General features: G+C 47.1%; 6 protein-coding genes and 3 long non-coding RNA genes across 21 annotated transcripts; 3 read left to right on the plus strand and 6 right to left on the minus strand.

The window, feature by feature from the left end:
• The first annotated feature begins 651 nt into the window (after positions 1–651).
• NXPH3 (neurexophilin 3) lies at positions 652–4938 on the plus strand. 2 transcript variants are annotated; one of them, XM_025440402.3, is made up of 2 exons: positions 652–868; positions 3252–4938. In XM_025440402.3, the coding sequence occupies exons 1-2, from the start codon at positions 815–817 to the stop codon at positions 3954–3956; spliced, it is 759 nt and encodes a 252-aa protein (XP_025296187.1). In that variant the 5' UTR covers positions 652–814; the 3' UTR covers positions 3957–4938. The 2 variants fall into 2 exon arrangements, with proteins under 2 accessions (XP_025296187.1, XP_035577052.1); XM_035721159.2 differs by lacking the exon at positions 652–868 and adding an exon at positions 1998–2128.
• On the minus strand, positions 2074–5951 carry LOC112655341 (uncharacterized). The gene is made up of 3 exons (XR_003133629.3): positions 5650–5951; positions 3472–3718; positions 2074–2553 (listed from the first exon to the last, which is right to left on the minus strand). It is a non-coding gene; the product is annotated as an uncharacterized LOC112655341 (long non-coding RNA).
• A 15028-nt stretch (positions 5952–20979) lies between these two features.
• Positions 20980–88274, minus strand: LOC112655042 (speckle type BTB/POZ protein). 5 transcript variants are annotated; one of them, XM_035720845.2, is made up of 12 exons: positions 88040–88226; positions 69160–69206; positions 54394–54445; positions 42124–42267; positions 41346–41467; positions 38136–38287; positions 37878–38005; positions 31051–31228; positions 28219–28274; positions 27618–27740; positions 23546–23688; positions 20980–22234 (listed from the first exon to the last, which is right to left on the minus strand). In XM_035720845.2, exons 4-12 carry the CDS (start codon positions 42199–42201, stop codon positions 22090–22092), a joined length of 1125 nt encoding a protein of 374 aa, XP_035576738.1. In that variant the 5' UTR covers positions 42202–42267; positions 54394–54445; positions 69160–69206; positions 88040–88226; the 3' UTR covers positions 20980–22089. The 5 variants fall into 5 exon arrangements, with proteins under 5 accessions (XP_035576738.1, XP_025295570.1, XP_035576740.1 ...); XM_025439785.3 differs by lacking the exon at positions 69160–69206 and having other exon boundaries at positions 88040–88274; XM_035720847.2 differs by lacking the exon at positions 54394–54445.
• A 16021-nt stretch (positions 88275–104295) lies between these two features.
• SLC35B1 (solute carrier family 35 member B1) lies at positions 104296–110940 on the minus strand. Its single transcript, XM_025440058.3, has 9 exons — positions 110503–110940; positions 109740–109843; positions 109050–109180; positions 108749–108779; positions 108006–108163; positions 106849–106975; positions 105988–106094; positions 105678–105831; positions 104296–104552 (listed from the first exon to the last, which is right to left on the minus strand). The coding sequence occupies exons 1-9, from the start codon at positions 110718–110720 to the stop codon at positions 104500–104502; spliced, it is 1083 nt and encodes a 360-aa protein (XP_025295843.1). The 5' UTR covers positions 110721–110940; the 3' UTR covers positions 104296–104499.
• A 2365-nt stretch (positions 110941–113305) lies between these two features.
• Positions 113306–156174, minus strand: FAM117A (family with sequence similarity 117 member A). Of its 3 annotated transcripts, none has more exons than XM_025440530.3 (8): positions 155964–156174; positions 131240–131409; positions 123026–123121; positions 121249–121359; positions 120640–120774; positions 119346–119547; positions 117823–117973; positions 113306–114539 (listed from the first exon to the last, which is right to left on the minus strand). In XM_025440530.3, the coding sequence occupies exons 1-8, from the start codon at positions 156157–156159 to the stop codon at positions 114239–114241; spliced, it is 1362 nt and encodes a 453-aa protein (XP_025296315.1). In that variant the 5' UTR covers positions 156160–156174; the 3' UTR covers positions 113306–114238. The 3 variants fall into 3 exon arrangements, with proteins under 3 accessions (XP_025296315.1, XP_025296316.1, XP_048970020.1); XM_025440531.1 differs by lacking the exon at positions 155964–156174 and adding an exon at positions 139525–139627; XM_049114063.1 differs by lacking the exon at positions 113306–114539 and adding an exon at positions 114555–116687.
• LOC112655413 (uncharacterized) lies at positions 118741–120663 on the plus strand. The gene is made up of 3 exons (XR_003133655.3): positions 118741–119166; positions 119783–119880; positions 120522–120663. It is a non-coding gene; the product is annotated as an uncharacterized LOC112655413 (long non-coding RNA).
• A 1755-nt stretch (positions 156175–157929) lies between the features above and the next one.
• On the minus strand, positions 157930–176607 carry LOC112655412 (uncharacterized). 3 transcript variants are annotated; one of them, XR_004818380.2, is made up of 4 exons: positions 176068–176594; positions 161245–161673; positions 160921–160997; positions 157930–159505 (listed from the first exon to the last, which is right to left on the minus strand). It is a non-coding gene; the product is annotated as an uncharacterized LOC112655412 (long non-coding RNA). The 3 variants fall into 3 exon arrangements; XR_003133654.3 differs by having other exon boundaries at positions 160921–160977; positions 176068–176593; XR_003133653.3 differs by having other exon boundaries at positions 160921–161673; positions 176068–176607.
• On the plus strand, positions 176602–210168 carry KAT7 (lysine acetyltransferase 7). Of its 4 annotated transcripts, none has more exons than XM_025440526.2 (15): positions 176602–176896; positions 179411–179506; positions 182405–182581; positions 183912–184151; positions 188892–188974; positions 192229–192318; positions 193751–193849; positions 197344–197454; positions 199207–199398; positions 201876–201965; positions 202175–202315; positions 203383–203476; positions 206561–206707; positions 207259–207365; positions 208466–210168. In XM_025440526.2, the coding sequence occupies exons 1-15, from the start codon at positions 176602–176604 to the stop codon at positions 208565–208567; spliced, it is 2064 nt and encodes a 687-aa protein (XP_025296311.1). In that variant the 3' UTR covers positions 208568–210168. The 4 variants fall into 4 exon arrangements, with proteins under 4 accessions (XP_025296311.1, XP_025296312.1, XP_025296314.1 ...); XM_025440528.3 differs by having other exon boundaries at positions 176703–176896; positions 179359–179506; XM_025440527.2 differs by lacking the exon at positions 192229–192318.
• Positions 210169–217451: 7283 nt separating this feature from the next.
• TAC4 (tachykinin precursor 4) lies at positions 217452–225095 on the minus strand. Its single transcript, XM_049113784.1, has 5 exons — positions 224765–225095; positions 221515–221614; positions 219543–219575; positions 218525–218596; positions 217452–217534 (listed from the first exon to the last, which is right to left on the minus strand). Exons 1-5 carry the CDS (start codon positions 224879–224881, stop codon positions 217452–217454), a joined length of 405 nt encoding a protein of 134 aa, XP_048969741.1. The 5' UTR covers positions 224882–225095.
• Between the last annotated feature and the right edge of the window lie 59852 nt (positions 225096–284947).

Genomic DNA, 284947 nt, shown 5'->3' on the forward strand with positions numbered 1-284947 from the left:
AATAACCTTTCCCAAGTCCAGGTCTCCTGGGGTGCAGGGTAGGGCAGCAGGTTCCCAATGCCCGCTGCGGAGGAACAGGCGCCTTGCCAGGGGGATGCAAAGGGTAGGGTCCCTATCCCAGGGCCACCATCCTCTCGCCTCCTCGCCGACACGTCCCCCGCCCCCGCGTCCTGCCCCCTTCGTCCTAGGTCCCCCGGCTGCAGGCCGGCAGGGGAGGAGTTAACTCCGGAGGTACCGGCTGGGCTCACCGTACCTGCCGCCGCCGCCGCCGCCGGTGGGAGGGACGAGGAAGCGGAGCCGCCAGGGCGCCAGGAGCGCTCCAGTCTGGCGGGGTGCTGCGCGGGGAGCGGGCGGCGGGGCTCGGCGCGGCCAGGGGCGTCCGCCAGGGGGCGCGCCGCGACGGGGCGGGAGGGGCCGTCTGGTCTGGGGAATTAGCGCCAGGGACGGGCGCGCGCGCGGGTCCCCAGCACATCTGGGCGAGAGCAGCGCCGCTGGACCGAGGGGGGCGCCGAGCGCGGATCTGGAGCGGCAGAGGCAGCGCGCGGCTGGGGCCCTTCGAGGCGCTCGGGGCGCACATCTGGGACCTCGAGAGGGGGCCGCGCCGCGCGCAGCTGGGCCCAGGGAGGGGGGCGGCGGCTGCACAGCTGGCCCGGAGGGGGCGGGGTCGGTCCCGGGCGACCGGCGGAGGGGAGGGCCGCGAGCAGCGGGGGACCGGAGCATGGGACGGCGCGCCTGAGGCAGCAGGGGCGAGGCAGGGGCCTGGGAGCCCGGCAGGAAAAGAGGAGAGAAAGGGGCCCGACAGCGAAGGAGGAAGATGCAACTGACTCGCTGCTGCTTCGTGTTCCTAGTGCAGGGCAGCCTCTATCTGGTGAGTGGCCCGCGGGGAGCTGCGCCGAGGGGCGGGGGCCCGGAGGACGGGGGAGAGCCCGGAAACTTTCTCCCTGCCCCCGACATCCCGGGGATGGAGGGGAAGCCCGGAGGCTGGGGGAGAGGGCGGGTCCGAGGAGCGAGACCGGACCGCAAGGGTTAATAGGGGCGGGGAGAGGGTGCTCGGCTGGCCCACCCACTCGGCCGCCGGCGGCGGGAGGTGCGACCGGCACGAGGGAAAAGGCCAGCCGCGGGGCGCCCAGGGTTACCCGACCGGGTCCCGGAGCCCCGGGACGCGCGGAAGGGGAGTGGGTGGGTGGCGGGGCCGACCACCTGCCAGGTCTGGGGCCGCGGGCTCTTCCCCGACCGCGGGGACCCCGAGGGCCCGGGACCTGGGTCCCTCGGCGCGCGGAGCCTGTCCAGGCGGGGGGCGGCCCCGCGGCCCCCGCTCGCGCCTTCCCTCCCGCTCCCTCCCTCCCCGCCTGTTGTTTTCCTCTCCTCTCCCGGCTGCGCGCGGCCCGAGCCCCACAGGACCTGGGCAGGCGGCTCCCGCCCCGGGCGCCCGCGGCAGCTGAGCGGAGCGCCCAGAGCCCGCTCCCCGTGCGCTCGCTCGCCGCGTCCTGCCGCCCGGGACGCCCGGGACTCCCACCCCGGCCCCCCGCCGCGGGCTTCGCTCCCCTCCGACCGCCCCCGCCCCCAGTCCTGCCGTGGAGAAGCCTCGGCCCCACATCTGGACCTGCCCGTTTCCTCAAAACAATAACCACCCGCTCTGTGCCACCTCCCTTTGCCACAGTGGAAGCACCCTTCCCTTCGCCTATCCACACCTGCTGTCCCACTCCCCACCCTCCAGCCATTCAGCTGCGACCCCGTGGCCAAGTAAACAAGGGTCTGCAGCCCCAGGTCCCAGTCCCCCCGGAACCCCCCCTCCTGGCTGCCCCTCTCTACCCTACCCCTGGGCCTAGCAGGCAGGGCCACCTAGCACATCTCTAAAGGCATAGCCAGGGCCCGGGTGGGGGGCATGAAGACCCCGGGGCCCCAGAGCCCTCCAGAGCCCAGCACTCAGGCATCCCCCTATCCTCACCCCAGGGGTCACCAGCAAACCTACAGGCTGCCCAGCTGTGAGCTGGTGCCCCTGGGGCTCTAATGCAGACACCTAGGGGGGAGTACTCTCTTTAGAAGCTGAGTAAGCACACACCAGGCGGCTGCCCTCAGGAAACCTTGTCTACTCCCTGATGCCCTCCTGAGCTGTCCCGTGTCTGAGGTGGGTCACGCTGTCCTGCTGGCCCTCCCCACAGCTCCTCCAGGAGGCCTTCCCAGGTGTTGCCTGTTGCCATGGCTGATCCAGCAGATGCTGGCCAAGCCTTGGCAGTTTGGCAGAAGATTCCAGGTGGGGATGGAGCTTGGACAGAACCTCCATAAACGGACCTATGTGGTCCATGAGGCCAGAAGTGAGGGGTGAATCGGAGGGCTGACCCTCTGTGACTTAGCCTTCTAGGGATGTAACCTTTGAGTCCTGGTGGCCTCATCTGTAGAACGGGCATAATAAGAACTCCTGCCTCTTGGAGCAACGGTGTCGGGGTGTGTCATCATCGGTGATCCTCAGAGTTTTTGACCTTCCATATCTTGGCCATCCTGAGTGTGGAATTCACTCCTGAGCTCCTCTTATTCCTTCTGCCAAAACCTAAACTGCATTTGCACATGGGAGAAAATGTCACTGGGTTCTATTAATTCTCTTAACCTCGGGGGATGGAATATCCTAGGATAAGGGGGGGCGATGTCCTCATCCCACAGACTAGGGAGTGCCAAAAAGCAGGGGCTGCCCTTCTTCTGTCAACCGGGGCTCTCCCAGCACAGGGATGGGGCTCTCCTATTCCACTCAGGGCTCCCTGAGGGCAGTAACTATGCCTCCCCATCGCCTTGTGAATTTCTCAGAGGCAGGGAATTTCCTCTGTGAAATCGTGACCTTACAACCTCTCCTGCGTCAGCGCAGGGCTATGCTTCTGACATCAGCTGAGGGCCATTCCCAAGATCGGAAGCTGGGCCTCCCCCATCAGACTGGAGACTCCCCAGGAGCAGGGGCTGTGTTTCTCTGGTGCCATGGCCCATGGGAGAGCATTCTCGACCATCTTTCCAGACTTGGAGTAGTGGCCAGAGGCAGGACAGTGGCGGGGAGGAGATGGAGGCCACCTGAATGTCACAAGGCGAGATGGGACCATGACACAAGCCAGAGTGTACACACCCAGCCCCTAGCGTAAGTGGGTGATGTGCAGGGATCCGTCAGCCTCAGAGCGGTAGAAGGGTCAGGCTGTTGGTGGGAAACAGCGACCAGAACTCCTGGGTCCTCAGGGACAGGGCTCTCACTCTCCTCCCAACTCCCCTCACAGGTCATCTATGGCCAGGATGATGGCCCTCCCGGCTCAGAGGACCCTGAGCGCGACGACCACGAGAGCCAGCCCCGGCCCCGGATGCCTCGGAAGCGGGGCCACATCTCACCTAAGTCCCGCCCCATGGCCAACTCCACCCTCCTAGGGCTGCTGGCTCCGCCTGGGGAGGCATGGGGGGTCCTTGGGCAGCCTCCCAATCGCCCAAACCTCAGCCCCCCACCTTCGGCCAAGGTGAAGAAAATCTTTGGCTGGGGTGACTTCTACTCCAACATCAAGACGGTGGCTCTGAACCTGCTCGTCACGGGGAAGATTGTGGACCACGGCAACGGGACCTTCAGCGTCCACTTCCGACACAACGCCACAGGCCAGGGCAATATCTCCATCAGCCTCGTGCCCCCCAGTAAAGCTGTAGAGTTCCACCAGGAGCAGCAGATCTTCATCGAAGCCAAGGCCTCCAAAATCTTCAACTGCCGGATGGAGTGGGAGAAGGTGGAAAGGGGCCGCCGGACCTCGCTCTGCACCCACGACCCAGCCAAGACCTGCTCCCGAGACCACGCTCAGAGCTCGGCCACCTGGAGCTGCTCCCAGCCCTTCAAAGTCGTCTGCGTCTACATCGCCTTCTACAGTACAGACTATAGGCTGGTCCAGAAGGTGTGCCCAGATTACAACTACCACAGCGATACTCCCTACTACCCCTCCGGGTGACCCTGGGCGGGCCGCAGAGGCCAGGCTGGGGCTGGAAGGACAGGCCTGCCCAACGGAGGAGGCCATCTGGCTGGACACTGGGCAGGGAAGGGACCGGGGGGACCTCAGGCAGGGAGGGTGGGTGGAGAGGAGGAGATGCCAAGTGGGGCCAGGGCCAAGTCGCAGGTGGTGGTGGGGAAGGGGTCCTGAGTGTTGGCCCCAGCCTGAGGTGGTGGAGCGACTGGGACACATGAGCACTGGAGGAGGAGTGGGTTCTCTGGGCAGTCCCACGGGGCTTCCCCACCAAGCAACGGGAAGATGTTGGGTCCAGGAGGTCCCTGGGGAAGTCAGACCAGTGTGGCCCCAATAAAGTGATGGAGAGGAGCCTAAAGCCTTGGCTCCCTCTTTGCCATCCTGAGGAAGAACAGCAACAAAGAGAGGGGCGTTTCACCAGCGTGGACACCAAGTAGGCAACAAAGGATGGCAGAGATGGGGCTGCCTGGGCACCAGCTCTGGGTAGGGGGAGGGCCTCCCTGAGGCGACCCCCCGTAAGCCCTTGACCTAGACTATGGACTGAGCTTGGCTTGAGGCTGAAGTGGTGACCCTTGAAGTCTTCTTGATGTCTTGACAAATAGACCATCTGTTCCCAGCCAGGCCATACCTTTCCAAGATTCCCTCTCCTGCCATTGCTGCCCACCCCCACACCCTGCTCACCCTTGTGCTGATGGGACACCCATCCTTAAGCTGAGACAGAGGGTGATTGTGGGTCTCCCAACACCAAGGCCACAGATGGAAGCCCACCCTTGCGCCGTGTCCCTATGCTACGCCATCCCTTGCTGGCTCCTCTAGGAGTGTCCTTGTCCAGTGGGTGAGCCTTGCCTGTCCGCCTGGGGCTCACCTGGGTAGAGCCAGCAGCTCCCCTCTTGGCCCATGGGGCTGGGGGCCGCCAGATGGTCAAGGGCGTGCTGGACCTGTTCCATGGTGTCTGTCTGTGGGTGGGGGAGGGGTGGGCGGGGTGTGACATCACCTGATTGTCGACTTCTGTGTGCAGAGTCTTGTTCTGGAATCGGGAATAAAGCTTTCCCAAGGCATTGGATTCCGAATTGTCTGGGGCAGGGAAGGGCCCTGGGTGCCCCATGTCCAGCCAGCCTTGCTCAGATGGCAGCAGGACATCTCCTGGAGACCAGAGCTGTGGGGCTCCCATAGCTGCTGGAGCTGCCACTCACTGACAGCTTTGGGGCTTCCCTCTCCAGCCCCCTTTCTGGAGCCTTCGGGAAGGCTGGGCAGACATTGCTTGGCACGCTCCTGGGTGTAGGGGGGCAGCGGCTGCAAAGCAGCATGGGGAGGAAGAGCTAGTAGGTGGGATGGGCCATTGTATTCCTTGGCCTCCCTAGGCTATTATCTGGGTGGGCCCGGGGTGGGGGAACCTTGCTCTCGCCATCAGTATTTTGCTCCGTGGGCTCAGATAAGTCCATTCTCTTCTCTGGGTCTCTTTCCGCTTCTTTGTAAACTGAGGAGCTTGCCCCACCCAGAGCTTCTCCAATGTGAGTGGGCATCTGAATCACTGGGAGCATCGTTTAACACATGCATTTCTGGGCCCCAGTTTCTAATTCAGTAGGGCTGGGGTGAGGTGCAAGGATTTGCCCTTCTGACAAGGACCCAGGGTGGATACTGATGCTCCTGGCCCAGGGCCCACACTCTGAGGACCACTCACATGACCTCTGTGTTCCTCTCTGGCTCTGGCTCCGGCTCCCTAAGATGAAGAGACACCTCTGAGGCTCTCTCCCCACTGTGACTTCCAGCTGCTTCTCCTGGGGAAACCTCCTGGAAGGGTCCTTTCAGAGAATCGGAGTGTTGGTTTCTCAGTCTGGTGATGTGCTAGTACGGCAACAGGCCAGGTTGGGGGGAAGTGGGGACAGAAGGAGGCCTGGGAGCAGCCATTCTCCTGCCCCAGCCTATGGGAAGGCCTTGGGAAGGATGTCTGCCCGTGGTGCCTCGCCCGGGAGTCAGCTGGGCCCTTTGAGGCTCAGTGCGCAGAACACTGAGCCCCGGGTACCAAGATCACAATGCCCTCTCTAAGGTCATCTGAGGTCTGCTCACTTGGGGGGGCAGCACTCAGGCCCCCTGGGTCCCTTTTGGCCATGCAGCCACAGCTAGGAGAGTCCTAGCATGAAGGGAAGGTGGTCCTGCCACTCCTAGCTTGTCTCCCCTGCCCACCAGCACTCAGCACAGCCCCCTTGCTCCTCTCACTGCAGATTAGAGCTGGACGAGGCCTTAGAAGCCACCTTGCTTATGAAGTGACCCAGAAAGGGCACATGACTCAAGCTCACACTCCTGTTCCAGCTTTCCCCTGCATCGTGCCTCCTGGGGCCACCTCTCCTGAGCAGAGATTTGTGACACTCCTCCCACCCGGCCATGCCACTCTCTCCTTTCCCACCTTGGGACAGGTGCTTGGAATTCAGGCAGGCCCAGGGGCTCAGGCCCCCCTGGGTGGGGGGCTCGGGGCTGCTGGAACCTGGGGAACTCTTACCTGTGGATGCCTCCCAAACACCACTGCCTCCCGCACCCTGTGGGCACCGGAGGAAGAGGAGGGCAGCGGTCCTGACCCTCCTCACCTGGCCTGGCTGAACTATTAGCAGGACCGGGGGATGCTCTGACCCACCCCCTCTGGCTCCTCTTTCATGGAGAGCCAGATGCTGTGGACAGCTGGAGGGCTGGCCTGCCTGGCACACATTCCGTCTGAGCAGGGGATGGGTTCATTTTAATAACTTCATTTCACCCTCGCGCACACTCCACTGCCTCATCCCTCCTTTTCTGCCACACTAACCTGGCTGCTCTTCTCGGCTAGGATCTTGCTAATAGATTTTCTCCTGATTTGTAAGTCTTGTGGAATAGACCTTTGGGTCCTGATATTCTTGCCACCACCAGATATTTCCTATGCCCTGTGGTCCTCACAAAGGTGAGGGGTCTACACAACTGCCTCTCGTCACGAGGGCGCCAACCTCTGCCCCCTTGGTGAGCAATGTCTGTGACATCCTCCCCAGGGAGATGGATCCCCACCAGGCACTACATAAACTGCTGCTTGATCTTGCCAAACACTGGAGAGCAGATTCCTCTGGAAGGAAAGCTCCAGAAAAGAAGCTCTAGGTCCTTCCCCTACCCAACCCTTCGGCCTCCCCCACCACTGCACTTCAGTGACAGGGCCTTTGGGCCTGTGGTCCAGCTGTGCCATCTATCTGCTCAACCTAGCTGGGGAGCTTCCCCAGGGCAGAGTCCTTGTCTCCTTCATCTGAGTGGAGCAAGCCTAGCAGATTGAATGCTCTTTGAGGTCATGGCCCAAATCACCCTATGAGACTGAGGAGCTGGGGTCTGTAACCCCACATCTGATTGAAAAGCCCGTGAGGCCAGCATCTGTGCCTCCCTCATCAGACTGGAGTTTCCTGAGGGCAAGCACTGCAATATGGACCTAGGGAGGAAAGCTTGCTCCCAGAACACGTGGAGGCTGCCTCTGACCTTTGGCTTTGGGGGCAGGTACTGTCTAGGTCTCACTGTCCCCATCTCTGATGGGGCGAATCTTCCCAGCCGTCTGTGAAGCTGACAAGAGGGAATCCATGTTAGGTCAACTGGCAGCAAAGCTGAGTCTTCCTCTGAATGAAGCTTAAGGCAAAAGCAATAGGTGTCTAGGTCCCTCTTCTCTCCTCCTTCCCCCTCATTTTTCCTCCCTAGGATGAGCAAGCGGGAACTGAGTCACCCCCTTCCCCGTCCTTGGCAGGGATGCTGGTGACCTTGCGTGTGGCAGTCTCCTGAGGCGAGGGCCCATTGCTCAGAGATGCACGAGGTGGTGGGTGGGTAGGGAAGTGGGGGAAGGGTATGCATGGGGGTGGAGGCAGCTGAAGGTCAGGGGGTGACCAGGAACCTAGATTATCAAGTTAGGTAGCTATAGGGGGTTGTGGGAGACACAGTGAACCAGTTGCTACTGTGTTGGGAAGTGATCCAATGCCATGACTGGGAGTGGGAGAGAGAAATGTTACTTCTAGAGACTCTGAGTCCCGTGGTACAGCAAGGAGAATGGGGGTGGGGGGTGGGGGGAGTGGGGTGACAGGCAAAGAGAGGCCCCACCAGCCCCACCAGGGAGGAGGCAAGATTGGGCGGGGGTGGCACCTGTCAATTATGCCAAAGTCCTGGAGTGGCAGCTGCCGTCATCCTTAAGGCGTAAATGCCAGAGGAGACCTGGCAGTCAGTGGTCGGGGGCTGGGCTCTGGTTCCATGGGGGCCCATTTCCTGTCGGCCTGCCAAGCTCAAAAGCTGACCGGATGATCCAAGTGACGGATGCCTACTTCAAAGCTTTCCAGTCCATCATCTCAGGGCCACCTGGCTAGATGGTCCCAAAGGACCAGCTGGCACCTCGCAAACCACAGAGGCTGCCCCTGAACCGGCAACATATGTGCTGCAGGAATTTATATCTGTGTCCTGATCCTGGGTCTGTAGTTCATTAGCTGGGTGGCTTTGGGCAAAGGACATCGTCTGCCACACCTCCTTAGGTGAAAACCTAGGGATCTACCTACATTGAAGCATTGGGGGAAAAACTAAATGACTTACTCGACAAATATGATTTCTTCCTCCTTTGTTTTTGGATGTGGGCTTGTCAGCTTCAGCCTTGCTCCTGGCGTAGCTGGGTGGAAGGGCCCTGGGCTGGAGGGAGGAGACTCGGCTTCGTGGCCTGGTTCTGCCCCATAATGCATGAGGCAGAGGCCACTAATTGTCCCATAATATGCGTTTCCCCTTTTTCCATAGGAATAGAATCCTCAGTGTTTAGCTGGGCATATGGCTACCTGAGATAAATACTACATCCCTCTGCCTCTCTTGTACCTAGATGGGGTCCTGTGACTGAGATCTGGCCAGTGAGCCAAAGGGTTATTTGGCAACTTCTAGAAAGACAGTTGATAAAACAGTTGAAAGACAGTTCTCGCTGCCATCTTAGACCATGGGCATAAGAGTCACATCCTGGAAGTGACAGAGCAATGAGTGGGGGAAGGCTTGGCTGCTGAACGCCTTGTGAAATAGAAAATGTTGTGGACTAGAAACACCATGTTAGCCCTAGGCTGCCTCCCTTCAGACTTTTATGTGAGAGAAAAATCCAATTTCTACCTCATTTAAGCCACTGTGCTTTGGGTCTCCATTTCTTAGTTACATCTATCACCACCCAACCCAGTGGATGTGTTTCAGTGCTTCCCTTCTGTGGACTCGTTTCCTCATCGGAGAAATGAGCTAATGATCACGTATCTTGCCGCACATCAGAGAGGTCTTATAGGCTTGCGGGCAGGAATGAACTGGGGAGAGCTCTGGTCCTCCCCCCTCCCCGCCACCCCCAACCACTCCCTGGCATGGAGGCCCACAATCTCCATTTTTGGAGGTGGAAAGAGTGGCTACACCATGGCAGGGAGCCCCTGACGGGCTCAGAAGGATTCTCCACCCCTTCTGAAAGGCCTCCAGTCCCCAAATTCAACCCCTGCACGTCTGAGTCCCCATCCACATTCTGATGTTGGTGACACACAATCCTCGTTAAGGGCCTGACTGATCCCAGCCAGATGGGATCCTAATTTAATTAAAACCCTTTAATTACCTGCAACAACACAGCTTTGGAAGTCCAATGCAGGAGGGGCCCTGTGATGGGAGGGGAGAGGGCAGGGCAGCACAGTGGTACCTCCACCCGGTGGATACAAACTGCACGTAACAGTCAGCGTGGCCCCTGCTTCTGGCTTGGTCTGCAGCCAGGAGGGGAGCCAGGCCAACCAGGCCCTCGGCTGCAGAGTAGCAGGATCTAGAAACTGACACTGTCAGCGTTGGTTTGGTGCTTGCACTGGGACCACCAGAGGCCGCAGAAGCTCGGGTCTGAGCTGCCTGAGACCCTGGCCCTGCCCAGGACACTCAGGGTAAGAGCAGGCCCGCTATGGATTCCTCCCGAATTGGTCGGGCTTAAGAAACGGGGCTGCCTTCGCAACCACCGAAGGAAAGCCATGTCCCTGAGAATGGGGTCTTTCCTCGAGGACAGGCAACCGCGTGGGGAGGGGAACAAAAGCCAGTGGCCGAGGTGGGTTGTAGAGGGCTGCGTTGTTTCTTGGGCACCAGTAAGGCAAGGACCTGCTTGGTGCTGGGCGTCAGGTGGCTCCGACTTAGGAAGGCAGAAGGAAGGGACCCGGGCCAGGCCAGAGCCCACCAAGCCTTGGCAGGGGCAGATTCTGAAACCCAGGCTCTGTGAGCCGGGCTCTTCTTAAGCCTTGTGGACACCACATACTAACACCCATCTGTTCTCCCTTAGTGCTCATTCATTCAACAAATATTGTTTAATAAAGCCTCTGAAAGTTCCAGCAAGTCTCCATGGCACCAGGAGATCCAGAAAAGGTTTTGGTTCACACTTGAGCCATGGCCTTCAAGGAAATGTTCTATTGGAGTCAGCATGATGTCAGTGGTTGGAATTGGAGCAAGAAACTCCAAGGTGAAGGAGAAATGCAAGGGGAAATATTGGGAGCCACTGGGCCCTGCCACACCACTCCAAGGGTTCTCCTTCCAAAGCTGAGCTGGGGAGACTCCGTCCTTGGCTCTGATGGACATGCTCCCCCGGAACCTAGGCCTTTCTGCTCCCACCCTTCCCACCCTTCCCCCTCTCCCTGCCAATCCTCACTTGGCACTCTGTCTCATGTCCTCTGCTGTCCCCTGACACCCACAGCTTTCTCTGAAGATCCTGCTCCTATCTCTGACTCAGGTTGAGTCTGGAGTGCTGTGTCCCTGCCAACTTGGGGACTATAACAATAGGAAATGTGGATTTCCCCCCTAGACTAATTGAGAGACTGGACACAGGAGCTGTTGGTCCTTCAGAATGGAGATTCTGTGAAGGCGTGGGGTATGTGCCGCTGGCCAGGTGGCCTGGAGTCTCCCCAGAGGCAGAGACCCTACCTCCGAGGCCTAACTGATGAACGACTTGCACCCCCGTGTCCTGCACACCAAGCCCTTCATGCTGAGGCATGCCCACAGCTGAAAGGAAGCAATGACAGGAGGACAAGCCACTGTCCCCACCTGGCATGCCTGACCTCCTGGCTAGGAGAGAGACCTACCTCTCCACCCACCTGTCCCCAGGATTATATGTTGTTTTCTCTAGAAGGGTCTTTGGAGACCCAGGTTAGCTCAGAGGGCACAGTGAGAGGGGCAAGTTCTCGAGCTGAATCACTGAGAGTCATGGGAAAAGCCAGGGCCTTGTGGATCCTAACCCAATACCTGCTCTTTCCATTAGAGCAGGCTTCCTTGCCCCAGATCCCCTTCATGGCTTATGAGGTAAACCCACCTGGGGAAGAATGGTCTGCTCAGTCCCAGGGAGCCAGGGCACCCCTACCTTGGGGTCAAAATGAGGCCATCCCCCAGCTGTAATGTGTTTGAAGAGAGTTGGGTTTACACCGTAGTTGCCATGTGATCTTGGCCTGGTCTCAGGCTTCTCTGGGCCTTGGATGGCAGTTCTTTCCCTGCCTGCTCACATGGTTCCTGTAAGGAACAAACTGACTCTGTGAATGGTGGCACCACGTCAGGGCAGGGCTACTGTCATCTAGCACCGCCTGGTCCTCCTACCCACCTGCCAGGCCCCACGGGCATCCCAGAGCCTCACAGCAAGGGAGAGAAAGCTGGTTCCTCTTTCTTTTTGGGGTAGGCCATGTAGGGCAGTGGTCGAGAGCCTGGAATCTGAAGCCAGGCTGCCACTTCCTAATTGTAGGCCTTGGGCAGGTTACTGAACATCCGTGTGTCTCAATTTCCCCATCTGTAAAATGGGGATAATCCTTACCTGTGAGGGGCTGTTGTGAATTAGAACATGTGTAGCAGTTGGAACTGTGTTTGGCACCGAGGCAGCGACCAGGTGAGCTGCTCTGAGTAGTCCCACACTACGGCCCTCCCAAATCTTGGCCAAGCCTGTGGGGAGGGAGTGAGGGGAAGAATGGCCATGGGCGCATTCATTTCTTGCTGCAGGAAGAATGTGTGGGAGAAGCCCACGCAGGGGAGGTCAGAAGTCTGTCCTGTCTATAAAAGATGATGCATACAAAGGAATCTATTTTTGTTTTCCTTGATTCTGGTGAAGAAATTGGGCCCTTGGTTGCCTTACTACTTAGCTCCTTGGGCCCAGAAGCCCCCTTCTGCACTCCAGAAGACCCGGTGGTGCACTAAGGAGGTTCGTCTGTGTCCTCCCCTCCCGGGACCTCTGCTTGTAAACATACCACAAGGCTCAGAGAATGCAGGTGGCCACAGGGTCTTTATTTAGAAGCACAGGATTATAGAGCAGTCAGCCAAGCGTACTGAGGCAGCCTGCCCAGGGCCCCTCCTGCCTTACCTCGCCCTACCCCCTACCTTGTCTTTGTCACCTCCACTTGTCACCTCCATCTGTCACCTCCACCCCACGGATCAGTTTCTCATTACCCTGGATGGCCCATGGTCCCTTGCTGGCCCCCCTGAGAGCAGGGTATGCAAAACGTACCCACCTCAGACTTTACTCCTGAGGATGAGTCCCCCTGGGGACTGGGCCTTGAGTGACCCATTTCTTCCACACTTTGAGAAGGGCCAAGGGCCTGGGGTACACGCACAACCTCGCTACTACATCTTGACTCACAGATGACGTCCGAACTTCATTGCTCTCATGGGAGTCTTTGACAGGGAGGGAGGAGACCCGGGTCAGGAGGTGGCTAGCCCCCGCCGGGCAGCATCTACACAAGACAAGAACGATGCTGGTTTGGGGAAACAGGGGCTAGGTGGAGGATACAGGAGCATGGAAGGGTATACAAATGCCCCATTTCCCAGTCTTGGCAGCGCCGGGCCAGGGATAGGAGGGGGCTGCTTACTCAAGCTCTGCCATCTGCCTCATCTCAGCAGAGATCAGCACTGGAGGGCTCGTTGTAGGCAGGCTTTTTTATTTTTTTAATGCAGCAGGATCAGGCTCAAGATGTCACTCCAGTGAGCCGGACGGGAGACAGGGGAGGGAAATGTCTAGGAAAACAGGGGAGAAATAAATGGAAGCTTCCATGCTCCAGGAGGAGGGAAGGACGGGGAGTAGAGAAGGAGGGAAAACGAAGAGGAGCCCAAGAACAAAAATGGTGTGGAGGAGATGGGCTTGGATTAGCAGCTATGCATCACCCATCTTTCCCAGGTCCCTCAGAAGCCAGCCTAAGCCCGAGGCGCAGGGCTCCAGGGTCCCAAAGTTCCGGCCGGCCCCTCCCCAGGCCCTCTTCTCACATCTGCAAGTCCGAGGCCTTCTGCCCCGCCTCCTACCTTCCTCCCTGGAATGCCTCATGTCAAGCGCTACTCGCTTCCTTCCCGAGACTGTGACGGTGGCGACGGGGGTGATCATACATGCGCCATCCCAGGTGACTGAAAGATGTGGTGCGGGCTGACTCCTTCCTGATACTTCTGGGGACTCACCCTCCTCCACACACCACAGCAGGCAAAGGGCGTGGAGCTCACGGACGCCAGGCTGGCCGCTGGACGCAGGTCCTTTCTCCGCAGGGAATTCTCCCAAACCTGCCCATTTCAGTGTCTCATTGCAGATTTACATTCCATTCCAAGAAATCAAAAAAGGGAATGGGCCCCAAAGGCTGTATATGGCTTACGCTAGAACCAACTGGAATTATGTGGTGATGACATTATCAGCAGTTTATCTTTCTGAAGCCCTGTTGAATGGCAGTCACCGTATTAAGGACTTGACATGTACTTTCTCATTAATTTCCCAAGAGAACTCTATGCCGTATGCCCATTTTACAGATGAGAAAATTAAGGCTGATGCAGACAAGTGCTTTGGCCAGGACCACGAGTGGCGGCGGGAGAGCAGAGCCAGGCTCCCAGACTCCAGATGCTGTGCCGCCAAACACCAGCCTGGGCTGGCCCCTCAGCGCTGCACTCTTACCAACTGCACCCCCCCCACCACCACCTGGTCAGACCACTCCTCCATCCCACCCCATCCCAGTCAATGGCAATTCTCAGCCATTGACCTTATTCTCTACTAAACACCGGAAAACTCACAAGTCCCCAGGGGCACACTTGCTCTGCCCGCCTTGACACAAACTGCCTGTGTCTGCAGGACTCTCCTCACACCCAGAGGTGTCCCTCCTCGGCCTTCTTAAGCTCCCCAGCCCTCTGTGTGCTCAGCACCTCAGGGCATGGACCATCCCCTCTCTACTGGAGACTTGCCACCAGCTTCAAATAGGTTTTGTCCTATGGGAAAGCCCACCACCTTCTACTCATTTCCCCCTCCAGGCACCCCCGGAACTTCTTCCCTTCACAGCCATACCTGAAGCCGGAGCCTGTCCTCCCTCTCCCGGCTCATGCGTCACCTCCCACCCCCTCCTCACTTCCCCCCACCCGGGCCCTTCCCTGAGTGGCCCTGGCTAAGGTCACCAAGGACTTCCATGTTACTAGCTCCAATGGACATTTTTAAATCCTTGCTCTCATTCGACAGCATTTGACACGTTTAACTCTTTCATATTGGTCCTCTTCACTTCGATTTCTGTCTATTTCTGGCCACTTCTCCTTTGGGACTTCTCTTCCTCTACCGGCCTTCAAGGCTAAGGATTCCTTAAGGTTTAATCCCAGGGCCCCTTCTCTCCTCACTCTGTACTCTTCTTTGGATCCAACACACCCAGGGCTTCAGTTCCACCTATAGACCAGTATCTCCAGAACCTTCAGACTAGTCCCCGTCTTCCCTCTGAGTGCTAGGCTCATACATTGAACAGCCCACATGATGCCTCTCATGGCATCTCATGATCAACAAATAAGATGAAATCAGTGATCTAATTTCCCTCAAGCCTGTTATCTTCCCATCCGTCTCTATTCGGGTGAGTCCATCCTGGTCGCCTCCTCGTCTCTACTCATCCAATCCATCATCAAGTTCTGCCAAATCTGCCCCATAAATCTCTCTCAAAAAGATCTACTTCTTGGCTCTGCTACCTCCCGAGTGCATGTTCTGTTAGCTCTGGCCTTCCCTCTCCCCACTGCCAACATTAACTTTTCTAAACTCTAGCTAGAGATCTTATTAAAATGAAATCTTGTCACCCTCTTCCACCTAACACTCTTTAATGATTTCCCACCATTCTCAATTAAGTACCTAAATCCTACCTGTGACCTAGGGAGGTCCTCCCAGCTCTGGTGTCTAACTCGCTGCCACACTCGTCCACAGTCCAGCCACCCAGACTTCCAGGCTCTAGGGTGCTCTGAGCTCCCTCCCAACACTCAGGACTTGACATGTGCCGTTTCTTTTGTGCAGAGTGTGCCTACCCCACCTTCCCAGGCTGATGGCTCTTTGGCCTTCAGCTCTCACCTCAAAAGCTGCTTTCTTAGAGAAGTCTTCTGGCTCCCCCCAGATCAATTCCCTGCTCACAGGCTCTCAACGGTACCCCATATATTTCTTTCAGAATGCTCAGCATGGTTTGACATCACGTGTCTGTCAAATTATTAAGGACACTCTCTCATAAGATTCTAGGCTCCATGGAAGTCAGGGAGCAGTTAGTGGGATTCGCTGTTTACCCCTAGAAACCAGCACAGTCTCTGGCACATCATATATTGAATGTGGAAATGAATAATTAGTAAAGAAAATAAAGAAAATACATTCTTAAAAGCTAAACCAAGGCAAGGTTCTTAAATTTAGGTTGGTGTGGAAGACCCTGGGGATCACCCAGTGGTATGTTGACCACTCCCTTTTTTCTCTTCTGATTTTGTTCAGAGGTAGTGGGGGCAGGAAGGATACTCAGTGGAGATCACAACCCTGGAATGACTCGAAATTATACTGGATCATGTTGTCAGGGGATATGCCCATTTTTCATTAGTGGTTCAATGAAATACTTCTAATACTTTTAAGAGATAGAAGTAAAATGTTTACTTACCCAAAAAATATATATAGTAATAATAGGACTATTGGTTCATGTATGTCAAACTACTTATAGATTGCTTAATATGGGTTTGAACTGCGTGGGTCCACTCGTATACAGATCTTTTTTGATACAGTGCAGTACTGCAAATGCATTTTTCTCTTATGATTTTCCTGTTATTTTCTCAAGCTTACTTTTATTGTAAGCATACAGCATATAATACACATACAAAATACGTTCATCAATATGTTTATGTTACTGGTAAGGCTTCTAGTCAACAGGATATTAAGTTTTGCAGGGTGGGGGTCAAAAGTTATATGCAAATTTTTGACAGCACAATGGGGGCAGGGGTGCCTCTAACTGCATTGTTGTTCAAGGGTCAATCGTACTTCATTTTACCATTAAACCACAGAGTTTAAAGCATTTTCAAGTGCTGTGGCATAACAGGAAATAATGAGGGGCACAGATGTTGAGAGGACAGATTTGAAACCATACCAATGATGTGTGCTGGAGCTGGTTCACGCTGGCTCTCTAGAGCCAACTGTTAAATTTTTAGGAAGGTTGAGAGTTGGTTAAATAGCTAATTAAAAATTAAATTATATTAACGTATGATTAACAGCAAAGGTAATAAATGTTCCAAATTCATCCCTAATTTTTTCACATTTTGCCATTACCTACACTCTTGAGGTTCTATAGGTCTACTGTAACTGCATGGCAGAAATACTAAAAGCAGCAGTGAGCGGCATGCTTCCTAACTCTGCGCTTCATAAAGTTTGAACTGGGCCCCGGTGAGAGTATCTACACCATGGAAACTGGCAAAGCTACCCATTACGGGATACATTTTGGGGTACTGAATGTTATACATTTTGGTAGCTCACCACCTAACCAAACCACTGGCTCCTTAAAATATTTTAAAGGTCACTAGTAAACGTGAATCTAACTTTTACTTGGAAGATGGACAGATTGAAAAAGTATAGAAAACATAGGTCCATCTAAATTTAGGAAATCATTCTCAAAATTGTGTAAGGCTGAAGGTGGTGACTGTTTTCTTCAACTTAAACCTGTAATTATTCTATATACATTTTATTACAAATATCAGTTACTGGAGTGTAATTTTACGGAACCCGTACACCATGACTTCTACACAAAAATAAATGTGTTGACTAAATTGAGGCATAAGTCCTTAAGAGTGGGCGGGAGAGATTCCTTTTTTCTCTCCCTTGCCAAACTTCTGGAAAGCGTAGCTTCTACTCATTCTATATTTGCTTACCTTCTCGTCAGTCTTGGCTTCTGCCTCCTGCCTCCACCATTTGACAAACTGCTCTAAGGTAACCAGTGACCTCCTTACTGCTAAAATTCTCTTCTCTTCAGTCCTCAATGTCATGACCTCTCTCTCTCTCTGTTTCTGAGAGCCACTCCCCCGCCTCCTCCATTAGACTGAAGTAGTAGAGAAATCCCACTCTCTCCCCCAATCCTGGCTTGGCATGATGTTTGGCACCTTCTGGGTGCTCAAGCCATTGTTTGCTGGATCACTGGCCTTTTATTTTATATTTTTTAAAAAAGAGTTCATTTATTCATGAGAGACACAGAGAAAGACAGAGACACAGGCAGAGGGAGGAGAAGGCTCCATGCAGAGAGCCCCTTGTGGGACTTGATCCCGGGACTCCAGGATCACACCCTGGGCCAAAGGCAGGCACTCCACCGCTGAGCCATCCAGGGATCCCATGGACTGAGTTTTAATCCCTGTGACCTTGAACATGTCATCTCACTTCACTGGATATCTGTTTGTGATGTCAGAAGAAGATGAACCATGGGCAGGGCGGGGGGGGGGGGGTGTCTTCTTTCCCTTTGGCTTGTCAAGAGCTCACCTTAAGGGGTCTTGAGAAAGCAAGCTACAACTCCCCCCATTTCAACTGAGCCTCACGAGCAGGCATGTGTCCACTTCACTGCCAAGCACTCTGGGGAGTTTCATTTTTTCTTTGGGCCTTGGGCCTAAGCCCTAAAGCTACTCCTTTGCCTTCTGTTGCTTCTTAGCTCAGAGTCAGGTTGAGTGACCTTGAGGAAGTTATGCTATCACCTTCCCAAGCTATACGATTGGGATGAATGGGGACCATGTAAGACAAGCTGGCAAGTGTTCAGAACTCCTGCGAGATCTGTAAACTGCGGGTCCTGATGCTACATTCCTGTACTTGAGTAACGAGTATTTTATCTTCATAATGTTTTCCCCGTAGAGTTGATCCCCTTCAACTCCTTAATCATTTCTGTTGCTTGTGCTGAATTCCCTCAAGTCTAAAATTCTTTTTTCCTGGAGCTGCAGGAATCAGAACCAAACAGTATTCCAGATGCCACTTTCTATTCCAGCATTATGGGATTTACAGAGGGGGAGCGCTCATCTTTCTAATGGCTTAGCAGCATAAAGATCTCATCAGTCAACAACATTCAAGTTTCTGCTCTCATCTGGAGGTCAAAGCTTCTGGTTCTCCCAGCTCATTATCCCAAATACTGATCATCCTACATTTGCTTTCTTGCTCACTGCCTCCGTGAGGTATCCACCTATTGGGTCAAAGGCCCCAATGTGGTGCGGTCACCTCTGAAATTAAAAGGGGGAAAACATATTCACCCTGTGCATACACGTACATAAAGAGCAGCCCAACGATCCTCACCTGAATGTTAGATTAGTCAGCCAGCCATTAGAAATGAATCTAAATGATGTAGGGCAGAGTTCAGTAAAAAGTCATGAGATAAAGGAAACACATGGGGCCCAGGCTGATTAAAAAGATAATTGGTTGTGGAAAATAAGGTTGGGTGCCAGCCAAGAGTTTGTCTTTGACGAAGATAAACCGAAGGATCCAATACAGTCCTATTGGGGGATTCAGATACTGTTCTCTAGGAGTTGAGGAGCCAGAACAAAGCAACAGTCAGTTTCAAAGTACAGCTTGACTCCCCCTCTGTTTGTTGTTCTGCTCATAAACATACAAGCTGTTTCCTTTCATCTGCACAGGCTCACACAATACGGAGAACCCACAATAGGTTTAAACTAGATTTATAAAGGGATGTGCAGAATGGGGAAGCCAGAGATCTTTCGGCCTAAGAAAGGATCTTGATGTCCTTGGCTAGAATTAAAAAAGAAAAAAGATTCTCTCTAAAGATCCACAAGCCCGGCAGACTTACCAGTGATAAGAGAAAGGCCTCTCTTACCTGAATTGTTAAACCCCATAAAGGTGTTTGAGATGCCTCACAGCAACACAGAGAGGTTTCATCTCCACACAGGGAATGGGAAAATTTTCCATGGATGGCCAGATATAGGAGGGCTGACAACAGGGAGGAGGGGGGTGGGGAACAATGCCAGATACTCTGTTTGGACCTCAAACTGCAACTCCAAAGGTTCTGTGAAACTACTTGCCTGAAATATTGTTTTGATAAATAAGCTATATCCTTGTGGAATTGAAATCTCCAACTGTTCCACTGGCACGGACATCTCTGCAGTGACAGCACATGCCCCAGATTGTGGAGTTAACTTGAATTAAATTTCAGATGTGGGGGAGCTGAGGGAGGGGGTGGTGGCAGTGGGAGGTTTATGAACAGTATGCTGGGGCTCTGATGTTGTCATAACCAGATGGCTTCAACTGTATCATTTAAACAAAAACAAACATGTCCAGAAATAATATAATAATGACAGGAGAAGCATCGGGCAGGTTCACCTGTACCTGAAATCCTAACAGCTTTGTACCCACAGTAAAGCCCACACTGGAAATCCCAAAAATATTAGGAAATCCCCAGAGACCTTCATCCTTATGGAAGCCCAGTGCCAGGACTTCGACCCTCCTGAGGACTTTTCCCTGAACCCACTGGCCCCCAACCCACAGCTTTCTACGAATGAGGAGGAAAGCAAATCTGAAGCCAGGCTGGAACCCTGGCCCCTCTGAAGAACAGGACAGGAGACCTATCTTCTATAGCTTTGCTCTTGCTATTCCCATAGGAAGGAAGCTTTACCTCAGATTTTGTACCGAAACTTTTCAGAAATGGAACTACCTCCCAATACTTACATAATCTTTTCAGGGTACCACATCAGAAGAACTGTCACTCGACATTGTGTGATCTGTTGCATGTCACTTGACTTCTCTGGGTTTCCACTTCTCTTTGCTCTAGAATGGGAGGGTGCTGTCTGTCACATGGTGGTTGGGAAGTGTAAATGAATTAATGTATGTGAAGGTTTAGTGAAAACTGAGAAGAGCTGAGCAAATGAGCGAATGGCCCCAGAGTGTCCTGAGAGTGGCCCGAGGAGACTCTCTACATGCTGGATCCTGGGCCCAGTGTGCTGACCTGGAAAGTGGAAATGAGGTGGCCCAGCAGCCACAATGCAGGGCACTGGAGGTTTCCTCATGTATGGGACACGTGGGAGGAAACCAAGAAGTACGATGGAGTGGTTTCCAACAAGCACATCCTGTGTTTGACTGTATCAATGCTACACCATAGGTAGTCCATTCTAGGACCGCCAAGATAAATGAAAACTGCAAAATCTGCAAAGGCCAAAGTCACTGAAGGGAAATTGGAAGGTAGAATATGTTGAGGCTCCATCTAAGGTCAAATAGTACACATGTTGGCCAGGTGGCCAATGCGTTTTCCAGCATGTCCCACTGTCCTGTCCTGTCCAACACTGCTATGAGAAAGGCAGAGGAGCCCGGGAGAGTCCTTGTGAGCCCATTGGGAATTCAGACATTAACTTTTCTGGAAACACATCAAGTCAGTGACAGAACCAGTTAGAGATAATAATTTCCCTTTATTTAATCTCCACATTCACGTCCCTTGATCTTTTTCTAGTTAGCTAGGAGAAGGGAGATTGGGAGTTAGGTGTTAGAACCCTGTAGGGCATAGAAAAAGCCCACTCCCATTACTTGCATTGGCAAAGGCAGGAGCCTGATCCCTCATTAGGATGTGGCCTGTGAGATACTCAAGAAGGACAAGACAGTAATAGATGATGGGAGCTCATAGAGGAAGCTTGAGATGAGGGAGACGTGATAAATCCCCACAGACAGACATTTCACATATAATCTCTGGAACTGAAGAACCAAACTAGGCCTTCGAAATCCCTTAAGGAACTCAGACCCCAAAAACCAGCCAGGTAAGTGAAACAAAAGACCAGAGATACCACACAGTACAAAATAGTAATTATTTATATTTTCAAAAAGAAAAAAATTAACATTTGGAAGTTCTCCCCTGTAGGAAAGGGGTGAATTGGAAGGAACAGGACTGGCTCCTATGCAGGTGGCAAGTCAGGTACAAACAGCTGAGCAATCTGGGCTGGGATTTTTGTCACACAGCATTAATAATAAAATTTCCTTTTCTTTTCTCTTCTTTTTGTTCTGTTTTTGTGTTTTGTTTTTTTAGAAAAGGGGGGGGAGGGAAGAGAAATAAAATCAGAGAAAAATGCCAAAAAACATTTTCCACAATATCTAAAAACAGAGAACCATAGTTCTTGTCAAGACAGTATGAATTCTGGATGAATTATTTTTTCCAGTTTTCAACACCAATAAAGATTTTTTGCAAAAGCCACCACATCAGAACACGCATCTTCCAGCTCAAATAACCTCCTTCCCCTCTCGCCTTCACTTGTCATTTTTCATAAAAGGATAAAAGGATGTATTCTGTTCTTGCAAACAATAAGTGCTAACAACAAGAGAGCTCTTCTGATACTTGTATGGTGGTGAGTGGTCACAAATATCCAAGTTTTAGCACAGCTGGATGGACTAAAATTTCTCTCAACATAAATACTACTGGAATCCACAAACTGATTTTTGAGAAATTCTGCAAAAATCCTTTCTTCTTTTCTTTTCCCTTCTCTTAAAACTAAATGTCCTTTTTTTTTTTTTTTTTTTTTTTCCTTTTTGCTCCAGGCACCTGACGATTTGCTCTGCTCAGTCAGATGCAGACAGGTTTCTCCGAAGTACCACCGCTGGGATGTCCTCAGGGCCGGCGCCTAAACTGAATCCCCACGGTATCAAACTTGGCCAGGCCAAAGGGAACACAGTGACGCAGCAACAGGGTTTTCATTAGGTTGAGCAGCCCCAGGTCCCGGGCCCTTCCCTCCCCCCACTTCCCCCAAGTTTATTTAGTGCTGTTTTAAAAGTCTGGGGGCCACGATACAGTCTTTTGCCCCCACAACAGAGTAAAAGCTCCACAGATTGCGCTGTCTACCTGGTGGTCAGTGGCAGCAACAGTGGTTGCTGCTTCAGGAAAATAAACGGAGTCTTACGACAGGCAGGATCTTAGGATTGCTTCAGGCGCTTGCGTGGGGGTCCCAGAAAAGGGCACTGTGCTGAAGCCAGAGAGCGGTATGCTTCAGCCACCAAGTGGGGATGTGACACCACCATTGACTTCCACCCGGAGGTCTCCAAGACATCCGAAGCATGACTAGGAGAAATGTGGAGAGAGGGATTACCAACGGCGAGAGAAAGGGATGGAGTAAACAGTCCCTGGGCAGTCTAACTTCCCAGAGTTCACTATAAAGGGTGCCACTGCAAGAACCTCAGGCCAAACCCTTACTCTACCTGGAGTCTATCAGACAACGTGTGGACAGGTGATTAGGCTGGGGCTGCAGCAGCTCTGAAAACCTAGATTTTGAGCCCCTATACTCTCAAAAACGAAGGGTGGAATGTTGCTCAAGCTCTTCTCTACACTGTCAATGCTCTTTATATCCACCGGTGAGGCTAATACAGAGAAAGAGGAAGGGCTCTCTTGGTTGAGCAGCTCTGAGCTTGCACTTGGCTCTGCCATTATTGTAGTCCCTGACCACAGAGCAGATCACAGCCTGGGGCCTATTCGATCAAAAAGGAGGGGGGATCATAACCACACTCTACTGAATGGTTAACATCTAATAAGCAGCAGCCAAGTATCCAGCACAGAGCAAACAGTCACTAGAATGAACATTTAGGAGTCTCTTCCCACCCGCCTTTGCCGCAATTGGTAAACTCCTTTGAAACAACCTTACCAACAGCCTTACACAAGAGAAAGTTGATTCCTGTTTGGGGGAGTTTTCTGTGTTGAAGAATGTTCATCCATTCACCTGGCAACCTTTAAGTCCCGCCTCAGCTGGGAACTGATGCTATGATGGCTTTTTAAGTTCTGCTTCTCCCCTTTGGGTTTTTCCCAACTTTTGTTCTCCAAGAGGCAAGGAAGTAGAACATGCCCCACTGAGAATTACTGCAGAGTAATATGGCCAGGTCATTTGTCATCTTAGGATGAAGGAACTAGTCTACTGAGAAGAATGCTTCTTTCTCCAAATAGTATTTAACAACTTTGACTACTGGTTATCCCTTCTCTTTTCCCCATTCCACAGTCAGTTGTGAGATACATTTTACTAAAATACAAAACACACTTCTGTTCTTCCAGAGATCTACATCCTCTAAACCAGGTAATGGGAAGCAAAGGCACTGCCATTCGGGGCACACCGCTTTTCCAGGCCAGCCACTTTTATCATTTCATCATTTCCCATCACCGTGAGGAAGGAAAACACCTCTCTCACCAATCGGATTAGCCCCATGAGACAGAGCAAAATCATATTCCATCCTGTCAAGCGGAAGGGAAAGATGAAAACCCTCTACTTACTATTACAAGGGGTTAATGAAACCACTTGCCTGTTTTACTCGCTAATTCAAAGTCTTTCTCTTTTCTCTAGCTAGCCCAAACTTTCCTGAAAGAACAGCTTTGAAGATGCCAACTCACTAGTTGATGAAATCCACCGCCTGAGTTTTCAACTGATCGGCGCTGTGGAGGTCAGCCAGGATGAGAATCTCTGCAGCATTCTCCACGGAGAGGTTACTGCAGAGGGCGTCCTCACACATGACCTTCAAGCGCTCCAGGGCATACTGTAAAACACAAGCACTGCTGTGGTCAGGACAGGAGTGCCTCTGGGCTGCCTCCGCTGAAGCTGTTGCTCCTCAGCAGGACCGCCACAGAACTGGATTCCCAAGCAAAACTGCACAGAGCGTGACAAGGCTACTACTGCAATGATAAAGCACAAGCATGCCCCAAGGCTGAAAATAATGCGCATGGCTGCCATTCAAGTTCTAAAGTCTACCTACTAAGAAAAATGGCAATGAGGGCATATACCCACAACCTCAAGTTCACCCTGCCTCAAGTATGACTGAAGTTGTTTCTTGGACCACCATCATCTACCCTCCCTTACAGCATAACCCTGCTTCAAGCCAACAGGGCATTACATTTTACATTGCTGCTATCCTTTTAGTCAGAGGCAAACTAGGGTGATGCACAGTCCTTTTTACTTAAGCAATGTCACCAGCCCGGCAGGGTATCCCAACTGGCCCATCGGGCTATGAAAAGAAGCCCTGTGGTGACTTTCACCAGCATCTCTGCCACTAGCTGGTCCTGAATGAGGGTCAACCAAAGGCCTCCTTTTAAAGAGAAAGGGATAAGTGGAGTCTTCTTTACTGGGATTGAGGTCAAGATCCTCAGGGTAGAGGAACAAAGCAGCAGAGACCCTGGATCCGGTTTTGGTTTAAAAACTTCTATTTTCCAAGTAGAGTATAAATGTTCTGGAAATGAAGGTCTAGGTTAATACTGAGCACATCTGATCTAGCTGATTTGTTTTGATGTCACTATACTAAGTGCTTTTAAATATGAGATTATGAATTTACTAAGGAACTTCAGGAGTGAGGAGGAGGAAGGGATAAAAGGAGGCACAAAATAAAATGCCATTAATTGGCTTACAGGAGAACAGTTTGCTTTAAGGGTATCCAGTTTCCATATCAGTCCCACTTTAAGGACCTCAGAACTCAATGACACAATAACCCCTTCTGGCTGAATCATGGCAATCAAACCAAGACAATTTTATTTTTATGAATTCTGGGTGAGGAGGCATATCTGCTGGCACTGTGATCTCTTGCAGCAAAAAGAGTTTTATTGGTTTTGGTACAGCTTTAATTTTTTTACATTTGAGTAACTGGAAAACAGTTTCCATGGAAAACAGGAATGACACCAGACAAGCAAGAAATTAGGTTGCTGTTTTTGTTTTAGAAGGCTGGAAAAGGTTGAGTAAATGTTCAGTCTTTATACAGTGCTGCACAGAACATTCCTCTTATCCTTTCTCAATACATTTCTTTTAAAAGGACTTTTACTGTGAATAGTTCTGATCCCTACTGCATAATTAGACAAAAGTAGCCATTCTTATCCCTTGGGGGACAAAGTTTTTTTTCTTAATTATGCTTCTGAAAAACCTGCCTAATGGCTGTACTTACCCAAGAGATTGAAATTGTGTCTCCCAGGCCTGGCCGACGTGTTTTGTTTTGTTTTTGGTCTAATTACACGTGTCCCCAGGAGACTGGAAAAGCTCAGAAGAAGCTGTTTCAGCCTCTGGGGTAAATTCTAGATGTTTAGATCCTTCCATGAAAGATTTCTTATTCTATTTTCCTGACGCTTACAACAAGGTGTAAAGGCAAAATGTTTTCAAATAAGCTTGGAGCAAAGACTGTCTGATGGGAAATTCTGAATGGAATTTGAAAATGCACCCTTCACTTCTCATTCATAAATTTAAAGCACTGCTGTGATTCAACTACTTTATCTCTTAACACACTGTACTGAAAATACCATCCATAGAATGTCAGTTCAGGCTGATCCCTATACTCTGTGTACTTACAGGGGGTTCCCCAGTGGGTTCTCTGGCTGTGGAGCAGGAACGAAAACCGAGGAATGACACAGATGTCAAACCCTGGTCCTGAGAATATACACTGCTGAGCCTCAGTATTTCTGTCTGAAAAGTGAGCCTTTTGATACAATTTATCCTTATGGGGGCTAGAAGATGAGGGGGGTAAATACCTGCTGTGTCTAAACTTCACTGAAAATCAGAGGGTTGGTAAGACAGGATCACTATAAACGCATGTTTACAAAAAGCTGTGTCTTCTACTTTCCCAGAGCTCACAGTGTATATTTTCTTACTGCCTCCACTGAAAGCAAGATTCCTGTGGTCAGAAGGGAACTAGACTGGGAGGGTGGAGTATGTTCGCACTGCCTAACTGGATTCACAAAATCTTGAAACGATACAGCTACCATCCAAACCTTTTCATCAGCAGGGCTGACAGTTTATGTGCCTCATCCTCTACCAACACTCCAAAAAGCTGATCAATAAAGACAAAGCTTCCACTGTCAAAACATGCACTTTCTCTGTTCTTGAGGTGCAAAGAAAGGTGGAAGAGACTCTTCCTATGGGTAAATCCTGGGAGGGCTCTAGTGCCCTCAGGTCAGAGCCAGCTCTGCCCCCCAATGGGTGCCACAGCATGATGGCAGGAAGAGAAGCTGGCAAGTCCAGTAGGGAACGGTCTTTCTCACAGGGTCTACTGCTGGCCAGGTATAAGTACTTTTAAGACAAATTTCAGAAGGAAAAAGAGCTACCCACTCCCACCTCCTCAGCTTGTGCTTCCTCAGACCACAGGGGCCTTGGAGGACAGGTTATTGAGCTCTTTCTGACATGTCTACATAATGAAAATCAGTTTCCTAAGGTGTGTTTGGGGGACATTAATTCCTAGCAGTGGTTCTTGAGGAAAAGGATTTCAGGGCTAACTAAAGAAATGCTATCATTCTTTTAGAAAACTCACAGTGTACATTGACATACTAATAAGATTCTGAGAAATCTTGCAGTAAGATAGAAACACACGAGAACCCCAATTTGACTTGTTTAAACTCAAGTGTTTCACTCACATTTTCCCCCAAACTTCTTTTATAGGAATCAATTACTGGCTTACTGTTTTTGGTCTTTACCCTATTTCCTTGGTTCTAAGATCCATACTTTAATTTTCACACACTAACATTTCTCAAATCTTATGAAAGATGTACGCATGTACTGCAGTAGTATTTCTTTTTTCCAAAAGAGCTACTGATCATCTTGTAATTCTGAATGTGATATATTTCAATAGATACTTAGGTAAAAGTTGAAAATGCTAACCATGACCCTGGGTAAAAGATTATTCTCTTCCTGACAAAGTTTAAATCAAAACTCAAGGGGAGGTGGGTGAGGGAAAAGGTGAAAACAGGGGATGGAGATTAAGGAGTGCACTTGTCCTGTGATGAGCACAGGATATACAGGATTGTTCAATACACTGAACTATGTTGTACACATGAAACTAATATAACACTTGTATGTCAGTGTCAACTAACTGGAGTTAAAAGAAAAACTGTAAAAAAAAATAAACAAGGGATCCTTGGGTGGCACAGCAGTTTAGTGCCTGCCTTTGGCCCAGGGCGCAATCCTGGAGACCTGGGATTGAATCCCACGTCGGGCTCCCGGTGCATGGAGCCTGCTTCTCCCTCTGCCTGTGTCTCTGCCTCTCTCTCTCTCTGTGTGACTATCATAAATAAATTAAAAAAAAAAAAAAAGCTTTTAAAAAAATAAAAATAAACAAAACCCTTATTTAGAAAGAAAAAGTTTATGAACTCAAGAACTTTGCAAATTATAAAGCCAAACGTTAGTGTTATCTTAATCTTTCATATCGCTATACTTATATGGGAGATAGGGAAGAGAAGAGAGGTAGACATCAAACTTACCCTTCTTTTCTATAATTAGGGTGACCATATAAATTACTTCATTTAAAGCAGGGCACTTCAGAAAATAAAAAGGGTACTACATGAATAACTGTGTTGGCACCAAGATGTAACCCAGGACTCTCCTGGCCACACTCAGATACATCCTCAGCTTACCCACTATGTAACACAGAGGCCCAGTCATCAAACCCAAGAGGTCACAAACACTCCTCCCCTTGTGGTCCTCTGTCTAGTCTTATCTCACCTTGTCAGCAGCTGCCAACAAGTCATCAGCCATTTTGTCGAGGTTCGGAGCCTTCCCCGTGTAAATGAAGCACATCATTTCCTTAAAAACTTCAGGCTCCACATCATTGATCTCAACCCGATTCTATGCCAGAAAAACTGAAAATGAGAAACATTCCAACAGAACAAAATCCCTAAACAATTTTCATGATTTTAAGCTCTGCTGGGAGAAAAGGCTTGCACCATCTAAAACCTAACATGGATGGGAACGGAACTCTCTTTGAACAGTCTTCTCTCCCATCATATGCACCACCTTTATCTTCTCAAATACAAGAGCAAGATAACTATGTATCTTTGATTTTTTTGGTCTTTCTTTGCTTGAGTAGAAACACATGTCTAAAACCCTCACCCAAAACTGGATGATTGTGCTATCTGGGATAGAGTGAGTCTGCTTTACCTAGAATGCTTCCGGACCACCTATCCCTGCTCTCAGAAAGTGTCTGTTCAGAGAATGGTACTCCATTTTAATAACACGACTGGAAAAATAAATCTGGTGTCAAACTGGGAAATCATCTGGATCCAGTCACCTAGCTAAAAAGACGTATCTTCATTCTGTTACATACCTTTTTGCTCTCCTCCATTTCATGTTCAAACATGGCACTAAAAACTGGAGAACGAGCTACAAAGTGAAAGGGAAACAGAGATAGATAAGGTTATCACACTGAAACTCCTTGGTTCTTCTGTTATGAAGAGGAGAGCGCTTTCCTTCCTATCCCATTGCTACAGAAAAAGGCTTAGCCTCAAATTATACCAGAATAATAAAATTCCTCTCTTCGTACATTATATCAAGAAGTGAATAATAATACAGAGGGGGAAAAGGAAGTCAGTACTTTCAAAATAATTTCTCATTAGCTCCATTCCAACCAGATAATTACTCAAGTGACCTATGTTAGATGACAATGATCTCCTCAGGGCAGATCTGGGGGTTCAAACGAAGACCCTTCATGGCCTAAGCAGGGTATCCTAATACCCAGATTTTTGCCTAGAACAATGACACCAACTTTCTCCACTTCTAGGGGACCACATGGCAAGGAGACCAAGAACAGGGCAGGGCTCGACAGCATCCATTAACTAGATAAAGTGCATGCTTATTTATGGCAGGTGGTCTGTTCCCCCAAGCCACGTGTTCACAATAGAGATGATTAATATCACAAAAAGGCAAAAAAAAAAAAAAAAATCTTAGGTATGATAACCATTTGTGGTCCTTCAAAGTTCAATCCTTCTTGATGAAGGCTTAATCCTTAGTATTTAATGTCTTCCACTAGGAATAATTTGATTTTTTTCCTTGGGGAGGTGGGGATAATGGAGAAAGTTGAGAAATGGAGTTCTAAGCCATGCCCACTGTGGTCTAATAAACACAGAAAAATAAGTCAACTTAATTTCAACCATGAAAGTTATAAAAGGCCTAAAAACCTCAAATTTTATCATGTTGCCCAATAAGTCAGAGATTTTGGTGAAAATGGAGACTAGCAATCTTCACCCGAGAGAGGAGGACCAGATGGAATATACAGTAGGACTCTGAGCTAAAAGGTAACCTGAATTTTGGCCTATAGTTTATGTCAGAAAAGACTAATTTTGGATCTGTCATTTTCTAACCACATTATCTTGGGCAAATCACTTAACCCTTTGAGACTCAGTTTTTTAATCTATTCCAAAGGGACATTAATCCTCACTGCTCTTATTTCAGAAGCCTTATCAACTATAAGGTACTAAGTAAATACATCACAGAAACTAAAGATTAAAAGGACTAGTGACTTTTAATAAAAAATAAAAAAGGAAGGGTCCAAAGCAGCAGTATGCTTAGAGGGTCTTCAGTGGCTAGATATGAACTGCTGCTATGAGAATAAACAAAGTCACCTGGGGGAGGGGGCAATAAGCAGAGGGAGAGAGGGAATAAGCGAGGCAAAACCTTAAGGACACCAATGTTGAAGAGGGAGGCCATGTATCAGAAGGAGCCAGAGCATCAGGAGAAAACCAAGAAAAAGAAGTCAAATAAACTATGAGCTAAGGAATCCCTCAAATTTAGGAATTAGCAGGTCATAGAACTTTGGAAAACTGCTTTCGTAGCATGGAGGTGAACTGAGGATAAGTGGGAGGAAAGAAGTAGAGACAGTAAATGTGCTAACTCAAGAAACTTAGCTCTATTTAAAGAGAGAGAAGGAGAGAGAGGGAGAGAGACAGAGAAAATGAATATGAATGAATGAATAACTAGAGAGAGAAGGCTGAGCCTGTTTCCAGGCTGAGGGTAAAGAGGCAATTGGAGAAAGAGAAATGGTGGAGATACCAGACAACAAAGGGATAGCTGGCAGAGTAAGGCTTCTGAGAAGGCGGCGTGTGATATGAAACAGAAGTAGAAGAGACAGCCTGCTTTGGACACGAGGAAGAACACCTCCTCCATGGAGAAAGCAGGGAAAATGCACGTGAGGTGAGAGGCAAGAGCCAAGGGAGAAGGGCCTCAGTTTTCTCTCAGAAAAAGTAGCAAGCAACTCTTTCAGGAGTTGGGAGATTAAAGGAGACTAGTAAACAGTATGAAGTATCTATTGTTAAGGAAAAAGAAAGAGAGCTAACTGTCTATCTGTGTAAGAGTTCGTGGCAGTGCCAAGAGCTTAGCTGAGCGTGCAGACACTACCCTAAGAGCTGGTGACTTCCTTTGGCAATAGACAGTAACCACCTAGTTGAGAGCAGGAACAGGAAGACGGTGAGACTGAGCCAGACTGAGGTTCCGCCAGGTGTATTTTTTAGAATGATAGAGTTCAGAGTCTTGGTAAGAAATCTGGTGCCTGAAAGTTCACACAATTTCCTCTTACGTCTTAGGGTCTGAACAGGAGTCTATGGCTGATTGCTATGCCTTCCTTCATGGGGAGGTAAAGTTAGTCCTGCCCCATCAGCTCCTGCTCTTTGTCAACCCTTCTGGTCTTCAGGACAAATGCCTATTATTAAAGTAAGACCTGATCCTCCACATCACTAGCAAATTCTCATTCTGCTAGTATGTCTATATTGAAAGAAGGGCTAACACTCCAGGGCTGGGGGCACTCAGCTAGATGGTGGTTAAGTACCGAGCAGGATCTTCTCCACTACAACCCAAGTTCCTGTCTCAGGGCCACTACCTGCTCTTAACCAGTGTTTTGATATCCGCCCTCTAGGTGCAAAGGCATTCAATACACATCACCATCCAGTGCCTAAGTCCCCTATAGAGAGGAAAAACCAAAATACTACTTTTATGGAGAGCAGGCTACTGGGTTATGATGACTAATGTCCCCACCCTAAAAAAATATATATTTGATTGCAGTTTTTTTGCACCAGTTCAAAAAGCTAATGTTATTCAAAAGGTGATTATGCAGCCACTGTTTTCCCGTGTTTCACCAAAACTAAAGCTCCTGTGAATAATGACCGACCTGCCAAGATAGCTTTGTGAGCCTGGAACTCCTGGCCAGCAACGCACAGACAGCAGTCCGTGAACCGAGAGTTCTCCCACAGCCCTCCCAGCTCATCAGCCAGCCGGCACTCAGGGACCTTCACCATGTTCATGGTGTTCTGGCCAGAAATGTTGACGGAATCTTGCACCACGCTCACCTGTGAAAGACAAGGAAACACAATCCGAAGGTTTTGTTACCAGGAATTTTCTTCCCAGCAGGAGGAGAGATGACTTTTACCTCAATGCTGTAGTACATTCGGATACAAATGTTAGTCATGTTCTCTTGAAACCACCTCCACAAATCAAAGCTTTATCCTGTGGATCAAGTAATTTCCAATCTGCCACAATCACAATCATACTTATTTTACACCATCTTAGGATGAGAGGCAAAAGCCCCACAAATCTCCTTCTCCTCCAAATGCTAATAAACTCTTCCTCCTCTGCCCTGAAAACCTGGGTAAAACCAGGGACACTGATCTAAACACATATTAAATATTTACTTACCTTATTCCGCCTTAAGCAAAAGGTTAAATACAAAGAACTCTTATGGAAACTACCACTTAACACCCTATAGAAGAAAAAAAATCTTTGATAAGCCTTAAAAGCAATTCCCTTATTTTAGTTAGGTCTGGAACATGAAAATAAAATACAGCTTTATTGGGCCTGGTAAATAATTAGCACTTCCTCACAGATGTTAGTCTAATGAAAGAATTGGGCTTGGAATGGATACCCTTCCTCAGTCCTTAGTGACAATGACCTACAAGATAGCTTGCCCCAGCTAGACATGCACTTATAGCTCTGGAACAGAATGACAAAAGATTTACAGAGGGATCCAATTTGCCACTATGACTTCAACAGCAGCATGCTTTAACTGGTTGAACTAACTGTTCAGCCTAGATAAAAACCAAGGTAACTTCTAGACGGGTCAGTGAAACTCAGATAAATTTGTTACGATACCAAGTACAAGGATTTATAAATCATGTAGCATTCTGAAATATATGGAAGCTACCAAACTGAAGATAAGATCTGCAGTCTCTGCAGATCAGTCTTCTAACAACCACTGCTATGCTTCACCTCCTCCATCATATGGGGTTAGAAATGGTAATATCAAAGCAGATCTCACAAACCTTGAGAATCAGCTCCTCATTCTTGTTATTGCTACCAGTTAGATGAGAAAGACAGCTTAGGAACATCCTAAATGATCCAAATTTCTCTCAACCTTCGAGATGCAAGTCATCTTTTAAATGTAGTCATAAACCCAGAGGCAAAGTGAATTCCCTGGCATCCAAATGACCTGTAATCTCTTTTGTGAAGGAGTGAGATATTTACCATCAGGTCAAGAAATGTATTCATTTGTTTCAAACTAACTGTTATGATCTCAAGCAATGAAGCAGCCAAGTTAATCAATTATGAATGTACTTAACATCAGTAGCACATTAATCAGAGCCAGATTATAACATTATTTTAATAGCTCAGGACCCAGTACAAACTACCCCACAGAGATTTACTCTTGCCCTGTGTAAGATCTCTAATTTGGTTCAGCCACTTTCTCATACTAACACCAAAAGTAGAAGTCTCCGATTTCCAGTTACAGCCTCAAAATACTGATTTAAAAAAAAAAAAAAAAAAAGGAAAAGGAAAAGGAAAAAGACCAATTAAATCCAACTTCCTCATAGGGAAAGGCAGGAATCTCTTGGGATGCCCAATGGAGGGAATGGAGAATGCTTTTGGCACTGGGTTCCTAAGCTTAAATTAAATCTGGCTGACAGGAGCTCAGAGTCATTAACACTTGATGACAATTTACTAGATGGGGTAAAATGAACTGGCAAGAACTAACCTGAATGTCAATGCTATGGTTACCAGTGGACCCTCTGCTGGTCAGATGCATGCTTGGTAATGAGTGGGGCCCAAAGACTGTGACTTGTCTCACTAGAGCAATTCCTCTCTCCAGACACAGACAGGAACACAGCAGGAAGGAGAATGTACCTTTACTGTCTGAGCCAGACTTGTTCTGTAGATATATGGATGCCTGGAGTCTCCAGAGCGCTGAATGTCTGGCACCTCTTACCAACATTAAATACGTTTAATTAAAAATAAATTTTAAATGGCATTCACAAATGAGTCTTCAGAGCCCAAACTTTTAACTTAGGAAGGGATTGTTTTCCTCTGCAAATGATGATGCTAAAATGAGACCATTTTGAGAAAAACGAAAGATTTTTTTTAATGCCTATAAAGTTGACTATGGAGACTCATTCAGAATTGCAGCTGTGAAGATGACGTGACTGTGACATTTATGTCGTCTTATAAATGACTACATGAAAATGTCTCAGGAAGGCTGTATAACCCTCTACATTTCAAGTCATAAACGGGCCTCACTTTTAAAGTCAATTCCTTTTCTTAAAAAAGAAAATTTCGTAAAAGATTACAGACTGTGCCAATTCTTGTACATTTTATCTAAACATAAAAAAGTCAAAGTAAGACCAATGGAAATATATTTTTTAACTTCTATATAATCAAAACAATCAAGGAAAAAATAGACTGCATATAGAAGGTTTATAGCAGCAGCATGACTTCTAATCAAAAGACTGGTCACAATCTAAATGTCCATCAAAGAGAATGAGTAGACAAACTGTTGTATATTCACACAACACACTATCACATAGCACTAAAAATGAAAGAACTATAGTTACACCCACCATATAAATACATTTTAGATGTATAATGTGAAAAAAAGCAACATTACCGACATGACCTACATACATTCTGATACCTTTTATAAAGCACAAAAGCAAGCAAACCTAAAAAAGTACATTGTTCAGGCATACAAATAATAAATAAGGGAATGATATCCTACAACCTCCAACAGCTATTTATTATTATCCTCTGAGTGTAGGGACAATATGTCTAAGGGATAGCAAAGAAGCATATACAGGTTAGTACCAAGTTACTGGTGATGCTGTTGGGTCAGGTGCTAGGTTTACTACCGTATGTTTATAACCTAAATAATGTTACATATTAAAATCACCTTTTTTGTAAGTCAAGAACAATCAAATATTGGTGTTATCATACAGTTCAACTAATATATCCAAATAATCCATTAACAAAATGATAAAAAGAAAAAAGAAAAGACCCACATATTTAAAATCTGATAAACATACATATTCCCAAGCTAGGAAAGGATAGTTTAGGAAGGAAAGGGATATTTAAAGAGACAACTAGGCAGCCCCGGTGGCGCAGCGGTTTGGCGCTGCCTGCAGCCTGGGGTGTGATCCTGGAGACCCGGGATCGAGTCCCACATCAGGCTCCCTGTGTGGAGCCTGCTTCTCCCTCTGTGTCTCTGCCTCTCTCTCTCTGTGTCTATGACTAAATAAATAAAACCTTAAAAAAAATAAAGAGACAACTAGTGTCTACATGAAATATTTCATATTTCAACTTTAACTACAACATTACAAAGAGACCCTGGAATCTTCTACCTGTCAAAGGTATGTACAGTGAAGGTGGAATATCTGCATCTTTAATGTTAGTAGCTATTTGTTTTTAATATAAACAGAGGGAAGGATCAATAGAAGCAAAAACGTTTCATGCATATTTTCTGTGAACCAAACTATTAAAGAGAAAATTTAAAGTGTAAAGTATTCCTGATTCTTTCATTACCAAAGTAAATACTCTTGCTAGGAAAATCTGGTAGCGTTGGTGTTTCCTTAGGTGAATGGCTTTAGGTCCACTTAGTGCCACATAGCAGACCAGAAGTGGAAAATGCAGAGTTGCCGTGGAATGACACTAATTTGCTGTACAACGGTAGGAAAAATTACCTGACCTCCCTAGGCATCGCCTCTCTCCCCTGTAACATGAAATGAAGATAACAGGACTAATCCAGCTCAAAGGACTGTGATAAGAGACAATTCAGGGAATGCTTTGAAAATGTTTCCAAATAAATTAAGTACGACACATCAACTTGGAAGAATCGTCATGTTTCTTAACAGACAAAAACATCACTGAAAACTGGAGGTGAATCCAGTATGGCACCATTATAAACAAGACCACCCATTCAGCATTTGGAGAGTATGCAGTCTAATTTCATTTAAACGTTCATTAACAGTAATACCACTGAAATAAAGCCCAAACACAAACATGTGATTCTCAGCCTTTCACCTTAGGGTTCCTTCCTGTGGCCTTTAGGAACAGCCAGAAGAATCCACAGAACAGGGACACCTGGGTGGTTCAGTGGTTGAGTGTCTGCTTTGGCTCAGGTCATGATCCCGGGGTCCTGGGATCAAGTTCTGCATCAGGCTCCCAGAGGGAGCCTGCTTCTCCCTCTGCCTATGTCTCTGCCTCTCTCTGTGTCTCTCATGAATAAATAAATCTTAAAAAAAAAAAAAAATCCACAGAACTGTACTTTTGTATCAAGATGCAATACATTTGTTTTTAAATAATCCATCAGCAGATAGGATGAAAGTGCCAGGGCCAAAGCCTGAATGAAGAATGGAGCAGTGGTGAACTCAAGACCTAAATTTGTATGTGGCTGTCGACTTCATAAAAGCCTCTGAATAATAATAATAATAATAATAATAGCAGCTAAATCAATAACATATAAAACATAAACACAAACTAAAATACTTGTTTATAAATAATCCACTGACCGAAGGGAGCAACAGGTCAAAAGGACAGAGTGTATAGCAAAGAATGATCCAGCTTTGAAAAGCACGAAGAACTCAGATGAGCTGCAGACATTTTTAAAACCCACACATCCAACACACACCCCCACGCAACCGTCTTGCAATGCTGAATGCTACTAAGTCCACAGAGAGCCTTGGAACAGAAACGAGTCTCACTAGGCACGAGCCCAAGTATGAGAAGCAACACTCAGCACCTGTGGCCAACGGAGAAGTGTGAGTGGAACAGATGGCACACCTGGTTCGCTGGTAAGAAACCGATGGCATCAGCAGAACTCAGCAGACGCTTCCCTGTTCAACAGCTCCTCATTTCCAAAGTGTCATCTCACTTCCTTCTAAGTCAGTAAGACAAAGCTAAACTTAACCACAGGATTTCTCCTCAGAGAATTTCAAATGGGGAAGTGAAGCCTTGGACTTAGCCACAGGATGAGAGACTGCCAAGTGAGGGTAGTCCAAGAGGTTCCCAAATCGAGACTGTCAGTACAGGGGTTGGAGTGGCTGGAAACCATCTGGGGGGATGGGGTGGCAGGGGGAGCAAGAGAGAAAAGGCTGGACTATGGACTGGAAAATGCAGCAATAAAGGTTAATGCTTTGCCTAAAACACCACAGGCAATATTTAGAGGAGATTTCTCTTTCTTCAGAGAACAGTTCAAAGACTGGCTTTCATTTCCAACAGGAATTAGAATTTTCCATTAGTTTTAAATCTTCCTGAAATATAGATCTCTAAGGTAGATGAAGATTGAATGGATGGTCTTAAGTTTTCATATTGTCGAACCTCACACAAAATCACCTATTGTTCTCATTTTTTCACTTGTGCAACTGAGTATGATCTGTAACTAGTAGGACTTCTTTGGAACTCCAAATTCAAATTCACAGACAAAACCAACCACAACATTCTAACATATTTATAGAGATGCCATCACTCTAGCATATACTTCTTTTACTTTGCAACAAAAAAGGAGAGGAGGTAACTATTATGCAACTACTAGTATTCAGTGTAGTACTTTAATAAACTCTGCATCCAACCGGCAGCAAATATTCTGCAGAAATACTCAATGAACTGTGACTGGGGAGTGAAGCTGGTTACTGCTGGCCAGGCCTCTGCTGTGAAAGGGCAAGAGTGAAAGGGCAAGATCCTTAAGGGACACCATTCCCTGCTGCACAGGTGGCGGTAAGCCTTTGGAACTCTCATTAACTCACAGTGTGAGCCTATTATATGGCAGAACACGCTGGTAGTTGGGGAACTTGTTTGCACCCTCGCCTTGAAAACACAGTGGTCACTCTCAAGTGGTGCTGCTCAAGAAGTGGTTCTTGACCATACAGAGTACAGGGAATACAAAGATCCCAACAGACTGGAGGTTTTATTCACTTACTATGCTATGAGCTTATGAGTATTTGTAAATGTACTGAGAACAGCAGGAAGTAACTGGTTAGTATATACTCATTAAAGAAACCACTTTCCAACTCACTTTCACTTTGGGAATATTACTTCAAGGTTTCTCCCATAAACCCAGACAGGCTATTAGGTCTCTGGTGAGAGAAAGACTCTCCTGGCTGACAACAGATAACTCTCCTAGATGACCACGACTTAGAGAGCTTTATCTACCCTTCACTCTAGAAAAAATGGTTCTTGCCATCCTGTTTCACAACTATTCCAGCAACACAAACTGGATATACTCAACTCCTGATAAGAGTCATCTAGTAGTGCAGAAAAGGAAAGTGATCTGTGGTCAAACACAAGTGGACTTCGTATTTCAGAAGTCAGAAAGTTTAAGGGACAAATACACATATCGAGCTGCTGGTCATTCTCCCCACTTAGAGCACCAGTTCCTTCCACATACTACCTAAAAACACCCCCAGTGAAAAAGCCAGAACCCTAATCTAAGCAGTCAAAAATCACTCATGCCAAGATAGTGCACAATCTTTGTTTTTAAGAACAGTAACAAGAGGAAAGCTGAAGTGCCCAACAAGCCTAAAATCGTGACACAGTTTCAATCACAGAAATAACATTTATGCAGCACCACTCCACTCTGAGATTTTTCTCACTCTCCATCCCTGACACAGTGTAATTAAGTCTACCCATACCCATCAGGTCTGGGAATTGCTACTCTCACCTTGGAGTAAAAGGACTCACCTCACAGAAGAGGGTAAGCTTGTCATCAGGGAGAAGCCCGTTAGCCTCATCCAAGAGAAAATCTCTACGGATGAATTTTTTGAATCCCCAGTCTTTGCCTTGCACAAACCTATATGCCCGTTGACTCTCTGAAGTGGAAAAAAAAAGCCATATTTAGGTTTAGTAAAAAAATAAAAGACAGATCAAATCCATAACTTGTCTGCTTACAAAGTTGTTTGATGTGAAAATAAAGAGTCAAATGAAGATAAGAACATTTACCCATAGCTTTGGTTTCTTCTCCCTTAGCATTCAGAATGGAGAATTTGAATTTTGCCCGAACTTCACTCTTTGGACAGCTGACCAGTAACAGGTAAAGTGACAGGTAATCTTTGCTTTCTTCATCTAGCCCTTTTGGATTTACTCGCAAACACCTGCCCAAAACAGATAGGAAAAAAAATATATGTCGGAAGCATACATGTTTATAGGCTTTGTTAAGTGACAGGAGAAACACAACATCTATTTCTCAAGAGAGGAAGATGTTAAGGAAAACCAACTCAGGGGTGCCTGGGTGGTTCAGCTGGTTGGGATTCCAATTCTTGGTTTCAGCTCAGATCCTGCACTCACCGGTCAGAGGACTCAGCCCCACGTCAAGCTCTTCACTCAGCACAAGTTGGCTTGGATATTCCCTCCCTCTGCCCCTTCCCCCACTTGTGCTCCCTCTCTCTCAAATAAATAATTTAAAAACAACAATAAGAAAACAAACAAAAAAACAAATCCAGGCCCCTTAGTAGGAGATTCTGATTCAGCAGAATGGCTACTTGGGAACCACTTTTTGAGAGCAACCTGAGTCACCTGTTAAAGAGTGAACAACAAAAGTAAAGGGGCATCCTACAAACTGACAGTACATCTTTCACATCTCTGCCTCTTTCCTAACCTCCCAAATCACCCTTTTCTCCCCCTAAAATATTTTAAAATTGAGCCTATTTCCATTCTGTTCTAATCCTCAATCTCAGGAAAGGAAGCCTCTTCTTTTCTCAGGACTAGAGTGAAATCATGAAAAACAAAATGTTGGGGGCATCTGAGTGGCTCAGTTAAGTATCTGCCTCTTGGTTTCAGCTCAGGTCATGATCTTAGGGTTGTGAGATCCAGTTCTGCATCGGGCTTTGCACTGGGTGTAGAACCTGCTTAAAATTCTCTCTCTCTCCCTCTGTCCCTACCCGCTCTCCCTAAAAAATGTTGTTGAGCTCTTTACTATCACCTTATGAGAGAAAAAATATTCCACAGAAATATGTGAATAGTACCTCATCTTTTACAGATATTTTATCAATCTGGTAATAATATCCTAAGATTAAAATAAAGAAGACAGTATGTAAGAAGCAGAGACAAAAGTAAACTCTCATTACACAGGGTAGAGTTCCAAGCGAGGCTTCCAAATAGAGTTAGAGATGACAATCTGTTGCCAATGAATCAAAACAAATTTCAGGCAGATTTAATAGGTTCAATTGAGTTAAGTTCTAAATGTCATTAGCTGAACTGCATGTGGTTCACACTGCTTCTACCACATATAATACTTAGGCCATATGTAACCTTAGGCCTTGCCAGTGTTATGGAACCTCTCTCAAACAGGTGGCCCAATCTAGTGCCTCTCTGGGGAATGCAAATGCCGTATACATTGTGCTCAGCATATGAATTTAAATACAATGCCTAAGAGGGGTGCCTGGTGGCTCAGTCAGTTAAGAGTCTGCCTGCTATCAGCTTAGGTCATGATTCCAGGATCATGAGATCACTCATGACCCCTTCCCCCTTGTGCTCACTATCTCACTCTTTCTCTCATTTATTAAATAAATACAATGCCTCAGAATAAAGCATTCTCTCAACACCTAGCAATACACTGCTTAGTACACATAGCCAACAAATATTAAATGGGAGGAGAGTGGTTTAACTCTTCATGGTTTATCAGAGATCAAAACTGGGTGGCTGACACACGCATTCTGGTCTTGGCAGTGAACATATGGTTGTATCCATAACTGCCAGCTCCTCTTCAAGGGGACACATGCTTTGGATGGGATTGACCCAACCACTCTCAGATTATATTCCCCTTGCCACAGAGATTGAGGGAACTCAAACCTAAACCAGGCAGTGCATGTATTCTTGGCCACAGAGTTAATTCAGAGAAATTTGGTGGATAGTAATGGGTTATACCCACTGCTACTGCCAATCAGCCTTTAACCACAAGGGATGCTAGATTTGAGATGGCTAACAATGTGGAGAACAGAGAGAGATGGGATCCTTAATCTCACCACTGGGATGCTGGATCAAACTACCTTCAAAACCATCCTACACCCTGGGCATTCCAGTTACATAAGCAAACAGATCTCCTTTATTGTTTAAGAGCAGACAATTTAAAAGTTGAGATTTTTATGCCAAATTCTAAGTTTCTTGCTCTTTTTAAAACATCAGCAAAAACAATAAGTCAGCCCTTATTCACACATAGCTAAAGACAGTTGGAGCTGAGCAGCTACCATCCCTTTTAGAAGGGTGTTCACTCAACACTCATATCATATATGAATATCATTTACAACACTGGCCCTCTTTATTCATTTATATTACTCTACAGCCATTTGAGTTTGCTGATCCCTGACATACTCACTGAACTAATTCAACAAATATACAGTGAGGGATGTATGGGTGGCTCAGGGTGTTAAAAGTGGCCAACTCTTGATTTCAGCTCAGGTCATGATCTCGGGTCCTAGGATTGAGTCCCGAGTCAGGCTCTGTGCTCAGTGGGGAGTCTGCTTGAGGATTCTCCCTTTTCCCAGCTCGTGCTCTCTTTTGCTCTCTCAAATAAATAAATAATCTATCCTTTAAAAAAAGATACGTGGGGAAGCCCAGGTGGCTCGGGGGTTTAGCGCTGCCTTCAGCCCAGGGCGTGATCCTGGGGTCCCAGGATCGAGTCCCACATCAGGCTTCCTGCATGGAGCCTACTCCTCCCTCTGCCTGTGTCTCCACCTCTCTCTCTGTGTCTCTCATGAATAAATAAATAAAATCTTAATATATATATATATACATACACACACACACACACACACATGCATGTGTGTGTGTGTGTATACATACGCACACAGTAAACACCCATCATGTGCCAGGCACTGTTCTAGGCACTGGGGAATATATGAAGAACAAAACAAAATCTCTGCCTTCAAGGATCTTATGTTCTAGTGAGACTCTGTTGTAAAACCACGCAAGGGACACCTGGGTGGCTCAGTGGTTGGGCATCTGCTCAGGTTGTGATCCTGGAGTCCCAGGATTGAGTCCCACATCGGGCTCCCTGCATGGAGCCTGTTTCTCCCTCTGCCTGTGTCTGCCTCTCTCTCTCTCTCTGTGTCTCTCATGAATAAATAAAATTAAAAACAAAAACAAAATAAAAAAAAACATGCAAAACAGGTGACTTTTAGAAAAAATTTTACAGCTAGATATAGTCTTCCTCACCATTTCAGTTTATCATTGGCTCCTGATGAAAAGGTTGAACTTTTAATGACTTCACCCATTTCCTCCCGGCAAAAGCTAAAGTTATTGATGGTCCACATGTAGGAGAATTTCACTACCTTGATCTGTTGACAGAAAACCAAGAAGTGATTAAATAGGAAGTGGGCAACCTGAAAAACAGGCTGATCAAATAATCATTTCCCATCCTCCCTCCATCTGCATGATTCCCACAGGAAGATAGCCCTGTCTGGCCGGCATGGAGGCTCAGCTTTTTCTGTCCCTCACCCACATTTTAAGAAATCTCACAGTGACCAACTGCTTTCCTAACATTTCTCCACTTCTGAGAAACACTGGGTGGAAAGTGAGAAAAACACAGACAGGGGTGGGCAAGTAGATAATAAAGCCGTACCTAAAACAAGCTTCTGTTCAAAGCAGTGTTTGACAATTGAGATGCTGATGCCACTGCCTGGGGTTGCAAATGTCAAACCTGGTTTCCTGTGAGTGCCCAAAGAGGAACACATTTCCATCAAGGTGGATATAAGTGGATCTAGTCTCAAAGATGCCCCCGCTTTCAATCTCCAGTGAAAAACACTGGCCTAGGACATACAGATGCCATGTGGAAAACCGACAAGTACTTCATCTATCTGCCCTTTGACAGTTATGTCCTGAGACACTTCCAGAGAAAGCAGGAAACCGAGCGAAGAAAAGAAATCTTACTCTTTTCATTCACCAAAATCCTCCCAAGATATACAATTTACAAGGAAAAAAAGCATTAACTTACCTGTGTGTAGCACCAGCTCTCAGCTACAGGGCCACTCGACATTTCTGCCGGAGGTGGAGGACTTGGAACCCTTGACATCGCCAGTTTGAAGGTTAAACAAGATCTCCAAAGTCAGGGGACAAAGATTTCTGTTCTCTCTTCACCCTGATTGACCCAAGAAGCATGAGGATTTTATTAGATTAATGGTATACTATCCTATTTCCGTTTGACCTTGTAGACTGGAAACTGCGTCTCCTGCCTGGAATGCTCTACCTTATCATTTAAATGGCTCCTTAGCATTCAATGTTAACCTCAGAGAAGACCACCTATCTAAGGCAGCCTCCTGGTCACAATTCTATCGCCCTATTTTAATCCTCTACCTAACTCCTAATATTATCTTATCAAATGAATTTACCCAAAGGGCATATAAAGTACACCCATGAAAAGGCTGCCAAAGAGGAGACAGCATAATGACCACCACATACAACTGCCATTGGCTTCTTTCTCTGGGGGCACAAATACTCCACTCCTAAAAGAAACTGACCTTGTTACCTAACTACTGTCTCATCTTCTCCTACACTTCAGTGCAAACTTATTAAGAGCAGTCTTCTATCCAACTCATTGTTGGCTGCTCTCTTGAAAGGCAACATTAACCCCTTTCTTGGATGTGTTCCTTTCTCTGTAGCATTAGAGATCTTCTCACTGACATACTCTATCACTATCCAATTTTTCAGATTCTTTTCCTTGCTCTCTCTGCTTTCTGATAATTCCTCAATCTTGCTTATTGGATTCTCTTTCTCCAGTGTTGTTTGTTCCTATGGTTTAATTTTCAATCATTTTCTCAATCTACATTCTCTTTCATTTTATCCACCCCAAGTGTCAAAGTTTTGCCTTTATACAAATGACTCCAAAATCTATGACCTGTCTCATAACCCTCAGACCAACTTCAAATAACTGCACAGCTCAACAGGTGTTCCAGCAGCAAATCAAATCCAAATCCAAATTCTCCCCTCTAAGGCCTTTCTAAACACAAAGCCATTCAAAACACTGGTGAATTTGGTTACAATTTTTAAGTACCATAAACAAAGTCAAAAAACAAACTGGGGGGAAAAAAAAGACTTTGCAATGCATAATGAAGGGATAATTTATAAATTGATATATAAGTTTTTTATAAAATCCATAAGAAAAAGGCCAACTACCCTATAAAAAATATTGTTTATAAAAAGGGAAATAAAATAGCCCTTTAAGTTTTACACCCTCCAGACAGCAAGAAAAAAATCAACCATACCCTGTATGGGGATATGGGGACTCTCCCACACTGCTGGTGAGACTGTAAACCAGGATGTATACTTTGGATAGGAATTTCCTGTATGAGGTATATTGAATATACACGCACCCTAAGACTTAGTAATTCTACTTTAACTGTATATGCACTAGTTTAGGGGTTTCTCAAACTTCAGCGTGCAACTCAATCACCATGCTGGGCTCCATCCCCAGAATTTCTGATTCAGAGGTTGGAGGGAGGACCACAGATTTGCATTTCTAACGAGTTCCCCAGTGATCTTGATTTGCAGGTCCTGCAAATCACATTTTTAAGAACCACTGCCCTAGAGAAACTCTGCACGTGGGCAGAAGATGACACAGAGAAGGCTATTCAGGGTAGCACTGCTTATAACAGTGAAAAACTAGAAACAAACTAAAAATCCATTAAGAGGGAAATAGAAAACTAAATTGGGTTATTTTCATATAGTGGAAGGCTATATTTCAGGATTTAAAATTAATGAACTAGATCTGCAGTACCATGGAGAGGAGATCAAACACAATGCTAATGAAAAAAAGAAGTTTTGGAATGTCATATGCAGTACCTTATTTATGCAAATTTAGGATTTATACATTATTTACAGATATGATATATGCATTCAGTAGAAGTAAAAAAAAAAAAAAAAAAAAAACACTGACAAGCTATGCATCAGATTCACAATGGGAGAGCAGGGGAGAATGAAGCTGGGAGAAGAACGAGGCTGGGACAAGGATATAAGACATCTCAAAGGGATCTATCTCTGGGTGGCTCAGCGGTTGGGCCCCTGCCTTCGGCCTGGGATGTGATCCTGGAGACCCGGGATTGAGTCCCATGTCGGGCTCCCTGCATGGAGCCTGCTTCTCCCTCTGCCTGTGTCTCTTTCTCTCTCTCTGTCTCCCATGAATTTTTATTTATTTATTTATTCGAGAGAGAGAGAGAGAGAGAGAGAGAGGCAGAGACACAAGGCAGAAGGAGAAGCAGGCTCCATGCAGGGAGCGTGACATGGGACTAGATCCTGGGTCTCCAGGATCACGCCCTGGGCTGAAGGCGGTGCTAAACCGCTGAGCCACCCAGGATGCCCCTCCTGTTTCTTTTCAAATGAGGATGATCTGAAGCAAATATGAAAATATATATGCCTGTTAGTTTGGGATGACAGCCACTTTAGTATATACCATTTTTCCTACTGTTCTGTTTTATTTAAAAAAATATATTGTATTGCAGAAATAGTGTTAGGGTGTATTCCATTATATCAAATACTGGTTTATAATATCTAAGGCAGAAATTTCTTTCCTGATCATCTGGTTTGTTTTCAGCTGTTCATAGACAATATGAATATAACTGATCATATCACCCTCTTTGCTTGGCTACTAGGAAGCCATGAGACAAATTTGTAAGCCATCTCTTGAAACTGTAGGATCACATGCTCATTCTATAATAGCTTTATTATTTTCTTTTTTCGATTTCTATTTATTCATTTATTTTAGAGAGATCAGGGGGAGGAGCAAAAGGAGAGGGATAAATAGGCTCCCTGAGGGCTGAGCTCAACCCAGGGCTTGATTTCATGACCCTGAGATCATGACCTGAACTGAAATCAAGAGTTGGATGCTTAACCTACTGAACTACCCAGGTGCCCTAGCTTTATTATTTTCTTAATACTGTTACTCATTTTACTATAATTCTCTCAACTATTTACTCTTTTATGTTAACACTTCTGGAAACTGCCTCAAATCCTTTGTTGAGAAAGGTATAAATGAACAACAACAACAAAATCACTCAACTCCTACACATTCACTGGCTACTTAAGTAATAAGCATGGAAAGGGATTAATAGGGTACAGTTGTATCCCCGCAGAGTAATACCAGTGGTATTACCAGAGTCCCCACTGGTTTTAAACACTATCCTACAGATATTTACAACTAAAGCATCCCATGCAATTGCAGATGGAGTTAACAGTTATATATACATGACATGCTATTTTGCTTAAGCTAGCAAACTAAGCAATACAGGGGCAACTGGGGCTCTCTGGTTTGTGCAATTCATAATTCCATGATATACTCAAGAAACCAAATGCTACACTTGGTAACTTGTGATCAAGCTAGGCTTCCATTTGATGGAAAACACATTCTCAAGAATTGCTTGTCTAGTGACAAGTAAATGCACCTTAGTTTACAAATCCCAGTTACCATTACTCCCTGTAAGAGCCAGAATGAAATTTCCAAATTCCCACTTAAAACTATCTTTTGGGCATATTGGCAATGAAGATGTGAATTTTACACATTACTTAAGAGCATAAAATTTGGCTCTGGAGGTGTGTGGTGCAGCTCTATACTGAGGGATCATAAAATACTAACAAGTTTATTTTGAAGTTTAAAAAAATACTACATATTTATCTAACAAATGATTTAAGAATTCTCTAAGCCTAAGAAAAAGACAAGTTTAAAAACCAGTTTATTTTAATGGCTTAACTGTTGTTACTAAACCATGGTCCATTATTACAATCAGAAAAAAAAATATTACTTTTGTCTTGGCTATTTTTTCCTCTCTTTTTTGCTTCTCATTTATTTTGTGGCCAAGTCTTTTTGGTCTTTCTTTTCTTTTTTTAATACTATCACCTTTATTCCAATTTTAAAGAAATGTCCAACCCAGCAGCTAGTAGAACTGGAAGATGAGCTTAGACTCTGAGGAGCTCTAACCACACAACCTGCTGAGAGGGAAATTGACTAGGATAGCACAAGTCTAATTAATTTCACTCATAGCAGGCACCATGAGCAAAGTGTTCATCAGCAAAGTAGCCTGGGGTTACATGAACTCTCTAGCACTTCATGCCAAATGCTGCAGGTGCCCAGAAGAAAAACAATTTCAGAAAAGAGGAGGTCTATTTGAGGGTCATGGTTTGAGTACCTTTGTAGGAGACAACTAGCACCAAAATATAGTGTCCCTGGTTTCCAACAAGTTAGGACAAGTCCATCCAAGTTCTCTAGTGAGAAATTTCTTTTCCAAAGCTTAGCAAATTTCCCAGTATGCTGACAACTCTGAGGCTGAACATATCTATTATATGCCACCATTTATTTTCCTGTTTACTCTATTAAATCCTGACCCATGAGGTGACATGTCTTCTGAGTCACACTAAAAAATATACTTTAAAATATCTGTCAACTGTAATACTGCTCAACTTCCAACGAAGGTAGTAACAAGTTAGCAACCAATAGCAATCACTAACAGAACGCATCTCAGCAGGTATTAGGAGACCATAAAGTTGTTAATTATTTTTGCCAAGAGACTCCAGTCAATCAATACAGTAGTAGTAATAATCTAATGAAAACATTAAATTCTGGAGAGCAGGGCACAGTGGCTGAGTGTCTGCCTTTGGCTCAGGTCATGATCCCAGGATCCTGGGATCGAGTTCTGCCCGCAATGGGCTCCCCATAGGGAGCCTACTTCTCCCTCTACCCATGTCCCCATGTCTCTGCCTCTCTCTGTCTCTCATGAATAAATAAAATCTTTATAAGAAAGATAAAACTCTGGAGAGTAGACAAAAAAAAAAGAAAATATATTAATGCTGTCATGATGCACATGCATGGTGCTTTCAATGGAGCCTATAGGATGCACTTCTTTTCTGCCATCTTTTACACTTATGGACACTTCTGCTGCCTTCAGTAGACTTGAAGCTCTTTAAAAGGAACTTGCCACTCTTCTTCATGTCTTCTTGTCACCTAGCACAGCCTGCCTAAAACAAGGCATTCAGCGAAAATACTCTGATGACTGAGAAACATTTATCCAGTTGCATTCTATCTAGTTCATTAACTTTTCTGCTTGTTTCTCTCACATATCTCCAAAAGAGCCCTTTGAACAGTGCTGAGTATATTAGAATTGCAATGTAATGAGAATCATTAATTTGTTCTTTTCGGTGAGTTACACATAAAGCCAAAAACTCCTTGGCACTCTCAAGTATTAGCCCCGGTAAAACTAAGGTTCTCATCCAGGACCAAGTGTATCTGCATTCTACAAGGGGGAAAGAGTCCGGATAGAATTCCCTTCATTTTGAAAACATGAATCAGGAATTTGAATTAAACTCTTATGTAATCAGGATTCTTTGAGAACAGAAGATGAATACCCTGTACAACGGAGGAAAACGTCCCAATAGCTTAACCTGCAGTATACGCAGAGCTGGGTTAGGACTCTCTGATAAGGGGATCCCTGGGTGGCTCAGCCGTTCAGCGCCTGCCTTTGGCCCGGGGCGCGATCCTGGAGTCCCAGGATCAAGTCCTGCATCGGGTTACTGGCATGGAGCCTGCTTCTTCCTCCTCCTGTGTCTCTGCCTCTCTCTCTATGTCTATCATAAATAAATAAATAAATCTTTAAAAAAAAGGGACTCTCTGATAAGTGTTACAAAGAGCTTCTACAGTTCTTTTTTAATCTTTCTTTTATTCCCTGTAAGCATTCCTCCATCTTCAATCCCATCCAGTCATCCAGAGAATTAAAAAAAGTATCAACAACCAACACAGGTATATCACACACATGATTATCTGTAAGTTAGCCATATAGATCCAGGAATTTAAAAAATTACAGTAATTAAAAAAATAAATAAAAATAATACAAGAATAAGACTGAGGAGATATGAGACTGAACCATGAAATTGTTTGGTAAGTCCAAACTAGCCAAACATTGGCAATTTCATGTGGTTCAACATAACACACAAACATGCACAAACTAATGGCTGGGAACATAGCTTCTTAAAGAATGGTTTATTAGGGACTTTTTAAACACCTATTACTTTTTCTTCTTTTAATTTAAGGCCTTGTACAGTTTCCAAGTAAGGAATAAAATCCCAATGTCATAACTATTTTAAACCTGAGAGACAGGGGATCCCTGGGTGGCTCAGTGATTTAGTGCCTGCCTTCAGCCCAGGGTGTGTCGTTGGGCTCCATGCATGGAGCCTTCTTCCTCTGCCTGTCTCTCTCTCTCTCTCTGTCTCTCATGAATAAATAAAATCTATAAACCTGAGAGACATTGCATTTTCCCAAAAAGAAGATGCAAAAAAACAACAAACTCCAAAAACAAAAACAAAAACAAAAAACCCAACCACAAAACTATGCGAAGACTTGGATATATTCATTTTCAAGAAACTGATGTGACCTCAAAGTAATGTCTGTATTTCTTCTGTTACAGTGTCCTCCATAATATACAGCCTATGAGGTAATAACCTCTTTCTCATTACCCTAAGGATAGATTATTACAGGTCATACGGACTTCCTCTGTTGCAAGGTTTGAATGACTTTTGAAAAATTTGTCATAGGTAAACTTATTGCAATTCAGTCTAACAAAATACTAAGTGTACTTTTTTTTTTAATTTATCGACACTTCTTAAACTAAAAGCAATCAAGAGACTTCAATAAACAAAGGAAAGATAGGAGTTTCTCTTATATCCTTTATTAGATTCACACTACATAAAATTTACAAGTTAAAGATAACTGTTTTTGTCTTTATAGAGACATACACACTGTATTTATTTTGTTTTAATTCTTTTTTTTAAATTTTCATTTATTTATGATAGTCACAGAGAGAGAGAGAGAGAGGCAGAGACATAGGCAGAGGGAGAAGCAGGCTCCATGCACTGGGAGCCCGATGTGGGATTCGATCCCGGGTCTCCAGGATCGCGCCCTGGGCCAAAGGCAGGCGCCAAATCGCTGCGCCACCCAGGGATCCCTGTTTTAATTCTTTAACAAAAGAATTTCATGTTATGTGAATCTAAAGATCAAGAAGAAAAGTCAACAGCCTAATGGAAAAATGGGTGAAGAATAGCCCATGGTTTGCAGAAATGTAAATACCAGTGGCTCTGGAATATATGAAAACATGTTCAACTCTCATTCATAATAAGATAAATGCAAATTAAACCACACACTGATTCACCCAGTGAATTGGCAAAGATCAAAATGTTTGATAACACTTGCTCAGGGTAAAGAGAACATTTCTGATTAGAGTATAAATTGTTACACTCTCCATGAAGGGAAATGTATATCAGAATGAATAAGAAATGCACATATCCTTTGATCCAGCAATTTCACTTCCAGAAATTTATCCTACTGATATATTTAATATGTCAAATATAAAACATTTTTTCACTGTGGCATTATTTGTAATCACAAAAGAATGGAAACAACCTAAAAGTCCATCAACAAGGGTTTGATTAAATGAATTATGATACAGATAGACAATGTAACAAAAATCTGTGGAAAAAAATGAGAAGGTCCTATTTAAAGAGGCAAAAATATTTATTTATTTTAACATATACATAATATTCTCTATAAAGCTATGTAAGACTCTAGGAATACTGGTTACTTCCAAGGGTGGGAAACTGGGGTACTTGGGTGGGAATGAGACTTTCCATTGTATTTCCTTTTTGTACTATTTGAATTTTGAGCCATGTGAATATATTACCTTTCCAAATAAAATTTAAAAAATTTTAAAGCTATTAGTAGCCTTTACAATTAATTTTTCTAAATGATGAGATGGCTTACAAATCAGACCCTTATGAGAGACAAGCTAGGAATTCTCCAGTGGTTTCCACTGCTATCTGAGTAAAATCTACCTCTGTCATGACTGCCAAGACCTCAGTGTATGTCCCTGACCTCATCTAACACTTACCCTTCAAGTCACCGTGCTTTAGTCACTCAGGTCTTTAATTCTACTTAGCACATCAGGCTTTTTCCTCAGCCTGGAAAGCTCTGTCTTCCCTCAGATCTTTTCATAGCTAGCTCCTTATCATTTAAGTGTCCTATCAATATAATCTCTTCAGAGAGGCCTTCCTTGACCCCACACTTCCAGCCTGCCCCTCTCATTACCTTACCTTTTTTTATTTTCTTCATTATCACTACCTGAAATGATCTTGTTTTCAATTTCTCACTTGTCTATTGTCTTTCCCACCAGAAGTTAAGCTCAATCAGGGAAGAGTATTCCCCATGCTTAAAATGGTATTATAACAGGCACCCAATAAATATTTGTTCAGTAAAATTGTTGAATAACTAGATTACTGTCTTTGAGAATCATATTTTTCCTTAATGAGCTCCAGTTAGAAGATTAAAGTTTGGGAGTTGCTGAGTGAATATCAGCTATAGGAATCCAGGCGCATTTTTAAAACAATAAAACATTTTCAAAAAGAAAAGTATCAGTTGATCTCATTCCAATTTCAAAGAACTCATTCAGTATGTTCCAAAACTATACTCTCCTTCAATTAAAAAAAAAAAAGTCCAAGAAAACTTGGGAGAAAAAGGTAATTAAGCCTCTAAAGCTAAATGGGGAGTTCCCAAATCCTAAGACAACAGTAACATAAGCATATTTTCCAGACTAGGCCAGTCCTGATTATAAAAAGTATCACTACAATAGCTACCAGGAATTCAAGATAGACCTTGAGGGTTCTTTCAAGTTGTAGTCTATATAATAAAATTCCAACATATCAATAAAACTGAGGCAGATCCTTAGCATCTTTACTTAGATTTGACATTAAATTTTCATATCTGATGTGAGGTTTGATTTTCTTAAAAATGAAGTACAGAGAAAAGATATTTAACATTGAATATATACACATGTAAACATGTCCCTGTATAAATATATAGAGACAGACATACCTTTGAAACATGCCTAGACATATAACTAAGTTTTCGATACCAGGCTAATTTATAGAACATATCTTCTGCCACTGCCAAATATTTATCTAATTAAGAGTTGAATTATTCTTGCAACTATTATATTCAAGGAAAACTCAGAAACAAGTATACTAATATGTATGCAGATCACTACTTTTAAGATTCTTCAGTTTACAGATACCTTAGGTGAGCATAGCTACTGAAATGATTGTACGGGTTAGATACACTTTCATAACATAAAAGGCTATTTTACCTTCTTCTCAATCTAAGTGTTGTAAGAGAGAGATTTACAGAAATAGCCTGGCTAGTGAGGCTCATCCAGACAAAGCCAAGATGAAGACGAACAAGAAGGTATATGAAAGAATCTCAAGTCATGGAAAGGAGTAGGATAACCAACAGACAGCTCCCACTGGCTCCCAAACCTTAGTGTGTGCTGGCTGTTTACAGCCTACTGCCCTTCTCTACAGGTTATAAATAACTGCAAAGTGTCCTTGTCCCCAAGGAGACCTTAGCAGCCAGCTCAAAGGTTAAAATATGGAATAATTCTCACTTTGGATGAAACTCTTCCAGTTATCAGAAAAATGAAAGAGTAAAAAAATTTATTGCCAATTTAAGTTAAGGGCTGGGGAATCATTCCCTCTCCCTAAAAACTATCAATTATATAAGGGTTGTTGATACAGACATACTAGCATAGTTCACTACCTCAAAAATATATCCAAGGAGAATGCAATGCATGCTGTTCCAAATGCAAAGGTCTGTCCTGGAAAGGGGCAGATGCCATTCAGCAGTCTTGTAGGATAGCATCTCTTGAGACCTTAAAAAAAAGACTTTTTGAATTGTTTTGCTTTTTAATTTAGGTAAAAATGACTAACTGAGCTAAATGCATCTATAGAACACGATCTTATCTCCTCTTAGATCCAGCACAAGATCAGCATAGGGGATCCAGCACAACCAATCATGGCTGCAATAAGCATAGGTCTCACAAGGTCTGGGCTAATACCATCAGGTGATGTGCTTCTGTTGTTAATTACTGAACCCCTGCTAGGAAAACAAAAACAAAAACAATTCTTCCAACTACTTAAAAAAAAAAAGGTAGATATGGTTCATCAGATTAAGCTTCTCCACAAACCACTTTCAAAATCCATCATTTGGGAGATGTCTGAAATGGAATGACATGAATTCAAATCAGTAAACAAATCTGATTATAAAGGGGCTATTTCACTTCAAAGCGGATCTCAGTTCCAAAGGAAAACACCTTCAGAAATGAAGTTAGATAGGCAGAACCAAATAATCAGCAATTTCTCTCTTTCTGCAAATTATAATACTGTGTTGATTACACTGATGACTTGGACAAAAATCTCTAGGGCCACAAAGAGCAAACTTAGGAAAGATGAATATTTTAACACATCCCACGTGTTATCAAAGATTTCTCCTCTAGGTTGAGAAAATTCATTCTAAAACAAGAGCTAGAACAGAATTTAAAAAAAGAAGGAAGAGGAGGAGGAAGAGGGAAAAAACCTTATGGCTAAGAAGATATGTTTATTATATAATTATATTCTCAAAGCTGTTTCGAGATTTGGGAGATTATAGTTTTTCACCCTCAACTACAGAGAACCTCATAAAATTCAAATAGTAAACAAATGAAAGGCTTGGCCCTAATACAATTAAGTGTGTCCAATCTGCAAGGAATTCAAAAACAGAAGACTCATTTCATGAAGCAAACAGGCAGAGATTGCATAACCCTACAGGGTCCTCTGGCTTTTCTAGAAGCCAAATCTAACATACAGTTCTCTTCAGCCATCTATACTTTAGTCATGCCATTTAAAAATATTTCTTGCCAACACAAGTTGGCTACAGAAAGACCTCAAGGAATACATATCAAAGAAGATCGTCCAAACTGGTCTTAGGGGTACTGTGTGGACTAAGTTCATTAAATTAGAAGCTGAAAAGGCCCATCTACTCCAGAAAATCTGGTATACTACAAGGGCAACCAATTCTCTCTAGCATTTTTTTTTAAAGACTTTATTTATTCAATCATGAGAGACAGAGAGAGAGAGGCAGAGATATAGGCAGAGGGAGAAGCAGATTCCCTGCGGGGAGCCGGATGCGGGGCTCGATCCCAGGACCTGGGGATCACGACCTGAGCCAAAGGCAGACGCTCCACCACTGAGCGATCCAGGTACCCTTATTCTCTTAAGTATTAACTACTACTATCTAGCAGTATAGAATGTGGTATTCTCTGAAGATGTTGTTCTTTATAAGAGATGCTTAGAACTCCCTTCAACTATGAAAGAGAGATCGAAGTATATTTTTGCTTTAATCTCCTTTAACTGTGGTCTTGCTAGAAAAAACCTGATGACTTTCACATAGATCCAGGTCCATGCTCTTTACTTAGAAACCATCTGCAGAAAATAAATTCCCTCTTATTCTAAAGTTATTAAGAATAAGCCAATTTCTGTGTTAACGTTAAGGTTCTAACTAAGCTAAATGGAACAAAGGACAAGCAGGAAGTTCTCAGTTTTAAATGTTCATTCCAAAATTCATGACACAAGGAAAAAGTAAAACCACACAGGCAGACAAAACAGGGGAAAGTTAGACAGAATGTCTGTCTTAACAGAATTTCCTGGCTCCTAACAATTTGTCAGATTTTAAGAGACCAAAATGCAATAATACCTATTTTACCCAATAAAACTCTGTAAAAACATACATAAACATTTGAAGCATTAAAAAAGTAAAATTTTTAAGATGCTGGCCCGAATGGTAGAAACAATTTTTAAGTTACCCATACAGAGATGAGCTCAACATTCATACACAAAGGCAATCTGCTCAGAATCAAATGCCTTGAACATTGTAAAATGAAGCCCCTGAGTTGCTTTATTTCTGTTTATAAACTGTAATTCTCATTTCCCTGAAGATCTTTTCTAGGGAGAAAAATCATCATACTCTAAGGTCTCTATATTACTGATTACAAATGTAAATCCAAACTTTTCTCCCTTCCACCATTAGTGTAAAGCCTTCTATTACAAGCTGTAGTCACCAGAGAAGATCTGAACAAATAGCTATGTTTACATCAAGAAAGAATATTTCGAATAAGACTTCTTTTGAAGTCACTTATGAAAAATGTTTAACACCATTTGTAATGCTCATTATTCAAAAGAAACAAAAACTTTACATGTTTACTTTATATGACTTCCAACTTTACATACCATTTGCATTGAAATGAAACAGTAGATTGTACTCCAGATGTGCATTTTTTTAAAGTCATGGTAAATATCTTCGTATATTTCATTTGCTTTTTTTCCTCATAATCTTAAACTATGTTTAAAATAAAACTATGTAAAAACTCACCAAGTTAAGTCAGTAGGAAGAACTCTAATTTGTCTTGTCTAACAGGAAATCTCTGTTGGAAATAGAGATGATGAATCAGACTTAACTAGACTCTGAATCTCATACAAGTCTTTACTTATTTTGGCTATTCTGAGAGGGAAAATTTTACAAAAGCAGGTAATACATTTGCTAGGATTTACTAGTCAAAATTACCATTCTTCTGTTTTATCAATAGTTCTGAATATTCTATTTTCTAGTCATCTCTCAAAAAGATTATATACTTAGATATATGAAAGTCTGAAAAATCCAAGCTAATTCTTCTAATCAACTGGCCTATGAGTGCAGCAAAAACGAAGTAAGTGGTTTGCTTCATGTCAACACGTACAAGCATGGGGGTGTTAGCATCACATGTGTCGGCTACCTCACAAACTGTTGAAAGAATGATTTTCTCTTTATGTAAAATGCCCTTTATAAAAAGTGCTCTGTGGGTCAATTACCCTAAGAAAGATACATTTAAACAAAGCCACTTATCCTACAGTTTTAACAACTGCTACCACAGTGAGGTTCCTGGTGAAGACTGGGGAGATGTCTTGGCTAAAACACCACCACCACCCTAATTATCTCCCAAAGTCTACAAAGTAACTCAAAACAGAAACAGAGATAAGAGTGGTTGCCAGGCTTCTAGAAGCCTAACATAGGCAGAAAATTCTAGCACTCTCTTCCCTTTTGTGGAAAAATGAAGTACTGCATACACACTTGAGTGATTCCTTAAAAATAGAATCTTTTCTTGAAAATGTAAACACTAACTTTAACTGGTACATATACAAATAAGCTTCTCTTATTTTCATAAATCAGTCAATACTAACATCATCATTAATAATGGAAGGAGCCCTTACTAAAAACTGTCCTCAACTACTGATGCTAAAACAGGTCAACCTTGATCAGAAGATTTAAGAGTATCAAGAGTCAGGCTGAATTCATTTAACAAATATTTACTCAACACCAACTGTGCAAGGCATTCTTTCAGACACAGTGGTAAAAACAATAACAACAACAAAAAACCAGACAAGGTTCCTGACCCTCTGAGAGTAGACAAATACCTCTTAAAACTCTGTTAAATACTGCTAGGCGGAAGATGCCAACCAACTCTTAAGAAATAAAAATGCTCTGAATGTTGGTGATTCTTAAAACAGAAACCAATACTTTTAGTTCCTTACTCTAATTTTTTTAAGCTTAAGGCTTTGGTCTCTCAATTAATTTGCTACAATGAACACTTTCAGTCCCAATGGATTGGCAAAATTTAAGGAGTCTGACAATACTGATGAGGACTGGGAGGAACAGAGGGACACGTCTCACACTGTAGGTAGGAACGCAAATTAATAATACAACCACTTTTGAAAAAGTTTATTATCTAATAAACTAAAAATCCAGCAATTCCACTCCCAAATATGGCCCAGAGAAATTCCATCAGGACATCCATCAGCACACATAAACAAGGTTCATAGCAGCATTGTTCTAACAGCCTAAAGCATCAACAGTAGAATGTATACATAAATTATGGTACATCCATGTACTAGGAAGCTTATATGGTAATGAAATTGAACTATGTTCTATTGAACTATTGTTCTATATAACAACATGGATGAAAGTTACAAACATATTGTTAGGTTCTGAAAGAAGGCACAGAACAACACAGATGTATTATTCTATTTATATAAAGTTCAAAAACAGACAAAAGTAAATTATAATGGTTTCCAAGAAATCCTAGGTGGTAAAATCATAGAGAAAATGATTATCAAAAATGTCAGCCTCTGCACAAGAGTATGGGTTATGATTTAGAAGGAATGCACAATACAGCAAACTTCTGGGTGCTGGCAATTTTCTAGGTCTAAGTGGTGGTTATATAGGTACTTGCTTTTTATTTTTTTATTTTTTTTATTTTTTATTTTTATAAGGTACTTGCTTTTTATAATTCATCTTTATACAGTCATGTTTAATGCATTTTTCTGTTTTATATTTCATAATAAAAATGTTCAAGACATATTAGAGTAGCTACATATGTATATGCATACATACACACATATATGTATATATCCTCCTGTATCAGTGAATACAATATCTTACACGGAATACACCCCTGATTTTTTTCCAAGACAATTCATAATAAGAAGTCAGTAATAAAGAAGGGTTATCTAGGAATGAATACTTATAGACTGTCTTTCCTATCGTACTTTCTTTCAATTTAAATGAAACACCTAAGACCTATATTTTCAGGGAAATTTATAGTATGGACACAAAAGTTTAAATCTACATATGGTTACCAGGAGCCATTAGTTAAAACCCACATTAGTATAAGAAATAATCCAAAGCTTCTGAAAGCAAAGCCAAGATACAGTATTTTTTGTTATTACCTTTATAGTTTAATCGTGGCCTCTGATGGAACCTCCAATGACTTCCCATCTCACTTGGAATAAAAGCCAAAATCCTTGTAAGGGTTGAAAAAGGCCTGGCCTGTCAATCAGACCTCATTACCTCTCTGGCCTCACCTCCAATTATGTTTTCCTAAGCTCACTATGTTCCAGTCAAACTGCCTTCTTTGCTGTTGTTCCTGAGACAGAACAGGCCCATTCCTGCCTCAGGGCTTTGTACTTTTTCTCCACCTGAGTAACTCTTCCCCTAGATATTCTCCTGGCACACTCCCTCACCATTGTTGGGTTTTTCTGTAATAGTCACTATCTCTGTGAGGCCTTCCTTGACACCCTTAAAAATACCATCCCTACCCCCAAGGCTACCATCCTGTTCTCCTTCACTACTTCATTTTTTTCGTCTAGCACATAAAATCATCTATCCTACTGTATCTGGAATGTACAAAAGAAAAATTCCTGTTTGTTTGCACCCAAACTGTGTCTAGCACAAGGGAAGCCAGAAATAAACACTTATTTAATAAATGGCTGAATTAATCTTTTTCTTTTGGATTTCCATTCATGAAAGACTAGACAATACCTCCATATATTAAAGAAAAATGTTTCCCCTCTATGTCAATTTTTTTTAGAAGATTTTATTTATTTATTCATGAGAGACACATAGAGAGAGGCAGAGACATAGGCAGAGGGAGAAGCAAGCTCCCAGGGCCTCAGGATCATGACCTGAGCTGAAGCTGATGCTCAACCACTGAGTCACCCAGGTGCTCCTCTATGTCAAATTTATTAAAGTTTGTTTCACAAACAAGTTGCAGGTTTCTTAGTATTAATAACAGGTAAGGTAAGACTTACAAAAAGTTGATACAAACTAAGTTGCATTTTCCCCTAACAAATGTGCAGTACCTCTTCTAGTAATAACAATGCTGGGAAACCTCAGAAAGACAAGAGCTCCCTTATACTGTGCTGGTGAGCTGTATACCGGTGGACCTGCTACAGGAACTTCTTGACAAGCAGCAGCACAAAGACAGACTGCCTCCTTTACTCTTTTTAAGTTGTTTTGTTTTAAATGAGCATGTTTTAATAGAAGGGGAAAAAGATGTTTTTAAAAAATTATGTAAACAAAATATAATTTTGAGAAGAAAGTTCTTTATATTTCTTACTCCTACAGAAACAGAAGGCTTCTGTTATATATCCTGATGAAATATCCCAAGAAGGTGACTACAATCTATTGTAGTTTAAAAAAGTTAATTTTAATTTTTTAAAAATTATTTTTGAGTTAGGTATCAAAGATTGTTATTGCAGTTTCCAGTGAAAGGGAAAACAAAACTCCGTACTATTAGTGAATCATATAAGAACATAATCTTATTCTAAAGAAAGATTAAAAATAGGATTATTTCTCCCCAGCATATATAAATTGTGGGATTGACGTGAAAAGGAGCAGGTAAAGAACTCCCTTCAAGGGCAGCCCGGGTGGCTCAGCAGTTTAGCGCCTCCTTCAGCTCAGGGCATGACCCTGGAGACCCGGGATTGAGTCCCATGTCCCGCTCCCTGCATGGAGCCTGCTTCTCCCTCTGCCGGTGTCTCTGCCTCTCTCTCTCTCTCTCTCTGTGTCTCTCATGAATAAATAAATAAAATCTTTAAAAAAAAAAACTTAGTAATTACATTGCCTGCAGGAAATAATTCACTAAACAAAACTGCCTATTGAGTGACACAACAGATATGTCTAAGCATATAGACAGAGCTTATACTTTTGATGGAATACTTTGTTCAAGTTAAAACTGGAGTTAAGTCTAGATCCAAAAGTTACTTTCCAACCACAATACTTGTGACCTGAACCATATCCTAAGATATGAATAAATTTGCAAGAAAATATACAGGCATCTGCTATTTCATAGTTATACTTATTACCAAGGCTTCTACATTAAGGTTTTATCAATTGTCTAAAAAATACTTCATAAAGAAATTCTTATCAAATCTTTAAGATAGTACACATATTCATGAGGTTAAAATGTCATGAATATATATTCATACATGAGGTGGTGGCCCAAATTAGTTAAGAAAGGAAGTCCTACTCAAACACTCCCAGCAGGGAGAGTGTATTATTAGAGAAGAGTAACAGTTTTCATGTGTAACACTTCAGCATTCCAAAAACGCTCAAAGCTCTGAATAGCATCCACATTTAAAGGGGAAAAGACAAGGAGCATAAAAACTAAAAATATACTCAACCTTGCAATAATAAATATAGTGGATTAAAGAGTCCAAAGAAATTATAAATGAAAGTCACTGAAACATATGGTCCCTGAACAAAATTTATCAATAATAATTCTAATATAAGGTGAAGGCTTATATTTTTTAATGCTTACTTTGGCTAAGAATGCTCTAAGAAATTCTTTCATAAATATCAGCTCTGTCTAGATCACGCTGAATTTCTAAATTTATTAGTAACACAAGAATTGCCTGAACTGGCCTGGAGATCAGTGAATAGGCCTACACTTAGTGGGTAGGAAGTATTCTAGGAGTTAAAAGGAATAAAGAAGAAGGGAGAAAACAGAAGAGGTGAGGAGTTATTGATGTTTATGAAAAACAGCTACTGGATATGAGACAATAAAAACAAAATACTGAAATGCAAAAGTTGCCAAAGTTATCAGATTCCAAAGAGAATCCATAGGAAAAGAAAATTTCAGAACCTCTCACCCTAATAAAATTGGTATTCTGAGTTATGAAAGGGTATCCTCATCCCTCCTTCTCCCCCAAATGATGATGTGAATATCAAAGTGGTGGGACAAGTGGAGAATTTCAGTAAGATACTTAGGAAAAAATCAAGCCACGGAAGCAGCAAAAACTATAACAACAAGGATGACAAAACCAACAACTAACAACAAGGAAAGCACAGGGATACACATGTGGCTGCTGTTCACTGGAGTTCTGTCTGTAAATAAAAACAACTTAAAGATCCATCAAAGGGTTTGGAAAACTAAAATATTCATAGTGAAATAAAAATTAAATAGCTAAAACGAGGGACTGAGATTTATATGCATTCAGATAGACCCTGAAAAACAGTAAGAAACAAACAAAAATCACCAAATGACTGTCACAGAATTTACATATTCTCTCTCTCTCTCTCTCTCACACACACACACACACACACACACACACACACTGCACTGCAAATGCACACTAAATTCAAAATAATAGGGCAGCCCGGGTGGCTCAGTGGTTTAGCGCCGCCTTCAGCCCAGGGTGTGATCCTGGAGACCTGGGATCGAGTCCCATGGGCTCCCTCCAGGGAGCCTGCTTCTCCCTCTGCCTGTGTCTCTACCTCTCTCTGTGTCTTTCATGAATAAATAAAATTTTTTAAATCTATAAAAATAAATAAAGAAATAAATTCATGATAATAGGCTGTCTCTAGGGAGTGAGGGTGGGGAAAAAGAACAGAAAAAGTAAATAGGGGACTTCAGCTAGAGAAGTTTGTCAAAATCTCTCCACTTTTTGTTTGCCTTTTAAAAAAAAAAGTTTCAAAAACCATGAATTCAGAAGGAAAAGTAAATTAGAAAAGATTTTTTAAAAACATCAGAGAAATCTCTTAGACAATAATGTAGTCTAAAAAAAAAAAAAAAAAAAAAAAGGCCAGTGAATTCAGTCCAGATATTCTCAACAATGAAAAAACTAGCTCTTGTTGGTAAAAATACTTTTTCCAGTTGACCAGAATTACATAGCACTGGGCTTACTTAAGCAGAGGGAGGAAGAGGCTGACTTCATATATCTCAGCAAGAAAGCACATTTTGTTTTATTTTTATTTATTTTGGAGAGAGAAAAAGCATATGTGAGAGCGAGCATGAGGCCAGGGGGAGTTGGGGGAGAAGAGACAGAGAAGCTTAAGTGTTGGGCATGGAGCCCCACATGGGGCTCAGTCTCATGACCCTGAGGATCATGACCTGGGCTGAAATCAACAGACACCTAAACAACTGAGCCACCCAGGCACCCCAATAAAGCACATTTTACACACAACTAATACAGCAATCCAGCCTATCTTCAGAGATTGCATATCCTTATAAATCAGCCACGTTTCCACAAAGGACCTTCTCTTTCCTCTCCACCATCTTATGATCTAACCTCCTGAAGCTCTGTCTTCCAGTCTTCCCTAATTTTATTCATTCCCCTCAAAGGATTAATCCCTCCTTTTGTAATCACCTCAAATTTTTGTGCCTGAACTCAAAGACATATTTTTTTTTAAAGGAAACTTGAGACTTTTTGAAATGATTGAAGCTTTTTCTCCGCTTTTAATTACATTTTTCCTCCCTCTTCCTTTGCTTTTTGCCATCCCCAATCCTTTTTTTTCCCCTTCCATTCTCTTGCTGACCAACAGCTGCTTTCATATACTAGTAAGCCTCTGGCATATTTATACTTTTCACTTCTTAAGGAAAAGATACTCCCAAATAAACCAAACGAAATCCCATGCCAGAGCCTTAAGGTCAGCTAAAGGGGAGAAAACTTAAAGTAAAAAATACTAACCATATTTTGCTGCCTTTCATTTTGGCATGAAGGCCAGGAATACAGCAATACAGCTTCAACTACCAAATAAGACAGCAAAACCAAAATTTCTTTTATGTTTTATTATCTTTATAGTATTGAAATGTATCTGGGGCCGACTGTTTCATAAGGCATTTTGGTTAAGAATTGTAAGACCACTGAGAATAAATAGGTCCATACAGTTAGGTATGACAACCTAGTGGAAACCACAGCCTCAAGATTCACAACAGAGGGTGACCCACGGCACTACTTCCCCATCCTCTTGGTCTTTGTTAAAAGGCCTTCTGAGGTCATCCTGTGTTAAATGTGCCTATATAACCATTTCCTCACAAACATCAGTCACTGCTTCAGTCTCTAAAGTATTTAAGATCTTATTTGGGACTTTTAACAGCTCCATGAGGCATGTGGGGCAAATATTTTACAAATAAGGAAACAGAAGCTCAAAGGTCATGGTCACATGGCTATGAAGAGATCTGAGTTCAGAACTCAACTCTTGGAGTTCTCCTAATCCAAAACTTTATCATTCCTATGACTAAGTGATTCTTCCGTCAGGTATGGGTCTTTTAGTCAACATGTAGGAAATGGAAAAATATCTGATAGAAGATACATTTTTATACCCTAGTTTTCAATTCCCACTTCATTTTCAAGTGGCAACACTGTTGAAAAGTATGCTCTTTTTTTAACGAATTCTGAGCACCATTATTAAGGGAGACCAGGGCTAATCATTGATAGGCTCATGCCTGCTTTCAAGGTTGGACCCTGGGAACAAATCATATGTCCTAATACTTTAAGAATGACTTTCTATACTTTAGCATTTAACTGTCATTAATTTTTTTAAATAAAATGTCTAGTGTTCTAACATACCAGAGTAATTTTCTAGCCTGAGTTTCCAAAAAACCAGCATCTCTCCCCGAGAGCTCTCTCCATTGCCATAAGCTAACAGAATTAAAAAGCACAATTTCTACCATTCCTTAATATTTATTTGAGATGTCTACCATGACTAAAATACTAAACAGCACCCTGTTCTACCTAATTGCTCAAGCCAAAAACCCTCTTTTCCTAGGGTTCCCATTTATCAGCAAGTCCTGTCAGCATGCTTGCTTCCTAACACATTCCACATTTATCCATTTCTATGTATTTTTTAAAGATTTTATATATTTATTCATGACAGACACAGAGAGAGAGAGAGAGAGGCAGAGACACAGGCAGAGGGAGAAGCAGGTTCCATGCAGGGAGCCCAACGTGGGACTTGATCCCGGGTCCCCAGGATCCTGCCCTGGGTGAAGGTGGCGCTAAACCACTGAGCCACCTGGGCTCCACGTAGTTTTCTCTTGCCTGAAATGGTGTTAACTGGTTTCTAATTGGTCTCCATTATTAGAAAGGATACTAGAAACAGAGCAGCAAACACATCTACCATTGACATCCTCCAGTCTAGCAATCCAGTCTTACCTCATGTGGTTGTTCGAATTCAGTCAACTGTCAGACTATCCACTTCCATTGCTCAGTCTACATTAACAACAAAGCTAATAACATGGCTATACAGATTGGATTCCTCCCTAAGGGTGTGGGATTACATAAAATTGCCACTCTATTTGTTCTTGGCCCTCTAATGAGCCTCTTTTCCCTTTTAATTCAACCAAACCTTTACTGATTAAAACTGCACAGGGGATCCCTGGGTGGCGCAGCGGTTTGGCGCCTGCCTTTGGCCCAGGGCGCGATCCTGGAGACCCGGGATCGAATCCCACGTCGGGCTCCCTGCATGGAGCCTGCTTCTCCCTCTGCCTGTGTCTCTGCCTCTCTCTCTCTCTCTCTCTCTCTCTCTCTGTGACTATCATAAATAAATAAATAAATAAATAAATAATAATAAATAAATAAATAAATAAATAAAAAATAAATAAATAAAACTGCACAGACATGATTTGACTCTGATCCTCAAGATATTTTCTTTTTTTTTAAGGTTTTAGTTGAGAAAGAGAGAGAGCACACACAAGCACAAGCAGGAAGGAGGAGCAGAGGGAGAGGGAGAAGGAGAAGCAGACTGGAGCCTGACATGGGGCTCGATCTCAGCACCCTGAGATCAGGATCTGAGCCAAAGGCAGACACTTAACTTACTGAGTCACCCAGGAATCCCCTAACAACTAATCTTAACATTAGTAAATATGTTTCTATTGCTGGAGCCCTAGAGTCAATCAACTATAAAAAATATTCATTGAATATTTCCAGTCCCATGTTGAACTACTAGCCTTAACATTACCAATTTCTTTGTTTTTTTTTTTTTTTTTAAAGATTTATTATAGAAAGAGAGAGAGTGCAAGTGCAAGTGGGGAATGGTGCAGAAGGAGAAGCAGAAGAAAGAGGGAATCTCCAGGAGATTCTCTGCTGAGTGCAGAACAACCCCCCCCCCCCATCCCGCCCCAGGGCTTGAGATCATGACCCTGAGATATGACCTGAGCTGAAAGCTAGAATCAAGAGTCAGATGCTTAACCAACTGAGCCATCCAGGCACCTCTGCTTAGTTTGAATAAAGTAGAAAATCTTTCTGGCCTTGAAAAGCCAGGAAAAAGACTCAGAGGTTTTGTTTTGTTTTGTTTTGTTTTTAAGATTTATTTATTCATGAGAAACACAGAGAGAGGCAGAGACACAGGCAGAGGGAGAAGCAGGCTCCACGCAGGAAGCCCAACGTGGGACTCGATCCCAGGTCTCCAGGATCACGCCCTGGGCTGAAGGCAGGCGCCAAACCTTTGAGCTACTCAGGGATCCCAAGACTCAGAGTTAAAAGAAGAACTGCTCAGACTTTCAGGAACTGAGAGCTTCTCCTTAATATATAAGTTTTCTTCCTTTAAACAATTCTCCTACTATCTTTTACAGTACACTTTGCCTTTAAATAGCAAGCCCTTTTGAATCACAAAAATAATTTCTTCATCTATTCACCCCTGGATACCAGAGAGAATGAAAATTCAGTAAAACCAATTTAAAAAATCTAGAAGAAGGATGCCTGGGTGCTCAGCAGTTGAGCATCTGCCTTCTGCCCAGGGCGTGATCCTGAGGTCCTGGGATCGAGTCCTACATCGGGTTCCCTGCACAGAACCTGCTTCTCTCTCTGCCTATGCCTCTGCCTCTCTGTGTCTCTCATGAATAAATAAATAAAATCTTTAAAAAATAAATAAAAATGAAAACTCTAGAAGAGTCAGTGAGGTATTCAAATTAAACAGGGAAGCTCTGGACAAATTAACATTCAAAGCTTACAGAACTCATATATAATTTCACTTTTAAGGGACTGGGCCTCTAAAGTTACAAAATGTGGGTAAAAGTTACCACTATCACTTTATCTTTACTGCCAGAGCTAGTTACCTTAAGAACTATCTTACTAAAGGTCAACATTTTATTGGGTCTTCCAAAATCAATTCTTCACAATGAGAAATAGACATCAGTTAGATAAATAGAATAAGAATAGAACAAGTCAATATATTCATAAGCTTCTGCTGTCCTTGGGACCCAAATTCTAGTGCAGGCTTTCTAGATGCTTTCCTAAATCTGAGTTTTCTCAGCCTTAAATTGAGGATGACTGTCCAAGGTCTCTCTCAGAGCACAAGTCTATGCCCCTCTAGAAATAAAGTTAAAATTATATCTGCCTTGGGACACCAGCATAGTCAGTTGAGTGTCTGACTCTTGATTTTGGCTCAGGTCATGATCTCATGAGTCAAGGGACAGATACCTGTGTCAGGCTCTGCCCTCAGCAGGGGGTTCCTTGAGGATTCTTTCTCTGCCCCTCCCTCCACTTGCACTCTCTCTCAAATAAATCTTTAAAAAATCTGCCAATCTTCATATATGGTTTCTGAAAACTAAAATCAATACAAATACGGTACAAATAATTCAAAAGCTATAGAAAGCTATGAATGAAAAGTAAAAGCTTCCTTCCAGACACCCAAATCCCTCTTTCTAAAGCCTAAAGACAACCACTGTTTTGTAGCTTCAGAAACAAATCCAAAAAACGTACAAAATCAAAAGGGGGCATGTACCAACAAACACACACACGCGAGCGAGCACACACATATTCATGTTTCCTAGAGGCACACATAGACCTATTCTTTCTAAAGGTTGCAAACAATTCCAGTGTACCCTGATATGTGGTTTCCAAGTGTATGCTACAGCAAACAACCTAGCAAACAAGTGTATCTGAACATATATGCAAGCAAGCCCAAGAGCCTGTACACTGTTTATTTTGATAGATAATGCCAAATTGCCCTACAAATGTTGTACACACTCCCCCAATGATTGCCAGATTCCTTGCATCTTTGAGCATCTATCCACTGGACAGATACTCATCATGGCCAAAGACAGAAAAACAAACAAAAAGAACCAGTGAGACTTAAACAAAAAAAAAAAAAAAAAAAAAAAGAGGTCAGAAATATCTTTTATGAATTAAGTAAACAACTTCAAAGAAAAATATAGCAAACATGATATGTGGTACTTTTTTGTTTGTAAGATTTAAGTGCTGGGACACCTGGGTGACTCAGTGGTTGAGCACCTGCCCCTGGCTCAGGGCGTGATCCGCAGTCTCAGGATCGAGTCCCGCATCGGGCTCCCTGCCTGGAGCCTACTTCTCCCTCTGCTTATGCCTCTGCCTTTCTTTCTCTGTGTCTTTCATGAATAAATAAATAAAATATTTTTTTCTTCTATTTATTTTTTATTGGAGTTCAATTTGCCAACATTTAGCATAGCACCCAGTGCTCATCCCAAGTGCCCCCCTCAGTGCCCATCATCCAGTCACCCCAACCCCCTGCCCAATAAATAAAATCTTAAAAAAAAAAAAAGATTTAAGTGTTGCTGTTTCCTTGAGGTGTAAGAAGATATTGATAGAAAAGTAAATTTCAGGTGGGAAGCAAAAGGAGCATAGGTGAGCAACTTGTATGTACTGCAGAGTCTATGAATCCCAAGAACATGTAGCTTTTAGATCGGGTTGTGGATTTAATGACATGTACAGCTCAATTCCTTCACATATAATCTGGCTATTTTCACCTAGAGAGGTTTATCAACACAGTGAGGTCAATTTAGTTCCTTATCTTTGTCACTGGCAAAGGATCCCTATGAATTTAACTATTTATTCTCAAATTAAATGGGATAGTATATGATTCCAAAGGTGATAAAACTGCTAATAAAGCATATAGGAAGCAACTCTTGATGTATTTTTAAAGTATTCATCCACTTTGAAAATTACCATTTTAGTTTAGTAGGAAGTATTTACAAAGGACCACCTAAATATCAAGTGACTTTTATAGTGTGTGTATATGCACATGTATGGGGGGAGCACATGTATTTCTAAAAACATAATAAATATATACAAAAGTTCTCATTTTACTTTCCTATAATTATCAGTATTACATCTTCAATTGTAGTATACGGTCACATTCTACATTCTAGAGAAAAAAACAAAAAATACTTTTGTGTTACACTGAAATATGAAAAAAAAAACCTTTTTATTTTAGAGTCAGGAAAATGCAGTATATCTAATGCAGTATACTTTGTTTTTGGCAGGAGCTCCTCCTAATTTTATAAGAACACTGGGAAAATACAATTTAGGAACACCTACTATGAGATTATTCCCAACACATTCTCTCCTCTCCTCACTCAAGTAAACCAACCATACCCAACACTAAATCTCTTAAGAAATTGCCAGTTTTTTATATTATCAGAGGATCACTAAAAAACAAAACACAAAAGAAAACCTCACAATCTTAAGCACCAATCTGAAGCACTCAGAATCAAGGCCTACATACAAAACTAACCAAGCACAGCACATCCTACACTGAGAGCCAGAAGCATTTCTTTCAAAGTGAGAGTTTAAAAAAAGAGAGTGGTTTTCTCAGCCCTTGCTCTGAATACACCACAAATGATCAATGGGGCCCAACTACAGACACTGGACTTAGAGCAGATAGTTCAGTATCCAATGAGGCATCAACTGGGAAAGGGAGGAGGAGTTGAACTAAATGGGATGCAGAGTCAAACACAAGGGTTACCTGGCAAGGGTCCTGCCCATGACACTAAAAAAAATCATGCGAGAGGTCCGCAAATTCTACTACTAATAAAGAAGCCCTTACCTGTAAGGCCTATGATTGGTCAGCCCTTTAAGATTGCAGCTGAAGAAAAATTAAAATCTTCTAGGTGCTGGCAAATTCTACCTAATGGAGTTCAATGTCCCATCTACCAGACTGAAGTTCATAGCTTAGTAGATAAAAATTTTAGGTTAAGAGTTTTCAAATAAAAATTATAAACCAAACAAAAACAAATATTCTAATTACATAATTGAAGAGGCAGACCTCAGACTGAGACGAAATAATTACGTCCTTCACTGCAATCTACTGTTTCCAAGATACACAAGAATCTGTTTCTTGGATTTGAGATTGGTATTAAGTGGCAATGAATCAAGGACAGAAAAACAAATGACTACTTGAAACTAATCCAAAAATCAAATCCAAAGACATTCAATTTAATACTGAGCTTGCACATACTGTCAAAAACAAACTAAAGCAGCATTTGGTTGAGTTGCTATGTTGAATGGCAGACTACTATGACCTAAGAGAAAGCAATGGCTTATGATTGGCTACAGACAGTCTGGGAATACAAGTACGTATTTATTGGTTACTGCCCATCCTTGCCACAAAAGTTTATCCAATCAGATCATGTAATACAAATAACTTCCAAAGTAAGTAGTTTGGTTTTTTTTCCCCACTGTAATCAGCTTTTAACGCACATGCACTCTAAACAAGGCACAATAGTCGAGGCAGCCTAGTGGAGAAAGGGAGGGTCTTATTTTTCTACTGTTGCATAATAAATGGTCAAAATCTGATGTCCAATGACCTTGAGACTTCCACTTAGAATTAACCCAATCACTGCAATAAATATCTCATGTCTATGAACTCTGACTTTTCATAACTGATGTTAATTTAGCTAATTCAGAATATCTTTAGAGTTGACAATAAAAATGATACTGTTATCCTAATTCTTTATTCTGGAATGAAATTATGATCTCTATTCCAATCCTTACAATACTTGAAGGAGATGGGAACTTATTCAAAAAGAAAAAATTATGGGCAGCCCCAGTGGCTCAGCGGTTTAGTGCCGCCTTCGGCCCAGGGTGTGATCCTGGAGACCCGGGATAGAGTCCCACGTCGGGTTCCCTGCATGGAGACTGCTTCTCCCTCTGCCTATGTCCCTGCCTCTCTGCCTCTCTCTCTCTCTCTCTGTCATGAATAAATAAAATCTTAAAAAAAAAAAAAAAAGAAAAAAATTGTTTATTTTAAAAAGCACTATAGACATTTACAGTGAAATCATTCACAGTTTATAGGCGGGGGTGGGGGCGGTGGGTAGTTCGGAGACTGGAGTCAGAACTGTGCTCACTATCCAGTATGTAGATTCTTCAGCTCTTTTCTTGCCTCTCTGCTTTCCAGAAGTGATAATCAAGTAAGAGAAGAATGGATACATTTAAATCCATCCATTTTAGTATTTGTGAGCTTGGTTAAGGAACTGGAGACAAAGTTTAGAGAAATTCGTTAAGATGAGGTTTTGGCATTATAAAAAGCTCTAACCAGATCCTTTTAAAAGGATCCAAACACCCCTCCCCCCCCCAAAAAAAAGGATCCAAACTCTGGATGCACCTTTCCTTCTCTCTTTTTTTTTTTTTTTTTACAGTTTTTATATGCAGTAAAATTGAACTTTTTGTGTACACTCTGTGAATTTTGACAAAAATCACATGTAAGCACCACTGCAATCAAAATACAACACAGTTTTTGTATAAATTTTAAGATAACCACCATAGGTAAAAGAATTAAGACACTTACTTCAAAAAACAAGATTTCTACCAAGTCAAAAGCAGACAACACAGGACCTAAAAATTTAAACAAGGATTTACTGAAAACAGGAATATTGCCCCCCTCCACTTTTGCTCCTGCCTTCTAGCTAATCTACATCCCTACAAGTGCCCCCATTTCATGACTTCCCATGGCTTTAGTCACCATGTACATGCCTATCTCTTCTCCACTGCAAACCAGCTTCCTGCTGGTCAACATCACATGGCTATCTCATAGGCATCTTAAACTCAGCAGGTCCAAAATGAAAGCCCATCCTCCCCTCAAAGCCTGATCGTCTTGAATGATCCTACCATCCACCCAGTGCTCAAACCAGACGTAGTGGAGTTAGCCTTAACTCCCCAGTCTCTCTCACTACCTGTACGTCCACTTCCCACCCCCCAATTTAGTCAATCACCACGTCTTGTCAATTTTATCTCAGAAATTTTTTTCAAACCCATTTGTTTCTCTTAATCCCCACAACCAACAGCTTAATTAGTTCAGGACATTATTATACTGCAGCATTATCATAATTAATGCAACACTTTCTTGTTTCATTCCTGCAGAATAAGCTAGTGTTTGGCACAACATCTTTGCATAAAGTGTTTCCTCTACCCAAAAGGCCTTTCCTCCACCTCTGTAAACATCTACTCCAATCTCTCCAAGTAGAATTTAAATGCTTTTCCTCTTTGCTTTCAACGTGCAAATCTCTTGCTGCTCTGATTACCTGTCTTTGTCACTAGACTCAGTCCCAGGAGGGCAGCACTCAACTGTGGTACTGACCTCGGTAAGCCTGGTGTCTAGGCAATATCCAGCAAACAGTAGGTGCTTAATAAATGCTTTAAAAAGGAATGAGTGACTATATCAAGATCCAGATAAAACCGCCTCGAGGATTTTTACTTCCCTTTGCTAAGATTCTAGGCTTACCAAGTGACCTTTTGCTTAATACCACACAGTAGTTACTAGTTACATGATCTCAGGCAAGTTAATAAAAAAAAAACCTCTGTGGCTCAGACTCCTCACCAGTTAAATACTGGTAAGAATACTTCCTTTGTAAGGTTATTATGAAGATCAAATGACTTATATACACGTAAAATGCTTGAAGCAGTGCCTGCGACACAGTAAGTCCTCAGTAAACATTAGCTATTAGTTTTTGCTAATAATACCTTGACACTACAGGAAGTAGACACTACAGGACTAAACAGACAGTTTTCTAGGTCATGGAAAAGACCACCCTTCAATGAAAATTAATAAAATGGCATTCTTGGGTGCCTGGGTGGATTATTAAGTATCCCAACTCTTGATTTCAGCTCAGGTCATGATCTCAGGGTTGGGAGATCAAGCTCCACCCTGGGGATGGAGCCTGCTTAAGATTCTCTCTCTCCCAAATGAGTGGGAAAGATCAGGGAGGGTGCCAGAACATGAGAGACCCCTAACTCTGGGAAACGAACAAGGGGTGATGGAAAGGGAGGTGGGCAGGGGGTTGGGTGACTGGGTGATGGGGCACTGAGGGGGGCACCTGATGGGATGAGCACTGGGTGTTATGCTGTATGTTGGCAAATTGAACTCCAATAAAAAGAAATTAAAAAAAAAAAAAGATTCTCTCTCTCCCTCTGCCTCCCCTCCCCAAAATGAATGAATGAATGAATCAAATGGCATGCTGGTTTATTTGTCAACCCCTTGTGAGTTTGTTTAGCCACTTTTCCCTGAGACCAGTCAACTCTGGTGACACTAAAGAAACAGTTTACTTGTAAAACTTCAGAATGTATCCTGAATCTTGAAGACCCCATCACATTAAACGAATCCTGAGAGGGCTTATCAGAAGAGCTAGTTGGTCACTTTACAACATCTTACCTTGGTTCTCTCTGAAATACAACATTTTAGTCAAACACAGTACAGTTTAGTGAAAAGAATGGGATGCTAGGTGGAAGGCATCTAATAGCTGGGAACCTGATTGTGCATTTTAAGTTTTATTTTATTTTTTTTTCAAGATTTTATTTATTTATTCATGAGAGTACACAGAGAGAAAAAGAGAGGCAGAGACACAGGCAGAGGGAGAAGCAGGCTCCATGCAGGGAGCCTGATGTGGGACTCGATCCCGGGACTCCAGGATCACGCCCTGGGCGGAAGGCAGGCGGTAAACCACTGAGCCACCCAGGGATCCCTTAAGTTTTATTTTAATTCCAGTTAGCATACAGTGTTATATTAATTTCAGGTGTACAATATAGTGATTCAACACTTCTATACAATACCCTGTGATGACTGTACAGTTTAAATAGGAAGTCTCTGAGTTTAAAAAAGTACTAGTCAGTTCTCAATTATCCATACAAAAAGAGGTAAAAAGTGCTGTTATGCAATTCAAAACAAAGAGTAAAAAATAAATCCTTACCATTTTACTACTAATAAAATGTATTTACATAGCATGGCCATACATTAAAGTCATCATGGGAGTGATTTCAAAATAAAAGGAGGCCAGCATAAAATAAATTCCTATGGATAATAACAGGAAGATCATTTAAAACTATTATTATATAATAATCCCTCTCAACCTCCCAGCATCCTCTTGAGGCTCAATCTTGGCCACAAAATTCTTTTGAACAAAAATCTCTAAATGTCACTCAGAAATAAAAGGTGAGAACAACTGAATTTCCAAAGGTGAATCATTCTAGACCTGAGGAGCCAGGAGACAATCATCCAGCTGAAGATTTTTGCTCTCAAAGATGTGGGGGTACATTATTATGCCTAAGGAGCTAGGAGTGGGTATCAGCCTAACTGCAGACCAATTTATGTCATAAAATCAAGGTATTCTTTTTTTTTTTTAAACATTTATTTATTCATGAGAGACACAGAGAGAGAGAGAGGCAGAGACACAGGCAGAGGGAGAAGCAGGCTCCATGCAGGGAGCCCAACATGGGACTCGATCCCCGGACTCCAGGATCCCACCCTGGGCTGAATGCAGCGCCGAGCCATCCGAGCTGCCCAAATCAAGGTATTCTTGAATGGTTACATAGCAATCTCAGCACCAGAAAGTACTTCAGCAACCACCTTGTCTGAACTCTTTGGTTTTATAGAAGAAATGGAGATCTACAAAGTTGCAACATATCTGTGAAACTACATAATATTTAAATACTGGGAAGTTCACGTATTTATTTATGATATAATTGACATGTAAGAGTGTATTAGCTTTAGGTGCACAACATAATGATTTAATATATGTGTAATACTACAAAATGATCAATGTTAATGTCCATCATCACATAGTTAGAAAATTTTTTCTTGTGATGAGAACTTTTAAGATCTATGGAAAGTTCATTATTTAAATAATACACTTATGTAAGTAAATTTCTTCTAAACCTCTTGTAAAAAAAAGAGAGAGTTTAATGCATTCAGTTTAAATTGGGCCACATCTATGTATCTGCTCTATCTTCTAGTTCCATGCTGAACAACTTCAGATGTGCTCAGAATAAAATCAGTCCTCTGGAATATAACTTAACTCCCACACAAGCCTCTCCACTACACCACCACATGAACCCTGCTCTCTAGTTGTTGGTTAGACTATAGCCTATGTGTCAGCTCATACACACTCATGTGGCTTCCTTAAATCTGGTCACACCATTCTGAAAGCCAGGAATATTCTCCTACCTCTTATTTGAATATTATCCTTCTGGATCCAGGTCAAGTTCCATATTGCCTTGAAGTCTTTCCTGATCACCCTAATTCCCTCTGAATTCCTATCATACTTACTGACACTTTCTTGGCAGTTAACAAAGATTACTTAGAACCCTTACCTGATAATTAACATAGTATGCAGAGTACTATAATTCTTCTGTGTATGTCTTTCCCTACTCCCAAATTCTCTTTAGGTAGGTCTGGTAAGACCTAAAACTGGGTATTTAAGAAACAAAACTTATCAGATGGAAAGAGGAAAATGGCTACCAAATTAATAGATTCTTTCCTTTATTAAAATGTTCTTTAATGCTGTTTAAATATCCAACTATAAAAGTATCAGAAGAATAATTAAGACAAAATGGAACACTGCATACCCCTTAACACACAATTCCACTTCCAGAATCCATCCTAACAAATTGATCTGATCATGTATAAATATTTATGTATAAGGATGCTCATCAGAGCATAATTTATAAGCAAAAATTAGAGAAAAAGGAAGTTCATTTGTAGGGAATTGACCAAATATGAGGCATTCATACAAAAAAAAAAACTCTGGGCAGCCCTGGTGGTGCAGCGGTTTGGCGCCTCCTGCAGCCTGGGGTGTGATCCTGGAGACCCGGGATCGAGTCCCACAGCGGGCTTCCTGCATGGAGTCTGCTTCTGTCTCTGCCTGTGTCTCTGCCTTTCTCTCTCTCTGAGTAAATAAATAAATCTTTAAAAAAAAAAAAAAAACTCTATGTAGAATTCTATGTAGTTATTTTAAAAGATTATTTTTAGTGACATGCAATGTTTTTAAGTTTGGGGTTTTTTTTCTATTCCCTATTATTTTAAAATCAGAAAAAGTATCAGAAAAATATTTCTTATTATTTAAAATCAGCAAATCTTTTCATTCTGAATAAAAATACAGTATAGATTTTGCAATTACATACATCTCTTTCCAAAGGCTTGTGTGTATGGTGCATTACTCACATTTACTACTGTCACTACCACTTAAGGAGTGATGCACCAGCTCGTGAGAAGCAGTACAGTCCCTAACAATGCATCAAAATCAACATGTAACTCATTTCCCTGCTGTTTTCATGTGTTTCTTCAAGCCAGAAGTTTCTGAAATAATTTACCAGCAGTTTTCACTGAAGGAAGTTTTTCACCTACACAGAGGACATTTCCGTAAGTGGTGACAGGAGGGCAATCAGTCAGGTTATCATCAAGTCAAGTTATATTTCAAAGGACAGGGCAGCTCGGGTGGCGCAGCGGTTTGGCGCCGCCTGCAGCCTGGGGTGTGATCCTGGAGACCCGGGATCGAGTCTCATGTTGAAAGGACAACCATCTCTCCATCACTACTCCACCATCAGATCACCAACGTGAAGGGAACTACCACTGACTGAGCCTTTCTGGTCAACAGATTGGAGTCCTGCAGTACATAAGACCAGCATGGTGCTCGGTGTCTTGGTGTCAACAGAATCCCAACGGTCTATGGCTCCCACCACCATTCTACTTCAGATGCTCACCCACACTCTCTACCCAAGCCAGGATCTCTTGGAATATTCTCTACTCCCCAGATACCAACTTCCGAAATTTTTTTCCTGAACACCTATTCCCTTTACCAAGTGGAAAAGAAGAATCAAGATGAAGAGGTACAAAAGCCCTGAAGGAGGACTTAGCTGGATATATTGGAAAAATAAAAAGAAAGCCAGGGCGACTTGATCACAACAAACAAAGGAAAACAGCGTACATGAGATAGGCAGGAACCACACCACAGAGGACCTAAGAAGTTATGATAGAGACTTTGGATGTTTATTTTCATAAAGTTTGCCGCTCCCACGGTGAATCAATTTTATATAAATGAGACCTAGATCTATCTTTCAAGCCTCATCTGCTCTTCGAAAACCCAGGGCAATAGATTCAACTGTGTGCCTGCTAGGCAGCCTCTCCTAAATGTCAATACATGCAAAGCCAAACTATCTTTTTTTCCAAAGCAGCTCCTCCTGACTATTTTATATCTGCTAACAGACCGATCATTCATCCAGGCTTGGTATCTCAAAGCTGTCTTGCATTCCTGGCCTACTATCCACCTCCACCCCTTCAAGGCTCCCCAGGGTCTCAAATCTCCAACTCACTTTCTTTTCTCCCAGTTCACACTAGCACCATTCCCTGTGCAAGTTGCTGGAACAGGCTAACCAGTTTCCACACCTCTAGTTCTTTCCATCAAATCTATCCTATGTGATGTCATTTAGATACTTCTAAGACCATCGTAAGCACATGATATACAAATTTATTACCTCAAGTTCTGACTTCACTTCAAGCCCCACTCATATATCTGCCTACCTAACATATTTATACTTAGCCATGTTCACATCTCAAATTTAACATGTCTAAAATTGAACTCCTGATTTCTAATCTTCCCTCCAAAACCCACACTTGCCCCTCCCATTCTTATCTCCCACTCCCATCTCAGTAAGCGGCACCTCTACACATCCAACTGCTTGAGCCAGAAAGCTGGGAGTCAGTCTTGACACTCTTCTTCCTCAACCCCCACAACCAATCTATAATTAAATGGATTCTTTCTTTAACATACTTTTCAAATCCATCTACTCTTCTCCATTGCCTCTGCCACTGAGTCCCACCTGCAAAGGTTCTTATTTAAGTGGTATGAGGTGCAGCCCAGGCACCCAGATATTTAAGAGCTCTTCAGGTAACTCTAAGAGGCAGTTATGGGACAGAACCACTGTTCTGCAGGTTCTGGACTCCCACTAACCTCTCTGCCCTCACTTCTACTTTTTCTCTTGCTCACTTAACTCCAGCCACACTGGCCTCCGTGCTTGCTCCTTGAACACACCAGGTGCATCATTCCTCATGGCTTTTGCCTTTGCTATTCCCTCTGCCTAGAGCTCTGGCAGCTTCTACAGATAATTTACTCAAATATCACCTCTGTAGTGCTTTAGTGAGACATTTCATGGCCATTCCACTTAATACTGCAACCTCCACATCCACCCCAACATACCCTAACTCTTTCTTAGGCTTTATTTTCCTCCTTGGGACATACTGCCTTTTAACATACCACATAATTTATTTACCTTATTTACTGCCTGAATATGCACTTCATGAGAGCTGGGACTTTTGTCTGTTCTGTTCCTTATATATCCCCAGTACTTGAAAGAGTATCCAGCACAAGGGAGCTACTCAGTTAATGTTTAGCTCCCTCAGCAGGGCCTTCCCAGATTCCCTCAACTAGACCGAAGTATCCCATTATTCCCCAACAGTAATTTATTCCTTTCCTTCATTAATAATTTGTAATTACATTTGTGTTTATTTGCTGAAGTTTCTTTCCTAGATGGGAAATTCCATGAGAATAGGATTTTCTATTTGGTTCACCATTGTATATGCTGTTGTTCATGACTAACTGGCACAGAGTAACTATTTTATTTTATTTTTCAGAGTAACTATTTTAAAAAACAGTCAATGAATGAATGAATAAATGAATGAAATTGAATACATTTTCTGAAAGCACACTCTGAGCGTGTTATTTTTCAATCAAAATCTATCAAAGTCTCTCCATCACTTACCACATTAAAGCCTAAATGCCTGGCCTTGATAGAAGACCTTCCACGTTCTGGACCAATTTCTCTCCTATTTTACCTCCTATTATCTCAGGCTTCTTTTGCTTCAGTTCCACCGCACTGTTCATTATTTCCAGTACACACCATATACTAACACACACTGCATTTCCCCACCTCCACATTTTTGCTTATGATGTTCCTTCTGCCTGAATTCCCTTCCCATCCCTGCCAATCAAAATTCCAGCCTTTAAAATACCTACCCTTCAAAACCCAACTCAAAGGTAACCTTCACGAAGACAGTCCAGACTCCCACCCCAGCTTTCCCAACTGAATGATCCCTTCCTCTTATAAATACCCCAATATGTAATACTGGTTTACTTCCCCACTCATTTCACAACATATCCCTTCCCTACCTTTTACAAAACCTTTCATTTATAGTCACTCAATAGATACTTGTTGAAATAAAGTCGTTAACACCACCACTCCTGTTTCCATCATAAAATATGTTTAAATGGGGATGGGAGGTGGGGGAAGGGATATTCTCTTTAGCAAGACCTTTAATAATCAAAAAGACATAAGGCTGGAATGGCAGATTCTCACCCTTAATCCCCCCTTCTATGCCTTTTCTGCTAAGGCAAGATCTTCCCAAATTTTTGGATTTCATATTTTTTAATGTAGTCAACTTCTGGAAAAAAAAAAAAACATTAAGCTGCATGTGCTACTACAAGGATATAAATCCCATAAGCTATATTAAAATGGGATGATCACATACCTGAAAGAATATCTGGTTGAAAATCTGGATACCTTAAACTCTGCTGTTTGAAAATGATCACAACTAGGAAAACATTTCTGTTCAACAAGAAATCTGAAACTTTTAAAGTATTCTATTCATTTCTGTATCATGTTAAATGATGGTAAATAATAGCAGCAACAATGCAGTAAAATTCTACCACGAACACTTATTGTATCTCAAGTAATAGGCCTTTGTTTCCCTACTCACACCCTCTCATAAGGCTGTGGTTCCTAAAATGTAGTCCACTGATCCCTGGAGGTCCCTTTCAAGGAGTTCATAAAGTTGAAACTATTTTCATACTACTAAGAAATCATTTGCCTTTTTCCACTGCGTTGACATTTGCACTAGTGATACAAAACCAACAATGGTAAAACTACTGGTGCTTTAGCATAAATCAAGGTAATGACATCAAACTGTACCAGAGTCCGGTGTCTTTCACCATCTTGTACTGGTGATTCTCCTTTTAAGTCAATATCACTTAAGAATGGTTTTGAGGGATCCCTGGGTGGCGCAGCGGTTTGGCGCCTGCCTTTGGCCCAGGGCGTGATCCTGGAGACCCGGGATCGAATCCCATGTCGGGCTCCTGGTGCATGGAGCCTGCATCTCCCTCTGCCTGTGTCTCTGCCTCTCTCTCTCTCTCTCTGTGTGACTATCATAAATAAATAAAAAAAAAAAAAAAAAAAAAGAATGGTTTTGATAAAGCAATAAATTTTCTTGATAAAATTTGAACTTTTAATCAAAAATTAGAATTTTGGAAATCTTGTAGCTCCTGACAGATTCCCAATACTTACAGACTTTTCTGATGAGATCGGTTATGATATTAACTAATGTGGGCTTTTTATTTGTTTTTTTAAAGCAGGCTGCATGCCCTGCATGGAGCCCAATGCAGGGCTTGCACTCACCACCCTGAGATTAAGACTTGAGCTGAGATCAAGAGTCAGTTGCTTAACTGACTAAGCCATCCAAGAGTCCCTAACATTTTTTTTTATATTGCATTATGAAATGTGTCATGTGGAAAATTTGCCTAACTCAATGAACCAATGTTTCCCAGACAACCAATGCGTGTTATCAAATCATGAACAGGTGAAAAACCCATTCAAACTGCAAGACAGACCAATGGATTTTAACTTAACAGTAACATCAATGATTTTATTTTTTTTATTTTTTATTTTTTAAAAGATTTATTTATTTATTTATTTAATTTATTTATTCAGAGAGAGAGAGAGAGAGAGAGAGAGAGAGAGAGAGGCAGAGACACAGGCAGAGAGAGAAGCAGGCTCCCTTGCAGGAAGCCCGACATGGGACTCGATCCTGGGTCTCCAGGATCACACCCCGGGCTGCAGGCGGCACTAAACCGCTGTGCCATCGGGGCTGCCTAACATCAAAGATTTTAGATTCCATACTGAAACTTAACTTTTAAGAAACTACAACTGTCAAGTTTTGGTGTAGTATCAGAGAAGAATATGCACAACTGTTTGCAAATACTTCTTCCTTTTCCAACTACATATCCCTTGTGGTTGTATTTTCCTCAAATACTTCAATCAAAACCATCAGTCATATCAGATTGAATCCACAAATAGATATGAAAATCTATCTTCTATAAGTAAGATATTTAAGAGATTTGCAAAAGTGTAAAAAAAAAAGCCACATTCTTCTAATTTTTTGAAAAGTTATTTTTCATGAAGATATTTATGTTAACATGAGATAGGTCTTTACAAGGTCATTAATTCTTTGAGAAAGGGGTTCCCTGGGTGGCTCAGCGGTTTAGTGCCTGCCTTTGGCCCAGGGCACGATCCTGGAGTCCCGGGATCGAGTCCCGCATCGGGCTCCCTGCATGGAGCCTGCTTCTCCCTCTGCCTGTGTCTCTGCCTCTCTTTCTCTATGTCTATCATGAATAAATAAACAAATAAAATCTTAGAAGAAGAAAAAAAAAAAGGAATCTGAATTAAGCCTCGTGCATACTGAAAGTTTATTTACAGCAGAACACCAGAGCCCATTAAGTCTTATGGCTGAAGTCCTTGGAACTGTTTTGGTTCCAGGAATTTCTAAGGTCTTGTTCAGCTTTTCCTTGGATTCTACTACAACTGTTTCCTTTTGATAAATCTTTTATATGTTATATTAAATACGTTTCTTTTCCTTACAATCAAGAAAGCCTTGATGCCACAGAACTTCAATACTGTTAACAAGAGTGCTTTACTGGTATCCTTATCAAGGTTCTCCTCCATTTGAAGATCATATCCCCATATAAAAATGAAAATCACTCCAACAAAACTAAAATTTGAATGGAAATTACAGGCTTATTCAGAACAAGAGACAAACTTAATGGTCAGCTGCTAGGTTAAGTAAGCTTGGTTTGTTTGTTTTTCTTTTTGAGAAGGCCATTATATATTATGTCAATATATTTTAGACAGCAAATGGCTTAATTAAAATATACCAACCTGACAGGGTTTTTCAGGGATGCTGATGAACAGAAAAAGAATAAGATAGGGAGACCTGTCATACTAGATATGAACAATTATAAAGCTAATTAAGGCAGTGTAGTACCAGTATGAGACAGGCAAACAGACCAACATTACAGAAGAGGCAATGCAGAAACATTTAAGTGGCATTATAAAGTAGTAAGAGGCAGACATGACTATTCAGTACATAATCGTGGGGTACTGGGTTATCTTTACAGAAAAAAAAATTAAATTCCTACTTCAGGGTTATCCTTATGGAAAAACGTTAGATTCCTACTTCACACCAAACATCAAAATAAATTCTATGTGGATTAGAGACCTAAATGTGAAAAGCAAAACTTTAAAACCTTTAGAAGAGGGATGCCTGGGTGGCTCAGTGGTTGGGTGTCTGCATTCGGCTCAGGGTGTAATACTGGGTGCAAAGATCAAATCCCGTATTGGGCTCCCTGCAGGTAAACTGTTTCTCCCTTTGCCTATGTCTCTGCTTCTGTGTCTCTCATGAATAAATACAATCTTAAAAACAAAACAAAACAAAAAAACAGTTACAGGCTATAATTGTCAGTATAGGGGAGGATTCCTTCATTAAGACACAAAAACCACAAATGAAAATGGAAAAACATAATAAATCTCACTCTATTAAAATTTAAAACTTAATTTCAATAAAAGATAAAATAAAGTTAAAAATATTTAAACACACCCTTAGGATGGCTACTATCAAAAAACCCTCAGAAAATAATAAGAGTTGGGAGCATGCAGAGCAACTGGAACCCTTGCATACTGTTGGTAGAAATGTAAAATGGTGTAGCCTCTATATTAAACAGTATGGCAGTTCCTTAAAGAAATTAAAAATAGAAATACCATACGATTCAGCAATTCCACTTCTGGGTATATACCCAGAAGAACTGAAAACAGGATCTCAAAGAGAGAGCTGAACACCCATGTTTGCAGCATGACACACAGAAGTCAAAAGGTGTAAGTAACAACACAAGTGAACACCGATGGATAAATGAATAAACAAAATGTGGTATATGCACACCATGGAATATTATTCAACCTTAAAAAGGAAGGAAATTCTAACATGTGGTACAACAGAGATGAACCTCAAGCACATTATGCTAAGGAAATAAGCCAGATACAAAAGGACGAATACCATATATGACTCCACTCATATGAAGTATCTAAAGTAGTCAAAATGACAGAAACAGAAAGAAGCACCTATTTCTAAATACCTAAATCTCAAATTAAGGAGATGAATGATGACATACACATTTTTTTCTTACAAATAGGTATGCTAGAGAGGAGGAATTAGAGGCTTTAAGAGAACTACTGTAAGCCCTTTGTAATGTAGCTAGTGCCACAGGAGGAAGATTTGTGCCAAGAGCTTCTTAGAAAGACACAGTCAAGAATAAAGGTCTTCACAGTCAAGTAAGGGTTAGTGTCTGAATGTTTAATTTCCATTCTGAGGCCTGCATCCAGCTCTCCCCAAGCAGCATGACCAGCTTTGCCACACAGAGTGGCCAGGCAACTCCTGCCAATTCTATTAAAACGTGACTGTAGTTGTAAGAATGAAGGCCCAAGTCATTTCTCAAAGAAATTATAGTTCAGAATCTTTTTCCTATAATGAGTTTGTCAAAAACAAAAGTAAAAGAAGCTATTGGAACTTAGCGGCAAATGTGTTAGCCTTGCTTTTCATAGTGATTCACCACGCCTAAAAACAAACACAAGAAACAGGTGCACTTTCCTGAATACACAACCAGAATTTAGTATGGGGCCAGTATTGTTATGAAACCAGGTTAAGAATTACTTTACTAAGTCTGGAAGTAAATACGACAAGAGAGTTTTAAAAAAAAGAATTTCAGATAAATATTACGATACTGTTATTAGCAGGCCTTGAGTAGCTCGAAATCAGTAAGATTACTCAAAATACCACTACATGGTAAGAGTCTAATAAAACATTTTCTGCTAAGACAGGAATTAGTCTAGCCCCTAAAACCCCCTTTAGAATGCAGTTCCACTATTTCTTTTGTTTGTATTAACCTTCATTAATGTGATGGATTTTAAGAAAACACTTTGGATGTGACAACATTTCTCCTGAGTCTCAGGTCATGACAAAAATCCACAGGATTCAGCACTGTTCCAGATCCTGAGTTAAGACAGCTAGATACAGAGTTCATGGCCTATCTGAAAATTTTCCCTAATTAAGAACAATTTGTCTCATTCCTTTTTTTTACGATGAAAATCTAGTGATAATTAAAAAATTATGCTATCACAGCGTAATATTACGTAACATTCCAACCGTGTGGAGAAATGAGGAAAAGGGAGGAAAAACAAACATATACTTGTGCACGTACATGCTAAGATGCTTTTTCAGAACACTCAAACCCCACATCTCCAAGAAAGCTCATAAACACAATTTCTGTCTCTAAATTCCATTTTGTGTACCTTTCATCTCAGAAAGCAAGCAAGGTTACTCAAGAGAGAAGAAATTCCCAGACTCTTCTACAGCTAACTTTATTCTAGGGAGGTGGAGGGAGGCAGTGCTGTCTTCAAAGGTACTAGTACTACCCATCTTTCACAAAGAGTACTCAAGACAAGGAATCTGGGGATCCCTGGGTGGCGCAGCGGTTTAGCGCCTGCCTTTGGCCCAGGGCGCGATCCTGGAGACCCGGGATTGAATCCCACGTCGGGCTCCTGGTGCATGGAGCCTGCTTCTCCCTCTGCCTGTGTCTCTGCCTCTCTCTCTCTCTCTCTCTCTCTGTGACTATCATAAATAAATTATAAAATTAAAAAAAAAAAAAGGAATCTGTGAGGTGCAGAATCCAGCAATGCCAGTGGCACAGAAGAAATGAGTCCAACACTAGGTGCATTATGGTAGAATAAAGGCACCTTCAGGTTTGAGATGTTGGCTCCATAAGCTCCATGATGAACAACTTAATAAAAGGGAAGATGTGGTATACGTACATATCCCACATATGGGTGTGTATACACACATGTATATGCATATATCTCTCACACACACACAGACACACACACAGAGATGAGGGTTCCACACCTAGGACAGGAAAGACACAAAAGTGAGGCAGGAACTTCTTGTACCAGAGGGCAAGGAAGCACTCATTACACCAAGCTTAAAGGCTTCCACAAGCCAAATATGAAACATTTTGAGCTTCAAAAAAATGTCTACAATTGTTGGTAACATGTAGAAAAAATTAAAGTCCATGCATTTACAATGGTACTAAAGCAAAAAAAGTGAGAAAAAGAAACAATTAATTTACCACCATTAGTGAGGTGATTATTATATCATCTCCTTACTCAGGAAATTGTTGAAAGGAAAATTAAGAATTTTCCTAACTTTTTGATAGAAATTATTATTCTGAACTGATGAGGGAAATCTTCATAGAAGACTGAAGGCTAATCAATGTAAAAGGAATAGAATTAGAAAATTAGCATTTGGCAACAACCAAAGAAATAACTGGTTCAGACAAGGATCACTATCATTAGGTGAAAGACTGCTAGAAAAAAAAAAAAAAAAGAAAGACTGCTAGAGAAGTGCAACAGTATAGTTCCAAAGTGTTACCATTCTACAGATTACTTACTAACTACAGAAGGAAAAAAATGTCTCCACTGGAAATCTGGTATTTATCATTTTGAACAAATGATCAATCAAATTCAACATCATTAATAATGGCATAATATGAGATTATATTTCTCTTATTGTGACCCAATATGAAGTACAGAGCAACACCTATGAAGAATTCTTACCAAAAGTATTTAATCTGAATCTAATCAGGCCTTAGACTTAAATGCTAATTTGTGGGAAATACAGAGATAAAGGAACAAATTAAATGAAACTGTGAGGAAACAATCAGAAAATTCCAGAAGCAATATATTCTATAAGAAAATGGCCTAATCTCTTCATAAAGGCAATTTCTTGGGGTGCCTGGGTGGCTCAGTGTTTGAGTGTCTGCCTTTGGCTCAGGTCATGATCCCGGCCGGGGTCCTGGGATCCAGTTCTGCATCAGGCAGAACTCCCTCAGGGAGCCTGCATCTTCCTCTGCCTCTCTGTGTCTCTCATGAATAAATAAAATCTTTAAAATAAATAAAGGCAATTTCTTGTGGCTTCTAAATAAAATATTTAAAAAGACTAAAGATATATGTTTGGAGAAAAATCTGAACATTAACTGGATATTAGATGGTTTTAGGAAATTACTGTTAATTGCCTTAACTGTGACAATATACCATAAGAACAATGAAGCAAAACAATCTCTTTAAGAAGGTACATCTGAGGTTTTTAAAGTATGAAAGTGTTAAGATGTCATGATGTCTGCAACATAAAAATTTACATATTATACATATAAACATATTCACATATGTACATAAGGCAAATATAACAAAATGTGAATTATGAAATCTAGGGGATAATTTGTATAAAGGTGATTATTGTACTATTCTTTGAATTTTTCTGTATGGTTAAAATTACAAACAGTTGTAAAAGGGAGGGTGAGGATGGGCTCAAAATGCACTTCCTCCAGGAAGGCCTCCCAAAGGAACTCTCCTCTAAACCTTATCACTCTCTTACAAAGTCCTCTCAACATGGAACACAGTGTATTATGGTTCCCATTTGAACCGCTCTCTTACTATTTCACATATTCAGGAGATTTGGTTTTCTAACAAGACTGTGAGCTCCTTCAGGCACAGGCATTTTAAAATTATTTTCAAATTCCTCACAGCTTTACAATCAGAAGATTTTTAAAAAGTACTAGTACCAAGATTTTGTGAAAGTACTCATTAAAGCACCTTTAACTAGGTTAGCTTTTCAATTCCTCAACAGAATGGCAGTTCGCTTGTACAAACAATTTTGAGTCAAAGCTATCAAAAGGAGATCATAAAACATCACTTATGGGCTTAGAGAAACTAGCATCTAAGAGTTAAAGGAAGCATGAGTTTTACATGTCTTCTGAGCAGTGTCATGAATTTGCTGTTATCCAGGCATATGACTTTATTCTCATGACATTACTCTTCAGTCAAACAGTATCTTCCATCACCACTCCCATCTGCAAAACTGTGACGGCATTTATCCACAACTCCTGGGGGTAATGAAACTTAACAAGCCACATAAAGAACTTAAAATCTTAGATGAAAGGCTGCATAAAGATAAAAAACATGTTGATAATACAGTGTTGGTGAGGAAGGAGGCAGCGTCCTACACTGCTGGCAGGAATATAAATTCGTACAACTTCTACAGCAAGCAGTTCGGCAATATCTAACAAGATTAAAAATGCATATATCCTCTGGTCCACCACTTCTGCTAGGAATTTACCCAAAAGATACCCATGTACCTAAAAAACACATACAAGGAATTAACTGTAGCACTGGAAACAACCTAAGTCCCCAATAATCAGAGCTGGCTGAATGATGGTAGATCTGTACAAGGGAGTATCTGTCATCTTTCAAAAAGCAAAAGGTATTCTATTACTGTATGGAATGATGGCCAAGATATACTAAGTGAAAAAAGCAAAGTGCAGAATAATGGCTATAGTATCTTCCCATTTGTGTAAAACAATAAACAAAGACAAAAACTTAAAAGGGTATATAAGTAGTATATACTTGTAGAAGCGCTATCTCTGGAAGGGTAAACAAGATACGAGTAACAACAGTTTCCTTTGCAGAGGTTTTAACTAGAGGGATGAAAAGAGGACAAAGAAGGAAAATTTTTATCTCTGTGTACCTTCTGAATTTTGTTTTATGTGTATGTGTTACCCATCTTGTTTTTTTAAAGATTTATTTTAGAGAAAGAGTGAGCGAGTGCATGGTGGGGGAGGGAGGGAGAGGGAGAGAGTCTTAAGCAGACTGTGAGTTAAGTGTGGGGCCCTACTCGGGGCTCGATCTCAGGGTCCTGAGACCACCATCTGAGCCAAAACCAAAATGGGATGCTTAACTGCGTACGCCACCCAGGCGCCCCATGAGTTACTGATTTTAAAGAGCCTCTGAAAACATGGCTCTACACCAATACAAATCAATGATACTCATCTCAATCCTAAAAGCAATCATGCCTTCACAGCATAAAATTTTTTTAATATGCCATTAGACCAGGTGAAATGTTTCCAGATAAAAACAAAGCATCACACACACACAAAAAAAAAAACCCAAAGCATCAGAGATGACAGAAACCTTCTGAGAAATGGATATTTATTACCTCGATAGTTTTATTTCAAGATTTTTACCAGAACCGGATGCAAGTCTGGACACAGGCATCAGTGAACATCTTTCAGTTCACTAACCACTATGAAGGGCTCAAACAGAAGTCACCAAAGTGCCATTGTACACCAACCATTCCCACCCTAAGTGTGGAGCTATCACAGTAACTTATACTTCTCACTCTTCACACAAGGAAAACAAGATGAGTCTCCAGCTCTTTCCAGGAAACAAGATGATATATGCCCCCTAAATTCCTGTCCTGCTTCCATGTCATCTCTTGGTTCCCACTGAAACCATGGCAACAGGAAACAGCACAAAAGACAGCTGAACCATGCAAAGGCCAGGGTTAAAAAGGGAAGTGAAAATATGTATGTGTGTGTGTGTGTATATATATATGTGTTTTAATACACACACACACACACACACATACATTAAGGCTCCAAAACGTAAGGTTCTACAGTTAAGAATGGCAGGGATCCCTGGGTGGCGCAGCAGTTTGGTGCCTGCCTGCCTTTGGCCCAGGGCGCGATCCTGGAGACCCGGGATCAAATCCCACGTCGGGCTCCCGGTGCATGGAGCCTGCCTCTCCCTCTGCCTGTGTCTCTGCCTCTCTCTCTCTCTCTCTCTGTCTCTCTCTCTCTGTGACTATCATAAATAAATTAAAAAAAAAAAAAAAAGAATGGCAGCCAAGAAACCTTTGCTAGAATACCAAAGAAAGGACACAAAGGAAGAAAATAGAAAATAAGGCTTACTAATACTGTCCATTCCCAGTTATCCAGATAGGAAACAGGTTTGGCAAAGATAATTGAAAAACGCACAAAAGGCTGCTCCCCACCCCAACAATTCAACTATATTCATTTCAATGCTATTCAGCAAATCTTCTGCTTGTAAGAGTTTATCATTTCCTCACCCTGTTCTGATGGCAGAGGGAAGAAGCATTGAAGTATCTGAGAGCGGCAATAAAGCAGCAAATTAAGGACTATGAATAATCTGCCAACTGAAAACCTAGGTCCTAGATCACTGAAATATCACTGTACTTTAGAATTCCTTATTTTATATTGCTCTTCGTTATCTGCAAATGTGCAAGAAACATCACTCCCACTGCTTCAAGTTAAAACCTCCACAGGGTAAGTTATTTTCCACTAGTAGTTTCAGATTGCTTTTGTTTTCATGTGATGTTCACAGAACATCAATAATGTACAGCTAAAACTGAAAGTGCTAAGGAAGATCCTTTTTTTTTTTTTTTAAAGGAAGATCTTTTACAAAAGAAAAAAAAAGAGGCAAATAGGTCACACGAGGTCTGGAGAGAACCCTGATGTCTTGATTTACAGTTACTGCTCAAAGCCTTACACTGTGTTCTTTATCGCTACCTTATGTACTTCTAAGACAATTAAGAATTTTACTAAAAGGTAGTCCCCCTTATTTTTGTGACCCTCAGTAACTCCTTAGAAAGGCCACCAAAATCCCCTGCCAGAATTACTGAATGGGTTGGGGCACCTACTACTAAGTTTAGGAGATGTTTATATTAAAAGTACAGCATGACTAAGAGAGGAAAGAAAAGTAATGCTGGAACTAGAAGTTGCAGTGACAGTTTCAAAAGAAGGGTCAGCGTGGGGCACGTTGGCTCTGGAAGGCGTTAGTAGCCTGGGAGTCTCTAGGGCAACACCAGATGCAAACAGTGCTTTGTCGGTAAGTCTGTCAAATAATTTAAACTCTCCGTTTTGGATACGAGCAACAGGCGCACTATCTGGCAGCCCACTGTCTGGGAAGAAGGCGGGCGCGTGGTCAAGGGGCTCTTTATCCCGCAGGTCCCTGCAACACAGCGATGCGCATGCGCCCCGGGGGCAGCGAACAAGCACCCCTAGCTCGTTCACACTCGCGCATGCGCAGTCACCCATCTCGCCGCAGGCGACAGCTCACTATTTGGCAAGGGGGATGGGGCTGGGAAAACGATGGGGGGGCTGAAGGCAGGGGGCGCATTTGTGTCTCCTGAATGATTGGGAGAAGGAACGGTTGATTAGGCTCTGGCATTCCCAGGCCACGTAACCCAGGGTGTGGGATATGGGACAGGGAAGAGTATGTGTGTGGCGGGGGGGGGGGTTCCGGGGGGGGGAGTTGGGGTCAGTCACCTCTTAAGGGAGGCGCCCCCCCACTCCGACAGGACAGCCCTCTCCCTTGACTCTCCTCCCCCCACTCACCTGAGAACGGCGGCGACAGCTGCTGGTCCCCGTCCCCCTGCGCTCGCTTCATACTGTCCGCAACATCCGGGACCTGCGGGACCGCCGATACACAAATACACACACACTCGGAGCGCGCACACTCACACACACACACACACCGACACACACCGGCCGGGGCGTCATGGCGTCAGCACGTCGACGCAGCGAGCGCGTACCCGCCGGGCCCCACCCCGCGCGGCCTCCGCCCCTCTTCTCCCCTCCCTGGGTTCTCCTGCCCCTCCCCTCCTCCCACTTCCTCAAGACTCCGCCTACCTCCCTTAGTGCGCGTGCGTCCGGGCGGCTTCCCGGGGCCGGAGGGATTTGAGGCGGAGGAGGGGCCTGACTAGAAAGAGGCGGGAACGCGGAGGGGGTTGCACGCGGGGCGCGGCGGACTCCACGGAGGTGCGAGGCCCGAGTAGAGGCCTGGCAGGCGGGAGGGGGGGCGGCGTAGCAGTAAAGGCATTGAACAATAGCAACCTATATTTGCCAGAAATTCGTGGATTACCAACAACTTTAACTTGCATTCCCTCGCTTTTTCTAAACAGCTCTGTGTCAGTAAAATATTTTTTGGACTTTACAATAATGCTAAAGACTTGAGAGTAACTGAATGTTGGCATTTGGAAACAAAACCTCTCGGTTTTCTTGTGGGGGGGAGGACGGGCATGTGGGTGGCTTAACTGAAAGGGAGCTGATTCAATGACAGTTTGTTGTCTTGGACACCTGGGTCTCCAGTGGGCCTCGCATCCTGGCTCCCAAGGGCCATCAGGGACTCCTCAGTGGAGTAAAAGGGAAAAAAAGTCACCCCCATGTTAGAGTGATGTCAGTGATTCATGATTGCTACCATCTTTTCCTTTAGTTTAAACTTTTAAACGTTGCTCCGACTGAATCAAGCCAAATCACTGGGAGCAGATAGTGTGTCTTCTCCACACTGAGGTAGTGTCATCACACAGACACATGCACTCAAGTGCCAGAGGCATTAGACCCAAAAGAGCAACCAGAAGTACCTGCAGGTCATGAGGTGATAAAGTGTGGGCCCTCCCTTGGGAACAGCTTCCGGAAGCTTTGCTGCCATGGGACTGTCTCCAGGAGACTGTGCTCACTTGTCTCCTGCCACACGCATCCTGGCGCCAGGTGGCGGGTGAGTGTGTTCATTAGGGAAGGCCAGGAGCTCGTGAGCAAAGCCACAGGGTTTTGGAAAGAAACCCCTGATGGTGCCAGGCTGCCCTCTGCTTTCAAGGACAGGAGCGCGCCCTACAATCACACAGCTGAAAATGTCCTAGGAGTCATAGACAAAGCATTCCAAGCTCCTAGAGTTGCTCCAACTGTATTTCAGAGAGCGTGATGGAGAAATGGAGGTCCTGACTTTCACAGTGATGTAAATCCTGGGCCTACCTTGCTTTAAACAAAAAGAGCTTTCGTCACCTGGTAGGCTGATGCTTGCAACTTTCCAATTAGGTTCCACTCATCATCATCATCCTCAACAGTCATTCCTTTAGCGGAAGCCAGCAAGGTTTTTGGTCCTTGTGAAAACTCGGAGCCCCCCACAGATAACCCGGTAACCCGGTTCAAGTAGCTGACTCCTGGTGGCACTGAGCATGTTCAGTTCCTGTACTCTTTACTTGAGAGTTCACAGATCGGCAAGGAAAGAAAGAAAAAGTGTACTCCTTGGAGGGAGGAGCACAGAGTGGGGAAGGGGTTCAGGAAAAGGAAACGAGGCATGGACAACATACTTTAGCTACCTCACACTTGGGGCTAATCAATTGGTATAGTCAGCTTCTGCCTGGAAACTGGGAGGAAGCTCCTCAGGGCTAGTGATTCCGTGCTAGCAGCGTGTCCAGGCTGGCCCTGAATCTCCAGAGATCTAGAAGGACATGAGTCCCATCTGTAGCCTGGTGCAATGAGGCTCCCGTTCTGCTGTGGGGACCATCCCGCCCACCTGAGATGTGATCCACCAGCCTCTGTACAAAGGGCTTTGATTTGGTGTAGATCTGATTAAACGACTGTAGATGTCCTTGGAAACACTGTGTGGAAGAATTTTAAACAGCTTCTCCTTTTTAATATGCACTTCCTCTTCGGTTTTAATTATTTTGTTCCTACATTTTCCCTTTCAATTTACTAAAATCTAGAAATGTAATTAGAGCAGAGGCTGGGCTCAGAGAAAGCTGCCAGGATTTCTACAGCATGATTAAATATACGAGGCATCCCTTTAGTGTGGGACTGAAAAATAGGATTCTCATTATTATCTTTCCCTTATCCAGGAAAGAATCAGCGCCACGTACAGATACGGATTTATTGAAAACGAAGCACTAATTAAAAACTCACCCAGCCTCTTGACGAGGTTTGGGGAGGGAAAGTGCGGTTATTTCATTATTTCCTCCATTTACTGTTTTGTTGTTGTAACCGCAGACAAGCAAGAAGCCCCCCCCCACTCCTCTCTCTTCAAAAGAAAATTCTTTTCTCCTCTTGTGGGACTTAATGAGGGTTTTATCTATGCAACAACAATCAAGCTTACAATGGCACCAATTCAATTCACTGCTCCTTGTGGTGGTCGGAAACGTGCTGAACTCAGTTTTCTTAATTCCAAAACACAGATGACAAAGTATTCCTTGGCTGTCATGAGCCAGGTCTCGGCAAGGGCTCTGTCTCAAAAGACCATAAGACATCTGGTCTTTATCCTGCCAACAAGGATCTTCAGCTCCATTTTACAGTCCAGTAAGCAAAGGCATGATTTCCCTTGAAGCTATAGAGGAGGTGGAGGCAGGCAGGACTGAACAGATGAGTACAGACTCCCATCCAGTTGCAACCACTGTAGCAAGATGCAGTCCTTCTCTCCTCTCTATACAATAATTCAGTTGGCCAATCAGTGAACCCCAGCCCATAGCCTTCCATGGTGGAACACCGCATGGACATCAGAGACATGTCCATATGTCCATGTGTCCATACCACATCTCATGTGTATGCAGGAAGGAATATCCTTAGTGCAGAGGCCTGGTCTTGTGCTCCAGAGGTTCCCAGTCTAAAGGAACAGAGACAGATGACACCCTCTGGGACACAAGTGTACAACCATATGCAAGGAAGCATGCCAACAAGAACACATTGTTGAGGTGGTGCTGAGGCCACAATAGGATTAATGGAAAATTGGCAATGGAGAAATATTGATTGATTAAATTTCACAGTGAGATAGTTATGGCTTAATGAGTTCCAGCCTCCTTGTCTGGAGACTCAAGTTCAAACCCAACACTAACACTTATTATAATATAAACTTGGACAAACCTCTGTGAGCCTCAGTTTTTCCACCCAAACAATGGAGAAAATAATGTCCACTGGATCATGTTGTTGTGAGGATTAACTGAAATAATATTTGAGCATAGCAGAGTCCCTGGCCTAGAGCAGACCCCATTTATTATGGGTGTGCTCCTGAATGTGGGTTTGGGGGTAAGTGTTTACACAGCTGCAGGTCCTCAAGCTCTGCTTTACTCTGTATACCATTCACCACCACCACTACCCCCACCCCCCCCACCCCCCCCACCCCTGTTCTCAAATTCTTTCAAGTTCTTTGGGAAGCAGGGAATCAAGGAAATACCACAGGTGTCTCAGCCAGAACATTACCACTTGCTAGCTGGGGTCCCTGAACAAGACTTGGAGTCTGTTTCCTCACAGATGGGTCAGGGTTTCTGGTTGCAAGAACTACACCAGCTCTGGCTCTATCAACCTAAACTGGAATTTCCTGAAGAGATACCTCTGGTTTCCAGAACTGACAGGAACTGAGGAATCAGATTTGGAAATCTGGCTCATGGAGGAAGAACAAGCTTCTTCAGCAGGACACTGTGGCCAGGAGGTCCCATCTCTGGGCACTGCTACAAAGTGCCACCACCAGACATATGACTTCCACTGCTGCTGTGGCAAAAGATGTCTAAACCCCTTTCATCTTTGTGCATCATGCTGCAAACCCAAAGCCCAGGCAGTAGCACCCAGGTGGCCAATCCTGGTCAACGTCCTGGGCCCTGATGCCACGGGGAGCCCGCTAGTCAAAATTACTAGTAGTTCATTTATTGACCTCTCTGTGCCATCAAATATCTCAGCTTGACCTGGGCCCTGACCACCATACTGCCATGGCGTTCATGGTGTAATGTTTAGCCCTGTTTCTCACTGATGTTATCCATAGCAGAGGACTCATCTCACACAGGAAGCAGATCAGATGCTAGATGGCCAGTTCTCCCATCTCATCTGTGAAGTGGGCACCCATCACAGGGTAATACGTGGCATCGAATGATGTAATATTTGTTCAAAATGGCTTGGCATACGAAAGCCATTATGTTACTTTACTTCCCCCTTTAATAAAACGAAAGGCTTAGAATGGCATCATTATCTGAAGATTTGACCGATATGCTTGTAGATCAATTGGAGTTCTGAGTCTTTAACCCAGAAAAAATGGCTGGCAAACATGATGGCTGAGGAGTGGGGAGCCAGGCAAAGAAGCAGCAGTGGGAAAGAGAAGAGAGGAAGTGGCAACTTTGAGTCGTAGCTTTTCTCTGATTTCTGCCTTGGACTGGCAACACAGTCATCTCATGCGTCTTTAACTTGCTCTAAAAATAACCTGAAGTCATTGCTTCAAAATAAGTTTTAGAGGGTTGATATTTGTTCTCAACAAAGAATATATTAGCAAATATAGATTATTCACCGTTATAAATTCTTTTCAGTGGGTTTTTTTGGGTCCTATTCTAAATGGGATTGACCCACCACCTGTTGGCATTTGTGCTAAAATAACATATACTTAAATGTAGATCATTAGTTTAGCAAAAACACATTTTTTCCTCTGCTTCAAGTCAAGCAGAAATTACTTTGGATTTTACAATTTTAGATCATCCTTGCCATGACTCTACTTTATCAAGGTGAATTGATTTCAATTGAAAGTTTACTCTATGATAGAATCTTATATTTTTTTAAAAAAGGATTTAATCTAAAATTCAATTATTGGAAGGTCTGTGCAAAAGTGAACAGTCAACTAGCACTTACTGAATGCTCCCTGGGTACAGAGCTCTACCAATGTAACTACAAGAGAAGTCAGAATAAATAGGAATATTTTCCTTATTCAGATAGAATTTTCAGTTTAGAATTTAAGGAAATCCCAAACTGGAAGGAACCGTAACGATTCTCCAAACCGGTGGTTTTGGAATGACACTTGCTTCTCAAGCTCTGGGCTTCTGAAGATTTGCATCAGGGGCTCCAAGGAAGGGGATGGAGGGACAAATGAGGCTGGGGCAGGTCAAGTCAAGCCAGTCTGGTTCTCTTTCCACTCATTAAGGCCAGGAATCAGGAATAATCTTTCAACTCCTTTTTTTCCCCAATACATCAGCAATTCCCAGAATCTCCAGATTCGAAGTATCCCTTGAATCCATCCACTTCTCTTCATCTTCCCAGTCCCACTCAAGTCCTTAGCCACCACCCACTTTGGCCTGAACCACAGTGAGGGGATCCTAATTAGTCTTCCTGGTGTTTGGCTTGTCTCTCCATCCATTCTTCACCCAGCCACCAGGGCAATCTAATTAAAACCTAAGTCAGATTGCACTGCACCCTTGTTCAAAACCTTTGAATGCTTCTCGTTGCACCACGAATAAAACCCAAACTTTGTACCCCTGCCTACAAGAGTCTCATACTCAACCAGGTCTCATGTCCCTTTTTCCCTGTCTTTGCATCAGCTGTCTTGGCCATGTGTCAATTCCTGGAACTGGTAAAACCCATCAAGACCTTTCTCTCCATAGACATTTTCAGTTACTGTTCCCCCTGCATGGAACACTTCCACCCTAACTTCTCACATGGCTGGTTCTTTCAGGTCTCAGTTTAATTTCACATCCACAGAGAGCCTTCTTTGACCACCCACCCTGTCCCAAATGAGGACCTTTCGTTATCCTCTATCATGGTACCACATTTACTTCCTTCACAGTACTAACAACAATTTTTAATTTTTTGAGTATTTACTTGTTTACTGTGGGTCTCCTCTAATCAGCTGTCAGCTCCGTAGCAGCCTGTTCTGCTCTCCATAACGTGCCAGCATTCGGCCCATTGCGGATGTGTGGACGGAAGGTGCTTAAGTACATGCTGAACGAACAAAGAATGAATGAATGAATGGTAGAAAACTCTGGTCTTGTCTGGAATATCAAAGAAGGCTTGAGCAGAAGTTGGAAGCCTACATGAAAGGTCAGTAGGCTAGGGATGTGGAGAAGGAAAATGAGGAAGGAAAGTGACCCAGAGACAAGGAGCTCCTAGGGCCAAGAAGAGGAGGGAGACTTTGTGAATCTCAAGAGAAATGAGTAGCTGGAGAGAGAGAACAAGTGGGAGGGGCTGCAGGAGGTGGGTCACAAGAGTTAAGCAGAGCCAGCCAGCCTCCCTCCCTAGGACCCAAACCTCAGGCCCTAGATCAGGGAGGAGTGAATTCCTAAAGAGAGTTCAGAGCACTCGTGGCAGGTGAACAAGGCCGACAACAGAAGACCATTTTTCCTGGCTTCCCTTCTGCTCCTTTGGCTGCTCCTTCTCAGTCTCCTTTGGGGGCTCTGCCTTTGGCCATCCTTTTTATATCCATTTTCTTTAGCTTCTGTTCAGTTCCTCTCCTCTTCACACTGTCCTCACTTGCCTCCAAATCGCTCATTCACTTTCATGGCTCCACTGCCACCCATCTGCTAAAGAATATTCCAAATCCATCTCGAGCCAGGTCTTTCTCTTGATTTCCCATCTTAACACACCCAGCTAGCAGATTGGTATCCTCAGGTGGATGTCCCCTAGGCACCTCATAGCCTATCTAAAACGTGCTTCTCTTCCAGGGTTCTCTATCTCACTAAGTAGCTACATCTGGGAACTGGGTCCCTGATTCCTCCAGCACACTTCAGATGCAACACCATGTTCTGACAATTCCATACTTCAGTTATAGCTCAGCTCTGCCTACTGCCTTCCATCCTCACTGACACTTCCCTAATTCTCCCCTGAATGATGGTGACCTCCTCACTGGCCTCCCAGCCCCTGGTCTCCCCCTTCCAGTTCATTATCTGCTCTGCAGCTAGAGTGAGATCTGTAAAATGCCAGTCCAATTGACTCACTTCTTTGCAGGCAACCCTTCCATGGCTCCCTGTTACCTTCAAAATAAAGTCCATACTCCTTAATAGGGCGAAAGACTCAGGGGCGCCTGGGTGGCTCAGTGGTCCAGGTTATGATCCTGGAGTCCTAGGATCGAGTTCCCCATCAGGCTCCCTGCAAGGGAGCCTGCTCCTCCTTCTACCTATGTCTCTGCCTCTCTCCGTGTCTCTCATGAATAAGTAAATAAAATCTTTAATGAAAAAAAAAAAATAGGGTGAGAGACTCTTGACCAGGGACAGTGCCTTGTCTCCAAGGCCTCTCTTACCCTCCCCATCCCACTTAGCAATACAGTTTTCTGTCACACACAGGACTACTTTTAATTCCCACCAGTAAACCAAGTTCTCTCTTTCTGCTCATGCTGTTACTTCTTACCAGAATAGTCTTCCCTACACCTTTCCCTGGCCCCACCCCCGACCTTCCCCTGGCCAATTCTCTGCTGGTTATCCAGGCTTTGATTTTACCCATCTGGTCCTCCAGGAGGCTGTGCGAGTCCCCCACCCCAGAACTGAGTTGCCCCTCCCATCTCACACACCCCCCTCACTCGGGCTTACATGGCCCCTGTCTCTATCCCTCACTTGGTGTAAACTACATGGGGACAGGATTTCCTTTTTCTTTTCCTCTGTCACGTTTTTAACACCAAACAGCCTTCCTAGCACATAGTAGGCATTCGGATAAATGCTTGTGTGATGAATGAACAGATGAATGAGTGATATAAACATTCCTCTTGAGACCTTGGTTCCTGTGGTTTCAGGCACAGAAACCTCCAGCAGCTTCCTCTTCCTGCCTCCACTGTTGGGCCACAGGCCGGTCAGCTGGCTGGTCTTCGGTATTCTCAACACTGGCTCACAGGCTCTTTGACTCATACCCTCCGCTTGGGAGCCCAGTCTTCCCTTAAAAGGCCACCTTATCGGAAAGTGCCTGTGATGGCATTTATGAGCTCTATTTTTATCTATGTTGGAAAAGTCTCAAAGTTAATTCCCAAGCCAAAGACATTAAACTCAGGAACGTGGATGAGCAAGGAAAGCATCTATGTGATGCCTTTGAGTCACAGCTTTGTTTTCTGTGGCAAAGGTCTCCAGTCCTCCCTATCACTGAGCTCTTGTTTCTAAGGACTGGCTGACTAAAAAGCTTTTGATCCTACATTCATTAAAACTAGATCCTGCAGCCCTTAATGCTCTGTAAAATGGTGTCCTCTTCCAGAAGATTCTCTTCCGGGGCCCTTGGACTGGAACGTAGAGCAGATCGCCAAATATCTCCCAGTTCATTCCAGACAGTTTTCCACCCCCATCCCCAAATGGAAATGAATTGTGGGTGATAGCATTGCCAGCAGCAGGAAGGCAGGAGTCAGGGTGGCCAGAGGAGAGGGCTCCAACCAGCCTGGCCAGAGAGATCATTGGATAAAAGCTACAGAAAGAGGAGAGTAATCCAGCAGGGCTGGCGAGCAAGTGGAGGGCCTGTGCCAGGGAAAGGATTTGCCATCAGAACCGCAGGGAGAGAGAGAGAGAGAGAGAGAGAGAAGGTAGGAGTATGGAGAGAGGAAAATGATAGCAAAGGACCAAGGGAGGGAGAGCAGAGAGGAGGGGAGAGGGAAGCAAAGGTGGAAGGAATCAGATAGTTCGTGGCTAAGTTCAGGAGGAGAGAGGCAGCATGAATCACCCTTTAATCCAAGTAGGGTAATCTGGAGAAGAGGATGTTGGAAAGTCAGAGAGATGGTCAGCCACCACCTCCACCCCCATGGCAGATTAGAAATGAGAGCCAGGGAACATATCAAAGGATGTTCTCATTCCCAAATGCAAAGTACTGAATTAGCCCCATCCCTGCCTCTGGGAACGTGGAAAAGATAGATTTCATAAAAGGGTGCTGGAACCCAGGGGGTCAGGCCACTCCTGAGTCCCTTTCTGCATTTCCCTTAACAAAAGCTGAAACAGTTCAGGGTCCGTGCCCCCCTTGCCCCCCATTTTGGCGGCTGGAGCACAGCCAGGAGCACAGCCCCCTATGCGCCTCTGCCTTTGCTGGCTAGTCCGGGACAAGGACCAGACCTAAAGCATGGAGTCTGGGCTGAGTCAGCACCGCCTGCAGGAGATATTGCTTCCTGGAAGTCTTGCTTCAAAGCTTCTGGCTGACCAAGCACCAGTAGGGAACAAGAGGCACCCTGCCTGGAATCTGGAGGTGGCTTTGGTTTTCAAGATACCTCTCCCCAGAAAGGGAGTCATGGGGCAAAATGTTCACAGTCCAGCTGGAAGAGTGACTCCTATGTGCTCCAGGCTGCCCCCATCCCCTCCACACTCTCTGATTCAGAATATTGCATTTTCAGACCTTACAAGAGATTTCAGGGCCAAGATGGAGGCTCTGATTCCTGAATGATCTAGTTAATTCTCCTGAAAATTAGACAAAAATATACATTCTAAGCCTCTGATGTCTATTTTCTGAAGATATGTTTTTAAGCAGAGGGGTAGGAAGAATGTATATGAGATGCCCTGTGTGGGCACGAGGAAGCATCCTCTCCTGATAAAAGAGGACAGCATATCATTAGCAGAAACCCGCAGACTGCTCCAGTGGTCAAGCTCCTGCTCTGTCTCTGAGGGGCTGCAGTGGGGGGTCCTTCTCAGCCACCCCTGTTTTTCTCTTTAACTCATATATGTTTGACTCCCCGGTGCAGGGTGAAGGGTCATTTTGATGATCTCACTCTGATCAAGCGAGCCCCCCGCAAACTGCTTGCTATGCAGTGGGCACTCGAGTGGGTAGGCGGTGGGTGGCAGCAGCTGCCAGACACCTTCCCCTGAGGATGTATCAGTTGGTGCCAAACGCCTATATAAGCTCTTTCTGATCTCTGTGCCAGCGACTACAGGTCCTGGAAGGAAGCCAGGAGGCTACCATGAACCCTGCATTCTTCTCCTCCCTCCCATCCGCCAAGAATGGGGAGGGATGGCTTGGGAGCCCAAGAGAGGAGCTGATGGTTCTTAGACACATTTTCCAGCTGTCACACCTGCTAACATGGGAACTCACTCACGCACACAGGCACGCTCAGCAACAAACTGTTTCAGGTTTCCTTGTTCCATCTGCCCCACACCCAGAGCAGTAGTAATAAGAACTTCCATCCACCGACTATTGTTCCCAGTCGTGTCCCTCTTCCCTCCCTATTTTCGGCCCTCCCACAGATTGATGTTTGGCCCCCAGCATTCACCAGTCACTGGGTTAGGGGCGAAAGACACAAGGATGGGGTCTTGGGGAAGCAAGTATCCATAAATATTAATCAGATACAAGGCAGTAATATAGTGTTGCTATATGGTAGGTGGCAAACTAGTGGCCAGAAGGCCCAACCCACCCTACAGGTGTGTTTAGTTTACCTAGTAAGAATTTTAAAAATTGAAAGAGTTCATATAAAAATCAGTATTTCCATATCTTTTTGAAATGATGGATTGATTTAGTAACAATCGGGAAGAGATGATAAGCCCTTTGGATGGGACACGAACTCTCAGTTTGTCACAGGGCACACTCCCCCACCTCTCTACCCTACCCCTTCCCTGTTAATGTCAACTGGCTATCTTCGTTCATTTGTGCTTCTGCAACAATTGTACAGGTGTTAGAATCCGGGACCCTTAAAACAAAAAGCCCTCAACTCTGCTGGAAGAAGTCAGACTGGTGAACTCCGGAACTAATTTTATGTATCCTGTTGATTTGATTACTTGTGTATTGTTTCTCCCCTCCTATGGTGAGATGCACAAGGGAGGGGCTATAGGTTGGCTGCCTTTCTGCACCTACACTGTCTCTCCTGGCGCAAGGCTGAGTGCCTGGTACCCAGTTAGCCTCAGTACCTGTTTGTGCAATGTGTTGAATGAATGGAAATGCTAGAAGCACCAGGTGGAAAAAGGGATTCCAAGCAGAGGAAACCGTAGTCACAGAGGAGAGTGTACAGGGAAACTGCAAATAGTTCCTGGTGAATGGAGATGCTGGAAGTGTGAGGTGGGTGGGATCACGTAGGGTAGAAGCAGCAGGAGTTGAAGCAGGGAAAAGAGACTCCAGTGGGATCCTGAAGCACTTTTTATGCCACGTTCTGATGGTAACCATGGACCCTTAGAAGTGATTTAAGGAGTGAAGTAACAGGATCAGAGTCTTGCTTCAGAGAGGAGTCTGGCAAGGTGTGAGGTAGGGAGAAGCTCCAGGAGGAGAAACAGGAGCAGCAAATAGAATTCAATTCAATGCCCCACGGCCTCTTTCTGAGGCCCTTGAAACACCACTGGGGATCTATTTTAAGAAAATGGTGCCCCCTGCTGACGAGGTCTAAGCTTGCAGCTCCCCTGGGCCAAAAGGGGGAATTCGACAATGCTTGGCCCTGAACAAAAGTACCTGGAATCCCTAAGCGTGGGATTGCAAGGGGTGATGTATCAGAGAGGAAAAGAAAGACCGGTGAGAACATGTGTAATAATGACTAATGCCACAGTCTTGTAAGTAAATACGCAACACTGGCTAAACTTGAATTTCAGATAAACAACACATGTCTCAAATATTGCACAAATAATTTTTAACGTAAGTATGTCCCAAGTATGACATTAGATGACACATACTTATACTAAAAAAAAAATTATGTGTTGTTTATATGGGATTCAAATGTAGCCAGGCATCCTGTGTTTTTATTTGCTAAATTGGACAGTTCCAGCTTATAAAGCGTGTGGAGGGGCCAGGAGAAAACCAGAAACGAACTTGGTTGTGTTACACTCCTGGCATATCTCTGCAACCTCAACCCCACTCCCTCCACTAAGCAGAGCTGGGATGGTGCTTTCTCATATTTTGCAGTGGTGCCCAGGTACACAACTGTATTTGGGAAATTGCTTTTCATTAAATGAGCCTCAGGATTATGGCAGATATCATGTATGAACCCCTTTGAGAATCTGAAGAGAGCTGTGGACTCATTACAGAAAAATGAACCTACCAGCTGACATATGTGTGAGCATTTGTGCCATTATGCCTGCACGCGCGCGCGTGCACACACGGAGACACTTATTTTTTCATGCACAGACACTTTTACTTAAAGTTTGAGGGAGTTCCAAGCCTTCACACAAGAGTGACACATTCCTTCTAGGGCTGTGGTCTCTAATGTGGCCATTCTAGACACTGAGTAGGAGGAAATGGTGACCAGTCAGAACCTAAACTGAAACATGGTGCTTCTGCTAGCTCTGGCCACCCACACACCAAGACAAAACGCAGAAGTGGGCGGGAAGAAACATTAGGTCCCTCCCCTCCATAAATGCTTTGAACCTCCTTCCTCTTCCACTTTTCCCAGAAAAAACAGAGAATCAGGCATATTTGGACAGAAAGCCCACCAGCGCTGTGGACCTCTACCTCAGTGGAGTGGAAGGCACTCCCTATTCCAAGACCCTCTCTGTTGCCATTCCCGCCCTTCACGTCATGGCAGGCAGGGCCTACTGGTTCTGAGTCTGAGAACTAATCTGTCAGAACTTGGCTTTAATTGGTAGGTGAAAACCTTCCAGAGCAAAATCTGGCCGCTCTGAGCTAGGTGATCAAAGCCACGGCTGGAACATTTTGGGAGTAGATCTTGGAGCAGGGTGCTCCAGATCTCTAAGTCTCCCTCCTACAGCCCTTACTGGAAAGCTCTCTGACCCCCATGGCCTGCTCTCCTTCTAACCCTATAGAGCGAACACAGAAGTGGCCCAGGTGAGGGGGATGTTGTTTACACACTCCCTCAGAATGTTCTAAATGATGTGAGACCTCATTGCAGGGTGCTTCCATCTTTGTCAGCATGTTTATGTGACATTCCAGCGTTGGTGGACCAAGTTGTATTGAGCGAGCAATCATAAGGATACAGCCTACGATGCATTATCATGGAATAACATTTTATGTTGAACATTTTCTGTAATTAAAAAATTACCTCATCTACATTGTGGTGTGATTTAAACTATAATTTCTTTGGAAGAAGGGTGCTTTATTTTGAGGTGGAGAGCTCTTCCTAAAATTTTTTGGAGTTAAAATGTTTTGTTGTAAGCCATATTGGTAATAGGTTGGTTTTTTTTTTTAATGTCCTTACTTAAAAAAAGTAATAAAAAGCCACCCCCCCCCCCAATTATTTGGAAATTCTACTGGACCAGGAAATCTTAATTGCTGGGAACCAGTGGCTTAGCTTGCTGACTTTCTGACATGGGGTAAGTGAAGATTCACTTCTGGGCCCTGTCTTCCCACAGCCATGGAACTTCAGCTGATCCACTTTGGTGGGTTTCAGTCTCCCTATCCCAAATGTGGGGAGACTTGTCCTGGCCTAGGCTCTCCCGCCAGGAGTGTTGTAAGGACAAATTTTCAGGAACTAAAGAGCTTTGGGAAGGGAGTTCAATAGATATGAGACTGTGGCTCCTGAAGACAGCTGGTGTGTTTTCAGTGGGAAGGGTTGAATGATCCCGCAGAGACCCAGGATAATTTCTCTGCCACAGCATCTGGAGAAAGTGACCAGCACCACCACTCATAAAATGTGCAAACTGTTCCACTGACAAGAGGGAGCAGACAGCACAGGCAGTGGGCCTCCTGAGGAGCTTTGCTTCTCCCCGCCTGAGGGCACAGTCCAAGGTGTAACTAGGACTCCAGGAACCCTGCGTTCTAGTGAATCTCTTCTGCACATACCCAAGGACCTACCGCAGGTCACTTAACCTTCCCTAACTTGTTTTTCCATTTCTGCAAGGGACAGGTGCTTGCTCCGCCCTCCTTGCGAGGGTGTTAAAGGGCATTGATTCCTCAATGTGTCACCTGAAAGATACAGGAAATGTTTTGAAAGGGATAGGAATTACAAGTAGACTCTTTCTTTCTTTTAATATTTAATTCCAGAATAGCTTTCGCCACGTTTTTACTCCAAATCACACTGGTGGGCCACTCCCCTTACACGAGGCTGCTAGGGGTCCAGGATATGGACAAACTGCTTTACCACAAGCCTGAGACCAACAGCTCAGGAGGTTGACCTGATGGTGTGACCAAAATAGGCATTAAATACAGTACACCCCTAACTAAAAACATAGTGTTTGGGGAAACTTGTGTGCCGGCTCCTTCCCTTGTACACATAGCTGAGAATTAACTACAGATGAAAAGTCCTTTGATCTTAAGAAACCGGAGGCATTGGGCCGCCCAGGGTTAGCGATCACTACTTCTGTTGGGACTTGCCTGGTATTTCACATTTATCAGCCCTTATGCCATGACAGAGCACCGCGGACAATACACCGCGGTCTAACTTGGCACACTCGGTTCCTGAGATCCTATAGGTAAGTGTGCCACGTGAGCATACCGGCAGCTCATGCCACATCTTCACCTGTCCCCCATTTGAGCTGAACAACTGCCTCAGTGCAGAGCCACTGCTCTCATTTGACCTGACTGAGGGCAAGAGCATGGTGTGTGTGTGTGGGGGGGGGGGGGGGGGGAGCCAGGCAGTTGAAAAGCCCATTTCCCACTTGGCTCCACTTCCTCCTCCTTTCATCTTCCCACACGCTCCAGCTCAAGCCTCGCCTTGCCCAGACACTTGGTTGTTAGCTCTGCGCATCTGAGATGCAATGATTTGTTTACCTGTCTCCCTCTTAGACTATGAACCCCCCAGAGGGGAAGTACTGGTCCTAGTTAGCTTTGAACTCCCAGCAAGTTCACAGTACAAGGCACACAGGAGGGATGGGTTAGGTGGGCAGACGGGGGTGGACAGATACACCAGTGCCAGGCTCTCAGCACACAGTAGGTAGGATATACTAGCTCTGCTATCAGGTGACAGCGATGCTGGGCTGTTGAAGATTTTGTCTTGCTCTTGGTGCCTACAATTAGGCACCTCTGAGACAGTTCCTTGGGAAGGGTGAGGTGGATGCGATCGTCCGATGGCCAGGAGAGCAGGCCTGTCTCCAGCACTGGTCACACCCTCTAACCTCCTATCCAATCCACAGAAGACAGTTTGGAAGAACTATCAGTCCAGAAGAGAAGGAGCTAATTGCTGCAAACTTTGGGATATAAAAAACAGAAAGGGGAAAGGGGTGGAGAAGGAAGGAAGTCCAGTCAGATGTACTTAAAGCCTCTTCTCTCAAGGAGGAGTTCGAAAAGAGTGGGGGCCTTGGGGGCAGAGCTGCAGCAACACCAGAGGCCCTAGAGAGCAAAACGAGTGCAAGTGAGGCTGGCTTGAAAGCCTGGGGAGGGATGGCGAGGCAGCCGCTCAGGAAGGAGGCTGGGCTCCCAGCTGGAGAGCCAAGGGGCTGGGGCTGCTGAACAGATGGAGTGCAAGTTGCAGCTGGTGGAAATGCACTTTCATGTGTAAAGTTTGGTCCATGGAGGATTGCGATTTCCAGCTCTGAAGGCGGCTGTGGGCAGGTGGCTCTGCTCCATGCTCCGCCTTTTCCCCCCCGATGCCACCCAGGAAACTTGACAGAGGCTCTGTGCCAGCACCCAGCCACCATGCCTTCCCCCAGCATCCCTTTCAACAGGCAGAAGCTGGCCTGGGGACACCTTGGCACAGCCATGACAGCAGAGGACTGCAATGCTTTAGCAGCTGAAGGGGACAAGGGAATAGGATTAATACAGCCTCCCCAGGAGGGGACTGCATGGACTGAGAACAGATGCAGGGATGGAGGGAGGGAACTGACCTTCCCAAGCTGTTCATGATATATACAACTGGGTCTCCACTCTGAGCTTGCTGGAGCTCTGGCTGAAGAGGAGGCCGTTGGGAAATGTGAAAGCACAGCAGACTTGGAGGCTCTGGGCTCATTTCCCCCAACCTCAAGGGAGGTTTCTTGAGGAAAGACTGTATCTGGAGTTTTTAAAGAAATATTTGCCCACCAGAGCTTGAAGAGATACAGTGATTTTTACATTCTCTGGCTCAGCAGCCAGCCACCTGTCCTGGCAGATTTGGACCTCCACCTGTGGGAACTGAGGCCACAAGCCCAACTGCAAATCTATTAAAGCTTCTCCCTACAATGCCTGGGCTCGTGGCGGGGGAGGTGGGGAGGGATTAGCCACCCAGCCAGGTTACCCACATCCGAGAGGGAGCTTGGGCAAAGAGTATCAAGCTCTGCCTCTTTCCTCTCTCTTCTCTGTTTGCCTTAGGCTGGGCTCCAGGTCATCTAGTACAGAAACTGGCAACTCTGTCTTGTTAAAATCCAAGCACTTTTTAAAGAATATGTGATTTTTGTTTCCTTTTCTTAAAAAACAACAACAAAAAAAACCCCACAAAAAAACAAAAACAGACTGGAACCCAGTCCTTTATCCCTATTGTGTCCATTTGCCCAAGAGATGTCCATATTTGAGACAATAACTTAAATATTCTCGAAGTGGAGGTAGTCTCTCTCTTCCTAGTGGGATGTCTTCTTGGCTCCTTTCCCAAACTTGGCATCGAGACCGAGACCTATGGAAAGGGAGAAGATGGGCTTAGGTTTATGAGGAGAAATGAAACCCACCAATGATTCTGAGGGGGAGTGGGGGAGGGAAGGTCAGCTTTGATTCTCCAAAATTGGAGCTTTAAATAAAACTAACTCCAAATACTGGTTTTATAGAACTCACTCAGAGAAAAAGTATTGCATCAAATGAAAAAAATCACCAAGATTCAGGCAATTACATATAAATAATAAAGTACAGTGAAACTAGAAGAAAAAATGTCAAAACTTTTTAGCTAGTTCTCTTAGCTCATCCACAGCAGCACAAATCTAACTATAATAGTTTTATCCTGTTCAGTGTCTGAGGAACCTAAGTCACTGGAGGAAAATCACTAAAATGAAATGCTCATTAGGAAGGGTGCATTAGAGGCAATATTTCCTTTCATTTATTTTTGAAGATTTTATTTATTTATTCATGAGAGATACAGAAAGTGAAAACAGAGACCCAGGCAGAGGGAGAAGCATGATCCCTGTAGGGAGCCCAATGTGGGACTTGATCCTGGAACTCTGAGATCACGCCCTAAGCCAAAGGCAGACACTCAACTGCTGAACCCCCTAGGTGTCCCTTCTTTTTCTCTTTTAAAAACACTTTCTCTAAAATAACTAAATCAGGCAGCCCAGGTGGCTCAGCGGTTTAAGCGACGCCTTTAGCCCAGGGCCTGATCCTGGAGACCCAGGATCGAGTCCCATGTCAGGCTCCCTGCATGGAGCCTGCTTCTCCCTCTGCCTGTGTCTCTGCCCAGCCTCCCCCTCCTCTCTGTGTCTCTCATGAATAAATAAATATAAACCTTAAAAATAAAATAACTAAATTAATTTCATAAATATAATCTCAGGAAAAAAGTATCATTTTAAATCAATCACAGGCTGCCTGGGGGGCTCAGTCAGTTAAGTGTCGGACTCTTGATTTTGGCTCAGGTCATGAGATCAAGCTCAGCATCGGGCTATGCGTGGAGTCGGGAGGCTGCATAGGATTCTCTTTCTCCTTCTCCTGCTCCCCACTCCCCCCCTCTCAAAAAAATTAATTAATTAGAATAAAAAGAAATAAAGCTCTGTGACTATTGCTTCACGTGCCTGGAGATGTTCTGCAGAAAACTTACCCAAGAACACAAGCACGGTGCCCACCCACTGCAAGGGGCTGATGGGATTGGCGAAGAGGATCACAGAGGCCAAAATAGTGAAGAACTTTCGAGTTGTGGTGATGATGGAGCAGGTCAGGGGGCCAAAATACACAACTGTCATGAAGATGAAGCTCTAGAGAGACCGAGAAAACAAGATCAGGCTGGCCCTGGGGATCCACCCCAAAATCTAAAGTCTGCGCTAGGACATCAGGGCTCGCCTTGCCACCCCTTCTCCCAGCCAGGTCAGTGTCTCTTGAGGAGCCAAGCCACCCCATCTCGAGGTACTCACCTGACCCAGGGCACTGGTCAGACCAAAGAGCAGAATGTTATAGATGATGTTGGGGTACCTTTCGGCAAAGCTCAAGAACTCCCAGAGCTCCCCAGTGAACAGGATTCCTGGGGAGAAATGCCAAAGATGAATGGCACACCTTGTGTGCCTGTGCCAGCACATGTGTTTGTACATAGCCCAGCAAAGTACTCTGCAGGAGAGCCAGGTGTGGGAAGTGCAGGAACTGAGTTCAAACTGCCCCACCAGGCATCCTATTCCTAGTTTCCTGATTAGAGAAAACTAACTAAAGACTCTTCTAAGAGAGGCTTGAGAGTCAATTCGTTACTTCTGCCAAAGTCACTGGAAGCAGAGAATGTCAGATGTTGGGGAGATACACACATCTCCAGCCTAAGGCAACTCCAAGCACTGGTCACCTCCAGCCATCAGCAGTCTCCTCTGTTAACCCTACTGTGCTATTCAAAAGATACTTCCCACATGTGTCCAGATTTGAAAAAAGGTTAGGAAACACCGATTTAAAAGCAAATGCACTCATATTCGAACTACATTTGTATACCAATATCTCATCTCTCTCAGAAGGGAAGTTCTCCCAAGGTCCTTCTGTGACCCACTACCACGTGTCCTCCCACGGTAGCTGGCACAGGTCTAACCATGATTGTGCCAGTCATGAGAAGCAAGCAGAACCCACCAAGAAAGGTTTCTCCAGGAAGGTTTGGCAGGGGTTTGGACAGAGGGGCATCTTAGAGCTGAAACAGGCCTTTGGCCTGGCAAAATTAGCAACCACCATCTGAGCTAGGGATCAACTGGAGGGGGGCAGTCTGCCCCCTGGTGATACACAGAAAGAATAGCAGAACCACTCCTTACCAGCTCCCAGCAATAATGTCGACCAAAGGTTGATATTCAACATCATGTGGTTGGAGCCTGTTTGGTAATGAGCCCGCATGTGGTCCTGGGAAACGCCTGTCAGTCCATCCAGCGTCAGAGATAATAACTGAAAAGAGAGAATGTACCCAGCAGTGAAGAGGCCACCAGGGCCCCTCCCTAACCCAGGACATAGGACTCACTTCTCTGAGACTCCTCACAAAGCTGCTGTCTTAAGACAGGGTCCTCAGAACAAAATGCTACCATTTGGTCATGGGTGAAGGGTCAAGAGAGATCATGATCACTGCCTCCTGCCCCACCCAGGCACTAGAACAGAAAGCTATCTGACCCACAGAGTCCTAATGTAATCAGAGTGGGATGGGAAGCCTAGCACTTCCTAACGTAGTGCCATGAAGCCTCACGTGCAGGGGCCTGAAACTCATTGTGGTGAGCCATATATTTTCCCATTATGGTAGAGAAAGGAAATGTAGTCCTGGCCTGTTAGGCTCCTGGCTTGGAGTAGTAATCCAGACTGGATTCTGTGGTCACACTACCAGGATTAGAAGCCTGGGCAAAGTTAGCCACTACCTCTGCCATTAATAGCCATGTGACCATGACAAGTGACTTAATCTCTCTGTATCTCAGTGTCTTCACAATGAAAAGGGAAATAGTACTTTAGTATCTCAGTGTCTTTACAAGGAAAATGGAGATAGTATTTTATACGTTATAAGGTTTCTCTTGTAAAAATTAACCAACGAATAGGTGAACCACTGGGAACAATACCTAATCCAAAGTAAGCAAGAGCTACTATAGTATTATTTTAAACTCCTGGCTTCCAGGTTTCTCAGAAAGCCACAATGAGAGACACGCTATTCCTTCCCTATTTGTTCTCAGGTCTCTCTGGCCTCACACTAGCATTTAACTGCAGGCCTCAGAGTCATCACTTCCCCAGGAGAGCTGAGCTGTTGTTAAATATTTCGGGCTTCCCACTATGGCCTTAGCAGAGCCAGGGGCCACGCAGCAAGAGACAAAGACCAGAAATGGGGGCAAGGAGCAACACAATCTCTCTTGACATATAACCGGCCTTTTACATGCCCAGGTGGGATGCTCCTTGGTTGTGATTACTGGAAAAGGCTGCCTTTCCCACCAGGATCACATACCAGAAGCAGCTCTCCGTAGCCAACTGTGTGTTCTTCCATCCCAACTACTTTCTTGGGTTTGTACATGAAAAGGGCCACTCCAGCCACAATTAGCAACACACACAGGTACTTGGCCATTGGGTACTTCTTCTTCAAGAGGGTAACTCCAAGGAGCATGACTACAGGGAAGAAACAGTGGAAAATTCGGGTACCCACAGGCATTGATGAGCCCAACACTGTCCTCTTAGGAGCCAAGAAGAGACTCCCGGGAGAAAACAATGTCTGAGAAGGAAGGCCTGCAGAGGCTAAGAGGAAGGCACAAGGCTGGCACCTAGATACAGACGATTGAGCAACAGGGTGAACAAAGGATATAAGGCAGGGAAAAGGCAGAGAACAAAGGTGAAAGATCTAAGAAGGAACGGGGGCAAGGGTGGGGACAGTGAACGTGTGAGAGATTGAGAGAAAGAAACTGATGATCAAAATGCAACTTAGGATGTCTAATGACAATGTAAGCACACAAGACACCAAAATGACTGGCATGTGAAACACTAGGTAAGCCTCTAGCTTCCAGCCCATGCATACCCAATACCATCGGAAGTGATATAGAAATGACAGGATGACAGGAGAAAAGGACAAAGGGACGGCACTGGAGATAGCTGGGCTGGCATAACCACTCCACAGGGATACACAGCTCTGGGAGAGGAACAGAGAGCCTACTCCAGGAAGGGTGACGATGGTAGAGGGAGAGATCATCTTCTGCTTACCTGGGATTGGCTTGCAGGATTTACCAAGGACCTGAAATGAAATTCAGCAAATAATATCTGAGCCTCTGTGATGTGCCAGGCACTGTGGTAGGTGCTATGCTAAGATGAGTAATTGTGGGGCCTGCACCAGAAACCACAGCCTATTGTGGGCAACCCACCACCACTATGCTTCAGATCTGCAGTTCTTTGCTCTCTGAATTTCTCCACCACATTCTCTTTTAAGTCACAGACCTGAGCGAGGAATTCTTAGTTCTTATCAAACAACTTCTGAGCCAACCCATGTCACACCCTGAGGTTTCACCTGAGTTGGATAGTTGACAAACTGTAGTGCTGAGTTGCTAGAGACCATGGCACCCAGATAGGAGACAGAACAGGCAGCATAGAGCCAGCTCCGAGTACGATCCACCCTGGCAGTGTCAAAAAACTGGATCACTGGAAAAAGATAAAAAAACATATAAGAGAAACCTGGTGGGCCCAGGATGGGCCACTGAGCGAAAGTTGAAGCCACATGAAAGGAATATGTCAAATAAGACGAGAAGCATAAGATATTTCTGTCCTCTTAGACTGGAAAAACCTCTGAAGATTATTCAACTCTCCAGTCTCATCTACACCAAGCACAAGACCACATGCAGAGCAGAAATGGGGGCTCATTCAGTTCAAGGGACGAGTTAGCTCTGCTGTAGCTCCCAGGGAACAAAGAGAGAAGCTCAAAACATGTTTGAAGCGTGCACATAAAGGAAACTCAAAGGGAAGAAGAAAAAAAAAATTAAGTATTCCCAGTGGGGATCTGGAACACAGAAGACCCATTCTCTGCACATTTCTGACTCAGAAGTTGGTCTAATTTAAGGAAATAGGGTTTTGCCCCATTCCAAACCCATTGGTTTTGTCACTGAACAGAGAACGTCCTAAGGACGGTGGGAATGTTGAGAGTAAGACCTCAGAGGTGGACAGGGAGGGGGGCACACAACAGATTTACTACATAGGTACTCACAGATCTTGGCAAACACAGCATTGATCACACACTGGATGAACACCAAAGTTAAGGCAAAAGTGAATGTTTCCTGCTTGGCTCCCTCCCCATACTTTCCTCTTGTTCTAAGAATGAAATGATAAGAAAAAAAGGGAGAAGAATTAGTATATTTTCGTTCGGGGCCATCTAGTATGTCTAGTCACTGACAGCTTTAAAATGATCTTGCTTCTTCGGACGACGGGACAGTTTGGTAAGGTTCACTGGCCTCGTTCACAAAAGGGGGGCTGATTTTTATTGGATCTAGAAAGCAGACATCCCAGTCTGCTGATCTCGGAGCCTTGGGAAAGAATATCCGTAAAGGATGGAGCTAGAGGAAATGTGGAAAAACAGACGGTGGAACGAGGTACCCCCAAATAGCAGATGAAAGAATTTGGGCTACAGCAGTAAGGCCAAAGGCAAAAGAACCAAACGTCGGAACGTCCCGCTGTCTGCAAACATCGGAAGTCCCAAAGAGAAGGTGGCACAGGCACGGAAACTCGGTGGGGGTGGGGAGACTGCTCACCCTGTAAAACCCAAGCCCTTGGAACCAACAGGGAGAAAAACAAGGGAAGAAAAATAGCCAGGTCCCGAGAATCCGGAGACCAACTTTCGCATTTTGGAAATGTGAGCAGGCTCTGCCGCGGCGGCAAAGGTGTGGGGGTGCTGGGAGGGCGCGGGCAAGAGGGAACGCCCGGGCCGGGGGCGGGGGGACAGGTCTGCGCTCCGGCCCCAGGAATCCGCTCACATCTTTTCCTGCAGGATCCCATAGTAGAAATAGCAGACAAAGACGCCGAGGAAGCAGAGCGGCAGGCGCAGCCGGTCGGGCACCAGGGAGCTGCTAGCGGCCATGAGACGCCCGGACGACCCGACCGGAGACCCGCTCACAGCCGGCAGCGGCAGCGGCAGCGGCGGCGGCGGCGACAGCTCCAGCCGGACATCGCCGACCGGCGACAGGGGCCTCATAGGAGCTGCATGAGACCGCCGCGCAGTAGGCCCCAGCAGCCACCGCCAGAGCTGCCAGCTCAGGGCCTCCGCGGGGGGAGACGCCTTGGGACCCAGAAGCCGTCCCCAAGTAAAGGAGATCCGCCCTGGGACCTTAGTTTCGTCCCTGCTGACCAAGGGAGTCAGCCGCTCGGGCACCAATTCCGTACCCTCGGGTTCTTCCGATCAGGCAATTCCGAGGACAGCTGCGACCCGGAACTCGGCGGGGCGGCCTAGGAGCTACGCAGGCGAGGAATGATGACGTATGAGGATGTGGAGCTCACCCATTGGCTGCGCTTTGCGGAGACGGACAGGTGAGCGGGGAGGAGGTGCGGCCGGCTGGGCTAATCCCACGATCTCTTCCCCAGTCGGCGGTCAGGCTTCCGCTGGGTCCTAACGCCGGGAAGTCTCAGTGGAACCTCAGCGCCCCCTAGCTGCTGCCCCGCGTCAGCGTCTCACCTTCTGCCAGAGTGTTCAAGGCCTCCTTCCAAGGGCGCATCACTAGGCTTCCAAGGGGGTCACCTACGCGTGTCGCCTACCTTCCGAGCCACAGTTTTCCCAGCCTGGAAACTAGGGATAGATAATTAGCAAAAGCCACCTTGTCGCCTCTTCACTGTTCCGAGGATCACATGAGCTGAGATTTGTGAAAGTGTTTCATAAACTGTCAAGTGTGCTGTGAGCAAGCTTAAGCTATCATTAGTCATTACACTTTCCCCAACTCTGATCTTATTTTCTCACATCCTGTAAGTGGAAATGGAAGCTTACCGAAGTGGATCTTCTCCTGGGGCCTTACACCTCACCAATGATGGAACACAACCCTCCAGTGGCCCTCCAGGTTCGAAATTTCCCATTCATCACCTCTCTTTTTACCCCTCTCTCATTCGAGGCTGGGCCTCCTCACCTGCTACCTGCTAGCACCAAGGGCTAGGGCAAGACCCCAGGACATTGCACTACAACCCCCAAGCCCCACTTAGCCAATGGACTCTGGGCTGCTATCTGGGTAGAGGCTCCTTCTCTGCTTCTGAGAGCCCCGTCCTTTGGCACAGCCTCCGCCAAAGGAAGGAAACTCGGGGCAGCACCACACCCATCACTCCAGGCCTGACTCACTGAGGCTTTGGGGGTAGGCCAAACATCTTTCAGGGGGAGGGGTAAGAAATAGCAGACAGGGTCTGTCCTCAAACCCGGGTCTCCTTTCTATCAGTGGAGGTGGGGGGCCCCTCACATTTGCTGTCTTGCCCAGTGGCTTATTCACAAGCCAGCCTGTGATTCCAGGGCCCAAACAATAGCTGGAGTGAGAGACCTGGGTTCCAGTCCCAGCTCACCGGCTTCACCCACTGGGACTTCACAAACAATTCTCTTGACCTCTGAGTCAAGTCTCCTCATCAGAAATCGGTGGGAAAATAACAAGCGGGAGAGCGCTGTAGTTAGAAGCATGGGCACCGGATTCAAATGATCTGCTTCATCTTAGCTCCCCAACTTTGCATCTGTCTTTGGAGTAAAGTTATACAATCTTTTCTGTCCTCTCATTTAGTACAGTGGGATTGATCACATTTCTCTCATTGGGTTGTGGTGGTATTTCGGTAACATTTTATGCCAAGTGCTATGACACGATCTGATGCTTACCAAGCCAAAGAATGATAGTTGGCATAGCCGCCTTTGGGAGTTTGTCTTGAGGTCTTAGGACATAGATACAATGGTAGTTATTATGACTTCCCTTGGGGTAGTCAACTTTTCACCCATACACTGGGGATAATATGTCCAGTGAAAATGTTTGTAAATCATAAAGCACCATCAGAATGTTGGGATGGTCATTCGCATCCCCCCCCCCCCGGCCCCCCAAAGCCTCTGAGCTTTTATCAGGTGCAGTTCTATAAAGCTGAGAGGCCAGGATCCCTGGGTGGCCCAGCAGTTTAGCGCCACCTTCAGCCCAGGGTGTGATCCTGGAGACCCAGGATCGAGTCCGGCATCAGGCTCCCTGCATGGAGCCTGCTTCTCCCTCTGCCTGTGTCTATGTCTCTGCCTTTTGCTCTCTGTGTGTCTCTCATGAATAAATAAAATCTTAAAAAATAAAATAAAAAAAAAAAAGCTGAGAGGCTGCAAACCCCTCTGTGCTATGGGTACTCATGAGATAGAATACTCCAGAAGAGCTAAAGCTTCCCTAACCCTGTGCCAAGAGATGCAACCCAACCACCATTCCCTGGTTTGTTCCCCTTGCCAGTGCAAGGAGCACCCACAATGTCAGACTTGGTCACCCTCACTTCCTCTCTCAAACCCATTCTCCCTAGGGAGCTTTGCCAGACTCACCCAGAATAAGTGACTTCCCCACTGACTCCTTCACCCCACCTCCACCATGCTATTCATTCTGGACAGCCTCTCCATGGACCTACTGCTTAGATGTCCATCTAAAGAATCCAAGCCTCATGACCTGAGGACAGAAACTCTGGGCATCCATACAACACCCACATCCACATCATTACGTGGATGAAGCGATCAATATAGTAACCCTCAATCTCCATCCCATTCTCCACCGCCCCCCCCCAAAAAAAACATTTAACAGAACCTCAAGCTGCTGGGAATACTTATTTATTTGGTCTATTAACACCAAGATCTGCAAAAAACAACTTCTAAACACAGGATAAGAAAACTTGAACATTAACATTCTTCTTCAATTTTGTGTAAGCTCTGCAGTACGGAAAATATACAAACTTCAAACAGCTGCAAAAATAGTGTCTTTGGGAGAAAATAGAGTTTCTACATCGATACAAGAAAAATAGGCATTTTTCTAATCCAACCCAGTCCTGGGGCAGGTGGAGGGTGTAGAGTCGCCGCTTGCCACCTAGAGGAATGCCAGCTCTCCTTCTCCCCCACCACCCACCAGGGGCTGGGCAAGCTGGGCTGCTGCTTAAGACAATCTTAGGGTGAAAGCGAGATGAGAATGCCACTTGGGAAAACGCTTGGTTCCCCCCTCTGCCAGCAGCTGGATTGGTCAAGTGTTATGGCCCTTTAGGGCTGCTTTGGTCAGCTCCTCCAATCAGAGGGAGGCATGGGGATGGGGGCCGGGAGGACGGGGGTATCTATCTTCAGGTCTCCTCTTCCATGTCTGTGGAGGAGAGGGAAGGAAATCTGTGGTGTCCCCTCTCCTTTGATCATGGCCAGCTTGTTCCATGACAAGGTCAAGGGGCCCAGATATAGTCCTTTGGACTCACACCCAGAGGTGGGGGACCCAAGACCTTCTGGGTGAATTTTCCACCAAGTGAGAGAGGCGGCAAGAACACAGGTGTGACTTGTGAGTTGCCCAGCTGCTAGTGGAGAAGGCAGGTCCCCTCACATCCGGAGGGACCGGTGTCCATCAGAAAGAGGACCCGGGGCTTTGACACAATAAATGAAAGTGCTCGAAGGCCGAGAGGGAAGGGCTCCTTTGTCCCCAACCTCAGGGGAGCTGGGGAGGGGCCTGCCACCAAGGCACTGGTCTCCATGGTGAAGTGGTAGGGTTGGGGCCCTCAGACCACCAGGGAACTCTGGAAGAGCACGGGCTCTTCTGATGGCGGAGTGCGCTGCCATGGCTCAAACGGCAGCGAGGAGGCTTTGGAGGCCTCTGGATCCTTCCGAGGCGGTGGCCTGGGGCTGGGGGGCGGCAGGGGGGACCCCGGGCTTGAGGGGCAGTTACGGAAAATGAAGCCCATGCTGGGGAAGAGAGGCTTCATCAAGCTGACGGGGCAGAAGGCCGAGCCGGTCGGGTTGAAATGGACTTTGTTCTTGTCAGGACAGGAAGTCAGGAAGGCCAGGTCAGGGCCTGGGGACCTGGAGAATGGTGAGAGAAAAACATAGACACACACACACACACGTAGAGAAAGAGCCAGTGAGAAGGGATGGGAGACATCACAGCATCAGGGGACAAAGGAGCTGGGTCTCTGTTTGAATAGGATGGTGACTCTACCAAAAAAATGACAGGTGACTGAGCCTTGACAAGCCTTTAGGCCTCCAGCAACCCATTTATTTGGAATATGGCTAAACAACGGGAAATCTACCTCAGCTAGAAACAGGAGGACCTGAAGGTAGGCAGGAAGGAAGATTCCTGACAATGTGACTTTTATTTTATTTTATTTTATTTTATTTTATTTTATTTTATTTTATTTTATTAATTTTTTTTTATAAATTGTAAGACTTGATTTTTTTTTTAATTTATTTATGATAGTCACACACACAGAGAGAGAAAGGCAAAGACATAGGCAGAGGGAGAAGCAGGCTCCATACACCGGGAGCCTGACGTGGGATTCGATCCTGGGTCTCCAGGATCGCGCCGTGGGCCAAAGGCAGGCACTAAACCGCTGCGCCACCCAGGGATCCCACAATGTGACTTTTAAAAGAGGAGTCAAGGGATCTTTTAATTGGAGGTATGTCATCAGTAAACAGCGTTTGGGGGGCAGACAGCTTGCCTAGAAACAGAGACCAGGCAACATTATTTTCTAAGACTGTGTAGCCTAAAGCAGGGTTTCTCAGTATCAACCCTATTGACATCTTGAGCTGGATGATTCTTGGTTGTGGGGAGCTGTCCTGTGCATCGTAGGATGCTTAAGAGCATCCCTGGTCCCCTACACACTAGAAGCCAGGAGCACCTGTGCACCCTGGATGTTGTAACAACCAAAAAAGTTTCCTAATATTGCCAAATGCCCCCTGGGGGGGGGGGGGTGTTTCCCCCATTAAAATCTACCAACTTCAGGAGTCTCATTCTTGAACACATTTGAAAGGTGTGATTTTTCAAAGGCCTTGCTGAGACACAAGGGTAACAACCATTGAGAGAAGGCAGGCAGACCTTATTAGGAGGTCTGGGCTCTAACTCACCCTGTGGTCTCAACCCACCTGCCTTACCTTTCATGTGGAAAGAACCATCCCCACCCTTCTGATCATGTGGAAGAAATGGAAGGATAAAAGGAGTGACGTCAGGTAGAGTAAGGGATCCTTATGATAAAGAAGATTCGGCCATGCTTTGAGGGGGAAGCAGCTGAGAAGCTGCTGGTTGTGAGGGTTGCGGGAAGAAGGCAAATGTGTGGTACGATGGTGAAGCTCTGTTGCCAGCAGATCCCTTGACTGCCTTCCTCTTTACTATATAGACAGAAAGATGAACTTAGCATATAGTATGGTAAATTGATGACCACTTTAATTATAGAATTCTAAAAAAATTTCAAACCGAGGAAGATGAGCGAGACACAAGGAGGGCAGGGGTGAGCAGAGAGCGATAGGTGAAGAAGAGGTGAAGATCCATGTGCTGGGTGTATTTGGGAAGGCCTGGGCAGCAGGATCTCACCTGACCAAGAAGGCTTTACGAGAATCCCACCTTATGGACAGTGGAAAATGGGCAGGAGAGGGGACTGCTCTCAGTGTGTGCATGCACACATGGGGAAGGTTACCCAGGAAACCAAGCACCACTTTAAGGACATGGGGGCAAACGGCATGACCCTGAATGGCTTGATTCCCTGCCCTGGGAAATCCAGGCCATCTTATAAGATCAGCAGCTAGGAAAAGGAAACGTGACAGAGGAATTGCTAAACATAAGAACTTCTCAATGGGAAAAGTTGATCCAGTGACGAGGCCCCAATGAGCTGAGAATTTCTCTCCCAGGGCATCTTAGAAAGCAATCGGTGAGTCAGCCACCCCCCTCTTTAAGGTTTATTTATTTATTTGAGACACAGAGCATGCATACACAAGCAGGGAGAGGGGCAGAGGGAGAGGGGGAGAGAGAAACTCAAGCAGACTCCCTGCTGAGTTCAAAGCCCGACACAGACCTGGATCCCACAACACTGAGATCATGACCCGAGTTGAAATCAAGAGTGGATGCTTCACCAACTGAGCCATCCAGGTGCCCCAAGAGTCACCACCTCTCTTAAAGGGTTAACACAGGGACAGGGAGCTAGAAGAGATGGCTTTAAGACCTCTGCTGGCACCATGAGTCTGTGGAAGAATCAGGACAGGCAATAGCCTAATTTCCACAAGCAATCCCAGGTTGCAGTTACTTGAATATAACATGGACTGGGGAAAGACACAAGAGCCCAGTCTGCTGAAGCTGCAGGAGCTGGTGTTTTGCCTCCATACCACCCCTGAGGAGCCAGGTTTCTTGGAGAGCTATACCAGGCAAGAGCAAAGCTGGGAGCAAAAACCCCGGGGACCATGGTTCTCTCCATAACTCCCACTCTGGCTTCTAGCTGAACCCTCTGCCAGTACCATGGACTGTCCCCTCCCTTATCTGCAACGAACAGAGCTCTCAAGGCTCAAACCCTGTCCTAGCTGCAGCTCAGCTCACACACTATGACCAAATCTGAGATTTGGCCTGAATCTGCCTGAGAATCTGCCTCGCTGACTACCAAGCTGGTGGGGGGAAGGAAGTGAGCTCTTTGGGCACCTGTTACAGGGGGCCGGGTGGGCATTTGGGAAGGTTCAGCCCTCGATTCTCTCTGCTCATGGGAGGGGGCTGTGGTAAAGAGATCAATCATCATCAGAATGGCTTCTGAATTGTCCCACCTGGTTTGGGGATATTCCATAGTCCTTTCTTGTAAGGACTAGAAATTTAGGTCTGGGAGTTGATGACACTTGAACCACTGCAGGCACAGGGTAAAGACTTGACTCAGAAGCAATGAGGAAGCTGTGTTTGGTGCCCCCACCACTCCAGTGGGGACACTTCCCATCTCTGCTAGTATATATTCTCTCTCTCTCTCTCTCTCTCTCTCTCGACTACTGTCTAGCACACTCACACCTTACCCAGGGATAGAAAAAAATTGAAGAAACAAAGGGTTCGAGTTTCAGATCTCTTTCCTTTCCAGCTCCTGCAGCACTTGTGGCTGGCATGTGGGCAGAGAGCAGGTTTCCATAGAGATCATGATAAGCAAAGATTGAAGGGCTCAGAGTAGGTAATGTCAACAAGTTTGATCATGGAAAAAGTGCAATCCGGATCTCTGAAGTTGACAACGGCCCCAGGCCGAGAGAGTCCAGGACCGAAGAAGGGCAGTTCAGAGGGGACAGCCCAGGGCTCATCCTGATCCCCGCCCCCGCCCCCACCCTCCGCCCCGTCCCATCCGCGGGAAGTACTCACGTGGCCTCTTCGAACACGCGCACTCTCTCGCAGCCTTCCGGGGGCTCCCGCTTGAACACGTAGCTGTGATTGGGCCGAGGAGAGGCGGCAAAGGCAAGGACTGGAGACGGGCTGCTGTCCTCCAGGCAGGTTGGGCGGCCTGGAGAGGAGGCTGCAAACAGAGCAAGGCAGAGGCCAGTGGAGCTGACCCGCTTTCCTGGGCTCAGGCTTCAGTGTAAAGGGGCGAGACCGGGACATGCAGTGAGAGGGCTGGTGGCGCTTATGCTAAGCCAGGTTGTTTGTCCACGCTCTACCTTAAAATATCTTTGAGGCAGCTTACAAAAATCCGTCTCTTGTGCAGGATAACAAAATATAGTTGAGGGGCACCTGGCTGGCTCAGTCGGTTGGGTCTGACTCTTGGTTTCGGCTCAGGTCATGGTCTCAGGGTCGTGAGACTGAGCCCTGCATCAGGCTCCGTGCTAAGTGGGGAGTCTGCTTAAGACTCTCTCTCCTTCTGCCCCTCTCCCCCTATGCCCACTCTCTATCTCTCAAATAAATAAGTAAATGTTTTTTTTAAATACAGTTAAATTGGTGGGAAAATCAGGTCTAACAGCAATGCTATATTCCCAGGAGGAAGACTGCAATCGGGATTCTAAGTCTGACTTACAGAAATCCTAACTTCTGTCTCCCTGCTTTCTTCCAAGACTGCACCACCCTGCTCTGCCAGCCTACCACAGCCTCATTCTCTCCACAGTCTTAAAAAGCTATCCCTTCTTCCAGGAAGAGCTCTTGTACTGACTCAGAGAAGCAGTCTTTACTCAATCCCACTTATGGGAGAAAATCGCTCTCCCTTTCCACACAGCGAATGTACTTTGCCTAGGCTGCAAATATTGACTTTATCTGTATTTATCTCACATTTATTCCTTATTACTCTATGCTCTGTTTGCCTCTGTGTATTGTGAGATCATGCCCTTGACCAGCCTACCTCACAGGGCTCTATGAGAATCCAATTCGGTGAGGCAGGCCACAATGCTTTAGGACAGGAGGATCATTATTGTGGGGAGGAAGGGCTTGGGTCTCATCCTCCTGTAAAGGAGCCAGGCACAGGACTAGGTAGAAATTTTGGAGTCGGAAAGCTTGGGTTTCAATCCGAGTCAAACAGTGTGACCCTGGGGCAAGAGGCCACATTCGCTTATTTTGTATCTTTCACAACCACCTTGAGACCTGTTGCTGGTAATGTGTGCAGTGGACACCTGGACAGACCCATGGGCTTTCTACTCAGCATGCTGAACCTTAGCCAAAGCAGGAGGGTGAGAGGCACTGCTTGGGTCACAGTGAGAACAGAAGTGTAGGCACAGACTTTATGTAAGTTATAAATCAGAATCTATGCAAAAGATCATTGCTACTACTGGCATCACATATAGAATAAAGATGACCCATGAAGATATTTCAGTTGGTTAGGCAAGGAGGGCTCCCAAGCTTGAAATTGATTAGAGGTGGAAAGGGTGGGAGGGCCCCCTGCTGCCCCAGACCCCTCAGCTTACCTTTGTCATTGGGGATGAATGACAACTCCTCGACTGCACCCCGGTGCTCCTCACGGCTGGCCTGGCCTGAAGGCTGGGGGGATGCCAGGGGCACGGAGGGAGAGCTGGCAAGGTTGCCAAGCTCCAGGAGGAGGAGGGGGTGGTCACAGCTGCCACTCTGAGGGGGAGCTGGGGCGCGGTGGCCATCAGGAACATCAAGGATCTGCCAGGAAAGAGGGTGGGGAAGGACTCTCAGGCCCCTCTCTTCAGGCCAGCAGAGCACCAGTGACCCTTAAGCTCCTCCCCTCGCTGTTCTTCTGGCCTCTATCCCTAACACACAGCAGTAACTGGACCTGGCGTTCTCAAGTCACTGATTTAAGGGAAAGCCCTCCCTATTTCTCTCCTAGCATTTGCAACCCAATCTGAAATTGCATGTTTATTTGTCTTGCTTCATCAAGGTGATGCCAACAGCAGGCTGTGGGCCAAGAGAACAGGGACCTTCTCCAGGAACCTGTGGGAAGCACAATAGGGGTCAAACCCCCAGGACGCTAACCACGTAAGCCCCTGTAGGACAGGTGTGCCCATTATCATCACGAGTGAAATACCCCCTCCCTGCTTCTTAACCATCAATGCTACTTGTACCTGCAGCTCACCACATTGTGTGCGGGTATCTGGGTGGGTATAAAATCCTACATATACGTAAATTAAAAATCAACTAGCAAGTAACTCATAAACTAAGGAGTGTGCCCATTAGAATTATATAAATACTGTCCAACTGGCATTCTCCGATTATACTGTGTCAGTATAAAAATGTGCCTGAGACTGCAGAAAACACAGCAAATAATTGTGCCTGGTAGGGGGTGGCTGGGGGTTGGGGGAGGATGCACAGGGGCAACTGGGCATGAAGAATAAATGCAGATCACTAGGTGGACATGGGGGAGAAGTGGTGACACTGACAACTGAGGCCAGTGAGGGCAATGGGGATGAGGACACAGGGAGCAGGGAGCCATTGCCTTGGCAGAAGAGTGATGCGAAGCCCCTTACTTCTAGCTGGGGAGCCTTCCCTCCACCCAGCATGGCTCCCTCTCTTTCCACTCAGCACCACAAAAGCGTGTCCCCAGCCCCACTGCTGGCTCTGCTGGCCTGGTGGCTGAGTCCATGTGAATCTAACAAACTCGATCTGTGTTCCTCATGCAGGCTGGGGTCTGCCCTGCACCAAGGACATGGCTGCAGCGTGGAGCCACCAGAAAGCAAGAGTCCCACTGGCCCGCACCCCGACTCTGCTGTTACACAGTGAGAGCACGCCCCCACTCACCCGCAACAGCTCCTCGTCACCCTGCTCCTTCACAAACACCTCCTCCAGCTCTTGGTTAAGCCCTTCCAGGCTCCGGTGCAGGCAGGGGCTGAGCCGCAGGACAGGTGACCCTGAGGGAAAGCTGGGAGGGGACGCCTGAGGAGGAGGCAGATGGAGCGATCACAGACCCCCCCCCCCACCTCCCCAAAGCCCCATCCAGTGACTAGTTCTGAACAGGGAGTCATGTCCTGTCTACACAGCAGAACCAAGCGAGTAAAGGGGGATCTGGGGACAGAGACAGACTGCAATGGGAAAGCTCAGTGGGCTTTTCTCTGGAAGTCAGCACTTTGAGAGGTCCTGAGGGGCTTTTAGAGTCTGCAGGCTCACTGCCACTCAATCGGAGAGGGGTGCGGGGATTGAGGGGAGAGCCATTTGCGAGGACAAGGAGCCCTTCCAGCCTCACCCAGCAAGCCTGAGGTTGCGCCCAAGCCACCTGGGCAGCCATGGGGCCACAGGGTGTGCAGCGTGGCCAGCTCAGTCAGCAGCAGGAAGCCCCAGAGAACCTGCCCACACGAGGACCACCACCAGTGACAACAAGGGGAGCGGCCTGGGGAGGGGGCGGAAACATACCCTCAGTGCTCCGCGTACCGCATGGTCCCCTTGGAGTGGGGAGCCCCGCTCCTTCTCTTTCCCACTGCGGCTCAGCTTTGTCCTCTGCAGTTGTTGCTTCAACTTGGTAATCTAGCAGCCCAGAGATCGGGTGGGGGCGGGGGGGGGGTAGGGAGAAAGAGGGAAAAGCAGGTGAAGCAAAGCTAAAGGGCACAGGATCCCTCTTCCCAGGCGTGGCTCCTGCCCGAGGCCCATGAAAATGCATAAAAGGAAGATGGAAAATTTCTCAAGAAACCTTGGTGAATTCATCGGGCAAGCTGGAGACCTTACTAACTAGATATGTGGTGTCTCTGAATGATCATGTAGTTCGTAGATCAGTTGGAAAAATGAATCAGATGGATCAATTTCCAAAAACTTCAAAATATGCAATGCCGAACCCATTTTTGTCTTTCACGGATTCCAAAGTCGTGGACTACTACTCTATTAATAGAAATAGGAAATGATGTTTTTGAATTCACTCTTCAAAGTACATTCACAGCTTTCTCAAAGGCCCTGGAACCAGGAAGGATGGAAGGATCCCCCCACCCCACCACCATTTTAAAGTAGACTGAGCTGAGCAAGGAGCAGACTCTCAAGGAAGAATATCAGATTTTGTCCTGACTTCCAGATCTTGTAACAATTATGTATTATGATCAATAGGCTGGGCTATTATCCCTGTCACATCTATAATTCTGCACCTACTTGTCCTCAGCTGGCAAATGCTCAGGAGATGCAGATCTATTTAAATATGGGCCCAGGGGCGCCTGGGTGGCTCAGCTGGGCAAGCGACTGCCTTTGGCTCAGGTCATGATCTCAGGTCCTGGGATGGAGTCCCACGTTGGGCTCCCTGTTTGGCAGGAAGTCTGCTTTTCCCTCTGCCTCTGCTCCTTGCTTGTGCACTCTCCCTCTCCTCTCTCTCTCTAATAAATAAAATCCTTAAAAAATAAACATGGGCCCAAATTAAATAGGACTTCAGAGAATAGATTTGCTGCCCATAGCCATACAAGTTATGACCATTGCCAAGAAGAAAGTGTTTCTAGATTTGCTATCAGGCACCATTCACACCAGGATTCCACATTTAGTATAAATAACCTGCTTACTCTGATAATTACCAACATTACATACTTCATATTTTCCACTAATTTTTAATTTGTAGAGCATTCTTTTCCCATTTTCACTCTGTTCTTGCAACCAAGAGGGGCTTGAGATGACTTCCAGCGAGTCGGCCCTCAGGGGCTGCCACCTGGCCTGGGAATCCCAGTCTGTGCTTCTCTTTACTCTACCTTAGTGACTAGAGTCCTCCTGAGAGAGGGGAAGGGCCAGGGAAAAGCATTTGGGAACCCACAACTATTTTTCCCTTCTTTTAAAAACAAGGCTGTTTGCGTAGTTAAATAGGATGTGAGGTTGGGGGCTTTCGGTTCCTAGAAACTCACGATCTTTCTCCAGCCTCGGGATGGCTTATCTGGATAGAACCTCAAAGTAAAGCGAGAACAGTGGTGGCTCCCACTCTGCACTTGGCTGTGGAGGGCACCAGCAGTCACTGGCAAAGCCCCTGCCTGCCGGCAGAAGGGCCTGGACTCCTAAGTCCAGCCACCAGGATGCTGATAGGCAGCTTCAAAGGAGCCATCTCACTAGGAAAAGGCTAGATCCAGGCAAGTGAGATCGGAGATGTAAGGCCACTCTGGAGCAGATGCATCCATGGTGCTGCATGTGGACAGGAGGCAGCTACCATGGCCAGGGAGTCAAAGGGAGCAGTTACCTCTTTTCGGTGGTCTGTGCTGCCCCAGGATGCTGATCGTTTGTGTGTACAGGAGCTGGCTCGGTCACCTTCAAGCTCTTGCCAGGACAGGGGGGTCTGCAGGGAGAGAAACCCCGTGAGACAGAGTGGCTTCCCAGTCGGGCTCTGGGGAAGCAGCCACTTCCAGACAGAAGTGGTGGCTCTTTGAAGCCTTCTCTGTCGTCTTGTCATCTGCCTCCTAAACACTGCCCACCTCTTTTATCCTTTGAGGCTTCTCCACCTGCAGGATCCACGTCCTCCAGGAAGCCTTCCCTGATGAGCCAACAAGGCTAACTTGCTCTTTACTGTCTTATGACTTTTGCATGTGGATTAGGGCCCCAGCTATTCCAGGTGCCCCACCATTAGGCAAGTTCTACCCCCCACTCCCCGTCTTTCCCAACCAGCTCCAAAAGAACACAGGCTCAGGGAACCACTGGCATCCTCGATTCTTGGACCCTTTATGGGTCCAACACAGGTTCAGGTTCCTGGGAGTATAATGAAAAACAAGTTACTAGACAGGACTCCATTTAGCAATCATTACTTGGTAAAACAGGAAAAATGTCAGTAGAGGTCCCCCATCCTCCATCTTCAACCGAAGCAGGAGACTTCCATGTAGTGCCGGGTCTCGAGCTCCTTTTCACGATTTTTCCCTGCACACAGAGTGAATGTTGGGCGCCCCAAAGTCCTCCTGAATATGCACAGGAGGGTACATTCTCAGCAAGGAGGAAGCCAGAATCCTGAACTCAGCCCTGACCCTTACCCTGACCCCTCTCAAGTTTATCACAGCTCCTTCTCCTGAGCCCTATGCTGCCCTTCGTGAGAACAGACCTCTCAGATTGGCCATGTCCCACCCCACCGCCCACCCACCAGCTGCATCAAAGGCCAAGGACCCAAGAATGAGGCAGGGGGAGGTGTAACCCACTTCCTGTGCCCCAACCTGAGGGAGGAAACTGTTGGCTTAAAAAGCATGAGGCAGAGGACAACTAGATCACTTCCCACCACCAACACCCCTACTTCTATTCCAAGGGAGGGGCCCAAGGGGGAATGCTCCAGAGGAACCAGCTCTAACTTCTTTGCATGAGCTGCCAAACCACGAGGGCCTGGGAACCGTCTCCTCCAACAGATCTGCTGACCTCCCCCGAGAGGTTGTTGCAAACAGAAAAGGGGGAGGATAGAGGGGGGGGAAAAAAACCCAACCACTCACCACCCAACAGCTGTGAAGAAGAGCCTCGGGGTGGGAGGCAGACTGCCCCGTGTGACAGCTGTACGGAGGGGCCACAGGGGGCTGAGTCTCCCTGGCTCTCCCTTCTCCCAGCTGCTGAACCAGGACCTTTCCCGGACCATGCGACACAACCAGGGTGAGACAGCTGCCCCACCTTCCTTCCCCTATGCTAGCCCCGCAGGGAAGACCAGCCAGGGCTCTGGCCTCCACACCCCTCCTCCTTCAGGAAGAGGGCTGCAGCCCAAGCCCTCAAGGTAAAGCTGCCTGTGACAGTAGACGGCAGCCAAGCAGCTAGTCTACTTCCAAATGCCTGCGTCTCCCCCAAACTTGGGTTTTGGCAGACAGAGCCTCAGGGGAGACGCTGCACATACTACAGAGTGAGGAGGAGGTCCCCCCTCCCAGAGCCTCCTCAGCCCAGCAGACCCACAAACATGCCTCCCCTCCCAAGGCTCCACAGCCAACCCTACAGATCACTAACTCTGCTCAGCAAACCTGAGCACCACGCAAGCCTGCTGTCCCTGGAAGGTGGCAGAGGCCACAGAGGAGAGATGGCACAAGCCTAGGTGGCGATGCCCATTTCCCTTCCACCGGGAAGGTACTGCACTCACAACAGCCCCATCCAGGCTGCCAACAGTTCTACTAACATCCCTTACAGAATCTTCAACTACCTCCTTCCTTCCGAAATGCGTGAGGGGGTGGAAGGAGAAATGGGGGCTGGCACTGGAGTTGAGAAAAGATGTGAAAATTCCTGCCAAACTGGGATCATTTCTCTCGGTCCGTTTTACTCCACTGCTCTCTGCTCACCCACATCTTCCAGCAACTGCTGCTGCCTCGGTGTAAACTATGTTGCTAAGGCCATCACTTTGCCTCAACACCCAGCCACTCTCTGGTCAGGGATATTGCCATCTTACCTTCCATTCCATGGGCCCTCTGTACTGGGCACTCATCCCACCCAGGCAAACCTAGCTCTGCCTCCTTTCTCCCCTTACCCTGGACCTCCAAGCCTGGCCTCTCCAACTGAGAGGGCCTGCCCTACCAACTCTTCCCAGCCTTCCCCTCAGCGAGCCCTCCTAACTTGTCTACCCCGTACTGACTGCTCCTTTGCTCCACGTCTCCTCTGTACAGATGGGCTCAGAGTATATATCATCCACACATTCAACATATAGTTACTGAATGCATACTGCGTGTCAGGTACCGTTCCAGGTGCGGGGGACACAGCAATTCACAAAACATCAAAAATCCTTGTACCCTTTGAGTTTATGTTCTAGTTGGGGACAGAGTTTAAACAGTCATAAGTACTAAGAGGAAAAACACAGCAATGAGAGAAGATAGGAACGTGGAGAGGGAGAACATGATTTTAAATGTCAAGGATATCCTCAATGAAAAAGTAACATCTGAAGGAAAATGTGAAGAGGATATGGGTGTGAGCCACGCAGATATCTGAGGTGAGAGTGATCTAGATGGAGAGAACAGCAAGTGCAAAGGCCCTGAGGCAGGAGCAAGCTTGGTTTGTTTGAGAATGATACGGAGGCCAGTGTGGCTGGAGCAGAGCGACCGAGAGGCAAAGTAGTAGAAGATGAGGTCAAGTAGGTGTGACAGCCTGAAAAATGGCCCTCAGAGATACCAGGTCCCAATCCCTGAAACCAATTACTTCCTATGGTAAAGTTTTTACAGATGTGTTTAAGTTACAGATCTTGAGATGGGAATATTATCCTGGGTTATTCAAATAAAATGGGCCATTACTAGTGTCTTTATAAGAGAGACAAAGGGCAATTAGACACACATGGAGAAAGATAAGGTGATGTGACCACAAAGGCAGACACTGGAGTGATGTGGCCGCAAGCCAAGGGACACTGGCAGCCACAACAGAAGCTGGAAGATGCAAGGAATGGATCTCCCAGAGAGCCTCCAGAGCATGCAGGCCTGCCAACACCTTGATCCTGGCTCAGTGAAATAGAATTCGACTTCTGGCCTCCAGACCTGTGAGAGAATAAAGTTTTGTTGTTTTAAGCCACTAAGTTTGAGGTAATCTGTTATAGCAGCCCTAGGAACCGAATACAGTAGGTCATCCTGTGTTTGAAGCCGTTTAAAGACTCGTTTTGAGTATCTGGAAAGCAAGCCCATGCACAAGTGTGGGCATTGGCCCCTCCCACTGACTTGGAGGTGTCAAGAGTGGGGACCAGGCCCTGCTGCTTAGTTCCAGCACATCTGGGTAGACAGGCCACTTCTCTGGGTCTCATCACAGAGGTCTGGGCCAAGGTCACCCTGGGGCACAGAAAAGTCACAGCTAAGGAAGGTCACCCTTCAAAGAGTGCCCCTTTTCTGGCACAAGGGTCAAACCATGCTGCAGGCCGACAATGGAAGGAATCATTCCAGATGAAGCAGAGTGGAGCTTGAGCTCAGAGGACCAAAACATCATTGTTTGTCAAAGGGATTCATGCACTGGAACAGATTTATTTTAACACTCTGGCCCAAGGGGCGCAGCTGAGGGAGAAGCAGGGCCACTTTCTAGCCATGAGTGACATCAGCCAACTGTGTAGATGATGCTCGGATTATGTAAAACTGCATGTGGGTCCAACTAAGGAAGCCTTGCCTGGGCTTCTGAGCAACCAGAGCAACATGTGGAAGGATAACTGGGGATGGGGGTGGAGGGCAGCTTTCCAAAGAACAGCCTGATAGGACAAGGCAAGGATGGGATGGAGCTGGAAACCCTCTGAATTGGAACCTGTTTCTCTGACGCCACCTCAACTCAGTTTCTACCTGGATTCCAAGGCAGGAGTCCCAGCTGTGCCATCTCCAGGGACCTTGGCAGAGCCAGCTGGGCCCTGGGAGCACAAGCCCATATATCTAAGAGGGGACAGAGAACAGTGTGGTGCCTGGCCTGGTAGAGATGCTCAGTAACTACGCATTGAAGTGAAATTCGGCAGGGAATCAGCCCCCTGGGGACTCTGGTGAAACACAGGCAGGAAAAGCCTCTTTGAGGGTGGTCTGCTGGCCCATGCCAAGAACTCTGGCTGCAGGTGGCCAAGGCCACACCATCCCTGGCCCTACAGTGACTACATAACCCTCAGATTTTCCATCACGGACCCATTTTCAAATATTCTGTGCTGCTGTCAAACCATATGCTGAACAACTGGTCCCGCTCACCAGTTTGGAAAATAGGCGCCATGCCCAGGCCCCCACACCCACAAAGAAAGCCCGTGATGGGCAGACTGAATTGTGTGTCATTACCAAACGCCGAGGCGCTGGCTTGGGGAAAAGAGTAATGAAAGGAAAGAAAACACAGTAGGGAAAAGTCATAGAAAGGGAAGTCTTCCCAAAGTATGCTGCCTCTGCCTCTGGCCTACAAGACACTCCCTGAGATTTGTTAAGGACTTAAGCTATTTTTTTCCTCCCACAGGCTAAATCAAGCCTAGAAGAAAAAAAAAAAAAAAGTTCTATCATAGAGGCTTCCACTGCTCACCTGGAGCATGTAGAGGAAGCAGGGCTGGGATGAGCAGAACAGGGGGCCAGGCAGGGCAGGTGCCCCAGGACCCATCTGTCTAAAGGATGAGACCAATGGGGGAACTTTGCTCAAACAGTCATTCCAGCTGCCGTGAGACCACTTCTTCCCTCCAGGAGAGCGCACAGAGATCCTAGTGCCTCACACAGCAAGAAGGGAGGCAGTGACCACAACCATGGGCATGTGCAGCCATTGCCCACCCTGGCCCAGCCACTGGGAGTGCCAGCCCAGAGCACTTGGTGGCCAGCTCTGGTTTACCAGCTGACCTGGGAAGACAGTAGTCCAGAGAGGGAAAAACATACTCAGATTAGTTTGGAGAATCCTGACAAAATCCTCTAAGACACAATGAACCTCCTCCATATGATGGTGATTGCATACAGGAGCCTTGCCAGTCCTCCCTGGGTGGCCACTCTGTGCCCCACTCCCATTGTACCCAAGCTCTTCCTTGGGCTCACAAAGCTTATCTCTGGAAAACCTGGTCTGCTCTCCCCCATTGCTCTTCCTGGCTCAGAACATGCACGACTTCACAGAACCACCATTCCCCCCAAAAACCCATCTACCTCTCTTTCTCCCGTGCCCCCCATACTTGGGTAACCACCCTGCAAAGAAGATTCAAGAATGCAGTATGCTTGGCTATCTAAATAGGCAGGTACTCTGTGCTTGCTGCCCAGGTTCTTGTTTCCTCTAGGAGGTTCAGAGAGGCGAGCTGCTCAGCCGAACAGGGCTGCTGCCCTCACTACAAGGTATGTCCCTGGGAATGCCAGGACTAATGTGGTCTCCAAGCACACACATTCTAGCTGCTGGCTCTGGGGTGGGGGGCAAATCAGAGGGCAGAAGTGAGGGTCTGCCTGCCAGACACAGTAGAAGTGCTGGTGTGTCAGGAAGAGAAGGGGCAGAGGGCAGGCGCAGGGCTCAGAGATTAACGAAAAGGTGCTGGCAGCAATCTATTTTCTAACAACATTAAAGCTTTCAAGGGCTTTGGTAAATCCTGCCTCCCTACCTTCCCTCTACCCTGTCCAAGCTCCCTTGTATCTCCCCAGGAAAAGCCCTCCCTCATTTCTAGTCCTTTCTGGGGATATGCCCATGCTCTGTAGAGAAGGAACACCAATTACTTCGGGAGATGTCAGGGGAGCCTCAGGTCTTTCTGGTGTAATGCCAGAGTTGAAGGACGTAGCTTGTGCCAGGCCAGGGGGGCTCGAGCAGGAATTTGAATGGAAACCCAAAATCTAGAAGCAGAGAGTTCCCAGCAGGCCAGGAATGAAAGATGGGCAAAGTGCATATTTTGGTTTGGATGCCTACGTTGATCAGAATTCTCTCACCTCTTGACTGCAGCCACAATATTGACAGGTTGCTAAGAGTTCCTCGAGGGCTGGAGCCCATCCCGGGAAAAGAGGAAAGCTGCACAGCATGGCCTTGCCAGACCCACGGAGGCGCATCGCTGACCTCTGCCTTGCTGTGGCAAGAAGCCCAGACTTGTTATATAAAAGATCTGGCCTGCAGCTGGAGCCCAAGCAAAAACACATAGCCTAGAGCCTATGCCTCTAAATCCAGCCCGGGAACATCTGAGGCCAACCCCCCCTCGAGCTGACAAAGAGAACACTCTCCAAGGAGTGGGGTAGAGGCTTCCTAGAAGGTTGGTGGCCGGAAGTGACAGAAACAGGGAGAGGTGGGAAGCCTGCACCTGGTAAAAGGGGTTGCACCCATGAGGTTGTAACCTGGAAGCAGCCTCGAGTCCTGTCCTCCTGGAAGTCCTCTTTGACTTGGTACATTATTGGAATTAAACACTCCTTTCCAAAGAGAAGGGGGCGTGCACTCCAGGCCTGGGAGGGCAAAGCATAAGTCATCTTACTCAGCCTTTGCAAAGGATGCAGGGAACAGAAGCGCCTAGAGTTCCAAGGAGGCGGCCCCCGCTGTTCACCACTGGAGTGTGTCCTCCCTTCAAATTCTGTTTGTAGATCTAAAGAGGGCCACTGATCTTAGCTGCAGCAAATTCTTGTTGGTTCAAGGTGGGGCATTCCCGTGAGAATTCCTCTCCTCTAAACTGTGCCAAACATTTGGCCCCATCTCATCCCTTGGCTGTCTGTTCACTGGCCTTCATGGAACTGGCATCCAGACCTGTAGAGGCCAAATCTTGTTCTCATTTCCTTATTCTTCATTCCAACATGCCAAGAACAGTACTGGGCATTCAGACATTCACTAGCAACATTTGAAAATAGATCTTGTTAAAGAAATGAAAGAAAGGGACCAATGTGATGTGCACAGAAGAGGAGGTAGGGGGACAGAAGTACACAAAACACTTTCACACTTGGCCGTCACCCCACCTGCGAGCAAGCAGAGTGGCCACCTGCCCCTGGCTGGCAAAGGAAGAGCCAACGTGCTCAGGACCCCCCAGGATGGGGCCTGCTTCTGAGCTGGTGTTCTTCCTACCTTGTTTCCTCTTTCCTGAGAACAACTCATTTGTTCTGAAGTTGAACAGGAATGGGTTTAAATCTATCAAAATGGAAAATATTTGACTCTTAACAACTGCTAAGAACGTTGAAGTTCTGAGTGAGACTAAGAAATATATTTGGATAGGAGAGCCTGGGTAGCTCAGTCAGTTGAGCGCCAGACTCTTCATTTTGGCTCAAGTCATGATCTCTGGGTTGCGAGGTTGAGCCCCATGTCAGGCTCTGCGTTCAGCTCAGCTCTTTCCCCCACTACCCCCCCCCAACCCTGTGCACACACTCTCACACTTTCTCTCTCTTTCAAATAAATAAATAAATCTTAAAAAAAAAAAAAAAAGGAACAAATATCTTTGTATAATTTCACACGGAAGATGACTGCTTGCTCAGGTGAACACTATCTTATTCAAAAACCAACCAGTGGGCCAGGTGATCTGCGGAGGTTCCGTCCAAGTTTAGGATTCTTACTGAGAAGACTGCCAGGAAAGAAAATACTGACAGACAAGTCCTGGGCTCCAAAGGACTCAAATGAGCCCACCAGACTCCCATGGGCTGCTGGCTAGGGCTCAAGTCTTCATTATCTGAGAGCTTTCCACTCCTACTGCTCCAGTGGGATCTCTCCTGGCTCGACACACTTTCTGGCCCCTTCTTCCAGTTGTCTGGGGAATGCGAACTTGGTTGAATGTTGGCCTGCTTAATTTTAGAAAGGTAAATCTCATTTTTGAAAACCTAGAATAGATTCCAAAGTCAACTCTTGCTTACCCACACACAAATACTCAAAGCCAGACTGGAAAGCCCAGATTGAGTTCTCTCTTCCACTAGCCAGGTGGAATGCAAACTCATTTTCACGTAAGTTTACAGAGAAAACCAAGCCAGTAAATATCAGATGCTGAAAAGCCACATGGCGAAGATGTACAGCCAAAACTCAGGACAGATCATTTCAGTGACTAAGAGTTGGTAAATAGACCAAAGGCCTCCTCAGCCAGCCCCCTCCCCCCCATCCTTAACCCATTAGGAGAGCGCGTCATTACCTGGGTGGCCTTGTCATTGGTACAGCAGGTGAAGGCCCCATCGGCATCTCGTGGCCACTGGCCCAGAAGGTAGGAGCTGAGGATGGTGTCCAGGGAGAATGTACGTCGGACTTGGGGTGGCTGAGGCCTACACACTGACTTTTCTGGGGCCACGGAGCATGGGACGCTGGCTGGAAGAGAGCACAGCCCGCAAACCTTGACATCAGCATGGAGGAAGGAGACGTGGTAACAACCTTCTCTCTCCTAAGAAAGCCTCACCTGACAGCCACGTCTTCACTTGTATCCACTTGTAATACTAAAAGATTACTCAAAGTGGCCCATAAAGCAGATATAGTCTGACCAGAGCTGTCCTGATTTAACCAGCTGGCCTTTATCACTGGAAACAATTTACATCATTTTACTTTGGACAAGGGATTATTTTATATATGCCTTCTTTTTTCTGTTCCTAATGGACTATGAGCCCTGAATTCCTAAGTCTCAGACTAGTTCCTGAGAACAGGACCGTTTCCCATCATTAATGAGGAAACTCTAAGTGGCAATCTTTTATCCCCTGGCCTGCCTCTCTCCGGCACCCACTGCAGGGCTCCTAAGCACTGCACAAATTCAACTCAATTAACTGAAGAACTCTTCATATTTCCTTCAAGACTGGTTAGCTCAGGGAACCTAGGTGACTGAGACAAAGAGAACAATAGAACTCCTTTCAACCATCCGGGATAGAGGAATCCAGCTTAGGAAAATCAGTCTTTGGGTTCCCTCCTCTGTCTCTGACTCCTGGCTACACAGGACAAAAATAAAGCAATTATAAATCCATCCATTTAATTTTTACCTTGGTTAAAGCTTTTTTGGAAGAAGGTAAAAATCGAAACTGTTGATAAAATGTAAAGGTTCTGGAATCATCTGTAAGTTTCAATCATCTGGGTTGACCCTGTTTTCCATGGCCACATTCAAAACATTCTATCTTAAGATCTATAAAGGCTCTTTCCTTTAAACAGAGCAGAAACATTTTCACATCTGTAGTAATCCCTTGATAATTCATGTGTGCATTAAGCACAGTGAAAGGAGCTGGGGATCGTAGGTATAAATAAACTTGAAGAGTTTTATATTAAAAAGACACCAACAGGTTGGCAGTTTCTCAAAAAAGTTAAACATAAGATTACCATGCAAGCCAGCAGTTGCCCTGGTAGATAAATATACAAAAGAATTGAAAGCAGGGTCTTGAGATATTTGCACACTCAGGTTCATAGCAGTGCTATTCACAACTGAAAAGTGGAAGCAACCAAATGTCTGTCAACAAATGAATGGATAAACCAAATGTGGTATATACATTGAGCAATGGCTCATTAGTCTCAAAAGGGGATGGAATTCTGATACATTCTACACAACTTCAAAACATTATGCTAAGTGAAATAAAGCAGACACAGAAGGACAAATAGTATATGATTCTACTTCTATGAAGTAAACTCATATGGACAGGAAGTAGAATTGAGGTTACCAGGGACAGGGGGTGAAGGGAATGGGGAGGTATTATTTATGGGCAGAGTTTCTGCTTAGCATAATGATAATATTCTGGAAATGGATGGTGGTGATGGTTGCACATTGCACATTGTGAATGTACTTAATGTACTTAATACTTAATACTAATGTACTTAATGCCACTGAATTTATGAACTTAAAATAGTTAAATGGTAAATCTTATGGTAAGCATCTACCATAATAGAAAAAGAGATGCTGGGCAGCCCGGGTGGCTCAGTGGTTTAGCGCTGCCTTCAGCCCAGGGCCTAATCCCGGAGACCCGGGATGGAGTCCCACATCAGGCTCCCTGCATGGAGCCTGCTTCTCTCTCTGCCTGTGTCTCTGCCTCTCTCTCTCTCTCTCTCTTTCTGTGTCTCATGAATAAATAAATTAAATCTTTTAAAAAAAACAAAAAGAGATGCTAACCACACTATGTATATCCTCCAAGTCCATTTACATATTTATACACATTTTGACATAATCAATGTGAAATGTATATTATGTTCTGCTTTGTTCTATCCATTTCATAGACCCATTTCCAAGTCTCAACAATCTACACATTTGTTATTTCCAATAACTACATAACATTCCACTAGGTTGGTATAGTCGTTTGCTTAGCTGCTCCCATATATTGGGCATTTGAGGGGTCTTCCTGCCCACAATCTAGGTATCACAAATGTTACTGCATGGAAAACTTTCAGTCTGTTTTTATCTAATTCAGCATCTTTCCGAGTCCTCTCCCTCAGCTATCATATGTGCTCATTTAAAACAAAGAAAAATGATATATTACAAAAGTAGTAAGTGTGAATTGCAGAAAAGTCAGGAAATATATAAACAAAGATAAACCTCAAATCTTGACATCCAGAGATAATCACTATCCTTGTCAGCCAGACTGCTGCTGTGTATGTGCTTTAAAATAAAAAATGATATCATACTGTACAAATTGTTTTACAATATGTTTTCACCTTATACCATAAACACTTTTCCAAACAGTATATATTGATCCGCAAGACATCCTTTTAAAAGATCTTAACATTTCTGTTAAAACTCTTCAAAGGCTCATTTTTAAAGACAATAGTCAAAGGCCTCAGGTTCTGGTCCCACTTACCTTTCCTGTACATTTCATTCCTCTTCAAGGTCTCTATGTCCTGAACAGGCTGTACTATGCATCATTTCCTACCTATGTCCTGTGACTTCCTTCCTCTAAGGTTTTGCACAGGTGCCCAGGGTCGAAATCTGCCCTGTGGGTCAGGGACAGCCTAACTGCCTCCCCCTCCACAAAGCCTTCTGGATTTTCTGGAAGGAATATCTCAGAATTTTCTGATTTTCCTCAGCACTTTGTACTCTTCTAGTACTTAGCACCCTCTTGGATTATGGGTATTTTAACTCCTAGGTAATAAACAACCTGCAGCCAAAGATTGTCTCTAACTTATCTTTATACCTCCATACAGTGATGAAACATTGGGCTGGCGAATGGCAGACACCTGAGTTTTTGTGTAAAATCAAAAACTGTTACTAAAGGGAACAACTGCTCTAATTATATCATGGATTCAGTTTGTCTGCCTTGTACATCCATGCTCAACCCACTCCCCATGAGTAAAGCCCCCAGGGCTGCCTGTCTCTTCCTTTCTCTGACTCAGGAAGGTCTGACCTCTCTCTTCTCCTCCGTATCTTGTCACCCAGTAAGTCAGTGATAGGCATGCTGGGCTCAAGCCCCAACTTCATCTCCCACACTAGCATGTCAACCAACCACTCTTTTTCCTATCCTGGGTTTGAGACCAAAAGGTGACAATCCAGGTATTTTGGGGAGGTTTTGATGCATGCTGGCAGGCAGGTCAGACACAACACTGCTGCCCTATGGTCCTCCAAAACCATACATGAGAACCCAGGGATGAGGCAGGTGGTAGCCTCAGAAAACAAGTTTACAGGATTATATAACAGAACAGCAGAGAGGCAGGTGGGAAGCAGATGAGCAAGAGGTTGGCTTAAAGGCCAGAACAAGGTGATCCTGATAGCTGCTTCATCACTGTGTGAAAGAGGGCCATGACTCCTGGGCAGGGAAAGCAGCAAAGAAAGGGGATCTCTGAGAACAGCCTCCTGAGCCCCTCAGCAGAAGCTGCTGCAAAAGCCTCCTTGAGATTTTTCTTTCACTGAGACCACAAGGGCTCTCTGGTATTTATATAGAGCTTTCAAGTTTTGCCCCATCTCTACAGTCTTTTCATCTGAGTCTTTACTCTCTGGTCATCCCTGAAAGGGGCTTGGGGGGACTATCAGGGAACCAAGGCCCAGGGAGAACCTACCTCAGACTGGACTCAGTTGCCCATGAGGTCTGATGTGGTCCTATGCCTAAACCCAAGCCTCCTTCCTCCTCAATCACCCCACGTGGGCTTCCAGCCCCTTGGCATCAGGAACACCCTCTGAGGTTGCAGGGATAACTGCCTAGACACCTGCAGAAAGGACTTTTAGTTCCTTTTCAGGGAAGGGAGTCTTCTGATGGCAGGCACTGCCCAGATGTCTATACTGACTTTCTGTTTCTCGGGTTGGTTGGTTTGGGTTTTTTTGAAGTCTTTGAAACCTTGGGATTCTACTATCTCCCAGGGACAATTTAAACCGCACCCATTCGATAAGTTCACATTACCCCTCATATCCCACCCCACTCACAAGCTACAGTAGAAATCCAACCTCAAAGGCAGTAATCAGAGATGGGATCGTACTCCCAGTACTCCCGGGCAAAGGGAGGACCTAGAATCCTGGAATTTGTTGCAAGAATCCACCCACCCACCCTGGTCAACTCTACGTGCTTTCTGGCTACCTTTGACCAAAGTGATTCACAAAGACTCTGAGGGCATCATGGGTCCTGACTTGCTCTCCATATACAAAAAAAAAAACAAAAAAAAACACACAAAAGGAAGGAAGGAAGGAAGGAAGGAAGGGAGGGAGGGAGGGAAGGAGGGAGGGAGGGAGGGAGGGAGGGAGGGAGGGAGGGAGGAAGGAAGGAAGGAAGGAAGGAAGGAAGGAAGGAAGGAAGGAAAGAAAGAAAGAAAGAAAAGAAAGAAAGAAAGAAAAGATAGATAGAGGGAACAGATAGGAATGGAGAGAAACTGAGCAACCCAATCCAGAACCAGGGCAACGCATGCCCTCCTCTCTGCCAGATCTGTGAGGATCTCACTGCATTGAGGTCAAATTGGAGGCCTTGACTCCGTTTCTTTTCCTTTTAGGAGACAGCTCGGCCTCAGCCTTATTTCTAGGGTGACCACATCCTATCACTGGCACAGTTCCTACCAGTTACATGGTGACAGAACCACCTTCTGTCTCAGAGACTCAGCAAGTCCCCACTTCCCCTCCCCAACCCCCAATTCTTGGCATGTCCTGACACCACTGAAGAGAGTAAAATGCCGTGTTTCCCTTCTCATCCAGAAAATAGGAAGGGGAGCACTTTTTGAAAAATTAGATTTTGATAAGTAAAGAAAACTTACCACTTATTTCAAAAACCTGGCCCTAAATGGTTTGGTGAGCTCCTGCTAATTTGGGTGCTGAAACTGATGAAGGGCTAAACCAGTGTGTCAAGTTCCCCCCAAATACAACACAAACCAAAGCTAGAATCAGACAGTGATGGGTGTTGTACCATCCTCAAAGGAGCAACAGGCTGGAGCGGCGTGGCTCCCCAATATCCAGAAGAGGCTCAGATGTGAGGGACCCAGTTCTGACCAAGGCTCTACCTTTCTCCTGATGCCATAGCAGTCAACAACACCCAACCTCCCTGGGCCTACTCTCTCATCTGGCAGGTGGGTGCTCAATCCCAGCCTACATTACTTCCTAGAAGTGCTCTCAAGAACAGAAGGTGAGGGTAGCCTTTGTGGCTCAGCGGTTTAGCGCCGCCTGCAGCCCAGGGCGTGATCCTGGAGACCTCGGATCAACTCCCACATAGGGCTCCCTGCATGGAGCCTGCTTCTCCCTCTGTCGCAGCCTCTCCCTCTCTGTCTCTCATGAATAAATAAATAATATCTTTTAAAAAAAAAAAAAAGAACAGAAGGTGAGATGCAAAACTGCTTTAAAGTCTTCATTAGACTGATTAGGTTGAACCAGTTAATGTCACTTAATCCCTCCCTCTTCCACAATTCTTAAGGATAGAATGTGGGGGTAAAAGAGCCTAGAAAAAGAAGATAGCCCAGAAAAGACACACAGAATGAGTCCCGACCACACTATCCCTTCCTTATCCCACACTTCTTTATAGACTGTCAAAGCCTTGCCTAGTGACTGAGCCAGCATGGACACCACCTTGAGGAAATGGAGAGGCTGCCTGTATGTCCTGTGCTGCCCACGGAGCCCTTGCTCAGTTGGGAACGTCCCAAAGAAATCTCACAAGCCAATATAGTCAAAATAGGAGCCTCATGGGCTCATCCCTCATGGATACACTGGAAAGATCTGGGGATTGGGTTGTGCCCTGCCATTGTGTGATTATGGTCAAAGAAGCAGCATTGAGAAGTTACAACGGTTGCTTGTGGTTGGAAGCTGAACTGTTTCATTTCTGGAAAGTACCCTCTCAGATTTGGGAAACAGGGGGAGGGCAAGAGGACAATCGGCTCCCCTATCTGAGAAGGGACGCCCATATCATGACGGGTCATGACAAAGCAGCAGGCTGCCGGGGCACCGGCTGGGTGCCTGCAGGAGGGTGGAGTGTCCTGTTTACAGTGCTGTGGGGTATTATCGGCCCATCGCATGCAGCAGCCTCCACAGCCCAACCACCTGGCGAAGCATCCTGGCACAGGGCCAGGCCATTTCACCATGCAGCTGAGCAGTGGCGGATGCTTGGGTTCTTGGGCAACAGCAAATGGAAAAAACAAAACAAAACAGCACACACCGGAGATAAGAAGCCTTAGGTGCTATCTTCCAGAGACACTTGGTTCTGTTTCCCAACTGCTGCATTTGTATGGCTTCGAGGACAGGGGTTCTAAGTGGAGAGCGCCAGTAGTCAGGTGTCTGAGCACTGAAGGGTTAGACCAGAGGGCAGAAAGCACAGAGCAGACAAGACATTGGACCGAGAACAGCCAAGAGGGGCCTGGTGCACCACCATATACTGACTAATTCCTCCAGTGAGCAGATTTTGAGCGCCTATGATGAGCCAGTCTACGAGCACCGGTGATATGGGAGGAGTGCACGCAGCTACCGACATGGGTGAAGTGCACAAGGCTGCTATAATCCCTAAGGGCCAGGCTACCAGGCACAGCCCCTGGGGGTCCCCCCAGCCAATGCCTCTTCAGAAGGACCACCAAACTGTCTCCGCAGCTCCCTCCTCTCCTTGGCTAGAAATCAGCTCAGGCCTGACCACACCAGCAACCCCCCACCCTGGGAACCCAAAGGAGAAGGATGACAGCACTTAGAAGAAGAGCAAGAGGGGGTCAGGGGAAGGCAGCAGATGATGCAGGAAGTGAGGCTTTTGTGGCTGCCTTTCTCAATTTGGCCAGATAGTGTGGGGTGGAGGTTTGGCAGCTCACAAGGAGAAACCAGTGGCTGGCCAAAGGGTCCCAGCTGGGCATCTAGGGGGAGCTGCTTCACTCACATTACTACCTTCGAAGCAATGTAGGAGAAGCCTGGGGAGTGAGACAAGGCTATTCTCCCCACCCTCCATTAACACGAGGCCCAGTGATCCCAAAATACCCAAGAAGGACTGCAGAAGGCAGAAGGACAGCCGATGAGATCATACATGTGGCCCAAACTCAACAACTAGCTGGTCTAACAAATGAGCTATGAGACACTTTCTCACGTTGTTGGGCTTTGAAGCATTATTAGCCCTAGTCTTCTCACTGCTCCTCTTAAAGACAGATAGCTTAATATAGCAGAAGCTGTACCTTTTTAGAGGAAACATGAAAATGCAGATGAGCAAAAACTGAAAAATAAAAACTGTGCTGGTCCCCGGCTCAGAGATTGCCACCTATCCACATCCTTCCTGATCTCTCCGTGTGCATGCATGTATGCATCTTTTTAATAAAATGAGATATTAGACACGTTTTTCTACAATCTGCTTATTTCCATCACTGATCCTCCTTCAGAAAGAGGAGTAGGCAGGGGTGAGGCAGTATAGGAAGGTGAGGCCGGGCACACAGACTGGCTGGCCATCAGGGGAGCAGGTCCTGCCCTGTCCCCCACCCCCCACCAGCTGTGATACAGTGCTTTTGCTGGGGGTGGGGAAGGAGAGGAGTATGCTAATCTGGAGAGGAGCAAAGTAAACCAGGGAATCAGAATTTCTAAACAGTTCCCCAATAACAGATTGGCAGTTAAGTTGGGGAAGTTCCCCTCCAGCAGCTTTATAGGGATTCTTTTTCCATTTTGGTATGCGAGTTGGGATTAAACACTGCAGGCAGTCTTCTGAGCAACCTGTGGCCTAGCGCTGCTAAACTGCTTAACTCAGGGATGTGTGTGGGTTTTGGAGGGAAATTGTGGTCAAACTGAAATTCCCAATATGACTGTACAAGAGTTAGAAGCCCTCCTTGGAAAGCCCAAGGAGAACCCATCCATCCTGGCAGGAAGAATAAAGCTGGGGCTTAAAACACTTTATTCAATACCAAGCAAGCAGCTCATTTCAGCCACAATGGGGAGAAGAAGCTACAGAAACTAGATTGAAAAAGAAAGAAGGAAAGAAGAGTAGCATCACATTTCCCTTACCAAGGAGGCATATCTAAAGGGAGAAGTGATGATATTTGTATACGCATGAAAAAACTACTTGGCCAGGCCCTCTGTTAATTACTAATTCCACGGTTAAGTGTGCAGCTCACATGAAAATATTTCTTTCTGGCTATGTGTCTGACTTCCCAGCACGCAGATCACATCTATGGGAACTGGAAAGAAGCGCCAGGAGAAACCCATCTAGAGAGGTCACTGTGGGGGGAAAAAAATAAGGAATACAGTCTTTGTATCAGCGAGGAAAAAGGGTGATCCCAAGTGTGCGTGTGTGCGTGCGTGTGTGTATGTATATTTAAATAGAGTAGACACCAGTTATTTAGACGGTTGTTCAATTCTCAAGAAGCTGCAGTTAGAAGAAAAGGAAGTGGTGTGAACTTTTCACCTTTTATCTGAATTCTCTGAAGACTTCTGTAGGATTTCAACATTCTTAAAGCAAAACAAAATACTAGCAGTTAGTGATTGGAGCATGCTTTTTCCTTTGGGATCCACTTGGCCTCTGCAAGAATAGCATAAATAGCACATAGCCTTGCCCTCTTCTTCTTAAAAAAAAAAAAATCCCCACCCATGGTTATTTGGGAGTGACAAATCTCTGGGTGGCCCATAAACTCAGAGGACAGGCATAAACCCTTCTATATCTTCACTTCTTACAACAATTTGATTCCTATCAAGTCAAGAAGAAATCATGACATCCAAGTCAGCTCTCAGGTAGTCTTGTAAGATAAGTGAGGGAGAGGAAGAACCAGAGATAGAGGAGGTTCATCTATAATGAACCCTGTGAGAGCGCATCTGTGATTGAAACTTGCCGATTTCTGCTCTGAAGGTGTGCACCCTATACTCTCGTGAACTCATCTATGGAAAAGGATGCAGAGCTTCTGGGCGGGGGAGCGCGGGGGCAGGTCACAGGTGAGGTGAACTGATTTCTCCAGTGTCACAGAGGAAACTGAGATGCAGATCTTTTCTCCCCAGAAGACCTGGATCCCTGTGTTCCATCGTCAGATTCAACTGTCTTGACTGCCTGGCTGCTTTGGTTCAGGAACTAGTCCAAGGTTGGAAGGGTTCTACTTTTTTCCCTTGCTAGGAACCAGGGTGATCATACCTGGATCTCAGGAACACTGTTTTACTCACTGGGTATCTTGGGTGGGTCAAGGGTGAGAAGACAAATGAAAAATGAGAGATTCCTTTTCTAGTAAGGAGAGCAGAAACTGTCTGAAAGAAAGAAAAGGAAATAGGAACAGAATTATGAAGAACTTCCAATCAAAATAATTTCTGCTTTGTGAACCAATTAGGACTTATTTTTAGCTCCAGCCAACCTGCCTTCCCCTGACCTGAAGCAAACTGCCAGGGTAAGCAACTACTACTCAATTTAATATCAATACCAACTCATACAAAATACCTAGTCTTTGACAGAATTTGACTGACCCCATTTTGTTGCTTTCCCCCTACACCGATGATTTCAAAAACCAAAAGAAAAATATTTTTATATCTCCTTTGAGCTTCTCATGTCCATACTCACATCCATAAGTGTTCATTCAGAATTAGCTTTATGAAACTCCCAAAGTAATCTATTAGAAGAGTCATTAGTGGGTGCCACACCACTGGAAGAAATATTGTGGGGAACAGAACATTTTAACTAATGCCAAAGTATCACCCCATAAACCACTTATTAAAAGAATAATGTGGGATCCCTGGGTGGCGCAACGGTTTGGCGCCTGCCTTTGGCCCAGGGCGCGATCCTGGAGACCCGGGATCGAATCCCATGTCGGGCTCCCGGTGCATGGAGCCTGCTTCTCCCTCTGCCTGTGTCTCTGCCTCTCTCTCTCTCTCTCTCTCTCTCTCTCTGTGTGTGTGACTATCATAAATAATAAATAAAAATTAAAAAAAATAAATAAAAGAATAATGTATTTTTACAGTGGGGAGTCTGGTGGCCACCACCTCAAGTGATCATTTAGCCATTACTAGTAATGGATGCTCTGACCTTATATGCCTCCTAAAGTGATATAAAGTATACAACTTCACCCATGAAATGTTTTTGCTAAAAGTATTTTACCTGAATCAAATCAGGCCCTAGGACCTAACTTTCCATTTGCAGGAAATAGAGAGGATAGAGGAACAAGTTCATTGCCACCATGAAAAAACAGAAAAAATCCAGAATGTGAGATAACTAGAAGGCAGAACTGGTCCACATTTTTCAAAGTCACTCAAAACCAAAAATCAAAAACATGAGTGGGAGAGGAATTCTAGATAAACTCTTTAAAAAAACAAGTAAGAATTTTTTTCTTATTCTTTTTTCTTTTCTTTTTTTTTTTTTAACCAAATAAGAATCTTGACTGGATTCTGGCCCAAAGACAAAACAAAGGGCGCCTGGCTGACTCAATTGGTAGAGCATGGGACTCTTGATTTCAAGGTTGTAAGTTCCAGCCTCATGTTGGGTATAGAGATTACTTAAAAAATTAAAAAAAAAAAAAAAAAAAAAAAAAAAAGAAGAGCAATCAGAGGTGAAATTTGAAAATGGACTGGATACTAGATATACAGGATTATAGATAATCTCTTTAAGGGTAATAATGATATCGTGATTACATAGAAGAATGGCCTTATTCTCAGGAGATGCCACTGCAGTTAAGGGCAAAACGTGTCATATTTACAACTTATTTTCAGACAGTTCAAAACAAACACATACAGATGTACATATAAATCTAGACACACAGATGTAATACACAGGAGAGAAGAGAGATTTGACAATTGTAGCAAAAATTTTCAGTGAGCCTAGGTGAAAGATAAGTGGGTGAACATTGTGCTTATAACTTTTCTGTAGGTTTGAAATTCTTCCAAAATAAAGTCGGGGAGGAGGGGAAGAACTGGCTTAATTTGGGAAAACGGAAATTCAATTCACTCCTCAGCAAGGATCTAAACCCTTCAGCATTTCCATCTTGGCAGGCTGTAGTCAAATTCAATTGGGTCACTGCTCTGGACTTCTAATTTGGGGAACGGGAAGGTGGGCAAGAAGAAACGAAACACTGAATGAGGCTTAATCTGTAGCAAGGAATTGAAAGATGTAAATCATACAAAGTAGAATAAAGATACTGAGTGAAGGAGGCAATGTTAAATTAAGAAAGGTCACATCATCCCAGGAGCAAGGCCAAGACTGTGGGCAGAATGAAGGGGCTTCTACTGGTCCAGAAACACAGCTGGAATTGGACAGAACCTCGGCTATGCCCAGCAATGTTAGTGCTGGGCATCCATCTGCCATTATTGCTCCTCCACGGGAACATTGAAACCAGGGAGATCTTATGGGAGGATAAAAATGGCTGACAGGAAGGTAGGTATGGAATGGGAATGGCAAAAAAGATTTAGAATTTATCAGTCTTCTTCTATGTGGATGCAAAAATGAAGGGAAGTCAACAGACTTGAGTGAGAATAGGAAAGAGTCCAGCTAGGTGAAAGGAAGACCTTGCTCATCACAGTTGGAGGAGGAAGACTATGGAGTCTGCCCCTGAACAGCTCTGAGAAGAGAGAATTACATGCCCCCAGACATCTCAGGAGTTCCCCCCAGCCCCCCTCTCCCTGGAAGGCAGGGAAGTACAGCAGAGGAGTCTGAGCCTGACTAGTTCTAGAATTCCCCAACTATTAAAGGGTAAATAAGAGATGGCACTGACCAATTCAGCTAAATGGAAAGCTCAGAGCCCATGCTATTATCTGGGGCGAGATAAGTTAAGGGGGAAGCGGGGAAGGCGCACATTCAAAGAGAGATTTGCCTTACCTAGCCTGATCAGACAGCTGTGCTCCGGGCTCCCAGACCAAGCAAGAGGGTATAAACAGCACTCAATTTACCTGTGGCTAGCCACAGGCAGAAAGTCTGATCACATGACGAGGCAAGCCAACATCAGAGCTCAGAGGGCAGGTTTGCTCACTGGCTACACCTCACTAGGTTGGAACCTGTCAGGCTCATTTTGCTTGGGGCTGAAGAGTGGGGAGGGGGGCTCCTAAGAAGCAATTGCTCAATTATTCAGGACCAGGAAGTTCCGGTCACAGGATTTGCTTTGCCTTCAGGGTCTGAAATCCTACTAGGGTCACTCTGCCCGTCCCTGGCAGCCTCACAAAACTGCATGGACCACACCGTCCCACTTGCAGAAAGTCTTCTCTGGTTACCTCCATCTCCTTCTGCAAGTTCTACTGTGTCCCCAGCTGCAAAGGGGAGATACCCAAGAGTCCACTATATCCCACCCAGTGGTTCCCCCCCTGGACTCTGACATCTTGGACCTAATCCAGCCTGACCCCAAGTCCCAGGCAAATTCCCAGGTTGTTGCCCTACCGGTGGAAAAACCCCAAAGTGTGCTGGGCAACATTCCAGGGCAACCCCTGTGCTGCAGCTTTTGTCTTGCCAGTTGTTCGGATCTCCTAAGGGAGGCTCAAAGGTTAAGCAGTGCCTCCAGGGTAAACCTAGTCTGAAAAGCAAGATCAGATGGCCCCTCCAGAAACAGCCTTGAAAGGTATAATATTGGGAAGATTTTCTCTACCATCAGTGTATGCCCGAGACCACTGATGACTTCAGAGCAGAAGGACACTTGTCAGGTCACCTCGCTACATGTGCTTCCAGAGGCAGAGATGGACAGGGCAACACACAGCATTGGTGATCAACCACCACCCCCACCCCACCCCCGAAGAGCTTTGTGTCTGCTCTTAGAATCAAGGTCTAGTGTCTTCTTTTATAAGTCAGGCAAAGAAAAGGCTTAGCTTCCTGAAATAAAGGAGAATTTGATCCAGGAAAATAGTTTGGGATGTTAATTACCAAGACATTCTATCTATACATCTAAGAATTGAAACACAAAGGCTCCATTACTGCTGTCTTAAGGAGACCCTTTGGCCATTTGCACACCTCCATGCTGCACACAACCCAACAGGAATCGGGGCGGGCGGCAGCTTTTCCTCATCCTCCTACATCTTGTTCTGACCAGGGATGTCATTCACCCAGCACTTATTTTGGGGTAGGACAGAGCCAAGAAGAATCAGAGAATAGCGGGGATAACTATAACTGCCTAAAGACCAGCAATCTAAGTATATATAAGCTGGGGTAATAATATAGTAAATGTTCACAGGTCTATTTCACATAACTGGCTGGAGGCCATGAAAAAAAAATCTTTTGATGCCAACTTAACCTCAATCTCATGGCTCTAGGGTGGCTGCCAGGAGGCCCTGCAGATAAAGGACACATGCTAAAACTAAAGATTTTCAAAACTGTTCTATGTTATGAAGTGGAGTATATCTCATTCAATTATCCTAATTCTGGAAGCTGCTGGGGGTGGAGGGAGAATACAGGAAATAATCAGTAAGCAAAACAGTCAGGAATGATTCTAGTGCCTTCAAGGAGCACAGAGGGATGTAGAGTATGTGGTTTGGTGTTAGAGGAGCCAGGAAGCAAACAGCAGTGTCTGAACCTCTCCCTCCACCTGGCTCCCTAAGATGATCAGATGTACCCCACCTTGGGCCCTGTGGTTGGCAGGTTCTCACTGATGGACAGTGAGCCCCCAATTTGTGTACAGAGTTGTAATTCCTGTCCACTTGGTCAGACATGCTGCACCAAACCACACAAATGTCCTCCCTTGGGCTCCTATGCCTTCACAAACCGACTAGGGTGCACAGCTGAGAAAGCTGTCTGGCCCAGGCCCATGCTCTGGCATTGCTCTCCATGCTGAAGCCGACTGCTTTTACCCTCAGATCTCTGACATAAAAACTCGAAGTAGAATTACTCCATGGCTCCGGCACAAGAATTACTCCATGGCTTCTGATCTCAGGCTCTTTAAGAAACATAAACAGTTAAGAGCAGAGAAAGAATGTTTCTTAGAAAAAGTAAGCAGTTGTCCCGAGAAGGTACCTGGACATCCTGAGTGTGCTCAGTGCACTTGAGCAGACTGCAGCAACCCCACGGAGCCCCTGCTAGGGGCATGGACAGGGCGTGGGCACACCGCAGCAGGCACCTGATCATTCCTGGAATCTGATGCCACCTTGCCCAGCTCAGGTAGTAAGGACAAGCCGCAGTCTAGTCTCCTGAGTGGCCTACTACAGTGGTCAATACTTAGGCCCACATCCTGCCCCGGGCCCAGTATGCTATGTGAATTCAGGTCACTTGACTTCTCTGGGCTTCAGTTTTGCTGTCTGTTAAATGGGGAGAATAAGAGATGTTGTAAGATGAAGAAAACTTCCACTCTCAAGAACTCCTGGTACCGTCAAATTAGTCTAGCATGTACTCATTTTTTTTACTTTTTATTTGGAAGTAATTTCAAACTCACAGATACAAGTAGAACAAGAGCAGTGCATACAACATCCGTATAACCTTCAGCCATGTTCTCCTTCAGGGAAACATTTGCCCCACCTGCTTTGTCATTTGCTTTCTTTCACATGTACTTTTTCACACATTTGCACACACACACATGCTTACACTCAGCACCTACATGCTCAAGACTCACACACACTCAGATAAAACACTGTTGGGTTTTTGTACGCTTGTTCTGCTCGAAAACAGGGATGTATAGGAGGGTGAGAGGTTCGAGATGAAATGAAAACAAGAGGGCCTTGCTACTTGGTGATGGCTCCATTGCTCTTCTCTCCCCTCCCTGCAGCCAAGGCGGACAGCTAGTACTCAGGGGCCCTGGCTTAGGGACGAACCATTACATGGACAGGGACCAGAAAAAGTACCTGATACAGAAGAAGAGGCTGTGTACTCTTTTCTTTAAACAACAAAAACCACACAAAAAAACAACAAAGCATTTATATGAACCATGGATATAGCTTTATTATACAGAATTATTTTTTAGAATGTTCATTATAAGGAGATTTTATCTTATGAAGTTGAGAAGTAACAGGCAAAGAAAGGTTGCACATAAGTATATGATTATCAGGACATTCAAGAATTCCATACAAAATCTGGTTTCGTAAGAGGTAAGGGGATAAGACCTGCCCTGCCCTCTCAGGAGGGCTAGGTAACCTCCATGAAGCAGGCTGGGCAATTCATGACACCAAGTCCCTAGATGGAGCTTTCTCCTGAAGTCAAGTCCCTGCTATTCTCCTTTACTGGGCGCACACTTGTCTCATAAAGGCACTATCATGTATTGCAATGACACCACTCCCACTTAACCTAAAGCCAGAAGAAGGGAACATACTCAAATAGAGCACAGGGATGGTTTGCACCAGGAGTTCCCTACATGGAAGACTAAGTTGTCATTGTGACGTAATGCCACCTGAACCTACGCCCCATCAGAAGAATGCACCACCCACATCTATTCCCAAGTGCTCCTCGGGGTTTCATGTAGTCACACATAAGAAAGACACCCTCTTTCCTGTAAGCTCCATCTTAGAAGTGTCTCCCTGACACAGCCCCAAGCTCAGTTACTATGACCATGACCCCACAAGAACAAGAAAAGCCTGCCTGCCTCCTAGGCCTAACTGTCCCTGGTTAGCTTCTCATGCTACATGGAAATCGCTTATCTCAAACCAGTTGGAGACACCCAAAAGCCACACAAGTATCACACATTTAATGGAATAGCCATCACCTTCCAAATAGCCACACCAAGTGAATAGTCACTTATGGGGTGCTGAAGGAACAAGAGACTTCTTTCCAGCCCACTTTCCTTTCCAATTCACTTTGGGCCAACTGAACATATGAATGTTTGCTCCTGGAATACAGGCATACAAGCAGAAGGGAAACGCAGGCTGGGCGTGTGCTAGGCAGGCAGCAGAGAGGATGCCAACTTGCAAGGAAATTCACAATGGACTCACCACACACATGTAGGAAGAACCCTGGGATCAGGAGCAAAACGGCTTTAAAGTCACATGGTCTTGGGCAAGTCACTTCCTTTCCGGGCCTCATTTAACTTATCTGCGAAAACAAGTCAATGCCACCTGCACCTGCAGGACTATCATGAGGATGAATGGGAAACATTCTAGAGTACTGACCAGGAGCAACAAGGAGCTAAATGAACGGAACACACGGTTAAAACTAGAGCCATCTAGACACTCAACTTCCATGAAAAATACAAAAATTGATTTGAGATTCCCAGACTCTTCCACAGAAGCAGCTGTTTTTGCCTTCTCAGTGTGAACACAGAACTACCCAGGACTGCAGTTCCAGTGAGACAGTCCAGGGACTGCTCTGGGCAGTAGGAAGTGCACACACCACATGGGTGTGACTTGCCCCACCTTCTTCCCAATCTTAGCATCAGGCTATGTCATGCTGCAAAAGCTCTCTGGCTCCATCCCCTCCGTCTCGCCAAATGCCATCCAGCTCCACCCTCAACCCCAGTTTGTCTGTCATATCTGATGGGTATGAGTTACAAAGACAACCCCCAAATGGAGGCCGTGCAGCAGGTTTTCAGCCAACTTGCAGGTGTGGGGCAGGGAGCGCACGTGTTATCAGCGGTGGTTCTCTCGAAGCCATGTGGGCGATCAAACACGCACCTAGCACAGAAAACTCATACAGGGACAGCAGTGTGGGGTAGGGAAAAGGAGAAGGGAGGGCAAGGTAAAAGATGCTGTCTTTGTTTCCTCTCAATTGCAATTTTACTCTGTTCAAAGTTACCCACAGCTGGGCAGATTTATAAAATCATTTGCCTAAGCCACCAGGTCCATGGTTGACAACTTGAACAGCTGGGGAACATGGGCTCCATGGATGACAGTGTATGTGGCCAGGGTGTGGGGAATGAGACAGAGCATTTCTTGGTAGCATTTCCCAACTCGTGGCAGGGTTGGGGGGAGAAGGAGAACAAGATGGTGCCTGGCTTGGGAGAGGGGGCTTCCAGCCTGATCACACCTCTAGGTGAAGCCTGAAGCACCCCCAGTCTAGAAAAGTCACTGATTCAGATTTGATTTTTCTGCCATTATAGCACTATGAGGAATTTGGTGTAAATCTACCTGGAGTGAAAGGATACCCACTACTCCTCTCAGTTTCCTTGGCCTGTCACCCATATCTGCTTCTAAGCCTAAAAGCCAAGTAGTCTGACTTTTTTGTTTGTTTGTTTAACAAAAGCCTAACAAAATCCTAAATGTTGGCTGTTTCCATGGATCAACCTGGTAACTAACTGCCCAAGCTCACCCTCTGGCTTTAAGCGAGAGGAAGGGAACCTACAGGCCTAGCAATGACATCCATGGAAATGCCACGTCTTTGCCACCAGCTGGGCTTCAAGCCCAATGACCAGGATGAATAGGAGACCAGTGATTTAAAGAGAGAGAGAACACTAACACTTCAGCGGGGGAGGGGGGTAGGTTGCCTTGGAAGTAGCTGCAGAGAGGTATTATAAAGGGGGCACAGTGTGTGGGGACCAGAAGTGGGAAAAACCATTTCAAGTAAGCCTGGGGGAAGTGTGGCTCACTCTCCCCACCCTGGCTGCCTTTCCAGCAACTCAATCCAACAAGTATTTATTGAGCACGACACTCCCCATCTGCCCTGGCCCTCCCTCTGCAAAAACACTCAAATCTGTTCAAGCTGCAGGGTGAGTTCCATTGCACTTGAACTTGAAACATGAGGTGCCTACCTTTTAAAAAGGCAGGCACACAATTTGCAGCATGGAGCTGAAGGGGCTAAACACATCTGAGAAAGTGAAGATACACAGCTGACCAGACAGGGCCATGCCAATGCCACTTTTGAAAGGGAAGGGAAAAGAGAAGAGCAAAACCTTAATTTAAGCTTAGGAAGAATAATACATTGGCCAATTAAAAAAAAAAAAAAAAAAAAAAAAAAAGCTTACTGCAAACATCCCTGTTAATTCTCCAATGTTCCTTTATTCTATGCCTCCTCCCATTTGATTTTATATTTTATTCTCTTGTGGACGAGTTAGACATTGCTTTTAAGAATCCTATGTTTAATCCTACCTTTCCCTCTTAAGGAGGTGAGACCTCAGTGCTCCCCTACATGGTTTCATTGAGGATCAGATGACAGGGGATTCAGGTGACAGGGCTGGGGACAGACTAGACCTATGCTTATTAGCATAGTTCTCTCCACCTTGAAAAACCACACTCCATTCACGAGATAGGGAGCTGAGGGTCTGAGAAGAGGCATCCCAGACTTGCAGTTCTGCCCTGCCAAATAACTATCCACCCTCTAAGGAGCCACGTTCAGGCACCCTCAGAGAAAACTTCATCATCCCTGATCACAGGCCTGCTGCTTCAGATCAACCAAAGCCCTCAGAGGAATCTTCCCAGGCCTCCCCCAACCTCCACCCCTTTTTATTAGGGAGTTGGAAACAGAAACTGCTCATGTGCAGGCAGTGCTGAGCCCAAGGCACTCCATCCACCCCCAGTGTCAGCTGGCTGGGGCTCATGAGCAGGGCAGGGTAGGTGTCCAGAGCCCCAACTTCAGTTCCAGGTTCCCCAAGGGCTGGAGCTAAGAGATTCCCCGTTATGAAATACTTTGATAGCATTCTCTTAAATTCATTAAAGTCACCCTTGATTGGCTGTGGTTTTCTGACACAGTAAAAGTCAACTGAGGCTTATTCGGGCCTGAGGATAAACATTTAAATGACTCCAAGCTGAGCATGCAGCTTTGTAGTGACCCTGAGAAAAAAATCATGGGGGAGAAGAGCAAAGTGCCAGGAAGAGTTTTCAAAACCAGGAGGTTTGGTGGGGACCCAGAGCTGAAGGCCTGAGTGTGGGCAGCCAGCTGTAGAGAAACTCCCTCCATCCAGCTGTTCCCAAGAACAACGGCCCCTTCACAAGCTCTACACCGCTGGAGAGGAACTGGAGCACAGATAATTTATAACTTCGAATATAATCCAAAACTCTTTTCTCTCGGAGATCAGGATTTGGTTTTGACCTAACAATGTGAATAGATTCGGCTTGTGTTTGGTTAATTCATAACCCTGCAAACCAAATAATGGAGCCCTCTATGAAGACTCAACTCAGCCCTCAGCCCGAGGGTGGGAGGGGGAGGCATAGGGAGACGACACACACGCAGGTTTGGCCAGATTTCTTACTCATCTTTTGTCTGCTTCCACTCTCCCTGGCTCCTCTTCTATCCACTTCCAGGTGGGGCAAAACGTATTAACCCATGAAGAGATTGTCCACTCGCACTCAATTAAATGCTAGTGGGCACCCACCTTCACTCTGAACTGGGAAGGAAATGCAAGGTTTCCCTCCCAATCCCTTGAAAGGGCTCCAAACTGCCTGTAGAATAAGAGTAAGCCCAGGCAAGACTAGGAAAGCACTGGAGCTAGTGTCAAATAGTTTGATTAAATGTGATAGTGTAAGATTTCAAAACCAGACCTGCCTCCAGAACATGTCACATCCTAAAGTGTGAAATCTTATGGCACAAAGGCTCTATGGGAGAGGTATAAAAATCCAGAGGATGATGCTTGATTTCTTTTTTTTTTTTTTTTTTTTTTTTTTAAGTAATCTCTACACCCAACATGGGGCTTGAACTCACAGCCTAGAGATCAAGAGTTGCGTGCTCTCCCAACTGAGCCAGCCAGGCACCCCAAGGACGTTTGATTTCTTACAGTTTCAACATGATCGAGGAATACACAGTAATGTACAGAACTGTTGAATAATTATGTGGTACAACTGAAACTAATATAACACTGTATGTTAATTACACTTTAATTAAAAAGAGAACAAGATCAAGAATAGTGTGGCCTTGCTGCCCATCACACCATTCAGTTCTAAACTAGCCAAAAATATAAATAAAGCATTCTCTGCCATTAAAGCCCACCAACCACTTTGGCAACACTCACATGGCCACCATAACTGGAAGTTTTGCGATCCTGCCCCCAATTTTTTGGAGATATAACTATATTTGGAACCAGAGAGAATGATGTTCTCTTACCACCACACCCACTTTTGTTCTCACCCCTCCTCCGCTGACCTCAAATGGTTTAAAATATCCTAGCTCTAGGTTACATGAGTGGAGAACTTCCCATATATATATAATCCTTTGCTATCCAAAACATGAAAGAACATGTGGACCCACACTCCTTTGGCCCGGAAATTTCAAGGATGTGGTCACTGGTGGTAACATTTAAGATGGACTTCAGCAGTGCATTTTGGGGACCATGTGCCTGGCACAAGCAAAGCTGTCAAAAGCAAATTGGCAACATCAGGCTAAGCAGTGTTTAATGCTTCCCAAACAGAAGCTGCCTCAATCACAGAGTTTTCAAAAATGATTGTAGCTCTTAAAAGGATTTTAACTGCCCTACCCTGGCTTCATTACAGCAAGATGGCTCCTTGGCGTTGAGAAGTTGGACTGCTCCTGGCACCAGGGTCCAGGGGGACCATGATTTAATGAGGACTTTTTTTCAAGGTCTCTAAAATAAGGGACCTCCTTTATGTGGTTCCAGACCTATCTAAACACCCATCCCCCAAGAACTAAGTTTTCAAACCATTGCAAGGAAAGAAGTTTAATAATTACCAATAGCATTGTTAATAACAATGCTGCCTTATATTCACTAAAACAGCTATCCTGGAGAAACGAATTTATGTATGAAATAAACCTATCCTATGTCCCTGTGGGGAAGCTAGTATTTTAAGGCAGCCACAACTACTGCCAGCTGTCAGTGATCTGTTTGAAAAAATAAAAGGTAGCGAGAAAAATCCCAAACAGGGGATAAACCTAAAGCCATTTCCAACTGATTTGAGATGTGTTCACTGCAGTTGTGGGTGGTTTGGGAGGGGGCTTAAGGGAAGGGGATGCATATTTGCCTAACAGTCAAGCTTTTATGTAAATCCAAATTAGTTTGTGTCTACTGAACACATGCCACCTGACAACGGCCCGCCGGGGTGGGGGCAGGGAGGGGGGGCACCTCCACTCACATGTGCTGATCTTCCACAAATACTGAGAACTGCCTGGAAGCTGATGACCCCCCTCTTTTTTTTCACCTAAAACATGAGTGGGGATATAGGCTTGTTACTTTTCTTTACCCTGTTAGAATGTTCTGAGGAGATGTACACCACATGCATTAAAACTGATCTTTATACAGGAATAATGAATGGTAAGGAACGTTGTTTAAGACAAGGAAGGGTAGGCTAACTTTTCCTGTAAAGTGCCATGTTAGTAGATATTTTAAGCTTTGTGGGCCTCACAGTCTCTATTACAACTACTCAACTCTGTTACCGTAGTGCAAAAGCAGCCAGATAATACTAAATGAAGGAGCATGGCTGTGTTCCAATAAAACTTTATTTACAAAAGCAGGGAGAGGCCTAGATTTGGCCTGCAGGACATAATTGCCACCCCTTGGTTTAAGAAGGTTCTAGTGGACAGAGGAGGTACAGAGGCAACATGTGGCTCCCCCCCAGCACCCAGCTGACCCCAGTGGGTCTGGTCCACTAGAGGGGAATCTGTAAAGTTGTATTAAACATTATCTTCAAAATAATAATAATAATAATAAAAATAAACATTATCTTCATTCTAGAGATGTGGAGACAGAGACACTAAACAGGATAGGTAAGACTGGAACCCAGAACAATTCACCTCCTAGTCCCATTTTGTCCATCAGTAGTCCTGGAAGAACATAAAAATTAGCAGCCTCCAATTGACATACTGACATAAGACACAAATGAGACTTTAATTAAAGAGGGACCTGCCATAAGAAATTTATCTTGGGTTGCTATTCCCCACGGGTAGATCTCAGCTTTCTTAGACTTGACCTTTATTTTTCTCATTGCTTTCTACACCCCTAGCCCCAGCTCAGAAAAATGAAGCCATTCCTCACTTTATGAAGATACCCCTCATGGATGAATGGCCACAGAAGGTAAATCCTGTTCTTTACACCATCATCCTGTTTTTACAAGGTCTAATATATCTTGTCAGGAACACAAAAGGGTGTGGAGTAGAGAAATAACTGCATAGCCCTGAGCATCATGTCACTTCGGGATGGGAAAGAAACAGTGAGGACACCTAATTGTCCCTGAAACCCAGTCCCAGCTCACATGCCTTTTTAAACAGCTGGGTTCTGGAGCCCTGTTTAGAAAAGCTCATTTTAAAAGATGAGGGAATAAAACTGCAAGAGGAGGCCTTGAGATTCTGAAACCTGCAGTACTGGTTTCAGACCAATATAGGTTTGCTCTTTGAAGCCTGAAAGGCAATGGGTTTTGGCCAACAGTGCTCTCATCTTGGCTAGGTGGAGGAAAAGTAATGATATAAGCAGTGGCAAACACTGATGGCACCTACTAGGTGCCTCGGCACTTTCTACCTGCTCACTCATGATATAGTTATGATTCACATTTTAACAGATAGGAAACTGAGGCACAGAAGTTAAGAAACCTCCTCCACACCACACTGCTAGTAAATGGCAGGGCCTGGATTCGAAATTCAGGAATCCTGGCACCCAAAGCCAGGAAGATTCTCTTAAGGGTTTATGAACCCAAGGTGTTTTCTCCTACTGCACATACCCCACTGGTTTAGAGGAAACCACTTCTGCCACTTCTCAAGTGCAAAGAATGGAAACAATCTGAACACACGTAGACGGTAAAGTTAACACACAGAGCCAACGTGCTCCCAAACCAAAGGCCAGGTACATTCCCTTAATGTCTGCTCACAAGGAAGTCCACAGGCTCAGACCACTCTTTCCTTCTGTCTTTCCTCTCTCCTGTCTCACTGAAAAGCTATAGATAATCCCACTATACACCAGAGAAGGACCTCACTAATGCCTCTAGGATACTAAAATGTGGAGGGATGACCCATCAGACCAATCCCTACAAAAGAGACCACTCCACTTGCCCTAAATCATCCAACAAGGTATGCAGACCTCTAGCATCCTATGGTTTTTACCAGTTATCCTCGGGCCCCTGATCCTATAAAAAAGGAAGAGGCCATGTAGAGAACCCAGTTATCCAAACCTACAGGTTTCTCTATTCCACAGCACCCATCAGTGTTTGTGCCTTTCACTTAGTTCTATAGTAGACCTAAAATAACTGCTCTTAAAAGATGACTAGTAATAGATTTCCAGCTACTGCATAGGCAGGCTTTCTGCTGATTTCTACTAAAAGTGACTAAGGTCCTGGTGCTTGCTGTTCTACTAACTTCCCTGGACTCCAAGGAAGTCCAAACAAAACCAACAGGTTTATAATCTTGTGGTTTGCTTTATAGCTCATGATAGGCACGAGCCTGGGCACTGCTCTGCTCTATACCACCAGATTCTAGGCATACTTTTACTAGTTGGTCTCCATCTTGCTACCAGATTTGGCCATTTCTGTGTTCCAAGATGCAATGTTAACATTTACAATGAGGTCCATCCAGATAGACTTGGACCTTCTGCTTCAGACTCTCCTACCTAGAAAGGCACTGTAGCCGCTCTAACTTCAGGAGGGGAGTATGCAGCAACCAAGCCTGGTAATTGCAAAAAGCTCAAGCAACTCTGATGCAGAGAACGTCGTTAACCATTAGACGGCGGGGACCATGACTTTTGTACATTTGGTAGACTCTGAGGCTTTGGAAGTGTGCAATGATCTTTTTCACATCTGGTGTGAATCAAATGCAAGCCTCACTTTCAACTTATTGCCAACCTCCTCATGCAAGTAGGTTCTTTTTCCCATTCTGAACTGCCTGCCTTTGTGGGGGATCTACCAGAGCTTTGAGTGTGAAAGCAAGGTTAATCTTGCTCCTCCCTAGTTTCCCCACACCCACTACATCAAGCTGCTATTAAGACACGGTTTCAGTGCTGTTCAGAAAGTGGGGGTATTTGCCACAGTGTACTTGATTGCGGCCCTCACCCCACTGCCACGTTGGCTGGCAAGGCCATGGACAAAAAGCCTTGGTGGGGGTAGAAGGGAAAGGCAGGGGGCAAACTGCCTGGGCACTATACACACACGCACACGATGGTTGGAATGAGACAGCCATATTAAGCAGGTCAATGATCTGGGAACATACAACTTCTGCGCTGCACCAAGAGGAATGTAGGGAATCGGAGCGGAGCGTTTGTACCGTAGTAAAAGCCGTTAAACTAACTTATTCCAACGGCTCGGTTCGGATGAAATCAGCTCCGGGATGTGGCATAAAGGGAAGTGCACGTGAAGTGGGGTGGGGGGAGGAACTCCAGAGCCGGAGAGCGGGATGCTGGGGCCAAACTCAAGTTGGAGAAGTAACACATGGCTCTACGGGGCTCTCCTCCATGCCCCTCCCCCTCCCCGTGCAGGCGTCCAGCGCCCACCGGCTCCCCACTCCAGCGCCAGCCTGCACAGGGCGCCCCCATCATGCGACACTCACTCCTTCCTCACACCTCGCTGCCACCCCTGCATCTTCCACTCACCCCCATACGACACCTCTGCCCACTTTTCGGTTACGCCCCCAAAGCCAGCCTCCATCTGCCATGTCCCTCCCCTCACCTCCCGGCCCCGACTCCCTGCACACTGTCCCAGCGGCGCACGCAGCGCTCACCGCTCCTCGCTCTCTCCCCCTCCGCCCTCGCAGACTCTGCGCGACCCCCTTTCTCTCCCTTCGCCCCCATCCACTTCCCCCTCACGCTTCTCCCCCTACCCCTCCCCCCGTCACGCGCCCCCCCTCCCCCAACGGCTCCTCTCCCCCCTCCCCCCGGTACCCGCTCCAGGCCCGGCTCACCTGCGCGGCCACCCCCGTCCCGGCGCTGGTGCGGCTGCTGCAGCTGGAAGGGGACCGTGGCCCTGAGCGGCTGCAGCCCAGCCCGGGGGGAGCCGGCGGGGGCTGGGGGAGAGCAGCCCCGCCGGAGCCCCCCGGCCCCTCCGCGCCCCGGCCCCCAGGGACCTCCGCCTCTGCCGCCCGCTGCGGCCCCCGCCATCGCCCGCCCGACCGCCTGCCCGCCTCGGCCCCACAGCGAGCCCCACACAGCCCCCCAACCCCCGCTGCGGCTGCTTATCTGCTCTGCGGGGCGGAGACCGGCCCCCTCAGCCCAGAACTCTCATTGGCCTAGAGAGCCCCAGACCCCTCCCCCCAACCAATCCGTGGCTTGTTCTTCCCATTCCAGAGGATGATTGGTCGAGATGCCTAGCGATCCAACCCAAGACTCCGCCCCCATCCCGCCCCCTCCCGCTTTCCTCCGTCCGAGGGGCCGCTGATTGGTCTGCCCGGAAGGGGGCTGGTTCTTCGGTGCCGCCAATGAGAAGACCCAGAAAAGGGGAGCGTCACACCCAGTCCCAGGTAGTATGCAAATACACTGTCACGTGACGTCAGGCTAAGCGGGGGTGGGGCCGGGAGTAAGATGGAATCAAGCACTAGTGAAATCATTGTGGGGGGTAGGGAGGAGTATCAAACTTTCAATAGTTGAACCCGGCGAGCACCGAGAAAGCGATAACTTCATAAAGCATTACTTTTGGTTTAACCTAAAAATATTAGTTGTGAATCTTCATAGGATCTCAGTGCTGTTTGCAAGCTCCAAAGTTAAGATTCTATAAATTAATGCAAAGTTTGCATATATTTGCATGCGATTTGCATTATATTCGTGCACTTAATGGCTACAGTGCCTCATGTGACACCCACATTTGTCTTTCTCCACGTTTCCAAGTCCCTAGCTGGTGTGGGTCCAACCCCCCCCCCCGCCAAAAAAAAAAACCACCCAGCTGCTAGCCTGTAAATTATATTGAGACTGAAAAGGAGCAGGGAATTTCCCTTCAGAGCCGTCCATTCCAAGTCTAGCTCAGCAGAGTGGAAGGAACAAAGTGACTGAGAAACTTGCCCAAATTTGTACAGTAATTCCATGAGCAAATCCTGGTCTTCCCAATGCAATGTTCTCTGACCTACAAGTCAAAATGAGATGAGATGGTCCCCAAAGAAAATACATGTAATTGTAAAAATCACATGCTAACATTAGGGAAGGAAAACAGCATTTAAGTTACTATTAAAAACTATTACTCTTCAAAAGAAAAAAAATATTACTTGGTATTTATTAACCATTTTGTTCTATATAAGGAAAAAGCAGAAGGCAATCAACCCTGGATTGTCTGCGATAAGGGACCATACAAATAATTGGATAATTCCCTCCAGATTTATATTTAGCTTTGAATTCTATTTTTGATCTTGCTTCAGATTTATCTTTCTATTTCTGTTTTTGCCCACTTTAATGTTAAAATGAAGGTATTCCCTGAAGCCATACTAGCTAATCAGAGAAAAGGAGGCAATCTGGGAGCATCCTCCAAGGCTAAGAGAGGTCATTCTGTGATTACGTATTGAAAGCAGATAATACCCAAAGTGGAAATTCAAGAGTTGGTTGAATATTAAAATCACCCTACATATACAGAACAAATTGAGGCAATGGAACATCCTAAAGAATGGTTTTCTTTGCAAAGAGTGTGTGTACTCTAGCATATTTGAGGGATTTAGGTCAAGATCTAACATTTGAGGGGGGCCTGGGTGGCTCAGTTGGTTAAGTGTCTGCCTTCCACTCAGGTCATGATGCCAGGGTCCTGGGATCCTGCTCAGTGGGAAGACTGCTTCTCCCTCTCCCTCTGCCACTCCTCCTGCTTGTGCGTTCGTGCTCTCTCTGTCAGATAAATAAATAAAATCTTCTAAAAAGAAAAAAGATCTGACATTTGAAATATTTTTTATTGGCTGGGAAATGCTATATTCTTTTTTCATGAAGAGGACAACTTTACCACAGGCAGACAGGGATGAACAAAAACTGATGAACTGATAAGAAGTCAAGAGTCTTGGGGCAGCTGGGTGGCTCATTTGGTTGAGGGTCTGCCTTAGGCTCAGGGCATGATCCTGGGGTCCTGGGATCAAGCCCTGAGTCGGGCTTCCTGCTCAGCAGAGAGCCCACTTCTCCCTCTCCCTCTCTCTTTGCTCATGCTCTCTCTCTCAAATAAATAAATAACATCTTAAAAAAAAAAAAAAGTCAAGAGTCTTTACAAACTTAGTTTCTTAAAACAAAAAATCTTGCAATTTATAATGTTCCTCAAGTCCAATTAGTTCAAAGTCTGCATATACTTTTTTTTTTAATTCTCATGACAATCTGGAAGAAGAAAACCATAGATTTTTGTTATAGAGCAAGTAGAAAAACTGAGACCCAAAAAGGTGAGTCTTTTTGATTTCTAGCTCAGATCTCTATCAGATCTTACTGGACCGCCCTGCCCCACCTCTCCATTAATAAAATCGGTAATGGTAGCAGCTAACATTCATTGAGTTTCTTTCTCTATGCCAACTACATGTTAAGTACTGTGTATACATTCATTCATTTAATGCTCATGACCACATCTATGAGATGGGTATTATTCCACTTTAATGAGGTATCAGAAAGAAATAGCATGCCCAAGATTATTCAGGCAGCCTGACACCAGACCGGAACTCCTATTTTTATAAAACTTTGTTATGAACACAGATATTACTATTTATATTTTACATAAACAGTCTCCAAAGATGCAAATTCAGCTGACATTAAAATTAACACTTGCCTAGAACTTTATAGCTTCACATACATCATCTCACTTAATTTTCACAATAGGCATGTAAAATAAAAACAAAAAACAAAAAAGCCCACAGACTTATTGTCCCTATTTTATAGAAGGCTAAGTGTTAGGTGACTTGCTCCAAATCATCCATTCAGTAAATGGCAGACCCAGGACTTACATCTGAGGTCTTTTGACTCCAAATTCAAGTACTTTCCTAACCAACACTCAGCTTCTAGACCATTGGCCTACCTGAAAGCCAAAAAATGACTAGTTGATCTCTTGAAATCTGTTCTTTCCTGACAACATATTCCATTTTACGACCCCTTACCATGTAAATTCTCAGGCATTCTTAGGAGGTGATGGATAATTTTTATTTGTTAAGCTATACAGTGTGTGTGAGAGGTAAAAGCCCTGGAATAAGGAATCTTAAAATACTTTGGGCAGGTGGCTTCCTTTCTCTATGCAAGGACCACTTCCACTAACCTCACAGAGTTATTCTAAAGATAAAATGGCATAGTATTAGACAGATGCAGTCTTCCTTGGAGAGAAAGGTAATGTGGGTAGTCTCAAGGACATGGTGTTTAAATTTTGTTCAAAAGTCAAGGTGCCAGGAATTGAGGACCTGGACAGTGGAAGAAGAGCCAGTGGAGGTGGCACAGCTGAAGAATTGGATCTTCTGAGTCCAGAGAGTCATGGTTCTTCCTGATAAGTTGTTGGCAGAAGACACTCGAGTTGACCTAGCTGGAAGAGTAAGAAGGCAAGCATGCATAGGAGATCCCTGTCTTCTCCTTACACAGGTATCATGCCCACGCAGCTGTCTCTTATTCCCTTCTCTATCACTGATAGCTTCTCTTGGTGTGGGCTTGATGGCAGGGATGAAGACCTCATCTGAAGATAAACCCTTGTCTTTTTCCTCCACTGAAAGAAACCATGGCTTTGGGGGGAGGCTGTGTGCTGCTAAGGGAGATGCCTTGCTTACAAAGCATCGTATAGCTTGCAAAAACAAACAAACAAGAACCCTTTTGTTACTGGCCCCCCCTCCCCCATCATCTTTAGCAACATGATTGTCAATAATTAATTCATTCAGGGGATGCCTGGGTGGCTCAGTTGGTTAAGCATCTGCCTTCAGCTCAGGTCCTAGGATGGAGTCCCGCATTGGGTTCCTTGCTCAGTGGGGAGCCTGCTTCTCCCTCTGCCTGCTGCTCCCCCCTGCTTGTGTTCTCTCTCTCTCTGACAAATAAATAAAATCTTTAAAAAAAAATTCACTCAACACAAATCTATTCAGATGATGACTGTGTACCAGGCACAGAGCTAGACACTAAGGAATGACAATAATGTTCAGAGACATGCTCCCTATCCTGGAATTCACAACCCAGCAGGCCTAGAAACCTGTATGCAGAAATGGTACTGGGCTAAATGCAATTCTGACTGAGACATGACGTGGTTCCTGCTTTCAAAGAGTTTGGATCAGAAGCAAAAGTGGAGGATTACATACACAACGTATGTCAAGAAATTGTTTGTCAGCTATAGGAGAATCAGTTGCCTCAGAGGGTTCAAACAGCAGGTGCTCGGTTCCTTGATCCCAGCCTTCTTCAGGAACATCCACAGTTGTCACAAAAAAATGAGGATGCAAAGAATTGGAGTAATTTTTCCTATAGGAGTGAGTCAGAGGTACAGCCACTCCCCACGTAGTCCCTCTAAAGTCTGGGGTCTTAAAAGTTGCAAGGGTCTGAGGGAGTACTGCCAACGAAAGGCTACAGGGCAATCTGGCAGGTCAGAGGATCAACAGGGAAGTCTAACCCTGCTGGCTACTGAATTAGGAGAAGGCTGGGGTCCTCATAGCCAAGAGAAGCATTCTAGCTCTGAAGGTGCTGTCTGGTCCTACTTTCAGGGCACCTTGACCCTCACCCTATGCACTTCTGCCACAATTACCAACAAGCATGGGAATTCCAGATCACCATTTTTACCCTCCAAACCCTGATACTCAGTCACAATTATTAAGAGCATGGAGAGCTCTTGATATTCCTTGGTACCTGGCGAACTACCTCTGAACTTCCAGGTGAATTTCCAAGTGCTCATGTCTTTGGCCCTCTGGTTCAAAATAATAAAAGAGAAAATAAGATGACACAGACACACAGTGTTTCTTTTCGACCTACCTCCTTTCCTCAGCCTCTGTCTGAAATGTCAGGCCTGGCTCCTCAGGGAATGAGATCCTGAGGAAATGGGGTCAGAACTGAAGGGAGCAGAGCAGCCGGAGAGGGATTGGGAAGGAGGGTTGAAGGAATGAATGAGGTTATGGGAACAGAGTAGGGAGGGGTCCCCGCCCTCAACACTTCTCCCATTCTGGTGGCCTCTCTCTCTCTCCATCCTTTCCCTCTGACTCCCAAGGTAACTAGATGGCCTGGATTTCGACCTTCGGTGCTGCATCTGACACATTTCATCCCCTGCTGCAGCCAACCACTTCCCGTCTTCTGGCTTACTTGTGTCACGGGCTTCTTTTCCTTCTTTCAGACCAGATGATGTTCACTCCTTCACTCTTTGTTTCCTCTCAGTGGGAATCAAACTTTGCTGTGAAATTGCAGCCCTTTTTTTTTTTAATTTTTATTTATTTATGATAGTCACACAGAGAGAGAGAGAGAGAGAGAGAGGCAGAGACATAGGCAGAGGGAGAAGCAGGCTCCATGCACCGGTAGCCCGACGTGGGATTCAACCTCGGGTCTCCAGGATTGCGCCCTGGGCCAAAGGCAGGCGCCAAACCGCTGCGCCACCCAGGGATCCCTTGCAGCCCTTTTAAAATGACGATTCCTTGTCCTTAACAATAGAGGATATGGCAGAAATTTTAAAACAGGTGAAGGGTAAATGTAGAATCAGAGGCATCAAAATATCGGAATACCAGTTCTGGTGGCACCCTGAAAAAAAAAAAAGCAGGGTTTTTTGTTTTTTGTTTTTAAGAATTGAGAAGGTATGTGGGTGGCTCAGTCAGTTAAGTGTCTGGCTTTGGCTGGGGTTGTGATCTCGGGGTCCTGGGATCAAGCCCCAAGTCCAGCTCCTTGCTCAGCAAGGAGTCTGCTTCTCCATCTCCCTCTGCCCTTCCCCTCCCTCCTTATGTGCGCGCTCTCTCTCGCTCTCTCTCTCAAATAAATAAAATCTTTAAAAAAAATTGAGAGAGATGTTAGAGAATCCACCTGATCAGCCCTCTGATTTTAGAGATGGGGAAATAGATGCCCAAACAAGGGAAAGGCTGATCAGAGGCTACTCAGAAAATCAGAGATAGGGTAGAAGTCCAGGGCTCCTGCATTCTGTTCAGTGTTGCCTCAAAACATAAATAACTTCCAAAATAATGTAGATGGATACTATTCAGCAATGAAAAAGGAACAACTATTGCTATGTGCTATAGCATGCATGGACCTCAAATACATGATGCTAAGTGAAAGGAGCCAGATGCAAAAGACCACATATGACAGGATTCCGTTTATATGAAATGTCTAGTAAAGGCAAATTCATAGAGACAGCAGATCAGTGGTTGCCTAGGGCTGGGAAGGACAGCAAGGATTATCTGAAAATAGGCACAGTAAAACTGTGTGGGGTGACAGAAATGACCTACAACTGGAATGTGGTGATGGTTGCACAACTCTAGAAATTTATGAAAAATCACACAACTATACATGTGTTATAAGTGAATTTCGTGGTAATTTATACTTCAATCAAGCTGTTTCCCCTAAAAAGGAATTAGGTATGTTTATGAACAAGGGATCTCGGATGTGGGGCAAGCCCTTCTAATCTTTTAAGGGAATGTCTCTGGAAACAAATAGAGCTACCCCTATCTCCCTAAAATGTCACTGTGAGAGACAAAAGATTTGGCTCTTTGGCCTCTGGAATACCCAGGCTGGCATTTTTCATTTGTTACAGAAGTCCTCCTTTCTAAAAGAGAGAAGTTGCCTAAGGAGAACAGGTGTGTCTCGGTCATCACTCTCATTACTACACAGAGCGCTGTGACCAGCACCCAGGCGGTGACTCACAAAAATGAACGCTACTTCTGCCATGTGGTCATGGGTGCCTTGGGGTACCATTAGGTTTCTAGAGCAGTGCTTTGGTGGGAAGTTTGCATCTCCCCACACCCAGGCCTTCTCAAAGATCAGAGTCTTCGGAGAACACAGGTTAGGTTATGCACACTCCCAGACTACAGAGTCTCAGCTCCCTTTATTTTTTTTAAATATTTGTATTTGAGGGGGGCTGCCTGGGCGGCTCAATCAGTTGAGCATCTGACTCTTGGATTTGGCTCCGGTCATGGTCTCAGGGTCAGGAGATCGAGCCTCACGTCAGGCTCCACGCTCAGTATAGAGTGTGTTGGAGATTCTCCCTTTCATGCCCTCTTTGCTCCTTACTCCAGCTTGAGCTCTCTCTCCCTCTCTCTAAAATAAATATTTCTGTATTTAAAGATCTGTATTTTTAAAATTTGCCTCTATATCCAGCGCAAGGCTCAAAGTCACAGCTCTGAGATTAAGAATCACATCTTCCACCTACTGACCCAGCCGGGCACCCCTCAGCCTTCTTGACTTCCCACTTCCCTTCCTGTTTACCTTCTTTAAATTGGCCTCAAAAATACAATTACCTGGGAGCAAATAAGCTACAACATCCTAAATATTCTCCCTCTAATTCTACATCCAGTCCCTCTCCCTTCCCCTCACACCAAGGCACCTAGTCAGGCATCACGTATCATGAGATCCAATGCAAAAAGATTCTAAATGTAACAGAAGGAAGGAGTGATTGGAAAGTTAGTCTGTAGTCTGATTTCCTTTAGACCCAGGGCATGGGCTCCAGAGCTTATTTTCAGAGCTCAAACTACTATCTCAAAAGAGCTTTTGTAATAGATAACCACAAAATATCACCACAGATTCTTCCTCACTTTTGTTCTCTGGGCCTTGGTATATGAGATCTGTGCCCGGCCTCCACTCTCCCCTCGTCGACTCCCTCTTCTTCACCATCTGCTTCAACTTCCAGTGAGACCTCACTTCCTCCAAACATTCCTCAACTGTCCTGGTCAGGCACTACTGATTCCTTCAGGACTTAGGTGTTTGGCTTGCAGCTCATTACTTTTTTTTTTTTTTAAAGGTTTTTTTTTTTTTAATTTATTTATTCATAGAGACACAGCAAGAGAGAGAGGCAGAGACAGGCAGAGGGAGAAGCAGGCACCATGCAGGGAGCCCGATGTGGGACTCGATCCCGGGTCTCCAGGATCACGCCCTCGGCTGCAGGCGGCGCTAAACCACTGCACCACTGGGGCTGCCCTGCAGCTCATTACTTTGTGCTAGCTTATGGATAGCTTTCTCACTTCTCCTAAGTCATTTTTAAAAAGATTTTATTTATTCATGAGAGACACAGAGAGAGGTGGAGACATAGGCAGAGGGAGAAGCAGGCTACCTGCAGGGACTTGATCCTAGGACCCCGGTATTATGCCCTGAGCCAAAGGCAGATGTCATGAGCCACCCAGGTACTCTTCCTAAGTCATTTTATGTATGTTTGTCCCTTCTCCTCTGAGCAAAGGGAACCATTTGCTCTCCTTTTGTGTGTGTGTGTGTGTGTGTGTGTGTGTGTGTGTGTGTTTTAAATTCATTCGAGAAAGAGAAAGAGTAGGAGGGGGCAGGAGAGAAAACCTGAAGCAGACTCCATGCTGAGCGCAAGCCCAATGTGGGGCTTGATCCACAACCGTGAGATCATTACCTGAGCCAGAACCAAGAGTCGGTCACTTAACCGACTGAGCCACCCAGGAGCCTCTTGCTCTCTATTTCTTGCCTGCACTAATGTGAGCCACTGCCTCAGGCAGGGGTGAGTCGGTGCTGGTTATTTAAGTTATTGACTGGTTCCCCAGCTGACCACTCTTGAATGTTTCTTTTTTTTTCTCTTGAATGTTTCTGATCACTCTTGGAAGTTGAGGCTAAAAGTCCTGCAGACTGAAAAGAGGGGAGGTTCCAGATTTTGTGAAGCCTAATGCTTATCACTTAGGGGTTCCTCTTTAAGTTAAAGAGTAGAGAAATTATAGAATTAGGTACAAGGCCCTGAAGGGTTCTGTGCAAGTGAAGGGCTCAGACTCTTAAAGTTTCATTTGCTTCACAGTAAACCTGTTTCTGACTGAAACAACGAAGTCCAGTTATATCCTGTCCAACTCTTCAGCCCTGACTGAATTAGGTGTCTATTCCTGGTTTTTCCTGTGGATATCCTGTACCCAACACATCTATTCCACAAGATGGCTCTGGCTCAACAAAATGGCTTTGGCAACTAAGTCTATCTAATGAAAAATTCCCATAGGGCTGGAATGACATTCCTCCCATTTAGTAACTTCAGGGCACTGACAACCATTCTCCTTTTGGAGCAGGTGGTTGCTCCTACTGTGCATCATGGAGGGTGAGGAGCTTGTGCTCAATTCTGAAAGGCCCTGATGGCTCAAAGACTCGAGGAGTTGTGTGGTTGTACGGCGGAAAGGCCTGGAATGTTCCAGTACATTCCACCAGTGGCTTTTGTGACCCCTGCTTCCAATCAACTTGGGCAAAGGCCTGGTAGTCTACAAAGTAGTAGCCTGTATTCTGCTGGGGTAGGAAGCAGTTTGGCCTTGCTTCTTCCATGCCATTCTGATAATATCACACAAGTTGGCACCTTCCTTAGAAGTCCCACCCGGAAGCTCTATCCAATTCTTTGACCTCCTGGGTGTTTGCCCAGAACGTCAACCGAGGGTTTAGACAAAAGCCCTGTCAATTTCTCTGCCCTATCCACTCATCTCTGAGTTCTTCCCAAGACAGATCAGAAATTCTGGGACCCTTGAACCAGTAGTGGGCCTGCATTCCTCAAAATGCCCAAGAAGTCTGCACTACCTAGGGAGGCAGTAACACGTGGACCTCAGGAAGGAAGTAATATAATCAGGATGCTAAAGGCCATGTGCTCCTGCTACACAGCATTAGGAGAAAACATCCATTTACTGATGCTTACTACAGGCTGTGCAGTGTTTGCACACATAATCTCATTTAATCCTCATAGTTATTATATCCTACATAGTACATATAATTATTCCCATTTCACAGGTGAGAAAACTGAGGATCAGAGAAGTCAGGAAATGAGTTGAAGATTATAGAGCTAGAAGTGAGAGGTCCACCTATACACCATGTGTATAACCACCATTGGGGGGCGGTTACTACCCCTTATCCAGAGGTCTAGGTTAGAGTTAGAAATACAGACCAGATCACTCATGCCACTCATCAGACTACCCACTCCCCTGCCTCCTTGCCACCTCCCCAGCCCTAAACTCTCTAGAATTCTGACTTTGTTTATATTGCAGAAAGCAGTGCTCAGAAATTATGGAGGTGAGTCTGGCAGGTTCCAGCTGTTCCTGGTGTGGGAGTTGAACATTTTCTGGAACTTCTCCTCAGCAAAGGCATATCTTTCCTTCAATGGACTAGCCTAGGATCAAATCCATTTGCTCCCTCCAAGCTTTCCAGCTTGGGGGAGGAGAGTAAAATTGGGAAGCTGGGGGATTTCCATTGGGAGAAATGAGAAAAAATGAAAGGAGGTAGAAGGGTGGTGCCGTTCTCTAAGCAAGGCCGCCAGAGCTCTGGAGCTGAGACTCAAGAAGAAATTTCTGTATTGTGGCAGGTAAAGTGAGAAAGCTCTTCGTGGAGTCAAAAGAAAGGTGACAAGAGGAGTCCCTAGGGAAGACTTGGCAGAGGAGGAGGTAAGAATTGATCCAGGACTGAAAGTGTATTTTAATTCTGAAACCACTGTAATCACAAAAGGACTAACCCCTTGACTCTATCTCCCCACTTCTGGGGCAGGGCAGCCAAATTAGGTACACTCTTGCTGGACTGTGCTCTCCATGGCCAGAAAACACTGGCTGCACCTCTTGCCCAGCCTGTCCCAGCACACGGCAGGGAAGAGTGCCCGACCACTGTGTTTGGCTGATAAATGATGAGCACCCCTGTTGACCATTCTCTTTTCTCTCTCTGAGTGTGCTGCAAAAATCTGCTTCGCAGGGAGCCCTGGAGAGGGGTGGGGTAAAAAGGGTCCTCCAGACAGTATTTAATACTCCCGTGATTTATAGCCTGCTGGAAGCGGAGGGGGGAAGCCAGAGAGGGGAAGCCCCTGGGACTAGTTTCCATGACGCATCAGAACACCACTGACAAGAGTCAAAGTATTTTCTTGATGCCTGTGCCTTCAGTTTCAAGATACAGCCCTCACCCCTCCTGGGGCCCAAGACTCGGGTACCATCTAAGACGGGACCCGTGGAACTGGCTGGAATGAGACTAATGGACATACATCCAAATCTGCAGCCTTTTCTGTAAGCCTTATGCTGTCTGGCCAGGGAAGAAATCAGTGAGGTCGAGCAGCTCAATAGCTGTTTTGGGAGGATTTATTTTTTTAATGTACAAGAATTCTTTTGAACCCTCCATGGCTCCAAGAAAAACTATTTGAAATGTCCCTGCTTAAGGGGCCAGGGGGTTAAGTGCCAGGGATGGAAGGCTAAAAGCCAGAGATGCTGGTTGCAGGGATTCTTGGGATAGGGGCTAATGGCCTCCCCGCTGTGGGCTCAGGAATACCAGGCCTAGGCTTTGGTTGCCCTGAGAGATGCAGCCATTTTTACTTCTGATTGGAGGGCACCACCTTCTGGGATTTTCCCTTCTCTGGTGAAAAACCAGAGTAGAATATGCCCCTGGGATCAATAGGGCATGTGCCCAACAGTCTGGGGGGCATTGTCAGAGGTAACAACGTGAGGTAGGGTGAGACCGGGGCTTTATATAGTGTACAGTTTGGTCCTGGCTGGTGGGAAGAAGATGCATTTCATGAGAACCCGGGTAATTGCCCTTCATAAGTGTGATCTCAAAAGGTCAAGGGATGAGCCTTGAATAGCCCTAATGTCCCTGAAACAGTCTATTGTATGGGTATTGTCTATACATGTAAAAGAACCCTGCTTGACCCTCTTCGTAGTTTTCTCTTTTTTCTGGCCTCTGTGGTTTCCCAAGCGAGTAACTGCACACAACCTTATCCCCAGACCCAAGTCGATACCTTTAAGCTTTAACAACAAAAGAGTTCCCCATGCATTTCTTGAGCTCCTACCACGTGCCAGGCATTACACTAGGTGCTAGGGATATAGAGCCGAATAACACATGCAGGTCACTTCTCTGCAGAGCCCATGGTCTGGTTTTCAAAAGATTTTCCTTTGTGCTTTGGGATTTGGTCATCAAATGGTCATCAAATGGGCATGTAACCCCTTTACATTGTCATATGCAGGGCTCAGATCCTCAGCTACCATCTTTCCACAGTCTTTTCAAGTGGTAAGCCCCACTTTTCCTTTGGTTAATAATTTACGTGACTTTCTCTGGACTCTGATAGGTTTTCCCTGGGGAGCTGAGTGACTGGAATTAGGCACTATATTTTGTATATGAATGTTATATGCGTGTGTGTACTACGGGATGCCTGGGTGGCTTAGTGGTTGAGTGTCTGCCTTTGGCTCAGGGTGTGATCCTGGGGACTGGGGATAGAGTCCTGCATCAGGCTCCCTGAGGGAGCCTGCTTCTTCCTTTGTCTGTGTCACCGCCTCTCTCTCTGTGTCCCTCATGAATAAATAAAATCTTTAAAAAAATAAAAATAAAAAAGGGTAACACTATGTTTTCTTCATTATCTGTTGGCCAGCTTTCAAATGTCCAATAGTCACTGAGTGCCTCCTGGGCACCATGCACTATGCTAGGTACTGGGGATGCAATAGCAAAGCGAAATGGAACCTGCCCTCATGGAACCTGTGGTCTGGGGTATGTGTTAGAGGATGGAAGATAAAGAATCTAAATGTCACATAAATAAAGATATAACTACAAACCGAGACGAGAGCTATGAAGAAACATACAGGATGCCTAAGGGTATAGAAATGGAGGCCTGGATCTAGTCTGGAAGCTTTAGGAGAGAGTTCCATGAGGAAGTGACATTTGACCTGAGATCTAAGGGATTCATGGAAACAGGTGAAGGGTATGAGGAAGAACCCTGTAGGCAGAGTAAAGTGCAAAGGTCCTGAGGCAGAAGGAACCAGTGCACTCCAGAATTGTAGGGAGGCCAATGAGGTTACAACACAGAGAATGAGGTTGTGTGGGATGGGCTGGAATATTAAACAGAAGACAGGCCATGCAGGATACTAGAGGTCAGGTAAGGATTCCAGTCTTTATTTTCCTGAAGCACATGAAACAAAAATCTACAGAAGAGTTAACAATGGCTCTTTTTCTCAGATTACTAATGCCACTTATACTTGTCTTGAAGGAGAACAGTAATGATGGCCTGAACTGCTAGCAACTTTCCCAGTGTCCTGGCATGGTGTGGCCATATTTGCCTGGCACTGGGGAGTCCCAGGACTGATAAGCCAGCCCCAGCCTGGCAGCCATCAGGCAAGGGATGGCCTCTGCTAATGTGGACAGAGGAGCAGGGGTGGAGGTTGGGTGGAGTGTTTTGCCTGAGGTATCAGCTCCGCAGTGACATTTGGAACACCCCCAAGACTATGGCTCTTGTTTCTAGATAACTCTATCATGTATGCCCCCCATTTAAATGGCCTGCTCACCCTGCCACCCTTCCTGTATACAGCTGGTCTCCCCACCCAATCTGGGGAAGGCTTCTGGGTAAGAACCCTTGATTGCCTAGAACCTGGGGTTTTGACCTGCTTGTTCACGCCTCATTACTGTCTGGAATCACATATATTTACATATCCTTGATAGTTTTCCACTCTTATTACTGGAAGTCATGGGAGAAGACACAATGGATGGACTTAGCCTTTCTCAAGGCCTCTCCTTCTTTCTTGTCCTATATTTGGAGAATGTGGTTTGGTGTAGTGACATCTACTGGCAAAGCGAGGCAGGTAAGCAAATGACCAGATGCCCACTTATCCTCAAGTAATTTCTAGACTAGTAAAAAAATCATCCTAAGCCCCTGATATTGGTTACAGCAAGACTAAGAAGCCCATGGTTGTGGGTTTGGACCACGTCGGTGCTGGTTAGCCTTAAATAGAGAAATGTTTTCTCTGGTTGCAGCTTGCATCCCTAACTTTGGCCAGTTGATTCACATTTGGGTACAGTTAGTCACTAGGGAGGCTGGGTAAGCATGTGTAAATGACTCACAGGGACCCATTTCTAGCCCCCATTCCTGGGAAAGCATCTCCCAACAAAATAAAATGACCCACAGTTTACAAATGGCAAAATTCAGGGTCATTTTTTCATCGTCCTAAAGTTTAACTGGTTTGGGAAATTTTTTTTCCCTGGGACTTGGTTTCTCCTAGGTCACTGGGAAAGTACTGTCTGCAGAGAGAACCATCTTCAAGGTTTCTGTAGTAGGCAAGAGTGACCACAGTTTTTAAAGTGGCCCCTCTCCTCTTGTTTAGGTAAAACAGAGCCTACCTCATCACTGCTTTCATGCCTGTCACCTCTACGGTCTGCTCATGGGGTATTCTCTCTCAATAGCGAGCATGCTTGACTAGTTTACCCCCTAGAGGTCACTGGGAAGCCAGAGCAAAACAGTGAGGAGAAAATAGTAGGGCAAGAATTATGAAGCAAATGTTCTCTTTTCTTAATAACAATGACTCCATAACTGAATATGGCTCACACAGAGTATCTATCTATCTATCTATCTATCTATCTATCTATGTATCTATCATCATCTATCTATTCCTGATTCAGACTTAAAAAGAAAATCATCAGGACCCCAGTAGAGAAATGAATAACAAGTAGGATTTTATGGAAGAGGAAACAGAACTAGTAAAGAAACACATGGCAGACTGAAGTAAGTCCTAACCAGAAATCAAATCCAAAGCACACTGGAGGCACAGTTTTAATTTTGACTAAAATTGCAAGATCATTTTTAAGATTTTTATTTTTTTTAAATGTTTTATTTATTTACTCATGAGAGACACGCAGAGAGAGGCAGAGACATAGGAAGAAGGAGGAGAAGCAGGCTCCCTGGGGGGAGCCTGATGCAGGACTCATCCAGGGACCCAGGGATCATGACCTGAGCTGAAGGTGGATGCTCAACCACTGAGCCACCCAGCGTCCCAAGATTTTTAAGTAATCTCTACACCCAAGGTGGGGCTCTACCTCACAACTGCAAGATCAGAGTTGCATGCTCTAGGGACTGAGCCAGCCAGGCACCCCAAACTGCAAGATCTTATTAAGCAGTAACACTCACTTCTGGGAACGGTGTCTTAAAATTGGCACCCTCACATGGTGATGGTGACGCTATACATATAGGGGCAGCCTGGGTGGCTCAGTGGTTTAGCGTCGCCTTCAGCCCAGGGCCTGATCCTGGAGACCCAGGATTGAGTCCCACATCAGGTTCCCTGGATGGAGCCTGCTTCTCCCTCTGCCTGTATCTCTGCTCTCTCTCTCTCTCTCATGAATAGATAAATAAAATATTAAAAAAAAAAGACCCTCAACAATCCCACATAGAGAATGAGCACATTATGTCATGGTACCACAAGGCTGTCACATAATGATTATAATTACAATTGTGAAGACCATAGAGAAACACGGCACATGTTGAGAATATGTAAAAAGTATGGAATTTTATGTAAACAATAGGTGCATCTATACAAAAACACGCACAGTAATAAAAGTGTTCATGTGGTAAAAAATTGGAAGGTATTTGGCAAAAAAAAAAAAAAGTAGCTTTGTGGCAGCAGTGAGATTAAGGATGCCTTATTTTCTCAAAACTTATTTAGCATTGGGGTGCCTGGGTGGCTCAGTCAGTTGGGTGTCTGCCTTCAGCTCAGGGTCCTAGGATCTAGCCCCTCATCTGTTGGGCTCCCTGCTCAGTGGCAAGTCTGCTTTTTCCTCTCCCTCTGCCCCTCCCTCCTCTCACGCTCTCTCCCCACACTCAAAAATAAATAAATAAAATCTTAAAAAAAAAAAAAAACCGCCTTATTTAGTGTAATTCTCCTGGGTGAATAATGTTTGAAAAGGTAGAAGGGATTGAGACAGGTAAAAGTCATACTCTTCCAGCTCCCTCTATATACTTGTCCTACATCCTCTGCTCTAGGAGGGGAAGGACCAGGTCTGCTTATCCACTGTGTACACTCAGCTCCCAGCCCCATCCTAGCACTTATCAGATGCTCAGTAAATATTTGTTGAACAGATACATGAAAATGCCTGCCATCCAAAAAGTCTCAACCTGGGATCACTGGGCACATTGCATCTTGGGGAATGAAGAAGAATTTGGTTTTGCTCACATAAAAGAAGGAAGGCAGGGCGCCTGCCTGGCTCAGTCAGCAGAGTAAGCACCTCTTGATCTCGGAGTCATGGGTTCAAGCCCCTCGTTGGGTGTAAAGCTTACTTAAAAAAAAAAAAAGTAGGCCCATCCATAATGACAATTCCCTGGTCTTCTTGATAAGTGAATTTGGTCTTGGAGAACCCAGGGAGAGACAGTCTGTTAAAGCAAACCCAATTACCACCCAGGAACATATGTTGCCCTGAGGCCTCTGCTGCCATAACAACACTGTGTAACTATAACTACAGCCCTGGAGGGCTTTGGCCCTGTCAAATATGGAAAAGGATGTCTTCATCACATGCAGCCTTTGTGCGCAGATTGACTTCCCTGGGGAGCTTAGATGAGGGAAGGGAGGTAGATAAGTGGAGGAAGGAGGGAGAAAAGTGCAAGAGTGGGAGAACTGCTATTGAATTAGGATTAGGGTGTTTTTTTTTTTTTTTTTTTAGCAATTTTTAAAATGTGGTTATTTGACTGTTTAGTTTTGGTGGTTATTTATAACCCCAGCTGCAGAGGCGGGGAGCTGTGCCTGAGCCTGCTGGGATCTGTCCAAAATGTTCCCCCACGGTGGGGATGGGGGTGGGTGGTAGATAAGGGTGATACAAGAACCAAATTCACAAGTGGCCAAGAAGGTAAGAGAAGTTCCAGGCCACCTCTAACCCTAGAATTTGAAAGAAGTGGCCCTTAGTGATTCCATGTTTGAGACAGCTGTAAATGAAAAGATTTTTAATATGAATTATGGTCACACTGGCAACCTCTGAGGTTCTCCCAAAGAGACAGAGATGAGGCCAACACTTCTACTACAAAGTCATGAGATTGGCCTGGCTACACTAGCCACTCAAAGGGTCAAGGCATGCTTCTCCATCTTATAGGATAGTTGTCTTCACACAGAGGAAGCTACTGTCTCTAATCCCTCCTAGGCACATCCCTAGTCAAAAACAGGCTTAGTGGAGAGAGGGTGGCTGGTTCTGAGCAAGTCTTTCCTAACTGAGCCAATACTTGGCAGTAGCCACTGCATTTACTGAGCCCTTTGAGATGTCAGGCAGTAAGGAAGAAGCTGGAGGCAGTGTAGCCAGCCAGGCAAGGCTCCCAACCTCCAGGAGCTCCCAGACCTTTGAGGCAAACAGCAAACAACTACACTTTGCATTAGAAATATGGCACCTATCATTTCACTGGCAATGGGAGCATTTGAAAGGAAATTGAGGAATCTTAGGGAGCTTACAAGCAAGACTGAGCAGACAAGATACAGATCCAAGAAAGAAAATGATAGGCCCCACAACCCCTGCCCTGTTCAGTTCCTCGACTCTGGGTAAGTTTATTTGTTATAGCAGGATTCTCACTGGTCTTCCTGCCACTCTGATTAGTCTCTGTTCTGGCTTCCAGAAAGAGATCTCTAAGGAGCAAGTGTGATCATGGGACTCCTCTGCTTAAAGTCCTTCAGAGATTCCCCATCACCTCCAGTCCAGGATCCTCATCAGGGTGTTGCCAAAACTACTCTTGCCTCTTCACCATGCAGTTCAAAACCTCCATGGATGACGCTGTTCCATACTTCTGTGCCTTTGTACATGCTGTTCCCTTTGCCCCTCTTCTCCTTGTCTGCTGGCAAACGAATCTGTCCTATAAAACTCCACTCTTATTTCACCTATTCTAGAAATCCTTTCCTTTACCCTCCAGACAAAACGCTCTACTTCCTCCTCTGTACCACTTCTGACCCTTGCTCATCCTTCTATTTTTCCATTAATACTCTACAGTGTTTGGGGACCAGGAGATTACTGGCTTGGGGAAACATGGTGTTTTGCCCATATTGGTGTGACTCAAAACCTGGGACAGAATTCCTGGGTAATCATTCTGTGTTTCTTGACCTGACTTGAGGGTTAAAGGGATAAAAGCAACAATCATTAGACCTTGTAAAGATATATTCACAAACATTAGCATGTTAGCCATGACTAGGATGACGGGAATTATAAATATCATTAACAGCAGCCAATTACTGAGCACTTACTGCGGCAGGAACTGTGCTAGCGCTTTACGACAATTGTCTCCTTTGATCCTGACAACAACTTTGTGGGGTGGCTAGTAGTGTGTTTCCATTTCACAGATAGGAAAACTGAGGCACAAATTCAAAAACCTAAGAGCAATGCAGACAGGAAGAAGTAGTAGAGCTGTTCCAAATCTGACATTGGGGCCCTGTACTTGGGTACTGGTAAAGCTATGAATAAAATAAACAGGAGTTCCTATTACATGTTTGGAAAGGAAAAAGTGGAACAGAACATCGACCAAATTCTTCCTTCCTTCCTTCCTTCCTTCCTTCCTTCCTTCCTTCCTTCCTTCCTTCCTTCCTTCCTTTCTTTCGATTTACCTGTTACCTATCTATTTCAGATAGGGGTGGTGGTGGAGAGCGGCAGAGGGGGAGAATCTTCCGACTCCCTGATGAGCTTGGAGATTGAGGTGGTAGGCTCTATCCCATGGCCCATGAGATCACAACCTGAGCTGAAACAAAGAGTTGGATGCTTAACTGCCTGAGCCACCCAGGTGCCCAAATCTCCAGGCAGGAGACTTCACAAAAGCCTTTGTGAAAGTGTAAAGGCAGAAGAAACAGCGGAGCTGCCTGTGTTAAGTCTGGTGGATGAGGATGGGCTAGGGGCAACTAGTCAAGAAACTCTGAAGCCAACATCAGTTCTTGCTTCAAGAGCTAATTGTACCATGATGTTTTAAAATGACCCTCAAAGTAAAGATTATATTTGATTCAGAAAAAGAAAGGAAGGGGAAAAAAAGCTTTTAGGGTTGCCTCTTACTCATTCTAAATACACCTAGCTGTTCCACTTTCATCTTAAGTACACATTTCCCTTATGACCATCTTTCTATCCTATTGATGTTAGTTTTTTTTTTCATCTTTCTTCCAGAGTGCACAGTTTCCAAGGACAAGAACCACGTCTAAATGAAACTATAAATTATTTAGTGTCAGCTGCAGTGTTTGAGAATCCAGTGTAAGCTATTAACGTTGAACATTTGTAATGTTGGTATTCGTATGATGAACAGTTAAGTCAGGATAGGATCTTATTCTAAAATACTAATTTCCAGGGAGGGATATCTCACCGTCTTTGAGTGCTATCCATTCAGAGACTTGTGAGGGCAGTAAACGTTCTGATTGACTAGCAAGCATTTACTGTGGGTAGAGTGCGGTCTGGGCACACTATTAAGGACGATACCCCCAAGCCGAGATATGCTCTTAGCACCAGAGCATCCAAGACGGACCTCAAGAGCACACGAGGAAGTGCAAAGTAACAGTAATAGTGGGAAATTAAATGCAGAAGGGATAGGAGAGGAAGAAACGTGAAGCCCTTGTCCAACATGTTCTTATGTAGGTTATTCAGAAGTATTTATACCAAACACCAAAAGCTAAATCCTAAATGCTGAAAGCTGCTGCCCGTGTTACCACCGGCCCAGAATATTCCCGACGACAGTGCTGGCATTGAACTCTTCAGAATCCTCTGTTTTTCTCATCAGTTAGATGGTTTACCTTCTGCTGCTTTGTTATCTAGCTCGGGGCGGGGGGGGGCGTCTCAGGTGAAACTGGGGTCCAGGATTCTAACAAATGACTGAGCACGCCTGGCTTCCACCCGGTTGCTTTCCGCAGGCTTTGCTCCTCTCAAAGCATTTTAAGCCGCGAGGTTAAATCCTCAACGTCTGCTCTCCACTTCCCAGCTTATTAAAATGGCTCTTCTTGCCTTCTATCCCTGACCAACTTTTCCCCCCTTTCAAAACTGACCCTTTGATTATCAGCATTATTACTACTTAAATAGCCATGCTTTTTTTTTTTTTTTAAACTCTAGCTTCACTAAAAATATTCCTTCCTCTTCTTCGCTCCCTCAACTCTTGGCGCAAGCACCTAGATCTCCAGGGCTCACTTGGGCTAAACGGGGTTCACCGCTCCTCTGACTCTGGTACCTCACCGGCCCCCGCCCCGCCCCCGCCCCACCCCCACCCACGGCTCTCACACCCGCACAGAACCGGGGAAGGAGCTGGGCGCTCACCCTAGAGCGAAACTGGGAACTCTTTGGAGCTACCGCTGCTGGAGAATGGTTTTGCCTCCTTCCGCGACGTGAAGGACTTGCTGCTCTCTACGGGCAAGGACAATGTCTCCTCTACCAGACAACAAACTTCCTGAGGATGGACGCTACCCTTCTTAGTTCCTTTTACACGCCCCCATTCCCATCACGTTGAGACACAGGATGGCTTTTGAAATACAATTTCTTGGGCAAAATATCCCTTCCCAACTTTGAGTTTATACGATAAACAGGAATGCCCTTTAGCCAATTAGGCAACGAAGGGGTTAAACTTCAGCCACCTGATGGATTCTGGGGGTTTCCTTCCTCGACTTCAGAAATTAAAACGACCGGGAAGGGAAATTTTGCCCAAGGTAAAGATGAGAACCGTTAGCTTCTACCGTCAGGCTTCAGCCCCAAACAAGAATGGCTGCCCACGTCCGCAAAATGTACCAAACCCCCTAACTAAAAATGGCTGGCCTGGATTTCTACCACTGGGCTACCTCTCTGCCCAACTCCAAAATGGCGCTCACTAGCCTCAGCAAGAGGAGCGAACCTCCCAGCACCCTCTCCGGCCCGCAGCGTCAGGTGACGCGAGCCCCAGCCGGAAGTGAAGGAAAAAGCGCCTCAGCCCGCGGCGCCTGCGCAGAAGGGTCTAGACGCTGTGAAGCAGGAGGCACTTGGGATCGTCCGCAGGATTGGGACTGCTACAGAGGCCGCCACGGAGCCCGCCGGAGCCACCGTTCCTGCTGCTGCTGCCGCCGCTGCCCGAATCGGAACTGTCGGGCCGCAGCCGCCGGCAATGCCGCGAAGGAAGGTGAGGGGAACAGGACAGAAGGGATGGCGGGTGTCTGAGGATAGTCGATTGAGCAACGTGACGCAGTTAGCCACGCCTCACAGTGGTTGGGTTCCAACTTCCCGCTTCCCCGAACCTAGCTCAGCAAGCCTCCCTCCTGTCCATACCCAACAGAAAAATGTGGGCCCGATCCTGGCCTCGGCCTGTGCTTGCAACTATTCCCGCCCTCTGCTTGCCTGGCTCGGAGGCGTTCTTCTCGGTAATTGGTCGCTGAAACGCCTAGCAGCATATTGATTGGCTGGTGGCACCGCCCATTTGGGTCCAACGGTCACCTCCCCGCGTGCGGGGGCGGTGTCGGGGCCCGGCCCTGCCGCGCTCCCACTGGCTGTGGAGAACGATCCCTCCTCTCATGATTGGCTTGGCTTGGCAGTCTGTCCCGTGGGGGCGCGGTGTAGCAGTAGCGCCATTGGGTGGCGCGAATCCCCGCCCTTCCGGCCGCTGATGCTGATAGGTGCATAGGCGGCGTTTTGGAGCATCCTTCCTTTCCAGGCGGGGGGCACAACAAAGCAGAGGACTGGGTGGTAGGGAACCAGCGCCCACTCCCGGGGGATCCCACTCAGGCCTGTTGCGTCTGAGCCCGTAATTTTTCCCTATTGGCCCAATTGGACAGCGGCCAGAAAATGCCGTTTGTAAAGCAAAAACTTTCTCGAGTTAGATGGGATGTCTGAGGTCACCTAGGGACACCCCCATCCCTTTTCTTTGCAGCTGTACAAACAGGCCTGATGGGAGTGCCCCCAAGCCACTCCCATTAGGCAGTAGCCGACGGAGCCAGGACTACAGAACAAATCTAATTCAGTTCAACACATGTTTATTGACTACTTGCTACTGTGCTAGTTGCTGGGGATTCACGAATTAATTAGACATGATCCCTGGCTTAAGGAGATCACAGTCTGATGGGGAAAACGGACATAAAAAACTGTAGAAGGAGCTAGTAAATTCTCTACTTGGGGGTATATGGTATATACTAAGTGTTGTGGGAGGGAAGTGAGGTAGCAATTAAGTATGCTTTGGAGTAAGATGGGAAGTAGATGGTGGAAGCCAGAGAGAAGAGCTGAATTCCAGGGTCAAACCAGGAGGGAATGGTCAGGGATCGAACTATCTAGGTAATTGGACTAGATGACCTATAAGATTCCTCCCTTCATCTTAGGGATTTTCTGTGACTCTGGAGCCTCTGCTTCTTTCTGGGCAGGTTACCCTTGATATATTTGGAAAGTTGTGTGGTATTCTTGCTCATTTCTGCAGAAATATTTCTTTTCACAGAGGTTTTCAAATAAAGTATTTGTACCTTTTATCTTCTTAAATGGTCTACATTGGTAGACGGTATTTATGTTAAGGCTCACCAAATGCTGGAATAGTATTGGTGCCTTGGAATAGGTCCACAGTCCCCTTTCTGCAGTTTCCAAATACAAAGAGCTTTTGAAAATGTAAGTGTTTTTAGTAACTTACTTGGTTGGCTGAATCTGTCCTGAACTATCCTGAGGCTACTTAGAGTTTTTGTGTGTCTCATTGGGTGTGATTGTTTATATGTCCTGCTGTAGAAATAATACTAATGTGTTTGATGATGAGGCGTTACTTGCGGGATATATGCAAAATATCTCTCTTCCAAAAAGCCAAAAAGTTATGAATTTCAAACACAACTGGCCTGAAGGGTTTTGAATAGAAAATAAGGGGCTTGTAGTTTGAAGTTTTGTATGGTTTTCTAAGCAAATTCTCTATCCTTTTTGGCTTGGTAAAGGGTATAGTGTTAATGTTCAACTGTTAAAAGTTATCTGTATGGCTAATCATGGTTCAGGAAGCTAATAATTGACAAATAATTATTAATTAAGGAGATGATAATATCTCTTTTTGAGTATCTACAAGTCTTCATGTGGAAGCTGCCTTTTTTTTTTTTTTTTTTAAGCACTTTGGTATTCGTGTGGAGAAACTTCATAGTTAGACCACATAAGGAAGAAGGATTTTAGTCTTTAAGTTCTCTTGGTATCAGAGTTGTGGACCATGATATTTAGAATTAGTAGATGTTTAAAATAATGTGATGGCTGTTTGTGGAGACTTTGAACAAAAGCTGCTCTAAAGTTAAAAGGACTCTAGCATTGATTTCTCACCACCATGGACTTTAAGTGCATAGTTATGTCAGCCAGACCATTTTGAATGGGGTACTTTTATTTCCAGTTTGTAGTACTGACTGATAAATGGACTTATTACAGAATTAGTGTTAATAAAGTAAGAATTAATTATCTTTCGTTCATTTAATAAAGGTGCTTTATTTGTAGGTTGTTCCATTTTAAATGCTTTAAGAAAAGAGTGTTTGGCAGTTGAATCCTTCCTTAGTATTTTCAGTATCATGGTTCATTTTATTTCCAGTGTTAACACAAACCCACAGAGTAAATGCTTCTGTGCTAATGTCTGGATCTATGGTGTTACAGAGGAATGCAGGCAGTAGTTCAGATGGAACCGAAGATTCCGATTTTTCTACAGATCTCGAGCACACAGACAGTTCAGAGAGTGATGGCACATCCCGGCGATCTGCCCGAGTTACCCGCTCCTCAGCCCGGCTGAGCCAGAGTTCCCAAGGTATAAGAATTCATTCTTCCTGACCATGCCTCATAGCCAACTCACTGGTCATTATACTATTGTGTTAATGTGGAAACTGGTCTGGTCTCTTGGCTTGGTGTAGGTGACAGAATCTGGTAAAATGCAGAGTGTATGACTGCAGAAGTATCAGGTCTTTAAAAATGTTTCTGTTTGGGGTATTGTCCAATTTGTAGATCCAAAGGAACTATGTCTAATATAATGGTGTGTGACACATGTATGTCTTAAGTCGTTTAACTTTTCCCTACAGCTTTTCCATCAGCATGGAAATGGGAATGCCATCTCTTTACTTTATTAGAATGGCTTAGACTTAGGGATTTAAATTTTTTTTTTTTTTTTTTTTTTTATTTATGATAGTCACAGAGAGAGAGAGAGGCAGAGACACAGGCAGAGGGAGAAGCAGGCTCCATGCACCGGGAGCCCGATGTGGGATTCGATCCCGGGTCTCCAGGATCGCGCCCTAGGCCAAAGGCAGGCGCCAAACCGCTGCGCCACCCAGGGATCCCGACTTAGGGATTTAAAATAGTATCTTGAACTTGTTTTGGGAGGATGTTCAGTACTTCTCAGACTTCCAAAACTTATATTTATTTCTGTAATGTAGCCAGACACAATTAGTAGATATAACTAGTTATACCAAACTATCAGTTGCAAATACCTAGAATTTTGCTTTGGTAGTAAAGAACGGAGAATCTCTGTGTTGAAAGGTAGTTTGAAGGTTCTCTAGTGCAATTAGCCATCTGGGCTTAGATTTGGAGGGTACCCCTAATCCCTCCTGGTTCTGCTCTGGGATTCCCTGTGGTGGAAGGAAGGTTGTAGTTAATACACAAAGCTGATGATCAATAGGTGATAACAAATTAAGGGGGAAAATTTGTAATATGCTTCAAGCACATAAGTAGTGCCAATTTGGTTATTGCTTTATGAACACATTGCAAAAGGAGAGAAAAACAGTTTTTTAAGCAAGAAAATGGGAACATTCTCAACAACTGTTCTTAACTTTATTTTTGAGTTTAACATTTCAGCTGAAATGTAGCTGTCGTCTCTGGATTCTCAGTTTGAAAGTTTTTATTTTTTTTTTAGCATAGTGAGAATTTTGATACATGACTGCTGTAATTCAGATATGATGCTGTGTAGTGGAATGCCATGATAGAAAAAAATCATAGTCCCTGCCCTTAAGGTGCTCACACACAGTTCAGTGCAAGATATAGATTTTTCAGCTGATCGTGGTCATGCATTGTGGTAAGAGCTCTGAGAGGTTTGCATAGAGTATCTAGGAAGTTCAACAACTGCCTCCAAGAAGCAGACAACTTGGGGCAGGTGTCCAAGGTGGAAAACCTAAAGAATTTAAAGATTTTTTTTTTTAATTTATTCATAGAGCAGAGAGAGGGAGAGGGAGAGAGAGAGAGAGGGAGGGAGAGAGAGAGAGAGGCAGAGGGAGAAGCAGGCTCCTTGTAGGGAGCCTGACATGGGACTCGATCCCAGGTCTCCAGGATCATGCCCTGTACTGAAGGCGGCGCTAAACCGCTGAGCCACCAGGGCTGCCCGGAAATCCTAAAGAATCTAATAGGAACTCACAGTGGAAAGATGGGAAAATGTTATTGTAGGCAGAGGGAGCAGTTTATGCAAGGGAAGAGACATAATATTCTTACAAAGCATAATTGATCATCCTTGGACATCTGAAAGTTGTAAATATTAAAAACAGCTAGGAAATACCTGGGTCCTGGGTCTCTTCCTAGTTGTTGTACTTCATAACTGTGGAGTTGCACAACTTCTAGGGATATTATTCACAATGTAGTCTATGTAAGGTGGCCTTCTCAAAAGCAAAATGTAGATTCTTAATGAATTGAGCCTAACCTAGCTGTGTACTAACTTTTTTTAACCCAAAAGTTTGAAAATTTCAGTTTTCTTCTTTGGAGAACTGTAAAATTTACCTATCACTTTAAGATCTTTGTCATTTAAAATATGCTTTAATTTCAGCTTTGAATCTTTTTCTAGTTCTTTTTTAAGTGTCATCAAATTAGAGATGTAAAAAGGATGCTGGGTGCTTCAGAATAGGTTTTGTTATCTCAAAGAATCCCAAAAGCTATGTTCTTGCCTCGCTCTTCATAAATCTGTTATGATTTTGCTTCAGAGTATCCAAGAGGGTAATCAGGAAGAAAAGAACCTAAGCGATCCCTAAGGAAAGGAAATATTTGTATATTGTTATATCTTTAGTAGTAGAATATCTGTTTTAGTGGATTGGAATAAGGGAAGAGAGGATACAGCTAATATTTAGAAAGCGCTAGATCTAGGTACCAGAAGTCACGTTAAATGCTTTATATGAAATATCTCACTTCTCATGGTAAATGTGTGAGGAATGTGCAACTAGTATTTTGCCTTTTTTATAGATCAGGACAAAGGCTTGAAGAGATGAACTTGCCCAAAATGCTATAGCTAGTTGGTATGGTGGAGTGGAATTGAATGAGAGTCTTGATTCCAGGAGCTAAACTATTCTATACTATATATTTAAAAAATAATTTTTATTCATGAGAGACGCAGAAAGAGAGAGAAGGGGGCAGAAACATAGGCAGAGGGAGAAGCAGGCTCCCTGCAAGGAGCTCGATGTGGGACTCGATAACAGATCCTGGGATCACGCCCTGAGCCAAAGGCAGACGCTCAACCACTGAGCCACCCAGGCATCCCTATTCTATACTATTTTGTACCTCTATACCTGATCTTGGCCCTTTAGCTTATATTTTATTTAATAAAATAGGTATTTTACCTATTTGTCAGATTTTCTGAGGCATAAAGAGGAGGGTATACAGCTAATAAATCATATGGATAATAAAACCCAAATTTCCTTCTTCTCTAATTGTTTTATTATCTCTTAAAATTGGGGATCAGATTCCAGTCCTGTTCGAAATTTGCAATCTTTTGGCACTGAGGAGCCTGCTTATTCTACCAGAAGAGTGACCCGTAGTCAGCAACAGCCTACCCCAGTGACTCCGAAAAAATACCCCCTTCGTCAGACTCGTTCGTCTGGCTCAGAAACAGAGCAAGTGGTTGACTTTTCAGATAGAGGTGAGTGAGTATGGGATGATTTGATCAATTACAGAGAAGATCTGGTCAATTTTCTCTTAAGGAAGGCTTGGGGCCACTCTGCAGATAGATGCTTTATACTGACCAAATTCAGCTAGGTAAATGCTGTTTACCTGATTGCTTTCTTGAATATCTCACTGAGGATAGTTTTGTATTAGAGTACTCTTGAAGACTAGAGTAATTAAATTATTAGATTGGACCCATAATAGGCAAAAGGAACTGGAGCCCTTTTACCTATAGATGAAGAAAGTTTGAACCACATTTTCTTAAAGTCATGCTTGTCAGTCCACTTATCTCTGTTTTTTGAGGAGGAGTGATCTTTGGTAATGAGGGATGGTGAGCTGTTGAGATTGTGATTGACCAGCCCAAATTAGGCCTTAGAGCAGCAATTACAGACTGAGGAGCATATAGCCTGCCAATATGCTCTGTTAGTTTGCTTGCACAACGTTTACCTTTTTTTTTTTTTTTTTTAATTTATTTATTTATTTTAGAGGCAGAGATGGTGGGGGGCAGAAGGAGAGGGAGAGGTACCAACAGATTCATGTTGAGCGGAGCCCAAGGTGGGGCTTGTTCTCAGGACTCCCAAGATCATGACTTGAGCCAAAACCAAGAGTTGGACGCTTAAGCCACTGTGCCTCTTAGGTGCTTCAGTGTTTACATTTTTAGAAGTTTGTTGCCAACATTTGAAAATAGGGAATTTCACATCAAAACATAAAAACCTGGGTTACTAGTTTCTTTTAAAAACTGGAAACTCTGGGAACGTGTGGTGGCCATTCACTCACAGCATTGATTACTGGAGTGGAAAAGTAGTTGTCTCCTTAAGGTGGACAGTTGGTTCTCTATTTGGCCTTGCCCAGCAAGTGTAGGCATTTGGTTTACAACCCATGATTTACAATCTGAATTGTTAGATTACTGACACGCTAGCTCAAGAGTCAGGTTCGTTCACACTCACACCAAGTCAGTCATCAAGGAGGACACCTGTTTTCATTTCTCTTCCATCCTGTGTGTCTCCTGGAAGGAGAGTTGGATAGTCATTTTAAAGAAAAATTTACTTCCATCCAGTTTTGATTACCTGTGATGGGGGGCTTATGAGAAGCACAGATAAGTGAAATATATTAGGTAAACCCCAAAAACTGGATTTTACTTAGGATGTAAAGTAGCACAAAAGAATGATGTTAATTTCATTTTCCTAGTAGCTTTATAGCAGATAAGTGGTTAAAAGTCACTGGTTAAATGATAGCCATAAACTCTTCTGAATAGTAAACCTCTAAATGAACCCCATTTATGAGCTCTCCCAATTGCTTTGCTTTAGAAACTAAAAATACAGCTGATCATGATGAGTCTCCACCTCGAACTCCAACTGGAAATGCCCCTTCTTCTGAGTCTGACATAGACATCTCCAGCCCCAACGTGTCTCATGATGAGAGCATTGCCAAGGACATGTCCCTGAAGGACTCAGGCAGCGATCTCTCTCATCGTCCCAAGCGCCGTCGCTTCCATGAAAGCTACAATTTCAATATGAAGTGTCCTACTCCAGGCTGTAACTCCCTAGGTGAGTGTGACCAGCTTTCTGACACCTGTGTTCTATGGTTTTTGCCCTCTGAAATTAGGATCATGAAGAAATGTTTCATCTTCTCTTGTGATCTAGCTCTTTAGGTTCTTCAGTGGTGCTCAGAATATCAACTGGGTTGCCCACTCAAACAAGAAGTATTTTTGCTTCTTGGTCTGTTGTCAATAAGAATAGATCTGGTTGCAAGGACATTAAGTGGGATGCACCCACCAGTTTATTGAAAGCTCCCTGTGAAAATTTCCTCCTCTTTCCTGCAAAAATAAAACCGAAGACCAGTTATCTTCAAAATGGCTTGTTGTGTGGTACATAGTTTGAGCTTAATGCAGAATATTGGTTGTATGGTTAGAGCTGATAAGGAAATGAGAAAAACAGATTTCTTCTTGCACGGCCATGAAACTAAAAGGGCACAGATGAGACCCTGGTCTTTTGTGACTTTGGTGGTTGTAGGTCTTCTATATTTGATAAATATAAACCAGACAAGTATCTCTTCTCAGATAAATGAGTATCTCAGTGTTTTTTTTTTATGACCTTTACCTTTTACTGACAGATTCTTATGATGGTTTAAACCTTATTAACGCTCCTTAAGTGAGCTTCATTCCAAGTGTTGGGCTTAAGTTTTTGTCTAGAGTTGGAAGGCACTGATTGACATTATAGGCTTTTCTCCACTGAGTCTGCTTCTCAAATCTGTGAACTTTTCAACCTGACCATCAGGTTCAGAAAAAAGAGCAGAGTAAGCTGTTGCTTTGCAGGCCCACAGTATGTTTTCCCTAGCATTTAATTTATCTGGATCTTTTCCTGGTCTTCGCACCACTCTCTCAGATAATTTCAACTCCTCAGAATGCATAGAGTATATAATAAGTTCCCCTAAACCATCACACCAGTCATCACTCAAAGAAAAGAATTGTTTCAGGCCTAAATCAGTATCCTTGGGTAAATGATGAAAAACTAAGAATAGACATCATCATATAAACATTAGTATTTAAGAGCTAGCTAATGTACTTTAAGATGGTAAGGGGATCTACTTTTCATATGGCAAGGGAAGAGACTCAAGCTCTGCTAGTCACTATCCATGCTTCCCTAAATTGTTACTTTTATGTACTCTGTTTGCCACATACCAGACACCGTTTGAGTTTCTGGGGGTGTAGCTGTGAACATGTCAAACAAAGTTCCTACTGTCATGGAGCTTATAGTCTAATTGGGAAAGGCAAGACAGGTGGATACATAATACGTCAGCTTAGAGATACTTCCTTGAAGGAAAATGAGGGAGTGCTGAGAGGGTAAGGTATTGTGCATATATACAAACCATACACACACAAACAGGTGGTAAGGGTATGGGACACAAGAATGCTTAAGCAGTTTGAAGCACACTTACGGGCCAATATGCCTAGGACAGAGCAACCAGAATGGATAGGAGGAGATGAGGTCTGCGTTGGACCTGACGGTATGTTATTTATGCTCAGTCCTTAACCTCCTTGGAGTAGATGAAAGGATAAATATAAATCTGTTGCATCAGAGGAAAGTTTACTTTGACTTCTCGTATTAATATACTGGCAAAGTTTGAAACATATGAACCTGAACTTCCAAAATTATTTTTTGATAAGGGGTGCCTGGCTGGCTTGGAGCATGCAACTCAATTTTAGGATCATGAATTCAAGCCCCATGTTGTTGGGCATAGAGATTACTGAATTAAAAAAAAAAATCCATTGCTGAAATTGTCTTTGATCCTGTTCCACTCTTTATGTTCAGCAAAATAATGTCATTAATTTTTTTTTTAATGTCATTAATTTTTAAAAATAATTTTGGTGTAAAAGTATTCTGTGCCTGTGAAAACTGAAAACCCTACAGGGAGCCTTGAAATGCATAAGTAAAAGTTTTCCTTTATTCATATCGCCAGATATAAAATTATTCTTGGGGGTTTTTTATGAATGGTTCTAGCAAGTGTGCATGTGTGTGTAACACATTTATACACACACACACATATATATATATATATATATATATATATATATATATATATTTCTTTTGTGTTATCGCAAAAGGGAAAATATAATGGTTGGTTTCGCATCTTAGATATTTTACTTTACTGGGATGCCTGCGTGGCTCAGTGGTTGAGCATCTGCGTTCGGCTCAGGGCATAATCCAGAGTCCCGGGATCGAGTCGGACATCAGGCTCCTTGCGTGGAGCCTGCTTCTCCCTCTTCCTGTGTCTCCACCTCTCTCTCTCTCTCTCTCTCTCTCTCTGTCTCTCATGAATAAATAAAATCTTTAAAAAAAAAAAAAAAGATACTTAGGGTTCCATCTGTTTAAAGAATACAGAGAATTCATTACATTGATAGTTTATAAATTTTATATTTTTATTTTTTAATAAAGATTTTATTTATTCATGAGAGAGAGAGAGAGAGAATGAGAGAGAGAGAGAGGTAGAGACCCAGGCAGAGGGAGAAGCAGGCTCCATGCAGAAAACCCGATGTGGGACTAGATCCCGGGTCTCCAGGATCACGCCCTGGGCCAGAAGCAGGCACTAAACCACTGAGCCACCCAAGCATCCCATAGTTTATAAATTTTTAAAATTGTCCAGTATGGATTGACATTTAGATTATTTCTCATTTTATCTATTTTGAATAATACTGTAATGGAAGCATTATATGTATGTATTTTAGTGTCTTGCTAGAAAACCTGTAGGAATAAATTTATAGCAGAATTGCTAGATCAATAAATTAACTGTTCCTTTTTAACACTTTTAATATAGACACATTAAATTGGTTTTAGTTCATATATTCTAAAATAAGACATGACTTGAATAATTTACCCAGAAGTTATAGATACATAATATTTTAGAAATATCTATAGAAGTATGTCTAAGAAATATCTATAGAAAAAGGAGGGTTTCTATAACATTGACACTTTACATTTTATAATGATGTTGGATTACTGAGGGTAGTTTTTTCTATGCAAGATAAATTGAATGGATCTCCAAAAATCACATTTTTAATAATATAGTCCTGGAGAAATGGCAATCTACATATCATGTATTGATTCCTTTCTCCCCCAATATGTGAATTATTTTCATTCTTTAAAGCTTACTCTAAATCATGTATGACTTTTTAAATCCCATATGATTTTTTAAATCCCGCTGTCTTCATTAACCAGAAGTTTTGTAAACCCTTTGGTTAAAGAAACTTATAAAAAGGAAATAATGTTCAGTTCCCTCTGTGTTTCCCAAAACCACATGAAAAATAGAAAAGTGAAGAGGTATATCCCTTAGATAAAATGAGCTTTCTATATTATTGCTATTAATGTCCTCTCAATAAGAGTGCCTTGTGGTAACTTCCTATTTATTTCAGTGTTTAGTTTTAGGTGTACAATATAATGATTCAGCAATTCTATATATTACCCAGAGCTCGTCAAGATAAGTGTACTCTTGAGCCCCTTTAAATCTATTTCACCTCTTTCTCCCCCCCCACCCCCTAACCCCTTTGGCAGCCACCAGTTCTCTGTATTTAAGAGTCTGGTTTGTTCCTTTGTTTTGTTTCTTGTATTCCTCATATGGATGAACTCCTATGGTATTTGTCTTTCTCTATCATATTTCACTTAGCATAATACCCTCTAGGTCCGTCCATATCATAAATGGCAAGATCTCATTCTTTTTTATGGCTAAGTAATGTTCCTGTGTGTGTGTGTGTGTGTGTGTGTGTGTGTGTGTCCGTGTATACATATATACATATATATGTAGAACACACGTCTTCTTTATCCATTTATCTATGGATGGACACTTGAGTTACTTTTGTAGCTTGGCTATTATAAAGACTAACTGCCTGTTTAAAAATCTGATTACAGAAGAAGCCTAAGTCTTTAATTTATTTATTTATTTATTCATTGTTTTGGAAGCCTAAGTCTTTAAACAGAATCAGCCCCCTTCCAAAAAAATGAATATATTTAATCTAGGTCAAAATTGCCAAAATATGTTTATTTCCATAATAGAAGAGTCCATTTTCTTCTTCATTTTCCATAAGTTTCTTTTGGATTATTGCAAAATGCTCAATTCAGTTTTGATATCATTGCATAATAGAAAGGAAGCAACACTTAATATCGATATAACTTGATAATTTAGCATAGAAAAGTTAAATATCACCAAAAGAAAATGTTGTTTTTGCTCCTTTTTAATAAATGTATGGCTTTACGATTTTTTGGAATTTGAGAAATACATTATCAGAAGAACAGAAGGAACTACTACTAGTATATTGAACATACTACAAGTATATTCAAAGATCGCCAGATCCATTCTGTGGAAGAAAATAATTTTTTTTTTAAGATTTTATTTATTTATTAATGAAAGATAGAGGCAGAGACACAGGCAGAGGGGGAGAGAGAGAGAGAGAGAGAGAGAGAGAGAGAGAGAGGCAGAGACACAGGCAGAGGGAGAAGCAGGCTCCATGCAAGGAGTCTGACATGGGACTCAATCTTGGGTCTTCAGGATCAGGCCCTGGGCTGAAGGCAGCGCTAAACTGCTGAGCCACTGGGGCTGCCCGGAAGAAAAGAATTTATTGTGGGTGCAAGTTATGGCCCTGTCATCACTTACCTTTGGTAGATTCAATCTATGATCAGATATATATTGGATAAAAATAATATATTTGGAAGGTAACACAATTGGCGTACAGAGAACTATCACTTTATGAGCTTACATCTTTTATCTTGAGATTAAGTTTTCCCTTCTTTTAACAGGACATCTTACAGGAAAGCATGAGAGACATTTCTCCATCTCAGGATGTCCACTCTATCATAACCTCTCAGCTGATGAATGCAAGGTAATTGTATTCATTACTTGACATATAGTTATCCAGTGAGTGCTTACTTAAGGTTTGTCAGGTACTCTACTAAACACTGGGGATCCAATGTGAACAAATAGGCAGGGTCCTTTTTCTTACATTCTAGTGAAGGAAACAAAAGTACAGTTGTTTTTTAAAAAAATAGTCAAACAGATAAAAGAATTCTAGTATGTAATGAATGCTTGAAGGAAATAGGGAGATTATATATGGAATACTTGGAATATCATCTTGTAGTGCATTGATACTTTCCGTTGAAAGTTGACTTCAATGACAGCCAGAGACCTATTCCATTAGGAAATAATTTGCATAAATATGTGATCTCAATATTTATGCATTAGATTTTCTTCTCATGAATCTGTGAAGACATTTTGCTCTTTAAATTTTTTCATAATTATTTTCCTTTCTCTCTGTTTCTTTTTTTTTTTTTTTTTTTTTTTTTTTAAAAATGTTTTTTTTTTTTTTTTTTTTTTTTTTTTTTTTTTTTTTTTTTTTTAAATTTTTATTTATTTATGATAGTCACAGAGAGAGAGAGAGACGCAGAGACACAGGCAGAGGGAGAAGCAGGCTCCATGCACCGGGAGCCCGATGTGGGATTCGATCCTGGGTCTCCAGGATCGCGCCCTGGGCCAAAGGCAGGCGCCAAACCGCTGCGCCACCCAGGGATCCCCCTTTCTCTCTGTTTCTACAGAATACTTTTCCTTTTTGTTACCCTCAATCACACCTACTCTTGGCTGGTTCTTGTTTTAAGTTCTTGAGAAATATAGTCCTAAATAACCTTTGGGATTTGAGGGTAATAGATTTAGGAGAGTCTGAGATCCTATTTTATATGTTCTGTGTGGGTTGCAGCTACCAGGAATGGAACTAATAATGGAGAAGCAAGAGTTGAAAACGTTCTTAATTAAATGGATTGCGTGGATAGTATTTGGACAGGTTATCCAAGCTCATTACATCAAAGTGTTAACTGTTGTTCTTGTGGCTGTTATTTTCTGACAACGCCAAGGTCACAGATTTATTCCTGTCTGAGCCAGTTTTATCCTAAGAAAAATTAGAATCCCTAGCTAATATTAGTTCTTTCTGATTCAGGAATTAGTTCTCTTATTCAATAGCTAGACCACACGATGGGAAATTACTTTATGTCTTCTATAGTCTTTTAACAAAGTATGTATACTTTGAATTCTTATATGGATTTTAAGGTTGAAGACACTCTTATTTTTCTTCAGTCCAAATCTCTTGTGTGAGGAGGGTCATTATTTCTTCTGCTCTGTATAAGAGCAAGTGGTAGGTCTTCCCATTAGCCTGAGACCAAAACATCTGCATCAGAAGCCAGCAAAGCACTAGGTCTTTCTCTGAAAAGAACTGTGGTCTCTTTTTTGAGAGCTATCCTCTGCCTCTTGTCTTTAAATATCCTGATCTGATACTGTGGATGGTTTCACATAGAAGTTTTCCTAAGGTACAATTTTTTAAATTGTTGGCTTGCGGCAATGTGAACAAGTTAATTAAGCAATTTATTTTTTAAAAAGAAAAATAAAAATTTCAGTTTGAGAAAGAAAATTCTGGAAAAAGAAGGAAAGCATTTCTTGAATTTTTCTTCAGTTTTTTTCTTCCTCGCAAGAGAAATCAGGCTCTGCATAATCCATCTCTACTACTGGAACTTGGAGGATCCATAGAATTTCTGAAAGATACATATTTTTATTATGTTTAGAATTCCAAATGGAAAAATTAGACTAATTCCTTGCATTTATTGAAAGCTTTGTAGTTTTAAAGTACTTGCATATACTTGATTACCCTTGAGTTTCCCGGTAAACGATTGCAATCAAGAGTATTACCATTTTTATTCAGTTACAGATTGCGGTGACTGCACACTGTGCCAGGTATCTGAGGATTTTCTGACTGAGAAAAGACTGTTCAATGAGCTAACTTTCTCATTGGGGGAGGCAAAACACATACAAATGAATAAAGAAGAATTTCATGCAGTGATAAATGTGTGAGGAACAAAAAACTAAAGATACAGAGATACGGCTGTTTTGGGAGTGACGGGAGTACGGCACTGCTTTTGTTCAGGTTGTTAAGGAAGAACCTTGCAGAGGAGTTGGCATTGGACCTGAGTCATGGCTGATGGCAAAGAGACTGTTATGTGAAGATCAAGGAGGTGAGATGTAGGTGGAAGGACGAGCAAGCACAAAGGCTGTGAGGTGGGGATCAACCCTATGTGGAGTTTGAGGGGCCACCAGTAGGAGTAGGCCAGTGTGGCTGGAGCATGATCAGAAATGAGGAAGCAGGATCCAGATCCTGAAGGACCTTTAGGCCTTGGCACGAGGAGTATGTCTTTATTGTGATGGCTGTGGGAAGCACTCGGAGGGCTTTAGCAAAGATGTAATACCATTTCATAAATGCTTTTTAAAATCACAGCTTGTTTGCCTGTGGAAAATGGACTGGAGAGGGTAGGAGTGGACGCAGTCGACTTATTAGAAGGCTGCTCCGAAGCTCAGGCAGTAGCTGGTGGCCGGGACTAGGTGCTGTATCATTGGAAATAGTAAGAATTGATCGGATTTAGGATATGTTTTGGAGGGGGCCAGCCTGATAGACTTGCTGATGGATTTGATGAGGGGAGAAGCAGCAGCAAGGTTGACCTTCAAGTTTTTGACTCGATGGTGGTTTAAAAAGTGTTGCTATCTGTCGATAGAGGGAATATTTGGAAGGAGCAGATTTGTGGGAAAATGCCAGTGGTGGTGGTTTGACTGTGCTAAGTTTTTGTGTGAAGTGCGACAGCTGGTTGGATGTGAGCCCTCATTTCCGGAAGGTGAAGTAGAAGCTGTTGGACAGCTGTGATTGGTGTTAAGATCACAGAATTGCAGAGTTGAGTTTCCCCATGGACTTGACCCCCAGCTTTCCAACCTTTTCTTTGCACCTCTTCTTGTGCTTCCTTAGGTTTCTTGTTTCTTCTCCATTGCGTGGTGGAAAGGGTCCAGGCTCAGTAATCAGACTTCATTAAAATCTTCGCCTTACCACCGTGTAGCTGTGATGATTTCACTTCTCTAATTCTCAGTTAATGGCTGAGAAAGCAGACCGTGAAGCCTGCTTTACCTATTTTTGTAGAGATGGTGATAAACTCGAAGACCCTTTGAAAGTAGAAGCACAACATAAATTCAAGGGATTACCATTGTATTCTTATGCTTTTAAGTAAACTTAGTCTTAGAAGCAGGTGGATTTATTGACATTGTTGATGGTTGCAGGTGAGAGCACAGAGCCGGGATAAGCAGATAGAAGAAAGGATGCTGTCCCACAGGCAAGATGACAACAACAGGCATGCAACCAGGCACCAGGTATGGGCCTTGTTAAAGCTCTGGCCGCTCACAGTCTGAGAGCCAAGTCTTGGATCTCCTCTGCCTGGGAACGGGCATTAGGTTTAACCATGCCTCTTGTTCCCCATGGTAGTTCTAAGTGACTCATACTCAGTTGTACGTTCAGAAGCATATTTGCTTTCCAGATAGTAAAATTTCATGAGACAAACACTTTTGCTTCATAAATGAAGGGCTCATGTTGTTTATGAAAATAATAGTAATCGCAGATAGTCCTGATTATTTTAGAGATTACACTTGCTGCTCCATGTCCTCATGTTGCATCTCCTTTTTAACCTTTTGTTACTTTCAAACTCCCTCACTGTGCTGGCATGTTTCCGAGGTCACCAGTGACTTGTGCTTATTAGCATTTGACTCTTGTTGATGGTCTCATTTTTCTTCTACTTCTCTCTTGCCTTGGATTCCAAGATGCTGCTTTGCCCTAATCTTTCTGCTTCTCTGAACATCCTGCTTATTGATTATGCTTAATTCCTTGTTCCTTCATGAATGCCTTTGGTCTTTGCTCTTGCTGTCTTTCTGCCTAACTCTGTGCCAAGAAGAGATTGTGTTTATCCTTCAAGGCCTTGAGCATCTCTCAGCTGTTGTAGGAATTTCCCAGATCTCTTGCCACCGGGGACTTTTTCCTTACGTATTCCATTTTAAGGTTCTCAGGATGCTGGCTTAGCACTTGTCACATATTGTATATACATAGCTCATCATATGGATGTCTGTTTTTGTGGTTAGATTATAGGTGGATAGCAGAGGAAGCCTGGTGAGGAGGGAGAAGTTTGGGTTTGGAGCCAAACAAATCTGGATTTGAATACTGTGATTCTGTTATGCTAGCTGTGTGATCTCGGGTAGGTCAGCTAATCTCCCTAAATAGTATTTCCTTGTTAATAGCAAGGAGTGAATACTACCTACCTGGTAGCGTAGTCATCTAACAAATATCTATCCCCAGTGCTTGGCAGGTAATAAGCACTCCCATGAGTGTTAGCTGCGATTCTTTTTTTTGTCTGTCTGGGGTTCTTGTGTTACTCAGTTTAAAAGTTTTATTCATTCTTGTATCAGTGTCTTGGAAAACAGCAAACATTCAAGAAATGCTTTTTGAATTGAAATGATCTTTATTTTATTCCTGTTGCTTTGGTGGAGGCTTCCCTCCTTAATTTATGTTTTGTTTGGTTTACTACTAAAATAAGTACATTCCTGAACCCATATTAACTGACAGTAACTATGGTGGTCTGGAACCCAATTTCAAATTTTAAAATCATCATAGTATTTACAGAGTGACTGTAACACATGTGGCATTTTTTTCCCTGCCCATATTGTGTTGGGTTTTGTGTTGTTACTTTGATTTTGAAATTTACTGACATAATGCATTTTCTAGCTAGCTTCTCAGTGTCCTCTTATTGCCTTTTAGGCACCAACAGAGAGGCAGCTGCGGTATAAGGAAAAGGTGGCTGAACTCAGGAAGAAAAGGAATTCTGGGCTGAGCAAAGAGCAGAAAGAGAAATATATGGTGAGAAAAAGTTAAACAGCATGAACTCTTACCAGTCGCATTTGATTGTTTTTGGTTTCTAAACTCTGCTTTTCAGATCTGCCATTTGGTTTTCTCCAGTAGAAGGGCCCACCTCTGGCCCTTAGAGTTTACCATAATCCTCCCTCAAACTGGGTTAAGAGTAGAAACAGGAGGTCTTTGAAAAACAAAATGGCCTTATAATTTAGATAAACAGAAATTCAATCCTGTAGTTGTTTGTAAACCTCTCTTTAGTTGTAAAGGGTTAAATTTAGCCATTGAACAAATACCAGGATGTTGGAGATGTCTGTATGTAGGAAAGTATCTTAATGGGAAAACAGAATTCCTGCATGATAAAAATTAATTGGGTGATACAGTCTGTAACAAGATTTTTTGTGTAGTATTTTAGCTTTCTTCCTAGTTTTAAAAATAATGCACATTTTGGGCCTATGGGTTTTTTTTAAAGATTTTATTTATTTGAGAGAGAGAGCTTGAGCAGGGGGAGGGGAAAAGGGAGAGGGAGAAGCAGACTCCCTGCTGAGCAGGGAGCCCAAGGATTCAGGGCTGGATCCCAGGACCCTGAAATTATGACAGAGCCGAAGTCAGATGCTTAACTAACTGAATCACCCAGGTGCCCTAAAAGTAATGCACATTTGTAATAGGAAACACAGAACACAGGACCCCTGGGTGGCTCAGCAGTTGAGCATCTGCCTTTGGCTCAGGTCAGGAACCAGTCCTGCATAGGGCTCCCTGCAGGGAGCCTGCTTCTCCCTCTCCCTCTGCCTCTCTCCTCTCTCTCTCTCTGTGTCTCTCACGAATAAATAAATAAAATCTTAAAAAAGGGGGGGGGAAGTACAGAACACATAAGAAAAGTATACATAAAGAAACATCAATCCTATACCCTTAAAAAGTAACCATGGTTAGCATTTGAGGAGATATTTTCCTAACCTTTTACATAATGCCTTATTTATGTAATTTGGATTTTACTGTAAGTACAGCTTTGGATTCTCTGTTTTCATCTAAATAACTTGAACTATAATTTCCTCATTTCATATAAAATTTTTCAAAAAATTTTTGCTTAAAGTTTAACTTAAGTATAAAGATTTATGGTAAACATAATTTATAAATATATGTGAATGATATTTATAAATGTGGTAACAAATGTGTTTTATAAATGATATTTATAAATGTGGTAACAAATGTGTTTCCTACTGAAAATACCAAAAATATTAGAGAAGAAAAATTCCAATAAAAAACACCCTCTGGGATCCCTGGGTGGCGCAGCGGTTTGGCACCTGCCTTTGGCCCAGGGCGCGATCCTGGAGACCCGGGATCGAATCCCGCGTTGGGCTCCCGGTGCATGGAGCCTGCTTCTCCCTCTGCCTGTGTCTCTGCCTCTCTCTCTCATTCTATGTGACTATCATGAATAAATAAAAAATTAAAAACAAAACAAAACAAAACAAAAAAAAAAAACACCCTCTGAGATAGGACACACACACCCCATGTGTTTTGCTATATGATCTTTTGTCTTTTTCTGGTATGTATTTTTATTTTTTCATGGAGTTGGACTATTGGCTTATTTAGGCACCAGATTATTTAATGTATGGTTTGTGAATACTTAGCACAGCCTCACTAAAGCAAAAATATGCCAAGCCATGTGTTTACATTTTTGGTCATACCCACTGCCTTGAAAATGATAATCTTATGAATGAAATGGAAATGGACCAGCAGGAAATGGGTGGTGGGCGAATTTGTAGCTAACCGCCTACGCCAGACTACTGGGTTTGTAGAGGGGGAGGGTTCCCCCAGTGCGTTGTCAGGTGCAAAGTTGTATGCTTCCCTCTGCCTAATTCCGTGTTTTTATCTACAAGTAGGGTAGACATGGAATAAGTAACATGATAATAGCATTTATTGAGTGGTTAGGCACTGTGGTTATGTTGTTCCCATCATCTATGAAATCCTTTTTGATGGATGGTGTCTTAAACTATTACGTAGGTAAGAAAACGGAGGTTTATTTTATTTATTGATTGATTGGTTGGTTGAAAACGGAGGTTTAGAGAGAGAATTTGCCCAGAAATCATATGGAAACAGAGTTTCTGAAGTAAAAGCTCCTAAAATTTACAAACATCTACTTTCCAATAATTTGAGCTAGGTTATTTGGATCCAACCATCCTGTTTAAAACTGCTGGATAGGATTTTTTAAACTTAAAAATTTTTTGATTAGACTAGAAGAAATATTTAGAGCCTGAATCTTAGATGGCATTCCAAATTCAAAGGACGCCTGGGTGGCTTAGCAGGTAAGCATCTGCCTTTGGCTCCTGGCGTGATCCTGGAGTCCCCGATCGGTCATCGGGCTCCCCACATGGAGCTTGCTTCTCCCTCGCCTGTTTCTGCCTCTCTCTCTCTCTCTCTCTCTCTCTCTCTCTCTCTCTCTCTCTGAGTCTCTCATGAATAAATAAATAAAATATTTAAAAAACAACAACAAAAGATACAGGTCACAGGGGCCCAGAAGAACCGGAAGAAATTGTATTAGAGGTCAAGGTCCTGGTGAATGTTTTTTTCATATGCTAATATACATGTGAACTCTATAATGTTCTCCCTGGGATGAGCCATCCACTCCACTTAACAACCATTGTCTTCTATTCTCTGGGTGAGAGGTGGAGTTAGGACCGAGTGGGAAGGGCTAGAATCAGAGGTTTAAAAGAGAAGTTTCCTTTGTGACCTTTCTTTCCGGTGCCAGCATACTTGTCATGAGTACCATGGTGAGATTTGATGCTTAGTGAGAACTGGCTTATTTTTATGCTACTGATTTTCTATGAATATTGCCTCTTTCTTCTTCCTTAATATTTAGTACAATGTTTTTTAAAGGGGCCAGCTTGTATTTCCCATGCACTGGGGCTGAAGATCTCAGGCAGGAGCTTCAGGCCACGGGTGGAAAGGGTCCTGGATGCAGCGACCACAGAGACAGAATTTAGCAAGGACCACTTAGTGCAGATACCCTTCCTTGTTGAGGCTTTTCCTTTTAGTCTAAAATCTCAGACCCTAAGTCTCAGATTTTGTGGGGTTTTATTGTTTTTGTTTTATTCTTAAATCTGAGAGTATACACCAAGGCTCCTTCCGGATTTCAAGATTCTAGGAATTTGTAGTGCCTTTGGGTTTGTTATATTTTATTTATCTGTATTGTCCACATTTTCAGATGAAGTGGAGGCCTAGAATTCTGACCCTCAATTTGCTCATTTAGAGAAGAATGAAACTGTTTAGGAAGTGTAGGAGCATTTTCTTTCTATATTCACTAGGGTGGATAATGGTTGTTTTTGGCATTAACCTGATAACTGTGTCTTATGCTCAGTCCTTGGTGCCTAGTATAATGCCTGGCATATAGTAGGCACTAAACAAATAGCTTATACTTGTGGTTGGCCCTCTGGTTGGCATTGATTGAAATGAAATAGATTAAGTTCTTAGAAGCAAAGAGAATCACACTCTGATTATTTTCCTAGGAACACAGACAGACCTATGGGAACACTCGGGAACCTCTCTTGGAAAACCTGACTAGCGAGTATGACTTGGATCTTTTCCGAAGAGCACAAGCCCGGGCTTCAGAGGATTTGGTGAGTATTAAAACCTTCAAGCTGTGGACCACTTGTGAAGGACATGTAGAACTGCCAAGAAAAGTGATCAATCAGTTGATGAAGAATTAAATGTCCTTTACTGCTTGAATCTCTTTCCCCACCCCCCAGGTATCCTTTTATCTGATCGTCCTCCACCCCATTTATATTTAAAATTAATTCCCTTCTCTTTCCCTGATGGGTTTTCCCTCTCCACCTCACCTCCCAGATGGACCTGTTAGGTCGAAGTGTTGAGGCTGGGTGAGACTATAGATGGCCCTTGGTCTCCGTTGAGCAATTTGCAATTCTGAGAGCCTCTAGATTGTTTGCTTAAGCCTCTCCGGTTCTCTTAACACTCTCACCTCCCCCCCACCTCTCCAGGAACTTGTCTTTGCAGGTTTTCCTGAGCCTTCCAGCCTATCCCCTAAAAGAATTGAACAGTGAAGAGGAATAATGGAAAAGGCTGGCTATGTGTTTTATGAAATTAATCTATGACCTGGTCAAGTTTTACAGTTAGTTTCCCTTCGTTTTCATACCCTAGGAGAATTTCCAACAACTTTGTTTTAAAAAAATTTGTGGTACCTCTGATTTAACAGGTTAAATGTGTTGAGGAATACTTAGGTTGTAGAGTGAATATCTTATTTACTTTTTTTTTAATTGCATCAAATACTTCATTTATAAATGCTCAAATAGACTTGTCGGAAACTTGGAGGCAGCGGGCTTTGGTGGCTGCTTTCTCTGTCGTGCTCTGGAACAGCATTTCCTATCCCAGCTCGCCACCTGGTTAGGATTAAAAAATTCCTAGTGTCCGCTCCTAGCCATTGAGTAGAGCTTGATATTCACAGATGCAGATATTTTCTACTTTATCTAGAATTTTAATTCCAGTGTTACAGCACTGTCTATGTTTCAGAAGTATTCCTAGATAATCTTTTCCGTTTCGTTTTAGAATGTTTTGTAAAAGTGGGGCGTTTGTATTCGTGGGAGATTGCCTTTATAAAACGGTTTGTTTGGTACAGCCTGATTAAAAACAAAATTTTACCAAGTACTTGTTATGAGGTTCTAGAGATGAGGCCCACTCAGAGCAGGATAGGGAGCAGAGAAAAGCTGCAGTCTGTACTTGCAGGCAATGTAGATGGTGAATTTTCTAGAAGCCTTCCTGACTAGGTCTAGGTAGGTAGCCCTCTTTAGTGCAAGCTTCTCCTGAATTAGAAGCCAATTCTGTCATATTTTTTCACATAGCTTAGCATGGTGACATGCAAACAAGTGTATTGCTGGCTTTTTAAAAACAAAGATAATCAATTGTAATCTTCCGACTTTTTTTTTTAATTTAAAAAAAAATTTTTTTTAATTTTTTTTTTTATTTATGTTAGAGAGCAGAGACACAGGCAGAGGGAGAAGCAGGCTCCATGCACTGGGAGCCCGACGTGGGATTCGATCCCGGGTCTCCAGGATCGCGCCCTGGGCCAAAGGCAGGCGCCAAACCGCTGCGCCACCCAGGGATCCCGACTTTTTTTTTTTTTTTAAGATTTTATTTATTTGGGGGAGAGAGTGAGCAAGAACGTGCGTGGGCACATACAAGCAGGAGGAATGGCAGAGAGGAAGGGGAAGAGGCAGGCTCCCCACTGAGGAGGGAACCCCATGGGGGACTTGATTCTAGGAACCCTCAGGATCATGACCTGAGCTGAAGGCAGATGCTTAACTGACTGAGCCACACAGGCACCCTGTAATCCTTCTGCTTTTTGAAATCTATAATAGGAGAAGTTAAGGCTGCAAGGCCAAATCACTGAGGGGAGCAACATGATTAAAACAATTGCTTTTGGTCGTTATGAGCTGGACACTTGGTACCATTCTCCTTATCCCGAAGAATATGCACGACTGGGACGGCTCTACATGTGCGAATTCTGTTTAAAATACATGAAGAGCCAAACGATACTTCGCCGACACATGGTAAGCTTTCTGGGATTCTGTGATGGTGATAGCCATGACCTGTAGGAGCTCTAGGTGCTGATATCTATCTGGGTGAACCTCTGTCTCACCGCATCTCTCAGTGGTCCATAGTAATGGGGCAAAGGCGTAGGAAATTGAAAGCCGCATTTCAGGGTAGGGAGGATTCACCCTGTATGGCATGGCTGGTGCTGAGTGGTACTCCAAGCAGCTGATGTCCCTTAATCACATCCTGTCACACACATTTCCTTGTCTTTTCTTGCTGCCTGCTCTTCACCATTTCTCCTTGGGATATAAATTCCCTCTGCCCACAGTTTTTATGTGTCCCAAACTAGATAAAAACAAGTAGACTTCATTAGATGGACTTCATTAGACAGGGACAGGACTAGGTGACTCACTTTGTATCCATAGCAACCAGTGTGGGCAGTAAGTGCCCAGTAAATGTGTGTTGAATGAATGCTTATTTAAAGGAGACAAATTATGAAGTGAAAAAAATGGATCCTTTGGTATCTTCTGAAGTTTGGTTCTGTACAGTTCTTAACATTGTCAAAATAGGAAGAAAGACGTGATACTCATTTTATTCATAAAAATGCTCACTAGGTATTTTGTAGCCTTAAGCCATTTTCCTCTCCTTAGTTGTGGAGTAAAAAAATCTTAAAGGAATTTCTGGGAACTGGGATGGGAAAAGGGGAAGGAGCCTTCTTGGGCGGGGCACTTTCCTTTTCCTGTTTCTGTAGTCCCAGAGTAATTTGGCTCTAAGATCTTTTAGGGTTTCCCTCTTTCCCTCCCCTTCCACCTTTATTTCTGGGATTTCTGCATGTTGAGCATCTACAGCCCAGGCTTTCCCACAGTTTCTCTCCCACTCTTCTCCCCAGTTGGGCTGGGGGATAACTTTTTGTGTTCCCATCTCTGGAACACATGGTCTGGAGTGTTGCAGCCTAGAACTGCCCCCTATGAATTAAACTCTACAGACTTGTGCACACCAGAGTGGATTGGGGGAGGACTGCCTGAGGGATGGGCCAGGGCTAGGACTGGTGGGGAATAATTGTACCAGAGGACTGGTCTCTGCTGCAGTTGTAGACCATGAAGATAAAATAAAACATGGTTTTGCTGTGCGAAAGTAAGTCTTACTGTTGTAAACTGCTTACCATGTAGGTTTTAATTCCTTTTTGTTTCTGGTTATTCAGTGGCATTAACCAATGAAACAGCCCCAAAGGGCAAGACCTCTAGTACCAGAAGGTAAAAAAGGGTTTGGAAAAATTGAGGGTCATGTAAACATTTTGAATATTTGAGGATTTGGATTACATGAGGTACAAAAATCAAATTTCAGGAAATGAAAACCTGTGTTTTTTTTCTTCTATACGTCTTCTGATTCTCATTGCTGAAATGACCCTTCTTTGGTCATTTTACTAATGGTTTGGCTTTTGTTTCTAAACAGTTGTTGGATTAGTTGGGTTATTGTTGGAAAGAACCACTGAATAAATGGGTGGATATAGGAACAGGCTAGGGATAGAGCTTTCTTTTTTTTTTTTTTTTTTTTATATATATATATATTTTTTTTAGGGATAGAGCTTTCTTGAGGCGATTCCAGTTAGTATTTGGATTCATATGTGACAAATTGGGCATGATTCTTGAGTTGACCAAGTCACAATAAAACTTGGTAGAAAATGTTCCATATACATACGTTTCCTGAATGCTACTTTTTAATGTATTTACATAAAACCTGTTAAGAATTCACCTATTTACAGCAGTGGCTGACTGGCTGCATTAAATCTTAGCAACTGAGGGTGAGGAAAGAGGCACCTTGTACCACCTTGTGGCCAGATGCCCACCCACCCTCAGAGTTTCTTGATGCTAAACCAGGCTACCTTGCCCTTTTTTTTCTTTTTTCTTTCTTTTTTTTTTTTTTAAGCTACAGAAAGACATGCTAAGACTATTCCTTATATAACAAAAGAAACACTTTGGTGGAGGTTAGTCTTGATTGTTAGGGGGCCTCTTTTCTAATCCAAAGGAAAGACTAATGGTTAGGTAGTAACAACCTTTACCAGTAAAAGTGAACGTCAGGTATTCCTGCCTTCACTTAGCAACTCTAAGCTGCTAGAAATAAGCTGCTTAAGAATTTCCTGTTGGTGCAGGGCATTTTATAATCGAGGGTATTTTTTGTTTATCTGGCTTTTACATAGTAGATGATTTTAATCTCCTGGATTGAAACAGGGCCGGAATATGATCTAGAAAACTTGTTCTAAACTGCTATAAAAATACTATAAACACATTACTATGATTTTAGAAGCCTTTAATTGTTTTACTAAAAAAAAAAAGGAAAGAAAAGAAAAAAACAATTCTTGCTGTATGTTCTCGAGTGTGTCCAGCTGCCTGTCATCTCTGCTAACTAAATTGACCTATGATTCATTTTTCCATTTGAGCAGCAGTCTTATTGGGAAAGGTTTGTTTCTCTGATAATGAATTCCATTCTCTTACAGGCTAAATGTGTGTGGAAACACCCACCTGGCGATGAGATCTATCGCAAAGGCTCCATCTCCGTGTTTGAAGTGGATGGCAAGAAAAACAAGGTAAGGAGGTGTGGTGGCGCGTGTATATTCACAGATTTCAGAAGCAGTTTGTTCCATCTCCGTCTCCCATTGTAAAGAAGATAGGACTCTGCTGTTGACCACACTTTCTGCTTCATCCACAATGATGCTACAATCCTTAATTTTAGGCCTTTACCTGATAAGTTTCGAAATCCCTGGCCCACACATAAATTCTGTTTCTCTGCTTCCAGATCTACTGCCAAAATCTGTGCCTGTTGGCCAAGCTTTTTCTGGACCACAAGACATTATATTATGATGTGGAACCCTTCCTGTTTTATGTTATGACTGAAGCGGACAATACCGGCTGTCACTTGATTGGATATTTTTCCAAGGTCAGCAGGATCTGGAGATTAAGAAGCTACAGGCCCAAGCAGGGTGATTGATGTTGGCATTTGGGGACCCAGATCACTGACAGGAAGAGGCAGTATCCTGGGCAATGATGTGACATCCCTTCCCTTAAGGGTTGGGGAGGAGGGTTGCGGAAATCCATGTATAAAAGATTATTTAATGAAAATACAGGATTTTTTATTAAAAGCTTCTGGTTTATTCATTTCTGGACTTGTGGGTTGGAGTTTCCTTTTAATTATTGGCCAAGGCCCTGCCTACTAACCCTGAAGCCCACATTTTGTAGTCAAGCCAGCACTTCTGGCTTGGCCCTCTGTTATTAGCCTAAAACCAGGAATCTGTTCCTTTCGCCTGGTTTTCTATCTGGGCTTCTTCTGTGATACTGCCACTGTGCTTTTGAAGGCTGAATGTCAGATTTTGCTTATGATTTTTTAATATAAAATTGAAATCTAATTCTCATAGCACACAGTCCACTCAGTGTTTTTTGTATCATCAGAGTAGTGCAGTAGCCACACAGGCCCTACGCTCCGTTTTGGTTACCCCGGAAAACAACCCCTAAGCAACACTCCCTGTTTCCACTCAACCCCTGCCAGCCCTCTGTCTCTGTAAGTTATCTGTCATGAATTTTTTTACCTAAAAGAAACCATACAGGCTGTGATTTGATTGTTGACTCCCTTTCAAAATGGGGGTTTACTGTTGGGGATCCCTCTCTTTTCCAGTAGGCAACTCCCTTTAGAAAAATTAACATTTACAGATGGGTTGCCCTGAGCGACTTGAGCAGTTGACACCTACTTGCCCTGGCTATGTGACTAGAAAGAACTCCCATCAGCTCCTCTCAGCGGAGACTAGTCTCAGAGCAAGGGAAAGCCTGGCATTTATGGCTTTGGCCACAGTAAAGGGCGTGGATGAAACAGCTGTGAGCCTGACAGCCACTCCCCAGGACCAGTTAACCAGATATTTTGCAAGCAGCCTTATTTTGGGTTTGTGGGACTGCTAACACCTTGGTTTCCAGACCCTTGTGACCTGCTTTCATCTGTTTTGCTCTTGATTTTAGGAAAAGAATTCATTCCTCAACTACAATGTGTCATGTATCCTCACCATGCCTCAGTACATGAGACAGGGCTATGGCAAGATGCTCATCGATTTCAGTAAGTGGATCTGCTAAGACCTGGGCTCCAAGAGGTATAGGGGCTACCTGAACTGTTTGGGGTTTGTCCCATGAGTGCTGTAGTTCGAGGCATGCAGTAAGTGAATGAATATGTGGAGAGAATCTGACCATCATAGGGTCAGCCCTGGTATATCTTGACCCTTAAGTAAATTCGGGACTTAGTTGATACCTGATAGTAGGGGAAATAAAGGGTAGGAAAGGAAGCTCTTGAGGATTATCCCTATTTGAGACTTGGGAACAGCACATACACGCATAAGACTTCAAATCTGTTCCTTGATTAAGGATTGCAGTTTTATAAGGACTTGCCTAGTAGCAGTCTGTATACCTGATAGAGGCTTTGGCCTCATTAAGTGTATTCTGTGTTTGGGAATTTGCCTACTCAGTCAAATTTATTTTTATTTTTTTAAAAAATTTTATTTTGTTATTTATTCATGAGAGACCAAGAGAGAGAGGGGCAGAGACAGGCAGAGGAAGAAGCAGGCTCCACACAGGGAGCCTGATGTGGGACTTGATCTCAGGACTCCAGGATCATGCCCTGGGCTGAGGGCAGGCGCTAAACTGCTGAGCCACCCAGAGATCCCCTCAAATTTATTTTTAATCCCCAAATCAATATTCTTTGGCACTTTTGCAGTCCATCGGTCCATTATTGCCATACTTTTCATATTTTTGTGCATATTGTTGCTGATTTTAGTTTTAAAAAAGATTTTATTTATTTGAGAGAGACACAAAGAGTGTGAGTCCAAGGGGGAGGGGAGCAAAGGGAAAGAGAGAAGCAGGCTCCTGAGTAGGAAGCCTGACCTGGGACTCAATCCCAGGACCCTGGGATCATGATCTGAGCTGAAGGTAGATGCCTAGCCTGACTGAGCCACGGAAGCATCCTTGTTGCTGACTTTTTTTTTCCCCCAAGATTTTATTCATGGGAAATGGGCGGGGGCCATAGGCAGAGGAAGAAACAGACTTCCTACAGGGAGGGAGCCTGATGTGAAACTTGATCAATCGAGGACCCTGGGATCACACCCTGAGCTGAAGGTAGATGCTCAGCCATTCAGCTGCCCAGGCACCCCCTGGTTGCTGATTTTAAATTGCCCCTAGGTGTAGGGCTGAGAAAAGCCATCTACAAAGGCTGTTGTTGAGTGCCTTACAGAGAAAACACTGGTATTAGATAGGGTTCATTCAAGCATTGGTGTTGGGCTGGAGTTTGATGCTAATGAGTCAACAATGTATTTTTTAAAACGTATTAGTAAACAAACACATAAAATGAGATGACCATAATGATGGGTTGTAAATATGACCAGAGACTTTGAGAAACCTAACCCTGTTTCCACTAGGAGCATGTTTCATGTTTGCTAATTCAGTGCTTGCAGTGACTTTGCAGAACATAACTACTATAAATGATGAGAATCAACTATATCTTATTCGTTGTTCACTGTCATACGACATTTTAGTCAGAATTACAATTCTTAGAGTTAGCCTTCCAATTGTATGTTTATACCCCCTGGGAAGTGGTGAAATCAGGAAATGGCATAATCCATGGGGGGATGGGTAACTATATCTTGTGTATTTTGGAATAGGTGTTAATACTTTTTTTATAAACTTCATTTCATGGACTTTTTCATTTCATTTCATGGACATGTTTGGGAACATTTATAAATGTTTGAAAATGTCCATAAAATGAAGGTTTTTTTAATTTTTAAAAAGATTTTATTTATTTATTCATGAGAGACACACAGAGAGAGAAGCAGAGACACAGGCAGGGTGAGAAGCAGGCTCCAAGAAGGGAGCCCGACATGGTACTTGATCCTGGGTCTCCAGGATCAGGCCCTGGGCTGAAGGTGGCGCTAAACCACTGAGCCACCTGGGCTCATATGTTTGAAAATGTCCCTAAAATAAAGCTTAAAGAAGAGCTGGATAATAAAACTCCCTGTAAGTGTGATTAGCATCTCATGGCCAGTCTTGTTACACCTCTATTCTCAAGCTCAATTACTTAGACATCTCTAAAAGATAAGCTCTATTTCATGTCTTAAAAAACCAAATTGGGCAGCCCAGGTTGGCTCAGTGGTTTAGTGCTGCCTTCAGCCAGAGGCCTGAATCCTAGAGACCCAGGGTTGAGTCCCATGTCAGGCTGCATGGAGCCTGCTTCTCCTTCTTCCTATGTCTCTGTCTCTGTCTCTCTCTCTCTGTGTCTCTAATGAATAAATAAATAAAATCTTTAAAAAAATCCAAATTCCTTAATACTTTAAGTTACAGTATTCAGATTTCCCTGATTTTGTGATTTTTATTCCTTTTAAAGAAAACACATGCAATTATTCTTTTTTTTTTTTTTTTAAGATTTTATTTATTCATGAGAGTCAGAGAGAGGGAGGCAGACATAGGCAGAGGGAGAAGCAGACTGCACGGAGCCTGATGTGGGACTCCATCCTGGGACTCCGAGATCATGCCCTGAGCCAAAGGCAGACACTCAACTGCTAAGCCACCCAAGCCTCCCCACATGCAATTATTCTTACTTAATTCCAAATGGAATTCACGTTGGAATTGATAGTTGTGAATTATAAATTACTTTTAATCTGAAAGTTCTCACTCCAACTCTTGTAATTCTAACCTATTTGTTGAAAGCAGGTTAGTTTTGCAGAGTGGATTTTTCAGATTGCATCCCCATCATGTTTAACATTCAAATGTTAGAACCAGAGGCTTTGTGAGATCCAGCATTGAGATAATAATCTATAAAAACTTAAAAGTCTCAAATAGAAAAAGCGATGTAATGAAATGGCTTCCCATTTCTATTCCTAGTTTGCACCTACAGATTACCATTGTTATTAAAGTTTCTATCTCGTGGAACCTTGCAGAGTTTTCTTAATGACTAATACAACTAAATGCAAACACACCATTCTTCCCCTGTGGTTTATCACAAGGCAGCACACTGTACAGCAGCCACCCCATATTTCATTGAATATCTGATGCCTAATTGGTACCATGAAGCAGCCTGTCCTTCTCAAGCCTTCCATGTTGACACCATGGTGTTTGTTATTAGAATGAAATACAGTGTCTGCATTTTGTTCCCCTGTAGGTTACTTGCTTTCCAAAGTGGAAGAAAAAGTTGGCTCCCCGGAGCGTCCCCTCTCTGACCTGGGGCTCATAAGCTATCGCAGTTACTGGAAAGAAGTGCTTCTCCGTTACCTGCATAATTTCCAAGGCAAAGAGATTTCTATCAAAGGTTGGTTTTTGGCTCTTTAGGATAGCTGGTACCCAAGAAGTTAATGCCAGGAAACATTCCAGTTTCTTCATTGCAAAGAGAAGGCCCCCTGGATGTGGGCCACTACAGAGATCTCATGAAAGTTGTCTAAGGATTCCAGAGCATTTGGCCCTTTGGTAATGGCTATATGATTTTGGTTTCACAAACCTGGGGTAGTTAACACTTTTGTTAAGAATTAAAGTCAAGATAAAAGAAAAATGTTCCCTTTTTTCTAAGTCTTGGCTAACAGAGGAGCTGGTATGACATCTGTATGTTTATGGAAGGGTAGAAGAAATCAGGTCTGTCCTGTCTCTGACCATGATCTCTAGGGGCCAGGGTGATTTCTTCCTGTAGTAGTTCTCTTTCATAGTTATTAGGACCGATCAAATAAATGCTTCATAAACTTTTTCTGAACAAGTTGGGTTGAGTATCAGAAATCCCAACCATCTGGGTTTCCTTTAAAGCAGGGTGGGGGGCTGGTGGGGGTGGGTGTCTGCACTTTGGCCCAGTTCTTAGGAGTGCTTCTATTTCAGAAATTAGCCAGGAGACAGCTGTGAATCCTGTGGACATTGTCAGTACTCTGCAAGCCCTTCAGATGCTCAAGTACTGGAAAGGAAAACATCTAGTTCTAAAGAGACAGGTAAAGTTTTGGTCAGCTGCTGGCTCAGTGCTGAATGTCTCTTGAGGCTTAGCAGAGTAAATGGGGCTTTAACACCTGAAAGGTGTAGCCTTCACTCCTTTTTTAAGATTTTATTTATTTATGAGAGACACACAGGGGACGGAGGGAAGGGGCAGAGAACACAGGCAGAGGGAGAAGCAGGCTCCACGCAAGGAGCCCAATGTGGAACTCGATCCCGGGTCTCCAGGATCACACCCTGGGCCCGAAGGCAGTGCTAAACTACTGAGCCACCCGGGCTTCCCAATAGCCTTTACTCCTTAAAGGAGTTTGCCTACATGTATCTTTTACTGGGTCTCGTTCCCTTTTTCTTTTCTTTTCTTTTTTTTTTTTTTTTTTTTGGTATGCTGTGCATCGATGCCTGTTAGGCTTATCTCCTATCTTATCAGAAGCTTTTAGTAAGCTGTCTCAAATTTGGATGGCACAAGTGAAGGAGCTCAGTTAAGCAGATTTGTGTCACACAGTACTTCTGTCATTTATGGTTTTCTTAGATTGGAGCAAATTGCCCATCTGTTAAAGAGGAGTCCTCATTAACTCCAGAGCTTGTGGAAGTGCACATTTTTAAAAATTTTTTTTTTTTAGAGATATTTCTTTAGGGCAAGCAGGGGTCAGGGCAGGTAGCGAGAGAATCTTGCAGACTCCTTACTGAGCATTCAACCTAACTCAGGGCTTGGTCTCATGAGATATTAAGGTCACCACCTGAGCTGAAACCAAGAGTCAGGTGCCCAACCTACAGAGCTGCCCAGGTGCCCCTTGTGGTGGAGGTGTTTGAAATTCCTTTAACAAATGTCATCTCAACCAATGCCCAAATTCAACTTGTTTAAGTGGACTCATGTTTAAGGGAAGGTGAATAATGATTTTCACTTCTTTCTGAGGAACACAGAAGAAATGGATTGTAGGGGAAAGCATTTTCTAAATCAAAAGAGAAGTTTTAATACCTGCTTCACACCTTAGTATATTATTAAACCTTTGATTCCTTCTTCACTAACAAGCATTTTGGAATCCATATATAAAGGTATTTTCATTGAATGTGTATAGTCATTTTTCCTATTGTTCTCCCGCAGGACCTGATTGATGAGTGGATAGCCAAAGAGGCCAAAAGATCTAACTCCAATAAAACCATGGATCCAAGCTGTTTAAAATGGACCCCTCCCAAGGGCACTTAAAGTGACCTGTTACTCTGAGCCAGCGAACCCCAGCAGTAGGAATCCGTACCCTAGGGATCTGTCTGTCATTTCTGTTGCTCTTGTGATTGGCAAGTACAGTATCCTTTGGGAAGGCCATCCCCCTCAGGACTGTCCTGGCTCCGACCCTCGTGTACACTGCAGACGCTGGTTCTGAGGAACTGTTGTTTCGGCCTCAGTGAGGTTGCCTGGATGGGATCGCTGTTTAGACTTGAGTGCAGATCCCTCGTAGCACTGACCCAAGGTGTTCTGTTTGGTACTGTACCTGTCCAGTCACTGGTTCTCCTCATGTCCTCTAGCCCCATGAGGTTGTGTTGTGTCTTCTAAACTTTGTACTAGTGCTTCTTGCTGCCCGGATACCAGACTTCAAACCATGGTTGCCACCACCAGGACCTTTCCAATTACTCCTTACATGCGGTTTTTTTGGAAGAGCAGGGAAGAGGTAACATTTCTGAGTGTGTGTACTAGGAGGGGTCCATTCCCTTTGGATTTTATCTCACTTGAAATTTTTTCTGCCATTTTTATTGAAAGGCCGGTTTTTGATCCGTGTCAAGCTGACAAGAGACCAATATTTTTTAAAACTCTCCCATGGATTCGTCTTGGTAACTGCACATAACTTAATCAGAATGAAATGGAGAGAATTGACAGGTGGTGATTCTGTAATTTGATTTGAGTTCACCTGTGGGCATCGTGTGTCAGTGGAAGGAAACCAGTCCTCATTGCCTCACCAGAAAGTGCCCAGCCCTAAATGTTTTCCTCTCTCGTAAGCCCTTGCTCCTTTTTACATTGGCAGGGGCTAAACAGTGTCCGGTTCTCCCTTTCATGCTGCATGCTAACCAGTTCATCAGACTGCAGAACCTACCCCCCGCCCCCCACTGTACCTGCCAGTCTCATCTGGCACACCTGTATTTTTGCATTGATTTTTTTTTTTTTTTTTTTTTTTTGCCTAAACCTCCTTGGAGAAGTAGGAAATGAGTGCACATGACTTCCAGATCTCCTCTAAGCCCATGACTCAGCAAGGCAGAGTGCCACCCCCTCCCAGTGTTTGCTTCTCTGACAGTGCCTCGCCCTCCCTCTTGAACTGAAGTGCTCCTGCCCTTCCAAGAACTCCTCCTCCATTTCCTTTTTGGGATTTGCCACCATTCCCCCTGTTCTCTGCTCTATTTTTGGTTTCAAGCAAAGGAAGAAATGCTCCCTCTAATTTCTCTCCAGCCCATTATAACCTGCTATCTTGGGGCAGCTTTTGATGTATGACATGCCACCCTTCCCAACTTGGTCTCCTCCAACACTGCTGTCTTCGTGTGGAGCCCTTCCCACAATCCCGACTCTGGTCATTTGTGCCTTTCTCTTGTCATCTGTGTACACTACTTATACTCACTGTGGGTTGGGGGGAGCTAATTTTAAGCATGTTCAGTGGCAGCTCCCTGCCAGTTTCAGTGTCACTGTTAAAGTTTATCCAAAAGCAACTTCACTGGGGGTTTTCTTAAGGGGTAAAGGTCTTTTACCGAAGCTAACCCTTCCCCACATGTGGTAGAATGTGCTGTTCTATATCTACTCCTCAATAAAGCATGTTCTCTGCTCAAGCCTGTTTCATTCAGGAACTCTTCTTTGTGTCTGAAAAGGGTGCAGCTGACCTGCTACTAATAGTGAGTACACCTGGGGTTTACTTTCCTCAGCAGTGAGCTGGTTGTTAAGGGATGTGGTTTGTGGCTGTGGAGGGTTTTTTTTTTTTTTTTTTTTTTCTGTGATGCAGGCTATCTATAGAGGGAGTGATTATTATGAACTTGTCTAGTTGGTAGGACAAATTCTGCCTCTCTTGGTTGTGACTAATAGATATGCATAACAATGACTAGTAAATATTCCTTACTTTTTTAAAACCTGTATGCCCAACATGGGGCTTAAAGTCACAACCCTAGGATCAAGAGTCCTGTGCTCTTCCCACTGAACTCAACCCCATGCCTCAGTGTTAATTCATCCCTAAGTTCATTTTCTTGTGATTTCAAGGGCAAAGGTACCAGCAGAAAGGATCTGAAAGCCCTTGCATTAACCTGTAACATTTACCCAGTGCAGGAAAAGGGAGGCTGACACTTTCCTGTATGGTGGAAATTGTATATGCATGGATGGTTTTGCTCACCATAAGCCAGTAGGGTTGAAAACCTAATCCCAATGGATAAACTAAAGGTTTTCCTTTGTAAGATTAGAGTCCTGTATGTCACTTTCTCGGGGTGGAGACTGGGTTGGAGAGCAGCTTGAGCCTAAAAAAGACCCTTTCTACACTCTTAGAATGATGTATGCCTAAATCTCCCTGTCATATATGTATCAAAAGGAAATACTGTTCCCTCACATTTCGAAAACCTGGGGGTGGATAATAGGAACCAGGAGACTGGAATGCTGAGAGATCAGGACACTTGAAGTTTGGTGTACAGTCAGTACCTTTGCCCTTGAAATCACAATTCTTTTAGTTCATTAGTAATAATGAATTCTCCTTGCCTTTTTAGATTTCCTTGCTTCAGCCATAGATAGGCCTCCATGCTTCTGGTGGGTGCCATTGCAGAAAAAGTGGGAAATTCCAGATGAAAGCAGGGATTTTAGTTGATCCTATTAGTAGCCATTGGGGGCCCAAGACTTGAACCAGGAAGCCCCAGCCCCACATTCTGACGCTGCTGCCGATTTAGGAAAACTATTGAATAAGGACTGGCTCTTCACTGGTGTCCCTCACCACACCTCTGTAAGGTGGACGTTCTTCTCTTGGCAAAGGTGGAGGCTCAGTGGTCTTGCAGCTGGATTATGGGAACCAAGCCCTGATTCTCAGATTCCAGATGCATTAATGCCATCTTGAGGCCTCTGATGCCTCTGCCTGTCCCTATTTCTCACAGGGGGGAATAGTGAGTCAAATCTTTGGGTTTACCCTTTATGTAACAAGAAGATGCTTTTGACTTAACTTTGTTTTGTCCCTGCAGTTCTAGGCAGATTTCCTGCCTAGGGTTAGGAATGACCTCAGCGGAATTGATGTGAGGACAGTTGGTTTAGATCAGGGTTGGGGCTTCATGTCAAAGGCTGCTAGAAAAAGACCACAGCTTGCTTACAGCACACACTCTGGGATTACAGAACAGAAAGCATCTTAGAGGTCACTTCAAGGGTAGTTCTAAACCTGCCTTGGTCTGAAGAGCCAATTGATAAGCCAAATGGCCCTCCAGCAGCAGTTTGTGTGTAGTGCCAGGATCAAGCAGTGTATTTCAGCAGGGCTCCTTTACCTTTTTTTTTTTTTTTCCCTCTTTAGACCTTTTGAGAAAAATCCTAGCATTGGATCTTGAACACATGTGATGCAAAAATGCACGTTTGTCTACAGTTCAGGAAATGGAGCTTTCGAATTCCATTCTCATACTGGGGTTAAGAAAACTTGGGTATAAGAAAGCTTCTGTGAGCAATTGTGAACCTTGCCTTCACTCACTCTGAGACCCTCAGCTGGGATGTGAGTGTGCAGGCTCAAACCAACAGGTACCACTGAGTGAAGTGGAGTGACTAAGGGATCAGGCCCAGCCCTTTGTGTCTCCACTTCCTCCCATGCTTCGCAGGTGCATGTATATTCGAAATGCTGACCAGGGTTCTGTAATGTTATTAAAGCAAAAACTCCTTTGCTTGCTAAATACGTATGTGTGCTAGGAATTCTGGAAACTACCCTTTGCTATTGGTGAGGATCTTGAATTCTAGTACCAGATCCACGTAGTTTGCCCTAGAACTTTCTGCTACAGACTTGCATGGCTGTCTCTTCCAGACTGTTTCCTGCTGATGGGGTCAGTAGAATTGCCCACTCCCTTTGTGGCACCTTCTAAGAATGCCAGTGAATGTCACTGAGAAGGAAACAAAGGACTGCCCAGTGGTGACAAATATCTCTAGTGCTGGTTCGTCTCTCCTGTCTTGTGCAGTAGTTGTCCATGCAGGTCATACTGTCACCATTTGGGGACTGGGGTGTTTATGTCCAAGAGTGGAGAAAATAACCTGCTTCTTTGGCAACATTGGCCATGCCTCCTCCCAGCTGTTCTCTCTAAGAACACCTTTATCTGTTACAAGTCCTATTCATTCCAAGAAGCTACTCTTTTCTTAACTGGGTATTTGTTTCTGGGAACAGCTTGTATTGCAATGTTATTAGAAGTCTACACTCTTGTCTCACACATACACACAGACACACACACACACACAAACCTAGGTCATCTCTAGAGCTGGCCACCAGCAATTTCTGCCATTTCTGGGTATGTTGTTCTGCTCCTTCCAATAAGAATTTTTTTCCTTCTTGAGTGGACCTGACTTTTTACTTGTTTTGACTAATTGGATGTGTCAGATATGATATTCTGGCAGCTTCCGCTTTGGCTGTTGGAAACCAGCTGAAGTATTTCCACACCAGAAGCCTGAGCTAACATAAACAAAACTGTGTAAGAGACCATGCATGCAAGGACCGAGAAGCTGTAGCCAGTAGCACCTGAATCCAGACCTCTCCAGTGGAACACAGCTGAGTCCTGCCAACCAAGGGAATTGTGAGAAAGGCTTATAAGCCATTGTTTTTGGGATGGTTCAATACACTGCAATGGGTTAAGTGCAGGAAATGAGAGGAGTAGAATTCAGTTTGGCTTGGAGGTCCCATCTACCCGTTGCCTGAGGTGTTGGGCAGAGGGACACCACCCTGTGTAACTCTAGGGGGCGTGATTCCTATTCCATCCAGTGGCACCCTGGGAGCCAGTTCAAGCCCTGTTTGTTTGCACTGTCAGTCAAGGTGGGGCTGAGGCCCCTCCCTACCTGGCCTGGGAATATTAGCTACCTCCTTACAGAAGACTATCGGGAAAGTGAAGGTTCTCCTATCGAGACGTGGCTTGTCACTTCTCTGCTCATCCATCAGGCTTCCCCTTTCCTCATTGGATTAAGGTCACACTGAGCCTCGCTTTCAAGGCTTTCCATAAGCTGACAGCCTACATAGCTTTCATCATTCTGACACCTAACTCAAAGTACAACTGGATTAGTCTTTATCCCTTTTCCCCTTTTTACTGGGAAATCTTCCACTTCAACAGTCCTCCCAAGCCCATTGAACGCAGTAGTATGGGCAAAAAGGATACTGTAGTCATATGCTTGGAAGACCGTTAAAAAGTATCAGTATGTTTCTTAACATCACAACTTCTCAAAACCTCCCTTGGGGTTTTCCTAGAAGAGGACACAGTAACATTCCCTAAAGTGATCTGCTCTGGAAGGATCCTCCTGAGAGACTGGTTTGCTGGAGGCAGATATTTGGAAGTTTCTTTCCTAAGAGTTGAAATGGCCCCGCTAAAAAGTAATTCCTTGTGAAGTCTTAATTCTGCCAGAGAATGGTCTGTATGATTATGGCATAGACCAAGTAAGGTAGGGAGGGGTTGGGTGTTTGTGGGTTTTTTTTTTTTTTTTAAGATTTTTTTATTTTATTTAATCATGAGAGACACACACAGAGAGAGAGGCACAGGCAGAGGGAGAAGCAGGCTCCATGCAGGGAGCCTGACGTGGGACTCGATCCTGGGTCCCCAGGATCAGGCCCTGGGCTGAAGGTGGTGCTAACCCGCTGAGCCACAAGGGCTGCCCCGGGTTGGGTGTTTGAAGTGAAGGCACCTTGGCTCAAATCCTGGCTCTGCCATTCTCTGTGTAACTTAAAGCATGTGGCTTTTCATCTACGGAGTAAGGATAGTAACTGTGAACGGAAATTGTTTTTGCAGCATGCCTGATTTGTACAAAACACATGGCCCTTGAAGTGTCTGTAGGAGACATATTAATACGTAGAATTTCTAATTGTGATCAGTGCCATGAAGGGACAAAGGACAAGGTGTGTGGGTAGAACTAGAGGGATGTAGTTGATCTCAGTTATGGAGGAAACCCTGTTGGAGGAAGGGCCTTTATCCTGGACCTGAACAATGAGGAGATAGTCCAAGGAAGAGTGGAGGGATGGGGGCAGGATGGGGGCAGCGTTCAGACAGTGGAGAGCACTTAGGTATAGATCCCACTGTAAGCAAGCCCTTGGTGTATGCAAGGGCCTGAGAAGAGCCAGGCTTGTGAAGAATGACCTGTAAGCACTGGGCCTTGGAGGCCTTAATGAGATTTAGGTTTATCCCAAGATAAACTCGGGTTTATCCCAAGAGCTGAACTGTGGTCAGCAGGGGATGGCAGGACCCAATTTCTCATTTTTAAAAATATTTGTGACCACACACAAGCAGGGGGAGCAGCAGGCAGAAGAAGAAGAGAAGCAGATTCTCAGCTGAGCAGAGAGCCCAATGCTCGGCCCTATCCCAGGACCACAGTATCATGACCTGAGCCAAAGGCAGGTGCTTAATTGACTGAGCCACCCAGAGATGTTCCACCACCACCCCCCCCCCCCACACACACACACAATTTCTCATTTCAAAAGGTCATGCTCCAGATGGAGAATGGATGGAGGTGGGTCTGGCAGTAAGATGGGAAGCAAGGAGGGCTGCTTCCCTCCAGGCAAGAGCAGACTGGTTTGTATTAACCATGGTAGTGGAGGGGGCAGGAGTTTGAGATGGATTTTGGAGAAACCAAGAGCTAGGGGACATTTTCAATGTTGGGAGTGAGGAGTGGAGGATAACTCCCAGGTTTCTCATTCATAGAGCAGCAGGGCACACAGAGGCACCATTTCTGGAGATGCTCACCACAGTGAGGACTGGCGTTGGGGCAGTAGGTGAAGAGTTGAGCATTGGGACATGCTGAGTTTGAGAACTACAGGATGCGTATGCAATAAGTTTTAGCTGCTATTAATTTCAGGTACCTGCATTAAGTTTGGTTCCCTCATAGCTCTCTAGAGACAGACCTGGCGAGGACAGAAAGTGTGAGTCCTTTGTCAAAACATTCTCCTGGGATGCCTGGATGGCTCAGCGGTTTAGTGGCACCTTCAGCCCAGGGCGTGATCCTGGAGTCCCAGGATCGAGTCCCACATCTGGCTCCCTGCATGGAGCCTGCTTCTCCCTCTGCTTCTCCGCGCCCCCTCTCTCTCATGAATAAATAAATAAAATCTTAATAAAACAACAACAACAAAACTTTCCAAGGACCTCTGTGTGCCAAGTGCTAGTGCTGGCACTGGGATAAAGATAAATCGGATGTGGTCCATGTACTCAAGAATTAGAACATCATATGTTAAGTGTTGTCATGGAAGAATGTGCAGGGTACTTTGGGAACTCAGGGGAGGGGGTGAATGGGTGGTTCCCAACTTGGAAAGGCTTTACAGAGACATTGATCTCTGAGTAAGAACTCCCTAGAATGGTATGTGCAGAAACCAGAAGCTTGAGGGAACATAGGTGGGTTTGAAAAGGACCAATAGAGCAAGGCATGGGCTTTGCACATCTCAACTCCCTTAGAAGGTGTTAGGTCTCCAAGGACAGATTTGTCTTCTACTTCTTCCATCTTCCTGGTCCCATCTGGGTTCCTGGCAAAGTGCTGGCACAGAGGGAAACTCACGTGTTTGGGGACTCCAGTTTCTCTTAAACATCCCAAACTTCAAAAATAAAATCTTTAATCTTTGAGGATCCTTCAAGTTTGGTTATGACCGTGAACTGCCTCTTGGGCTCCCAGCACTGGTGGGTGGGGAGATGGGGGCTGGTGGGTGTGCACCAGGCACTGAAAGTAAGGAGTTGGGGAGTGGATCTGATAGTGTGTTACCTGGGGGATCCTGCTGTGGTGTCTGGAAAGGGCGTGCACTGCCCCACTCCTATACAGCTCACTGAGAGTAAGGTAGGAGGAGGAACACTGGGGAGGCCTGAGGGCTCACAACAAACCGTCTCTCTTGTTCCTTCACACAGCCCTCCCTGCTTATTACCAGCCTTGCCCTCCACAATTTCATTCTGGCTGATGTGTCTCTCTCTAAGCATCCTAGGGTCCTCTGCGTCCTCCCCATTAACCACAGGAGTAGCGCAGTGACAGTGGTCTCCCCATCAGACTGGGGACTCCCTGAGGGTAGGAAATGTTTCCTTCCTCTGGAGCTCTTCCCAGTGCTCAGAGCATGACCAACTGCCTATGTTCCAAAAGGAAAGCCTTTAGTTGAATAGCCATGTTATACACGAGAATTGATGAAGGATCTGGGACCCAGTTCTCCAGGTCAGAAGACCCAGGGATTTGGGGCGTTGAGATGATGACTATGAGTAGGGAGAGGGTGTCTGCTTTCAGGCGGGAGGCTGTCCTCCATACCTGTGTTTTCCCATCTGAAGGTGGGAACCAGGGCTGTTGACTATTGCCCTTTGCAGTTCAGGAAAGGCCTGACTCCGGCCTGCGTTGCCAAATCACTGGGCAGGGTGTAGAGCCCAGGCCATTCCTGCTCTCTGCTCTGTACCAGAGAAGAAACTACTCGCTGTTTGTCCATTTATTGAGCCCCTACTAGGTTGCAGGACAGGAGACATAGAAGTGGGTGACACTTGGCCCTGCTTAGCAGTGAGATGGGGACTGAGCACTGAGGGAGGGCAGGGTCACTCCAGCTTGCAACTACAACAGGGCATGTGTGCATCACTGCTGCTTAGGGCTGAGGACAGGGAAGGAACCGCAGTGAGTTCAGTGAGGCTGGGTGGGACACACCATTATCGGGCACAGGAGACACATGGAGAAGAGGTTGGTGTGGCTGGCTGTCAGCTGTAACATCCAGGGCAGGAGCAGGGTTTAGTCCTCTGCAGAGTTTGTGGTGGGGGCTCTCACTCTGGCCCCTGGTCCTCATCCTCTCTGCCTGGGGAGAGTTCCGTACATGACAGTGGTTACAGGAACCTTGTCTGTGTCCTCCACCCTTGGAAGGCTTCCCTAGTCACTTCTCCCTGGGCCCTCCATCTCCCTAACTCAGGCTGTAGATATCTGAGGCAATCCATTACAAATTCATCTGCCGTATCTTCCAGTTCTCAATCTCAAGCGGCTCCAGGGCACGGATGAGCCAGCCTTCAGCTATTCTCTCTAAAAGGAGGTAAGTGGTAATCCAGTATTTGAAAGTCCAAAGGCCCTCCTAGAGATGCGGAAGGCTCTGTGGACTAGGTGATGGGAGACCCAGCTTTAGGCCCAGCTGCTCACTGTGTGACTTTGGGCAAGCTGCTTTCCTTCCCTGAGAAGGGGATTCCTGCCCACAAACTGCATGGAGGGACATTCATTTCCATTTTGGTACTGGGGTGACTTCCTTGGCCCTTAAAATAGAACAGCACAGACATTGAGAAAAGAATCTCAGGGGAGAAATAGAGGGCTTGCCATCTCTGTTCCCAAGAGCCTATATTGGAAGGAGCAGGTGTTCTATCAGGGAAGCTAGAAAGGCACCCTGCTAGAGGATGCATTCCAGGGGAAGGGGTCAGGCATCAGTGAGGGCAGACGGGAGCTCACTATCTCTGAGCCTCTCCCATGGCGGCTGCCTTGAGCTTCGGATCTTTCACCGCCGCCTGGTTCACTTACCTACCTTCAGGCCTGTTCATCCATTTATTGAATGTACCCTTGGACCCACTGGGGTTGTGGCCGCTGCCAGAAGGTGTTAGCTGATAACTGCTGAGGGTGTGACCCCTCCCAGAGTGATCCACACAATTGTTGAAGACAGGAAATATCTTAAGACTAAAGGCATGACTTTCTTACAATCACTCATCAGTGAGGGAATAAGGGGGATATTCCAGGGTCTGAAAAAACATACATCATTCTCTGTGGCTTCAGCTGGTCCGAGAGGGGGAGCAGAGTGTGTTGGGGGTGGAGAGGGTGCAGCTCAGGACTCTGGCTGTCTCAAATCTGGATCACCAAAGGGACCACCTCCCTGCGCCTCAACTGCTCTCTTCTACCGGACATCTGCCTAATGGCTTGTGGGGAGCCTGCTCTGGCTGGCTGACTGCCTGGCCCCCACCATGGAAACTGGCAGCAAGGCATCTGGTCACTTTCTCATGAGGCCCTTGCCATCCACCAGAGGCTCTCACCTACCTTCCGGAGATGGCCCCACCCTGCCCAGGAGGCTCTGCTCTGTTGGTCTTTGCTGGTGCCCTGGTGGTGGACCTAGAAGACACAGAGAAGAAAGAGGGCAGCAGAGTAAGGCCGTCCTGGGACCCAAGAAGGGCATGGCAGGGCCAGGACCAGAGTTGGGGCCTCATAAATGCAGTCCTTCCTCAAGCATCCTGGGAGTTGGCGGAAAAACCGTGGATTGGTTCATTCGTTGACTGATTCCTTCATTGAAGCCCACCTCTTTCTCCCTCATTCTCCCTCCCTTTGCCCTTCCTTGCACAGACACCTAGTGGGCACCTCTAATAGCAACTGCTTGTGTTACGGGCACAGAGGAAGTGGCAGTCCTGCTACTGCCCGTGGTGGGAGGGGTTCTGCTCTGGGGACACCAGCCACATGACCCTGCAGTGTAGTGCGGGACAGCGTGCCAAGGACAGCATGGCGCCCAGGCCGTGGGGACCAGCTCCGTCGGGTAGAGCCCACAGTCGGGGAAGGAGAGGTGGGGCTTGGAGGATGTGGTGAGTCGTCAGAGCATTGGACTTGATCCTCAGAGAGTACTGAGGGTGTGGTGGCTAAGGGTTGGTTGGTTTTCTTTTGATTTTTTTTTCCCCCTTTACAGCAAAGATTTTGAGTGGCGTACTGGCTGCTCAGATTTGCACTTTTCAGATCCTTCTAGGTGCAGTGTGGGGAATGGGATTGGTTCGTTTTTCCAATTCTGGGCTTTAGACCCAAAGTGATTTTGAACCTTTGGCAGAACTAGATTCATCCTGTCTCCTCCTTATCCCTGCAACTCCTCCCCCTGTATGCACAGACCCCCTTTCTAAGGAAACAATTGGGAAGCCTAGTGAGTGGCCAAACCATGCTGGCCTTACCTCCTCCAACGCCAGCCTGGGGTGCCCCTGGCCAGAGCATCTCCCCCACCTCCCTGACTTGTTAGTGGCCAGGCCAACTCAGCCCTCCCCAGGGAACGTGCTGGGGGAAGAAAGGTCTGGGCAACACTTACCTGTTCTTCTCTCTGGCTGGATAGGAGGCATTCCTGGGTGAAAGAGAAAGAAGGAATGAGGGCCACACTGCTTCCCTGGGGGCTTGGTGTAAGGTGGGAAGGGCTCCTGGCTCTTTGGGGTTCGATGCCTTTGGTGGGTAGTCAGTGGAATTCCAGTCACTTCCCACTGACCTCGTATACCTGGGCCACTTGGCTGCTCCAGGCAGGAGACAGTGGGAGAACCGGCAAATGCAGAGACTTCGGAGTCACTGGTGCCTGGTCGCTGTTGGGCATCCTTGGAAGAGTATTTAACCTATCTAAATCTTAGTTTTCCCACTGGTGCTAACGGGGACATTGTTGTGAGATGTCACCACATGTCAGCATACTAGGTGCTCAGTATATCTCTCTCCTCTGTCCCCATCCCCTGCTCCTCACAGGGTGTTGGATTTGGAAGAGAATCCTGAAGCAGCCCAGTCCAGAACACATTGTGTGGAGGAGAAGACTAAGGCCAGAAGTATTTGGTCACCAGCCAGTTTTCTCTGTTTTTATGTGCATATTTTTTAATTACAAAAGCAGTCTTTGAGTACATGCCCACTGTAAAAGCAATCAAGTAATGAGAGGTTTATACAGTAAAAATTAAGGTCCCTTTCACTCTCTCTCCCTTACTTCCACTTCCCAGCCTAGATGTGGCCACTGTTGATGGTTTGATATTTATCCTAGAAATTTGCCTATGTATTTGCATGTATGTGTGCGTAAATATATTTTTTTTTATTGTTTTAAAGACTTATTTATTTTAGAGGGAGAGTACAAGCAAGGAAAGAGGCAGAGGGAGAGGCAGAGAATCTCAAGCAGACTCATCACTGAGTATGGAGCCCGACTCAGGGCTCAGTCTCATGACCCTGAGATCATGACCTGAGCTGAAATCAAAGAGTTGGACGCTCAATCAACTGAGCCACCCAGGCGCCCCAAAGTATGAAGTGTAAAGAAAACCAATGAACAAACAAGTAGGCTCCTAGCATGCATATCATTATGTAACTTGCTTCTTCCACTTACCTGGTATCTTGGCAATCTTTCCATATCTTTCCACAAATCTGTCTCATCCTTTTTAATGGGCACAAAAGCTATGGGTGTGCCTAATATATTTTGACTATTCACCTACTGATGGTTTGTTTTAAAGATTCATGTGTGAGGCACCTGGGTGGCTCAGTTGGTTTGGTGTCTGTCTTCAGCTCAGGCCATGATCTCAGATTCCTGAGATCAAGCCCCATGGTGGGCTCCTTGCTCAGCCAGGAGCCTGCTTCTCCCTCTCCCTCTGCCTGCTGCTCCCCCTGCTTGTGTTCTCTCTTACTTTCTGTCAAATAATAAAAATCTTTTTAAAAAAATTATGTATTTTTTGAGAGAGAGAGTGTAGGGTAGGGAGAGGGAATCCCAACCAGACATGTATATATATTATATAGATAATATATATATACACACATGTTTTATGTTATGTTTATGTTAACATTGACAATGAAAAAGAGAAAACTGTCCAGTCTATTTGCTCCTTGTCCCCCTGGGACATGACTCCCACATGGAGAGAGCCCTCAGAGAACACGGGTTCAATTTAATACTTTTCCCTGAGTCAAACAGAATCGACTGGAGCTTGGCTGGTGGCTGTGCACTCATCTAGACACTGATGTCCAGCTTCACCACCTCTCTCCAGAGTCATCCCTAGTGTGGACGGCAAGGACAGCAGCAGGGTGGGAGGCACTGCTCTCACCCTTAAGGTGACTGCACCCCGATGTGCCAGAGATTATCCCAGGTTTATCACTATAGCCTGCCATAATGAACTCTCCAAAGCGTCAGGGTTTGCTGATCATTCATTTGGACACTATTGCATGGGTGACACCTACCGGCCCCTGGGGGCCTGGGCTTGAAGCCGGGCCTCTGCTTGGTGTCTCCGAATCCACTCAGAATCACTCCCTGCTGGGCAGCACCCACCTTTGTCACTCACCTCCCACCCGCTTCCCCATCAGCCCAAAGAACTGGCTTGCTTTGCCCCTCTTCACCTCCTGGAGCTGGAGCTGGAGCTGAATGCCCGGGATGCCACCGTCCTGGAGAAGCAGAGAGTTCATCGTTAGAGCCGGGGGAAGGGGAGGCTGGGGCTGGAGATGGACAGGGAGGGCCACCTGAGCGACAGCAGTGTCACGCCACTTGCTCTGTGCTGGCACCTGGTTCTGGTGCATTCTTGACACAAAACTGCGCCTAGGCACAATAATTCATAGTTAACATTCCACCTACTACATCCCTAGCACCAGTCTCAGCACTTTCATGTATTAACTCATTTAATCCTCACTGAAACCACACCAAGTAAGAACTGGTATGGTCACCTTTTGACAGATGAAAACACTGAGGCACAGAGACATTGGTTTGTATGAGCTCACCAGCTAGGATGTGAGAGACGGAGCCAGATTTGAGTCCCAGTCATCTGGCTCAAAGGCTCAAACAGTGCAGTCAAAATCTCATTTACTCTTCGAAGCCACTGTATGACATAGTGACTATGATTTATCCCCACTCTACAGATGGGGAAACTGAGACATAAGTGATGTGTCCAAGGTCACACAGAAAGTAGTGGAGGCAGAGTCTGAACTCAAGGAGTCTGACTCCAGAGCATGGGTTCTGTGCCATCTTAGAAAATGTCTCCAACATAGACAGGTAGGGGCAGCTGATGAACTCATAATGGGTACCCCGTAGGCAGGGTGGCGTCCCTGGTACCCCCACTCTCACTGCTGCTATCTTCTCTTCCCCCCATACTCTCTACATTGTCCCAGATTTACCCTAGCCCACAGCCTGGGCCTCCCACAGGGAATAGGGTATAGGGCCTGGGATGGAGGCCACTCGTCTGAGCAGAGACATTTTCATCCTTGAGCTGATGGGGTGAAAGTTCTGGGCCAAGGGCTCTGGATTGAAGTTCTCATTCTTTCCATCAGCCTTTGTGATGTTGGCCAAAAAGTCACCTCCATTTCTGGTCTTAAGCTGAGCCCCCAAAGGGCTTGCTCAGCTATGCTGAGAGGGAGAGATGCATGCTAATGGAGAGGATGACAGTGGGTGACAGTCATTAGACCATCCTCACATCTCTGTGTGCCCTGAACCTGCCACAAAGCCTAGAACACAGCCTGTGTAGGATACAGAATGTTGAAGAGGGGCCCCCTCTCTGACAGTCTGAGAAGAGGGGGAAGGACAGGGTCTCCTTTTCCAGGAAGGCTGAAGACAGACAGCTAGAGCCCTAGAGTATCCCAAACCACCTGCGAAGAGGATGGGACCTGGGCTTGGTTCAGGGGCGCATTCTTCAGTCCCCGCCTTCCCCAGGGGTGGCACTGGAGCACCTGAGACCCACAGGGACCTGGCTGGGGTGTAGTGGGAACCCCTTTGCCTCTCACGGCTAACCTGGTCCTGACATTCAGGACCAGGAGTGGGTTGTTCTCTGAGCCCTGGACTGATTCAGTCACTTCCACTCTGCAGCCCAGGATGTCAAGGGCTGGGGCAGCTTGTCTTGGGCAGGAGTCGCCGAGCCTGGCCAGGAACTGGGAAAGTCTCTTTGGAGATTTGGACTCCTTTCTGAAAAGCTCATGAAAACCACATTGCCTGGGTAAAAGGCAGCCTTCAAATGCAAGCTGGAGAGGATAACTACTTATGAGTTAAATAAGACTTAAGCTTCTCTCCCCACCTCCCTGGGTTTCTGAACGCTGGTTCCATTTCCTTCAGGAAAGATTCTTCCCCTACTGAAGGCTTCCTTATGCATTTAACCCAAATCCCTAGCTCAGGGAAACTGCAGGTGAGGGAGCCCGCAGAGCTGGCAAGGTGATCAGGTCATCCTGACACCGTCTCGTTCCTTCCTTCCATTGCCTCACTTGTGTGAATGTTTCCTTTACTCCCATTCTCATGTCTTGGCAAACAGAAGAGGCATGAGACCCAGCTGCAGGGGGATGTGCTCACAGGTGGAAAGCCCAGCAGCACAAGGTGAAGTGGATGATGTAGAGAGCTCCCTGTCACACCGCTCAGCTTCCCTGGGCCAGATCCTATGGTGATTGACTCGGACTCTGCAAAGCATGTCGAAGCTTGAGAATGGGGCACCTGGGTGGCTCAGTGGTTGAGCGTCTGCCTTTGGCTCAGGTCATGATCCTGGGGTCCTGGGATCGAGTCCCGCATCAGGTTCCCTGCGAGGAGCCTACTTCTCCCTCTGACTATGTCTCTGCCTCTCTCTGTGTGTCTCTCATGAATAAATAAATAAAATCTTAAAAAAAAAAAATACTTGAGAAGACCCTTGGGGATCTACTTCCCTCTCCTCCCATTTCACAGGTGTGGAAACTCATGGCCAGAGAGCATCAGCGACCTTCCCAAGGTCACACAGAGCCTGCAGAGAAGCTAGGACTTGAACCCAGGTGGGTCCTGCTGTGTTCTCTACTACACACATTTCCACATTCAGACAGAGCAGGAAGGAAACTCGCCACAAATGGCAGTTCTTTCGATGGCTCTTGCAGTGGCCCCAGGGTCCTAACCATCCCAGGACTGGAAAAGCCAGGCTCAGGTTTGTCCCATCTGCCCTCCTGAAAGCCCCCACTGAGCACTGATCCTATTTGGTCTGTTGGCCTCGCTCCTCTGTCTGCTTGGGAGCAGCCCAAGTTCAGGATCTTAGTCTTCAGACGGGTGCAACACAAGCCGTGTGCAGAATTTCGGGATTTCTCTCCAGTGACAGCATTCAGGTCAGTTTAGTAGAAGACAGTGGCAATCAAACTGAGTACTTACCAGGAAATAAGAGTTTCTACACGTGAAATGAAAGAGTGATCCTGCCCCAGTTGACCCCCTTGAAGGGAAATTCTGGAAAATGTTCTCTGATGCATAGACAGACACACCGAATCTGACCTTGGGCAAACGTGCAGTCGTGCTCTTGAAGCTGCATAACCTTGTACACACTGTTTGACCTTTCTGTGCCTCAGTTTTCTTATCTGTGAAATGAGGATAGTAACGGTGCCTTCCCCACAAGGTTGATATGAGGGTTAAACTGGTTAATACTTAGGAAGCCTTTCAAACAGTGCCAGGAACATAGGATGTGTGAAATAAAACACAAACACTCAGATACATACTCACACACCATTGCTGCCATGTACATGTGCCCCTGCCAGGCCAGGCAACGTGGTTAACGATGCGCAGCCGTGGAGGGGATCCACCCCCCACCCCTCCACAGCAGATCAGCCCCGAGGTACCTCCAGGGTCAAGGTTATCCAGGACCCTGCTTCAGCTCCCACTGCCAGGTCCTCGGCAGCTGTCCCAGTGCATGCAGACAGCCCCATCAGGAGAAGCAGGGGGACGCAGAGCAGCATAGCGAGTACGGCTCTGTCCTGGGACCTTCTGGAAGCCCCTCTTGGCCTGAAGATGCTGCCACCAACAGGCCTGCGTCCTCTCTCTGGCTCCTTTAGTGTGTGTTTGGGGGCGTGTGTGAGGGGGGAAGCACCACCTATTCTCTATCCTTCCAGCTACCCTGCTTTTCCTTGGGCTTATCTGGCCCCTGGGGCCACTTCCTGTGACTCCCTTCCCTCCTTCTCTGGCTGGCTGGAAAGGCCGATGATACGAGAGGAGGGACCAGACCTCTTCCACTGCCACCCCTGCACTTGATCCCAGGGCTTAGCACTCTGATGCAACACTGGCCTCACCTTTGGCTGCATTCCCTTGGTGGCAGGTGCACAATGGGGCACTGTGTGGGGGCCTGGCTGGAAGCCCGAGGGGGCCTTCTCATCCTGGGCATGGGGCGGAGGACTGTGTGGCTCCTCCCTTCCTAGTGCTCTGCTCCCCTGTAAGAGAGGCCTTGGCTCCAGAACTCAATGTTCTACCACTTGTCTCCCCATCACAGCGCACCCCCTTCCCGAGGTTCCCCTCCATCGGGGGTTCCCATGTGTGTATAGAAATGGACATCTTGCCCTAAGAGAAGTAACATAGCACTTAAAGGGGTAAAGCTCCTCATAAGGAAGAACTGGGGTTTGCTAGAAAAATGGCCTCCTGCTCAAGTGTCATCAGCTCTAAATTACTTCCCACTGCTGTCAAAATGATCTTTCTAAAGCCCTAACCTGACATGTGTCTTCCTGTTTACAGCCTCCCAATGTCCTCCCATGGCCCGTGGCATAATGTTTGGGCTTCCTAGCATGGCTTTCAAGGCCCTTCTCTACTTAGTTCCTCCCTGTCTCCCATCCATCCATCCATCCATCCATCCATCCATCCATCCATCCCTCCATCCCTCCATCCCTCCAACCATCCATCCAACCAGCCATCTACCCATCTCTTCACCCCTCCAACCATCCATCCCTCCATCCACCCATCCCTCCAGCCATCCATCCATCCATCCATCCATCCATCCATCCATCCATCCATCTTTCTGTCCATCTGTCAGTGTAGAACAAGGATCCTGTGGTCAGAGACCTGAATTCCAACCCTAGCTGCACCACTAAATAGCTGTGTGACCTTGACACATCACTTAACCCCTCTAAACCTTAGAATCCTCATCTGTAAAATGAGATTAACAATATAACTTATTTCCAAAGTTGCTGTAGAATGAAATGAGACCATGTGGGGTGCCTGGGTGGCTCAGTCATTGAGGCATCTGCCTTTGGCTCAGGTCATGATCTCGGGGTCTTGGGATCAGAGCCCCACATCAGGCTCTGCTCAGTGGGGAGTCTACTTCTCCCTCTCCCTCTGTCTTCTCTCTCTCAAATAAATAATTAAATAAAATATTTTTTTTTAAAAAGAAATGAGGTTATGCATCCTTAGCACAGAGCAAGGAGGTAAATATTTCACACCGTTAACTGTCATTACTGTTACTATTACTGCCTGGGTGAGGCACGGGGTTACAGAGGATGAATAAGATGCCAACCCTGTCTTCTAACATCTCATAGTCCAGAAGAGACCTATGGTTGGCAGGGAAGCTATGTTCAGCTTAGTATGTGCTGGCTTAGAGAAGGACGTGCCCCCTCCCCATCTGCCCCAAAGCCATTCCCTGGTCCTAGACAAGCTGCACCATCTGTTCCCAGATGAGACTGAGACTCCCTGCCCCACACCTTGACCTTGGCTTGTTGCCTCTGCCTGGACCTCCTTTTCCACCTGGTGTATTCCCACCCATTCTTAAAGGGCCTGCTTCATGGTCACCTCCACAATAGAGTTTTTCTGAGTCTATTCCTGACTCCAGCAAGAATTGATTGGTCCTCTTCTTTGGCTTTCCCAGTATCTCCCGCTTACATCTCCTGTGGCTCTGCGCGGGGGTGGTGCAGGAGTGGCAACCCAGAGGGAGAATGGATGCGAAGTCCAGCCCTTGCTTTGTTCACTGAGCCTCACAGCCTGGTGTGAGGCCTTTGCTCCCCTGGAGGAAGGTCTGTGCTCCATTTCTCCTAGAGGGGACGGCTGGGCGAGGGCAGCCCTGCTGGTGGGCTGTGTTACGCCAAGAGCTATCTGAGAGTGCAGCTGTGATATGAATGTGCTTGGCCCACAGTGGGTCCTTAAGAAATGTGCTGTCACTCTGAGTCCAGGCCAGTGATAGCAGAGATGGATGAGGGCAGGTGTGGAGGTTTGGGGGCAGACACCCCCAACATACCCCCTCCACTCCCCTCCAGCAATCTCTTTGGTGAATCCCAAACTGATGGCTTGAGAACTACGGCATGTGCTAAAATGCAGATCCCCCAGCTCAGCCTGATTCTGGCTCCAGCAGCCCTGGGCTCTTGGTCTGTCCCAACACTCCAGATGACAGTCACTCAGCTTCCCACTGAACTTCCCCAAGGGTGTGGCCTTCCACTTTGGGTTTTCCACTGTTGTTGATGAGCTCTTCCTTACAGGGAAGAGTTTCGCTTTTCATCTCCTTCATTTACAGATGTAGTATCTGAGGCAGGTTGGGCTTGCTCTAGGTGACAGTAAGAATTGGTGGCAGGGATCCCTGCGTGGCTCAGCGGTTTGACGCCTGCCTTTGGCCCAGGGCGTGATCCTGGAGACCTAGGATCGAATCCCACGTCGGGCTCCCGGTGCATGGAGCCTGCTTCTCCCTCTGCCTGTGTCTCTGCCTCTCTCTCTCTCTCTCTCTCTCTCTCTCTCTGTGACTATCATAAATAAATAAAAAAAAAAAAAAAAAAAAGAATTGGTGGCAGACTAGCAGCCCAGACCCCCGTCAGCTGCTTCTCACCTCCCACCAGGGCCTCAGCCTCTAAGAGCAAGCAATACAGGGCTGGAGGCAGAGTGACAGCATGGGTCGCTGGGTGGGGGAGATGGCTTCCCATTTTGCAAGTCGAAACGGTGACTTTAGGACTTAAGAAGTATCCTCAAGCCTCAGTTTCTCCATCTGCAAATCGGAGCTGCTGCTCATTGGGTGGTGGTAAAGACTTGATGATTTCCCCAGTTTTAAAGAGCTCAGCACAGTGCCTGGAGCATCGTATGCCCTCAGTGAATCCTCACTTGTTTTCCGTGATCATTCGACCTCTGGAACCCTGGGCCTCCGTGGACTCCCGGCCCCGCCAGCGCAGAAGCCGCCTCGCGTGGGACAGGATGTGGCGGGTGCACAGCGGGCAGGAGGCAGGGGCCACCGGGCCGAGGAGAGGGCGGCGGGAAGCAGGGGAGAGAAAATCCCAAAGGTCCGGAAGGCCGAGAGCAAGGCAGGGCACCGGCTGGAAACCGCGGCTATTTGCAGCGCTGCCTTCGGGCTGCGGTCTCGGGGCTGGCGCTCGCCGCTCTGGGGCCGAGCCCGCCGCCCCGCCCGGTGCCCTCGGCCACCCCGCCACGGCCCCGGCCCGCGCGCCCCGCCTCGCCGCGTCCTCGCCGCTCCAGCGGCGGGAGGGCTGGGGCGCGAGCCGGGCGCGACCCCGGAGGGCTGCGTGGAGGCGGGTGCGAGCCGGGCGCGCGGGGCCGGGGCGGGCGCGGGTGGCCGTGTGGCCCGCGGGGCGAGTCGCGGCCGCGGCGAGGCTCCCGGGGCGCCGGGTGGGCGCGCAGCATTGCTACAGGCTGCGGTTTGGCGAAGACCGCGGAGCCGAGAAGAGAAAGGGCGCGGGAGGGAGGGAGGTTTTTTTAAAGCTGAGGGCGAACAGCGAGGAGGGAAACACGAGAGGGGGCGGGAAGCGGGCAGGAAGCTGACGTTTCCCGAGCGCCCACTCGGTCCCCAGCAGGAGGGGGTGAGCGCACCGAGGCGGCCGCTCCGGGAGGCCGAGCGCCGCGGCTAAGGCCGCCCAGCGGGGAGTGGCGGCGTCGGGATTCGAACCCGGGGCCCTGGCGGCGCGCGCTCCCTCCCCTGGCCTGAGAACGCGGACGCCGGCCGGGCGGGGGCGGCGGGGCGGGGCGGGCCGCGGCGGGGCGGGGGGGCGGCCACCCGGTGGGGACACCTGTGCGGAGGGGGCGGCAGCCAGGCGGACGATCGGCCCCGGCACCCCAGGTGACGCCGCAGAGACCCTGCTTCAGACTTTCCCGCGCCCTTTCAGCGCCCCCGTGTGGAGCCCGGTCTCCCCTCCTAAGTCTCGGAGTTGGCGGATCCAAGCCGGGCAGGAGCTGGGGCCCGGTCCCCACCGTCCGTCCTGTGCAGAGGGGGACAGGAGGTAAAGGAGGGGGCCGGCAGCCTGGCCCTCCCAAGGGAGCGCAGTGGACGACAGGGAGCGCGTGACTGGTGCAAGCTCTGAGAAGGTCACCCCCCATCTTTGAGGTTACCCCCTGCATTCATTGATTCTGGGCTTACTGAGCACCTGACAACATGAGAGTTGCCCCAGAGCAGGGGTGAAAGAACCAGACAAGCATTTATAACAATTTTATTTAATTTATTATTTTATTCTATTTTTAAAGATTTTATTTATTTATTCGAGAAACAGAGAGAGAGGCAGAGACACCGGCAGAGGGAGAAGCAGGCAGAGGGAGAAGCAGGCTCCATGCAGGGAGCCGGACGTCGGACTCTATCCCAGGGTCTCCAGGATCACACCCTGGGCTGAAGGCGGCGCTAAACCGCTGAGCCACCAGGGCTGCCCCATTTATAACAATTTTAACCCAGCGTGGAAAGTGCCATGGAAGGGGCATTTGGGGGAGAAACCAAGATTCCTGGACCCCCTCTAATGACACTTACGGCCCAGGCGCATGTCCGACGCTTGTCCTAGACAGGACACTAGGTTTGGAAAGGTGGGTCTCCACATCCCGAGAGCACATGAAGCAAACAGAGCGGTTGCCCTCTGTGTCCAGAAGTTGTGCAGGCAGGTATCTCTGGGTGGGGTCGTGGCAGGTATTTGCGCCCCAGCCTGCCTGGTTTTTGATATCTAGCACCTCGGTTATGCCTGGAATATCTCGGGAAGGGTCTAAAGTTATCGCTCAGTTTCAGAAAGAAATTCTCAGAGTCCCGAGAATGATTCAGAGCAATCCCTGACCTCGCCGTTATGGTCAGGCACCTCCCTGCCATGGAAGGCGCATCCTGGCCACGGGGCCCCTTCCTCCCTAGGTCCCTGGCATCGAATCACATTTTTATTTTATTTTATTTTTTTTTTGCAGTTAGGCTCTGTAAGGAAAGAAAAATATACGTGGGAGGTATGTGTTCCCAAGAAGGATTTGAGTCAATAGTAGAAGCAAAAGCATAGCAGAGTGGTTAAGAAGGAGACTCTGGGTTCAAATTCTGACCCATCACTTACCATCTGTGTGATGTCAGGTTATTTAATCTTTCTAAACTTCACTTAACCTTATCCCTAAGGTGGGGATTATGATATATTCACTTCAAAAGGTTGCTGAGCTGTTTAAATGAGATAATGCATAAAAGAACTTCATGCAGCACCTGGCACATTGTAAGCCTTTAATAAATGGTGGCAGTTATTATTGCCATTAATAATATAATGTAATGAAGCAATAACACTTGTCCATGTTTTACGGGAAAGCCCAGATTAAGGAAAGTCATTTAAGGCATTCCCTGTTATTTGGCCATCAGATCGAGAATTTCATAAGGATGGGGACTGGGCTTCTCACGCTTCACTGGGAGTTCCTTGTGGCCAGGTCTCTTGGACAAGGTTTGGTGTGCCAGATCTTAAAGGTAGGGTTCAGAAACTTCGGGTCTGAGAACCAAGGGAGGCATGGGAAACCCCCCTTGTTGGGGGATGTGGCTTCAGCCCCTGCCCCTGCCTCACTGTGGAGGGGGTTGGGCAGAGAGAAGTCTCTCTCCTGAGTGTCTGCTTCTCCCAGAGCCCTTTATGTGTATAAAGATACCCAGAGTCTGACCCCATTAGTGGGAGAGGAGAAGCTCATGATGTAAATCGGTCTTTTCTTCCTGGATCTTGGTTAGCGAGTGTGGGAGAAAAGTGAACAGCTAATTGAAAATATAATTATAATGCACTGTCCTTTGTCTACTGAGTGGAGCCTCCAAACCCCACTGTCTGCGGAACAGTTTGTTTCTCGAGTCGGTGAGGACTCTGGAGCCAGCCACCCGGAGACGGCACCCACTGGTTGGGTAACTTGGCTGGCTGGGGCTCGGCGCGAGGCTCAGGATTGAACCTCTGTCCCGCTTTCCCTGACCACTGTCTGGAACACCTGAGCTGACGGAGCTCAGAGAAGAATGCTGAGTTCAGTGAGATCCTGAGCAGGCTGCTGGGGAATCAGGGAAGGAAGAGATGAGGCCAGACTGGGGAATGTGAATGTTACCCAGCAGACACTGGGGACTCACTGGAAGCTTTAGAGCAGAGGATTTATGTGGGATTTGGGTTTTTTTTTTCCCCTTCATGGGTTCCCAAAGCCTCCTCCCCTTAATGAGGTGATGAGAAGGAAGGGCTGGGAGTGAGGAGGAGCTGGAGGGGGAGGGGAGCCTCTTAGGAGGTAATTGTAATAGTCTAAGGAGGAGGGGGGTGGGGAGGTAGGGGTACGGGGTGTCCGCAGGTCTGAGCTCTGGAGGGACGGACAGGGGAAGCACTGGGATGATAAAGAGGAAGAATAGGCTCTGGGAAGGTGGGGAGAGGCTGGTGGGTATCAGTTTGGACAATCTGATAGTTTGAAGTGTCTCTAACTGTCCCAGGGATAGACCAGGAGGGGCTCAGAGGACAACGTCATAGAGCTTTCGGGAGGTCAGTGTACCAGGCGGGTGAAGCGAGGGGAGAGCAAGATAACCCAGGGAAGTCATGAATAAAAAGGCTGAAGCCAGGGGTGCCTGGGTGTCTCAGTTGGTTAAGTGGTTAAGCGTCTGCCTTTGGCTCAGGGCGTGATCCCAGGGTCCCGGGATTGGGCCCACATTGGGCTCCCTGCTCAGCCAGGAGCCTGCTTCTCCCTCTCCCTCTGTCCTTCCCCTGCTTGTGCTCTCTCTCAAATAAATAGAATCTTAAAATTTTTTTTACAAGGCTGAAGCTGAACATCTGAGCAGCCTCAATATTTAAAAGGCAGGTGGTGGGGGGAACCCTGGGTGGCTCAGCAATTGAGCGCCTGCCTTCAGCCCAGGGCGTGACCCCGGAGTCCTGGGATTGAGTCCCGCATCGGGGTCCCTGCATGGAGTCTGCTCCTGTCTCTGCCGGTGTCTCTGCCTCTCTCTGTGTGTCTCTCATGAATAAATAAATAAAATCTTAAAAAAAAATAAAAGGCAGGTGGTGGATGGGGTAGAGGGGCGGGGGTGGCAAGAGAGATTACAACGGAGAAAGTAGAAAGATGGGTGCATGGGAGAAAGTAGAAGTACAGACATAGAGGCAAGAGATGCTTATGAAAGATACATATGGGGGATCCCTGGGTGGCGCAGCGGTTTGGCGCCTGCCTTTGGCCCAGGGCGCGATCCTGGAGACCTGGGATCGAATCCCACGTCGGGCTCCCTGGTGCATGGAGCCTGCTTCTCCCTCTGCCTGTGTCTCTGCCTCTCTCTCTCTCTCTCTGTGACTATCATAAATAAATAAAAAAAAATTTAAAAAAAAAGAAAGATACATATGGATATGAACAAACGTGTATGTTAATGCCTAGAAAAAGTACTACAGAATATACACAGGTGGTTGGCGGTGGTACTTCTGGAATGGGGAGTAGGTAAAGGGGGGTTCCCACAATCTAATCAATATCCTAGAATTACTTGGATATTTTACAATGAGATATGTACATGCATTACTTTCACAATTTTTAAAAAGGTTTTATTTATTCATGAGAGACACAGAGAGTGAGGCAGAGACACAGGCAAAGGGAGAAACAGGCTCCCTGCGGGGAGCCTGATGTGGGACTGGATCCCGGAACTCCGGGATCACGATCTGAGCTAAAGGCAGATGCTCAACCACTGAGCCACCCAAATGCCCCTACTTGCACAATTTAGAACAAGATAGGAACTGCTCAAACTGTACATTAAGAGGAGAATGGATAAGTTGATTGTGGCCATGGAATACTACACAGCAGTGAAAATGAATAAATTGAAATGCATGTATCAACTCGAATAAAACTTATCCAGTGTTAAGCAAAAAAAAGCAAGTTGTGGGAGGATACCTATCATGACTCCATCTATGTAGAATTAAAAAACACTAAAAATATAGATCCATATTATAAATGGACACATACACATGTATATATACACAATATATAAACATATAAAAGACTCCTGGGAATAACTGATACATTCAGGAGAGAGCTTCCAGGTGGTTTCAGTTTTCTCCGTAATGACTCATTTAGTAAGCTCGGTAGTGAACATTGAGGCTTGCTATCCTATTATGTGCCTTTCTATGTGCCTGATATAACTAATACATTTGAAAAACAAGATGAGAAATAGGAAAAGCCATGGGGGAGAAGGGTTTTAAGAAAGAGGGGAAGGTTTGGGGTGCCTGAGTGGCTCAGTAGGTTAAAGCAACTAACTCTTGGTTTCAGATGGGTCCAGGTCATGATCTCAGAGTCTGCTTGTCCTTCTCCTTCTGGTCCTCCCCCCGATTGTGCTCTCCCTTTCTCTCTTTCTCAAATAAATAAATAAATAAATAAATAAATAAATAAATAAATAAATAAATAAAATCTTAAAAAAAAAAAAAAAAGAAGAGGGGAAGGGTCAACAGTATGAAATGAGGCAACAAGCCCTGTAGTGAAGTATGGGCTGTAGGAGGACCCTGGGTTTTCCTGGGGTCAGGGACTGCCCACCAGCACTGGGGGCACAGAGGCAGAGGGTCTGCTTCATTGTTCTTGCTCAGAGCCCTGACAGGAGGGTTCTGAAACCCCATTATCAGCCAGCGGCCCGCCCGGGGCACCCCACTCCCTCTGGCACATATGGGAAACTCTGAGGCTCTTTGATGTTGCAGAGGATGGTATAGGGAAGTTGTCCTCATCTCTTACCAAAGAGTGGTTGCAGGTACTACCCTAGGAGAGGCTCCCTGAGGACCATGGAGGTGACAGCAGCCCTGCCAGTCGGTGCTGCTGGGGGCACAGATTGGCCCTGAGGCAGGGGGATGACCATGCTCACTTCAGCAGGAGTCAGCGAGTCTCTGGCACCCAGAGGGCGGGTGGGCGAGGACAGTGTTGAGGCTTGAAGGTTTGAGGAGGCAAAAGCCAAATCCTGGTGCCCAGGCATGGAGAGTGGGCGATGCCCAGGCTTGGCAGACCGCGGGCTGAAAGATGCAGTGCCAAGCTGGGGCGAGGGGCTGCCAGGGCTGGAGATCAGAGGAGTGGATGGGGGAGGGCCCAGGCATTGTCAGGGCTTGAAGCAGAAGGGCCGCCGGGGGCAGGGTGGGGGGGAGTGCGGAGAGTGGGGGATCAGTGAAGCCAGCGGGTGGCCAGGAGGAAGTGGGTAGTGCCAAGGGAGCAATGGTAAAGAGCTGGTGCCAGCCTGGGGCTGGGGGCAGGAAGGAGAGGCGGCGAGGGAGCCCTAGAGCTTACTCTTTCCCTGGGTCTCATTCAGTTTTGCAACAAAAACAGATGCCTTCGTTGATTAGTTATAAGACCACTGGTGGTGAGTTTCAGGGTTCACAGGGTCCTTGGGGATCATGTTTTCTAATCCCTTCTTTGTTTGTTTTTTTTAATATTTCTTTTGTTTAAGATTTTATTTATTTATTCATGAGAGACACACAGAGAGAAAGAAGAGAGAGGTAGAGACGTAGGCAGAGGGAGAAGCAGGCTCAATGCAAGGAGCCTGATGTGGGACTCGATCCCGAGACCCCAGGATCATGCCCTGAGCTGAAGGCAGCCACTCAACCACTGAGCCACCCTGGTGTCCCTTCAATTCCTTCTTTGTATAGATGGGGATTGTGATGGCCACAGTGGGGAGGCTGGCCTTCTCAGGGCCACCCAGTGGGTCTAGGGACACCTGAGTGTCCAGGTCTGTATCATACCTATAGGGTACCGAGTGGGGTGCTAGGAGCTGGGGGTGGGGGGCTGGGGTGCCTGGAGTGAAGGGCTACAGTCTTGGCTAAGGGAGCCAGTGGTCTTGCTGGGGAGGCAGGCCAAACATATCTAACCCTAGCCAGCTGTGGAAGACCACATGCACCCCTGGGGCAACATTTTGGGGCAATAGTGGAGTGCATCTCCTGTGAGCTGGGACCTCTGTAGCTTTGGCAGAGCTCAAAAAAATGGGGAGACACTAAATCCATTAAGAATTCATTTTCGATGGAAATCAAATGGCCTATGGTGCTAGAAAAGACCTTGCAAGACAAAAGTACATCACAAAGGTGGGGTTATTGCTGGGTATCTGGAGCTGACCTTGGTTACTCAGCTGTCCTAGGGGGTCAGGGCATAAGGCGTCTGATCAGCAGATAATCCTGAGGCCTGTATGTCTGTTGGGGGACAAAGCCAAGGGCTTTCTTTAAATTTTCATCGGTTTCGGGCCCAGGAAACGAGCTGCCAGCCGAGGACAAGGCTCAGTTGGGAAGTGCCCCTGGAGAACATCGATCCCCCTCCTCATTTTACACTGGAGCACACTGAGGCCCAAGGAGAAGTAACAATCTCCAACACAACTTTTTTCCCCCCCACATTTCATTTATTTCATTTATTTCCAAGGTGTGTCTAAGGCTTTGCATGAAGGTGCGCTTGGCATTCTGGGAAGGTGTTGGCATGAGCTGGGATGCCCCAGAGGGCAGGGAATGCTCCTAGATGGGTGCTCAGTGGGGTGGGCCTGACTGGGCAGAGATGGAGGGATGGGGATCTGCCCTGTTGTCCTCTGGTCAGGGAGGGGACCCAATGGAGGCCTCAACTTCAGGACCCTCCCACACGGCCCATTCTTCTGGGAGGGCCTGACTGCTTTGGAAAGGCAGCCTACCGCTGGGGAAGGGTGGGGTGTCCGGCAGCTCCCAGGGGCTGCAGGATGGGACCCATTTAGCCTCCGTAGTCATCTGACCCCCATGACTCAGGCCTGGCCCTGCCCATGGAGGGCAATGGGCCAGTCTGAGCTCATCACCGCTGCCCGGAGCAGAAGTGGTAAACAAGTTCACCCTCTGCCTCCCGCCCCTGAGAGGAAGCAGGAAAGAGGGTGAGGTGGGGGCCCTTAAACATTCCACCTGGCCCAAGCCAGCCTCATAACATGTCACGGGTGTCCACGGGACCTGTGCTGGGCTCTTGCAGGTGGGTGACATGTGCGGAAGTGTGTTTGTCTTCCCGCATGTCCTCAAGGGAGCTGTGGCCAAGCTTCTCTGGGGCTGAGTTGGCCAGGATTCATGGAGACCATTTCGCCCTATCCTTGTTGTCTGGGGGCCACTGGCTGTAGGCTCATGAGGCTGGGCCCAAAGGCTGGGGGGTCCTCGTGGAGTAATACCTGGTTTGATCTGCTGGATCTCTGCCTCTGGCCTTCAGGCCTCAGGGCTCAGACTCATGTGGAGGGGCGGGTGGTGGCTATGCCCTCTGGGGACCTCTGGGAGACTGCAGACGAATGTTCCTGGACTATTGCTTTGGCCTTGCCTGGGCCCGCAGCAGCCTGTGTGAGGGCTCCAGCTTCAGCAGGTCCCCTCTTGCTGTGGGCCTCTGGCTCCGTCTGTCCTTCCACTTCACTTTCTCTCCTTCTGTCCTGTTCTGCTTCCTCCCCCCCTCCTTCCCTCCCTCCCTCAGGCCTTTCTCATCTTCCTCCATTTATTTTATACCCACTTTCCCCACCTTGCCTTCACCTCTCCTCTCAACCCAGTAACCGGCATTGCTCTTGGGAGCCGCCAGATGGCAGCAGTGCATCGTGGGTCCCGTCCTTGCTGGGGGCTCCTTCCCTAGCCCCCCACCCCCCACCTGCCCCTGCCACCACACCAGGGTGATTAACCACCTCTAACCCTTCCCAACACCCACACCCTGCCCAACGCTTTCCGGGGACTTTAAACATGGAGGAAAACAGAGCAGCAAAATAGGGGCAGGGCCAGGGTGGGCGCCAGGAGCTCCCTGGAGACGCTCTAATATCCTTGGCAGGGTCACACCTCACCTCTACTCCTGGAAACTGGGAAGTCCTGGTGAGCATCCCCATGCTACACACGAAGAAGATGAGACCCAAAGAAATGAAGTCACTTGCTAAAGTTGGGACCAGTTTCGACAGAAACTGTACTGTTCTATGTACCTTCATGTCTCTTCTAATGAGGCTGAAATGTAGAAGAGGCAGCCCCTGTCTGCCTTCTGGGAGCCCCCAGGCTGCTGGGGGAAACACAGCCCTGTCTTAGAAGCCACAGAATGGGGGAGACAGAGGTGAAGCCTTCTGGGGTCCCCTAGTGGTGTTGAACTAGAGCTAGGTGAAGGTAGTTGGGGCAGGCTTCCTGGAGGAGGCAGCAGCCAAGACCGAGGGAAGGTAGGCCGAGTAAGGGCAATGCTTTCCATGGCAGCTATCAGGTCAGGAGCTGCTTGGTGAGCCTCATGTATGGGAGCAGATGGGGTGGGCTGCTGCAGTCCTGGAGGCAAGGGAGGGGCCCGTGGTGGCCCCAACTTGGGCCAAGCTCCTTTACTGGCCCGTTGCCCTGCCCCACCTCCTCACTCCCTGTCCCACTGGGAGGCCAGCAGTGGGCTGGGGACAGGAGGCCCAGGGTGGGGTCCCTTCCCCAGGGCCTGAGCAGGATCCTGAGCCGGCTGTGGCAGTGCCCAGGAGCCAGAGAGGAGCCACCGCCCCCCACCCCCTTGGGCCCCTCTGTAATTAGGGCTATTTTTAGGCCCCTCTTCCTTCCTATTTCAGGCCTCTGGACTGGGCCGGAGAGTGGGCTGTCCTGGGGCCGAGGGCTGGAGCCGCTAAACTGGGCCGTGGCGTGGGAGCTGCAGCCACAGTGCAGACCACAGCGGGGGCGGAGTCCTGGCGGGGGAGGGGAACCAGGACGTGGCCAGGCCCAGGGCAGGGCCGGTGGGGGCGTATCTTGGCTCCTCTGACCCCTCCCCAGGCCCCTCACTGCTCTTCCCCACACTGGCCCATCTCCTTCAGTCCTGTTGCCCCCAGCCCTGCTGATTGGAGGCAGTAAGCCCTGGGACTCCGGGGCTCTGTGTGTGGACGTGCAACCCGGGCGTCCTCAGGACTATCACCCTAGGTGAGGTGCCCAGCTTGTCCATAATAATGACAGCATTATTGAGTGCTTACTGTGTGCCAGGTACTGTCCCAGCACTTCATCTATATGAACTCATTTACTCTGTACAACAGCACTAGGAGGTCAGTGTTATTTAATCCTTATTTTACAGACAGGAAAACCGAGGCTCAGAAGTAAAACATTTTTTTATGTACCAGGCTTGGTCTCACGTGTCCTGCTTTGAGAAATCCTTGTCTTTCTGAGGGGGTTAATTTAATTTTATTTTTTAAAGATTTTATTTATTTATTCACGAGAGACACAGAGAGAGGCAGAGACACAGGCAGAAGGAGAAGCAGGCTCCCTGTGGGGAGCCTGATGTGGGACTCGATCCCAGGACCCAGGGATCACGACCTGAGCCAAAGGCAGACACTCAACCACTAAGCCATCTAGGTGCCCCTCCCTGATGGAGTTTCAGGAAAGCCTGAGAGACACAGCTTTCCTCTTCGTCTACTTCCTGACTCCATGCTGAGTTTCCCAGTGCTCAGTCAGGCATGGCTCCTGCTGCCGATCGGCCTGTCCATCGTCCGAAAGCCCATGGCCTGTCCTACAGGCGGAAGGGTGGGTCTCGCCCAGCTGGTTCCAGTTAGGCACAAGAAAGCTGGCGAGGGGTATATTTAGCCCTGGTTTCTGGAGGAGCCAGAGGTCTTTCATCCTTGGAGGCGCTGGCCACAGTGGGCCTCGGCCTGCCAAAGCTGGGCTCATGGGCTGCAGGGCAGGCAGGCTTTGGGGCAGGGAGTGGGGTCAGGGAGGAGAAGGGGCATGTCTCTGAGGCTGAGGGAAGAGTGACAGTGCCAACCAGGGCAGCTGAGGCCTGCCTGCCACGCTCAGGATGTGTTTCTGTAGACGCGAGGGCTTCCATGGGAGGTGTGGGAGCTATGGGATAGGAGGGCAGGCCTGGGGGAGACCTGCTGCTTGCCCCATCTGGCCCAGGCCCAGCTGAGTCCTACCATGTCCATGGCATGGGGCTCATTATTGGGGCTTTGCCCTTGTCTGGGAGTGTGGGGGCCCATTCTCAGTGGGCGGGTAGAGGGCAGAGATCAAGAACAGGAAGGGGGGTGGCCTTTCTGTTCAAAGGAAACTGATGTGTTTGAGCATCGATGTTTGGAGAAAGTGGGAGGGCCTGGGGGCAGCTACATGTATGTGCAAGAGAAAAAAGAAACAGGCACACAGAGGGGCAACTATGAGGTGCCCAGTGGCACTATGCAGTGTGTTGGAGTGCGCAGAAGGCGCCCACCTGCTGGACTCGGCACCATGTGCCCCCGGGCAGTGGACAGTCCCTGAGCACTGTGTGACAGGGCCCTGGGCTGGGATTCTGTGACGGGTGGGTGCCTGTGGCCGGATGTTGGTGGTGTGCAGGGCTGAGATGACCCACAGGTGACCGTGGCATTGCTCTGCTGTGGGGGACCGGGATGGCACGTCGTGATGTTTCTGGGGGGCAGCGTATGAGGATGGTGGTAGATGAGGGGCTATGTGATTTTGTGGGGCTGTGTAATTATCCCCCTGGATGTTGGTCTCTGTGTGTGTGACTGCATAAACACACGTGTGGAGGCAGTTAGGGACTCTGGCTCTGAGTGCGTCTGTGTGTGTGTGTGTGTGTGTGTGTGTGTGTGTGTGAGTGTGTAGACTGTCATTCTGGGTGTGACGGGGTATGTGAGTGTGCAGCTGGGCTAGCCACCACCAGCCGGCTTTCCACTGCAAACAATGCTTGCTCCCGCTGAGGGTCATGCCCTGTTGTCCTTCCGGGGACCCCCCACCCCAAAGCCACAGGCCCTCTGGGCCTGAGGGAGGGAACCCTATGAGTTGTAAGCATCTGTCTCTCCCTTAATCCTCTCACCCCACTCCCTCCGACCGTCCCCACAGACGGCAGGCTTCTACCTGCCCCAGGGCGGGAGGCAGGGGAGAGAAAGAGGAGCCTGCCCGCCTGCCCGCCGCCCCCTGTGTCTCTGCGCGCAGACAAAGAGCTCACCCTGGTCTCTGTGGGCGTCTGGGAGACGCTGGGGGGATTAGCTGCCCGCGCCGCCCTCTCCCCACCTCGTGCCAGCCCACCCGGCTGGCACCAACACCTCGAGCCCAGGGGCGGTGCCCTCACCGCAACCTCTCCAGCAGGGGGAGGGGGGCCGGAGGGGGCGGGGTGGTGGTGGGGGGGAGAGTGTGTGTGTGTGTGTGTGTGTGTGTGTGTGTGTGTGTCTCCTCCCCCAGAACCCCGGGCGGAAGCAGAGGTGCACCCCCCCCCCCCCCCCGCACCCCCGGAGAAGCAGGTCCTGAGACTCACACCTTCCATTAGGGTGGGGACTGGGTCTCCACTTGGTTTCTACTTCCCCATCAGCCAACTCCGGCCTACCAGGCCTACCTCCTTGGTGGCACCTCGGTGTCTTTGAATGTCATTCCTTGCACCCCTCCCCCCTACCGCTGACTGCTGCTCAGACCTTCCAGTTCTTTCCCTTTGCATTCCTGGGGGAGGGCCTGATGGGCCCTGGTGAACCTCAGAGCCAGAGAGAAGGGAGTGGGCGCCTCTGCTGTGTCAGCATTGGGTCAGGAGGGATGGGCTCCAAGGAGGAGACTTGGGAATATTGGGTCTACGCCATTCATTGTGAATCTGGAGAGCTCTGGTGGCTTCTCCTCCGTCAGGGAGAATGAGAGTACGGTTAGAGTCACTGCCTCACGGCTTCGAGTCTAGCCCTGGCTTTGTACTGCGCCGAACCCGACGTGGTTCTCTTTTCATATTGACTCTCATTTGGATTTTCTCCACAGATAGGGCAGGTATTGCTTCTTTTCCCATTTAGAGATGTTTAGACTGAGGTTCTGAGAAGTTAAAGGATTTAGCTGAAGTCATGCATCTAGAGAGCAATAGAGCCAGGATGGCTTGGCCCCCAGGATCTTGCTCTGTATCAGGAGAGCCCCTTCGGCCTTCACGTGGCCGGGCCTCTGCCTCCTCGGTTCCTTGTCCCTGCCATCCCTGAAGAGTCTGCTGTCTTGAGAAACCTGGGAATGGAAACAGGTCAGCGGGAGATGACCTGGCCCCTCCCTGAATCACACCCCAACCTTAAGCAACAGGGATCCTTTCCCCAGACAATTTTTGCAGTCCTCCTGTGCTTCTGGGGCTATTTGTGGAAACTCCCTTCCTCTTCCTGACCAGTGGGTTGGGATCTACTTTGTCCTAAAGGCCTTTCCATAATATTTTCTACGAAAGTGTGATTCTGTAGGGTTAGTCCAGTCCTGCTGCATGTGGGGCCTATCTCCTTTAGTTCAGTGTTTGGTGGAGGCAGAGAGGCCCGGGCGCCATCCCTTTCATGGGAGTATGCTGCCAAGAAGGAAGCTGGGATTTCCCAATAGCTGGAAGAGGCCATGGAGGATGGGAGCTGGCTCAGTGCCTTGAAAATAAAACAGGATCAATACATGTAGATAGACATACAGTGGTGAGTGGGTGGATAAATACATGGAAGAGGGTGAATGAATGCACAGGTGAGGGGGTGGGGGTTGCATAGGTAGGTTGTGGGTGAGTGAATGGATGGGTAAGTGAGCAGGTGAGACATGTGGATGGGTAAGTGTGTGGTGTTTGAATGGATGGGTGGGTGAGTATTTAGGTAAATGGATATATGGCTGAATGGCTGAATGATAGAATGTAAGGTGGATGGAGGATGGATGGATGGATGGGTGGGTGGAAGGGTAGATGGATAGATGGAAGGACAGATGGAGATGGACAGGACAGTGGGTGGATAGGTGTGTGAGTAGATTTGTGGCAGAAATCTTAGAGCCTGGGGATGCCTTTAGAAGACTGGCTATACACAGGGAATGAATTTTCCACCAATACTTTGGTTTTGGACAGCTCTCAGTCATTGGAAATGATGGAGAGAAACCATGTCATGGAAAAATCCAGAAGATTCTGATTGGTTGCAACCTGATTTATGTCATATTCAGGGGGAGAGGTGGACAACTGGCTCTCACCTATGAAGTCTGAGGGTCTGAGCATTCGCGACCTGTCAGTCACACAGACAGATGTGGCTCATCTTGGGAGTCCAGCTCTGACTTTTCTCTTGCTCTGCCAACACTTTTCTTCCTTCCATGATGAGAAGGACAGCCTCTCCTTTCAGATGGATACACAGGGCCCACAGCACTGGAGTGATTCTCCTGGATCTCTCTGGCAGATTCCCTCCTCCCCTAGGGCCAGAGAAAGGTGACCAAACTGTCTGAGGGTCCAGTGTTTCCTTCAGGTTTCCCTGAGATTGATTAGCCAGCACAGAGAGGCTCAGAATCACGGAGGTTAGCCTGGCATCTGCCATGCGGTGAGATGCTGTCAGGTAAGCTGCCTGACAACACTAGGGGAACACGCAAAAACTCCCTGAGCTGCTCCCCGGGATGAGAGGAGGCGACCGGAAGCTGAGGCAAGACATGGAGCTCAGATGCCAGGTACAGGGTGTGCTTGGCAGGGGGATGGGTAGGGTGGGCCGTTGCATCATTTCTCTGTCCCATCCCAGGTACCAGGCCTCTTCTTGGGTTTGAGAGGACTCTCTCCATGGCCCTTCTCTTGGAGGGAATCTTCCCTGGGGAGAAGGAGGACTCTGGATGGCCCCACTTTCCAGGACAATTAAAGGAGCCTCCTGTAGAGTACCTGCTGGATGCCAGCACCTTAGTACATTCTCACAACTTCCTTTCAAGGTGGGGAACATTTCTCTGTATCTTACAGAGGAGGAAACCGGCTCAGAAAGGTAAAAGAATGTGCCGAGGGTTACCTGTCTTGGAGGCCATAGTAAAATCAAGATTCCTATTCAGGTTGGCCTGGCTTCTCTGCCTCACGAAGCCTCTCATTTCTGAGACCCCCAGGCCCCCTCCCGGAGTCTCAGGTTTAGCTGCAAGGAATGGGTCCAAGGAGCAACAGCTTGGAGGGCACAGTGGAAAGACCTAGGGGGAAGTTTCCAGAAGGACTTACTTGGCTACTGGAGGTAGAACCCTGGAGCGAGCGGACAAGGAAAGGTGTAAAGTCACATTTTTTATTATTTTTTTAAAGATTTAATTTATTTATTCATGAGACACACACACACACACACACACAGAGAGAGAGAGAGAGAGAGAGAGAGGCAGAGACACAGGCAGAGGGAGAAGCAGGTTCCATGCAGGGAGCCGGATGTGGGACTTGATCTTGGGTCTCCAGGATCACGCCCTGGGCTGAAGGTGGCGCTAAACCGCTGAGCCACCCAGGGATCCCGAGTCACATTTTTTAGAGACCATCTGTGGTGGTCTGAAGCTGAAAGGGGGTGGGACCCCCACCTGGGTGGAACTTTGAGTCTTGAGAGTGAGGTTTTCTGGATTGGAGGAAAAAAGGCAAATCATGAGGACAGAAGCTGGGTGGTTCAGAGCCCAACTCTGTACCCCCAGAGTGGGTCTGGGGGCTGCCAGGACCTACTTTCTGGGAGATGGACAGGGAGATGGTAGCTGCAGGAACCGTGAGGAAAGCCTGCCCCCTTCTCAGGCTGGCAGTCCTTGAGGCCAGAAGCCTGCCATGCCCCCCGGGGGTGCGGGGAGGGCACTGGGGGGAGGGAAGCCTGAGCTAGAGCTCAAGGCTCCGAGGCTGGGGACAAGGAGGCTCAGACCCCTGGCCAGTGGAGCAGCTGGGTGGAGGGCTGCGGGCCGGGGCAGGGGAAGGTGGAGATGGGAGGTCCAGGTGGGCCTGAGCAGAGGGCGGCCCCTCCTGTGTCTCCCCTTGTCCCCCTGGCCTCCCTCCTCTGTCTTTGATGCTTCTTACCACAGACTTCAAACAGGCTGCCCTGGGCTTCCACCGCCGTCCATAATTAGAGCCTCTCGCTCACTCCCGTCCCTGCTCTGATCTGGCTCTGGCTCTCCCGTAGCCTTTCTCTCTCCACCCTTTCCCCTTCTCCATCTTTCTCTTTCCCTCTGCTCCTAGTTGTCTGGCTTTCAGGCTCTAGATGGTTCCCCAGGCATCCCCAGGTTCGGGTTTTGCCCCCCTACCCCTCCCATGAGACTCAAGTCTCTTGCCTCTGTCTGACTGTCCACCTGGGTTTTCTACGTCTTCCTTGCTTCCTTTTCTTCTATTTTTTCTTCTTCCTTTTCTTCCTTCCTTGTCTTCTCTATCTCGACCAACCTCTGTCTGTGTGTCTCTCCTTTCCCTTCTTCCTTTCTTTGGAAGTCATCTGTACCCCCTTCCCACTTTGAAGGCTGCCCTTGGCTGTGCCTTCTGGGGTTGAAACTGGCCCCCGGGGCCTCCCACCTCTCCCTGGACTTCCCTCTGGTTTTTCTGGCCAGGCTGACCTCCCTGTCTCAGTGGCCACCTTGATGGCCCCGTGGCAGGTGATGTCTTGTCCATTCTCTTTCCTGGGAGAAGGGGCAGTGTCTCACCAGGAGCGTCTCCAGGGCCTGGGAAATAGGGCATAAAGAACCCTACAAAGCCCCACCGCCCCAAATGCACTGGGGCTTGGGTTGGACCTTGAGCCCTGCTGGGGCCCAGGCATCCCTAGCACTATCTGCCAGTCAGGCATAAGGGTTCCCCACCCTCTGGCCAGGAAAGCGGCTCCTACCCTCCTGTGTCCCACCCCGAGGGCACGTGGTATCCCAGACCCAGGCCCCCTTAGAGAGACTGGCCTTGAGGGACAAGTGGTCTGGATGTGGATGGACCCCCTAGGGCAGAGAGCTGGGTTGGAGCCCTCCCTGACACTGCAGTTCTGGACTGGCCCCGTCTGCCCTGGGCCTGTGTCCCAAGGACACAGTGAGGGGGGTGATGATAAGAAGGATGTGACTAACTCCTAGGTTGGACATGATGTTTTCCAGCTAGCAGTGCCCTTCCCTGGTCATGTGGGAGCCTCATGACCTCCAACATGGGTGGGGAATGAGGTGACCACATCCTTCTTACAGAGGAAGATTCTGAGGTTCAGGTATGCCCCAGGTGCTCCCTCCAGGGCCCTTTCTAGTGGGGGAGGGCAAGCTGACAGGGCTGGGGGCTCAGAGCCCCATGAGAGTCTGGGCTCCAGACCACCGGGGGGCAGGCAGGACACATGGGTGGTTCTGGTCAGGTGTAGGTTCTAGGCAAAGATGGGTACCCACTGGGTAGATGGGAGCTCAGGAGTTGTGGGGCTATACAGGAACCCCAGTATTGGACATTTCTGGACAGGCCTCAGGAAAGACCATGCCTGGATCATGCTCAGGGGATCAGGAAATCGATGGGCTGGGGGACCTCTCCACTCCGAGTTGGCCCAACCTTGGGCAGAGGAGGGTTGCTCTGGCAGGCAGCCCAAGGATGTGTGAGTGTGTTTGTATGCACGATGGTGAGGGAGTGTGTGATTATGTGTGCGTGTGTGACAGGGTATACACCAGTGTGAGTTGACTGGGTGTGTGTGCGCGTGCTCGGTGTACCTGGGACCATGCAGGCAGGCGTGTGAGTGGGTGTGCTTGTGTGAGTGCAGGCGGTTGCAGGAGCCTGTTTCTGAGTGCAAATGAGGGAGAGGGACTGTGTTAGCCCTGGTGAGTCCCAGAGTATGTATGTCTGTGTGTGCGAACTGCCCTGGAGAGTGTACACAGAAACATGAACATCCCCAGATGTGAGCAAACAGGTGTGAGAATGTGAGTGCATGTGCCAGGTTCTCTCCCCACCTTCCCCATCAGCAGCATCTGGCCACCTCCCCTCCCCTCCTGGGGCCTTCCCACCTTGTTCCTCTTTGAGAACCAAGTGCCAGGACCACTCCTCAATTCCAGAGGCACCCTGGGGACACTCTTTTCTCCCATTGCAGGCAAGAAGGGGGTCCTAAGAGCCCAGGTTGGGGTGGCTGGTTCAGGAAAGAGGGATGTGGGTGCGGTAGCAGCCCCAATCTCTGAGGCCAGGGCGCAGAGGAGGGGAGGAGGAAAAGTGGCCTCCTGGCCTCCTTCTTCCCCACCCTCTCAAGGCCCAGTGCGGGATGGGAATGAGAAAGATTGTTCTGAGCCATCATCTGAGTCCTGAGTGTGTGTGACCATGCCACATGCCAGGTCAGGGAGGTGGCTCCAGCCTCACCAGCCCCTGCGTCTCTGGATCTCTCTTCCTCATCTGTGAAGCCTTCTCCTTCAGGTTCCAGCATCTGGCTCCCTGGTTCTCACCCTCTTGCCTACCCCAAGAACTCTGGCCTGTTTTCTCAGCTCTGCCAACTTGGCAGGACCTCCCATCTGAGGTTCTGGCTGGGGAGAAGCCTGGAAGAGTGAAGGAGGCTTTTTTTCCTTTCTTTCTTTTTGCCTTTAGAAATTAGGGATTTGGGCTAAGGTTGGCGTGCTCACTCCAGACAGACTTGTCTGAGCACATCTCTGCTGCAGGGAGGGACAGCTCTTTCTGCCACCATGGTCCCAGGGGGTGGGGGAGGTGGCCTTGGGCACAGTGGTAGAAAAGCATCGTGACCAAAGCATGCAGCCCGTGCTCTGGGGAGCCCCAGTATTGGGGGGGAGCAGCCCTGGCCTGGGGAACCCTCAGTTTGATGAGAGAGACTAGACACACTGGATGCCCAGAGAGCTGGCTCCACGTGGTGAAATAAGGACACGACCACCAGCCAGACAGAGCCTGGAGATGCACAGCACTTCCCAAGGGCTGGGCTTCTGTTCTTTGGATAAATGAAAGTAGAAAAGGGAAGAGGGAAGTAGGAAGAAAGAGAGGACACCAGAGCTGGAGGGGACAGAGGGACAGATGGAAGTGAACTGTGAGGTCCTGGGCAGCTTCCTGAAAGCCACTGGGATGCAGAGACACCTGTCTTCACCCTGAAACTCTGCATGCTGTGGCCTCTGGTATATTTTGACCATCGCGTCCTCACCAGGACCCTCCAGACTGTCCCTGCTTCATCCTCTTCTTTTTGCCTCAATCTCCCATTAATATTTTGTCTCCTCAGCCTCCCAGAGGGCTGTGGAGGGGCTCCTCGCCTGCCCCTCCTGAAAGAGATGACTCAGCCTTGAGGAGGAAGAAGTGTCCTCAGCACCTGAGGGCAGCATGGGAGACTCCTCAGCCTGGGACCCCCACCTTCTCAACTTCTGGTTCGCTTCCTCGTGGCCCCCACTCCCTCCTGCCCTCCCCAGATCCAGGAGATCCTAGCCTATCTCCCAGACACCTTCCCAGTCTTCAGTGGGGGAGGAGGAGTGCAAGGGGGTGGTGACAGTGCAAAGAGCCACCAGGTCATCTCTGTGGGGGAGGTGGGGTGGGGACACTGCTGTGGGGAGCTCTGGAGAATGGATCCCCTGGGGGTATCTGGGACCCACCCATTCCCAGGTAGCCTGCTTGGCTTCAGCCTCAAAAACGAGGCTCAGATAACCCTTGTGGCAAATGCGTGAGTGGGTGGAAGCAGGCTCCAGGCCTCTCCCTCCTGGATGGTTCCAGCACTGTGAACCTACTCTGCCTTCCTGTGTCCTGCATTCCTCCCCAGGGCCTTGTCTTGGGAATCAGATGAGGGAGGGCATCAGGTGGGTCCTGAAACCTGAGACTGGTTTTCCCCCATCAGCTGGGGGAGCAGAGAGTAGGGAATATATATTCCCATCTGACTGTTTCCAGCTTCAAGGAAGAGGGAAGTGGTGGGTATGACCAAGGATAGAAGGATCTAGAATTCAATTCTGAGGGTAGGGGGTGGCTGGGTGGCTCAGCTGGTTGAACTTCTGCCTTCAGCTTGGGTCATGATCCCAGTATCCTGGGATTGAGCCCTACTCACCCCTAGTCGGGCTCCCTGCTCAGCAGGGAATCTGCTTCTCCCTCACCATGCTCTTGTGCTCTCTCATTCTCTCTCTTTCTCCCTCCCAAATAAACAAATAAAGTCTAAAAAAAAAAAAAAAAAAAAAAAGATCCCAATGGTAGGTGGGCCTATTCCCTCCGTGTTCTAAGGTCAAGGTTCTAGAGGGCTGAGTGGGCTGGCCCTTCGCCAAACATTGGATTTGTGAGCACTTTACAGTTGACAAATTCTGATCAGGACCTCTGATCTCATTCCGTGCTGGGGCCCAGGCGGTCCTGAGCCGTGGGGCGGGGGGCGGAGGGTCGGCTTGTTTCCCCCATTCTGCAGGTGAGGAAGCTGAGGAGGGGGGCACTGGCAGTTCAGGAAGAATGCCTGGTGCTGGGGTCAGGGCCCCCTCCTTCCCACTCTGCCTTATTATTTACCACATTCAGGAAATCACTGGGTTTGGTCCTTAGAGCCAAGAAAGCCTCAAGTCCCTTGTGGATGTGCTGTGTGTCTGCTTCAGAGCAGGGGTAGTGGATGGGTTCATCTCAGGCTGAGTCCAGACCCCTCCTCCGCACCCCAACACAGCCACAGTCCCTGGGCACAGTCCCTGGGCCCCCGCAGCCGGGCACTCAGGCTTCCCTCTGGGGAAGTAGTGCCCTCTCTCCAGGGGCCATGCCCTGGCAGCCAGTATCTTGCAGCCCTGGGGGCTGGCAGGAGGCACAGGGTCCCGGGCTGGCCCCAGACGAGGCTGCCCCTCCATGCGTGGGTGGGAGATGCCAGTGGGAGCCCTTTGATCTGGTGCCATCTTATCCAGAGTTGGGTGCCAATGCGGCTCCCTGTTGGCAGCTGGCCAGGCCACTCTAGAGCACATTTTTCTCTGGGTGACATCCTCCTCCCCATCTTGGCCCCTGGTCTTCCCTCCATGCCCCCCCTACAACCCAGACACCTCAACTGACCATCTCAGGACCTTTGGTCTTCCCCTTTCCTGCTCTGTAATGAGCTTCCTCTGGAGCCAGGCACCCGGCAGGTACATCACCCAGGTGACCTCCTCGATTCTGCCTGAGAATAGGTCTCCTTATGCCCTGTTTCAGGGGATGAGGAGCTGAAGCCTGGGAAAATAGAGTGATTCACCCAAGGTCACACAACAAGGCAGGTGGCAGAGGTGGGGTTCAGTCTTTCAGGCTCCAAGGTGGAGAGAATGCTACAGAAGGAGCTCAGAGCTTGGGAAGGGCTTTGAATGCCTCACTGAAGAGCCTCAACTTGATTTTGCAGGTGTAGATTTTCCTGTTTTTAAACAGGAAAGTTACACAGCAAGAGCAAAGAGCCAGACTGCCTGGGACCAAATGCCCCTAACACCTACCTGGCTGTATGACCTTGGGCAAGTTACTTAACCTCTCTGTGCCTGTTTTTTCATCTGCACAAAGAGAATGGCAATAGTGCCTAGGCTTGCTATGAGGATTAGGTGAGTTAATGAGCCTAAGGTACTCTGGGCAAGCAAGGCACACACGAAGCACTTTATATTTGCATTAGTACTGGTGGCTTCTCAGTGGACCCCTCCCTCCTTCCTCCCTTTCTTACCACCTCCCCCTACCTCTCACTATCCTCTCATTGAGGAAGGAGAGACACTGCCTTGAGTGAAGAACTGAGACTGTGACCTGCTGTGAGTAGAGGCCCCCGTGGGCCTTGCAAGCTGCCCAAAGCCCCTGCTCTTCTCTTGTGACTGGCAGGTGCCTGGTGGCCAGGAGGTATGTACATTTTGAGTCAGGTGGGGGAAGCGGGGCAAAATGGAAGTCTAAAGTGATCCCCAATAGCCTTCCTCATGACCAGATGTGGCCCGGGTCTCCTGAGAAGAGGCCTGAGGGAGATGCCTCCTTGTCCGGGCTGTGGGGGTAGAGAGGGGCTTTGGGTGCTGAGTGAGGGGCAGTTGGGGTGCACTTCTGCTGGGAGGGCCTGGAGTAGCTGGGCTGAGAGGGAGGGAGGAGCAGGCTAGGGAATGATGGGGGAGGCTGGGAGGGGATTGAAACCCACCCCTGGGCGGGAGGTGGGAGGGCAGGCCTGCAGGCAGAGGAGGCTCACCAGACAGAAAGGTGGAGACATTGGCCACCGCCCAGGTGGGGAGATAAGTGTCTGGAGAGGCTCCCAAGCCACCCACACACTGTGTCCCCTAATCCCTGCTCACTCCTTCAGAGGCTATGGCCTTCCCAGAGCTCGTGGTCGGCTCCCTGTCATCTCTTAGGAGCCCATCCTTCCACCCTCAGCTGGAGCCAGGACTGGGGCTGTGGGCAAGAGCCAGACGGTGGAGCCCACAGAGCACAGGATGGTCCTCTGGGTGGCCCAGCTGGAGGAGTGTCCCAAGGCCTGAGAGGCACATGGCCTTTCCTGGTGGTGTCAGGGGGCAGTAGGTGAGGGGGTGGATAGGATGTTAGCTGTAGGACAAGGGGCTGCCTCCCAGTGGGAATTAATAGAAGAGCAAATCGTTCCCTTCCTCCCCTTTCCCCTTCTCTCCTTCCCTTTATTCTTTTTCTAGCACTGAGTACTTTTCCTGACACATAGTGGGCATTCAATAATTATTTTAATTCATAAACAGAGCTAGAGGATGGTTTCTGCTGATGACCTAATGCCAGGATCCAGCACGTTGGGCTGTGAGGACAAAAGTTAGGGTGGGAATTGGGGATGGGGTTGCTGGTGGCAGTGGGTGGGAGACAGAGAGACAAGACATAGGGGTGAAGCCCAGCAGGAGACCCAGCAGGGATGGATCAGGGGCCTGAATCTTTTCTCATCAGCTGGGATTGGGCAGAGGAAAGCAAGAGAAATGGGTGAAGGACTGGAATATGGCCGAAATATGGAATATGAATGATAACATTCTTTTATTTTTAAATTAATCTTCACAAACAATTAAAAGAGATAAATCATTGGATTGGACATAAAATTCCAATTATGTCCCTTGAATTCGGAGCTTCCCACGCTTCAGCTATGGAAACACCACCATCACAATTGCTACAATATGGGAGTGCCTGGGGGGGTGGTCAGTCAGTTAAGCATCTGCCTTTGGCTCAGGTCATGATCTCAGGGTCCTGGGATTGAGCCCTGCATCAGGCTCCCTGCTCAGCAGAGGGTCTGCTTCTCCCTCTGCCCCTCCCTCTCTCGTGCACTCTCTCTCTCAAATAAATAAATAAAATCTTAAAAAAAAAAAAATTTCTGCAGTATGGGATCTTTAAAGTTGCCTAACTTGACATCAACCTACTTTATTATTTTTTTTAAGTAGGCTCCATGCCTAGTGTGGAACCCAACACGGGGCTTGAACTCAGACCCTGAAATCCAAGATCTGAGCTGAGATCAAGAGTAGGATGCTGAACTGACTGAGCCACCCAGGTGCCCCACATCTACCCACTTTTTAAACCTAGCTCCTCCACCCCTTCCTTCCTGGCTGTGTGATTTGGGCAAGTCCCTTGACTTCTCTGTGCTTTCTGGTCCCTCATCTGCAAAGGGCGTGTAATAGTAGTGCTCCCCTCATTGGGTTATTGGGAGGAGCACATTTTTAGTTGTAAAGCAACTAGAAGTGGGCCTGATGCATGGAAAGTGCTATGTAAGTGTTTATTAAATAGAAGTAAATAAACACTTCTGAGCAATGACATCTGGGAGATTGTGGCTTGGCGCACCCGGTTATATTTTCTCACACATATTAAAACAGTGAAGTATTAACTATTCCTCTGCCTAAAGTCCTTCCACGCAACCACAGGGAAATGGTCCTGGATGCAGCCCCCACTGCTGTCTGTGCCCTGGTGTATCTCCCATTTCAATCCCTGCTAGCCTTAGCGCATACCCTCTTCTTGTGGGTCCCACTGCAGCGTCCTCATCAGCCTCTTCACCTTGGCCTTGCATGAGCTCCTCTGCAGAGGGATGGCCCGGCTGCTTATATCCCGTGTCTGCTGTTGGGAACAACACCGTTCCGTGGGACGTCACTGTTCCCAAGAGGCACCTGTGGGGAGGGGGGGGACATCTGTGCTGGGACTCTTCCCCAGGAGCGTCTACTCCGAATCCCAGAGATTCCGTGCTCCGTCCCAGCAGAGCCCCTGCCTTAGCCTTCTGCCTTTCCTGAGCCTGGGAGGAAAGGGAGCCCGGCACTGAGCATGCTAAGCAGGTAATCCTGAGGCCTGGGCATGCTGCCTTCAGTTTACCCTCTGGGCGCCTCCGGTGGGATCAGCTGCAGGACTGTCATTTGCCTGTGTTTGAGGTTAACCGCCTCTCTTAATGAGGCTGGGGATGGAGAGGGCAGGTGGGGAGAAGGCCCTGAAGGTGCGAGGGGTGTGATGGCTTCTCTCTCTCTCTCTCTCTCTCTCTGAGGCCCCCAGGGTGGCTGTGTGGGGTAGACTGGAGGAAGAGAAGGTATCTGCCAGCGCACTACCTCCTCCTGCCCCTCTAGGATCCAGGGGAAGGCATCACCAATGCCATGGGATGCACAGGGGACAGGCCCTAACACACTTCCCTCCACTTGTCGGAAAACCAGAATTGTAGCAGGAGGGTTCAGGGGCAGACCCCAGGGAGGACTTCCCACCGGACCCAGAGTGGGTAGAGGGGCCGATGGAGGATTCCGATGGTGTGGGCATAGCCGTATTGGTCCGACCCAGTGGCAGTCTAGATGACCGGTCAGGCAGTGAGGCCTCCAGCTCTGCAGTCGGTTCAGGTCAGGATGGCCGAGTCAGAGAGGGGATGGCTGGGCTGCCTTCCTCCACCTGCCACCCGATGTCTATAGCCCAGGTGTGCAGGAGCGCCAGTCTCCAACACGCAAGTCTCCATGTCCCGGTGTGTCTGTGTGTGTCTGTGTGTAGGTGTGTGTGGGTGTGAAAGAAGAGAGAGCTGCTTCCTTCGTCAAACTAGGGGCTCCCATGGCAGTGTTGTATGTCCCCCATAAACGGGGGGGGGGGGGGGCTCCCTGAGGGCAGAGGCAGTGCTACCTGGGTCTTCTACTTGCACTCACTCTACCCAGGGCAGGCCTCCAGGCCCTGACCCCCTTCCCCTCCCCACCCCCTTGGCCTCCTGAGTTCTCTACCTGCCCACTCTCCCTCCCTCCCTCCCTTCCTCCCCGCGCACATGCACCACCAGGAGACTCCCTTTGAAGTCTTGCTGAGTCGTGTTGTTCTTATGACAGAGTAAACAGTATGGCAGAGCCAGGGGCTGGGGCCCTGGTAATGAGGCTTTTCCGGGGGAGGGGGCCTGAGCGGCTCCCATCAGATAAGGCCAGTCCTTTGCTGCCTCTCTATTTGCTATTCTAATGAGGGACGCAGCTGAGAGACAGGTGGGTCCAGGCCTGGCTGGGCGTGGGGCACCTGCCTGCCAGTCCCGCCAGAGATGGGCCAAGTGGCCCTATGACCTCCAGGGTCTCACGAAGTCCTGTGTCCAAGAGAGCCTTCAGAACCTGCAACCGAAGGCAGGGACTGTGGTTGCCTCTTTCACCCCTAGTAGAGCCTTGGCTAAGCTGTTAGAAAAATGATTTAGGTCAGACGCCAAAAGGAACTTCCCAGGTCATAGGAGTACGTGATGTTATCTGTGCCGGAGCTGGGTCTCCAGTGGGCCAGAGTTAGGGGATCCATCCCCTGCTCCAGGCTTTAAAGGGCTAGTCTGCTGGTGTGGTACTGGGGAATACAAGGGCGGGGGGGTGAGCCATGGATGGGAGAAAGAAGATGGATGCTACAGGGTGAGCACTGAAAAGACTTGAGGCTCCTATGAGGCTCATATATGCACAAAAGAAATACGATTGGTCCTCTTCTGGCTCATTTTCCTCCTCCATAAGTAATTCTCAGGTCATATGAAAATGCTGGGGAGGGTAAGACCAGTAGTGTGCTCAGCTGAGGCCTGGATCCCTCCACGATGATGAGGAAGGGCACAGTCCAGCTACGGGTGAGTTGTACCAGTAAACTTCATGGAAACCTACAGGCCATAATATTCATCCTACAGGAGGGGCCACAGGACGTCCCACGCATGCTCCAGCCTCCAGACTGAGTGCACCACTGCTGTGCCAGAGGCTGCCTCTGGAATCATATTCCCGGGGTTTGACAAGGGCACTCACTCTGCTCAGAGCAAGCCTCAGTTTCCCCACCTTTGACATGAAAATAAGAATCATAGTGTTTCTCTCATTGGGAGAATGGGAGAGAGAATTTCTGTAAAGCCCTTAACACAGTCTTTTTTTTTTTTTAATTTAAGATTTTATTTATTTGGGACACCTGGGTGGCTCAGCAGTTTAGCGCCTGTCTTCGGCCCAGGGCCTGATCCTGGAGACCCGGGATCGAGTCCCGTGTTGGGCTCCCTGCGTGGAGCCTTCTTCTTCCTCTGCCTGTGTCTCTGCCTCTCTCTGTGTGTGTCTTTCATGAATAAATAAATAAAATCTTAAAAAAAAAGATTCTGGCCTCAGTTTCTCCCTTCTTAAATGCTGCCTCCTCACTCTCCCCCTCCCCCGCCAAGCCTGCGCGGTGAGATAATGTCTAAGAGATACTTGGAGTTACTTGGAGGAAGAGGCCAGACAGTGAGTGACCAGAGGTGATTATCTGGCGTGACTAAAGCAGTGGTTTCCCTCCCCCCAGCCCGGGCAGAAGGGAGGGGGACATCTGAGGTCATGCTCCAGGAGGAACTTCCCAAGAAGGGCTAGAGCTGGGGAGGCCTAACTTGGGGTAGGGGAAAGGGAAAGAGGAAGGAGGCTGGGAACTCGGCTTCAGGTGGATTTTCACTGGGGGAAAAAAAAGCCACTGCCAATAATAAGTCATCTCATTTAGGAGGGGCTTGGAGGCAGGGGACTGGCCAAAAAGGCCTCCCCCGTGGCATCTCAGTGCCATTCCCCCTTTGAACGGCCAGGTCTCCAGCTCAGCTTGCCTCCACTGTGGACCCTGTCCTCTACCCTTACCCTGGACCCCTGTCCTTTTTCCTGCACCTCTCAGACTGGACTGAGAGCCCTCCTAGCTTCATCTCCCCATCCCACCCCTGCGCTGGGGTCAGCAGCCCAGGTCCAGATGCCCCTTGTCCCTTGAGCTGGAAAACTCCCTACAGGGGGAAGGCCTACTCTCCTCCTCTCTCTCTCCATCCTTTCCCCTCATGCTCTCTGCCCCCCCTTACCCCCAGAGTTCTGCAGAGGGCTGGGTAGCTGTCCTGTGGGGTGGTGGGACTGGGCGACTGGACTCTCATCCGGCTCCCCTGGCCGCTTCTCCAAGGACCAGCTGTCTGGGGAAAGCGTGCAATTCCCACTCAGGCCTCTGGGTGCTGCCCGACAGCTGTGCTTGGTCCCTCCCCTGCAGGGCCCTGGCACCTGGCAGGTACTCACCTTCACTCTAACCTTCTTCCCGCCCTCCCCGAAAGGGGCCACCTTCGTTTAGAAAAGAGAAGCAGCCACTAATGCTAAATATTTTCACTAACCTCACCTTGTTTGCTCCTAGTTATTAGTATTACTGCCTCCCGCTTTGCACATGGGGAAGTTGAGGCAGAGTGAGGTCGACAGCCTTGCCCAGACTCCCACAGAAGGGGCAGGAACCCTGACAAAGACTTGGAAAGACAAGGGCGCCTGGGTGGCTCAGTGGTTGAGCGTCTGCCTTTGGCTCAGGGCATGATCCCGGGGTCATGGGATCAAATCCCACATCAGGCTCCCCGTGGGGAGCCTGCTTCTCCCTCTGCCTGTGTCTCTGCCTCTCTCTGTGTCTCTCATGAATAAATAAATAAAACCTTTTAAAAAAGGAAGGAGGGGAGCCTGGAGGGAGCACTTGATCTGTAGGGAGGTGCCTCATGGAGGGGGCTTCTTCCTCCCCTCCTCCCCCATTTGACCTCCCACTCTTGCCCCCCCCCCACCGCCCCCCTACCCCATGCATGCCTAGCACTGTCTGAGCAAGGCTTGAGGAGGTGAGGGCAGCTTTAAGGGTGGGGCTGAGAGTACACTACAGGGTATGGTGTCAGCGTGAGTGGGCCCCAGTTTGCTGAGTTGAAAAGCTGTGGGTTTGAGTGACGTGTGTGTGTGTGTGTGTGTGTAGACCTTATGTGTGTCCGCTGTGGTGGGGCCTGTCCCATTGAACACACAGAGACTGCTGAGGTCTGGCCTCCCCCCCACTCCCCATGCCGGGGCCCCTGGGGCAAAGATCAGGCTCCTTCTAAACCCTCTGCCTAGGCTGAAGCAGGTGATCTGTGAGTATTCAGTGGAGCTCAGACTGGATGGGAGGGGCCGGCCTCTCCCCGGTGTGAAAAGGGTGTCTCCAGAAGCTGTCACCTCTACTCTACTGCCTAAAGGCAGACAAGACCCCCTTCCCTGCCCTGCCTCCTCTCCTCGCCCCCCTAAGATATGTGTATTTAAAAAAAAAAACTTGTTTCATCTAAGAAATCTCAAAAGTGCTACATGCTTGTTATAAAATTTCAACAATGCAGGAGTCTACAGAATAGAAGAGCTGCTCTGTAAGCCCATCCCCCCATCACGTAACTGTGGTTAATGTTGCTGTGTTTCCTCCCCAAACTTTCTAAACATAAAACCTTTCTTTTTTTTTTTAAGATTTTATTTATTTGTTTGATACAGAGAGAGAAGGCGCTTGAGAGAGAGAGAGAGAGAGAAAGAGAGAGCACAAGTAGGAGGAGGGGCAGAGGGAAAAACCAACACGCTTGTCCCGCTGAACAGGGAGCTGGACCCAGAGCTTGGTCCAGGACCCGGAGATCATGATCTGAGTGAAAGGCAGACACTTAACAGAATAAGCCACCCAGACCCCACCCCTGAAACCTTTTTTTTTTCTTTTGCACACAAATGGGACTTTACTAATAGTGGTAGAACAAATCATTCTTCAACTTGTACGTTCCCTACCTGCATGCACAGAGGATCCCATGTTGAAGGGCTACCAACATGGGATCCTCTGTTGGACGCAGTCTAACTTGGTTAACCTCTCCTATTAGAGGCATCTAGACAGAATCTGATCTTTCATCATCATATAACACTGAACAAAGATGCTCGTCCAAGTACCTCCCTGTTAGTGGGAATGTGCTTCTGTAGAACTGACTTCACGCACAGAACGGCAGTACCAGTGGGTGTGTGCATCAAGCCATCTGATAGATGCTGCCCAAGTGAGTTACGAGGTCGCCACCATCTCTAGAGGACGGCATCCTGCCTTCCCCCTTGGTGATACAATCTTGGGGTGGGTCTGCCCATTTGGGAGGTCCTTCCTCAAGTCTGACCCAGATCCCCTCTGCTTTGTTTGGAACAGCTGAGCTGTCCCTTATCAAAATCCCCTGGGCAGAGTGGCGCTCAGCTGGGTGGGTGGTCTGGGGAAGGCACTTTCCTGCCTCCCAGGTCTTAGTATCTGGGAAGTGCTTGGACATCCTCTCAATGCAAGAAATTTCAAAGCACTTCCCAGATACACATTCAGGCTTCTCTTCAGAGGCGAGCAGAGGGCTGTCTCTTCCGTAATGGGAAGCCAGGTGGAGGTGGGGCTTGGGAGAAGCCTGACCCTCTCCTTAGTTACCTGCGGCATTAGCTCCTGCCGTCACTCCTCCCACCCGCCTGTGGTCAGCCTGGATGAAGGTGCAGGCATCCCGCATGTGTGCATCTGTCTCCAGGCTTACCTGATCACCCAGCAGTTCAGAATACCTGGGTCCTTGGGATGAAGAGGGTCAGAGGAGTCAGCATTAACCCTTTGTGTGTTGACCCAAACCACAGAGCTGTGGGTTCTCAGCCAGAAACCAGCCAGTGGTTCAAAGACAGAATCTTCAGAGCCACACTCAGTGCTTTCCAGAAGCCAATGCTGATTTCATTCTTCTCTGCACTCACACAGCAGCTTCTTCTACCCCCAGGCACTGAGACCTACAGTGGCATGTCTGCTGTGTGTGTGTGTGTGTGTGTGTGTGTGTCCTGGAACAGACAAGAGACAAAGCCCACACAGTGTGATAAGTGCTTTGATTGGAGAAGCAGCAGCAGGAGAAACGGATGGTGAGAGACTCACTCACTGATGTGGTTACCTCAATTACCCCTAATTGACCCTACCCTGCCCTTGGCACTCTAACCAGCCAGGGGAAGTCCCAGGCACGAGGGGCAAAGCCCTAGGTGGTTTTTACCAGGAGCCAGAGGCTGGGTTTGAACTCAGGACTATGTGACTGCAAAGCTCCACCCTGCCCCACATCGGTCCATCACAGACAGAAGTGCTGTTGGGAGGGGGTCAGGCCTAGGACACCTGGTACAGGTGTGAGCCAGTGAGCAAATGAATGCCTGAACGGCCACGGTTGCCAGTGTCTATTTCATGGGTGGTCCCCTCAGGCACATCTCCCCAGGAAACAACACTACAGGGCTGCAGGCCCCTTCGCCTCTGTGCAGTCCAGTACCTTCAGCGACCTGCACTCTTATCTGGCCTGGGCAGTGTCCTGAGGAAGCAGAGAGAAGCCTGGCTCTTCTGGAGAGCTGGGGGTGGGAAGGCTGGGCAGAGGTGCCTCTGGGTCCCCAGGGGATGTAAGGAAGTCATCGTGGCCCTCCTCTGGCTTCCAATGCAACCCTCACCCTCTCCTTTGCCCCTCAGACAGGTGGGCAGGACAGCTTCTGAAATGACCAGCCTCTAGCACAGAGCCACAAACCTTTAGTGGGTTTGCAATAATCATTAAACAAATGTCAAAAAAATAAAAATAAACAAAAGTCATGAAAAGAACAGAGACATTGGGGAAGGGTCTTTGTTATTCAGGCCACTAGTCATAGGGAAGTTCCCCCACTGGTCGCACTGTTCTCCTTGGGGCTGCAAAAAAGCTGGAAGGCTTTTGCCCACATGGTTTGAGTCCCCCAAACAGCACCATCTAGGAACTGCTCATTGGGCTGGTCTTTGCAGACTTAAACTTCTGAGAATCTCTGATGAGTTCAGGGGTGGGGACTTTGATAGGGAAAGCCATATAAAATGCAGGTTCCTGGGGCCAGTGAATTTCAGTGCAGACTGTGGGAACCTGCATTTTGAACAAAAGCTCTCCTGATTCTGAGGCAGGTGCATAATCCATGCTCCACCTTTTGAAAAAATGAAAGCTCTGTGCCTATCTCCCTGAATGCTGGGAAATGGACTTTGGGTAAAAATCTGGTCCTTTTCTTTCCAAGAGGTGCCACGGTTTATTTCTAAGGAACAAGATCTCTGGAGCCACGGAATCCTTGGAGGGGCTTGCGTTTGGTCCCTTAGAGCCCCTCCCACACTTGCTGAGACCTACTGTGCACGAGTACCAGCATTGCAGCAGGCCCAGGAAGCGTGGGTGTGGGGCTTAACCACCCAGAGCAGTGAGAAGGTCCCAGGTAACAGAGTGAGCCCAATCTTGAAGAGAGCTGGGCTTGACATGTCGCTTGGGCCACTCCGGAGACTTAAGAAGCTTACCTCCAACCGCCAGGGGTCCTTCTTTGGGCCTACACTAAATCTCTGTTGCTGCAAAGGATAATTCTTATCGAGGTAGTGCTAGGGGCTGGAGTTTTTCTTAGGTCTAACATAGCCTCGGCGGCCAGGAAGCAGGGTGAGGATAGTAGAATGGCACCTCCACCCAAAGCAGCTGCCTACCCCCACCCCCTGGTAAGGAAGGAGGTGATGGTGAGGCAGCAGTCACATCCTGAGGTTGCACTTTCTGGGTTCATCCTATGCTGAAAGTCACTCTCTCCTTTTCTCCTTAGTGAAAACCTCACTCCTTCCTGAGCAGCATCCAACTTATCCATTGGGGAAGTTCTTCTTGATGTCTGATTGTAAGCTTTCCTGCTTACAAGCAAGACGTCTTCCCTTTCAGACTGAGAGAAATAAAGAGACCTGACTCCCACTGGCCTCCTCCTCCTCCTTCTTTTAGATTTTATTTATTTATTCATGAGAGATACAGAGAGAAAGGCAGAGACATAGGCAGAGGGAGAAGCAGGCTTCCTGGGGGAGCCTGAGGAGCTCAATCCCAGGACCCTGGGATCACGAACTGAGCAGAAGGCAGATGCTCAATCACTGAGCCACCCAGGCAGCCTTGTTCTCCTGTTTCTGCAGTCTATTAAAAATGCCCCCACCAGCAAGTCAAGCCTTACCGGCCAGAGGAGCTCCTGACCTATTCCTATCCCACTTCCTCCTCTCCTGTGCTCCCCTCCTCCAGGACTCCCCTCCCATTCCCATTCTGTGTGGAATGTAGGGAACCACCAGTTCCTGCCTACGCCCTCTCCTAGAACTCCAGGCTGGTAGGGGGGCAGTGGAGGGGGGATGGAAGGAAGACCAGTTTTTCCAGCCCTGAGACCAGCCTGCCCCTGGGGGCTCCTCCAAGCCCAGTAGGATGGCAACCCCGGCCTCCCCGGAATGTGGCAGATCCGGCTCTTGCTGCTGAGACAGAGAGAGGTCGGAGGTAGCCAGAGTCCAGGGCCAGTGAGAGACATCCCCTCCCACTCAGGCTGGGAACCTGTGCCAGCGGCAACCCTCCCACTTCCAGTCCCCTCCTCTACTCCGCCAGAGAGCCCACTCACCTTGGCCAGGCCACCACTCCTTTCCTTGGCCGAGTCTGCCCTCCCCTATTTCCTTCTGCAGGCAGTGCCCCCTCCCTACCCTCCCTTTCCATCCAGCCTGACATCTGCTTTTAGGGGCCCTTCTGGGATTGAGGAAGGCACTGCTGCCTCCAGACTGTATGAGCCCCAGGCTCAGGGAACCTGACTTTGGCAGGACCTGGCATAGTCAGTGCCCTGGAAATATAAGTACCCCCCTGCCGGGCTGCTGAAACATGAATATATCGGCCAGAGGCAGAGAGGGACAGCCTAGGAGAACAGGCTCACTGTGCCCCCCCTGCTGCAGACATGGCTCATTGGTACCCAGCCTGACCTTGCCAATGCAGGGCGTGGAAAAAAAACAGTGAGGAGCCCTCCCCAACTCCTCCTGTGGCTCCTCTGGCCTCTCCATCCCCTACCTCCCATTGTTCCCCCAGCATCAGCCCAGCATCTTCCCCTCCTCCTGAAACCCCCTTCTCCCCATGCTGTCTCTGGCTCAGAGGCTCAGAGCCTCTTCTCTCTGCTTATTGTCACTGCTCCTGGGAGCTCTCTCCTCCATGAAGTCTTCCTGGAATTCCACCAGTTGAAACTCTTCCTCCTTTTCCCCCTCAGCGAGTCTTCACCATATGGAGCCTTGAGACAAGTGCCTCCTCCCCTCGACCATTCCTGCCTCTGCCTGGGGGTTGGAGTCCCCTCTGGTAGGTGGTGGGGCAGTCTGAATCTTGGGGGTTGCTCTGAGGTGAGCTGTCGCTGGAACAGCAGGTGCAGGGGCAAGTTCTGATTGACACAAGGCCAGGACCCACTCAGTTTGTGAAGGTCCAGTCTGGCCCACAGTAGATGGGGCTCTCCACACACGGTGTCCTCAGCTGGAGTGACAGTACTACTCCTCACATGATGCCTGCACTTTATTGAGCACCTACCATATACCAGGCTCTGTGCCAAGAACTTTACATGGGGGACACCTGGGTGGCTCAGCAGTTAAGCGTCTGCCTTCGGCCCAGGGCGTAATCCTGGAGTCCCAGGATAGAGTTCCACATCGGGCTCCCTGCATGGAGCCCACTTCTCTCTCTCTGCCTCCCCCCCTCTGTGTGTGTGTGTCTCTCATGAATAAATAAAATCTTTAAAAAAAAAAAAAAAGAACTTTACATGGTTTTCCATTTAATCCTCCCAATTACCTTATCTGGTAAGTACTATCATCATTCCCATTTTACAGAAGAGCAAACTGAGGCTATTAGCTTCCTGTGGAGGAAACAAAACAAAACAAAACAAAACAAAACAAAACAACAAAACCTTACTCTTTTTTTAGACCCCAATGCCTTGCATGAACAAGCAGATGTTCACCTGACATGAGATCTGGTTAGGGTGGTAGAGGGCTCTGTGAAAGGAGGTAGACCTAGGTATCCTCCCTCAGGTGCAGAGATTCTAGAATCCAGAGGAGACAGTGCCAGACAAAGCACTGGCCTACCCTCTGCTTGTTTCCCAAGAATTCAAGAAGGAGAAGGTAGCAGGGAGAACTTTGGGACAAAGCTAGGTGGAGCCTCCTGAAGCACTGGCCCCCAGCTCTGTCCCTGCCAGGCCATGGTGCTCTGTGGCTGTGCGTGCGGGTCAATGAGTGTGTGCAGCCTCTCAGCACCAGGGTGGGAGGACCTCCAGGATGACCTGCCAGGCCCTCTGTGCCTTGAATCCTCCATCCTGTGTCTCAAGTCTTCTCCCGAGGACCCGGGGGAGTCCCTGGTGGGTGGGGCTGCTGTCAGGCCTGTGTCGTGATGTTCTGGGCAGAGGGCGGGGTGCAACACAAGCCCTGACCCGGTTGGGCAGGTTGGCCCACCCTGAGTGGCACCTGTGACCAGGTGCCAACTCCACCCACCGCCCTTTGAAGTCATCCAGCCTATACTCAAGGCCTAGCCCCTCTTCTGGGTCACCTCCCTCAAAAGAATTGGGGTCCTCTCAGGAGAAAGCTCCTCTTGCCTGGGGCCAGCTCCATGCAGGAGAGGGAGGCAGGCCTGGGCCTGGCTGGAGGAGATGGCAGTCTCCTTAGATCTGTCTCTACAAGGACTGGCAGGGGCTGGGCCAAGGAGCTGAGTGAGGGGACCAGTGAAGGGAGGGGGCTAATGATGAGGGCTTTGGAGGGGGGAGCTCAGTGACAGAGTGATTTCTGCCAGGGAGATGGGGGCTTGTCAAGGAGGCGTTCTCTCCTGACAGCCCATGGAAAAATCCTCTGCTACGGCCCTAAAACGAGCCTGGGGTACTTTAGCCTATCCCCTCTCCGCTCCCCCATAGATTGCTCTGCAGTTGGCATTTCTGTTCTATGTAAGGTGTTGGGCGATTGTAGTTTTAAGACAAGTCCCTTGGGCACCTGGGTGGCTCAGTGGTTGAGCATCTGCCTTTGGCTAAGGGCGTGATCCCTGGGTCTTGGGATGGAGTCCCACATGGGGCTCCCTACAGGGAGCCTACTTCTCCCTCTGCCTGTGTCTCTGCCTCTGCATGTCTCTCATGAATAAATAAATAAATAAATAAATAAATAAATAAATAAATAAATAAAATCTTAAAAAAAAAAAAAAAAAGACAAGCCCCTGGATCCCCCCTCCCCGCCAGCCCCTTGACTCCGATCTTCATCCCTCCTCAGCCCCTGCATCTGTCTGCGCAGCCCCGGGGAGATTTCACCCCATCTCGGCAGGACTGGGCACGTGCAGAGCCTCGGCCACCATCCGCTGCACGACCCAGGTCCCTTTGCCCAGCGCAGCCCGGCGCCCGGCCGCCCGTTCCCTCCGCCCTGCCCGCCTCTGGGCAGACCTCTCTCTAATCGGCCCGGAGCCTCCTCTGAAAACCATTAGGCAGCCGGGCCCCAGCCCTGCGGGCCTCCAACCCGCCCTCCCCCGCCCTCCCCCGCCCCTCCCTTCGGCCGGGCCGACGCCCCAACCCTGCGGTCCTGGGCGCCAGGCCCAGGGACCCCTCCGTTTTGGCTCTGCTGCCTGATTTCTACAGCAGGCCGAGGCTGGGGGCCCCCCTGAGCCGCCGGAGGAGGAGCTCAGCCCTTCTATCTGGGGCGTCGGGTCCGCGCCGCTCCCGCCCCATGCCCGGGTTTGGGGTGGCCGGAGACGCGCTGGCCTCCCGTCCCTGCGCGGTTCACGCGGCTGCGACTCCTCCCGGGCTGCCCCGCCCCGCCCTCCGGCACCGGACCCAGCACCAGTCTCCTGCCTCTTTGCTCCCCCCACACCTCCGCCGCCCCGCCTTTGCTTCACCCCTGTGCCTCCTCCTCTTCCTCCAGGAAGCCTGCCCTGAGGCCGAGGCAGCACCTCCTATCCTTGGGGGAGCCCCCACCCCGTTTCTGCCCCCACCTCCCACCCGTGGCACCGAGACCCGGCTTGTGCTCTGGTCTTGGGCAAGCCAAGCCACTTGACCTCTGCGAGGTTGTTTGCTCAACTGTAAATAGGGCTATTAACCTGCCGCCTTAGGGTGTTAGATGAGCTTCGCCCATAGGTGTCCAGTGATCTTATGGTGTAGCCACGAAGGGCAGGGACCTGTCTCTCCCTTCAAACTGGTCAGGGACTGTCGCCTTCCAGCTTGTGCCCACGCTGGTCACGTTAGGAGAGAGGCCAGGATAGGCAGTGACCTCTCTGCGTCACAGGTCAGTATAGGCATCAGAAACAGGTGTTTCCCCTCCTGTCCTTACTGGCCAAGACAAGGAAAGGCAAGATAGGGATGCGATGTTGGAGGCTAGGCATCTCTGAGCATGGAAGGTGGAGAGGGGACATGGCATCCTTCTCCCCAGAACTTTAGGTTGACAGGACTCCAGATTAGGGGGGCCAACTCCCAAGGAGAGTGTCCCTCACCCTCCTCTCTTTATTCAGGGCTCCTGCAGAGAGGAGGTTGGGTTCTCAGCCTCTGTCATCAGTGATTAGCAGCTTTGGGGGGGGCTCCCTCCACAGGCCCAGGTGGACACAGAAGTGACATCTCACTGAATGGTCCAAATCACTCACTCAGAGGCTGGAGGGAGAATGCTTAAGGAAGATGAAGAACTGGCAATTGCGGAGCAGGCTCGATTTTTGGAGCAAACACAGTGGAGTCAACCATCCCCTAATCAAGATGGATGGTAGGAATGGCAACAGAAATGTTTATTACGTGAAGCAATATATATAATTTTGGCTGAATTTTGTTCTTCTCCTCATGAAATTCCAATCTTTTTCAGTCAGCCTCATTGGTGTGTGCTAAAAAATCAGAGTTTCCATTTATTGTTGCCTATCATGCGCCAGAAACTGTGCGAAAGACTTGACAGCCTCCAGCTAGCTTTGCTTCCACGTCTCTGCTATTCAAGATTAATTCAGGGCAGTATTATTGAGCATCTACTATGCTCCAGGCATTATTCTGGGTACTGGGACTGGAGATACAGTAGTAATAATCATAACAAAGTCAGCCCAAACCTCTGCCCTCTTGGAGCTTACATTCTGGTGAGGAGAGGAGGAAAGAAACGTGAGAAAACAGATGTGTGATGTCAGGTCATGATAAGCGCTCTGAAGAAAACTGAAGCAGCATAAAAGGACAGAGAGTGGTGGGGTGGGCTTCCTGGAGGTGGTGATATCTGAGCAGAGATCTGTGTGAAATGAGGCAAGAGCAACAGCCAGTGGAATGGCTCGGAGGTCGATTGCTTGAGTGGGTTCTGGCACGTTGGCACAGCAAGAAGGCCGGTGTGGGGGGCAGCAGGAGCTCAGGGGAGCATGGGTAGGGGGAGGCTAGGCGGGGTGAGGAGAGCAGTAGGAGGAGTTTATGAGGAAGGTAGTATTGTTAGGTCCATTTTACATGGGGAAACTGAGGTATAGAGAAATTGAGTACTAAGTGCGGAGCCTGGGCTATACCAGGTCACCACCACTTAGGCCAAAGTGCTTAATCATAGCACCCTCCTGCACCCCCATGTTGGTCTACACTCAGTGCAGAAGCAGGGGTGGGGCTGTGTCACATCACCAGGCCTCCACAGGCTCTGGTACTTTAGGGTTTAAGTGTATGTGATGAAAAAAAAAAAAAAAGAAAGGCAGACTTCCAACATAATAGTAATGTCCACATTTGAGGTTTTTTTATTTCAAATATTTTGTTTATTTATTTGGTAAAGAAAGAGAGCATGAGGAGAGGGTGGGGGAGGCCAGAAAGAGAGGGAGAAACAGACTCCCCGCTGAGTGGAGAGCCCAACACAGGGCTCATTCCCAGGACCCCTAGATCATGACCTGAGCAGAAGGCAGATGCTTAACTGACTGAGCCACCCAGGCGCCCCCACATTTGAGTTTTGTGTGGGAAACCATGCTTTACCCACAGCCCCAGAACCTTGCACAGAGCAGGGCATATTGTAGTTGCTTAGCAAGTGTTTGCAAAATGAGTAGAAGAATATTCATTTTGAAGCAGAGACTGATTTTTTTTTTAATCTTATTTATTTGAGAGAGCACAAGCAGGGGGAGTGGCAGAGGGAGAAGGAGAAGCAGTCTCTCCATTGAGCAGGAAGCCCAACAGGGGCGGGGCGAGGGGGGGGGGGGGGAGGGGCTTGATCCCAGAACTCTGGGATCACTGATCTGAGCCAAAGGCAGATGCTTAACCGATTGAGCCACCCAGGTGCCCCAGAGACTGATTTTCTAATGAGGCTGACAGTTTCTATAAAGAGGTTAAGATTCTTGTTGTGGGAGGGACCCCTAGAGACCAAAGTTCAACCTCACTGGTCTGCGGATGAGGACAAAGGCAGTGTGACAGAAGGTAAAGAACACAGCTGTTTGGGAAGGTGTCGGGGGCGTGCCAGGCTCTGTTTTGGTGCTCCCCAGCATTGGAACTGCCAACGGCTCTTTCTGGATTGGAGCAAAGAGTTTGGATTGGCTTGAATCGGGAGCAGAGAGCTGTGAGGGAAACCCCAGTGCAGAAAAGAATCTGAGAAAAATAGGGCATGTTTGGGAGTTAGGGCTGGAGAGCTTGGTCTCACATACAGTCAGATTAGCAAGGGAAGGGAAGAAGTGATGGTCCAGGAGATCTTTCCCCAGCATTCCCTGACCACCTGTTCATGCCCCCCAACCCGGATCTCCACCACCTGTTTTCTCTCCCCGAGCTTTTCCAACAGAGACACTGATGTGCCCTTAGCTGCATGGCATGTGCCAAGGAATACCCAAAGCCACTGTGCATTTTCCTGACACATGTATTTAACCCAAAGGTTTTGGAGGAAAAAAAGAACTCAACTACAATAAGTGAGCACCTGGGTGGCTCAGTTGGTTAAGTGTCTGTCTTCGGTTTAGGTCACCATCTCAGGGTCCTGGGACCCAGCCTCCAGTTGGGCTCCCTGCTCAGTGGGGAGCCTTCTCCCTCTGTCCCTTCCTGTGCTTGTGCTTTCTCTCTCTCTCTCTCAAATAAAAAAAAATCTTAAAAAAAAAAAAGAACATGTTTTAGGGGTGTTTGGGTGGTGCAGTTGGTTAGGCAGCAGACTCAGGGTCAGCTCAAGTCCTGGGATTATGCTCAGCAGGGAGCCTGTTTCAGGATGCTCTCTCTCCCTCTGCTCCTCCTCCTGCTTGCTCTGGAGTGCTCTCTCTCCTTCTCTCTAAAATAAACAAATCTTAAAAAAAAAAAAAAAGAATATGTCTTAGAGCTTGCTTTTTATACTAAAACAAACTTGGGAAAAAAATTGGAGATAATATGGAGTACAATGCACATGTAAATATGTACCTGTCTACTCAAGGTAAAACAGAGGCTGGAGATGAAAGTATTTGAGTGAGTTGCATTGAATGGTGTCTATCTCCATAAGCCTCTGCTCTTACAGGTATCCCAGGAGGAATTTTGAGAAATACTGCTTGCCCATAGCTCACCCCCCATTTGGGACAGGTCCCACTTTGGAATGGGGGCAGGTCAGCCACAGCACGGAAAGACCGTCCAGAGAAGGCCAGAGCCCAGGCCGAGAGCACGGGCCACTCCCTCGGACAAGCTGTCAGAGCCCTCCCGGGACAGGAGTGGGTATGCAGGGAGTGTTGGTTTCTAGGGAAAGGTGTTTGGAGCTAGTTTCCTGGCGGCAGCGGCAGAAGGGGATGACTGTGTGTCCACAGGGGCTGGGAGGTGGCAGGTTTCAGCAAGAGGAGGCCTGAGCCACCGGCCCGGGCTGGTCCTGGCACCGGCGCTCCTCCCAGGGCCTGCTGTGGACTCACTCTGCGCACCATCGCCACCCGGGAGAGACCGGCCCAGGTGCCAGCCAGAGGGGTGGCCGGGGAGGAGGGCTGAGAGGGAGGCAGGTCACTGGCTGAGAGCAGGGCAGGGACTCGGGAAGGATCAGTCCTGGAGACGGGTGGGAGGGGAGGGGAGGGTAAGCCACGCAAACTGGGGCTGGGGTGGGGCTGGGTAGGCTCTGCGGAACGTGGAGCTTCCTGGAGTTTCCAGTCCTGGAGAGAGTATTCCTGAGCGGAGGAGTTTACTGAGCAAAGGGCTTTCTGATCTCCCAGGTGGGAGGACTGGGCCTGTGGGACAGTAAGATTAGGGGAAGAGGAAGGGCCCTGGGGCATCTTGTTCCTTGGCCATTTGAAGATAGTGTGGTACAGGGGAGGGAAGGGCCCTGCTCTGTGTTGGGGGTGGACAAAATGGCCTTTAGTGTCACCAGACCAACATTCCTGGACTCTTTCTGAGACCAGACACTGCTCTAGAAACGTTACCTGAATCAACTCATTTAATCCTTAGAACAATCCTGCGAGGTGGGTATTCTATGATTGCCCATTTTATAGATGAGGACACTGAGACATGGAAGGGTTAAGTCCCTGGTCTGTTGGAAATGCAGATAATGGGGATCCCTTGGTGGCTCAGCGGGTTAGCATCTACCTTCGACCCAGGGCATGATCCTGGAGTCCCAGGATCGAGTCCCATGTCAGGCTCCCTGCATGGAGCCTGCTTCTCCTTCTGCCTGTGTCTCTGCCTCTCTCTCTGTGTCTCTCATGAATAAATAAATAAAATTAAAAAAAAAAAAAAAGGAAATGCAGATAGTGTCTAAGAATCTGTGAGGAAATCAGGCAAACGATAGAAACAGAGAGCCCTTCAAGTTTATTCATTCTTTCATTCATTCGTTCATTCATTCAGTGGACGGAGACCCGGTCCGCCAGCTCCATGTACTGGGTTTAAGGGGCCTGCTGTAGTACTCACAGTGATCGTCTGTGGCAGTTTCCCACTTCCCAGGTATGGGAACTGAGGGTCCAAGGGGTGACCTATGAGCTCAAAAGTTGTGTAATACTAGATCATGGCCACAGAGCAAGTAGCAGACCTCGAATCCATACCTGGGTCCGTGTGACTCTGGGCCTGAGAAAGAGCTCTCGCTCTTAGGGCAGAGAAGCCCACAAAGCAACTAGGAACTGCAGGAAAATAGGAGGTAGAGGGTGTTTCTAAGAGAGATCCAGGGATTTTCTTGCACACAGCTCTTCCCTTCCAGCCCTCAGCTCTCTGGAAGCCTGACCCTGCCAGGAGAGGCTTCTCTGCCCTGCCAGGGAGGACCAGAGAGGCAGGTGAGGGAGGGAGCACCAGGAATCATTACAAAACAACATCAAGTTGTTTATGGGACGGGATGGGCTCTGGGCAGCACTTGGCCCCTTCTCCCCTCTGCCCTTTCTCCCCCCACCGCCCGGCACCCCCCATCTTGGGCCACAGAGTTGGCTTCCTCAGTCATCTGGCCTCCTGAGCCCCCTGCCTCCGGCTCTGCCCTGTTCCTCTCACCAGGAGCCCTCCGCACCTGGTCCTGCAGGTTATCACACCAGGTGATTTCCTTGCCTCCTGGAACCTGGTGGCTCATCTCCCCCCTGCAGGGCTGGCCACTCCCCCACTGGTTTCCTGGAGTGGAATTCCCCCCAAGGGAGTAGCAAAGGTATGAGCCTTGGGAAGCTTTGGGATTTAGGGTGAAAGGTGGCCTTGGAAAGTTCCTAAAGACCTTGGAAACTTCCTAAAGACCATGCCCAGGGGCAGGACTGGCTTAGCTCTCCAGTGGGGGAGATCAAGAGGGAAGGGGGCATGGGGATGGATGGGAGATGTTATCTTCCCCAGGACTGGCCAAGCTGGGGCACCCCAGTGCTCTTCACCTCTCCAGTCAGAGTGAGGTCCCTGGGCACAGGGGCCTGTGCCTTGGGCCCCAAGGTTACTAGCCTTGTTTTGGCCCTCTCCTAGCCTCTGCTCATGACTGAGGACTCCATGTAGTCTACAAAAGGCCCCTTTGTAGACTACAGACCCCCAGATTTCCCTAGGCCCACTCTCAGGGTCTACATGGGCTTTTCCCTTCATTTCATCTTTTCTTGGCCCCAGAGTGGTTGTTTGGAAAGGAGGTGAGTTTAGTGGGGCAGGGGGAGGATGGACCTGGGTCGATGGGCTAGGGCACCGAAGCCCATGTGCATGAGCTCCATTTCCTGGTGCAGGACAGAGAAGATAGAATTTTTAATTTTTTAAAGATTTTTATTTATTTATTCATAAGAAGCACAGAGAGAGGCAGATACATAGGCAGAGGGAGAAGCAGGCTCCCTGAGGGGAACCCAATGCAGGACTTGATCTTAGGATGCCATGACTTGAGTCAAAGGTAGACACTCAACTGCTAAGCTACCCAGGTGCCTCAAGAAGAGAGAGTTCTAAAGCCTGGGGCCTCCATTTATGCTTCCACCCTGGATCACCACCTCCTGACCTGCCCCACCATCATCCCTCTTATCCTACCTCCTGGAACCCCCAAACCTCAGTAGGTGCCCATTTTCTTATCACTTTCTGATCTGCATTGGAGAAAAAGAGGTCCAAATGGAGTGGAAGATGTTCACCAGCAGCCCTTCTGCTATAGTCCCAGCCTCCATAGGGTTTTGGGTATAAGTATTTAAGGGGTCAGTTTGGCTCCGAGTTGGATGAGGGACAACGACTCTCCTTTGCCTCCCCTCACCGGCATCCTCAGAGTTTGTGGTCCTAACGGGACCTGGTAAACTCCACTGCCTCTAAGAGGTAACATCACCTTGCCTTAAAAGGTCCCCTCGCCTCCTCTCCCCTCCCTGCTCTTTTCAAGAATATCTCCAACCCCCTGCCAGTGTCACCCATTCCCAAGGAAGCAGATGGCCTAGCCTCTTTCCCTCCCTGCCCCCCTCCCCAGGGTCCCCAAATTGTGTGGCCTTCAGCACCCAGGGCCCCCAGGGCTGGCAGAGATAGAGTGAAGGCAAGCCCAAGCCAACTCCTGGGGTCCTCCAGGGAGAGAGGGTATGTAAATCTGGCCTCATCCTCTCTCCTCCAGCCTGCTGTCAGCTGGCCAGCCCCATCCCCAGAGCAAAAGTGCTTCCATGCAGGAGGGAGGGAAGCCTGCTCAGTGGGAGAAAGATGGAGCTGGTCCCCCCACGTGTCAGTGAACAAATTGGGCCAATTTGGTGTGATTAGTGAAGAATTCACATCTGGCCAGCAGAGTCCACCCCCCCACCCCCCAGCCCAGCCTGGCTCCTGCTCCCCATTAGAAGCTATTTTCTCTGACGGCTCCATTTGTCTCTGTAGTGGGGGATTTGACAGCTCCCTGCCCAGCCTGGGGGGCCTGGCTCAGAGGGAGAGGCCCAAGGCTAGGCTGCTTGCCCACCCCCTTGACCTGATGCCACAAGGAATGCCATGCTCCACACAGGGCCCAGGCACCTGTAGGTCCCATGTCTCTGCTGTGTGTGTGTGTGTGTGTGTGTGTGTGTGTGTGTATGAATGTAGATCTATAGTAGGGTAGGGCCTGGGGAGCAGCATCTCTACACTTCCCTACCAGAGCATCTTGCACAGTAATGGTTATGCTCTGAGATCAACAGAGACGTGTGTGTGTGTGTGTGTGTGTGTGTGTGTGTGTGTGGTGGGTGGGGGGAGGTAGGGGTCTGGTGTTTCCTAAAAGAAAACAGCTGGGCATGTATAAGGGAGGACCCACCCCCGCTTCCTTCACCCCTTCCCCGCCCCTCCCAGAGACCCTGCTACAGCTACCCCTCAGGAATGCCTGTGGACGGCTGTTGCACAGCTGGAAGCCTGGCCCCCAGAAGTGGCTTCAAGGTAGTGCCATTGGGGGGTGTGGCCTTCAAAGCCTTGGGTCTTCCTCCCCCAGCAGTGACCCCAGGTTGCCTGTGTCAAAGGCAATTTGGGGCTATTTAAAGAAGCCTGACCTAGAGGTCACCTGGGCAAATCTCTTCCCTAGGGAATTACCACCAGATGGCAACATGGGGCTTGTCTCCTGGAAGGTTCTCCCTCGTTGCTCAGGAGTGCCAAGGCTCTGCTGGTGTCTGGAGTGTGGATGGAGGCGGGAGTCCAGGACCTGAGTCCTAGGATGGGGATTCTCCTTGGAAGAGAGAAAACTGCGGGAAGGAAGAGGTCTTAGACTTCAGCATAGGTGGCGAGGTGGGAGGGCTGCTTTTCCTTGTGCTGTTCTATTGTTTGGGGGGCAGGCAGGAGCTTCTGAGGCCCCCACCATTTTTCCATTGCCACATAGATATCTAAAGAAAACCAGGCAGAGTGAGGGGATTAGACATCTGTGTTCTCTCCAATCTCCAAATCTGCCCTGAGAAATGGGGAACCAACTGTCCCCGTTTATCCCAGACTGAGGGGTTTCTGGGATGTGGGACTTCCAGCGCTTCCCAGCCACAACAGATGTGGGCACCCCGGGACAGCTGGTCACCCCTACTGAAGCACAAGCCCCAGAGACCAGGTGTGGAGGACAGAGTAGTTCTGAGGTCTGTTGCTTGATTTCTTATTGGATTTTATTCCATCCTTACCTGATTTTAGCCTCACGCCTTATTATTATTTGTAGCCTTCTTTTCGAGGTAATGTGTCCGGTGTTGGACAATGTCCAGATCCGGGGGGCTGATGGGGCTGGGGGTGAGTAGCTTGGCAGTTCATCTCATTCCTGCCGGGGACCATGGGCTTGGGGTCCTCAGCCTAGCTGGCCTCCTCTCCTGGGACACCATTTCTACTTACCAGATGCACCGTCAGAACACCCACCGTGTGTGCTTTCTGCAGTTATTATCCCATTTCAGAGATGAGAGAACTGAGATGGAGTCACTGGCCCTGGGGCTGGGTTGGGGGAGAGTGAAGCAGGGTCTCCTGGGTATCACACTGCCCCACACAGCACCTCGCCCCATCTCCTGTTCAGGTGAAGAGGACTGTTTTCTCGAGGTCAGGAGAAGCCCCAGGTGGGGGGGCAGAGTCCGCTGCTCCTCCCCCCAGGATGGCCTCAACCCCACTCCTCAGATACGAACAACAAAGTTAACTGAGTACTGAGGAGGGAGGGGAGCACCCTGGCAGGATTCCAGAGGCGCAGAAGGGCTTCGTTAAACCTAGAGATCAGACCACACTTATATCTGTTCTCACAGCAGCAACTGGCATCCAAGGGATGGCACCTGAAGAAGCCAAGATGTGAAGGAGGTGCCTGGGCGGCCTTGCGAGGGAGAAGAGACCAGCAGGCAGAGCCGTGCTCCCGCTGTCCCCGAGCCGGGCTGCTCTGCGGCTGGTCCCCACCTGCTCCTGCCCTCACCCACCTCTCCTCTGCATGCCCCTCGCCCCTCAGCCTCCCCTCCCTCTCCTTTGCCACACATGCCCAGTGCCCTTGGAGCCCAAACAGAAGAAGGCTAGAAGCCAGCGCTGAGCTTGCACTTCAAATTGAACTTGAAGTGCCAGTTCGAAGGGGCATTGGAACATTCTCGGGAGAGCTTTCTGCTGGCTTACTGGGTCTGATGACTCTGTGTCTACTGAGGCATTTGGGAAGTTGTATAGTTTAAGGCTGGGTGGCTGAGCTCTTTTTCTGGGCTGCCCCAAAGGGCCCTTTCCCAGAGGGCTTGGGTGGGCAAGCTGATGCTGGGGAGGGTTTGTCCCCTAGAAGGGGCAAGTGTCCCATCCCATATACTAGTCCAGAGGAGGGGTGCAGAGTCTTGTGGGGAGCTCCACTCTGGGGACAGGCTTTTCTTTCGGATGTAGACCTCACTATGAAGTCACACTCTGTCTAGTCCTATCGGCCTTCTTGGAGAAACCCCCAGGCGGAGGGGTGTATTTCCACCACTTTCTCAGACCCACACTCCCTCTTGTCCTGACACTTGGTGTCCATCCTGGGGAAGCCTGAAGGTGGGGTGCTTGCCTGTTTACACCCTGTTTGAGTTTGCTTCAAGCCAGAGGCGACTTCCTGTTTCCACCAACAGGCCCCAGGAGAGATGAAAGGCAAGGGCCGGTGAGTTCAGGGAAGAGGAATTGAGGATGGCCATCCTGCCACCCTGTAATGGTTGGGTTGAAATTTATGTGGATAGCCAGAGCCGAGGGAGGACACACACGGGGCACAGAGGCCACATTCCCAGGGCCCTGGGCCTTGGTCTGGCTGTGCCCACCCTGTCCTGACTCCCTCCTCCCGAGCCCGGGGCATCTCTCCATCCCTGGTTCCCGACCTCACAGCGAGGCTGTGGCTGCATCCGCTCCTCCTCCGTCCCCCCCACCCCCCAGCAGGGCTGTCCCGGTCCCTCTCCGGGTACAGTGCTCCCCGCAGAGAGCCGGGCGCAGCGGGAGAAGAGGAGGGGGACCAGCTAGCCGCCACTGCCCTCCGGGCGGCCGCCCCCACCCCTGCGCGGCGGGCGGGGCGGAGGCCGGGCGCCCCGCGAGGGGCTCGGGAGAGGCGGCGGCTGTCACTCACGCACTCACGCGGGAGGAATGCAGACGGCAGGGCTGCCCTGTGGTCACGTCTCCGCCCCACCGACGGAGGTAGGCGCCCAGGTACCCAGCCTGTGGGCCTTGGGAGCCCGCCAAGCTGCTGATGAAAGGCGCTGCAGATTAACCCTTTCTTGGCCGCACCCCCTCGCTGCCGCCGCCTGCCTGCCGGGTGGTCGCCGACCGCGAGGGGCGCGGGGCCACGGGGGCGGGGGCGGGGGCGGGGCGCGCCGGCTGAGTGGGCGGCCTCGCCCTGGGGCGCTGGCCTCGGGCCCCCTGGGGTTTGGGGCCAACCCGGCTCAGAGACTGGCGGCCTGGGGGACAGGACGATGACCCCCCTCCCCCACTCGGCCTGCCCCCCTCCTGGAAGGTCCCTGTAGCTCAAGAGCACTGGACAGAGAGTCCAGAAACTCAGGTATTCATCTGACACCCACATCTGAAGAGCTGAGAGGGTCGGCTGGACTGATGGACGCAGGGAACGTGGGCACCCTGCCTCCAGCTGAAGCATTTCAGGGTCAGCCTTATTTATTTGTGTCTGTCTTGGTGGCAACCTATATTTCTCCCCCAAGCAGAATCTCGGGCAGATGCTTAGTGTATAAATCCAGCAAAGTGGAGGGTTTCTGGCTGGAAGAGGGAGTGAGGTCTGCTCTCCCTCCCACCCAACTCCTGAGACTGCCTAGGGAGGGCTCCAGGGAGCACGGTTTGGAAAGCTCTCAGATCTAGGTATGGTGTGAGAGCCTCTTGGGCTCTAACAGCTTTCTCTTCCTTTTGTCTGCATCTGCTGGGTGATGGGGATGCATCTCTGTTCAGCGGGGGCTTTGCCAACCAGGCATTTGCTCCTTGGCCAGGGCTCGCTGTGGGGGCATTCTGTGATGCCCTGGGGTCTGTGCTTCTGCTTCTAGGGTCTGTGGGCTGTGTCCTGCCCTCCACTTGTGATTATCATCCAGGGGCCTGTGCTCCTCTCTACACCCAACATGTTGCCAGACCCAGTGCTTCCCCATAAACCCCATGTGTTTTCCAGACCCTCCTCTCTTGCTCTTCTGCTAAGAGTTGCAGGAATCCAGGTTTGCATTGGGGTATCTCGTGGGCAAGGAGAGGAAGACAAAGCTCTTGGAGCTAGACCTGCCTCTGAGTTCAAATCTCTTCCCCTTTCCCATCCCCTAATTGCAAGGATATCTCCCAGAGACCAAAGCACTTTGGTAACCCTCACCAACTGGCCCTCTGCCCCTCTGCCCCTCTGCTGGGGAGCTCCCAGATCCCTTCCCCATCTTTTCCAGCCAAGGATGGTGAGGGGTGCTTCTCCCCACCTATGAGGAGTGGAAGCTCCAAGCAGGGACAGGAGGCCAGGAGGCCCAGTGCTCAGCTCTAACCCCCATCCACCCAACCACTCACTCTTCAGTGGTCTCGGTGAGCCTCACCACCCTGAGAGAAGCTAAGCCACCTGACGCTGGGGTTCTGCAGGGGCAGGGAAACAGAGGCTTTGGCTCGACTAGGACAATTGGAGAGTAGCCATCAGGAAGGACTGAATGTCCAACCTACCACGTCCAAATAGAACTCATCTTCCTCCAAAACGGCACCTGGATAGGCCCCAGCCAGCCTAAAGGCATCACATCCCTAGGACTGTACACTAGAATTTAGAAGCCACCCCTCTTCACCATCCAACAGGTTACTAAATCTCACCCTTCCTTCAGCAGTAGTGGGTTCTGGGGTGCCTGCTTTCCTTTCTACTTTGATTACTCTGGACTCAGTTGAGGCCTTTTTAAACCAGTCTGAGACTATTGCAACAATGGTTGGTTCCCCTGGCTCTAGGGGAGCACTCCCCCAACCCCCGCCCCATCCCTCCTTCACAGTGCACTAAGAGGGATCTCAGCACACAGGTTGCAACATGCCACTCTCCTGCTCAAAAACCTTTGATGGCTCCCCATTGCCAACAGGATAAAGTCCCAACGTTGCCTAGTATTTACAGCCCGCCCTGATCCGGTGCCAATTTACCTTTCTAGCCTGAGCCCCCGCTATGCATTTCACCATCTTCAACTCGGGCTACATCCAGCGGCTTGTTATACTCTAGTCCTGCTGTGTACCTCCATGGCCGAGCATCTTGGCTCACAGACAGGCTTGTTCCTGGCACTTATGGTACTGTGGGGGAGAAGGATTAATTCCGTAATCCCATAAATAAATATATCCTTACACACTGCAATAAGTTCAGGGTGTCTTTAGGAACACAAGGAGAAGATATAATGGGGGTGGGACCTATTTAGACCAGGGACTCAGAGAAAGCCTCTAGGCAGAAGAGGCACTGCTGGGTGTTGGGTTCAAGTGACCTTTCGGCTTCTTGATGCTCCGGGAGGTTATCTTTGATCTTTTGTGGGGATGTTTTCCCTGTCTGCACACCCAGATTTCTGGGCATCTCTGCCCAGCTTGTGTTTCATTCCGTCTTGAACAAACTGGAAACCATTTTGTGTGTTGCAGTCACTAGGTTTGAGCAACTGAGGGAAGGGAGCATTGCTTGATCATGCTTAGAACACCACCGTTCGGCACACGGCTGATCTGGAACACTTAGTAGGCCTTTAATGAAAGCGTTTTTTAATTTTGTGGTGAGGATGTAGAGACCTCTGCATTGAATGCTCAGGGAAGTAGATCTTAAATCAGGAGATGTTCTCTGAGAGGTAGTCAGTGAGGTTTGGCACGGAAGTCAGGGGTGAGCGAGATGGTGTTCGGGGTGCCCCACTCTCCAGCTCTGTCCCCTCTCTGTCCCAGTGACTCCTGACTGACTGAGATTTCTCAAGTTCCTCCGAATCCTTCCAATTCTCATCTAGGAAATAGCATTCCGTTTAGCCGGCTCCCCTCCTGCCTAATCCCTCAAGCCCACCCTCCTCCACCATCCCCTTCCCCCAGTGATCCATATTTGGATAGAGTGAGGACCGGTGGGGAGGGAGTTCTCTTTCCTGATGGGAGACTGGGTGCTGGTATCAGAAGTGTGGGGGTTATCAGCAGTGAATCTGAGCTGCCTTCAGCATCCGCACCCCCCCTCAATGGTCCCAGCCACCCCAGACTGCCCCCTGCAGGCTGCTCTGCCAGTCAGACTGCAAGTTTTTCCGTTGGTGGCACCCCCACCACTAAATACCGTGCATTTCCTCCTGGGCAGGGCACAGAGGGAGACAAGGGGTTAGCCTGTGTGGATTTGAGGAGGGAAAGACAGAAGGAGATTGATTTGGGAATGGCCCTAATCTAGAGGCTGCCTCTCCACACACATTGCCCTCCCCTGACCTCACCCATTTCCAGATCACTGGACACCAAGGCAATTCCGAGGCTTTCCAGTGTCCTCCAGCTTCCCCCAGGGACTTTACCATTAATAGAGAATTTTGAATCTAAGCAAGTAGTGGGGTGAGGCTTTTGAACCCATACGGGTGCTGGGCTAACCCATCAAATCCCAGCCTAGTCCCCTTAGGTAAGGTCCCCCTGCACCAATCCTCCAGTTTGACGGGGAGAGCCCAACCCCTGCCTCAGGGAGACTCCAGTCTGAGGGCTTCGATCTAGCCCCTGTTGTAAGGATACTCCCGGGTGCTGAGTGTCAACAGGATGAAACCAGGACTTAGCCGCTTTGCCCCTCCTTGTGGGGCAGCAGCTGGGGAGCCCCGGCAGGAAGTCCCAGGGAGACCTGGCTCCCTCCCTCCCTCCTCTCCTTTATTCATTCCTTTCCTCAGAGAAGCCCTGTAAGGTAGGTAGTCTCCCAGCACTCTTTCTTGCTGCAGAGGCCAGGTGAGCTGCGGTGCCGGCTATACAGGTGGCAGCCAGCAGGTGGGGAGAGTGGGGGAGGAGGAATGTGCCTGGGGCCAGGCAGGATGCCACAGGACAGTCCCAGCAACCCCACCCCCTCTCCATGACGTGCTCACACCACTGCAGCCTGCCTTGGTCCTGGTCCCTATGCCAGGGGTCATGGCCAAGTCCTGGGTTCCAGCTACCCCTTCCCAGGAGACACGGCCTCCAGACACATGGGGGATCTTGTGGGGCAGTAGTCATAGCTGCAACTGGTATTTTAGGAACGCTGGCCTTGGACTGGCTTGTTTAATCCTCACAGTTAAATATGGCATTCCTCCCATTTTATAGGTAGGGACACCAAGGCTCAGGGTGATGAAGTCACTGCTGTGGCTTGCCTTGTGCAGCCTGACATGGAGAAGCACCATGGTGGGGGGTGGGGGTGGGGGGTGGGCACCTGGGTGGCTCAGTGGTTGAGCATCTGCCTTCGGCTCAGTCGTGATCCCGGGGTCCTGGGATCCGGCTCCTCAGAAGGAGCCTGCTTCTCCATCTGTTTGTGTCTCTGCCTCTCTCTGTGTCTCTCATGAATAAATAAACAAAATCTTAAAAAAAAAAAAAAGGCACTGGGTGGGGAATCCTGGGCATTGGAGGGACAGATCATCTTGAGGACTCATAGCCCCCATGAGGTTGAGAGGGGGGGCAGAGGTTCAGTCAAAGGGTCCTTCCCAGCCCACCAAGAAATTTTTCCCTCCAGAGAGAAGGAGTAGGTATGGGTTGGGGATGTGGACAGAGGGGCAGCAGATCAGCACCCCACAGTCCCATGGCAGGGACACGGCATTGAATGTCCTCCACCTGCCTCCTCCCCTCACTTTTCCCAAAGCTGAGGGAGCCACAGTGGCCCAGATGCTCCACAGCAGGTGTCACAGGGCCCAGGACAAGCAGCCCTGAGACTCCCCCCCACCATTCGCCTCATGGTCCCTCCTTGCTGATGCCTGAGAACGTGGGCAGGGGCGCAGACCAGTGAGTCCAGGGCAAGACTCCCCAGCTTCGCTCTCCAATCTGTCTGCTCCCTCTCCCTTCCACCGCCACCCCCCCACCCTCCGCTCCCTCCCCACCAGCTTTCCTCCCAAACACTCACTCATTCATTCCCCAGACCACCTACAAACCACCCATTTGCCCAGACCACACAGCTCCTGCCCAGCTCAGCTCCGGGGATAATGGCCACGCCACCCCCACCCTCCTAGGACCCACCCCCAAGCCTAATTACCACCTTGCCCCCCCCTCCGGGCAGGCAAGGGGGACACTGACCTCCGTTTATGCTTGGAAATCTCTTGGGCACAGGAGGCTTGTTTTCCTCTGGACATCAAGGGGCAGGAGCAAATTAGAGACCCTCTGGGGTCCCTCCCACCCCACTGCCCTGTCTCGGGCCCAGGCTACTGGGGCAGGAACAGGAAGACAAGATGACGGAGACCCCATTTGATCCTCTGTCCTCTGGGCACAGCGAAAGGATGGAGGGAATGGACCTAGCTGCCCTCAGGGGCAAGGCAGGGAGGGCTCCCCAGAAAGAGCCCTGGACCGGAAGTCAAAGACTGGGGTCCAGTTCAGAGCCCTACTCCTCACCTCTCCTCACCCACTTGGGCACAGTTCCCTAGTGAGAAAGAGAGGATGTCCACTGTCTAGGAGGGCTCTCTGGGCTTGAGACCTGAACCCTAGGTGACTGAGAGGCTGACTACGGGTGTCTGCGCCACAGAGGGACCCCAAGCAAAGAAGGGGGGCACGACGTGGATGGAGACGGCAGCCAGAAGAGGGCAGGAGGGCAGGACTGGGAGACAGAGCAGGATGAGCCTGACACCTGTCAATGCCAGGTGGGAGGGGGGACTGCGTGCCATGCAGGTAAGGAGTGCAGAAGTGGGGAAGTCCCTCTCTGGCTCCCGGACCCCTTGTGCTCTGCCCACTGCCCCCACACTTCCTATCAGCAACTCGGTGGCAGGAACGGACCTCCCTCAAGTGGCTTGTGATCCCAGAGGGGCCCTCTGTCTGCCTTTCCCACTGCAGTGTCCACAGTGACCCGAGTCCCAGGAGCTGCTCCATGAGGGCAGGGACCAGTCTACTTCCAGTGCCAGCGTGGGCCCTGGCATGGAGACGAAGAGCAATGAATGTGGGCTGAATGGACGAGGACGGAACAGCTTCGGGGAGATTGGGGCAAACCCAGATGTCTGAGCTTCCCTGTGGCTGCAGGGGTTGGGGTTGGCAGGCAGAGCGCTGGGCGGGGGTGGTGTTGGTGGGTTCAGCCTCACCAGGCAGAGCTGAGCCAGGCCTAGGCCCTGGGGGCCAGGGCCACCAGGGCTGGGCCAGGGCGGATGAGGTGGTCTTTGTGGGGTCCCTCGCAGGATCCCTCCTTCCCCCATAATTACTTCTGATTAGCTTTACCACAGCAGCCAGGCTGGAAAGAGAGGGGTGTTTGGGACATAGGGGGAGGGGACAAGGTGGAGCAGAGCATGCAGGACAAGCCAGGGCCCCCAGCTGAGTGCGCACTCACACACACACACACACACACACACACACAAAATCTGGAGACTTCCAATAGAGCCCCATCTACACAGGCCTAAAAGCAACAGTGATCCAGAGAAATCAGGCCCTTTATTTTTAATTTTTTTTTATTTTTCTAGATTTATTTATTCATGAGAGATACACAGAAGGGGCAGAGACATGGGCAGAAGCAGGCTCCCCACAGGACACCCGATGCAGGACTCGATCCCAGGACCCTGGGATCATGACCTGAGCCAAAGGTAGATGCTTAACCACTGAGCCACCCAGGTGTCCCGAAATCAGGCCCTTTAGGCAACTCAGCCTATGTACTAACTCAACATGTCCCCTCCAAAGTTCCAGGACGGGAGGGTAGGTGGGCACAGCTTCTAGACAGAGGACAGAATAAGCACTTCAGGCCAGAAGGGAGCTTGCCAGGAATGTCCACCATGAGGACTCAGGACCCAACCCGGAGAAGTCCCTGGAGCCCCTTGTCAGTACTCAGAAAGTTCTTCCTGGTGCGCAGTTACCCTTTCTGCCTGGCCCGTGTGAAGCTGAGGATCTGCCCACAGTCACTGTGTCCACCGCCCTCACCCACCCCTCCTCTTAAAACAATTCATGCTAGGGCCTTCTGTGGAGGCCAAGCGGCTTGGGTCCCCTCCTCTCTAACCTGGGGGCAGGGCTCTCCTTCCCACTTCCTTAGCAAGCCAAGCAGGAATGACAGCTCAGGTCACTCGCTCAGGTCACTCCTATTCCCCTGGTCTGAAAAGAACGAACCCCTGCCCTCAAGGAGCCTCCAGTCTGATGGAGAAACACAATATACAAACGGAACCGACACTCCTGACCCTGTCTCCTCCCCACTCCCTAAAAGGGAGCTGAGCTTGCAGGGGTGTGAGGGACCACAAGGCGGCCCCCATCTGGGGGGGGGCACGCGCCGGCTTCCCGGGGGAGCAGCTCCCGGTGGCGGCGGGCTGCTTGGAGGAGGCGGCGGGGTCCGGCTGCGCGCGCCGCGCCGAGGAGGCCGCCCCAGCGGCGCTCCCACGACCCGGGCAAGGCTGTCTGGGCGCCGTCTCCGGTCTCGGGGCCTGCGGTCGGGGCACCGCGGGGCCGTGTTTGAGCCGGTCAGCTCCCCGCGGAAATTACAGGGGCGCTCGGCGCTGCGGTCGCGCCCCCCGGGGCAGCGCCCGCCGGTTGGAGGCGTTTAAATTGAAAGCAGCTTTGGGGAGAGGGGGCGGGCGCGGGCACCGAGCAGGGGAGGGGGCGGCCGGGCACAGCGACCCCATTGTCTGCGCCCGCCGAGGGGCGGAACCCTGCGGTGAGCGCGGCGCCCCCTCCCCGCGCCCCGGCCCCGGCCCCGGCCCCGGCCCCGCGCCCCGCGCCCCTCTTCCACCTGAGCCGCTCCCGCCCCTCCGGCGGCGCACACGCGCGCTTCCTCCTGGAGGCCCTCCCGGACTAACACGCCCTGACGGCCTGGGGTCCCTGAGTCCCAGAAGGTCAGGAGATGTGAGCTGCGTCCTCTAATAGTCCCGGCGACCTTGGGCAAATCTCCATCTCTGTCTGGGCCCCAGGGTCCTCGGTAAAACAGTAGACCCTTAACCCTCTCCGCCCAGCTCCCTTCGGTATTTTAATGGTTTGAGCCGCCGTAGGGAGAAACGTTATGAAAACTGGAGAGCGCTGCACCAATCTGAGGAGCAATAAACACTGAGAATACCGCCCCCACCCCGCTCCTGTTCTCCACTGCGCAGGTTCATGTGAACACGAGTGTGTTTGTGCTGCAACACAAACTGCTCCTGGTGGGGCAGGAGTTAAGTAGCCAAGAGCATGGAGTGGGGAAATCATGGCAGACTTCTTGGAGGAGGGGAATGTGGAGCAGGGCTAGGAGGGCGTGAAGGGAGCAATACTGGCCTCCTGGGATGTCAGGAGGAGAGGCTGGAACCAGGAAGCAGGAGAGACTTTGTCAGATGAATATGACGTCCTGCTTGGGGACTGCAGCCAGAGAAGTGGCTTGGGGAGAGCTGCTCTTTGCCCATTTCTGGGAGGGAGACATGTTTCTTGGGAAGACAGGTTGGTGGTAGAGCCTGGTGCATCCGTGGGTCGCGGGGGGGAGGGGCTGTGTGCCCTGTTGCCCCTGGAGTGTGGGGAGCTCCCCTTGGCCCCCACACTGGTTCTTTTCCTGAGGGCTTTGGAGCCCCAGAGACTGGTTCTTGGGCTCAGGGCAGCAGGTGCAGGAAGCTTGGCTTGTTTCCTTTGCTTCCAACAGCAGCAGAGGAAGGTTATTTGCCAGGCTTGGTGACCAGGGACATGCCCATTTGTTCCACACCTGGCATAGCCATATGTTTCTGCTCTACTTCCTGGAAGTTCCTCGTGGGCAGCGAGGTATGGGAACGAAGCCCATGGGACCAGCTCCCTGTTCTGGGCACCTGACACTTACACACTTGGTGGCAAGATGGAGAGCTGAGCCTGGCCCGAGGGAAGAAGAATCTGTAAGGGTTTCCTGAAATGGGGATTGAGGAGCATCCCCGGAAAAAAGGGAAAGAAGAGGGTGAGGCCAGGGCAGAGGGAGGTTAGAGAGGCCAGGCTGTGCATTTCCACCAGACAAGTGTCAGATAGAACTGGACTTCCTTTCTAGTCCCCTCCCCATGTCTGATGCCCCTCTGGTCCCCACCCTTCCTCCGGAGCCCAAGAATCTCAAAGGCCTACAAGAGAGAGGACTTCAGGGGCACAGTGGTTGAGCATCTGTCTTTGGCTTGGGTTGTGATCCTGGGGTCCCGGGATCGAGTCCCACATCGGGCTCCCTGCATGGAGCCTGCTTCTCCCTCTGCCTGTGTCTCTGCCTCTCTCTCTCTCTGTGTCTTTCATAAATAAATAAGTAAAATCTTAAAAAAAAAAAAAAAGAGAAGAGGACTTTGATTTGACAAGTGGGATAAGATGTACCAGTGGGCTTTGGGACACAGACTGGAAAGGCACACTCACGGGCTCTATCCTGTCTTACCTCCTCCCCCGACCTGAGCAGCTGCTGAACCCAAGCTAGCTCACTTACCCCTCCCCCTGCCCCCGCATGTCCTGTGCATGTGTGCCAGCTAGGCACACGACAGGGATGCCATGATAAAGAACACCTCTTGCAGGCCTGCAAGAGGTGGTGACTGTCCAAAGTAACCTGACTGGTTAGGGCTGGGCCACCCCTGTTGGGAGAGCTGGCCAACCTCAAGGAGCCTCCCTGACTCCCAGGCCTGGGATATACTGGACACAACCTCTCTTGGGAACAGGAGCCCAGAAGCTTCATACACACCGCACTTGGCATTAGCAGCCAAATAGTAACAGGACTCCATTCCCCATCTAGGCTGAGGGCCACCAGAAGCCCTCTGAGAGTGTTTCTCCTGCCACTTTCCTCCAGCTTGTGCGCATCCACACTTCAGAACCCAGACTGGCATCTGCACACAGCACCACTTCTAGACCATGAATGAGCTTTTCCTGAGCCCACCTCTCACAGGAAGTGCATCAGGTCGGGAAGGGATGGGGAAGTAGGGAGCCAGATACCCATGAGGCCTTAGCCTCCAGCCCCCACAACAGTCCAGACCTGAAAAGGCAGTGTCTTATTTTATTCTTGTCCATCCTGCATGGCCCCAGGGTCCTAGAGGTCAAGGCTATGAGCAGCTGAGAGAGAGAGAGAGAGAACTGAGGCTGAGGCCTCTACAGGCCCTGGGCCCCAACTGACAGGCTCATCATGGGCCTGGGGGTGACTCCCCTTATTAAAACACTTCCTTGGGGCCAGGAATGGAATTTTGGAGAGATGGCATCAGGAAGAGGCCTCCTTACCCACCTGGGTCATCCTTGTCATTGAAATGCCCAGAGGTGGTGCCACAGACAGAGACTATTACAGAGGTATCCTTGCTCTTGGGAACTCAGGTCTTAGAGTTCCAGAAAGGGCAGGCTGGAGAAGAAAACCAGAAGGTGAGAAGGTGAGCTGCCCCAAAGACTGTTGCTAAGACTGCAGCTCTGAGGTCCTGAGAATATAGGAGCCTGTGAGGTTAGGGTCCTGAGGTATTGCAGTTGTAGTAAACATCATCCTAAGAAGAGGGCCAGGCACTGTTCTAAAACCTTGCATGCATGATCTTGCTTCCTGCTCCACAGTGGGGGAACTGAGGCACAGAGAGGGTAAGTTAGCTTGTTCCCTGAGAATCGTGGACGGGGGACCTAACTCATGTCTGTCTGACATCCGAGCTTGCCTCGCTGTTTCCCTGGAGCTACTGTTATCCCAAACCCCGCTCTCTGTAGGGTCCCGGGTTCTGCAAATCGCTAAGTCCAAAAACCAAGCCCTGACTCGGTGTCTCTTGTAGAAAAGCATCAGGTGGGAGAGGTGGATCCTGGCAGGGGAATGGGCTACGAAGACAGTCACCTGTCCTCCTCTGGGTCCCAGAAAGCTTCCAGGGGTAAGAGGATGGGCAAGAGAAGGCAGAAGGGGAAGAAGGTATTTCAAGATGGTTAGGGGGCATGTCTATTTTGTGGTTTAGTTTGGTTTAAAATTCTATTTATTTTCTTTAGTAATCTCTACGCCTAATGTGGGATGCAAGCTCATGACCCTGAGATCAAGAGTCACCCATTACTCCTGCTAAGCCAGCCAGGTGCCCCAAGACATGGCCATTTTGGATGGGAGGGAAATGACCTTGCTTGAGAATGGAGGGCTGGAGGGACGCACAGGGGACAGGGCGGAAGAAGAGAGTCTGGTCTGGCTGCATTCCCTCCTCCACCAGCCCAGGGGCTCAGTGTCTGAGGACTCAGACCCCAAGGGGCAGATAGGGCCACGTCCCATGACTCTCTGAGAAAGCCTCCTGGTTCTTGGCCCCTCCCCCAGCTGCTCAGCCCTCTGCTCCAGGCTGGAGGCCACTTCTAGCCACACTCAGGCTGAGCCCCAGGGGAAGGGCCCCTGCAGCTCCCCCCTCAGGGCTG

The sequence above is a fragment of the Canis lupus genome, chromosome 9 (genome assembly GCF_003254725.2).
Source record: "Canis lupus dingo isolate Sandy chromosome 9, ASM325472v2, whole genome shotgun sequence".
NCBI lineage: Eukaryota > Metazoa > Chordata > Mammalia > Carnivora > Canidae > Canis > Canis lupus.

What these genes read in the sequence shown, in the direction of transcription:
- NXPH3 (XM_025440402.3), top strand. Translation starts at nt 815, where the DNA reads ATGCAACTGACTCGCTGCTGCTTCGTGTTCCTAGTGCAGGGCAGCCTC. An exon ending in TGCAGGGCAGCCTCTATCTG is followed by an intron (nt 869 to 3,251) that starts GTGAGTGGCCCG and finishes CTCCCCTCACAG; the next exon opens with GTCATCTATGGCCAGGATGA.
- LOC112655042 (XM_025439785.3), bottom strand. Translation starts at nt 42,201, where the DNA reads ATGTCAAGGGTTCCAAGTCCTCCACCTCCGGCAGAAATGTCGAGTGGC. An exon ending in AGAAGAAACCAAAGCTATGG is followed by an intron (nt 38,006 to 38,135) that starts GTAAATGTTCTT and finishes TTTCCACTTCAG; the next exon opens with AGAGTCAACGGGCATATAGG. An exon ending in GCGGTGGATTTCATCAACTA is followed by an intron (nt 22,235 to 23,545) that starts GTGAGTTGGCAT and finishes CATTTCTCCTAG; the next exon opens with TCATGCTTCGGATGTCTTGG.
- SLC35B1 (XM_025440058.3), bottom strand. Translation starts at nt 110,720, where the DNA reads ATGAGGCCCCTGTCGCCGGTCGGCGATGTCCGGCTGGAGCTGTCGCCG. An exon ending in GGGATCCTGCAGGAAAAGAT is followed by an intron (nt 109,844 to 110,502) that starts GTGAGCGGATTC and finishes TTTCATTCTTAG; the next exon opens with AACAAGAGGAAAGTATGGGG. An exon ending in GACATTATTGCTGGGAGCTG is followed by an intron (nt 106,095 to 106,848) that starts GTAAGGAGTGGT and finishes ATTTCTCCCCAG; the next exon opens with GAATCCTGTTCACTGGGGAG.
- FAM117A (XM_025440530.3), bottom strand. Translation starts at nt 156,159, where the DNA reads ATGGCGGGGGCCGCAGCGGGCGGCAGAGGCGGAGGTCCCTGGGGGCCG. An exon ending in CCAATGACAAGGCCACCCAG is followed by an intron (nt 123,122 to 131,239) that starts GTAATGACGCGC and finishes CTCTCCCTGCAG; the next exon opens with ACCCCCCTGTCCTGGCAAGA. An exon ending in ATTCATCCCCAATGACAAAG is followed by an intron (nt 117,974 to 119,345) that starts GTAAGCTGAGGG and finishes CTCTGTTTGCAG; the next exon opens with CCTCCTCTCCAGGCCGCCCA.
- KAT7 (XM_025440526.2), top strand. Translation starts at nt 176,602, where the DNA reads ATGGCGCTCACTAGCCTCAGCAAGAGGAGCGAACCTCCCAGCACCCTC. An exon ending in GGCATGCAACCAGGCACCAG is followed by an intron (nt 192,319 to 193,750) that starts GTATGGGCCTTG and finishes ATTGCCTTTTAG; the next exon opens with GCACCAACAGAGAGGCAGCT. An exon ending in TGGATGGCAAGAAAAACAAG is followed by an intron (nt 201,966 to 202,174) that starts GTAAGGAGGTGT and finishes CTCTGCTTCCAG; the next exon opens with ATCTACTGCCAAAATCTGTG.
- TAC4 (XM_049113784.1), bottom strand. Translation starts at nt 224,881, where the DNA reads ATGCTGCTCTGCGTCCCCCTGCTTCTCCTGATGGGGCTGTCTGCATGC. An exon ending in GATGGGGAAGCGGGTGGGAG is followed by an intron (nt 219,576 to 221,514) that starts GTGAGTGACAAA and finishes TCTTTCACCCAG; the next exon opens with GAATGCCTCCTATCCAGCCA. An exon ending in CCAGCCAGAGAGAAGAACAG is followed by an intron (nt 218,597 to 219,542) that starts GTAAGTGTTGCC and finishes TGTGTCTTCTAG; the next exon opens with GTCCACCACCAGGGCACCAG.